Raw genomic sequence first — 284594 nt, forward strand, 5'->3', positions numbered from 1 at the left:
CCCATTACAGAGGCCTCACCTGAGCCCTGTCCAGCACATCATTCTCAAAGTGCACCCTCCTGGTAATTTTACCTCCCTCTTTAATCCCCTGGCCTGTCTGAGTGGCCAGGGCAAAAGGTGGCAAACAGGAGGGGGCATGGGAATCCCAGGGCTGATGGCAGAGATTTACAGCTCCTGCTGGAGCTGGCTCTGAGCTCAGGAGGATGGCTGGAAGAGCAGCTCAGTGAAGTGCAAAGGCATAGGCAGCAGGAGATAGCAAAGCTGGAAATTATTCAGTGTCGTTACAGGACACGAAACAACACGGCGCGAACTTGCTGCTCCTTCCAAGGTAAAAAAAGGGACTTGTATTTTTTGACTCTACCATTTATTGATTTCCAAAAGTGACAGTGGATTGGAGGGTGACAGTGCCACCTTTCCAATGACACTGGACAAACTAACAGTCTATCAAATTTCTCCTCCTCCATAAAAGAACACAAAACTATGAGTTATTTACATGAAGTGTGTGAGAAAGTTGGTTACAAGAACATAAACATCAGAAGGTTTGGAAAATCTTAAAAAAACAGGGCAACAATTTAGCCCACCACTGAATAATTTCCTCCTGGCTAGGCATGTCCTACAGGCTCTAAATCCTCCTTCAAAAGGATTTACCAAGTCCTGCTTTCCCCATCCTGCCCAAACCAGCCTCCTGTGTGTGAGGTGGGTCCATCCCCGTGTCCTCTGCAGCCCACAGTGAATGGGTGGGAGCTCTTCCCAGTGTTATCCCTGTGCATCTCACATCAGCCAAGGAGGAGCTGGGAGCAATGTCCTGGGAAGGTCCCTGCAGCAAGCCAAGAGGGTGGAGATGGGCACAGCCCCTTCTCTGGCTTCTGAGTCACTTTCAAAGAGGACAGGGAGGAAGATGAGGAGCTGGTGTGATGAGGGCACAGTGCATACCAAGCATACCTCTGATCCCATCTTGCTTCCAGTCCCTGGAGGAGATGGCCTGGCATACACCAGCAGGACCACTCTGTGCTGATCAGCTTCTCCAAATCTATTTAGCTCATAAATTAGACTCAACATCATGGATGTAGCCAGCAGCTTCCCTTCCAGTGGGGCAGAGCCAACATCCTTATTCCAGCCTTTTGGGGTTTTTTTATGTGTGTGTGTTTGGTTTGGGGGGTTTTGGAGGATTTTATTTGGTTTTTTTGGAGTTTTTTTTGTTGAGGTTTTTTTGTTTTTGTTTTTGGTTTTGGTTTTTTTGGGGTTTTTTTGGTGTTTTTTTTGTTTGTTTGTTTGTTTTTGGTTTGGTTGTTTTTTGGGTTTTTTTTGTTTGGTTGGTTGGGGTTTTTTTTATTTTTGTTTTTGTTTGTTTCTTCTTTTTTTTTTTCTGTTGTTTTTTGGGGTTTTGTTTTTTTTTTTGCCTGCCGTGGAAGGGAAAATATTTGAGTGGCTCCATTCCCCACGTGCACTGAACAGGGAGGCTGAGCAATGCCATGGGATCGTGGTGGCCTCAGTGATGCCCCTTAAAAGCCTGAGCAAACTGGCAGCCCTTTGGGGCACTACCAGCAGCAGGCAGGGCTTGACAGGCAGCGCTGCTTCAGCTGCTCTCTCCTTGTTTCATGCCTTGAACAGATTTCAAAGCTTTTGGCACCAAAAAAAGTGACAAAGACCTGGCCCTGGAAGAAGGCTGCAGCTAGAAACGCAGATGCTGTATCACTTCTCTTTGCTGGGGGATGGCTGGGAAGAGAGGCCAAGGAAATGAGGGTGTATTTCATGTTGTCTTTGTGATTTGGTGCGATGCCAGAGCATTCAGCACTGAGGGAGGAGGGGAAGATTATCTTTGCTCCAAAGCAAACTTAGTCTTTCTTCCAGGGAAGTCTCCTCTGAGGTTTGAAAAGCGAAGGGAAGGTGGCCCCTGATGCTGTGGACTGACCACTGCCCTGTTCAGCTCCCAGGCAGGGATGGGAATTGCCCAGGGATGGCCATGCCTCAGCAAACCCCTCCTGAAGGTGTTCTCCCTCCCATAACCCTGGTGCAAAGCTGGCTGCCCCCCTTGCCCACTCCCTGCTTGCCCTTTCCCATCCTCTTGGCCTAAAAGGCTGAGCTGGAGCTCAGGCAGCCTCTGCCTTGGTTGCCTCATGAACACAGAGCTGTCCTGCACCAGGAATACCCTCATCCTACTGCAAAACCCATCTGTATCCCCAACCTGGACAGGAAAAACATATCCTGAGGTGTGTTTTAAGAAATAACACCTCTTTACTGGCACAACTCCTGCCAGCACTGCATGTCCCATCCCTGTGCGGGGCAGAGCCCATGGTGCTGCTCTCCTGGCAGTGCCCTCACCCCTGGGAGCTGGAATTCCTGGAGTTTCCCTCCGGCAGCTGTTGCAGGAGAGCTGCCACGGGATGTCCTGGGTTGCTCTGTGCCCCTGGGCCTGGCTCTCCTCACCCACACAAACAATTTGTGCAAGAAGCCCTGGGCTGAGGCTCCCCTGGGGTGGAGCAGCAGCAGCAGCACACACAGGGACACGCTGCCCCTGCCAGCTGTCCCTGCCACCCTCCTGGACAACTGGCATTGCCAGGACATCTGCAGCCCCACACAAGCTCTGTCCCTGTGCTTTTCCCCACACAGGGCCTGCAGGACTCAGACTGACCCCTCTCTGCTCACAGCAGATGTTCTCCCCCCAGCCCTTTAGGATCCCCAGAGCCCAGCAGATGCTTTTCCTATCATCCCTTCATGATATCCCTAAAAACCAGGGCAGTGTAGCACTCCTCTAGGGGTGGCTGCAAAGTGTTGGGATGTCAGGACAATCCCCTCTGGCTGCCACCACTGCTGGCAGAAATGTCCCTGCAAGGCCACTGCCTTCAAGTCCTCACTGAAAGGTGCCTGTGCTCAGGTGGGGTTGGGCTCCTTCTCCAGGCAGCACTGACACAACCAGAGCACACAGCCTCAAGCTGCACCAAGGGAAATACAGGCTGGATATCAGGATAAAGTTTTTCACAGAAAGGGTGATAAAGTTCTGGAATGGCTGCCCAGGGAGGAGGTGGAGTCCCCATCCCTGAGTGTGTTTAACAAAGCCTGGATGTGGCACTGGGTGCCAGGGTTGAGTTGAGGTGCTGGGGCTGGGTTGGACTCGATGATCTTGGAGGTCTCCTCCAACCTAGTCATGCTGTGATTCTTCCTGAGATCCCATATGGATTTCTTTGCTTTAAACCATGACAACACCTTGGGCTGAGGCTTCAGCAGGATGCAAATTAAAAGAGCGGAGAATCGTAGAATTTAGGTAGGAAAAGCCCTCTAAGATTGAGTGCAGTGCCATGTCTGCATGTTTTTTAAATACCCCCAGGGATGATGACTCCTGCATTTCCCTGGGCAGCCTTTTCATTGCCATCAGTGCTGTGGACACAGCAGAGCTCCTCCAGCTCCACAGAGGAGCACTTATCACCTGGCCTCCACCACTGCCTGGGCACTGCTGCGTTTCAGCACAGCTCTGCATCTCAGCAGCACACACAGGGTGTGTTATCCTGCCTGCAACACCAAGCTGGGGTCCAAACACCCATCCTGTATGTCAGGGATGGGCAATGCATGTCCCTGGCACCTCTGTGCTCTAGGTGTGGCAAGGTGAGGTGCCTCAGGAGCAGGCCAGGAAAGATCAAAATGTGGTTTATTATTCTGCTCCCAGGCACCATCAGCTCATGCCCTGTGGCCTGCAAAAAGCCCTGGTGCAGGGAGGAGGCACAGGGACTAAAAAACATCCACCATGTTCAGTGTTTTCATCCCTGCAGCGTTCTGGAGGGATGTTCTGGAGGGCAATCCCTGTCCCTCACTCCAGTGCCCCAGGAGCTCGGGAATCACACCAGCCCTGCTCCCCAAACACAGGCAGAGATGAGGAAAAACACCAAAGAGGAGGGGGAAAAACAAACCCCTTGAAAAGATCTGCCTGGACCCAGGGAAGACCAAGCCTTGCTTTTCTCATCCCACCTCTAAAACACCCGTGATTAAGAACAAGGCTCCCTTGAGCAGCGATGAAATCTCCTCCTATGTTTCTGAGGGTGTTCTGCTTTGCTGGGAAAGGAGCGGAGCTGCCTCCAAACTCCAACCCACGCCTCCCCTCCGGCCCCGCAGTGAAAAACAACGAGCTCGGGAGGAAGAGGAGGAGGAAGAAGAGGAGGAGAAGGCAAACACGCCGGTTCCTTGCTCCTGCCCCTCGCATCTCCGCGCCGGAGATTGGCCGGGAGGGAGGGTGGGGAAAGGAGCCCGGTTTGGTGTTACTGGGCAGATTTGGAGATTTTTTGGGGGGATGGAGGGAGGGGGCCGGGGGCACAGGGCTGGTTTTGTGCTGCTGGATTCCTGCTCGCCTCCGCCGGCGCGCTGGGACACGGCGTCAGCTGCTCCTGGCTCGTTTGGGAGACGGCGATAGGGGGGACAGCGATGGTGAAGGGAGGGCTCGGGGTTGGTGCTGTGCCCGCCTGAATGTCCCCATTGTGCCGGCAGGGAGGGAGCAGGAAGCGCTGGCATCGCCTTGGCACCTCCCCGGCAGCCTGCCAGCCTGGGGACCCCGGCAAAGGGGAGAAAAGGGGAGAGGGATGGGCTTGGAGAGGGGGGAAGGGAGAGGAAATAGGGAAGAAGTTAAAAAAAAAAACGAAAAAAAAAAGAAAAAAAGGTCTGGAAGTAGAAAGTGTTACCGTGCAGAAAGGGGATTGAAAGGGAAGGGGAAAACACAGCCAACCTCTTTGTCTGCTGCACTTGGGCAGCAAAAATGGCGTTTTTCTACGGACAGTAAAAGAAACTCCTGCCTCTTGCCCCCAAATGCTAATTTCATCCCAGGTGGCTGGCCCAGCACAGGGCTAAACTGATCCCAGCTGGGTGCTTCACCCCCTGTGCTTTGCCACTGGGGATCTCCCCATTCTGCAGCCCCTGCCACCCAAACTGCCTCCTCTTCCTCCCTCCCCACAGGATGGGAGCTGGGCAGGGGCACCCTGGGCACCCACACCTGTCCTGGCCATGTGCAGGTGCAGCCTGGGTTCACCTGGACAAGGTCTCATCCACCATCAGCACCAGGTGAGAAATGCCAGAATTGCTCAGTGCTCCCACACAGCACAAAGTTAAACCTGAAACAGGAGCCAGACGCTTCAGTGGCTGCAGAAAATGATTTTTTTATTTTCCCTCTTTCCTTTCAACATATGAGAGCAAATTGATTTCTTTAGGCCAGAGCCCAAGAGAAAATTAAACCCCTTTCTCAGAAGGCTGTGCCAGATGCTCTCTCCATCATCCTGCAGGAATGTCTGGGGTACCTCTGGAAAAAATCTGAAGGAAAGGTGCAGGAGTCCAAAGTGGATGGGACAGGGTGAGAGGAAAACCTCCCAAATTACCCTGACAAGCTTAGAAAAAATAAAAAGGGATTTTGAAGTAACATTTTGGAGAGCATCTTCAGGGCCCTGGTGCTTTGTCAGGGGTAAACACGGGTTGGTAGGACCCTCATGCTGGACTTCAGGTGACAAGTTATGGGGCTAACACCCACTAGGTTTTTTTATATGTCTTAATTTTGTCTGCTCATTAGTGTGCAAATCAGAAAGTTCATCACCCCATCCTCAGCAGAGGGAATATAAATAGGATCATGAAAGCAATCAGGACTTGTTTCATGCAAACAACCAGCAAAGCCATCCTGGTTCCAGTCTCCTGGCGCTTCCTGTGTGATGTTTGCATTAATTGATTGCATTAATTGATTGCATTAATTGATGCACTTTGTCACGGGGAGGAGCTGACACTCACTCGTTAAAGGCAGCACCTGTGGTTACACTTTTGGGGTGTACACACCAACAGCTTGGCTTTGTCCAGAGCTCAGCATGCCACTGGTGAGCACATGGAGGGCAACTTCCAGTCTGGGGGTGTCCCCCTCCAAGGACTTTGCTCAACCTGTGCCACCACCACAGACACCTTTTTTTGCAGGTCCTCTTTGGCCACCTGGCACCTTCCTGGTGGCCATCACGAGAAGAGATGGGATAGGTGGCAGCAGCTTGGAAGATGCAGCCCTTGGCACCTCTGAAAGGCAAGCAGAGCCCAAGACAAAAGGATTTGGAGAGCCATGCTCATTAGAGAAGGAAGTGAGGTGTTTTTCCCTTGTGGATGTGAGCTTCTATTCATGGTTCCTCATTAGGGCTCCAACAACCTGTGGACCTATCCCAACTTTGGGTTGGCAGTATCTGTGTTCCTATCAGCTTGGAATTGTCCATTGAGGGGAAAAAAATCAGAATCCCATGCAATTATTAACCTTGTGCTCAGTCTCAGCTCAGTGGATGCTCTCCTGGAGTGACCCAAGTCACTGACCTGGCCCTTCCACTCTCTTCCCACTCACTCCACGGACTGGGCAAAGCCAAAACCAAGGGATTTTAATTAAAACTCCTTTCCAGCCACAATGGTGGGCATTTAGGCTGTTAATTGCAGAGCAGACAGCCTCTCAGTGAACCAGTGACTGTCCAGCTGGCCAGTGTAGCCTTTCCAAGTCAAGGGTTGGGAACATTAGTGCCGAGCACAAGAAGGGTCTTTCATGGCAAGGACACGTACAAAACAAGGTGGATGATGATCATCATCATCATTAGGAGGCAAAAAAATGGGAAGAACATTTTCTTCTGCTCAGTAAGGGTGGAAACTGGGCTTGGAGCACATCTCTGGCATGTTGGAAAAAAACAAAATGGGAGAGGGACACGTTTACCCTCACAACAAATTCCCCCATGGCACAACCAGGACAGTTGATTTCCTTTGCACTCTCTCCACTCTTTACATTTCCTAGGGAAGGATGATCAGGTTGGTATCTGCTGTTCCACTGGAGGTCTTGGAAGCTCTTGCCATGAGGGTCTTGAGATCAACAGGGAGGCCTTGTCACCCGAGTCATATAAGGACACATCTCCCTTTTTCATGACAGCATTGAGGCAGTGGCTCCCAGGCTCTGTGAGATCACAGGCAGCCAGAACAGATCCACAGAAGCCCTTCTCTGGTACCTCCATACAGTGCAAAGTCATATCTTATTGTTTGTTGTTGCTCCTCAGGCTCAAAGATGTGTTTTATAGTGCTGCTCTTCCTATCATTCTTGTTGCTCCTGTATTTTGGTCCCAAATTTCTGGTTTTTTAACACCCAATACTTCCAGTGCTGTTGATACCCCCTCAGCTCTGCCTTGTTCACACAGCTCAACATTGCTCTTCTGCTTTTTTGGGTCATTCACAGAAATATGAAACAAGCCAGGTCCTGAAGCTGACATTTGGGTGGGTTCAGGGGAAACATCCCCTTTGCTTTTCAGTTCCCCCTGCAAATCCAGCCATGGCCAGCAGCCAGCCCAGACCCACCTTAATCCTGCTCTCCAACCACATACAGGTCATTCCATGCTTCAAAATCCTTTGGAGATCTTGCAGCCTCCCCTGAAGGAGAACAATTTGGCTCCTTCAGTGCAGTTCAAGCATCCATAACAAGGACAGGCATGCTCTGCAGCAGAGGATGGGATTTGGTGGGCATGTCACTGATGCCAAAGCCAGGCTGGATGGGGCACTGAGGAACCTGCTCTAGTGGAAGGGGGGGTTGGATTAGGTGATCTCTAAGGCCCCAAACCATTCTTTGGTGATATGAAAGGAAATCTTCTAACTATGGAACTTCTCCCCCAAAACAACCCAAGGTTTGGGGCTGTTTCGACCACCCAGCTGCCAAACCCACCTTCCTGGGGCTATCCACACGTTAGGCTGATTATAATTACCTGCCAACCTAATTGCACCCTTTTCCTGGGAGAAAGGGAGATGCTGAGCATGGCTGGGAAGCTACTGCTAATTAGAGGGATATTTTTATAACCTGTACTGAGTGCTTCATATCAAGAGAGCAGAGCCAGGCATGCAAAAAGCCATGGTGTGTATCCAAAGCACCCTGCTCATGCTTCTCATGATTAAACAGCAGCAGCAGAATTCACTTGGCAGACAGGAAAACCCCAGCCCTGCCTTCATGGTCTGGGTGACAGGATTTAAAGGATGTTCTGTTGGTTTGCTTGCTCAGAGTTTAAGCCTGGCTTTGCTGGGTAGCACAGGAAAATGAAATGCTCTTGGGAGAAAAAAACCCCAAAAAACTGTAGAAAATTAGAAAAACTAGAAAATTCACCTTGAGGATAAAAAGGCCCTCCTCTTCATTTCCAAGCATGCCTTCAGGAAACCATAATTTGGTCTTTCTGCCTTAAAATCATCACCAGCTTTCCCCTGGAAAACAATCCCGGTGCATTTGTAATTGAGGGATGTTGACTGGAAGATGAAAACAAGCTGGTAAGGAAAATTTTTGCTTTCAAGTGCTCCAGCTTTGTTGTTTGGAAACTTTCTCTTTTCCATGTTCTCCTTCCCAGGCAGTTCACATTTTTGTTTCCAATCTTTACAGGGCCAGCCAGGCACTTGTGTGCGGAGCTGTTGTTAGTGTGTCATGGATAGCAACACATACCTAAGGGAAGGAGTCAACATTTGCTGTAAACGGGCCTGGCTGAGCTCCCTTTCTCCCTCCCTCATCCAAATGGCCCCCAGCTTTGGAAAAGTTTTCCTCCAGCTCTGAACTCGCTTGGCCCCATCTGCTATAAATAGTCAGAACAAAACCTCCCGGGCCAAATGCCCCGAGTGTTTCGAAAGCTTTGATCCTGTGCTGCTTTTTGGGAGCTGGAGCCTTTTCCACTCGTGCAGCTGGAGCCCATATTCCTGCTGAAAGCAAGGGCAGGGAGAGCTGTCCATAGGGCTGGGAAGGGGTGGGAATGCTGGGAGAAGCCCCTGTGCAGACCCTCCTCACCTCTGCCAAGGTGACCCAGCATTGGAGAAGGAGCAGGAGACAGGGGCTGAACTGGAGCCATGATACTGGCCTCGAGTCCAGGAACCTTCCAGCATGGAAAAGGGGCTTCCAAGGAGGTCAGGGAGGGACTTTTGACAAGGACATTGAGTAATAGGACAAGGGGCAGTGGTTTTAAACTGACAGAGGGAAGGCTTAGACTGGATGTTAGGAAGAAATTCTTCATTCAGAGAGTGGTGAAGCACTGACACAGGTTGCCCAAAGATGTTGTGGATGTCTCATCCCTTGAAGTGTTCAAGGCCAGGTTGGATGGGGCTTGGAATAACCTGTCCAGTGGAAGGTGTCCATGCCTATGAAGATCTAGAAGATCTTCAAGGTCCTTTCTAATCCAAACCCTTGATGATTCTATGAATCCCTGGGAGGAGAGCCATCCCTCAGCCAGAGGTGGTAAGCAAACCCTCCTCCTCCTCGCTCCCACCACTGGGTTTGTGTTCTGTCCCCGCTGTCCTGCAGCTTGAGGGTGCTTTGCTTCCCCATTCCTCCCTCTGGGTGTGCCTGGCCCTTGGGCCTTGGCACTGCTTGCCTTGGCCAGAGACAGAAATGGAAAGACACAAACATCAGGGGGAAAAAAGAAAAAACAAAACATACAAAACAAAACAGAAAAAGGGCTGCTCTTGCAGTATTTCAAATCCATTAAGCCCAGAGTGGGAATCCTAGGAGAAAGCCAGCTCTCACAAAACCCCAGGCCAAGCGGTTTGAAACAGCAGTCCCAGGATTTGCATCTTCCCTGCCACCAAGATCTCAAGGGACTTGGAGGAGCAGAGCTCAGGCACTTGCAGGGGTGCTCAGCAGGCAAAGCAGGCACCCAGGCATGCTACTCCTCAGGGCAGCACCTCCTTTCCTACTCTGCATTTCCATGGTTTGTGTGTGTGTGTACCTCAGAGCCCCCACATGCCAGCCAGGAAAGCAGCTTTTGGCCCAGATGGCTTTTCCCCTGCCACAGCTCTTCCTTTTGGAACACCTCTGTGCAACACCAGTGTGCAGAGAGCAGCACAAGGCTTGTGGCAGAGGAGAACTCCCCAGCAGTGTCCTGGGAGAGAGCGGACCTGGCTGCCCACCATGGCTGGCAGGACAGGGGTACAGCACCACACCACCCTCCCCTTGTGTTCCTTCAGCAGCAATAGCATTTCTGAGGAGTTTTGCTGCATCCTCACACTTAGGCCAATGCTTTCCCCCAACCAAGAGACTTCAGGGTGGCTACAGGACATTTTGTTCCCAAGCAAACCCCAGCTGAAATTGTTTGGAAGGGTTTCAAACCCCACCACCCAGAGTGTGTGCCCTTTGTCTTCTCACCTTGGAGGAGGGGAGCAGTGGTGAAATCGTGGCTCTCTGGAGATTTAGGGGAGCTTGCACGGGTTTGGGCTGTGTCTCTGAGGAGCCAGCTTAGCTAATCCTGTGTTGGGAAAGGGCTGAGGTCAGCCCCATTGCCCTCTGTCACTGGCAGGGATCAGTATGGGGGCAAGAGAGCCTGGAAATTATTCCTCAAGGGAAATGATAAATAAAGTAGCCCAGCTTTAAGGGAGCACTGGAAACCCCAGACAGAGTCCATTGCAAAGATTTTGACCTGTTCCTCTCCCTGCTGCACCCCACGGTGGGTCACACAGGGCTCAGTCCTGCTGCCTTGTGGGGCAGCTGGGCAAAACAGTGTCCAGCCTGGTGTCACTTTGGAGCCTCCATCCTGGCCTCCTCAAGTTCATCACCTGAATCCTTCCAGGGAGTTTTGCCCTCATTTCCCCCAGGGCAGCCCTCACCCGGCCCCGAGGGAGGGGCCTGCAGCACCGGAGCCCCCCGGGCGGGCTGCCATGGCCTCCTGCGCGGCGGCCTGTGGCACCCCGGATGGGGCGGCCGCTGCCCAGGGGAACAGGCTGTGCCGCGGGGTATTGGCAGCGCGCTGCCTCCGAGGCGAGAGCTGGCTCGGGCCTTTGTTTTATGTCCTGTTTATCCTGCCGGGAGAAACAGAGGAGTTCAGTGTGCAGGAATCTCGCGTCCTCGCCCTGCTCCCCCGCCGCATGAAAGCTGCTGAGCAAACAGGAGAGAATCAAAGGCGGCTGCGCCCCGCTGGGTTTCCGCACCGCCGGCCCCGCTGCCAGCTCTTACATAAGCTCGGCCCGGGGCTGAGCTCGGGGCTTTTTCCTTGTAAACCAAGCGGCAAAGACCCTGCAGCTGTGCTGAGCCCTCTGCTTAACACCTCCTGGGGGTTTTGCCCCCGGAATGCACAGCCGTGGTACATTCAGCTGGCACGGTGCGAGGGGACGAGGCAAGCCGGGCTCTCCCCACAGCATCCTGCACTCCCCAGACTCAGCACAGCACTGCTGTATTTTCACGGACCCTCGTGGCAGGAAGGAATGATGAATCTGATTCCGTGTTCTCAAAAGGCTAATTTATTATTTTATGATAGTATATCATATTAAAGAATACTATACTAAACTATACTAAAGAATACAGAAAGGATGCTTACAGAATGCTAAAAAGATAATAAGGAAAAACTCATTATTCTTTCCAGAGTCTTGATACAGCTTGGCCCTGATTGGCCAATGAGTGAAAACAAGGCACAACAAAAACCAATGGAACAATCACCTGTGGGTAAAAATCTCCAAACACATTCCACATAAGCAAAACACAGGAGAAGCAAATGAGATAAGAATTGTTTTCCTTTCCTCTGAGGCTTCTCAGCTTCCCAGAAGAAAAATCCTGGGCAAAGGGATTTTTCAGAAAATATGAATGTGACACAGCACCATTACTTCATTTTCTCTCATCTCAACAGTTGTGGTATCCCCACCATCAGAACAACATGGAACCATCATGAAGAGGTCCATGAGGTTGATAAGAGCATCTCCCCACTGGAGACAGGGTGAGAAAGTTGGGGTTGTTCAGGCTGGAGAAGAGAAGGTGGCATGGAGACCTCTCAGCACCTTCCAGAGCCTGAAGGGACCTAGAGGGGAGCCAAGGAGGGACTCATCATCAGGAACTGTAGTGACAGGACAAGGGGGAGGGGGTACAAATTGAAATACAGCAGGGTTAGATGGGATATTAGGAAGAAATGTTTCCCTGTGAGGCTGGTGAGGACCTGGCACCGGTTGCCCAGGGAAGCTGTGGCTGTGCTGTCCCTGGAATTGTCCAAGGCCAGGTTGGATGTGGCTCTGGCAGCCTGGTCTAGTGGAGGGTGTCCCTGCCCTTGGCAGGGTGTTGGAACTAAATGATCTTTGCAGTCTCTACCAACCCAAAGCATTCTGGGGTTCTCTGATTTATCTCACCCTCTGCAAGACTCAGCATTGGAGCATCTCACCTTCCCCTGCTGGAAAAAGAAGGTGCTTTGTCCCAAATCTGCTCCCTCTCTCCTTTGCTCCCAGAACATCACAGGTTTGTCACCACTGGCCTGAGTGTGTGATCTTTCCACCAAGCACAGCCTGAAGCACCAGAGCATCTTGATCCTGTCATCTCTGCCCCCAAAGCTGTGCCCTGCATGGGTTATGAGGATTCATTTCCCCAGCTCTCCTGGGCACGACCTCTCAGCAGAACAGGAATGAAAACCCTGCGGACATAAAAACACAGAGAATATTAAACCCTCTGTGTCTGTGCCCTTCAGCACCAGGCATGGCCTCACCTTCCCCTCCAGCACAAGGTCATTCCCTGATTTGGCAGGGTGACAGCTGCCAAAGGAGGACAAGGAAGAATGATGTCACCCTACCTTCTCTTTTCATCCCTACCTCCTTTTCCCCCCCTCTCTGTGTGCCTTTCACTATGAGAAAAGGAAGAAAGAAGAGTTTCATGCTTTGAGAGGTCCCTGGGAGTCAGGGCATGAGCAGAGGTGTCTCTGAGGGACCCCTTTTCCCCACACCAGTCCCCCTGCATTGTGGGGTACCCCAGGAACAGCTCCTCACACCCTCCAACTCTGCCTAGACCTGCCATCCATCCATCTCCAGCAACACTGTTATCCTCTACCATGCAAAACTATTCCTACTTCCTACATTTTTTTTGAACTCTGTTTAATAATTTCTAATTAAAAGCAATTTGAAAAGCCTCAAAATGCCATTTTCCTGGGGTTTCCCCTCCCTTAAACTGAACAGCACACAGCCCTGTTTACCTGCATGCTTCCTGAGCCCTCAGTAGGGAACTCCTCACTTTCCAGCATGAGGAATTAAATCAAATTAACTCATACTTGGAGCAGCGGCAGCATCGGGCAAATCCTGCCTTGGCTATCTCTCTTTAGACTACATCTTGCAAACAGAAGGGCTGGAAACAATTTTGCTTTAATTGCTTTTTAAAATGCAGCCAGCAGATGGTTTGGTAACCCGAATTCATGACTTTCCACAGCTCCAGGCTGCTGGCTTGGGAACCCAAGCCAAGAAGAAGCCAGGTAGAGAGGGACCCATCGTGCCTGCTTCACCAAAGCTCTGGCCAGGATGCCCAAGGCAGGATTGTCCAGGCTGGCCCAGAGGGACAATTTGTTGTCAGGGCCACCTTGGCACAGAAACATTCTGGGTAAGCCTGGAGAAGCCAGGAGTGCATAACATGGGCCACAGCTTCCTTGGAGAGCATGGCATGGTTTCTCCATGGCATGGGGGACACGGGCTGGCCACACGTCCCTTTGTCACTTTGTCCCTGGGGGCTGTTCCCATACACCCATGCCCAAGAGCATCCCAGCTGCTGCTTAAAGGCTCATGAATCAGGCCAGCAGAGCCTTTCTTGCTGGCTCTCTCCCTGAACTGCTGTGTGACTTCCCACTTGTCCCTTCACTGCTCTGTGCCAGTATCCAGGATGTTTCCATGCCAGACAAGCTGGGAATGCTGACTGCCAGGCCTACACACCAGCTGCAAACCTGTGCACTTGCAGCAGGGTTTGAACACCTCCAGGCTGACCCTCCTGACCCTGGAGGTTTATCCTTCACATGAAGTTCCCAGCTCTCCATGAACACCCAGGTGCTCAGTGTCCCACAGTTCCCAGAGCTCTGCCCCAAAGCAGCCCCATCACAGAGCAGAAGAACTAAGTCCATCCAGAAAACCTCACAAACATCTCGTGAAGCCGGGTTGTTTTTCTCTTACCAAGTAATTTGAAATTCTTGGAAGGCAATCAGGAAAGTACAAAGTATTCCAGCTCAGGACAGCCTGGGACTCATTCCTTAGAGGCACAATGGTTGTTTACTCAATCTCTCATACATTAATATCTAAAAATTCATGAGTTCAATTGTAAACAAGAAGTACTGGCTTTATGGTGGTGTCTATTTAACAATAGTGGTTCCAGCCTGAATGCTGATTTTCTTGTTATCCTCCTTCTAATCTGGCTATCAGAGGGTCGAGATCTTGCAAAATTATGGGAAATATTTCAAGCCCATTTTTTTCTGGTTTTGAAAAGCATCCCTCTGAAACACAAGGCCAAAGAGAGACTATTTCAAATGAACATCGAAGAGCACAGGCAGGGAGAGCAGCTGTTTGTGCCAGCACTGTCCTCTGGCTCAGGAACAAATGAGGAAAAAGCCAGCCATGGATACATCAGTGCTGGAAATCTGGAGAGGATTCCTGAGTGTTGAGAGGGAGGGTCCCCAAGGCAGTCACCTAAGGGGACCAGCAATCAGGTGTGTTGGTCAGCAGCAGCTGAACATGAGCCCAGGTGGGCAGGAAGACCAAGGGCACCTGGGCTGTTCCAGCCACAGAGTGACCAGGGCAGTGATTGTCCCCTGGGCTGGGCACTGCTGAGGCCACACCTCAAATCCTGTGTCCAGCTCTGGGCCCCTCTCTGCAAGAAGGACATTGAGGGGCTGGAACGAGTCCAGAGAGGGGAACAGAGCTGGGCAAGGGTCTGGAGCACAAGGAGCAGCTGAGGGAGGGCTCAGCCTGGAGAAAAGGAGGCTCAGGGGGGACCTTATCGCTCTCTCCAACTCCCTGACAGGAGGATGTAGCCAGGTGGGGATTGGTCTCTTTTTCCAGGTAACAGCAATAGAACAAGAGGAAATGGCCTCAAGTCACACCAGGTTTAGATTGGATATTGGGAAAAATTTATTCATGAAAAGGGTTGTTAGGGATTAAAACAGGCTGCTCAGGGAAGTGATGGAGTCAACCATCACTGGGGGTACTTAAAGGAGTGTAGACAAGGCACCTGGGGTCATGGCTGATGACCTTAAAGGTCTTTTCCAACTTAAATGGTTCTGTGATTCCATCTGTAGGATGGAGATGGCCCAGAGCTCACTGGAGCTCACCTCTCCTGCCATCTTTACTGACTGGCACTGCCACAGCCTCTTCTCATGGCAGGTCTGTGTAGCCTCGACCTCCCCAGCTGGGCAGACCTCTCTCCCTTTTGGGTTGTACACTTTTTCCTGTGGCCTCCAGGAGGTTCAACGGGACATTCATGGATAGGCTGGCAGAATTTCCTAGCTCCTTTACAGTCCCACATGAACACACTTCTGTTTCAGGCATTAATTGTGCCAGGAAACGTGGATTTAGATCAGCTTTCTCATTTCTTCTGAGCAAGACCAACTTGTTTAGGCAGCCTGAACAGGATGAGAGGCACCCATCTGCTTGCAGAGACCTCCACCTCGAGGATTTCTCTCACTTGTGCAGAGCTCAGACACCTCCACACAAGCCCCAGCTCCAAGAGGGGGAGGAGAAACAAGGCAGAGAGCACTTTCATGGGTGATTATGGCTGTGTGTGATTCCCCAGCAGGTTGTTCCAGGGACAGGGCCCTCGAGCAGTCTAATCTCAAGAACTGCAGGAGGAGGAAGATTCCTTCAACGGCAGGTTCATATATCTTTATCTTTGCTGCTGTCAAAGGGCAATAGCTGAGATTGCAGTGTCTTGGAAAGCCTCCATGAAAGCTATCTCGAGGACATTGACAAGTCTGGAAACCACCTTCACTCTCCTGATAAAGATTTCAGTCAACAAATGCACTCCAAGGCAGGTTCCCAGGCAGTGATCACTTCCTACTGGCTGGAAATACGTCAGTTTATGTTTGAGTGAAGCCTTTGGCTGGCTCAGCCCACAGCTACCTCGTGGAGATGCACATACCTCGTCTCCTGTGGGGTTCAGCCCTGCAGGAACCAGCCAGACAGGTGGGGGTTATGGGGTGGTCACCCAGGTGCTGCCAACTCGGCATCCAAGAGCTCCCAGACAAGGCCTGATTTCAACCAGACAAGAAAGCCAAGGGGAAACACTCCAAAATTCCATCACTCTCCCCCTTCCTGCCCCATGAAAGGCAGCAGGACATTCCATCCAAGAAAATCCGAGAGTCTTTGATCTTCCCTGCTGACTCTGCAGCCAGAGGCCTCCACTGAGGAGAAGTCACTAGGGCATCAAAACCTGCAGTGCTGCAGCAATGCAAGAGGCTCCCTGTTCACTCCAGTAGCAAGCAGCTACTATGGGAACATCAACTTGGGGACATTTATCCCTGTGTTTGCACACAGATACTCTCGTTGGGAGAGCCCAAAGCCTCCAAAGAGCCCACACTTCACCAAGGAGGGCACAGCGAGGAGACTTCTCCTCAGGGGAGGTCTCTGGCTGCAGAGTCAGCAGGGAAGATCAAAGACTCGTGGATTTTCTTGGATGGAATGTCCTGCTGCCTTTCATGGGGTAGGAAGGGAGAGTGATGGAATTTTGGAGCATTTCCCTTTGGATTTCTTCTCTGCCCCAAACCCAGCTGGGACCATGCTGATGCCACTTCAGGCTGGTAAATACCCTGTTAAATACCCATATATAAATTATAAATGTGGATATCTGCCTCAGGCCGTGGTGGGAGAGGCTCCTTGTGCTCCTGCATGGGCTGGGGGTACCATCCTGCAGGCTGGGCAGGGCAGGAGCTCCTCCCTGACCGCCTGCAGTGACCACAGCAGAGCACAAAGCCAAACTGCTTTTATGGCTTTGCCCAGATCTCGCCCATCCTGCCCGCCAGCCAGTCCATCCCAGAAGGCAGCTCCCTGTTTGTCTTGGATCACCTCCTGCCAGAGCAGAGCTTTCCACAGCACGGCTCTTCTGTGCTGCCCAAGGGCGGATTTCCTGCCGTTTGATCTAAATTTTCCTGTCGTTTCACCGAATGCCTCCTGATTTCCTTCATCAGACCCGATCTTTCCATCAGGGAGGCGGTCCTGCAGCCCGGAGCTCTTTGGCAGGGAGCTGGGGAGAGGTTTGGTGGTCAGTGAGCAAATACTGCTGGAGCTGGAGCAGTGGAAAAGGTCTTCCCTCCCTGCTCAGGTTGATTAAGCGTGGACATGCAGTGCCCTCTGCTGATGTGGCTGCCGAGGGAGATGCAGGAAGGGCAGCATCCAGGCAGCTTTGCAAAGCTCTGACGGGGCAGCCAAGCCTCCAGTTTACCCACGAGCTCTCTACTGGCAAGGCAGGAGCAGCACATTCCTGTGCTGCTGAACTGGTGTTTGGCACAGCTCGTGGAGCTGCTTGAGGAGCCAGGCTGGTACAAGAGGTCCAGGTGGTCCCATTGCCACCTTCACCCCTGCAGGTTATAGCTATACCTGAGCAAGGCAGGATGTCAGGGATGGGTTGCCCTGAGAGGCTGTGGCTGCCCCATCCTGGGAAGTGTTCATGGCCAGGTGGGACAGGGCTTGGAGAAAGCTGGGATAGTGAATGGCATCTGTGCCCATGGCAGGGGGATAGGAATGGGATGGCCTTTCAGTCCTTCCAACCCAAACCATGCTGTGATTCTCTGATCTGCACTACCCTCTGCAGTCCCATTCACTATAATGCCTCAGGTTTGAGCTTTTATATTTTCAGGTTCTGTGCTGCTTTAGTGTGTGGGTCTGGGCTTCATATGAGGGGATGGTGAGCTCTGTGCACAGAGCAGGGAGACAAAACAATTCCTGCTCCAGCTGGGGACAAAGGACAAATGATCCAAATCTCAGCCCAAGAGCACAAACAACATGGGCCGAAGAGAGAAAAGCATGCAGGATGGGACTGCATGGGCTAAAGCTGGAATTGGACAATTAACTCCAATAGCAAATGGAGCAGAACTTATAAAAGTATGAGACCCCATGACCTGTTGTGCATTTTGTGACCATTTTGGTTCATCTGGGGCGCAGCCCTTGCTGGGCTCTTGTGCTGCCCAAGGTGGATCCACTGAGGCCTCCTAATCAATCCCTGCTTTATTCTTTAGCTCCATCTAGTCTCTGTTCCAGCTCAGCCTGCACAAGGCATCAGCTAGACTGAGCACTGCTCCCCTTCCCAGGGACAGGGACTGCCCAGAGAGATGGGCACAGCATTAAGGGAGGAGCAGCCAAACTAGGAGACAATATTTCCCTTTCTCCTTGACCAGAGGCTCCCTTCCTCAAGGGAAATGGGCTGCTTTACCTTGAAATAGTGGAAAGAAGCATCCTCACAAGGAGGACAGGCTGATGATCCACGGGAGCAAAGGATCCTTACTGGGAACTGCATGACCCATGTGTGAAACAGAGTCACTGCCATACCAGGACCTCATAAATTACTGCCCCTGCTGCAGAAGCCTTCCTGGGAACACCAAGACAGACATTATTTAAACAAAGGGCCAGAAAGGTCCCCTGCAATGCCTGTGCTTGGCTTGCAGGACTGGAGGCAGGGGCAGCTGCAGCCCAGCACTGTGGCCTGCAAGTCCATTATCAGTAGATTTAGCACTGCAAGGAGAATATGGTGTGCAAGTGCCTCTGACAAACTCTCCTGAGGCAGCCAAGGGAACTGCAGAGCAAGGGCAGCTTCCTGCTTCAAACTTGGGCAAAGAACATCCCAACTGATTTGGCTGGATCCTGGATCCCCACCATTGCACCAAAGCAAACCTGGAGCTGCTCCTGCAGCAGCACCCATGGGGCTCACAGGACACACACAGCTCAGAGCAGCTCATGCTGGAAGAAACCACTTTCTTTTTCTTGTCCTCAAACCCTCCCCGACTCACTACAGGCAGAAAAGCTCCAAGTGAGGTTTAAAGGGTACAAAGACTGGCAGCAAAGTCCATTCCTAGTTAATAGGATTCACTTTAGGAGATAAGACTTATCTGCATCTGGAGAGTGATAGGGGTTTATAACGCTGGCAGCAATCTGACCCCCCAGCAAGTGTGGTGTACGTGGCACAAGCAATGTCCAGCCTGATAGGCATCTCTGGTCTTGGACTGGGGCTCCTCTCCATGACTGCAAGGCTTGCACATTCCTTATCTCTGAACATCCCTGCCAAGATTCAGTTTGCTTTCCCCTCTTCATTGATTTTTCCAGGACTTCTGGGTGATCAAGTGAAAAGGGGTCTGGCTCAGTTTGTACTTCATTCCAAGGCAGGGTGGCCTTCCTCCTTGTTTGTAGCTATGGCTTTGTAGTTATGGCAGTGCCCTTCTCCAGGTGCCCACAGCCCCCTCTGCCATCCATCATTCCCTGACTGTTCCATCCCACACTCCCCATCCTCCAGGACAGAGGAGCCATCTTGTGCCCTGGTCTCCTGGGAGCTGCTCCAGCTGACACACCTAAGGGCTGATGTGTAAAGCCAAGCCTCTCCTGGAAACCAAATCATAATTCCAGAGGGGAGGAGCACATAAAACCACGCACAGCATCAACACAGAAGCCAGCCCCAAACCCTCAGGGCCTCTTGTTCAGTCTGACCTGTCTCCTGAGCACTGTTCACCACATTTCATGGATGTGTCAGCGAGGACACTCCTTCTCCCAAAATGCAGCTGCCATTGTGGCAAAGCCTGGCCACCATCTAATGAATGACATGTAGGTACAGAAACATTTCTTTACATTAGGTAAAGAAAACAGAGTCACACAAATTCTTCTGAGAGGAAGAAATTAAGCTCAGAACACACAGACCTGATGTCTCCTGGCATAAAGCTTTAATTTTCATAAGGAGCATCCCAAAGCCAGCACCTTCCAAGGTACTCACACCCTTTAGCAGAGGCAGGGATATAGTTGGGAGTGGGTGAGGGGACACCAGGAGGACATCACTGCCATCACAAAGCCTTTTGCCAAAGCCATACGTGCTGAGAGTGCCCCGCCAGCATCTCTGTGGCTGTACTGGGAGATACCCAGCCAGGACAATGGGCTCTGCTCTCTGCATTGCATTTTCCTGTTATCTATCTCACACCTGCTGGAAAGTGCTGACTGAAGGAATGCTGAGTCAGGAGTGCTCAGATGGAGAAAATTCTTTTTCAGCACCTGCATGGCCCTGTGCCAATTGGAAGAGTTGCAGTTTGGGGAGCAGAGGATGTGTAACTCAGTGTCTTGCACCCCAAGGAGCAGCATGCTCCCAAACCACCATGAAATGTGCTGATCCAGACAAAGGGGAGCCCAAGGGGACCCGCAGTGCCCCTTTAGGCAACTCAGAATAATTTCTTAACACCTTCTGGCCTCTCCTTCCCAGGCCTGTGATAAGGTGCCTTGGCTGCTGGTGGCACTTGCAGTGGCAGCACATGGAGCTGATGCCAGCCCTGTGTTTTGTACCAGTGATGCAGTCACCAGCATGTTGTCAGCCCAGAGAAGTCAACAAAACCCACAGCCATGCCCCAGGAGCGTGCCCCAAGCAGGCACACAGCTCCTGTTTCCCTGAGCTCAGCAGCCCTGCCTGATAAAAGATGGGATGAGCTGCTTGGAGAAAAGGAGAAGAAAACATTTCCAGCGCTGGCTCTGTTCCCACCAGATAAAGGGTGCATGGCACAAAGTCCTTGAGGTGACTCTGGGATACCACCAAGGCAGGCAGCAACAGGAACACCCAGCTTCCCATCCCACTCTGTGGGGTCCAGGGAGGGGATGGGGCCATCCAAACCTCCCAGTGGCTGCCTCTGGAAAACACCTGCTGGCACCAGGGTGAGTCGGGGACAAGAGGCACAACACCTTGCCAAAGGTCACACCCCAGCCATGCCAAGGCTCAGGGCTGGGAGCAGCTTCACCCCAGGGCTAAAACAGCAGCTGACCTGCTCCAATAGCACTGACAGGCACTGCTCCCTGCCCCAGGGCTAAAACAGCAGCTGACCTGCTCCAATAGCACTGACAGGCATTGCTCCCTGCCCCAGGGCTAAAACAGCAGCTGACCTGCTCCAGTAGCTCTACCAGGCACTGCTCCCTGCCCCAGGGCTAAAACAGCAGCTGACCTGCTCCAGTAGCACTGACAGGCACTGCTCCCTGCCCCAGAGCTAAAACAGCAGCTGACCTGCTCCAGTAGCACTGACAGGCACTGTGGGAACTCAGCACATCGTTTCCGATGTCCAGAGATGCCAGGAGAACCCTTGGGGGTCTCAGAAATCCTGGAATGTTGCCAAGAGTGCTTGGTGGCTTGATTTTGATCCATCCACAGAAGTGACAGCAGTTTGAGGACATGAGAATCACTTTAGAGTGAAGGGTGTAAAAGGGACACATTTATAGGGTGAAATACAAACTTTAAGGTTTTTGGTACAGGGGGGTTATGGAGACAAGATGGAGGGATCAGGGCGTGTCTCGTCCTTCTTCTTTCTTCTTCTTGTCTTCCATCTCCTGTGATGATGTTGGCACTTGGGGATTGGTTCATGGTGAAAGTGTACTTGCCAACATGGGTGAAAAGTATTGGAAAATAAAGGTAAATATCATGTACGTAGATTTTAGTATAAAAAGACATGACCGCCCCGTGGGTGGTCAAGAGTGCCCTTGGCTGCCTTGCAGATCAGACCTCTGTTGGGCAGACAGAAAATTTTGTAGATAAGAAACAATAAACAATCTGAAGACCAAAAAGCTGAAGAGTCCAGACTCGTCCTTTGAAACGCGCCCACCAAAGAACCACTCTACCCGTGTCGGGGCAGAGACAGACAGCCGAACCGGACAAGGCACTGCTCCCTGCCCCAGGGCTAAAACAGCAGCTGACCTGCTCCAGTAGCACTGACAGGCACTGCTCCCTGCCTCAGTGGCCCCAGCTGTCAAAACCATCCAGCCAAGGCCTGGCAAGAGCCAGTCTGGGCTCTTTTACATCCAAGCTGCTCCAGCTGTGAGCAACCCACAGCAGCCTCTGCCAGGCTGGGGAGGGAGCAGGCAGAAAGGAGTGTCCCTACCTGCTCCCTTGCTCATCTGTCCCACCTGGGTGGCTGTGGGGACCCACAGTAGCCCTGAGTCAAGCAGCACCTCCAGCAGCAGCCCAACGCTTTCGGAGACCCTGCGGCTTCTGCTAAAGGAGCTGGAGCCACCCCCAGGCTTTGTGTCCTGTCCCCAGGCTGCCAGCATGCCAGCACAGCAAGCATCTCCCTGCATCCCTGCGGTTCCAGCAGGGCGACATTGCCATCTGCTGCCTGCTGCTCGGCAGGACACGCCAGCTCGCCTCTGTCACCCAGGCGTGGCACTTTCCTGATTCAGTGTGCAGGAGGTGCTTGGCAGGGCAGCTCGATTGGAGGTGGTGGCAGCGGGGTCTGGGAGACATCCGGGGCTGTTTGCAATTTGAGGAGGTGGCAGCACACTCGGGGCCACCTGGACGTGAACACCGGCCTTTTTCCACGGGAAACAAAACTCACCAGGCTCCTCCTGCCTCTGCTGTGGGGAGGCAGCATGGGCGTGCTGGGCACTGTCCCTGCGGGGAGCCTGCGGTGTCACCAGCTCAGGGACAGCACTCACACTGCCACCCGACACTGAGCTCCCAGCACAGGGCAGCACTGCCTCATCCCAGCCCACAGCTCCAGCCCTGCCCTGCTGCAGGGAACATGGCTGGAATGCTTGTTTGAGGAATGTGCCACCACCCAGCTGCACAGGGACACTGGGGCCATGTCCCAGGCTAGGGCTCTGTGCCCTGCCAGCAGCCTGGCTTCCATAGCCATGGAATGACAGGATGGTGTGGACTTCTGGAGATTTTAGAAGGGACTTTTTCAATGTCCTCTGGTCCAACCACCCTATAAGCAGCAGGGACATCTTCAGCTGGGTCAGATTGCTCAGAGCCCTCAACCTGACCCTGGATGTTTCCAGGGATGGGACATCCACCCTATTTCTGGGCAACCTGTGCCAGGGTTTCACCTCCCTCCAGTATTTTATCACCCTCATACTCTGAGCTGCTGTGACACAACCCTGCCCCTGGCTCTGTCGGTGACTCAGCCACCACATGGGAACACACACCTCCAGCTCTTCAGCCTTGGGCTCTTCATCTGGAAGCACAAAGATGGTATTTTTTAACTCACAGCCACGCCGAGAGATGTTCCCTTATTTTAGGCTTGAAAGCACCTACATATTGTTTCTACAGCTTGAGATAGGAGATGCCACCAAAGGGAGGAGAAGAGTAGTAATTATCTGCAGTTCAGAAGTTCAGCCTTCAGAGGAGGAATTGGGCTCTCAGCTATACTTGCCATATGATTTTGAGCTTATCTTTTGGAAGAGGCTGTGCCTTTTATAATTGAGATTGCCCACCTGAGACATGAGCTTTTCACATCACTCCTGGGTTTATAGGTCATGGACAAAGACCAGGGCTGATGGTCTCCAAGAGGCACAGAGCCACAGAAGCCCCACAGGGAAAGCTCTAATGTCAAAAGATGTGATCCTCATATCAATTCCCACTTTATATCTGAACAGCAGCTGGATCCACTGAAGTGGGACCTGCTAAAATACAGTGCTTGGGGATCAGCCAAGCCCAGAGGGTGATGGTTCTGCTTTGAAATGTGCTGGAGGATTTCCACTTTGAAATCCACTGGTAGAAGGTGGCACAATCAAGTGCTCAGTAATGGGGCCCAGCCCCTGGAATGAGGGGTAAGCAAATTGAAAGTAAGAAAGCAGCATCAGTAATAAAATAATCTTAAAGAAAAAATAAAACTAAATTTAAGGTGTTTCTCCATCTCCAAACAAGAGAAAATGCCTTTCTCTATGGGGATGGATATGTTTCCTGCTATCAGAAGTGACCACAACCTAAAGAGTCCATGTCACCTCTACCTTAGGGCTGCCCTGAGTTATCACAAGAGAAGTGGACACCTCTGATGACTGGACAGGTCATTTGGCCACACACTGTGGTGCTGGTGTGCACGTGGCCATGAGCAACATGAGTGGAATTAGGTTTGTCTGAAAGCAAAACCACCTTTTCCCCACATCAAGGCTGGCACTGAGATCTGCTGTGCCACTCCTAAACACCAGAGTATTTATTTCCTACACTTTGCTCCCAGGTGGCCTCAGACATGCAGCCTGCCCAGTCTCCCCCTCTCAGATCCCAGTCTGCCCAGTTGCTGGGATGTGGATGTACCACAGCCCCAGTGCAGCTGTGGCACAGATGCCCAGGAGCTGGCCCTGGATATGCTCCAAAAATATCAGGAGAGATGCTCCAGCTGCCTTCTCCTAATGACCTGTGGGGCTGGGGAGGGTCTCCTGAGAGCCCCAGGGAAGTCCAGCCAGGATTTCTCCTGCTCTGAGCCTGTAATTTGGTGTCCCATGTGCCTTTGTGTCTCTGACAGCTCCTGCAATGGGCCTGGACAGGGTATGATTTGGATTTCCTCCCACTGTTTCTTCTCTGTGGGCAGGCAAGGTAGTGTTTATCCCATAACCTAACACTGGTAACCAGGGAAAATACCAGGCAGATCTTCAGAGACTGCAAGGGAAAAGGAACAACCTCACAAGGAAAAGAAACCCAAAAAATCCCCCCAAAAAACAAGAAAAAAGCCCACTTCTCTGCATGCTATAGATTTTGTAATATCTCTTTCTTCTAAAATCATAGTTTTCTCACTCAAGCCATACAACTTTGTGCTTTTCCAGTGTACAGCATCCCATAAGGCTCTTCCTTGGCTCTGGGCTCAGCCCAGAGCTCTGCTGTGGGTGGAACCAGCCCAGGAGGAAATGTTCCTCACAGACAATCAGGGAGGATGCTTTACTGTATTTTCCCCTATTTCAAGAGGCTGAAGGGGAGAATTATAATCATCACAATTAGGTTTTTTTCCTGCTTTTGTCTTGCTCTTTTGGAAAAGAGCAGGGCATGGGGAGGGAGCTCCCTACAGATAACACCCAGCATGGCTGGAGGGAGATCAGCAATGCCAGGATCCCATGGCACCATGGAGCTACTTTGGGTGGCCTGTGCTGCAAAAGGAATTCCAGCCTTCCTCCCTGCTCTCTTGATAGCTTGTGAGCAGATCTCAGCTGGTTGCTGTGATGATGCTCCTCCTGCTACAACGGGGTGAACCTGTCTCTGTGCCCTGCAAATCCTTCCCACGGCTTTATCTTCTCTGGTTTTAAAACATCCCCATTTTGTGTTCAGTGACAGCTTCCTCATGGCTTCAAGTAATAGAATCACAGAACCATAGAATTGTTAAGGTTGGAAAAGCCCTTCAAGACCATCCAGTCCAACACTAACTCAGCACCCATCACTAAACCATGTCCCCACTGCTACACATATTCTAAATCCTTCCAGGGATGGTGACTCTGTCACTTCCATGTGGGATGTGTCAAGCTTGTTCCAGTGCTTGACAAGCCTTTGGGTGAAGAAATTTTTTCTAATATCCCATCTAAATCTCCTCTGTTGAATTATTCCCCACCCCATTCTGCTTCCACAGTGATGCTGCCAGGACCCAGCAAACACTTTTTGGTGTGGTGTGGTTGGCTCTAGTGCAACAGGAGATTATGAAACTATTGGGCAGGGGATTCCAGACTACTGTGAACAGGGATCCATTATTTTTATCACATGCAGGCAATAAATATTGATTTCAGTCCCTTGGAGAGCAGCAGTGCCCTGCTGGAGCAGCCTCATGGGTGCTCACATCTGCTGTCACTCAGCAGTGACCTCCTGGCCCAGTTGGCTCCAGCTTCAGAGGGAAATGGATTTGCACGTCTCTGGTTTCCTGTGGGCATCACAGCATTGATTCCTACAAGGTACTGCATCTAAAGCTGCTTCCAAGAGATGGATTCCCATTTACTGCAGGCAAGAATTCCAAGAGAGGGAAATCCAGAGGGAAAGAGCACCTGGGGAGCAGGGAGTGGGATGGTGACAGCTTTGTCAGGCACCGGTCTGGTGAGGTCAGTGGTGCTGTGCTCTGAACCATTGTTAAGAGGTTCTAACTGCAAAAACAGAGTTATTCCACCTTCCCATATGCTCTCCAGCTCCTGCCAGCAGGATCATATTCCTGTGCAAAGCCCTGGTCAGCAATATTGGACTGAAGGCTGCCTTCTTCCTTTCCTTTTCCTTCTTTCCTTTCTTCTTTCCTTTCCTTTCCTTTCCTTTCCTTTCCTTTCCTTTCCTTTCCTTTCCTTCCTTTCCTTTCCTTTCCCTTTTCCTTTCCTTTCCTTTCCTTTCCTTTCCTTTTCCTTTCCTTTCCTTTCCTTTCCTTTCCTTTCCTTTCCTTTCCTTTCCTTTCCTTTCCTTTCTTTCCTTTCCTTTCCTTTCCTTTCCTTTCCTTTCCTTTCCTTTCCTTTCCTTTCCTTTCCTTTCCTTTCCTTTCCTTTCCTTTCCTTTCCTTTCCTTCCTTTCCTCCTTCCTTTCCTTTCCTTTCCTTTCCTTTCCTTTCCTTTCCTTTCCTTTCCTTTCCTTTCCTTTCCTTTCCTTTCCTTTCCTTTCCTTTCCTTTCCTTTCCTTTCCTTTCCTTTCCTTTCCTTTCCTTTCCTTTCCTTCCTTTCCTTTCCTTTCCTTTCCTTTCCTTTCCTTTCCTTTCCTTTCCTTTCTTTCCTTTCCTTTCCTTTTCCTTTCTTTCCTTTCTTTCCTTTCCTTTCTCCTTCCTTTCCTTTCCTTTCCTTTCCTTTCCTTTCCTTTCCTTTCCTTTCCTTTCCTTCCTTCCTTCCTTTCCTTCCTTTCTTCCCTCCATTTTACAGGTTTCTAGTTTGTCCCAAAATGTGCTCCAGAGCACACAAGACCTGTCCAGACCATCCAGGGCCTGTGAAAATGCTCATTTTTCCTTCTAATTCAGAACAGGGTGTCCAGCCTGAGGAAAGCACCCTGTAACAGAAACAACCACGTTCTACCAGTGTCCTGCAGGAAGGCAAGAATGGCAACAGGAATTTGCACACTGGGCTTTGCCTCAAGGCCTGGACCCTGCAGCTGTGCCCAGAAAAGGTGCAGAAAGGGAGGTGAAATATTCAGAAGCATTCAAACACAGAGTCCTTTAGCCCATGCCACTCTTAAGTCAAGCTTAGGGCATCAGTTCACATCACGACATAACTGAGCCTAAGGGGATCCTGACCAGAATCACGACTAAACCCAGCTTCAGCCCAGATGCCACAGCAATTCAGAGCAGCATTTCAGCAGTTCATACCCTTCATGAGATGAACCAAATGTGGTATTCTTAGACCAAGATACAACAAGGAAAAGGCACACTTGAAAGGTTTGCAGTGTAGGACTTCCAATCACTTTAGGAAGGAATTTTTTGAATTCAACTAAAGCCAAAGAGACACTGAAGCAGTCCAGCCCATCACGGGCCTTTGGTCTCTTTTGCTTCAAAATTCTATTCCAACATCTCATCAGCAGATTCTTTTCCTTTGCCTCATGAACCTTGTGAGTGGCCCTCGGGAGGCCGAGGAGCAGCGTGACTCCTGTGCTGGCCTGGCACTTGTGAAATAATTCAGAGCTACTGCTGGCAAAATACTCTTTTCACCTATCTGCTGCAAAGACTAAAAGGGCAAGAAGAATTTTTGGCTTTTTTTCCCCCTTTCTTTCTTGTAGTGAGTTTCTAGTTATTACTGCATCCCCAAATGCCAGAAGCCAGAGGTTTTCCAAACCCCTGGAGAGAGAGATTTAGTGCTTGGTACCTGGTTTATCCGGCCTCACTTGGTGACCAACAACATTTTGCCAGCAAGATTTCCCTGCTCAAGTGATTCCCATGAAGGGCTCAGAGCTTCCTTTTCTGGTTTATTGCACTGGCTTGAAAGGTCTTTCCTAGCACCTCGTTCCAGTTTGGGGACAGAGCAGAGGAAGGGCTTTCCCCTTGTGCTTTGGTGGCTCAGACCTTTACAAGGGCTCTGCTGCCAGCACTGCCCCCTGCACTTTGGGAGGATATCCCACATTGCTCAGATGTTTCTTATGCATTTCTTATTCTGCCCTTCACATGGTCAAAACCTGCTGAAGAGCCGAGCCCCAGTCTCTGACCACCTGGCCATGCAATGCTGTTGAAGGCATGGGAATATATCTGTGACTGATAATATAGAAATGTGCTTCTAATAATTGTGCTTTTATTGTTACAGTATTGTAGCTGCCAAGGATGGGGGAACCCAGCTGTATTTTTCACTCTTGCAGTGATCACTGTGTGATCATTACAGGCTGGATGCTGTGTCACAGTCTGCAAACAGAGAAGGAAATTATGTAGGTAAACCTGGGGATATTATTTGTGTTTACATGAACTCCCTTGTGCTGTAGCTATTTTAGAGCTGCTGTTACATCTCAATTGACTAAATTGGAGATAAATACTCTCTCTCTAGTTATGAATGCCATGGACAGTCTAAAAGACTGCAGCAGGTGAAAAACAACCCCAGTCTTCTGGATTTGGTGCCAGTAGCTGAGGCAGTGTGGTGTCAGTGCCCTGCTTTTCCCATATATTAGCTCTAAGGAAGATTTTTTTGTTTTTATGAGGGTGGTGAAATGCTGGCACAGGTTGTCCAGAGAGGATGCCTCATCCCTGGAAACATTCAGGGCCAGAAACCACAGAAGTCACTGAGCCATTCCCTAAGAATCCCTTGCAGCCAACAGGATGTGTGCTGGAAGCTTGAAGAGAAACAAAACAAATCACTGCTCCTGCTCTCAGGTGGAAAGCACTGGAACAACAATTCCAGTAGATCCCTTAATGAGAAAAGGAATTTATTGCTCTCATGATTTCTTCAAGCAGATAAACAAGAAAGCCATTACATGAACTTCAGTAGCACATTGAGCACATTCTGCTCTGGAAAACAACATTCCCAGAGAGCAGGGGCGGTTCAGCAGCACATCCTACAAGGAATTTACAAGTGGGCTGCACTCTGGTGCAGAGACCTGTATTAGCTGGTTCAAGGGCTTGCCCCCATTCCGGGCCTGCTCTTTGAAGGTGGCTCTAACCTTGCACAGGCCCACAGCAATTTTACTGCTCAAAGCATCTGACAGCTGAAATCATCCAAAAAAAGACACCATTCTCCTTTCTATTTCCAGATTGTTATCCTAGGAAAAAAAAAAAAAAAGCAAAAGCTCTTTGTCTGCTGTTCTCTTGGTGAGAGCTCAGCCCCTGCTCGGTTTCAGTCTGGAAGGAGGAAAAGTGCAGTGGGAGCTCCTTGTTCCAACAGAAACTCCACAAGGTCAGAGGCAGATGAAGCTTCACTCGTAATAAAAGCTGCCTCCTCTAGAGATATCAGTGCCCTTTGCTGGGGTTAACTGAAAAATTATGGATTGCTTGGTGCTCCCTGTTCACATGGGAGACTCCTGCTTCAGACTCCTCCTTGCCAGGAGAAGACAAACAGTGTAAGAGGAAGAGGATGGTGTGCAGGGGGTCACAGATCGTACAGCAGCAGCTTTTCCTTTCTTCAAAGTGCTGTATCCCCACTCCTCAATCATGGACATATTTACCTTCAACACCTTTGGCAGCAAAGGTTAGCAAATTTACCATCAACATCTCTGTTAACAAAGTAAGAGAACAGTACCAATTGCCAAGGATTGTCTGGTGATTCCAGGTCAGTGAGGGCCTGGAATCTTCAGGGCTGGAGCTATTCTACCTTCTTAGTTTTGAAAACTCGTTTCTGTGATGGAAATGAGTTTGGCAGAAGGGATATAGGGAAGCAACAGGAAAATCGGCAAAAAGCAAAGGGTATTCCTATGTTCCATTGTTGACAAATACCATCCAGTATCAGTTCCCTTATTTGGAGATGTCTTTGAGGGATTAAGTGAAAATGATCCATTAGTGACACCAATTAGTGTCCCATTTATAATCAAGCAAAGTTTTGCTGTGAACAGTGGTAGATCTTGATCTGAGCCAAGAACCTGACATCAAACACAACAGGATCAAATCAGGATCCTCTGCCTAGCTCAGGGCTCCAGCCCTGTGTCCCCCAGCTCATGCCCAAGGGCTTCCTGTAATGCCCTGGCAATGAGGGCTCTGTGGACATAGTGCCAAAGGAATTGTGTCTTCCATGGCCTCCACAGATCCAAGTGAGCCAACAGATATTCTGGACCAAGCAAAATTACTTCTGCTGAAAGCAGACCCTTCAAACCCTCCCTAATGCTGCAGAGCAGGTCTATTTGCCCCATGAGAGCTACATGTCATGACTGGCTGTGTCTGTTTTAGGCTATCACCCACTCTGGCTGACACTGTGAGAGGGTCAGGGCGTGGGAGAGACTTCCAAACCTTTATGTGAATAATGTAAAGTGCAGAAGTGCTGATCTCTTGGTTAAATTAAGCTCCACGGGGTTTCCTGTACCTTGCACAGGAGTTGTGGAAGTTTCTTTGAGGAGAGTTCCACACACTTTTCCCAGAAACCATCATACATTTTAATTACTCCTTTCACACATCCAAGCACTTTATATGCAAGTCAACCTTCCAGGCAAGTGTCTTTTTAATAACTTTTTAGTTAAGCTTGATACTTTTCATTTCACCAGCCATTTACTCTTCCCATATAACAGACCTCTGCTCAAAATACTTCTACCATTATGCCAGAGGTACAAATTCCACTGACTGCTAGCACTAAAAAGCAGAATAACTGGATGTTCCCAATTACCATAACTGCCTAAGCAGAACTGTCACACAACATAAAGGTGTGCATAAGTGGTGCAGTTTAAATGGATATTAAACCATCCTACAGCAGGAGCATCCCCATACCCAAAGGAAAAGCAGGATGATGAGCAGGGGAGATTGGAGCTGAAAACTTTCAAATGGGATTAGAAAATGAATGTGGAAACTTAAAGCATGATAGCCTCTGGAACAGTTTTGTCACTTTGCTGTCTGCCCTCTCCCCAGGTCACTTCAGATGGTGCTGAACAGCACGGTCCCCACAGAGCATCACTGGTGACCTCCCTCTGCAGATCACTCACCCACAGCCAGCCAGGATTCTTTTCATGCAAAGATCTTTCCTCTCTGCGAGGCTGCACAGCCTTCAGATAAGACTGAGCTGTTGCTAAGGGGCCCCATCAAAGGCCTTTGCAAACCTAAAGCCAAACTGGAGCTTCCTGCATAGGGCAGTTTGGAGAATTCTCACTCAGGGCCCAGCCATCCCAGAATTACAAACACACACAGACCACAGAACACGTCCCTTGGGGGCAGGATGCACATCGGTTCCCTTATTTGGAGATGTCTTTGAGGGATTAAGTGAAAATGATCCATTAGTGACACCAATTAGTCTCCCATTTATAATCAAGCAAAAGTTTTGCTGTGAACAGTGGTAGATCTTGATCTGAGCCAAGAACCTGACATCAAACACAACAGGACCCACTGTGTGACACCTGCTCAGCTGCTGCACAGGTGGGAGGTGCTGAGCTGCCATGTCCCTTTTTATTCTATGAAATATGGAAACAAATGGCACAATCAGTACTTTATATTAAATAAATGGTAATAAATGCAGAGGTACATTACCCTGGAGCTTTACCTTCATTCTGCTGCACAACCTTCCACTGAAAAGGCAGAAAGCCCTAGAAAAAAAATTAATGAAATATGGCAGCTGGTAAGGAAAAGGGAACCAAAGAAACAAAACCTTCTGATGTGGAAAAGAAATTCAGGCTGCAACTTCAGGACAAACTGGATGCTTCTACCACAGTGGTTAACAGCAGATTTATTAAGTTTCACAGTTAAAGCCCCATTGGACACTGAGGCATTCCACACCTCTTGGCAGTCACAGCCTTGGAGGATTTGTCAACACCTGCCCAAGTCTGCCAGGCTAATTCCTAAGGAGATTTTTCTTCACTAACCATTTGAATCTAAATCAAAGTGAAGAGTCTAACAGACACTTTGGGCAGTACTTGGACACACCACAGAACTTGCTTTTGTTATAGGAAGCTTCCCTATGTGTGAAAACATTTAAATGAAGAAGGTTCCTGTGCAATGAGTAGCAAAAGTGGCTTCAATTTGGTCTTTTGCTCTTTGAATTTTGTGTCCTCAAACATTTCCTTCCACAATACTCATCTGGTTAGATTTAGTATGCATGGTTCCATCAGAGACACACGTGTCACCCCAAGAGCATGCACCACCATAGCCAAAAAAAAACTTTCCCCATTATTAATTAACCCATCACTCAAAAGTGCATAAAGTATAGAAACATTCTGAAATACAGCTGGTAACTGTTGTGTTTATTAAGGAACTGGTTTGTAAGTGGAGTTGTTTTTTTTTTAATAACCAACATTATACTTCCCCTTCCAAATAAAAAGAAGTGTAACAGAAAGAAAAATTCAGCAAAATACAAGGAAAGAAGGGACAGAGGGACAACTCTGAAGTGTTCCAACTTAGTGAGTTAACAGATCTCCAAACCCAGTGTCAAAGAGCCATCACACTCATGAGGGCAGGGCCAATTTATCCAGTGAATTCTCCCAGCCTCTGCTTGCAGACCCTGCACAAAGCTCGAGCGGATGCATCGCCAGTCCAGCAAACAGAGACAGAGCAAGCACACGCTAGTGGTTTCAGTCTCCTCAAGTCTCCCATTTCATTACTCAGGGGTAATTAGATTATTTTCTCATACAAAGCAGTTTAAAGCCCAGCAGTGCAATCAAGTTCCAGAGCTCCCTGTGATGCAGCAATGCTGGGCAGTGGGTCTGGACTGGGCAGAGCACACCCCATGGGCTGTTTTTCCAGCCCAGCCCAGCAGACCTCGTTCAAGTACAAAGCAACCCCAGAGACCCCAAATTAAGGTTTGTCCAACTTGTGTGTGCGCTCGTGCCTGCGTAGGGTCCCTGACTCGGTGAAGGAATGCCCGCAGAAATTACAGGAGTAGGGCTTCTCTCCGGTGTGGATGCGGTGATGGCGCTGCAGCGATGCCAGCCGGGTGAAGGTCCCTCCACACTCCTCGCAGTAGAAGGGCCGTGCCCCGGAGTGAGTCTGCTGGTGTCTCTTGAGCCTGAGCAGCTGCACAAACGCCATGCCACACTCCTGACACTTGTAGGGCTTGTCCTCCCGGTGGATCACCTTGTGCTTGGACAGCAGGTTGGGCTTATCGAAGCCTTTACCGCACGTCGGGCAGGCGTAAGGTTTGAAGTCGTCCTCCTGAGACTTCGGGTCTGCAGGACAAGCCCGACCCGGGCACTCAGCATTGTGCTGCTGGCCGTGGTGCACCACAGACCAGGGGTTCCTGGCCATGCCGCTGGCCAGGATCACCATGGAGCGCTCGATCTTGTGCACGTTGCGCAGGTGCCTCCAGACGTCGGCCGTGCGGATGAAGCCCTTGTCACACTCGGGGCACTTGTGGGGCCTCTGGCCGGAATGGATCAGCTTGTGCATGCGCAGGTTGGCGGCGCGCGAGAAGCCTTTGGCGCAGACGGGGCAGCGGTAGGAGTTCTCCAGCAGGTGAGCGCGCCGGTGCTCCTGCAGCTCGCTCGTGCTGTGGAAAGAGGAGCCACACTTCTTGCATCCATAGGGCAGAGCTTCCTCGGGGACGGGCTCCAGCTCCTCACCGAGCGCATCTCCCAGAGCGGCGCTTCCGTTGTCCTGACGGAGTTTTGTTATCATCCGTGGTGTCCTGGGGTGCTCAGAGGAACAGTGATCTAAATGCTCATCCTCTCTCTGCAGGTGGAAGCTGGTGCTGGAGGGGGGCAACTCCCCAGCTGGGCTCTCACCTTGTTTCTGGCAGTAGGTGGCACAGGTTTCTTTGTCTCCACAGGAAAGCTCCTGCTTTCCTGCAGGTCCAGCAGAGTTTCCAGGAGGACTGCAGGAGTAATTCATGTCCACCTCCTTCTGTGGCCTACAGCTGTGGGCCACCTGCTCTGTGGCCTTTCTGGGATAATTTGCATTCTTCCCCCCTGTGTCACAAATGTTATTCTCACTCACATCCATCCTGTGATGCAAACACTGTGTTCTTCTAAGTTAAAACTCTAGCTCATCATCACCCAGAACTTTGTGTCCTTCATACTAAGTCCATCTCATTCTCAGCTCTTCTGACAGTCCTCCCTAGAAAATAAAACACCTGTTTCATCAGTGATTCTTCTGATATTATAAATTTAGAAGAGTAAAGGTATTTTTCTGATTCAAAGAAAGGGACATGCTATTAGATATGCAGAAAAACAAAATCATCTACTATTAGATAAGTAGAAAATACACATTCAGCCCATGAAACACAGACAATGTTCAATAAAATTAAATCCACTATCATCAGCCAGCCTTCACTACCAAATATAAGTTGATAATTCCAATTTTAAATTTTCCTAAAGATGAGAAATTACAGAATCCCAGAATGGTTTGGGTTGGCAGGGACCTTAAAGACCATCTTATTCCAATCCCCTGCCATGGGCAGAGATACCTTCCACTGTCCCAGGCTGCACCAAGCCCCATCCAACCTGGCCTTGAACACTTCCAGGGATGTGGTAGCCACAGCTTCTCTGGGCACCCTGTGCCAGGACGTCCCCACCTTCACGGTAAAGAATTTCTTCCTAATAAGTAATCTAAATCTCTTCTCTTTTAGTTTAAAAATGTTTCCCTTCGTTCTTATCTGTGTAAAATGTTGTTCTCCATATTATCTGTAAAATCCCTTCAAGTACTGGAAGGTGGGATAAGACATCTCTGAATATAAGCATACATATTAATGAACACATATATGTAAAAACATAAATATTTCTGTATTTCCACGTGTACATAAATGTAAAACTTGCCTATTTAGTTTCAGCAGGCTTATCAAGTGCAGTGATCAAGGCAGTACAGCAATGTGCATTAAGTGAAAGCTCTTATTCACATTCCAGAAAGGCTGGCTCCATCAGCAGCACAAGCCACGCTTTCTTCTGCTGGAGACATGGAAAACAATCTGGATTAGTCCTCATTAGTCACTGCCTGGAACAGCGTGGCTCGACTCACCCCCACTCCAGCCATTCCCGACAATTTAATAAGGAGCTGCTAACAGGAGTATTCCTCACCTCCGGCCCTCCAGCTGAGCTGCCGATGCCTTTGGGGCGGGAAAACTTTCCAAGGGATGCTGGCGCTGCTTGGCTTAAGAGAACTCCATAACCACGGCTACCCAGAAATAGGAGGCGTGGAAACCACGGCGTGGGCTGAAAAAGAATAATATCAACAATAAATACATACATACATACATATATATATATATATTTAAAAAGAAGAATTTTTTTGTTGTTGTTGTTCCAGGCACTATTATGACCCCCCAACTTTTCCCGGGTGCCCTTTCCCTGTTCCCCGGCCCTACCTGGGCGCTGCGGGTCCCGGTGCGGCCCCGCGCATCCCCCGCGCATCCCCCGCGCCGGCGCGGAGCCCGCGGTAGCGGCACCGGCGCAGTGGCGGCTCGGCCGGGCTGGAGCTGCCGGCAGCGGGGCGGGACCGGACACCGCGTCCCCTCCCCGGCCACCGCGTCCTCTCCCCGGTCACCGCATCCTCTCCCCGGTCACCGCTCCCCTCCCCGGACACCGCATCCTCTCCCCGGCCACCGCTCCCTCCCCGGACGCCGCGTCCCCTCCCCGGCCACCGCGTCCCCTCCCCAGCCACCGCGTCCCTCCCCTGTCACCGCTCCCCTCCCCGATCACCCCGTCCCCTCCCCGGCCACCACGTCCCCTCCCCGGACACCGCGTCCCTTCCCCAGACACCGCATCCCCTCCCCGGCCACCGCTCCCTCCCCGATCACCGCTCCCCTCCCCGGTCACCGCGTCCCTTCCCCGGTCACCGCGTCCCTTCCCCAGACACCGCATCCCTTCCCCGGTCACCGCTCCCCGCCCGGCTCCGCGGCCGGGCCCTTCCCACCGCCCCGGCTCGGGGGATCCCGGTGCTCCAGGAGCCAGTTCATGGATTCATGGAATGGTATGGCTTGTAAGGGACCTCGAATGTCGTCTCGTTCCGGCCCCCTGCCGCGGGCAGGAACACCTTTCTCTAGACCAGGGTGCTCCAAGCCCTGTCCAGCCTGGCCTTGGGCACTTCCAGCGATCCAGGGGCAGCCACAGCTTCTCTGGGCAGGCTGTGTCAGGGCCTCACCACCCTCACAGGGAAAAAAATACCCCCAGTATCTAATCTAAATCTACTCTCTTTCCATTTGAACCCGTTTTCCCTTGTCTTGTCACTCCAGCTCTTGCAAATAGTCTTGCCCTATATTTCATGTAGGCTCCCTTGGGATGCTGCAAGGCCATAACGAGGTCATCCCAAAAGCTGAACACTCTCAGTTCTCTTGGCCTTTCCTCACAGCAGAGCTGCTCCATCCCTCTGATCACCTTGGTGCCCTTCTCTGGACTCACCCAAACAGGTTCAGTGCCCTTCCTGTCCCTCAGCTCCAGCCCACAGCAATTCATGGAGTGTCCCCTGTGCCCCCCACCATGGCAATAACTTTGCATCCATCTTCCTGCAGGAGTGTGGCACGGATTGATTCCCTCTCAGGCCCTGCCTTGTCAGAAGAAAGCAGCTCTGCCTCTGTCAGGAGGGATCAATCCACCTGCCAGGATTGTGTCCCACTTCCTACTAGAAAAGTCTTTGCACCCAAAAGGACATTCAGCATCTTCAGCAATGCCTCACCAGGGCCTTTCACAGCGGCACCAGTTCCTTGAGAACTCCTTTGCCCAACCATCCAAGGATCCCACCTGCCTTTGCCAAAGCCACAGCAGGATCATGGCCCACGGCTGCAACCACTCTCTGTGTAATCTCATGGAGATTGCTCAGCTTTAAACCCAGCTCTGGGAAAAAAACCCAGAGCAAGCCCAGCTTTGCACTGCCTTTTCCTAGCAAAACTCCTCCAGCTTTGGGAAATGGGCTCCACAATTAGCAGCAAATACAGAACTGAAATGACAAATGAACAAGAGTGTACATTGCCAGCATCCAGATATGGTATAGAAGAATGCTCCAAGCTCTGTATTATTTTTGTGGTTGCACAGATCTTGCTAAAAATAGCCATGAAACCAGAAACTGCTCTGCTGGGAGTTGAGGGTGAGGAAGAGAAATGTACCTACTCCTTCCACATGGAAAAGCCAAATTCCTTCTGAGAGCAGAGTAAGTGGCAGTTCAGTTCCTTCAGATGAGGCACTTCAAAAATAAGTTTGCAACAATCCTTTAATGACAGTCCTTGAATCCATGAGGAGCCCACACTCTGCTTGGAATGGCAAACCTTGCAGGGGAAGAACTATCATTCCAACTTTCCCAAACTAGGAAAAAAACCAAAACAGCTCAGAAGTTTTCTGTTATTTTTACTGTATTTTTTTTTCCCCAGAATTTAAATGCTTAGATGTTTCTTACTTAGCTGGGTAGGGTAAAGGCTATCTCCCACCTAGACTCAGGATGCACAGAATCACACACCCCTTCCACATCCCTCCCCTTTTTCATAAGGAAAACTCTAGGAATACATAAGGACATGCACCCACATCCCCACAGCCAAGCATGTTTGTGTGGGGCCAAGATGATGAATAGCCAGTTTTTAAAAATTCCAAATTGTGGTTTATCACAACCACCAAGGAATGGTGTAGTGCCAGCAGTGTCCTTCCTCTGAGGGATCATGGAGGAAAAGGCCAAAGCATCTCCATGTGCTCCTCCTCAAAAGCATCAATAAAAATGATGTTTTCCTCATCCCCACTTATCCTCCCTTGAGGTTCCTCAGAGTGCTCAGAGGAAAAGAATTCTCAATATTCATCTCCACGCTGCAGGTCAGGGCTGGTGGGTTGATTCAATCACACTTTTGGTAGGAAATTTTTAAGTCTCCTCTTCTTGGCACTGCAGTTCCATATGGGTTTCCTGTTGGACTGAAGGTCTCACAGGGTGCACCTAAGGCTGGAAGGTGGTGAGGAATCTTCCATCAGCTCCAGCTTCCCACTCTTTGTGAGGCTTCTGTGGGATCACCTGGGTGTTCCTCACCTTGGTGACAGCTGTCAGCACCAGGGAGCAAGACTGCCTCCCACCTGTGGTATCACACAGTGCTCACTTGTTAGGAAACGTGGAAACTCTCAGGCAGTGCAAATTCCTGTGCCCAGCCGTGTCTGGCTTCTTTCACGTCATCTTCCTCGGGAAAGAAACAAGAATTTCATTATCTGCCAGGCAAAGTTAGTATTTAATCTGTCAGTTTAACTGAAAATACTTCAGTGGTGATAAATAATGCAGAGCACTGCAAATGATGCCTCGTGGGTGAGATCAAAGACCCCGGGCAGCACCAGGCAGGGCCTCGTGGCTGCTGTGGTTGGGCTGAGATGAGACAGAGAAGGGATTCTGTGCAGGGCAACAAAACCAGCATGGACACACCCCACACCCAGAGTGGCAAAGTGTTCACACACTCATCAAATCCATCAGCACAGCCCCAAACTTCCCTTCTGGCTTTGAACACTCTGCCAGTGTTTGCCTTTTAGCATAAAATAACAACGAAATTCAGAGATCTTGCTCTGTTGGTTCTCAGACAAACTCACCTAGCTCTATCAGCTTCCAGATATTTTGATTTTTCCTCCTAATACCGAGGTATTTAAGTGTTGTCTGCTTTCCCTTTCACATGTTGCATCTAGGAGCCCATGGTTTCATTAAACTCTGCATTCTAAGCCTTTCCCATCAGCCTTGATGAGTTCTTCCAGCACTCACACAAGAAATCAGCTGTAATCCTCAAGGAGAAGGCTGAAAACTAATTGAATCACCCACTTCCTTGCAATATATGATTCCTATTAAAATTACATTATTGGTGTTTTGTGCCTGCCCTACATTCATATTCCCAACACACACATTTATGGATGCCAAATCCTTTTTATTTATGCTACCTCACTTCTGTGTGTCTTAAATGTGAAGAGTCTGTCAGGACAGATGAGGATCTGTAATGTATTTGCCAGTTAGATCTACTCTGGAGTAATTTCTTAATTCAAATTTTCTGTTAAATTCACTAAAATATGTGAACTCGTGGTTCACATTGCTGTCACAATGGGAGCTTAACGCATTTTGTGAAGGGTTTAACATCACATTCCATCAAATTTGAATTCTTTATGGGCCATAGAGCTTTCTGACATCTGGCTACTCTGTCTTAGGACTGCCATAAACACCTTAAACATCTGAGAGCTTTGGACTTTTCTATGTAAAACAGGAAAATACCTTAAGCAATGTTTCTTCTAAGAAGGAGCTGAATCAGGAGGGATTTCACTGATATTTGGCTGAAGTTTGAGCTTTTAACTCCCAGGGGGAATCTGGGCCCCCTTCAGCCCACTGAACTTAAACCTGCAGTGCCTTTTGGGGACACTGAATTTTGAAAGGACACTCACACAGGACCCTAAGAGTTCAAATAAAAGAAGGTTCAGGATCTCTGGTGCAGGGAATTGTTTCACTCTATCCAGCTCCATCCTGTTACCCTAACACACATTTTCCTGATGTTTGCCAGGATCTTCCACATCTTTGGGTCCAGTGATCTGGCATCTCATGAATGAGGCCTTCAGAAGAAACACCAAAAAAAAAATCCAAATTCTAACTACACCTGTTGGATAAGGCTTTTTTCTGACTCAGAGATGGGGTAACTGAGAGGTTTTTAAAAACACTTTTATTCTATTTTTAGTTTCATGTGAAGAGTGAGATAATATAGATGGTATAATTTACACTATTATAATCAGAAGCCAACTATTTCTTAATTATAAGATACTATAAGTGCTTTTTGGCTTATTAGCTTTTGTTACACTATTTTGTAAATGCTTTAAAGCTAATAATCTAAAATTACTCTTTGTGGGTATTGCTATAATGTATTGTTTATTTTTTATTTTTTAAGTATTTAGTGTTATTTGTTAAGGCTATCTTTTGAACCTTGTTTTTAGTTTAATTTCTCTCAACAATATCTGTCTTACTCTATGGCATTTCTGTCAGCATTTCTTATCTCAATGTTTGCATAGAGGTGCACACTGTGTGAACTTTCTGTCAGGTTTCTTGAGAATTTTCTGCAGATCCATTTCCCACATACACCAAAAGCCAGACAGAGCTCCAAAATGCAGAATCAGGCTGTAAAGAACATGGGAAAATGAACAGGAACAAACCAAGCAAGGGCTGTAAGAAGCAGGCTGGTTGAGGAATAACTTCCTGGCATGCTTTAGCTTCCCAAACTTGCCTTTTCCTCTGCACATATTGATGGAGACTCAGCAAATTTCTAGGCAAAAAATTGCTGTGTGATTCTGCAAATACACCTGGCTGGAGATCCAGGAGTGTAAAGGAGCCTGCCAGGGAATAACCTGACCCTTCTGGTGCTGGAGGAGAGGTGCCTGAGCAAGAACAGCCTCATCTGTGGGCTCCTGCCATTCCTGGCTGGGGTTTGGAGGAGCTGCATCCCAGTCTGGGGTCTGGAAACCCCAAAAATGCATCCATGAGCTTGCTAGAGAGCTAAAGGGGAAATCTCCACCTGGGTTCTGCACTTACTGGCTTATTGTTCTAAAGAACTCCTAGATTGGCTCAGGACAGCATTTAATAATCTATTCAATAGCCATTCAGCACTAAGGATTTTTATTGCAGTTCTTCATGAAGATAATATAAGAAGCTTTTAGTGGTGTCACAGAAAATCACAAACTCTCAGCCAGTTCTTTTTCTCCCTCTTTTTCATGCCCCTGCTCGAGCAGAAAGGCAGAGCAAAGTAATCCAGAGTGGTCCCTTCCAACCTGAACCATTCTGGAATTGAAAACGGGAACAGACTGAGCAGCTTTGGCTGCACCAGGACCACCCCAAACCCTGCCAGAGGGATTCCCCCATCCTGTCCCACCCCAAACCCTGCCAGAGGGATGTCCCCAGCCTGTCTTACCCCAAACCCTGCAGGAAGGATTTCCCCATCCTGTCCATCCCAAACCCTGCAGGAGGGATTTCCCCATCCTGTCCATCCCAAACCCTGCCAGAGGGATTTCCCCATCCTGTCCCATCCCAAACCCTGCCAGAGGGATTTCCCCATCCTGTCCCATCCCAAACCCTGCAGGAGGGATTTCCCCATCCTGTCCATCCCAAACCCTGCAGGAGGCATTTCCCCAGCCTGTCCCACCCCAAAACCCTTCTGTAGGGATTTCCCCAGCCTGTCCTACCCCAAAACCCTGCAGGAGGGATTTCCCCATCCTGTCCTACCCCAAAACCCTGCAGGAGGGATTTCCCCAGCCTGTTCTACCCCAAATCCTGCAGGAGGGATTTCCCATCCTGTCCCACCCTTGCCCTTCACTCCTTCCGGAGCTGTGGCTCCGAGGGCTGGGATCAGCCCCTGTCACACCCCCTGTGACAGACAGAGCCAGGGATCTGCCCCTGTCACACCCCCGGCAGGGCGGACACAGCTGGGGACAGCCTCTGTCACACCTCCAAAGTGACTGACACTGCCAGGGACGTCCTTTGTCACACCCCCGGTGTGACTGACACGGGCAGAAACCTCCCCTGTCACACCCCCGGTGTGACTGACAGGGACAGGGACATCCCTTGTCACACCGCCACTGTGACTGACAGGGACAGGGACATCCCTTGTCACACCTTCAGTGTGACTGACAGGGACAGGGACATCCCTTGTCACACATCCGGTGTGACTGACAGGGACAAGGACATCCTTTGTCCCACCTCCAATGTGACTGACGGGGACAGGGACATCCCTTGTCACACCTCCAGTGTGACTGACACGGGCAGGAACCTCCCCTGCTATGCCCCCAGTGTGACAGTGGGACCTGGGGACCGCCCCTGTCACACCCCCAGTGTGACAGACACAGCTGGGGACCGCCCCTGTCACACCCCCAGTGTGACAGACACAGCTGGGGACCGCCCCTGTCACACCCCCAGTGTGACAGACACAGCTGGGGACCGCCCCCGTCACACCCCCAGAGTGACAGTCACAGCTGGGGACCGCCCCTGTCACACCCCCAGTGCCAATAGCGCTGCCCACATGCCAGCCCAGTGTGAGTGACACCAGTAGGGACTGCCCCTGCCACACCCCGCTGTGACTGACACCACCAGGGACCACCCCATCCCCGCCTCCCATCGTAAGTGACACGTTGGCACCGTCCCTGTCCCCTGTCGCACTGATGCGGCCCCTCAGTCATGGCACACACCTTGTCAGGGCAGAGAAAACCCCAAAAGGAATAAAAGTGCCCCACAACTGCTGTGTGTTCAAACCCAGCTGCTCAATCCTGCTCCAAAACACTCCTGCCAGTATTAAATTTAAATTAAACACTCAAATGCCCCCCAGACTCCTCAGATTCCAGGGGACAATCGTGGACATGCAGCTACAGCAGGGTAAGGAATGCCCAGGTTTGGGGTGACAGCTGCTTTTCCTGCCCCTCATCCCAATCCCTTGCTGATAATCCCATTTTAGGAAATGTATTTATCCCTCCCAAAAGCATCACACAGCTTCAGCAAGTCTGGGGACAAACGTGTGTGGAGTTGCCAATCACAGGTCCTGGCATTTGGGAGATTGGAGCCTCTCCTGGGACATCACTTTTACCTCACACAGTTTTCCAAACCAAATATTCTGGCTGTGGGTTCACGCAGGTTTTTGATGGATAGAGTGTGGAAATCCAGGAGCAGGGGGGAGCATGTCCCCATGCCAGGCTGTGCCAGGCTTGTGGCACTCTGTGACTCCTGCAAGCAGCTGAGCTGCCCACAGAGAATGGAGAAATGACTGCATGGGAGAGCACCAGTGCACGGGGGGTGTGTGTGAGCAATCCCTAAATATTCAGGAGAGATGGGAGAAGCCTTGGGATCCAGGACTCTGCTAAATCAAGGCAGGGGAATGATGCCTGTGCTATGCAGATGAGCTGTCATATTGTCTCCCACACAAGAGCATCTCCAAAGGAACCTACACCTACTGCAATTATCCTGCAGCATATGGACATTTATAGGTCAAAAAAAAAAAAAAAAAAAAAAAGGAAGAGTAATGGTTGGCCAAAAAAAGCAGGAGCCCAGATAATTCTCCAGTGTTATTTTGGAAAGTGCAGACACTGAGCAGGATAAATTATACATACCTGAGAACCATTAGAAAATGTCAGGTCGCCTCTAAAACGAGTTAGAAGGGGGGAAATGCCTCCAGCTTTCTTGTGCAAGAGGAGAATGAGGTATGTAAATAATATTCCCTAATAAAACTGAGTTCTCAAGCAGATTCTGACCCTCTCTTGTGCTGGGGACAGAGTGTGGGGCTGCATCCTGAGAGCCAAAGCCACCATTGAGCTGAAACTCTCTGCACTTTCATTGCTGGAGCAGCCATGATGTATAAGCCAGGAGCTCCTCCCAGAATGATTTCAGAGCAAACCCAGAATATTTGTTACCCTTCTCTAAATTTAGCTGGGGGGGAAAAAAAAATAATAACTTCTGCTGCCAACTCTATGAAAACAACACATGTATCTTGACAGCAAATGATTTAAAAATGAAGAGCGACCAACAATGCAATGTTCTGGGTGTTGGGGGAGGAAGAGCGCTGGAAAATCCTGAAGTTTGCATTTCCAAACTCTCAGCATTCACTTCCAGCATGTACCTGCCACATGCCCAGTTTTATGCACCATCCTCAGTGTATTTTTCTAAAGCTTCAGCCTCTGATAAGAACCAAGCCCTCTGCTGACTGATGCTTCTGCTGGAGAGCTGAGATTTCTATAATTAGCACTAGAGAGAATTTGGGGAGGGATCTGTCTTTTTCAGTTTGAGTTTGTTTGTTTGTTAGTAAATTTGGATGTTACACATTCTAAAACAAAACACTTAAAACATCAGCACATGGGTTCATAATTGCAGAGTGGAGATGAGGAGCACGTCAGTAGTTGAAAAAACATTACATTTGCAGGAAGTGACTGAAATGTTTGCACAGAAGGGGGCAAATGGAGATAAGACAGGCAGGCTGTTTGCATTCAGCTTGTGAAAAAAGAGAAACTTGTACAGCAGAGATTTCCAAGAGAAGTAAGGGGGGGAAAAGCTTGCAGGACTGTACTGGGAGTTATGTCCACAAAGAGGTAGAATATCTCTTGCCTGGATATTTTGGTCATTGCTGGGATGACCAAGGTGCTGCTCTTTGCCCATTTGTATGAATGCCTTTTCCTCTGGCTTGTTCTAAATTTTCTTTGGCAAAACCTCCAGGAAGAGTCAAAGCATAAAGATCACAGGGTGGTTTGGCTTGGAAGGGACCTTAAAAATTATCTGGACCAACCTCACTGCAGGGACACCTTCCACTAGGCCAGGCTGTACAAACCCCCCCAGCCTGGCCTTGAACACTTCCAGGGATGGAGTTTTTCAGGCTGAACCCCTCCAGTAAAATCCCTTTGTGCTGCCTGCAGCCACTGACTGCACAAGGAGGACACCCAAATTGTTTTACACACACAAAGAGCTCAGCAAAGCCCCTCTAACCCAAGAGAGACCAAAAAGGTCTGGTTTGATTTGCATTTCTCAGCCTTCCTGACCTGAGCTGTAACAGGCTCAGGATCATCTCCTCACACTGGGGAGAGCTCACAGAACACTCACCTGAAACAGAGGCGTCTCTTCTCCATCTGGGAAGAAAACAAGCTTAACATTTAAATCTGTCTGCAAGGTGGGAGCAAATGAACTCCTGAGCAGCTGCACAAAGCACCAGGAGTGCAATAAAACTAAACAGGTAATTACTGATGGATTATCTGGAGGCACAGGCTCACACCAAACCAGCCAGGAGAGAGAGCTTAAAAATACCTGACAGCCAAAGCACAGCTCCAGAGCAGAGAATGGTAACAGGCAATCTCACCCTTGACACCTCTGCATCTGCTTTTTAATTTTTCTTTTTAAAAAACAGCATTTATTCAGATAAAAAAACACCACTTGCATGAATCCAGATTAGGTTCCTCACACCGCTTTGCACACAGCTAATCTGCAAGTGCCTCTGTGACCACATGGAAAGTAAACCTTATTTTATACAGGACAATTGCCAAGGAAAATATAGGTTTTCCTACTTTTCTTTTCCCCCATGGAACTGAAACTCAAGCTAATGAATCAGAACATGTAAAATGATCCCAAAACACCTGGACAGGAGAGGTTAAAATAGTTATCCTTGTTCAGCTGAAGAATCTATTGGTTATCTGTCCTAGATTTAATTAGCAAAAACCCTAAAGATTGACTAGCTCAGCACAAAATTCCTGACCTGAGCCAGTTTTATATTTGACAGGATAAAATACAGCTACTTAGGAGAGCTGGAAGAATGCACCTACGACAGGTGAATGCTGATGAGTTTTCAGAGGGTAAAGGGCTCTACAGACCCAGCCCTGTATTGAGGAAACAAATTTGAATATTCAATGACCTTTGGGAATAACTTTTGGGTGCCCAGTGCTGCCTTGGGGTGGGATTCTGGCTGCTGCACCCTTTTGAGTGACTTTTAAACTGAAAGAGCAGAGGCAACACAGAGCAGCCAACACAATCAGAGCCACTGTCAATAGGTAATAACTTCAAGATTCCCAAATTGCTGATAAATCCATGATACTCATATAAAAATTAATGACCCATTGGCTGCAAGCAGCAAAGTACAAGGCAAAAACAGATTTGTTGATGTATCTATTTGCCATTTGCTGCCTGCCCTCACACTGGAAGTGTTTCTGGTTATGGTTGCTGTTAATTGCTTTTTATCTAACAGTGGAGTTTAGAAGCTTCAGCTGAGATGAGGTTTCACGGTGTTAGGCAATTACACAAACATGCAGATGCACAGAAATTCCCTGGTTTGTAATCTGGACGAGGCAGAACACAGTGTGATATCTGGGGCCTGAAGAGAGGCTTCTGATTTGGAAAGAAAACAAAGGCAGCATCAGGGAAGGTTAAAATCTGACTCACTGCCTCCTTGTGCTTCACCTGTTAGAGCTCCCAGATTAGAAATTCAGCCACGGCTGAATTTTAACTGAATTGGATTTTAACTCATCAACAGGAACACACAGAAGCATCATGTTTTCAAACACTCCACATCTTCAGGAGATATCCCTCCTAAGGAGGGCTTCCTTGTGCAGTGTCATTATCTCCGACAGATCTGCTTTGGAAATTTCCTCTCGAGGCTCCTCCACGCTGACAAGTGAATTCTGAGCATCAGAAATATTTGTTCAGAGGCTGCCAGGCTCATCACTCACTTCCCTGCAAAGGAGGCAGCCCAGGGGGAATTGATTCTGCTCTTCCCCCTGCTGTTGGCCCTGCAAAAATGGTGTTCTAGAGGAGACAACGAGGACAGGCACATGTCTGTGCCACCTGTCCCTCTGTGCTGATGCTCATTTCTCTGTGTCAGGGCTGGGGACAGCGCTGCTGCCTTGTCCTGGCTCTCACAAAGGTGACAGGGTACCCTGGGCTGGCCCCAGCAGGACTTCCAGCCCTGTGGGCTCCCTCCTTCTCTGGGCTTAGGAGGGCTCAGATATTCCTGCTGGCTGCCAGCCACAGAGATAATTATCTGGGACCTATCCCTGCACAGGAGCATGGTAGGAATGGGATTGTTGAACGAGCACCTTTGCACTGGTGGCAGCTCTTCATGGAGTGCACGAGTGATTTGTGGTGTCTCCGTGTGGATGAGGAGAGGATTCAGGCAGCATCCAGACTGGGGGGTTACCAAAGGCCTCCTGTGGCTCCAGAGTTTCTTCCTCCAGCTCTTCTTGCCACTTCATCATTAACAAAGCACTTAGCTGTTTTATCTCTGAACAGGGAGATTTCTTGTGCACATATAAATCAGCCTCTCCCTAGCTGGAAAGCTCAGTTTTCTCCTGGCCAACCCTGTCTGAAAGCAAAGGCTCTATGACAAGAAGGAAAAAATACCTTCCCCTATTCATTCTCAGACATGGTACATGACAGTCTTTTCCTTTGCTGAATTGTTCTTTCATCCCATGTTCACCAATTATGAAAATAATTTTGCTTAGACAAGAGACGAGGAAAACACAGAGCAGCTCGTTCTTGTTTTTGTCACCAGAGAAGGTTTGATTTGGCCTCTTTGAAAGATGGCTAAGGACTCATTTGTCCTGATTATTCCACTTTGGAGCTTGTGCTGCTCTCCTACTCTTTGGGAAGCAGATGAGCCCAGTGGTGAACATGTCAAGTTTTGAAAGGTGTCACAGGAGGAGAAGTGTTATTAGTTCATCATGCTAACAAAGGGGCCACGCTGGATTTGCAGCCTCTCCCTTACTGCTGTGTCTGAGCTTTCTGAAGCCAAAAGGCAAAGGCTCATTAATTAACAAAAGAAGCTGGGAGATAATCTTGTGATTAAGTTATTGGAGTGGGACCTGGGTTGATTTCTCAGTCCTGGGCTGGTTGCTATGTGATATTATTCAAATCCCTGCCTGGAGACGAGCGGGAAGGCAGCAGTGGCAGCTCCCCATAGGCTGCTGGTGCTGTGGGCAGGGGCTGTGCTCTGCACATCCCTCATTATTCCAGCTGGAGTCACCTCTGCAGGCAGACAATGGCAGAGAACCCCCAACTCCAAATGCACTGCACGTTCTGCAACTGGCCTTTGCTCAAAAGCTTGCTGTTTTTCCAGAATCTCCTGTGATTGACTAAATCACTCCTCTTAGTGGGCTTTTCTTCCCCCCTTTTCTTCTGTTTCCTAGTGAATGTCTTTACCTTCTGTCTGTTGCAAATGTGAACAGTTTTAATTAGGTGCTGTTGAAATGTCTTTTGCAGTTTGGCATCCTGTTTGGTTTTGCTCCTCTCGTTCTCTTTGCAGTTCTGTTCCTTCCCACATTGCTTATGTTTTCTTGTTTGTGGAAGCTTTTCTCTATATGCATAATTTAATCATGCTGCACTTCAATTTCATCTCTAATAAGCATAAATAGGGATGAGGGCAGCTGAAGCCCATCTCTCCAGATGCTCCTTAAATAATCTTCTTTTCCTCCAGAGTGTCCCTCAAATGTTTCTAGCTGAACCCAAGGACAAAGCTCTCAGCTCAATAGATTTGTTTTCAAATTATATTGTTAAGTGGCTTGATTTTTTTCCCACAGCTTCAGAGACCAGACTGAACCTACACCTTCAACTGAGGTCCAGAACAGCAGGGAAGTGTTCAAGAAATTCAACAAAGAACCAAAACCCCAGAGGAGGTGCCATTAATCCAGTTCCTCATCCTCTCTTTTTCCTGCTCTGGGGTTGAACTAGTGGATTTTGCTTTTGCTCAAATTTATCCTTACTGAGACAGCAGCAAATCTATAGAGTCTTCTACCAGGTAGATTTGGTTTTGGTGTCTCCCTACTCAATCCTCAGTGCCCTTATCTATGTGCACTGGGTGTCCCAGAGTCATTTTTTATATATTAACCAGATCACTTTATCACCATGATCCAGTTACATCCAGCTTATCTGGGGAAGTCAGTAATTTCAATTAAGCTGCATTATGCATTTACTTCTAGTTATGTAAGAGAAGACAGATTTTCCCTTTTATTCCTCCTGATCTGCAGCAGCAGTCCCACGGAAATGATGACAAAAGGGGCTGAAGTGAAGGGCAGAGATGGGCCAGCTCACCTCTAACACCAGGGTGTGGTCACCTACACCTAAATCCACTTCAGAGAGGGAACTTTGACAGCTCCACACAACCTTTTCAGCTGCAGCCTCTGCAATCTCTCCCACGAGCTGCTCCAGCATTTACCTTACACCCATCAGGACCAGGTTTCCTCTCACTCCTCTGCTGGCTTCAAACTGCATTCTCCTTCTCCCACCACGTGTGGTGAGCAGGATCTGTACAACTCCTCTGTGTCCTGTTATCAGACCTCCAGGAGAAGCTGTGGATGCCCCATCCCTGGAAATGTTCAAAGCCAGGCTGGATGGGACTTTGAGGGCAGGCAATGCACCCCTTGAGCAGCTCCACCCCACCCTAAGGGGATGTTTGAGAGGCAAAGATGAGCAAGATTCGATCTCTGAGGAGCGGATAAATTCCCAGCAACGTTTCTTGAACATTCATTTTGCTGGGGTTTGACATGAGCCATCCCCTGCCATCACATTATCAGGGACAACTGCCTTGCTGCAGGGAAATCACTGAGCCAGGCGTGGGAGAGGAGAGGATTAGGCAGGAGAAGGCTTGGGGTGTGATGAATGGGATTTGCAGGCAAACCCTCACTCTGCCTCCATCCATGGGAGCTGAGCTCTTGCCTGCAGCGCTCTGTCTGTCCTGCTGCTGCTTCCAGCCAAAACCTGCAGGGGCTCACCAGCCTCTCCTCTGTGCTTTGGGGTGTGGACAAAACCCTTTGGAGGTGCTCTGGGGTGGGAGCTGTGGCTTTGTCCTGCCCTTGGGGAGCACAGAACCTTGTCCCTTCTTCCACACAGGGTGGGAGCACAGCAGCAGAGCTGTCCTCAGCTGACTTGGTGCTGCACTTCCATCCCTGCATGCAGTTAAAACAGGAATTCTGGTTGCAGATAGGGTTTTTTGCTTTTGTGTCATCAAAAGCAAAACACAAAAACCAAAAAAACCCAACAACAACAACAAAACAAAAAAAACCAAAACCAAAAAAACCCCCAAAACAAACAACAACAAAAAAAGCAACAACAACAAAAACCCAACCAACCAACCAAACAAACAAAAAAACCCACAAAAAAAACCAAAAAAAAACCCCAACCAATCAACCAACCAAAAAAAAAACCCACAAAAAACCCACAAAAAACCCCCCAAAACCAAAAAAACCCCAAACAAAACAAAGAAACCCAAAAATAAACAAAAGAAAAAAAACCAAAAAAAACCACAACCCCCCTCAAAACAAACAAACCCAAACAAACAAACAAACAAACAAAAAAAAAACAAACAAAAAAAACCCAATACCATTCTGTAGTGTTTTCCAAAATAAATAGCACTTCATGACCAGCTGCTCCTAGCTCAATCCCAGGGGACACCTGTTGAATTTGATTCCTTCCTTCCCTTAACCCCTTACTGGAAAAGCTGCAGCCCTGCACTCCAAGCTCATTTCACCATTTTTACCATGGTCTGGGCCCATTGGTAAAAATCCAAGCTGTTAACAAGTGACCTTTCCCCTGCAGCAGATGAAATCAGCAGCCCAAAAATCAATTCCTCCAGTGTAATTTTCAGGTTCCCCCAGGACAATTTGGAGGATTCAAAGCTTTGATCTGACTCGTGGCTTGAATCCTTTTTAATTCCATCTCCACCCTGAGACAAGAAGGGCCAAAACACCATCGAAGGTTCTGGGCATGGGATGGCTCAGCTAGAAGAAAAAAGATTTTTGAAGAAACCCTTCTCAGGACATCTTCCTGCTCAAGTTTTCCACCCTGCATTGAAGTGACCTCCAAAATTATCCAGCATGTTGCTTACCCAGGGCAAGCTCTGACACATCACAGGTTTGCTCCTGCTTAATTGAAGCAGGAGAAGCCCTGAGTAACCTGGCTCTGACAGGCACTGCTGACATTTTCTTTCTGAGAGGGGGAAACCTCAAAGACACTCCTGCCTGATAAGGTCTGACTGTTTCCACGTTTCCACATTGACAAAAGAAACAGATAAAAATATCTACAGCTTCATAAGAAGGGGGGAAAAAAGCCCTTTTTGCCATGCAGAGTGGAAATCCTAGCTTCAGAATGAAGGCAGCTAAAATCACTAGTTGCTTTTTTGAAATGCTGGCCAAACAGCTGCTGTTTGACGCTTGTGTGTGCAAAGTTACTGCACAGAAAAAGGAAAGAGGGGAGACGTGTTTGGAAGCACAGAGGGAGCTGCATGCAGGGGAAAACACACATGGCTCCTTCCAGCCTGCACTGGGTGGGATTTACTGCTTGCCTGGATGGTGGAGATGGAGGCATCACATCCAATGCTCCTGCTGGTTAGTGGGGAAAAACCCACCCTGGGTAAAGCAGTGGTGTGAACACTGCCAGGGGGATCTCCCTGTTTGGGTCATCTCATCTCGGAACCCAGGGAATATTTCTCTGCCTGTGCTGAGAAGTCCTGACCCCCAGGAGAACACTGGAGAGAGCGTCCAAGACTTTGGGATGAATTGGAATCGACAGGTGTGTGAAATAGACAGTGGTAGAGCTTATCACAGGGTGAAAAACTTAGAGTTTTGGGTTTCTATTATGGAGATGGATAGGAGACAAGATGGAGGATTTTGGGCGTTGTCTGATCTCCTTCTTGTTCTTCATCTGCTCCATTTTCTGCAGTGCTGGTGGCACAGAGTGATTGGTTGGAAAGAGCCACAATGCAGATGTTGAGTGGACAGGCAAATAATTAGTTATTGGTAGAAATATACAAATAAAATACTTTCTAAGACCTAAGTGGACAAAATAGCTTTAAAAGACCTTGAACCTGTGTGTCTTGTGGCTTTTGGTGCCTTCTCTTTGTACACTGAGATGTGGACAGCACGCAGAACTTCTGGGAAGAGAAAAATAAACAACAACCTGAAGACCAACAAAACCAAGAGCCCCATGCACCTCATTCCTGGCACAGAACTTTTTAGGGGTCTCCCCATCAGGGGGACCCACGAGGGAAGTTCCCACAATCTCACGTCACCAAAGGACATGAAATAACATGACGGGGACACGCTGCTCTCTTAAGACAAAAAAGAGAATATTTAATTTCTGACTCCAACATTTATAGATTTCCAAAAGTGACAGTGGATTGGAGGGTGACAGTGCCAGCTCTCCAATGACATTGGACAAACCAACAGTCCATCAAATTTCTCTTCTTCTATCAAAAAATGCAAACCAATAATTTATTTACATAAAGTGCGTGAGAAAGTTCATTATAAGAATGTAAACATCAGAAGGCTTAGAAAAACTTAAAAAATCAGGGTGACAATCTCATAGTCCTCCCATCAATGTAGAAAAACTCCAGGGAGGCTGCTGCTTAATGTGGATGCCTTTTTGTGCTCCTGGGTGGCAGCCAGACCCCCTCCAGTCTTTGCAAGGGGTCTGGTGAGTGTTGTATTTGCAGGGATTCTCGTGGCAGGAAGGAATGATGAATTTGATTCTATGTTCTCAGAAGGCTAATTTATTATTTTATGATACTATAATATGTTAAAGAATACTATACTGAACTGTATTAAAGAATACAGAAAGGACACTTACAGAAGGCTAAAAAGATAATAATGAAAACTCCTGACTCTGTCTAGAGTCCTGACACAGCTTGGCCCTGGTTGGCCAAAGAGTGAAAACAACTCACAGCAGAATCCAATGGAACAATCACCTGTGGGTAAACAGTCTCCAAAACAACTCAAAACCAAAACAAAACAACCCAAAACAAACTCAAAACAACTCACAGCAGAATCCAATGGAACAATCACCTGTGGGTAAGCAGTCTCCAAAACAACTCAAAAACAAAACAAAACAACCCAAAACAATTCACACCAGAATCTAATGAAACAATCACCTGTGGGTAAACAATCTCCAACCACATTCCACATGAGCAAAACACAGGAGAAGCAAATGAGGTAAGAATTGTTTTCTTTTTTCACTGAGGCTTCTCAGCTTCCCAGGAGAAAAATCCTGGGCAAAGGGATTTTTCCAGAGAATGTGAATGCCACAGTTGAGCATCAGCATCCCTGCAGGACTGTGCTCACTTGTGGTGGAGGAGAGGCTCCAGCTCTGCCCAGGGCGATGAGAGAAGCAGGAGCCAGAGCAGGGTGCCAGCAGCATTAAAGGAACGTCCAGAGAAGCCTCACAGCTGGAGAAGGCACGCTCAGATGGATCCAGGGAGTGCAGATGAAGGGAGTGCCTGAGCTGTCAGCAGGGCCACGCTGCAGTGTCAGCACCCAGCTCATTCCTGCTGCCAGGAGAACAGGAATGCTGGGCCAGCAGTGCCAGCAGCAAGGAATGCTCTGGGGAATAGTGACAGGTGACTCCAGGAGGCCCTTAAAATAACACTGTGGTGGTGCTTGAGGGTCCCCAGGATGAGGGAAGAGATGAGAATCTTGACTCCATGTTTCAGAAGGCTGATTTATTGTTTTATTATATCTATTATATGAAAAGAAATGATATATTAAAGCTGTACTAAAGAAAGAGAAAGGGGACATTAGAAAGGAATGATAATAAAATCTCGTGACAGAGAGTCCAACACAGCTGGCTGTCATTGGGCATTAATTAAAAACAATTCACATGCAACCAATCAAAGATGTACCTGTTGGTAAACCATCTCCAGACCACATTCCAAGCAATCAGATAAAATTATTGTTTACATTTCATTGCTGAGGCCTCTCAGCTCCTCAGGAGAAAAATCTCAGGAAAAAATCTAGTGAAAGGGATTTTTCAGAAAATATGTGACATTAACACTGGAGCAGGGGACAGGGGTGGATGAAGCTCTAAAAGCTGACCTGATGGCCTCAGCCCCTTTCCAACACAGTCCTGTGGCCCCTGAGATGTGCAGCCACAACACAGCAAGAGTGAGAGGTGCTTCACTGGAATGAAAGATGGGGGGAAATGAATAGAACCTGAAAGCCTTTAAATGAATGGGCAGCAAAGCACAGCCCGTAGAACTGCAGTGCAGAGAGAAAACCGGCACTGCTGAGCTGGCAGTGGCAACGAAAAGCAGGCAGGAAAGAGGGATGGGAAAGAGGGAATTCCAGGCTCTCTATCAATCCCTGGAGTGCTGGGAGATCAGCTCTGTCCTCTGGAGCAGGATGAGCACCCTGGCCGTGGCAGCAGGGTGAGGGTGTCCAGCTCTCCCCTCCTTTCACAGCTCTCCCTGGCTGCCAGCAAGAAACCAGACACCACAAACTCCTCAGCTTCTTCGCCTTCATCAATATTTTAATAGTTCCTGGCTTTTTTACTGTAAGAGACATCACTTCTCGTTAATTTGAGTGCTGGAATGGCACTGGCAGGCAGAATACCTTGGCTCCAAGTGAACCCTGAGGGGCAAAGGGAAATATATTCCTAAGAACACCAATTGGAAAGAATCTAATTCAATAATAGATTTTTGTTTGGTATCACTCTGGCACCAGCAGTCATCCTCCTGTTATTTTTAGGTTCTGATGACGCCAACAGGTTTTGTTGTTTTTTTGGGGGTTTTTTTGGTCTTTTTTTCCTTTATGCAAAAAAAAAAAAATCCCCAGGAGGAGAAAATTTCCATAGTTTAATCACACACAGAATGAAATCGCAATTATTTCTAGAATTTAAGACTTGGTGCTTCTAGATCCTCAGCAAAATATTCAGATTTTTGCTAGAGTCTAGAGAGGAGGAAAAGGATCCTTGGGGTTGGGGTTTGGGGAAGGAGGGAGAGATGGGATGAAGACAGAAAACAAACACATATTTACCCAGCCAGAGAATAACAGGTTATTAGATGAAGGATGTTACACAGCTCAAGAGGCAGAATTTGAGTTTAGAAATACAAAACAAACATCAAAATCATCCTGTTTCATGTGACAGCCTCTTTCTTTGTGCTTTTTCTTTCCAAGGGATTAGTCACGGGAGTATTTATTTGAGGTATTAGCTGCAGCAGCTACACAAACCAGCCACCAAATATTATGAATTTCTGTCCCAGTATTGTTTGTGCTTTCCACCAAGTCATGAAATTCTTGATCTGTAAAAAAAAAGGCTGTTTTGAAGTGCTTTTCCCCATGATTTCCTTGTCTTTGTGCATCATGAAGACCTTTTATTTCTTCTTTGTTTTTTTGTGCACTAAGTGGCTTGAGAGCAGGATGAGGATGGAAATCCACCCCTAAAGTCACCACCAGCTGTGCACCCAGGGTGTTGCAATAGGGAAAAGGTGTCTGCTGCATCCCAAACCCCTTTTCTTTATCCCCTCTGGAAGGAGCAGCAAGCAGGGAGAGGTCCTGTGGAACATCCCCATCTCTTCCCAGGACAAAGGAAAAGCAAAGACAAATTCCCAACCAAAGAAAAGATGATGTTCCAGGGCTGGCCAAAATGAGAGTCAACCAAACCCTTAGAAATGAGGGAATTTGGACTCAAGGATCTGTATCCCTTCCCCACATTTACTGCCAGGCTTGAGGCATTTTCTGTTCTTTCTGGAGCACTTGGGATAAAGAGACATTGGTTATAAAACTGCTTGGCTATGAGGAATAACTATAAATCCCTGTTTTCAGTGGGTTTTTTCCAAGCTTAGACGTCACTTCTGGGCTCCGAGTCATGTAAGAATCCCACATTTTTCAAGGTTTAATAACTGGTGAATTCTTGCTGGCTTGGGGCTTTTTTTTCCTTTTAATTATTATGTTATTTTTACAATTACAAAAGGTATTTGCAAAACATTTGTTGTTTTTTTTTTTTTTCCCAGATAGCTTCTGGCTGCTTTCAAGCTGAAATTTGGCAGTCGGCACACATCCCTTATTCAACAACAGACACAGATTCTGCACTTTAAAACTTGTGGTGGGTACAGACCCAAGAGATTTTTTTTCCCCCTCTTTTCTTTCAAATCTGCATTAAAATCATGCATGGATATTTTATTTTTTTTTTTGGTTGTTTTGTTATTAAAGCAAAAGCTACCACTGAAAACCCAGGGCTGTGTGCTAACAGCAGCCCTTAGCCACAGGTGGCTCTTGCAGAGAGGCTTTTTATCAACCAAAAAGCCATGGAAGTGATGAATTTTACAGTGGGGTGACTTCATATCGAGGGAACAGATATTTTGCCTTGGATGCAAAGCAGAAGTGGGGATGTGTGGCTTGCTGGATCCCCGTGGCACTCACATCAGCTTTTCCTGGTTGCCACTGGGTCGGGGCAGGAATGGTTTGGGATTTGGACCTTCATTAGCATTGCTGGAGGGGAATCCCTGCCTGATCCTGCTCCCCCTGGCCTTTTGCATCCATCACCTATTTCCCTGGAGGGAGGCACATCAGAGGAGAGGCAAAGGCACACATCTCGTTTTAACTTTGAAGTGGGGGAAATAGTGGTAGGATTTTTCCTGGAGCTTCTTCTTATTCTCCCCACTCCCTCCTCGCCCCAAATATCTCCCCAGACTCTTAAAAACCTGCTTGGTTGGAATATGCACAGTCTTCCCTAGCGTTTGCTCTGACCGGTGCCTTCGGGGAGCTTTTTGAAAAACATGAGGAATTAACATTTGAAAAGGTATTCCCACACACTCTTTGAGCAGGAAATGTGGCTTCCTTCTCCACCCACTGTATCACTAAGCAGCTTGGAGATAAAGAATGGAGATTTTCATGGCCATTGTGGTTAAAAAACAGTCGCCCAGGCTGGGATAATCCTTGGAGCCTGTGTTTGCTGAGCGGGGAGATTGGATGGTGAGCTGCACCTAGATATCTGTGTGTTGTCACACTCATTGCCACCCACAGCTCTGGGCACCCTCAGATCTCTGCTTGAAAGAGTGGGAAATGCAAGTTTTTAGGTTGGAAGGGGACCATGAAGATCATCTCATTCCAACCCCCTGCCATGGGGTCGGGTTGCTCCAAGCTCCATCCATCTTGGCCTTGAGCACCTCCAGGGATGGTGCAGCCACAGCTTCTCTGGTGCCTCACCACCCCCACAGTAATGGATTTTTTCCTCAAATCCAATCTCAACGTCCTCTCTTTCAATTTGAACCCATTCTCCCTTGTCCTGTCACTAAATGCTCTTGTAAAAAGTGCTGCCCCACCTCTCCTCAAAGTTCTCCTCAGGTACTTCAAGGCTGCAATTGGGTCACCCCGACTCCTTCTCCTTTCCAGGCTGAGCAATCCCAATTCCCTCAACCTTCATGGAGTAGGATGGAGTAAGCCACGTCCAGAAACACCTTTAAAGCAGTGCTGGCCCTGCCAGATCTCCCCTGTGGCACTCAGTGAGCTGGAGGAGATGCTCTGGTTCCTTGTTGCCTTGAGTCCAGGCACACAACCAAGCTTAAAAGAAACTTCCTGGCATCCCTGGGCAGAACAGCTTGTTTAAATCTCTGTCCCATGAAGATGCTGGGCTTGGTCTAGGACCCAAATTTGTGCTGGTGCTGATAGACCCCCTTTCTTTGGAGTGGTGTGGGGAAGGAACCAAAGGCCTTTGCAGGAGGGACGTGTCCTGAGAGGCAAAGTCCAGGACAGGCTCATGAAGAAAGAATTGTGGTTAAAAAGCTGGCAAATATTTTAGGTGGCCTGCACCAAAAATGGAGATAAATGGCTGCACCAAATGGAGATAAAATTTAGATGGTTGGAAATCAGAGCTCTCCTGAAGGGCAAATTTCTGTGCAGCTGTAACCAGGACACTGCAAGCAGCACCTTGACCAAAAAAAAAACCCAAAACCAAAAAAAAAAGAAGGAGAAAACCAGTCCCAATTTGCCATCCAGGCCTCGGTGTTTCCTTGCCCATTTTTCCATGTGCACCAATCTGCCAAGCCAGATGTCCAAATGAGCCGTGTGGGCAAACAGGCCCTGGTATGAGCAAACATTGCCACTCTGGTGGGCACAGAACCAGGCATTGCACTTGGCAGGAGCAGGATGGGGCTGGGGGGAGGCTGACCCCTCTCCTGGGGCACAAAACCCCTTCCCTGACACCAAGAGGCCACGACAAACAGGCTCAGCGAGGCTCAGGAAGGTTGGCACTGCTGCAGGAGCTCCTCCTGTTATGAATAAGAAGCTTGACTAGGCCAATATTCAAGCAGCAATCAATTTATTATTTAATATGGTAAAGTATGAGCAATACAGCGCTGGGTACAGTGGGGGAAGTTTTCCCTCCAACTGCACACCGATACTCGAGGGTTACAGGTATTTATGGGGGTACTCATCAGCTTTCTCAGCAGTTTCTATTCCAATTCTTACTCATCAGCAGTTTCTAGTCCCAATTTTTACGTCACAATTCTATACACTATTGTGATTTAGTTTTTCTCAGGATGTATCCCTAAAGGAGTATCCCCAGATGGTGGTGGTTTGGTTTCTGAAAGAAGAAAGATGAATCCCATCTGGTGAGGTCCAGCTCCCCAGATGTGGGTCCACCTTTTAATTGCAGAGACTATAAATCTCATAACAGTGATGTCCAGCTTCCCTTGGTCAAAACTATAAATCCTTGAGTTGATGTTCATCTTCCTTTCTCAAGCTGTTTTTCTCTGCTTTATTAAGGCGTGAGATAAGCATGTTTCCTTTATATATATTCCAAAGCTATAGTTTCAAGGATACAAGCAATATTCTAAAATTATACTTCAAAAGGTTATTATTGCAGAACTCTTTAAGGATTCACTACAAGCAAAAAGCAACATCCTTAACGCTTTGATTCCAATGCTCCTAAATCAACTAAGGTTAATTGCAAACAAAAGATAGGTCCAAAGGCCTTTTTCCATGCTTTACTTTCCTCAGTTATTTTTAGAATTCACAACTGTCCCATTGTCAGTCTCCACACATATTGCAATCACAAATACACACATTGCCTGTGTGTACCTGACACGAAACTCAGCTTTGTATTTCACTCTCCCAACCAGTTGCCCCAGCAGGCTGGGCCATCCCACCTTGCTGGTGTGGCCCTGGGGTTTGTCAGGGTCCCCATCCAAGGGGATTGATCACAGTCACAAGGACATCAAGGTTCTTGTCTCATCTCACCTGTGGGTTCCTGCCTTCCCCAGGCTGAGGAAGGACCCCCAGGGAAGAGCTGTAGCACCCTAATGTCACACAGAACATTGTTTATCTTTCTGCTATCTGTGAATAAGCCATTAAAAGCAGAAGCAATGCATTTGCCACACTTTCACAAGCTATTCAGGAGCATTACAACAAATGAGCAGATAATTAACCAGCGGCTCAACCCCAGTAATCACATATTGTAATTCCAGCAGAATCACAAAGACTCTGTAATATTGACTTCTCTTGGAAAGCAGCAAAATTAACATTATAGTCTGGATCCCTGCTCTTAAAGCAAATTCTCCCAGAAACAGCAGTGGGAAGAGAATATTTTCCAGCTCAGTGCCCTTGGAGCACCCTGACAATCCTCAAGCCTCATTCCTGGCAGCTCCAGCTGAGCAGCCCCCTTGGGCAGAGCAGGTCTGGGGATGGGTGAGGAGGGTTTCCCCTGGAGAAAGCCTCAGCTGCAGGGTGGCCACATGTGGCTGGCTTGGGATGAACACAAAGAACCATTGTAGGAAAGCAGGGGTGAGAGAGGCACCTCTCAAAGCACATCCTTCCATCCTCTGTGGGCTGGGGAGCCCTGGGCCTGTGCCATGGTAGATTTGGCAGTGCTGGGTTAGCAGTGGGTCTCAGTGACCTTAGAGATCTTTTCTCAGTGGGAAGAGGACACTAGTTCTCAGTCAGGGTGGAAAATCTTCATTCTGACCCATGAGAGAAAGGGGTGGAAGATCTTCATTCTGACCCCATGGTGCCACCATGGATTTCTCTTTGTGCCAGAGGCCAATTACCTCTGCTTCAGGGCCCGGCTCACTCTGACTTGGTGGAAAGCAGAAAAAGCCCAGAACACCCTAAAACACACCCCAGGGCCTGTGTATGAGTGTGCTGCAGGTTTCTCTGGGTTCAGGAGCCCCCAGAGCCCCTGGAAAGGCCCAGGGTGACTGAACACCACGAGTGGCTCTGAGCAGAAGGAGCTGACACACGCAGCTCCCTCCTGCAGCTCCCAGCACACTCTGATGCAGAGGATGCCAATCTGGCACTGAATTCCTCCTTTAAAATATTCCTCTCTCAGCTCTTGAAGCATCCCCCTCCCTCCCCAAAATAAACAAACAAGTGAGGAGCTCACGAGCTGCGGGCAGGAAGCGCTGACGGAGCTGCAGCGTCCCACGGCGGGCGGGGGCTCCTAAATCCTTCTGGCTCACCCTGCTCTGATGCCTCAGGTTTGAGCTTTTGTATTTTTCAGATTCTGGGCTGCTTTAGTGTGTGGGTCTGGGCTTCTTATGAGGGGATGCTGAGCTCTGTGCACAGAGCAGGGAGACAAAACAATTCCTGCTCCAGCTGGGGACCAAGGACAAATGATCCAAATCTCAGGCCCAAGAGCACAAACAATGTGGAATGAAGAGAGAAAACCAAAAAAGTTGGGACTGCATGGGCTAAAGCTGGAATTGGACAATTAACTCTAATGTACAAATGGACCAGAATTTATAAAAGTGACAGACCCCATGACCAGTCATCCATTTTGTGACCATTTTGGTTCATCTTGGGTGCAGCCCTGGCTGGGCTCTTGTGCTGCCCAAGGTGGATCCATTGAGGCCTTTAATAAATCCCTGCTTTGTTCTTTAGCTCAGTCTCTGTTCCAGCTCAGCCTTCCCAAGGCATCAATCCTGCTCAGATGGATTTCATTCCCTGTGCCTGCCTGTGCTTCACTCCATGGGGAAGTGGTGTCTGGGCACAGCTGTGCTGCTCAGAAAGCTCCAAGATCTCTGCTCTGAGGAGCAGCAAAGTGTGGAGTTCTCATGGGATCCCTCTTGGTCACTGATGCAAACTCTTCCTTTCCTGGACTCCACTCCTCCTTGGTTGTGTGGAGAATCTCAGTCTGAAAGGCAGGGCCTGTTTTGTGCTGGGCTCCCCAAAATTCCCCCTGCCAGGAAGGATGGCTGGAAGATCACTGTCTTGCTTCCTTTTTTGCACTGAGTTCATGCATGAAAATTGTAATGACCTCACCCTGAGCTGGTGCTCATCCAGCCCTGCCAAGGTGCTGCTTGTGGACTCCTGGATATTTCCTCTTGATCATCCAGCTCATCATTCTCCAGAGCTCTTATCAGCCATCTTTTGATGCTGCCCAAGGTGGAGATCTCTTAATAAATCCCTGCTTTATTCTTTAGCTCTGTCCAGCCCCTGTTCCAGGTCAGCCTTCCCAAGGCATCAGGTGCTTTCTGTCCCCTCTGTGCCACCCCCAGAGCTCAGCTCCCTGGGGTGGCTGATGTGCACACAATGTCCCATGCAATGTCACAGCAGGTCCTGGCAGGGCACTGAGACACAGCTGGCCCTGGGTGACCTTCAGGAGAGCCAGGGTGAGGCTCTGGGGCTGGGGACATGTCAGGTGTGTGTTGTCAGCTCTGGACAGGAATGATGTACCCCCGTTCCACAGCACATCCAGCTGGGACAGGAACCCTGGGATGGTTTGGGTTGGAAAAGTCTTTAAAGATCAGTGAGGCCCCACCAATACTGAGGGAGCCAGGAAAGGTCTGGATGATTTCAGCCTCCACTCCCATCAGCCAGGACAGGATGAAGGGATGCTGAGGCTGCTCCCATCTGTGCCAAGGGCTGAGGCAGCTGAATCATCTCTCCTCTCCCTACCTAAACCTCATCTGCCCTTTATGGGTCTCTGCCCCCTCCTTCCTCGACAGCAACAAAGCAAAGTGAAAAACAGAGGCTTTATTACAAACAGCACCTGTTTCCATAGAGACTTGCTAAGAAAATTACAGGAGACAAAGATGGAAATGAGAGAGGAAAACACAAGGGCTCGTCCTTGTGCATCAAGTGATGCCTCAGTTCCCTGCAGAGCCAGCACAGGGGATGAGTGTGGGTGAGGGTGACAAGCCCCTAGCCCATCCTCACTGGCCAGAGCAGCTCCTGGCACCCCTATGGAGATGGGGTTCCCAGCCAGCCCCCTCCAGAGCTCAGCAGCAAACAGGAGCCTGGCTGTAAAATGGCAATGAAAAAGGCAGAACACCATCTCCTTAAGGGAGAGGATGGAAGGACAAGCTGGAAAACTGTGAGGGGGGCAGGCAGGCTCAGAGTCCCACCCCAGCACTGCAGGTGCTGGAAGGAACAATCCTGCTGGTCCAACACATTGGTAAAGCACACCAGGCATGCAGACAGGGAATTCAATGGAGAAGACACTTTTAGACCCTGGGGTTTTCTTCAGGAAAGGCAAGGAAACTCCAGGAGGGGAATACCAGGCAGGGCTTGGGGATGCTGGCACTCCATGACAGCCCTGGGCCACCTCTCTGTGACATTCCTGGGCCATCTCTGTGACATTCCTGGGCCATCTCTCTGTGACAGCCCTGGGCCATCTCTGTGTGACATTCCTGGGCCATCTCTGTGACATTCCTGGGCCATCTCTCTGTGACAATCCTGGGCCACCTCTGTGACATTCCTGGCACGAAGCAGACCATGGGGACAGCGGGAAGCTCAGCAGAGCGAGAGCAGGAGGAGGAGGAGCAGGTTTCATTTGACAAACAGAGATTGTGTTCACTTGAACGCTCCAGCTGAGGTGCCTCAAGGCCAGCAGGACCCCAGCTGGATGAGCAGCTCTCAGCAGCCTCTCTGACTCACCCACAGAGCTCCTCTCCTGACTCAGCTCTGAAAGATCCATCAGGGGCCTCCTGGGAGAGGCTCTTGGGAGACATTTCTGTGTTGGTGGCTGCTGCTGGACAGCTCCCAAAATGCCAGAGTACCTTTGCACAGGGGATCCTTGCCCTGCTGCTCTGGGAGCAGCTGCTGGAGCCTTGTGGAGCACACCAAAGCAGCTTCTCCAGCCTCAGAGGCATTGCCATGCAGCCTCTTCCACACTTGCCTTCATCTTCCAGCACCCAGAGCACGGTGAGAGCCCAGATGTGACCACACAGAGCACAGTCTGGCTGCTGGGTGCACCTGGATTGTCTGTGCAGAGATTTTTAGGTTCCATGGCAATCCCTGCAGCCATGGGAAGAGTCTCCCTGGCCAACATGAGGCCCCAGCAGCCAGGCAGGGGTGCAAAGTGATGCCTTGGAAGGCTGAGCTGCAACAGAGGCTGGACAGAGCTAAAGAATAAAGCAGGGATTGATTAGGAGGCCTCAATGGATCCACCTTGGGCAGCACAAGAGCCCAGCCAGGGCTGCACCAAGATGGCCACAAAATGGATGACTGGTCATGGGGTCTGTCACTTTTGCAAGTTCTGCTCCATTTGTACATTAGGGTTAATTGTCCAATTCCAGCTTTAGCCCATCAAGTCCCATTCTTCTTGTTTTTCTGTCTCCAGCCCACGTTGTTTGTGCTCCTGGGCCTGAGATTTGTCTTGGGGAAGATGAAACAGGGAAGCCTTACAGATATGATTGCCTGGCAAAAGATTTTGAGAATATGGAAACTATAAGTGAGATTGAAATGAAAGCAAGCTTTGAGATACCTCAGTTACTGAGCAACTGGTAAACAATGGCATGGCCAGCTGAAGGTGATCCCCTTTTGATGGAACAACACCCTCTGCTTGCAGACAGCTCCAAGGGTCAGAGCAGACCCTACTGGCTTGGCAGAAGGGGTCCAAAGAGGAGTTTTTAGGGTTTAATATGTAACACAGTATGATAATGTAATGATTCTTATAGGCTGTATGGAAATGCTGTTGGATCTGTATCTTGTATTAGATAGGTTAGTGAGAATTAGAATATTCAGCACAGAAGAAGATTTATGGTATTGTAACGGGAACTTCACTCTCTTACCCTTTTACTCTTTTACGCTTTTGCTCTCTTACACTTTTACTCTCTTACCCTCTCATCCTCTCTCCCCCTCTCTTCTCTGGGGCCTGCTCTGAGCTGTGGCTGGCAGCTCCCAGCAGGGCCCTGCACCCAGGCCCTTTGCAATAACCCACAAGTTCCCGACCTGGCTGCAGAGATCTCTGCTCTCCATCCATCCTGACCGTGCTACCACCATTGCTCCTGCAGATTTGGATCATTTGTCCTTGGTCCCAGCTGGAGCAGGAATTGTTTTGTCTCCCTGCTCTGTGCACAGAGCTCACCATCCCCTTATGTGAAGCCCAGACCCACACACTAAAGCAGCCCAGAATCTGGAAAATATGAAAGCTCAAACCTGAGGCATGAAAGGAGCCCCATGCCAGAGAGCTCAATGTGCACTGGGCAGGCAAGGCAGGAGCCACTGCCTGCATGGTGAGAGAGCTACCTGCAAGCATCCAAGAGCATGTTCTGTTCCCTGCACTGCTGAGAGCCCACATGATCAGGGATCTCGTGCTCAGAGCCAGGGCTGGGATGCTCAGGGCTCAGTATCACCTCCAGGACAGTCTCCTTCTCCCATCAGTGGAGCTGCTTGTGCCTCCATGAAACAGGATTTGCTTCTCCCACCCTGAGCTGACACGTTTCAGGGAGCAAAGGCTGTCTCCTCCTCCTGTGCATGCAGATGGCCTCACCCCCAGGATCCCTGTCCCCACTGAGAGGCAGGCTGTCACTGCAGCACAAAGCACCAGCCAGCCTGGCCTTCCAACAGCCTCAGAGCAGCGCTGAGACAGCTTTTGGTGCAAGAGTGGCAGCACCTTGCAGGCACCTTGCATCCCATCCCTGCAAGTGCTCCAGGCCAGCTTGGACAGGGCTCTGAGCAGCCTGCTCTAGTGGAGGGTGTCCCTGCTCCTGGCAGGAGGCTTGGAACAGCATCAGCTTTAAGGTCCCTTCCAACCCAAAGCATTCTGTGATCTGTCACCGTGGCCACATGAGCACCACAGCTCTATTAATGAAAAGCTGATAGCTTGCAGCTCCCTCCTTTCATCCTCATGCTCCCAGGGCTGGTTTTGCTTAGGATTGGTCTTCATGGGTCACCACCAGCCCTGCTGCTCTCTCTCCCTTCCCTTTTGATTATGCCCTCCCTCCCTTCTTACCCCCTTCACCCCTTTGGTGGCACAGTGACATTTAATCCTGTGTCATAGCCAATTCCACCACACAAGCCAAGATGAGATTTGGACTCACAACCCAAAAACCCACTGAAAAAATCCCTCCCAGCTGATTCACCCCCCAGTTCCCAAGGCACCATCACTGCTGGGATAACACCAGGAGAGTTATTGAGTCTGGCAGCTGCCCAAATTGCCCCCATAAAACAGAGATACAGCAACTCATGGCCATTTAGTGCCTCCACTGCTGGGTACACCACAGGACCCAGCCTTCTGCCAGAGCCCTGGAAATGCAAATTAAAACATGGCTGTTCAAAAAAAGGGAGGTTTTGCTATTGCCATGAATTTCTCAGAGCCACGTTTCACATCTGCCCTCACGCGCCGCGGCGTCAGGAGCAGACAGGAGACAAAATTCCAGCTGCATCTCCACATCAATCCAAGTGCAGTTTTCCTGCTCTCCTCTCAGCTGTCCCCTCGCTCCTCCCTGCCTCATTTCTCCCTCTGCCAGGGGGGTGATGGGCACAGCCAGGCTGTGCCCCTGTCCAGAGCAAAACCTTTCTCTGTGGGCACAGGTGGGGACCAGAGGGGGCTGAGCAGGAGGGGGATGCCCAGCAGGGTCCCTCCTTGGTGACACTGCCACACTGCCAAAAAAAGGAGCTCTCTCTCCTCTCTGCAGCACATCTTGGCATTGACACCGGGCTGGGGGTGTTGGTGGCTTGGCCACCAGCATTATTACATGGATTCTTGGCTTTGTGGAATCAGGACCAGGCAATTCCAGGTCCATCCAGTCTGTTCCTCAGGGAACACCTCTGCCATCCTCTACATGACCTGGATGCCAACACATCTTGGCTTTATGGACCAGGCAATTCCAGGTCCATCCAGCCCAGGTTAATCATGGGAACACCTCTGCCATCTTCTGCATGACCTGGAGGCCAACACATCTTGGCTTTATGGCATCAGGACCAGGCAATTCCAGGTCCATCCAGCCCAGGTTAATCATGGGAACACCTCTGCCATCCTCTGCATGATGTGGATGCCAACATATCTTGGCTTTATGGCATCAGGACCAGGCAATTCCAGGTCCATCCAGCCCAGGTTTCTCATGGGAACACCTCTGCCATCCTCTGCATGATGTGGATGCCAACACCCCATGGCTGGGCTCAGCTTTCTGGGGCTCTGCATTCCTGCACAGGATCTTTGCTCCGGCCTTCTGGAGATCCTGACCTGCAGGGAATCAGGAATTGCAAACCCCAAAGAAGCTCCCTCAGCCTCAGCCCCTGCTTTCTGTTCAAGCTGTCCTGACAGGCGTTTGCAGGAACAGAGGATGCAGTGTTCCCTGGCTGCAGCGTGTTCTCCGTATGGCAGCGCTGGCAAAACCAACCATTTCTACTCAGGGCTGTGAAATTCAGCCTGGGAGGTCTGTCTAACCCTCCTGACCTGCAATTTCCCAGCTAAAATAAGTTTTTGTTGTTGGGAGAAGAGACAGATTCCCTCCTGGTGCCGCTGGAGCCTCTCCCCATGCTGTGGGGCAGCATTCTCCCATCTCCCCCATGCCTGCAGTGCTGCAGAGCCATCCCCTCCACTGTGAGCACAGAAATGGGGCAGAATAGGGGGGAAAAAAGCCTATTTGTCAGCCTGATTTCATCCAGGAGATGATTGTAGAACAGCACTTACCTGCTTTTCCTTCCCAGCCTGAAACCTGACCTGTCCTCATAGGCTGTAATAACATCTCTGAGTTAATTCACTGGAGCTGCAGTCACTTGTGTGCCAAAATAGGGCAGCAGCTCAGGCCCACCAAGAGCAGCCCTAAACTCCCATCAGCAAGGGCAAAAAAAGAAGGATTTCTGCAGGGGGAAACTGTGTGAAACACAATTAAAACATTCTGGCGGCAAATCCACCAAATCTCCTTCTCCAGCAGTTTCCTGCAGCCCTCTGGCTTTGGCTGACCATTCCAAAGGATGGTTCTGAGGGAGCTGGGGGTGTTTATCCTGGAGAAAAGGAGACTCAGGGGTGCCCTCATCACTCTCTATAACTCCCTGAAAGGTGCCTGGGCTCAGCTGGGGCTGGGCTCTTTCTCCAGCAGCACTGACACAACCAGAGCACACAGCCTCAAGCTGTACCAAGGGAAATACAGGTTGGATATCAGGATAAAGTTTTTCACAGAAAGGGTGATAAAGTTCTGGAATGGCTGCCCAGGGAGGTGCTGGAGTCCCCATCCCTGGGTGTGTTTAACAAAGCCTGGATGTGGCACCGGGTGCCAGGGTTGAGTTGAGGTGTTGGGGCTGGGTTGGACTCAATGATCTTGAAGGTCTCTCCCAGTGATTCTGTGATTTCTGTGTGAATTCTGTGAAGGGGTGACAGGGACAGAGCTTCTGAGGGCAGCAGCTTTATGGCCAGGGGTGACAATGCAGAAAGGTTTTGTTCCCCTGAGCACTGCTGGGCTCTGCAGCACCCGGAGGGGCTCCCTGGGCACACTCAGAGGGAAGCCAGCCCTGCTCAGAGCCACCCCTCGGGCTGTGTGTGACACCATCGACGGTGGCAAACACCAAATCGCTGCAGGGAAAAAAGAGGCCAAGACAAGGAGAAGTGCTGGCACATGTGACTGCTAATCCCGTTGGAAAAGTGGGTGGAAAGATGTCCCTCTTCCCAAACCTTCACTTTGAGTCAGAAATGACACAGACTCCAAAAGCAATCAGAAGGCAAAAAGGATGAAAAGTCTCACGTTTATTGAGACATCTTCTTTTATAGCCTCGTCTGACACAGGTGGACCTGGTAATTTAATCAATGCATTTCACATGATTGGCCAATTAAGATGACACCCCCCCCTTGGGAATAAACAACTTGTTACAAATACCAGGTGCAGCTTATTTCTCTCCAGCTCTCTAAAGTTTCCCAGACTGATTCATGGGAAAGCTTAATCTAGCTTTCCCTCTCTCTGACCAGACTATTGCATCCACAAAACCAGCCCTGGGCAAAGCAGGGATTTGCCAGCTGTGAAAAATGGGTATTTTATGATTGGCTTTTTGCAAATATTAAAATTAATATTATATGTGTTACATTAGAAAGTGATGCTGTATTAATGTTCTTAACTAGTGTGGTAGATATAGTTTTAGGGTATAACATAATGTTAAAATATAAACTATGCTATGTAGGATACTTTTTTCCAAAAGAAAGGAGTTGGACTGAGATAGCAGCCACAGGACACCTGAATCTTTCAGAGCAAGAGAATTTATTGCTCCATTATCAGAAGAAATGAACTTCTTCCTGCCTGGCTCAGTCCTGAAGACTCAGTCAGGATTGAGAGGAAGAAGCTGACACTGCCCAGACAGAATCCTGTGTTTGAATGGAATTTATGCATCATGGATGAGGTGTATGAATATGCAACAGGCTGTTGCTTTTAAGGGTTAATCCTCTGTTAACGTGGGTCCTTTTTTGGGCTTATTTTGCCCAGAAAAGGTACCTGGACTGTAACTCTTTGTTCTTATTGTCTCATATTGTCCTAATCCAAATTGTTCAAATTATTATTACTTTAATTATATTACTATTTTAATAACCATTTTATTACTATAAAACTTTTAAAATTTAAAAAAACAAGCCATTGGCGTTTTTCACAAGGTTCTACACTCAAAAATCCTTCTGCCAAGCATCCATATCTGTGACACCTTCCTGTCAAGCTTTCATCCTTCCCAACGGGGGGGGGGATTCAGGGATCCCTGCTCACCCCCCCGTGCCACCCTGCCTCTGCTGCAGGAGGTGCTGCCGCTGTTCCTGCAGGGAGGTGGGAGAGGAGCCTTTGCCAGGGGCCAGGGGAGGCTCTGCTCGTTCACAGCTCCTCCGAGCAGCTCACGCTGGGTTCCTAACGAGCTCCTGGCTGTTAAGGAGGTGAGACTTGCTGATCCAGCACCGTGTCACATGCTGGGGGAAGAGGGGCTCAGGCTGGGACAAGTGCTGGAAAACCTATGGCTGTGTAAATGGGGGCCACCCTTTGATCAGTGAGGAACACTGAAATAAAATTTAAGCATGAAAACAAACAAAACTAAAAGAAACAAAATAAACAAACAAAAAACCACCAAAAAAAACCCCCAAAAATAAGCTTGATTGCACTTCCCCGAAGTAAATTATTATGAAGAATATTTGTAGACTCCTGTCAACATTTCAGAGGCCAAGGGAAGGGGGAAGGACTCGTGGCTCTGGCTGATGGTGCTGCACACTGCATCCCTCACCCAGAGGCCCCAGAGATGCACAAACCCCTCTTATTTAATCCTGATACCATAGGATTAAACTTTGCTGGGAAATATAACCTTGGATTTATTTTCTTCTCTGCTCTTCCTCTTTTGGAAAGGAAAAATTACCCAAAAAAACCAACTCCTCACATCATTCACGATGGCCATGATTCTGTAGATCTGTGAAAATCAATCTGAAGCTCGCATCATCTGTGGCAGAGTGCTCCATAAATTCACTGAGTCCCTGGGGAGGGTGTGTGGGAGGCAGAGAGAGAGTCTGGCCCAGGCCTGGCTTTAAAAAATAACCCATCCTTGTCCCTGATGCCTCTGCCTTGCACCCCAAGCATCACTGGTACCTCTGCTGAGGTCTGGAGCTGCCCACTGGGGGTGTCACGCCCGTGCCAGGGTCCCTGTGGCAGCTCATCCATGCACTGGGACACTGCAGGGACACTGCAGGGACAGGCAGCTCAGGCCTGCAGTGCCTCTGAGCTGAGCACAGAGCATGGTTTGGGGTGATTTGCAGCCAAAATGATTTCCACCCACTCAGCCAGCCCTCCCAGCATCCCACTGCCCCGTGCCAGGGACAGCCTGCCGTGGGGACAGGGAGGTACCAGCTGGGGAAGGAGAGCAATTCATGCTTTTTGGCATTCATTTAGAAGCCAGGGTTGTGTTGGTTTGGGGTTATTTTTAATTATCTACACAGAAATAGCAAAGTCAAATGAACAGTGGGCTCTTTGCTGCTCAGTGGAGTTCCAGCAGGAGATGGGATTGTGAGAGCAGGTGAGCTCAGCCCTGCCTGTCCCCTTGCTCCCTGCTGCCTGTAGAGCCAAAAGGTGACACAAAAGAGCTCCCAAAAACCTCCTGGGAGTCAGCTGGCTCTCCTGTGCATGGCTAGGGGTCAGTCTGCAGGGAATTCCATGGGATTTCACCTGCTCCCTGTGGTGCCTGGCAAACACAGCCAGTGCAGATGTGCAGAGCTACACCCCTGAGCAAGGCAGATCGGTGCCAGGAGACAGAAATAAATGAGAAGAACATAAAATAGAGGTGCTGAGCCAGGCCAGGCTGTTCCAGCCCTTCAGGGAGGATAATTCCTGTGGGGAATACAGGGAAAAGGAGGGGGGGGTTTGTATGGGGTGGTTTGTCAGAGGGGTGCTCATCCATGGGGGGATGCTCACCTGTGGGAGTGAGAGGAATGAGAGATTTGTGTTTACAAACAAGCTCTGGGTCTGCTGGTAGATAAAACCAGCACTGAGAGATAGAAGAAAATGTTTTATGAATGGAATGAGGGAGATTTGTCTTTACAAACAAGCTGTGGGTCTGCTGATAAATAAAATTAGATACAGAGAGGTGAAAGGAACAATGGGAAGAACCACAAATTCCATAGGAATTCCACTGATAGACACCAGGCAAAGAAAAAGGGGGGGTGTGCATTAGAAGAGGGATTTTAGGTAGGAGGCATTTTGGGAAGTCTGTGCCTCTCAAGTAGCTCAGCCAATGGGGAAAGAGAGAGGGAAATTGGGATAGAAAGGAGGCTGTGTCCTCTGAAAATTTGAGAGACCCCATGAGAAATACCCATGACCTCTCCCTTTATTCAAATAAATGTACAGGACTCCTCTGTCTCCTTCTTGGACACACACCTCTGGTGTTGGTGGGTAGATGGAGGGGGATACAGTATGGGTAAAGGAAGGTGGTACAGAATGGAATCCTATCCCCTAAAGAGTTGCAGCTGAACCAATCACTAAAGATTAGGAGCAGCCTGATCTGAACAGGCCACACCTGTAGCCAATAAGAACAGGGGTATAAAAGAGTGGATTGGTGGGGTCTGGAGTCAGATGGCTGCTGCAAGGACCAGGAGCAGTCAGTGCTTAGAGGAGCTGCCTGCAAGAAACATCAAGGAGGTACAAAACTCTGAGGATATGGAATCCTTGCACTATAATGATAAAGAACTCTTGATATATACGACAACAAATAGTGACCCTGATGTGATTTGGGACTAAACTATATTGCCCTGTGGATTTGGGATGACCCATGGAGATTTGGGACTAAACCATGTAACTCTGTGGATTGGGGAACCAGGATTTGAGTACTAAACTATTAGCAAAATATATCAATTACAGCTATTAGTGTTTGTTAAATATGAGTACTTTGTAAACTGAGAAAAGCTATAAAGCTGAACTAACATTTAGAAATATATATATGTACTATATATATACAAATATGCTGTTTGAACATTTGTACAACTCTTAGTTCTAAATGAAATATATAAATATGTCATAATGTTAATTTATTTGAATCTGTACGTCTAGAAATGCTGCAACTCTTTCATTAAAAGAAAAAGGGGGAATTGTAGGGGGATACAGTATGGGTAAAGGAAGGTGGTATAGAATGTAATCATATCCCCTAAAGAGTTGCAGCTGCACCAATTACTAAAGATTAGGAGCAGCCTGATCTGAACAGGCCACACCTGTAGCCAATAAGAACAGGGGTATAAAAGAGTGGATTGGTGGGGTCTGGAGTCAGATGGCTGCTGCAAGGACCAGGAACAGTCAGTGCCTAGAGGAGCTGCCTGTGAGAAACATCAAGGAGGTACAAAACTCTGAGGGTATGGAATCCTTGCACTATAATGACAATAGAACTCTTGATACATATATATATATATAAGACAACATTGATAAATAAGACGACAGGTAGATGTTCCTGGCAGGAATGGGGGGATGCTCCTGGCACGGGGGAGGGCTGTCCCAAGGAGCTGCTAGTGCTGTGGCAGCCCACGAGCCGGCAGCTCCACGTGGCTGCCGCTGTGAGTAAGCACCAGCCCCTGTTCAGAGCCCACGCACATCCTCGGAGTGCTGGAAGTGCCACCAGAGGAAGGAAAAGGAAGGGAAGGAGGCGGCTCTGATCCGAGATCTGAGCCATCAGCTGTGCCCCCAGCGGGAGCAAATCCTGCCCCCTCCTCCTTGAACCCATGGAATTTGAACACCTTGTTAGGATGGGGAAAAGGAAGAGAAAAGAGTTCATTCTTTCAAGTTCCTGCCCCCTCCTCTCATCCTTTGCAGGCCCAAGGGGTTTGGGTTTGGCTGCAGCAGCCTTGTGGCCAAGTGTCCCTTGTTTTGCTGGAGGAGGGAGCAGATGTTTGACCAAAGGACCAGAGCCAGGCTTCCCTTGCAGGGATGCACAATTGCTGACATCCTGCCTGTAAAATAATCCAGGAATATTTTAGAGAAGTGCCTGAACCTGCAGAGCTACAGACACACCCTGTGCCATGGGCTTTCATTTGGCTATGCAGGAGGGAAAGTGGGGCAGAGACAGACAGAAAAAGTCCAGCATGATGAGGAATCCATCCTTCTCCTCCCAGGAAGGTCTTTTCCCAGGGGGAAGACCCAGGTTAGGGGGTGATGAAGTGCAGCTGTGCCAGCACAGGACTGCTCGTGTCCCCCAGGCCGTGCACAGCAGTACCAGGGGCTGGGATTGCTCCCACATCCCCAGAGCCTGGGCTGGGACAGGGGCTTGGAAAGGTCCTGGAGCACTCCCAGACCAGGATTTTGAGCTCTGGTGGCCCTGCCCCCAGTGGCTCCTCAAGGAGGAGCAGCCACATCTGTTTCTGGGGTACTTTTGTTCCCAATTTATCCCCTGTCTCCTGGAGCTATTATAAGCAGGTACAATCTGCATCGCCATTGTTATTCAGATGATGTACAGATAATTTTAACCTTTCTGTTCCATTTGTCAAGGGGCTTTTTTTAGCCTCTGTGCCTGCCAGGCAGAGCTCTGGCTCTCCCACAGCCAAGGCTCCCTGTTTTGCAGCACCAGTTTCCCTTGTGAGGGTGAAGCTCTGCCTCTGCATTGCTCTGCGTGTCTTCTCCATGGCCCCAGATATTTTTAGGGGATTTGGGGAAATGTGCTAGAGGTGGTGATGCACTCAAGCAGCTGCATCCACCACTCAGCCAAGGTGGGGGTTCCATGGGATGTCCATCAGAGACCTGCATATTCCAGAGGCTTTCAGAGCTTTTGGAGCAGCTCATACTTAAAACAGCACTTCGAGGAATGTTAATGCAGCACTTCTGGCCCACACAGGAGGACATCCTCTCCTCAAACTGCTTCCAGCAGCGCTGCAAAGGCCTCAGAGCTGAAGGTGGCATCACCACCCTGCAGAGCCTTCCCCACAGTCAGGACTGCAGATCACTTTTTTGGCTATAAAATGGGAACTCACTTCCCAGCCTGGAAAAAACTGCTGGGCTGTCATTGCATTCATCGCCTCGGGAAGTGCTCTCAAAGCTGGGCCATCTCCTGGAACTCCACACTTCCCACTGAAAAAACTTCTTATCACTTCATGAGCCAGAGAAGTGAAAAGCAGATCTGTCAGCATTTGGGAAATAAAGGGAAACTCGCCCAAAGTGAAGGGCAGGATAAAAGCAGTCCCTAGTACAGGTCATGTGGGCTTAGTCCTTGGTGTTGTGAGACACCAGCTCAGCTCAGAGGGGTCTAGAGAAGGTGACTGCCTTCATCCTCCCCTGAGCTCTTCTTGGCACAGTACAGGGAGAGAAGGAGAGTGTTCTTGGAAAGCCACAAAGCATCCCTTTCACCCCAGCTCAGCCCTGGCTGCTGGAGAACTTTTCATGCTTTAACAACAAAAGCAGATGTGACTTCAGCACCTTTGCTTTGCAACTCACCCACAAGCTCTGGACCAGGCAACAGCATCTGCAGCCCCCTGGCATCTCTGAGGGGTGGCCAAGCTCTTTGGATGCCCCCAAGGCACAGATCCCAGCAGGGTTTCCAAGCTCAAGGTGCAGGCTGCTGCTGCCTTGCATTCCTGCAGTGGCACCGATGGCACCGTGACACCCTTGGCTTCCCCTGGCCCCTTTGCTGCAGTGCCACCACTAACAGCTCCTCAGGCTCCTGGCCCTGGCTCTCCCAGTCCCCCAGGGCCCTGTACCCCTCTGTGTGTCTGGAAACAGCCAGGTCTGAGCCACAGCTAGCCCAGGATATCTCAATATCCTCCCTGCCCCTCTCCTCCACAGCCCCCCACCCTGCCTGGGCTTGCAGAACACCCCATCCCACAGGATGGCAGTGCCAGCACAGGCTGTGTGCCTCCCCCTCCCTGCCATGGGGACCTTCTCAGGGGTCCATGACATTACCCAGAGTCCCCACAGCTCCCCCAGCACAGGGTGGGCAGTGCCAACGAGACCAAGCCTACAGCAGTTCTTTACAACAAGGTTTTATTTTTCTTTCCTTTTGACAAAAAACATTGAGGAGTTGTACATTGGTGGTGGTCAGCTCGGTTCCCCGTTTGGGTCCAAACGAGCAGCTTATGTTACAACATCCCACCCCAGAGCCTGGGGGATGGAGGCAGAGCATCTCCCACTCCCCCTCCCCAGGAGAGACACCAGCCCCACGCCTGGGGGGCTCTGCCATCCAAGCTCTCCTGGGGGGACGGGAGGATGGCACAGCTGGGCTCTGTGTGCCAGGGCTGCCACCCCTCCTCACACACCCACCACAGGGAGATTTGCAGGGCTTCCAATCCAGTCCCAGCACCCAACTGGGAACCGGTTGCACGCCCCTGGTGAACTCCTGCCTGCCCAGGGCATGTCCTCTGCAGGCAGAGATTGAAATCCATAAATCCATCCCCCCTGCCCATCCTGCCTCCCAGTGGCACAGTCCTGGTGTCCGGGAGGCTGCGGCAATGTCCCAAATTCCACAGAGGAGAGATTGCACAGCAGCAAAGCCCAGTCCAGCGCCTTGAAAAGCAAGGCACGGGCTGCGGTGGTGCCTCGGGGCCGGTTTGTGTTCCCCCCTCGGTTCTCCCCTGGTTCTGCCGGGGGTGTTTTTGGTTTCAGAGACGCGCTGTGCAGGTGCCACCGTGTCCCCGCCGCTCCCTGCCTGTCCCCAGCGCTGCGGCTGCTCCGGGAGAGGCAGAACGGGGCAGTTTCGGGCCCTTTCCGGGCGAAAGGGGCTGTGCTGTGTCGCACACAGTTTCTGTACTGTTAGTTGAACGCAGGGCTGACATGCCAGAGAGCTGCGGTTCGGGCGGTGGCAGCCCGCGGGGGCTGTGCCCCATCCTGTGCCACCAACACCGCTCGCCGGCCCCATGCCCGGGGCTGGGGGAAAGAAAAGCGCCCAGAAAGCTGGAAATCCGCATGGAACGTGCCCCCGCTCGGAGAGCATCGCTGCCTCCCTCCCACCCGCCAGGCACAGACACAAAAAGCCGCCTCCTCCCGTCCCCTCCGCGGGCTCTTACTCAGAGCCCGGCGCATTGTCAGACACCTTTCCGCATTTAGAAGGAGACGATCCCGACACCTATATTTAGAGCAGGTACGGCATCGCCTTCCCCTGCCCCCGGCAGCACCGCGTCCCCTGTCCCCGCTCAGAGCCGGCTCTCCCAAATTCCAGAGCTCCGGAGGCTTCGGGCTGGAAGCCACGAGCTGCTCATGGATGGCTGGAAGGGACCAGGCAGTGCCCGTGTCCCAGCAGGGACCTTCCCCACGGCCGCACGGGACAGGGTTTGTCCCATGGAGACAGAGGGGGGTATGCAGGATCTGAGCCTGTGGAATTTTTGGATCCCTGGGCAGGTTTGGGAAGCAGCAGAGGCGTCCCCCAGCATCAGGGACCTCTGGAAGCAGGAGGAGCTTTGGGCCCTCTAAGGGGGCACTTTGGCCATGGGAAAGGGGGGGTTTGGTCCATGCATGAGCCCTGGAGCTGGAAGCCTTCAGAGCCACAGGGATTTGCTTCTCACAAAGCAGAGCTCCCTCGGGGAGCTCACAAAGCGGTCAGGGCATGGTCTGCACATGCAGGAGCAGGGCACTTTGTGCACCTTTCCATCAGGAAGAAGGCATGAGCTATCCAGGGCCAAAGCAAAGCCTGGCCAGAGCTGCTGCACAGCAGCCCCAAAGACCCAGACCACAACAACCTGCAGCAAAGCAAAGCCGTGGGCAGCAGGAAGGGCAGGGTGAGGGCTGTGCTGCCTTCCCCTGCCCATCCCCACATCCCATCTCCACTTACAGCCACCACATCTGGTCCAAACACACAGAGCATCCTCCAGCCCTCAGAACAAACCCTTCCCTGAGGCTCCAAAGGCACAGCACCCTCCAGCTCCCCAGACCACGCTGGGGCTGACAGCAGACACAGCTCATAGCAGAAACACAGCACTGGTCACCAGGGCGAGCCACCCATCCCCACGGGCCAACAGCAGCACCTCCTGGGGCACAGCACTGCACCCACTGCATGGATCCTTGAGAGCTGACAGCACTTAATTAGCAGATAAATTAATGACTGGAGCTGGAAGGAGCTCCTGTTCTGCATTGTCAGTGTTTGCAGGAGGGCTGAGCCTCCCTGCTCAGGACAATGCTCCTTCCCCAAGTCTCCCCAGCTCTTGGGCACCCACCTGCTCCCACACCGGGGCCGTGGGGTTTGCACAGCCAGCCCCCCATGGCAGCCCTTCTCCAAAGGGGGGCCAGGCCCCCAGAGAGGGCACAGGCCATGGCTGCAGGGGAAACTGAGGCAGGGCTGGTGCCAAACCCCAATGCCTGTGCCCGGAGGAAAGATATTAAAGGTACATCATGCACCCACAACATCTTCACTCCCCTGCAGACATGGATTTCTTCTTTTCCTGGGAAAACAAGCAAAGAGGCCTCTGAGAGAGAGGTTTGCCATTACCCCCTTGGCATTGCCTTCTCCCTGGGACAGCTCTGTCCTCATCCCTTGGGCATCCCCCTCCTGCAGGCACCGAGCTGCCCGAGGAGCCCTTGCCACAGCCATCTCTGAGAGAGAAAATGCAATTCCCAGCGCTGGAAACACCTGGGAGAGGGAGCAAGGTGACATTCCCAATGCTCTGTACAGCAGCCCCCCGGGGAGGCTCAGTCCTGCCCCCACCAAAGCAGGGTGCAGGAGTCCCAAGGGGCTGGCCAGCATTGTCAGGTGATTAAAACAAATCTATGTATGTGTATATCTTTATATATACAGCATATAAATATATATACACACACACACCCCGTATATACACACACAGGCACACCTAGAGTTCTCAGTATATAAATAAATATATGTCGGTGGGACACAGGGTACATCCGGCAGCACTGAGCCCCCCCACCCCCAGTACAAACCAGTTCTGCCCCCTCTGCTCTGTCTGGGTGCATCCCAACCCCTCATCCCCTGCCCCCACGGTCACATCCTGCCCCTTTTCCAGGCAGGATGAGACCCTCGGGGAGGGAAGTGCAAAGCCACAGCAGCACAAGCCCAAGCGACAGAGCAAAGGGGGTGGGTCCCTTGCATCCCTTTGCTGGGACTCTCCGGCCATAGGGAGCAGAAAATCCCTCGGGATGAGCTTTCCCGGGGATCCCCTCGGGGCAGGGAGCGGGGCTCCGGCCGGGGGGGGGCTCTCCCTTGTCCCCCAGCACTCCAACCCGGCCAGGCCGCTCTGCTGCCCATCAAATGCTTCTCTGTGCAGAAAAAAAAAGTGATAATAATAACTGAAACTCAACAGATTTTAATTTTTTTTTTTTTTGCACAAAGACTTTTTTTTCCCCTTTCTTTTCTTTTTCGTTGTGATTTGTGGGTTTTTTTCTCTCCTTTCCGGTCGGTTTGGGGTGGGGGCTTTTTTGTTTGGTTGGTTGGTTTTTTTGTTTTTTGTTTTGTTTTGTTTTGTTTGCTCTGTTTTGTTTCGTTTTTTGTTTTTCCCCCTGCGTTTGGTTTTGGTTTTTCAGTTTCATTCCCAGGCGCGGCGAAGAGCATGCATCGGAGAAGGGCAGGGCGGGATGGACGGGGAGGCAGCCGAGGCGAGGTCGGGGCGCGGGTTCGAGGCTCGGGGGACAGAGGGGGCAGCTTCTAGCACTTGTCATCTTCCTCGGTGTCGCTGAGCACGTCGATGCTGGCCCCGCACATGACGCCTTGCGCCGCGCCTCGCCGCCGCCGCCGGTAGTGCCCGTTGGGCATCTGCCACCCGTGCCGCAGCGGCGGCGCCGAGCCGATGGTGTTGGAGCGGCCCAGGCTGGTGGCCACGGCCGCCTCGAAGGTGAGCGTCTCCTCCTCACCGCAGTCTGAGGCGTGCGAGTCGTCGTGCAGCGCCAGGTAGGGCTCCGAGATGTAGCGCTGCGGCGTGGACTGCCGGCTCTGCTTGCCCGCCGGAGAGCTGGAAGGTTCCGCCGGGCCGGCCGCGCTGGGATCCAGGCTGGAGGAGAGCAGCGGAGAGCCGCCCTCGCTCTCGTCGGCCGGGGGAGAGGTGTCCCCGGCGTGCCGCAGCATGGAGGCGTAGGACAGCAGGGGACGCGGCTTGGGGGGCACCGGCGGCAGCTGGCGGCGGCCTCGCCGGGGAGTGCTGGTGTCCGAGATGGAGGGGATGGAGCTTTCGCTCAGGGAGCCCATGCCCTGCAAGGCACCGGGACACCATGGGCAATGCAGGCAGCACCACGCACCAAACCACACCAAACCACACGCCATCACACCACACCAAACCACACCACACCACACATCACCACACCAAACCACACCACACCCCATCACACCACACTACACCACACCAAACCACATATCACCACACCACACCACACATCACCACACCACACTACACCACACCACACATCACCACACCACACCACACCAAACCACACATCACCACACCACACCACACCAAACCACACCCCATCACTCCACACATCACACCACACTACACCACACCAACCCACACCACACATCACCACACCACACTACACCACACCAAACCACAGCACATCACACCAACCCACACCACACCACACTCGGGAAGTGCTCTCAAAGCTGGGCCATCTCCTGGAACTCCACACTTCCCACTGAAAAAACTTCTTATCACTTCATGAGCCAGAGAAGTGAAAAGCAGATCTGTCAGCATTTGGGAAATAAAGGGAAACTCGCCCAAAGTGAAGGGCAGGATAAAAGCAGTCCCTAGTACAGGTCATGTGGGCTTAGTCCTTGGTGTTGTGAGACACACAGGGTAAAGCTCAGCTCAGAGGGGTCCAGAGAAGGTGACTGCCTTCATCCTCCCCTGAGCTCTTCTTGGCACAGTACCACCACACCAAACCACAGCACATCACACCAAACCACAGCACAGCACACCAAACCACACACCACACTACACCGGACTATGACTATTTCGGCTACTACTATTGTGCTGGAGTGGAGTAGGGCGGATACGGGGGTTGGTCCCTCTGTAGCAGCTGGGAGCCATGGGTGGAGGCCGAATTGGGTGGATTTTCCGGTTGCGGCCAGAATGAGACCTAGTATGGGTAGTGTAGGAGTTTGGGAAGGAGTGGGAAGTTGTTGGATTTCTCAGGTGTTTGTGGTGGAAGCCAGTCCACACCGCACCACACCTCACCACACCACAACAAACCACACCACACCACACCATACCAAACCACACCAAACCAAACCAAACCAAACCACACCACACCAAACCACACCACACCACACCAAACCAAACCAAACCACACCACACCAAACCACGCCGCATGTGACCGTGTTCACAGGGGTCTGAGGATGAGGGAAGAGACGAGGATCTGACTCCATGTTACAGAAGGCTTGATTTATTATTTTATGATGTATATTATATTAAAACTATACTCAAGGAATAGAAGAAAGGATTTCATCAGAAGGCTGACTAAGAGTAGAAAAAGAAAGAATGATAAAAAAGGCTTGTGGCTCGGACTCTTTGGCCAAGCCAGCTGGGCTGTGATTGGCCATAAACAACCACATGAGCCCAATCCCAGATGCACCTGTTGCGTTCCACAGCAGCAGATAACCATTGTTTACATTTTGTTCCTGAGGCCTCTCAGCTTCTCAGGAGGTAAAGTCCTAAAGAAAGGATTTTTCATAAAAGATGTCTGTGACAACTGCACACTACACCACACCGCACCACATCACACCACACCACATCACACCTTCTCATGTCATGGACATATTTTATGAAAAATCCTCTCATTAGGATCTTGTCTCCTGAGAAGCTGAGAGGCTTCAGGAACGAAATGTAAACAATAATTATCTGATGCTGTGGAACGCAACAGGTGGATCTGTGATTGGTCTCATGTGGTTGTTTTTAATTAATGGCCAATCACAGTCCGGCTGTCTAGGACTCTCTGGTCAGTCACAAGATTTTATTATCATTCCTTTCCTTTCTATTCCTTCCTAGCCTTCTGATGAAATCCTTTCTTCTATTCTTTTGGTATAGTTCTAATATATAATTTTCTTTTAGTATAATATATGTCATAAAATAATAAATCAGCCTTCTGAAACATAGAGTCAAGATTCTCATCTCTTCCCTCGTCCTGAGACCCCTGAGAACACCACCACACTCTCCCCACATCCTGAGCTTTATTTCCTTTACTTTGTGAAAAATCCCCTCACCGGGATTTCTTCTCCTGGCAAAGATGAGAAGCCTCAGCTTCTCCATGTTTTGCTTCTTTGGAATGTGATTTGGAGAATTCTTTACCCAGCATTTGAATTGTTTTAACTTAATGACCAATCCCAGTCCAGCTGTGTCCGACTTTCTGGTCTGTCATGGGTTTTTATCATGCATTCTTGTTTTAGCCTTCTGATGTATGTTTTCCCTTTCTCTAGTATAGTAATATAATATAATATAATATAATATAATATAATATAATATAATATAATATAATATAATATATATCAGCCTTCTAAGAATGGAGTCAGATTCTCATCTCTCACCTCGTCCTCGGGACCTCAACACCACAACACCCATGGAAGCTGCCTCTGTCTTGAAAGGGTCACTCTGCCCCATCCCTGCCCCACGAGCTCCTTGTGGTCTGCAACTCTTCCCACAAAGAGAAGCACACAGGCAGGCACTGATGTCCCTGGTGACCAGTGACAGGACCCAAGGGGACAGCTTGAAGCTGTGACAGGGGAGGTTTAGGTTGGATATCTGGCAAAAGTGCTTCACCCAGAGGGTGGTCAGGCATTGGAAAAGGCTCCTCAAGGAAGTGGTCACAGCACCAAGACTGACAGAGCTCAAGACACTTTCAGACAATGCTCTCAGGCCCATGGTGGGATTCTGAGTTGGATTCGATGACCCTCGTGCTCTGTTCCAACTCAGGATACTCCATGATTCCATGCTCTTGGTGGTCAGAAGCAAAAAGCCCTCCCAAACCCGCCCTAGGAAGAGCTGACAGCTTGCCATGGGTGGCATCTCCATGGGTGGCATCTCCATGGGTGGCTTCAGGCTCACTCAAACACTGGCACCTCCAGGCTGGCACACCTGACTTTGGCAGGGAGCGGATGCCATAGCAGCAAAAGGAGCAGCATGAGAGAGATCCAACCCCAAATACTCTGCAGGGTGCACAGGACACACAGAGATGCCACCAGCAGGAGATGAGATGGTTCAGACCTCCCAGAACCAGGGCTTATCTTCCCATTTTTCCTTTACACTTCGGAATGGATCCCTGTCACCCACCTGCCTGCTGGGTGTCTGTGACCTGCCCTCGCTGGGTGACCGTGACTCACGCCGCCGTTCCGGTGACTCCTCCTGTGCCTGGGGACTCCTCTCCTCGGAGTTGCAGCGGGAGATGTCCGGGGACAGCAGGTGCTTGCGCTCTTTGGACCGGCCCCGCTCCCTGCCCGAGCGGTGCCCCTCGGACCGGTGGCCTGCAGGACACCCACGTCAGCCCCCAGCACCGCCCCCTCTGCGGCAGCTCAGCTCTGGAGGGGTTTTTGGGGGTTTTTTGGGCTCACCCGAGTCGGCGTTGAGGCGCCGGGCGGACAGCTGGAGCGAGGAGTGGTAGCTGCGCCGGCGGGACTTGTAGGTGTTGTCACTGCTGCGCTCCATGGAGAACTCATCCAGCCAGGAGCTGTTGGGCCGCTTGTCCCGGATGGTGGAGAAGGATCTCCGCATGGAGCTGGTGTCTGTCACCACCTGCAAGCAACCCCGGCCGGCCGGGGACAGCATTAGCGCCAGGCAGGGCTGGGGGACAAGAGGGACCCGTTCACCCCCAGCACGGGGATGGCCACGCTGTGGGATGGGGAAATTCGGGGTGGGGGCAGCCAGCCTGAGAAGAGCCCCCCCAGATAACCTCTGCACAAAGCATGGGTGGGAGGAATGTGGGGTTTGGCCTCGGAGCTCATGGGCTGCCCTTCCCCAGAGGGCTGGAGCTGTGCTGCACGGGCAGAGCCAAGCCCAGGGGCTGGGGGAGAGCAGCAGCACCTCCTGCTCTGTGTGGGGACACAGAGGGCACCAGAGCATTGCTGCCTCCCCAGCATCCCTCCCCACTAGGAAAGCAGGGTGGAGAGGAGCAATCCTTGAAAAGATTGTTGGCAGAGAGGGGTCCTCCAGTGCCCCCTGCTCTGGGTTCATCTTTCCAGCCACCACCATTTTTCCACACGCCTCCCTACTCTGCCTTTATTCCCACATCCCCAGCCCTTTCCCCTGCACTCATTCCCTATCTCCCCGCTCATGCTGTTGTTTTATCTTCCCTTTCCTTTTCTTCCTGCCTCCCATGCTTCTCCTTCCTACCTTCTCCCCTCGTTATACCCTGTGTTTTCACATGTTATGGGGAAAACATCACCTCCTTCCATACTTCCTTTGCTTAGCTCTAGCAGCTCTCTGCCACTGCAGCCTCAGGCTGTTCTCCATCTCCTCTCACCTTTCCTGCTCCCATCCCCTCCTTCTGGTCACCTCCTCTGCTGCTGAATGACCAAGAAAGCCCACGAGACAAAGCCTCCCTTTGTCTTCACACCCCCACAAAGTGCCACACCAGGACTTGGTGCCTGCACCAAGGTGAGACAGCAGAGCCAGAGACTTCACAGCAAACACCAAACCCCAAAAAACATCTGTGTCTGTGGGGAGGCTGAGCACAGGACAGAACAACAGGGAAACCAGGCAGACAGATGAGGAGGTGAGACGTGGCCTGGGTTCCCCTGGACAGACAGAGCACGTGTTGGGACGATGGCAAAGGACGGAGAAGGCTTTTCATCACCTGTGGTCATCTGACAGCTGGGCTGGGGCTCCTCAGACCTCAGCCAGTGCCCAGGGCTGCAGGAAAGGAGGGGGACAACATGATCCTGGACCTCCCCCACGAGCCTGGAGATGGATCCCCCAGGCTGCTCTCTGCTGCCAGTGTCCCCCTTGTAGGGCAACAGCAGCTCTCCTGCTTGTGCAGCACCCAGAGAAGGGGAGAAGCTCCGGTGTCAGGGTGCTGGGAATGCCACGGGGGTCAGCACAGAGAAGGCCCAGCCTTATCTGGCAGGCTTTGATCACCTGTGGGGGCTTTGCCTGGTTTTACCTGGGGATCCACAGTGAGACGAGGCATGGAGGAGGCCCTCCCAGAGACAGCGTGGTCCTGAGTGTCCACGGGAAGGTAGCTGCCACGGTTAGAGGGCTGCACTCTTTGAAACTCCCTAACCTCTGGCTCCTGGAAATAAACACACAGCCAAGCTCTTGGGATGGGCTTGGAGCAGGGCAGCACACTGCTTTGGCCCTCTTGGCAAGGGGACAGCCCTGCTTGCTCAGCCAGGGGTAGAATTTAGGTTGGCCAAAAACAGGTGGTAAAACACTAGCACGGGTTGCCCAGAGAGGTGGTGGATTCTCCCTCCCTGGAAGTGTTCAAGGGCAGGTTGGATGGGGCTCTGAGCAACCTGATCTGGTGGAAGATGTCCCTGCCCATGGCAGGAGGGTTGGAAATAGATAAGCTTTAAAAAGTCCCTTCCAACCCAAACTATTTGATGATTCTATGAAAAACAGGGTCTAAGCCAGTAGAATTCATCACATTGCCACTGAAAAATACCCTCCAGTTCACAGTCCCCAGGTGAGCCCTGATGTGGTGCTTCAGGCCTGCCTGATGGCCAGCTACCCTTGCACCTCTGCAGTGACAGTGGAAACCCTGCCTGGGTCTGGGGGCACCCTGGCTGCTCAGGGTTTAACTCCAAAGGGACAAATGGGTAGGAATTTAAAAAAAAATCAAATCTTCCTGGCCACATTCCTGTTAAAAAAGCACACACTGCCCATAACACTTAAAAGCTTTGGTTAATTTTAGATTTTAGGGGACTCTGTGGATGCTCACGTTCCCTCACGATGTCGAGGAGATGGGCACAGAGTGATCCTGGAGGGGTCACTGGGAGGGGACTTTATGGGGGCAGGGGGAGTCTGATCTGCCCCCTCCCCATGTGGCTGGGGTGGCCGAGGCAGGGGACACCTGCCTGTGTCATACACAGGTGACACAGAGCTGCAGACCCTGGGGACACAGGCTGGGGACACAGGGCGGTGCCACACTGCGCCGGGTGGCGCAGGAACGCAGACATAGAGAGATGTGTGATATATAGAGATGTGTGATATATATAAATATGTGTGATATATATATATACACACACAGACAGACAGGAGGCCAGGGAGGGCTGCTCCTGCTGGAGACAGTTTGACAGCTTGGCTGGGGGGACTGGGGACAGCACCACTGACAACAAAATGGACACGAAATCCGAAAACATCAGATACCATCACTCAGCACGGGGTAACCCACTGACATGAGTGCTCAGTGGAAAAAATAGCCTGTGGAGAGAAGGATATTTTACTGCAGGACATTGGTCATGGCTCTCACCCCAAAAGCACTTGTGCTGCCTGGCCCCACGGGTCAGGGCAGGTCCGGGCATGGCTGTGTCCCCAGTGCCAGGACATCCAGGGATATTTGTCCCGTTTTGGATCTGCTGCCATCCCTGAGCTGTGCTCGCTCCCCACACCTCCCCGTGCCCACCAGCATCCATGCTGGGGCTGCAGAGGAGCAGTGCATGACTTTACCAGAGACTGGTGCTCCTGGAATTGCTCCTGGGCTGGATCCATGCACGCCAGCTGGAAGATCTCCTGTGGTGAGAGCGGGCTCAGCGAGGGGAACCCGCCTCGGCTGCTCCTGCAAACACAGCCCAGCTTCAGGCAGGTGATCCCACCACCCTGGGACCACCTCTCCTGCAGCTCAGAGCTGGGGAGCCCCCTGCCTGCCCCCCCAGGCTGCTGAGACCCCGTGTTTGAGCAAACACTAAGTTCCCTGGAGAGCTGAAGTGGTGCCCCAAGGCAGGAGAGGACACCAGGGCCCCGAGTCCTGCAGCAGCAGTGGGACATCCCAAGGGCAGTGACAGAAACCCTTATCAGCTCATTCCCACCAGCCAGGGTGCTGGAATCCCCCAGTGACCCTGCACTGCTCAACAGCTCCTGGGGTCCAGCTTCACCCTTCCTGCAGGAGTAGCATCCACAGACCCCTGGCCATCCCCTTGTCCCACCTCGGCTGCTGCTGGCGGTGCTGACACACACCAGGTACCTGGAATCCTGCAAAAGCTTTGTGCCAGGAGATTCCTTCCTGCTCCCAGCAGCAATTTTACCCTTTCTGCAGCCCAGTGCCAGCTCCAAGAAGGAAAGAAGGGCTGCAGGAGCAGGAAAGTGGCAGGGCAGCACTCACAGGCCTGAGAGGGTGTCCTGCTGGAGGTACGGCAGAGCCTTGGCGTTGGAGATGATCTCCTGTGGCAGAGAGGACGGCTCCATGCGCTGGAACATGGGGGCATTCTTCTGCATTGGGGAAAGGAAGAAACTGAGCCTGTAGGAAACGTGGGGGAACATCCAGTGCTTCCCCAGCCAAGCTCCCACCACTCAGAGAAAGAGGACACCATGCTCATGCTCCCTGTCAGGGACTGAGGATGATCACAGACACGCATTGTAGTCCCCAACACCAACCTGAGCTGTTATTTTCACCCCATGGATGCATGTTTGGGCTGGGAGGTGGTGGGAAAGCAGAGAGGGTGATCTGAACATCCCTGTCCTGCCCTGGCTGAGCCTCACCTGCTCCTCCAGCTGCTGCCTCTGCTTCTTCGCCTTGCTCTGCTTGTAGTAATCCATGATCATCATGGCTGCATATATTTTCCCAACAGTCAGGTCAGAGGCTGGGAGCATGAGAGGGAACAAAATGGGGTCATTTGGGCTGTAAAATAAAGCACCAATGTGGATCTTGGGAAGAGCCCTGCTCTGGGATACCCTGGTGACCCTTAAGCTCTTCTCACCACTCTAAAAAAGGAGTGCAGAGCACCCAGACACTCCCCATAGGGATAAAATAGATGGAGATGGCTTGAAATCATCATCACCCTCAGCCACCAAGGCACACACCCTCATCATCTCATCAGGTGTGCTCAGCCTCCCACCCTGCTCCCCAGAGAGCAGTCACAGGAGGCTGTGGCTTTGGCAGGAGTAGATCCCTGCAAACCGGGTGCTTTTCCAGAGAGCTCCCAAGCAGCCAAACAGAACAAGGCAGAACAAACCCTTCCCCCACTTCTCCTTGAGCTGGGGATGGGTCTGGCCAGTCCCCACCTCCCTTTGGGAAGAAGCTGCTGTGGGGATGAGGGGAGTTTGAAAGCAATGACAGCCCCCACACAGACTCACTTTTTGGCATCGGTACCAGCAGGTCAAGCATCTTCTGGGAGAGGTGAGGCCAAATGGTCAGGATCTCCTTTTGAAGCTCGGAGTCCAACTGCTGCCAATCTGCACCACCTTCAACAGCAGGGAGCCAAAACAGCCCAGACACATCAAACCTCAGCACCAGGGTCCAACCAGCCCCCCTTTCCCATCCTGCAGTGAGGTTCCACCTCAGCATCCATCTCTCTGGGCTGGGAGGGCCACCTTGCATCAGCCAGCCTGGTCCCCTGCTCCCACAGGGAAACCTTCCTCCCATCCCTTCCATATGTGCCTCCATCTCCCCATCCCCTGCCCTCCCACTCAAAGCTGCCACCTTCAAGCTTGCCTTGGGTCCGTCTCTGCAGCTCCCATCCCACTCCAGCCCACACACACCTGCTGCTGCCCCACTTTCCTTTTGCTGGTGAGCAGATCATGTGCTGGTGGAAGAGCATCTCTGCCTGGTAAACCCAGAAATGCTCAGTGAGGCTGTGCACAGAGAGCAGAGTTCTCTGGCCAGGGCTTTGCTGAGCTTAGGAAGTCCTGGGACCATCAGAAGCTGACAATGTGCCCCAGCAGGGCCACCCAAGCACAGGGGCAATTTGGGTGAGCTGTAGGACACCCAGGTTCAAATCTCTGCTTTGTCTGGAGGGGTTTGAACCCGTCCCTGTTGTCTGAGCACGGGGCTTTGGATGACATCTTACCCTGGGTTGGGTTTTCTCCCAACAGCTGAGCTGTTCCTAGGGGATGTTTTATTGAAAATGCCATGTTTCTGCAGGAAGTTTTTGATCTGATGAATCACAGCCTTTCCAGTAACAGCAACAAAGGAGGTTTTCCTGCTCTGAACATTTTATCTTCCCTGAGAGACAGAGAGGTTTCTTTTCCCCACAGCCTCAGGAAGCCAAGCACGTCTTTTCCATCCTTGGTTTGGCTTTTTACATGGGGAGGAAGGGGAATTCTCTCTCTCCTCCACTACACAGTGGACATCGAGCTGTTTCTTTTCTCTAGAAACAGCTTCTGATGAAGAATTCTCTACCTCTTCCCTAAAGAGATAGATTTTTTTTTGACAGAAAGTGGCAGAATTTTGCCTGTTCAATGCACTTGCTCCCTTCTGTGTGCATCCAGGCTCTGGATCCCAAATTAGCTGTGACGTCCTCAGCCCAGCCAAAGAGAAAGGGACTTTTTTGAGAGGTGATAGGACAAGGAAGAAGGATTTTAAGCTGAGTGAGGGTAGACTGAGCTTGGATATTAGGAAGAAATTCAGAAGGTGGTGATGCCCAGAGAAGCTGTGGATGCCCCATCCCTGGAAGTGTCCAAGGCCAGGCTGGATGGGTGGTGGGAGCTGTCCCTGCCCATGGCAGGGGGGTGGAACAGGATGATCTTTAAGGCTCTTTCCAACACAAACCCACGCTGAGATTCCACCAAAAGGACCACGAGCAGTCTGCAAAGGGTTTCAGAGTGCCTCTCTCTGGCACAGGCTTTACCTTTGGCAATTTTGATGTCCAGGGCCGTGCGGATGAGGGCCATGAGGGTGGAGGTGAAGTGGACTGTCATGTCCTCGGCCACGGGCATGTTCATCAGCACCAGTCTCTGCGCAAGAGAGAGAAGAAAACAGCGGACGGAAAACAATATCGAAAAACACATCGACCAGGCTGGAGGAAAAGAAATTAAACATTAAACAAAAGGGGGGGGGTGGGGAAATAAAAAAATAAAAAAAAAAGAATCCAAATTAAAAAAAAAAAATTAAAAAAAAAAATAAAAAGCAACAAGGAGTGTCAAAACAGCACAGCCAAAAAAGAAGGGCGAGGATCACCCCACCAGCCCCCCCACCTCCCCGGCTCCTTCCACCCCAGGACACCGGCTCACTGCCTTCCAGGGCTCCTCCTGCGCCCAGGAACGGCCCCTGAGCCCCCCTCCCCACGTGCCACAGCAGCCCCCGGCACTTTTTTTGGGAAGACACACCCCATCCATCAGGGATGCGGGCGTGTGGGATGTGCGGGAGGGGAGGCGGGCTCAGGTTTCCGTTCCCGGGGGGTTTGGCTTTCCAGCTCTCAACCCTTCCCAGCTGGGGCAGGGGAGAGGAGGGTCCCTAACCTTCAGGGACTTCAGATGGGCTGGATATTCCTCTAGCATGCTACATCCTGGCACTCCCTTTTTGCGTCTTTCAGAGATGAAGTTTGCCAGCACATGCAGGGGGGTTCCAAATTATCCATGGGTGGGGAAGGGAAAGGAAGGGAAAGGGGAGGGTGGAAAAAGTGCAGAAGGAAAGAGAAAAGGGCAACCAAGGCAGGTTAGACACGCCATGCTCCTTCCCCACCCTGGCAAGGCGGGGTGCAAACCGAAGTGACCAGATCCACTTTCCAGAGAGTATATTTTGCTTTGTGAACACCTTGGGTCAGCCCTTCCCTGCCCATTCCTTTTCACCCAGCTTCTCACATCCCTTTCCTGCTTTCAAGCCTCCCTTTTTCCCCCTGGGAAAGTGTGATGGTGGATGTATGCTTGTGTGAACACACATGTGAGAGCCTGAGAGGGTGGAAGCGTGTTTGGAAGTGTGCAGGAACCCAAAGGTGCTATCCCTGCTAAAAGGCCAAGAAAAACCCCAATTTCCTCCTCAACAACAGCTCCTCCTGTAGCTCTGGGCCTTGTCCTGGCAGCTGCTGCCCTCAGAAAGCCACACAGCTCCCACTGCAATCCTCCACAGCCTCCCATGCTCCTGATCCATGAGCCTGATCCGCAGCTGGGACTGACTGACAGCCACCACTGCGGGAGGGACAACGCAGAGCTGCCTTTGGAAGGACCCTGGCTTTGCCTTGCACAAGCAAGGGAAAGGGCTTGGACAGCCCCTGCTGATGGTCCTGGCTCCTACACACAACAGGCCTGCTCCTATGAGATTTGGGATTTGAGATTTGGGATTTGTCCCCACTGCCCATCTGCTTCCCATCTCCATGGGCTTCTGCCCTTGGGTCAGGATGGTTCCAAGCCCCTGGGAATGAACTCCTGAGGACATCTCACTCTCCTAACTGTGCTACAGGGCTGTTCCTCACCTCCTGCAGCCCTCCCACTTCCACACTCCTGCTGATCCTGCCCCTCCTTTTCCCCTGGGAGCTGCGAGCTGTCACTGTGACACACGTGGGGACCAGCCAGCATGGCCAGGGCTCCTGTGGGCACACTGGGACAACTCAGAGCTGCCTTTGGAAGGCCTCTGGCTTTGCCTTGCACAAGCAAGAGAAAGGGAGAGCCCCTGCTGATGGTCCTGGCTCCTCATGCACAGCAGGCCTGCTCCTATGAGATTTGGGATTTGTCCCCACTGCCCACCTGCTTCCCATCTCCATGGGCTTCTGCACTGGCTGGGATCAGGATGGTTCCAAGCCCCTTGGCATGAACTCCTGAGGACATCTCACCCTCCTAGCTGTGGCCTCACCTCACCTCCTGCAGCCCTCCCAGTTCCAAACTAGTGCTGATCCTGCCCTTCCTTTTCCCCTCGAGCTGTCCCTGTCACACACGTGGGGACCAGCCAGCGTGGCCAGGGCTCCTGTGGGCACACCAGGCTCCCCAGCAGTGAGCCAAACACACGTTGGACACCCCAACAAGTCCCCAGCTCCCCACCTCCCGCAGGTGGCCCGGCTCCTGCAGGGCTCTGACCCCCAGAGAAGGAAGGGTTGATCTACCTTATAGGCCACTTTGGAAGGACATCTCTTGCCGAGGCCTAGCGGTGGTGACATAAGAGTCAGCATTTCATACATCTCAGTGTAATGGATTCGGCCACTGCTCATGGAGGGGGAAGGGGAGGGAGGGAGATGCAGAGAGAGGAGGCATTCCCAGAGAGCGGAAAAAAAAAAAAAACAAAAACAAAACGTACGAACGGAAAAATAGTACAGGAAAAAACAGGAGAGAAGAAAAAAATAAACAAACAAAAAAAAAAGAAAAAAACAAACGGACAAACAGGAAAAGAACAGGAAACCCGTTAATCAAGGCAAATCATACATGAGAGACTGTCCTGATGTGGATTTATAGCACTGCTCACACAGACCCAGGAATGCTGGCAGAAAGCGACTCACCCCTCTCCTCTCTGCTGCTGGCCTCAAGCGCCTGTCTCGCTACCAGCCTGGGACGAGTCCTGTGCTCTGAACCCCTCTCCTAAAGCCCTCCATGAGCCCCCACCTCGTCCCACAGGTTCCAGGGCTGTGTGCGAGTGGTATAAATCAGATACACGGCACTCGAGCCATGGGTTATTGCAGATAAAGGGTGCCTTGCACCGCGGCGCTCCGTGGCCTCCGGAGCCTCTTCCCTCCCGCGGGGGTGCCTGGTATTTGCTTGGCATGGCCACCTAACCCATAGCCAAAGGCTGTGTATCCCCAGCTGGTGGGGTCTATGCAATTGGGAGGCAGCATCTTGCATAGAAGGCAGTGGGCCAGGGTCACTTGTCACAGGAAGATGCCCAGTTGCTTCCGTCTGGCTCTGCGGATGGAGCACTTCCCCACCATGCAGCAGTGCAAAAAAAGGCATGCTGAATCGGCTGGAACAAAAAAAACGGGAGAAAAAGTTGGGCATGCCATGCTCCCGCCCTGGCTCTCTCCCACATGCGGCTGCAAGTTCCACCAGGTTGGAGTTTAAAGAGTCTCAGCAGAGGCAGCTGTTTGGGCCTTCCAACATTGGGGTTGGTTTGGGTTCCCCACGGGAGCAGTTAGGGTGGGATGCCCTCCCTCCTCCCCTCCTCTGCTCCATAAGGACCTGCCTGGGATTGCTGAGCAAGGAATGCCACCAAAAATTGGCCACCCCAGGCTGCCCTCTGCCAGGCTGGGGTAGCTGGGCTGTGCCTCCCTCTCTCTGCACGTTCACATCTCCCAGGGATCCTGGGCTTGCTCACCTCTTCATCCCCTCGTGCCAGGACCCCACCCTGCCACTGCGAGGCTTGGGATGGTCAAATCACCTCGTGACACCAAAGGCATCAACCCTCAGTGCCAGACAGGAGCCCATCTCAGCTGGGGTGCCCTGTGAGAGAGGGCACTGCCAAAAAAATTAAGGGTCCCCACGGGATCTTGGCTTCTTGCCTAGAATGTGCTGAGAGCATTGTGGAAAGGGGAGATGAGGTCTCCTCTTCTCAGGGTTTGGAAGCAGCCTCCTGGTCAAAAAGGCTCCTACCAAGATAAGTCCTGACATTTCAGGTGTGAACAGAACTGGTGACAGGAGCTGTTTGGGGTGCAGGCACCCCAAAAGATGGCTGATAAGAGCTCTGGAGAATGATGAGCAGGATGATCAAGAGGAAATATCCAGGAGTCCACAAGCAGCACCTTGGCAGGGCTGGATGAGCACCAGCTCAGGGTAAGGTCATTACAATTTTCATGCATGAACTCAGTGCAAAAAAGGAAGCAAGACAGTGATCTTCCAGCCATCCTTCCTGGCAGGGGGAATTTTGGGGAACCCAGCACAAAACAGGCCCTGCCTTTCAGACTGAGATTCTCCACACAACCAAGGAGGAGTGGAGTCCAGGAAAGGAAGAGTTTGCATCAGTGACCAAGAGGGATCCCATGAGAACTCCACACTTTGCTGCTCCTCAGAGCAGAGATCTTGGAGCTTTCTGAGCAGCACAGCTGTGCCCAGACACCACTTCCCCACGGAGTGAAGCACAGGCAGGCACAGGGAATGAAATCCATCTGAGCAGGATTGATGCCTTGGGAAGGCTGAGCTGGAACAGAGACTGAGCTAAAGAACAAAGCAGGGATTTATTAAAGGCCTCAATGGATCCACCTTGGGCAGCACAAGAGCCCAGCCAGGGCTGCACCCAAGATGAACCAAAATGGTCACAAAATGGACAACAGGTCATGAGATCTCACACTTCCATAAGTTCTGCTCCATTTGCACATTGGAGTTCATTGTCCAGTTACAGCTCCAGCCCATGCAGTCCCATCTTCTTGTTTTTCTCTCTTCATTCCACATTGTTTGTGCTCTTGGGGCTGAGATTTGGATCATTTGTCCTTGGTCCCCAGCTGGAGCAGGAATTGTTTTGTCTCCCTGCTCTGTGCACAGAGCTCACCATCCCCTCATATGAAGCCCAGATCCACACACTAAAGCAGCACAGAATCTGAAAAATATAAAAGCTCAAACCTGAGGCATCAGGATGACTCCCAAGAGCTGGTGCACACCCAGGATGGGGGATCTGACCCATCCATCTGTGTCTGGACAGAGATGTGACCCATGGCTACAGCACAAGGTGGCCACCAGGGATTAAATTATTCATTATTCTGTGATTCTGTAAACCCTGTAAAACCACCAGGTATTAATGGCTTGGTCCTGAGAGAAGCCTGTGAGTGGCAGAGGAGGAAATGTGGGAGACAGGACATCTTCCTGCTGTGGTTAGGAAATAAGTGCTGTGCCCCACAGGCTGTTAGGAAGGGAGCAGCAGGAGTGCTGTGAGAGTAGATTCAGGAAGGGGTGAAGTTATCTTCACCTCACAGGGATATAATCTGTGGAGCATTCACCTGGCAGGCAGGGCAGGCTCACTGAACTGAAAGGTGTCTGAAAGCTGACTTGGCATTTTGGGATCTTGGCAAGATGCAACATCCACATGGATTTATTTTTTTTTTCATCTTTTGGGAATTGTTCCAGGGCAATAGGAACTCCTGAAAATCTCCTGTTCTTGAAATATCTCCTGCACAGGGAGGAGGAGACCGAGGTAACACAAGGTAGAGATGGGGATGGGGATGTCTCCCCCACATGACAACAGAAGCTGTTCTCAGCACTCTTTGCTTCCTCCTCTCCCTGAGTTTATCCACCTTCACTGCTCTGCCCATCCACAGCCAGCAGAAATCAGATTGCTCTGAGATTCCCTCTTCCAAGGAAGCGCTGCAGGTACCCCTGTGAGTCCCAGGTGATCCAGCTGGGCAGAGCAGCACCTGAGAGTGGAGCCCTGTTGAGAAGGGCTCAGCGCCCCTCCCAAAGGTGTCTCCTGCCTGCAGGGACCCGAGCAGGTTTCCTCAGCCATCTTCTGCCAGGGATGCAGCAGCAGGGAAGAGTGGAAAGACTTCAAGAAGCCCTTCCTGGAACAGATGACCCCATCTGAGATTCTTGCAAGAAATCTCCTGTTCCCAAATCCATCTTCCTAAATGAGGTGACCAATCATCCGGGCCTTGTGTTCTTTGTGCTGCTTTGCCTCTGGCAAAACCATCCTTACACCCAGCTGTGGAGGGTGGCAGAGCTGTTCCAGGGTGGCATCTGTAAGGAAAGCCTTCCTGATGTTTCCAGAAGGATGTGGTGGCTGCACCACACTGCAGCAAGGAACCCTCCTCCTCTGCAGAGGCAAGAGCAAGGGCTGGGCTTGTCTGAGCTCCCTCGTGCACCTCAGGATCCGTGAGGGATGCAGAAGGAAGAGCAAGCTCTGTGATTCATCCTTTTGTGCCACAGGCACAGACAAAGGTGTCATGGCACTTCAGGAAACGCAGCAGATGTGGGATTTTGCTCAAGTGTCACCCCATAATAAAAATTAAAAAAAAAACAAACCCTTCAAGTCAGAGAGACACAAGGAGACCAAATCGCTGCCCTGGACTCAGGGCCAGTGTCAGGACCCAGGACATCCCTCTGTCTGTCCTGAGCAGCCCAGACCCCTGCCAGGGGGCTCAGAGACCCTGGCACAGAGCCCAAAATGCCCCTGTGGGTTTGATTATGACCCGTGGAGCAAATTACCAACCTTGTATGAAGATCAGCAGGCCACAACAGTTTAAGTAGAATATTAGTGAAGTTATCACAGAGTAGAAAAGTAGATTTTAGAGTTTTTGGTATGGAAGTTCAAGAGGCAAGATGGAAAGAACTAGGTGTGTCCAGCCTTTTTCCTTCTTCTTCTTGGCCTCCATCTTCTGCTGTGATGTTGGCACTTTTGGATTGGTTTAAAATAGAAGCTCACTGTCTAACGTAGGTGATAGGTATTGGGAAGTAATTGTAAACATTGTATACGTAGTTTTTAGCATAAAGACATAACACTGCCCCAAGGGCAGGCAGAGTGCCTGGACTGTCTTGCTGAGCTGACCTCAGCAAGCCAAGAGAAAAATTTTTATAGATAAGATAAAATAAACAACCTTAAGACTGAGAAATTAAGAGCCCTGACTCCTTCAAGCGCCGAGCTAAGAAAAGAGACTTTGGAACTTTTCTCAAGTTCACTCTGAGCAGCTGAAGATCCCAACAGGCCAGCAGCCAGGAGCTGAGCTCAAGGGAGAGGAGCTGCCAAGCTCCAGAGGTGTCACCATCTCCCAGACCAATCCAGCGAGCTGTGTGCAAGACTAGCAAGAGTCCTGCTCCTCAGAGATGTGACTGCTTGTCCTGCCAAGTGCCACCCTCGAGGGCAGGGCTGTTGGGTACAGCACAGCATCCCCCAGGGACAGGGGGCACCTCCTCGCCCTCCCCCAGCCCTCCCTGTCCAAAACAACAGCAAAGTCCCCAACAAAACCCTCCCAAACCCCTCGTTGTCCCCCGTGAGGTGCCTGCAGAAGTCGAGCAGGGACGGTGGCATTTGGGCTGGCGCCCCTCGGGGCTCTCTGCGCCGCTGGAACCGGGGCCGGGGGGCTTTGCCGGGGGGCACAATTTGTCACAACCCACGCCAGGAGGCTCTGAGCCCCCTGGCCCCACTGATGCCTCCCCTGGAGGGGAACAGCTGCTGGCTCTGGGAGGCAGTGGACCTCTTTAAACTCGGAGGAAAGCAAGGTCAGGGTTCCCTGGGGAGGCGCGGTGGCAGTGGAGCGGGGAGCAGGGTGGATGGTGTGTCCCGTGGCCAGGCTGTGGCGGAGGACTGGGAGGCAAACCTTGCACGCCACCCTGTAGGGGCAGTTCTCTCCTAGGCCCAGAGGAGGCGAGATCACCCGTACTAATTTGTACATATCCTTATACGAGATCCTGCCGCTGCAAAGGAAGCACAGGTGGGTTAATAGGACACTGAGAGGGTGGAGGGGAGGGTGGAGAGCTTAACGGGGGGATGCTGGGGCTGTCTGAGGGAAAAGACCCCCAGCTCTTCTCCTTCTGGCTCAGTCAGACCCAGAGAGGAGGAGAAAGCTGTGAGCATCAGCTACTGCCTTTTCCACCATGAGAGCTGGCTCTTATCTCCTCACACTGTCCCATTCTCACTCTGGAGAAGGACAGTTCTGTTGGTGACCCCTCCTCGTTGTGCCCCTGACCCCTGGGCCTGGTGGGAGAGGGCTGGGATTTTACACAGGGTGAGCCTGCAGCTTGGTGGAGTTCTAACCCATGGAGCTGTGCCCCATCACATCACCAGAGCCCCTGTCCTCACACAGCCACCCCTCTGAGAGCCACGAGGTCCCAGTGAGGTTGGCAGCTGAGCCACTCGTGCCTCCAAGATCTGGGGAACCTGAGACAGGGAGGGATAATGTGACCAGCTGCTGGCTGTGGCACCTGGCTGTGGCTCTCCAGTCCACTCCTGTGCTCTGACCAGCAGCCCAGCTCTGCCAAGGGTGCACATTATGAGAAGCAAACCTCCCCAGACACAGACAGACCCCCCCTTTCCTCCCAGGGAAGCACATCTGCCCAGATGCAGCCATCCCAGGATATGGCCGTATCCTCCGGCACCGCGGGGACAAGGAAGCAGCCGAGGCACAGAGCTGGCAGGAGGGGGTGCAGGATGCTGAGCTCCCCACTCTGCTCCAGCCCAGAGCCCTTGGGGAAGCGTGGGGTGGAAGTGCTGAGGTGCAGCTGCTGCAGCCTCCCGGGCATCCTTGGACAAGCTGGGAGGGAAACCAGGCGGGGAGGCAAAGAGCGGCGTCACCGTCCGACCCCCAGGCGCCTTTGCCTCTGGTTTCTTTCTCCTCATCCTCTCCCATCCCCTCTCCATTGCTGGCCAGAGGTGAAGAACCAACCAGACCTCAAACCCCATCCCTGCTCCCCCCTGGTGCTGGATGTTGTCCCCAGGAGAGCTCCGTGTGCTGTTGGGATGCGCTGGGAGCTGTTGGGATGTACTCACCCGTTCCTGGCCTGGCACAGGGGCCAGGGCTGCCAAAACTGTCTCCTGTGTCCCCTAAGCACTGGCTACAAGCATGGCTTGCTCAGGAATCAGAGGGGCACATGGCATGGACAGGACAGCTCAGGCTTGTTCTATAGTGGCTCCATCATGGGCCATCATGAACTGGCCAGGGGCCACCATCAAGTGCCCAGTGTGAGAAAACCCTTCCCAAGAGCCACCCCACAGCAAGCAGCTGGGTGTTTCACTGCTCCACCTCCTCTCCTGTCTCCGCTTGGAGCTGATATTGGGCATAAAAAAAATACCTTGGCTGGGGCTGGTCTCCTGAGGGCAGGACATGGAGGCAAGGAGTCTCCAAAGGGAGTGTGTGGGGGTGCCAAAGCCAAGAGTTAAGATGGCACAGGCTCCCTGGCAGTGGTGGATCACGGCCCCAGGAAGTCCCTGGGCTCTGGAAGGGGCCACACAAGACACCCTGGTGGGGCTGGGGCTGAGTGAGAGGCAAATACATTCCCAGAGCTGCCACAGGTCCCCCATTGCTCCAGGGATGCTTGGGACCATCCAAGGAGGAGGAGCAGTGGAGAGCAAGGCCTCTGCAACAGCAGCAGGAGGAGCAGAGCCAAAATCTACCAAGCCAGGGTGTGTATGGGCCCTGTGAGCCCCCACCACTGATGGAACAGGCTGCTGCTGCCTCCAAACAGGAGCCCTGCTCTCCAAGGTCCTCATCAGCAAGGGCAGGAGTGCAGCAGCCAAAGCCCTCCCACCTCAGAGGGGTGAGTGGGCTGGCCAGCACAGGACACAGCTCCCCAAACATCCCCCAAACAAGGTTCTGTGCAGGTGGTTTGGCAGGAACCCAGCAGATCCCCATGGTGGGAACAAGCCCCGCTCAGCCCTGCTCTTATCAGGAGCTGGGGAGCAAGGGATGGAGCCAGTCTCAGGGCAAAGGCTCCCAGCTGGGGACAGGAAAGGAGGCTGAGAGGGATCTGCCTGCAGGGCAGGGAGGAGAGGAAGAGCAGGAACGTCCAGCACTCAGGATGAACACCCCATGGCAAACTGAACATCACCCAAGACGCCTGTGCCACCAACCAGCACAAGAACCAGCTGCTGCCCTTGCAATGACCACAGGTGACAGCAGCACATCCTTGACTGTCCCAGACATCTCTGAGAACTACAGTTCCAGTAGGAGAACACAGAGACCCTGATTTAAAACCAGCTCTGAGAGGTTGGCTGGGAGAGAAGGAGCTGGCTACATACCACGCTGCTCGGTCATACTCTGCCCAGATCCGGACAAACTCATCCAGATGGTGAGGGCCCAGGATGGAGGAGTCCCGTGTCAGGTACTCAAAGTTGTCCATGATGACTGCCACAAACAGGTTGAGCATCTAAATCAAAGGGGGAAAAGGCAGAGAGAAAGGAAGGTGAGGGGAGAGGGAGCAGAGAAGGGAAGGGAGAGAGTGGGGGGAAAGTGGGGGAGAGGGAGCAGAGAAAGGGAAGAGAAGAAAGAGTGATTGTGGGAAGGTGATGGAAGATGACATGATGGCTGACAAGGGGGATCCCCAGAGCCTTCAGAGGAGAAGGCAACTCACCAGGAAGGAGCAGAAGAAGATGAAGGACACGAAGTAAACGTAGGCTAGGTCGGTGCCGCAGCGCTCGTTCTCGTTCTGCCCGGACGTGGCCGTGGTGTCTGGCTCGCAGCCCTTGCCCTCCAGGCAGGACAGCATGATCTCCTGCCACGCCTCTCCAGTGGCACTCCTGTCCCCAACACAGCCCTGTCAGCAGCTCCTGCTGGCACGGGACTGAGCCAGGGTGCCCCCAGGAGAAACCTCACCACGCCCTGCCCAAATTAAACATCTCTGGCGTGCAGAGGAGTGTTTTCCACGGCTGCTCACCTGAAGAGGAGCATGAGGGAGCCCAGGAAGCTGCGGAAGTTGTTGTGCCTGTTAATGTGGCTTTCCTCATCGAGTTTGATGTTGCCAAAAACCTGCAGAAGGGAGAAAAAGGGCTCAGCTCTTCAGGCAAGAGCTCATCAGCCAGGGAAGTAGCTGCACATTCGCATTGCCATCCTTGAGCGTTGGGGAAGATGAAACAGGAAAGCCTTACAAATATGATTGCCTGGCAAAAGATTTTGAGAATATGGAAACTAGAAGTGAGATTGAAATGAAAGCAAGCTTTGAGATACCTCAGTTACTGAACAACTGGAAAATAATGGCATGGCCAGCTGAAGGTGATCCCCTTTTGATGAAACAACACCCTCTGCTTGCAGACAGCTCCAAGGGTCAGAGCAGACCCTACAGCTTGGCAGAAGGGTCCCAGAGAGGAGTTTTTAGGGTTTAAAATGTAACACAGTATGGTAATGTAATGATTCTTATAGGCTGTATGTAAATGCTATAGGATTTGTATCTTGTATTAGATTGGTTAGTGAGAATTAGAATATTCAGCACAGAAGAAGATTTATGGTATTGTAACGGGAACCTTGCACTCTTACCCTCTTATGCTTTTATCCTCTTTTACTCTCTCTCTCTCTCTCATCCTCTCTCCCCCTCTCTTCTCTGGGGCCTGCTCTGAGCTGTGGCTGGCAGCTCCCAGCAGGGCCCTGCACCCAGGCCCTTTGCAATAACCCACAAGTTCCACGACCTGGCTGCAGAGATCTCTGCTCTCCATCCATCCCAACCATCCCACCCACCATCGCTCCTACACTTGAGAACATTCCAGGATGGGTTGGACAGGGCTCTGAGCAACCTGATCTAGCTGGAGATGTCCCTGCCATGGGGCTGGACAAGGTGGCCTTTCAAGTCCCTTCCAACCCAAAGCATCCTGTGACTCTGTGCTTGCACAAAAAGTGCCCCAGCAACCACAGGCTGGTGCACAGCCAGCGTGCCAAGGAGCTGGTGCCAGGCAGCCATGGGGGAAGGAGACTCTGCTCTCCTTGGCAGGGATTTGCTGTGGGTGGCAAAGGCTGCGAGAGGCTGAGCTGCCATGGAAACAGGAGCATGGAGGGCCTGGGATCAGCTGAGTCCAACCATTCCACATCCATCCATCCATCCCTCGATGCCATCTGAGCACCACACAGCACCCAGTGACCCCAACCACGCTGGAAGAGCAGGGACAAGGTCCCACCATCCTGGGTGGGTGCTGGGTCACACTCCTGGACACTCCCAGGAGCTTTTCCCTTGCTGGAGAAATGGTCTGTGATGCTGGGGTCAGGCACAGCTCTGCAAACAGGCTGGGGAAGGGCTCAGGGAGGGAGGGACAGACCCCACCATCCCCAGGGCCAGGAGAGGCACCAAAGATCAAACTATGGGCAATAATCTAACAACAACCTCAGCCAAAGCTGTGGTAAGACATTCGTAAAGTGCCTCAAATTGGAAATATGTGCTGTTATTACTGTTAAATATTTATTCCCCTTTCCCTGAACCTAAAAATACACCAACTGCAGAGTATTTTTTCCCTGTACAGGTTTTTTGGAATGTGTAATTGTAGAATATTTTCTGCCTCCAGCTATTTTGCTCAAATAACGCCCACAGACTTTACTGCTTGGGGATTTGTTCACAATGGTGTTAAAAAAAAAAAAAATTAAAAAAAATAAATCTAATACTACCACCCGGCAGGGAGGGGGGCTGAGTCAGATGGTGGCTGTTTAGGAGAACACCTGGAGCTGATGCTCAGGTGAGTAGGACAGGCTGGCAAAAATCAGCCACGGGAAGATCCTAAACAGCAGAGCTGCCAAGCAGCACAAGCCAGGGGCCTCTGTCACCCCAAAATGAGGCACTGGGTACTGTGGCAGCTCATAGGGCAGCTCCACATCCCCAGAGGATGCTTTGTCACATCTCCAGCGTGGGATTTAGTCACAGCAGAGGCGAGCCAGCCCTGCAGCACGTGTGGAGCTGAAGGGTTTGGCTCACGTGCCTCTTATTCACCAGCTGATGCCTCCCCCTGCTCTGCAGACTCCCTAGCAGCTGGGAGATCAGGGCAGGGCCCCAAATGTGAGCACCCAAACAGACTGACAGCAGCACAGCTACAGGGACAAATGGATGGCAGGCACCCAGCTGAGCCCCCAGGGCCACATCTCCAAAGGTACCAGTTGGCAAGGCAGCTGTGGGGCTGGACTGAACAAGCCACAGCAGTGTCCCCAGGGCCCTGCAGCTCCCAGAGAAGCTGTTCCACCCTCAGCACCCTCCTGGCACTGTGTCTGGGAGCAGCAATGACAGGCAGGCATAAGGCTGGCTCCTGTGTGCAACACTGGGGACGTGTCAGTGTCACTGTCTGTGCCAGGGGGACACACGGACACGTCTGTCTCACCTGCATCCCAATGATGGCGTAGATGAAGAAAAGCATGGCAATCAGCAGGCAGACGTAGGGGAGTGCCTGCAAGAGAAGCAGATGAGTCACCTCATCTATCACAGGTCCAGCCCCAGAGGAGTACAGCACACACAGGTGAGATGTGCTGGTCCAACTCTCCTACAAGGCCTTGGGAACAGCCTGTGTTTGGGAGCAGCACCGCATCCCTGCAGCCTGGTGTCCTAGGGTGATGTTCTGATGCTTGTATCCCCATTCATGTGTTCTGTTTATGTTGGATATTATGTTCTGTGCCTTCAAGACTGGCTCTGAAGGGTGAATGTTTTGTTTTGGTTTTGCTATTAGCCGCTCCCCCACGGCTGGCAGGACACAGACAGGGCAGTACATGGTGCTGCTTTTGCTTTTTGCTTTACCCTTGCTCTTGCTTCTACTCATTAGTTAGTTTAGCTAAACAGTCCAAATTTTTCCTGGACTGTTTCTCCTTTCCCTTTTTTGGACCTACTCGAACCTGCTCTGGACTGGGACCTGGGAACACCGAGAGTTTGCACCTTGTGGCTGCAGCAGCTGTCCCAACACCCGAGGGACTGATAACAGAGTGACCAGTCCCAGGAGAGACTTTCTGGATTTGTCATCTTTGTCAGAGCGGTGACAGAGTGGTGTCACCTGGTATTGTTCATTCTGTGTGCTGGGGGTGCTGTGCCTGTTAAATAAACAGGTTCTTTCCACTTCTCTCTGAGGAATCCTTCCCGAACCGGTTGGGGAGGGTTAGGGTTAGGGGAAAGGGGCCCCCTTTTCGAGGTTTTCTCCCAAATTTGCCCTAAACCAGGACACCTGGGAAGAGGCCATGACACATGAGACTGACCTTGAAGGACTGCACAAAGGTCCAGAGCAGGATGCGGATGGTGTAACCCTGGCGGAGCAGCTTGATGAGCCGAGCAGCCCGGAAAAGCTTCAGGAAGCTCATGTTGAAGCTGCTGGTGTTCACCAGCTGGGGGGAGATGAGAGGGTCAGAGGGAGCTGGGAGCTCCCAGCACCACCCCACAGCCCGCTGTTCCCAGCCCCTGCTTCACCTTGGTGTCCGTCAGGATGATCTCCGTGATGCTGCCGATGACCGTGATGAAGTCAAAGATGTTCCAGGTGTCCCGGAAATAATTCTGCAAAAGAAAGAGGGAGAGAAGGAGCGTGGATTTGAGCTCAGGGATGGCAGGCCTGAAGGGTGCTGGGCCACAGGCCAAAGCTGCTCATGGGCAGCGGTGGAGACCTCAGAGCCCATTTGTATGCAGCAACAGTCTGGAACACCGTCCTGTGTCTGAGACACTGGCAGACCTGAGCATGCCTGCAGCAAGCAGCTCTTCCTGGGAGATGATTCATGCTTCCAACAGACCACCCTGGCAAATGGGAGCAGGAAAAGCAGCCACAGCCTAGGTCAGGCTGCAACAGCTCGGCATATTGACCCTCACAGCCAGGAGGCTGCTTTGCCTTCCTCTTCACAGACACCTGGACACATCTCAGCCCCTGCTGTTTGTGCAGCAGTGTGGGAAACAGTAAAGGTAAGAAGATTTTCAGAAAGATGTAAAAGCAGGCCTTGGAAACAGAACAGAGAAATTAGAACTAGCTACAGCTGCAGAGTCTGAAAGTAGAAAAAGTTACAATAGTACAGCAAGCAAGGACATGAAACAATAGCTTGAGTTTTAGGCTTGGCTAAGATGGACCTTAAGACTGCAGAAAAATATGCTTAGCGAGATAGTAGAAGGTTTTAAGCTTAATAATGAAGTATTGTGTCTTGTTAATAGAGAGCAGACAAGCAAGCACTGTGTGAAGCAGGTGTATGTGTGCTTTTGTGATTGGATAGAACAATCATCTGTAAGCTTTAGCAATGTGCTATTAGCTAGAAAGTTTTTAAAATGTTCTGTAATAAAGAAATCTTTGGCTGTTGTTGGCAAGACGTGAGCTTTTGCCATCTTTCTATTGTCTCAACCATGTAATGAAGCTGATGCTGCAATAAAGCTCAAGGAATGTAACCCAGCAGTCCTGTCCCATTTGTGAAAAGCTCCAAATACACAGCAGCTAGCACAACACCAAACATGACCATGACTGGTGCTACTTGGAGCAAGGAGGGTGGCTAGAAACCCTCCTGGCAGTGAGCTTTGTCTCCCATAAGCAGCAAGGAATGGCTGAAGAAAGAGCAATCCATGGTTTCAGATCCCAAATGAGCAGCTGGGAGCTTGAGCACTGTGAATCAATCAGGGAGGTCTCACTGCTGCTTGGGTACAGCACAAGGACAGAAGTGCAGCAGCACCTCCTGACTTGGGGAAACAAGGGAGCACAGCCCCCAGCATGTACAGCAGCACAGAACATGCACAGCCCAGGCACAGAGCACAAGGCAAGAAGTAAAGCAGCAGTGCGGCTTTCCCCAGCACTGGGAAGTGCAATGAGAACCAAAGGACTCCAGCCCAAAAGCAGCTCTCAGGCCAGGATCCAAAATAAGTAGCAGCAACCTCACGTTATTAATACCCTCCCTCTGTGATCTGTGCACTGCCAAAGTGCAAATTAACACCCTCCTAAAGAACAGGAGCAGGCACTCACCAGGAAGCCAAAGGCGATGATCTTGAGGACGCACTCCAGGGAGAACACCATGGTGAAGGCAATGTTCAGGTACTTCAGGGCCAGCTCATAGGTGTATGGAGCAGAATAGTACTGATGGAAACAGAGACAGCACTAGCCAGGAGGGGCCTGCCAGCCTCGTGGCTGGTGACTGTCCCAGCACAGACCTGACATGGCCTATGTTTGCTGCCCTGGCTGCCTCCAGAATTCTATCTTTTCCTCGCCCCTCCCTCAGGACAAGCCTGTGGTGGTCCATGTTTGTTCCTTGCCTTGGAGGCATCAGGAACATCTCCTCCTTACTCTCTCCACCCCTCTCCCAGGACAGATGCCACTCCTTCTAAGAAGGGAGCACAGAGGAAATCCAGGTCTGCCTGCAGTAGTTAAGAGCTCTAAATAATTTGGGTCATTTCCTTTAGAAAAGGTGCCACCTCCAGTCTGGGTCCTGTGCTGTTTCACGGGGATGTGCCCAGGGAATTCACACACTGTCTCAAAGCATCTCCACAACCAAAATTCCCTCTGCTCCCATCCTGACTGCTCCTACTGCTCCAGATGAAGGGCACAGCCTCCCTCTGAGCCCCAGCTCACCTTCATCATGAGCACCACAGTGTTGAGGGCTATCATGGCCATGATGGTGTACTCGAAGGACGGGGACACCACGAAGTGCCACACGCGGTACTGGAAGGTGTGTCTGTTCTGGGGCATGTACCTCGTCAGGGGCTTGGCGCTGATGGCAAAGTCAATGCAGGCCCTCTGCAACAAAATAACCCCCATCAGACCCCCATGGACACCTGGGAGTGTCACCATCATATTTTCTGGAAAATCCCTTCCCCCGGATTTCTCCTCCTGGGAAGCTGAGAAGCCTCAGAGAAAAAGGAAAACAATATCATCTCATTTGCTTCTCCTGTGTTTTGCTCCTTTGGAATGTGAAATGTGAAATGTGTTTTGATGCTTTGGAATGTTTGTGCTGCTTTGGAGATTGTTTATCCAACATGTGAATTGTTTTGACTTAATGACCAATCACGGTCAGGCTGTGTTAGGACTCTGAGGAGAGAGTCACGAGTTTTTGATTGGTATCTTGTTAAGACTTCTGTAAGTATCCTTCCTCTATTTTTTAGTATAGTTTTAGAATAGTATAATATAATATAATATAATATAATATAATATAATATAATATAATATAATATAATATAATATAATATATAACATAACATAATGTAATGTCATATCAGATCAGCCTTCTAAGAACGTGGGGTCAGATTTATCATTCCTTCCTGCCACAGGGGACCCCAAAAAATACCACAGGGAGGTGCTGGTGGCTCCCACAATTCCTTCCTTCATGATCTTGGTAGGCAGCAGGCTCATGGGTTTCTCACCGTTTTGATAGCAAGGGAGTTCCAAGCTCCCAAATTGCTGAAAACCCCATGGAAATGTCCTCGTTCCCCCTCCCCAGACCATACCTCGTTCTTCTCCAGGCTGCACTCCTCCATCATTTTGTCTCCTTGCTCTTGGAAGGTGATGATGATGAGAGCCACGAAAATGTTGACGAAGAAGAAGGGGAAGACCACGAAGTAGACGACATAAAAAATGGACATCTCCATGCGGTTGCTGCGGCTGGGCCCGCGGTCCTCCTCCGTCACATCCACCGAGTGCTGCAGCACCCTGTGGGCAGAGAGGTGGAGAAAAGCAACCAGGGATACATCCATCACTTCCAACGGGACCCAGCTCTGTCTGTCCACGCCTGTGTAATGACAAGGTAAAGCTCTGTCCTAATCTGCTTCCAAGGATGACCCTTTTAAATGGCTACACTTTGTTTTATGGTGCTTTGCCGCGTCCCTGATGGAAAATGGATTTTCCCGTGCTCTGCACACTGAGAAAAAAATATTGCCTGAGCTCACATGGGCATTTAGAGAGGTCCAGTCCTACCATTATTCCTAATATTGACTTCAAACATATCTCCAGGCCACACAGAAAAGGCATTTTCCATCATTCAGTCCCTAAGGAAGAAGCTAATCCCAGCCACAGCTCCTGTCTCATAGCAGGTCTAAAACCCCTTTTGTGGTGGTATAATTTGCTGTTCTCTCCACCTCTCTGCCCAGCAGCTCCTCTCTCAGTCTCACTGGGTGTAACCTGACCACCCCAACAGGGTGACCACCCCTATGGGAGGGGACAGAGGAGCAGAATACTCACTGGGGCCACCCCTCGCCCGTGGACACCGTGAACAGGGTGAGCAGAGCCCAGATGATGTTGTCATAGTGAAACTCGTGCCGCTTCCACTCCCTGCATTTCACCTCCATCTTGTTCTTCTCGTGGTCCACGTAGTTCCCTCTGCAAGGAGGACAGGGAGCAGTGACCTTGGGTTTTTGGGCTGCCAGAGTGTGGGATGGTGGGTTTGAATCCTGGGGGCAGCACAGGTGTGGGTGGGGGTCACTTCTCCTCCCTTCAGCCATGAGGAAGAGTAGAGAGGAGGGGAAAGTAAAACAGAAAAGAAAAGGAGGAAAGAACAGGAGCAAATTAAGGGCTCTGCACCCCTGAGAAGGATGGGCCACAGCACTGGGGATGGGGCTCAGCCCATGCTGTCCCCAGGAGCGAGGACTTAACAGGGACCCACAGCAGACACGACCCAGTGCCCTGCCCTTGCCAGAGGGGTCAGAAGCACCAGAGCTACTCCCCAGGGCACCTACATGCAGTCCTTCTGCGTGTCCTTGGAGCTGTCAGTGCAGTAGAAGAACTTCCCCTTGAAGAGCTGCACAGCAATGACGGCGAAGATGAACATGAAGAGCTTGTAGACAATGAGGATGTTGAAGACGTTCTTGAGAGATGTCACTACACAGTCAAAAACAGCCTGGAAGAGAGGGCAGAGCTCACCCTGGGGAACCCACAACCCTGAACCAAGACCAGGTTACTTGCTGGGAAAAGAAGGAAAGAGCTGGGCCTTCTCCAAGGCCAAAAGTTGTTTTGTGAATGAAGTTAACACCCAGAGCACCTACAGCACACGTGTAGGGACCATGCAGCCCCTGAGACAGCACCAGGGATGGATATTTGTGTCCTCAGTGTTCTCTGCAACCAGGGAAGCAGATGGGGGACCATCCTAATGATGCAATTAGCAGCACTCAAGACTAATTAGCGAGCACTTCATCATTTTGCATCACCCCAACAGCAAGGCAGAGCAAATACCTCTGCCTGCCACAGCAGCACGTTCCTCAGCGCTCTCAGCCCTGGCTCTCACAGCACTTCAAGTGGGGATTGTCCTGATCCCTGTTTCATGGGACCAGGTTTCATTTTCCTTATCGCTGTATCCCTGATGGAGACAGGCACTTCCAGAAAGGAGCTGACACAGCTGACTCCATCCACTGATCAGGAAGAAAAGCTGGGGTCATCCCCCATGCTTCTGGGGTGGCACCCTGGTCTCATCAATCAGCCAAACCACTTACAAGTTTAAAAAAAAGGGCTTCCTTGTTCTCATACTCTTTTTTGGCTCTGTACCCCATGAGCTAAGGTAGGGAAATTCATAATCCTACCTGTGATGCAGAAATAATCCAATTATTGAGATGGGAAATACCTCTCCAGTGCAACACCATGACAGCACAGCACACAAAACCCCAAGCTGTTTGCAACCTGCTCTGGTGGGAAAGATGAAAAACTTCCCAAAGAGATTTGAGCTCTCCAAAACCAGGGCAGCCTATTTTTCAGGAGAACATCTGGGCTTTGCTCCATTTTGTCCACTCAAGCCCCACTTTCCCTGGCAGAGGAACTACTTCTGGACACCTTGCAGTGCTCCAGGCTTGCTTTTAAAAACTCACTGCACCTCCAGACACGAGGGGCTCCTAGAACATCCCAAAAGCTTTGAAAACAACTTATTTATTGCTCACAACCAAATCACTGGGGTGGTCCCTGCTCCCAGGGAAGAGGAGAAGAGGATGTAAGGCAGGAGATGGAGCTCGTTACCTTCAGCTTGGGCAGCCTTTTGATGGTTTTCAGGGGCCTCAAGACCCGCAGCACACGGAGGGACTTGATGGTCTTGATATCCCGGCCCTTGTTGGTCCTGCCACGTCAGAGGGAGGCACACGCACCCAAAAATGGAACAGAGAGACAATAACCTTGTAGACCTGGGTGCCCTGGGGAGCTGAACTGCCAACAACACCCACCCAGCACATGTGAAGATGGGAACAGGAGGGGCACAAACTCTGCTGGGCGCTCAGCCCACCTCAATGCGGCTCCTCCGACAGCCAGCAGAGGTGGAAAACAAGGCAATCCCCTTTTTCCTGGGATTAGCACCCTTCCAGTGACCTCAACAAACCCCTCACTGTGGGAAGCAGTGCCAGGGCTGGGGCAGGCAGTGCCAGGAGGTTTGCAGGGCACAGGCACACGCTGTTTGCAAACAGGGCTTGTGCAGGGTCACCACCGCTGCAATTGTTTCCTTCCCGTTGCAAGAAATGCAGAATAAAATGAGGGAGGCTTGCTCAATGGGGTCCACATTGCCAGGGAAATTGTGGGTGCCTCATCCCTGGAAGTGTTCCAGGCAAAGTTGGAAGGGGCCCTGAACAGCCTGGTCTAGTGGAAGGTGTCCCTGACCAAGGTGTCCCTGACCAAGGTGTCCCTGACCAAGGCACAGGGGTTGGACCCTTGGGAGGGTCTCAAAGGTCTCTCCAGATCAGAGCTATTCTTGCCTTCACCCCGAATCAGCTGAGGGAGGCAGAGCTTACCAGGAGAATTCTTTAAAAGCCCCCTCATGACCCTCATTTCTTGCATATGATGATTATTCCCCTAACCACAATACCAGGTGGGGTTTTTTTCTTTCTTTTTTAACCAAAGCCTGGATCTCGAGGTCCTGGTGAAGGTGGCACAGCTTGGATCCACCAGGCACCCTCGAAAAACGTCAAGGAAATTACTTGCAACAACAGATGCTCCCAATTACACAGCTCCTTGGCGAGGGTTAATGCAACAGGGAGTACAATAATGGGCTTAATCATTATGAGATGTAAACAAAACCACTAATTAATAGCCCTCCCTAGGAGCACAGCCTTCACATGCATGGGAAGCAACTGCACAGACGGACCTAGGACTCACTTTGCTCCTCTTTTGCTCAGAAATAGGGCCTGGATAAAGGCCTGGGGCACCTGACTGAGGGCTGGGGTGAGGGTTTGAGGGCAGCACTCAGCTGGTGCAAGTTGTCACCAAGGTCACCCCAAGTGCAGTGTCTGACACCTGCTGAGGGGGGATCCCTTCAGCCCTCAGGAGTGCCTGCAGGGCAGCGTGCTGCAGCCCCTGAAAATGCAGCTGAGGGTGAGTCCAGGTGTGGGACAGACTGAGCTCCACCTGCAGCCACCCCCCTGCACTCCCAGGAGCAGCATGCCACAAGGCCTCGAGCACCATAGTTACCCCAAAGCATTCCTGTCGGCGATCCAGCCCAGCAGCCAGCGAGCAGCACCAGCAGAGAGGTGGAAAAAGAAAGAAAGAGAGGAGGAAGGTGAGAAAAGGGTCAGGGGAGCTGCATGGGGACCCTGCAGCAGCTGCCCACCACCCCAGACCTTGGGAGAAAGGCACAGTGTGTAGACCATGTAGCCCTCAGGATGGGGCACATCTCCAGGGAGGGACCCCTCCAGAAGCCCCTCCTGCCCTTCCTGCTGGAGGTTTTGGGTGGGGGGCACGTGGTGAAAGCTCTGCTACACGAGGAACCCGCATGGAGTGGGACAGGGGGCAGCAGCAGGAAGGCACAGTCCTCCTCAGCCAGGAGCTGTGGGGTCAGGGAGCCAAAGGCAGGTGCCTCCAAGGGAAGCCACCTGCAAGCCACAATAGTTCCCATCCAAATTCTGCTAAATCACCTCCACTGAGAGCTCCACTGAGCCTGAGCTGCAGTGCAGGGTCTCCTGCAAGCCAGCAGGATGCTCCAATTGGACAAGCCAAGGTGGGCTCCAAGGTCCCTGGCTGTAACCAAGCCTCTGTCCCTGTCTGAGCCAAGTCCCTGCCACGTGCACAAAGAGTGCTCAGCACTGGGGGCTAAGCCTGTAAGTAAAACATTTCCTAAAACACATCAAACTCACCCCAGCCCCTGGCTGTGTGTCAGTCCAACGAGAGGGAGGCGTGCTGAAAAGGTGACAATTTAACTTTGCAGCACTTCTGTGGTGCCCTGACCTGCCTCACACCAGGTTATTTTGCAGTACCTAGGGGTCCTTCTCTCTTCCAGACCCAGTGGGCACAAGGAGATGCTGCAAGGAAAGAAGCCTCTCTGCTGGGTAATCAGCCCCTGCACACCCAGGGCTCCACACTGGCCACTCAACCTCTGCACCAACCTTTCCACCAGCCCTGGACAGCTCTGCAGAACTGCTGTGAACTGCAGCCTCAGAGGGAGGCAAAGGCCAGCAGGGTCTTTACTTGTGGTTCTGGTTATTTCAGCTAATTTAATTTGAACTCCTTGGAGATTTACAGCTTTTTATTTAGGCTGTGCATGGATTGATGGATTAGCTTTCCACGTGGAGAGCCAGAGATGAATGGAGACAGACTCTCCCAGGATTTGTGGCTCTGAGGGAGCAGTGGACACATCACAGTGGCTCACAGAGAGATGGCTTTGTGGGGGGACACTTGGTGGCCAGTGATTTGGATGTGGCACACACAGCCTGTGGGTGATGGTGGCACTGCTGAAGCAGCTCCAAAGCTCCTGCTGTGCCCACGGTCATCCCTGTGGGAAAACCAGAGCGCTGAGGGCAGGCAGGAGGGGCAGGAAACCTGCAGGGCACACCCCAGAATTCCTGCTGGGATGTGCAGGACTCAGGCACCAGCTGATCTCATCCAGAAAATCACCACACTCCACAGGCACTGCTGCTCCCACCCAGCAGCATGGAGGAGAGGAGGAGGAGGAGGAGGAGGAGGAGAAGGAGAAGGAGAAGGAGAAGGAGAAGGAGAAGGAGAAGGAGAAGGAGAAGAAGGAGAAAGGAGGAGGAGAAGAAGGAGAAAGAAGAAGGAGGAGAAAGGAGAAGGAGGAGAAAGGAGAGGGAGAAGGAGGAAGGAGAAGGGGAAAGGAGAAGAGAAGGAGAGGGAGAAGGAGAAGGAGAAGGAGAAGGAGAAGGAGGAGAAGGAGAAAGGAGGAGGAGAAGAAGGAGAAAGAAGAAGGAGGAGAAAGGAGAAGGAGGAGAAAGGAGAGGGAGAAGGAGGAAGGAGAAGGGGAAAGGAGAAGAGAAGGAGAGGGAGAAGGAGAAAGGAGAAGGAGAAAGAAGGAGAAATGAGAAAGGAGAAGGAGAAAGGAGAAGGAGAAAGAAGGAGAAATGAGAAAGGAGAAGGAGAAGGAGAAGGAGGAGAGGAGGAGGAAGAGAAGGAGAAAGGAGAAGGTAAAGAGAAGGAGGGAGGAGAAGGAAAAGCAGAAAGAAGGAGAAAGGAGAAGTAGGAGAAGAACATTCAGAACATTCCCCGTGCCCTGGCCCCACATCAAAGAGCTCACAGAGGGAGAAGAAAAGGAGATGGATTGGAACATCAGCAGCAGAGTTTTCCCCTGGGGATCAGGAGGGAGACTGAGAGGGAGGATAGCAGGCTGGGACAAGGAGAGCTGGTGAATATCCTGCAGCTCCCTGGGCTGCCGAGTTCTTAGAAATGCTTTATAATGCATGAACCCATCGGAAATCACCGTGGGGCCTTTGTTCCCTTCACTGCCGAAGCCATGAGCTCATCTCCTCCAGCAGGAGCCAGGCTGGAGGCGGGGCAGACAGACGGACAATCCTGCGGGTTTACATGACAAAAATCCCCATCCATGGCACAAGCGGCTCAGGATGTACCCAGCTACAGCTGCAGGAGAGAGCAGGGGACACCAGTGCTCGCTGCAAACGTGTGTGTGTGTGTGGAGATGCCAAGGCCTTCTCCACATACCTTCATCCTCGAGAATTCAGCAGAGGGAACATCCTTCCCTCGGCAGGCAGGTGCCAAGCAGGGCTGGAAGGTGCCAGGCAGCTCCCCCACATGCCCTGCCAGCTGCAGGGCCACCACAGGAATTGTGCCACCCCTGTGGGGCGAGGCCAAGGGGACAGTAAGCAATTCCTGTGCACTGGTGAGTGTCACCACGATATTTTCTGAAAAATTATATTATATTAAGGATATATTCTCTTTGTCCAGGATTTTCTCCTGGGAAGCTGAGAAGTCTCAGAGGGGAATGAAACCAATAATTATCTGATTGCTGCTCCTGTGTTTTGCTGCTTTGGAATGTAGCTTGGACATTGTTTACCAACAGGTGCATGTTTGGTTGGTTCCATGTGAATTGTTTTTAATTAATGACCAATCACCATCAGCTGTATTGGACTCTCTGAGTCAATCAGGAGCTTTCATTATGATTTTTCTTGTGAAGCCTTCTGATGTATCCTTTCTCCTTCTTTAGTATAGTTTTAGTATAGCATGATATGATATGATATGATATGATATAATATAATATAATATAATATAATATAATATAATATAATATAATATAATATAATATAATATAATATAATATAATATAATATAATATAATATAATATAATATAATATAATATAATATAAATCAGCCTTCTGAGAACATGGAGTCAAATCCTCATCTCTCACCTCGTCCTGGGAACCCTCACAAACACCACAGGTGAGGACTGCCCTCCACCCAGGAGCAGGCTGAGCCAACAACCTGTGCTCCTTCAGCCATCAAAACTCTTGATGGAAGTTGCCTTGGAAGGAAAATGCTCCCTTTCCCTCCTCCTCAAACCATCTTCAGGCTGCTGATGCCCTTGAGCCCTGCTGGACACACTGAGGGCTGTCCTGGAGAGCAGGGATCAGCCACACCCTGGAGATGCTCCATCCGCCCTCGTGGTGGCCCGTGTGGCCTCCCAGAGGCTCAGATCATTGTCCCCAGGCAGCAAACCTGCCCCAAGCCCCTTCCCCATGCTGGGGTCTGTGCTCAGCCCCCTGCCCTGCCCAGGGGCTGCTCCATCCCTGTGCTGGGCCAGCTGAATTCTCCCGTGCTCTTCCCAAGGACAGAGCAGGGGCTGGAAGCGCCAAGTGAGGAATGGGGTGAGGAGGGTGAGGAAGGCACAAGCAACGAGCCAGAGGGGCACAAATGGGTGGGAACCAGGAGAAGGAGCTGCTGCCCAGTGTGGGGTGAGGTGGGAGGGATGGATTATGGGCTGTAATCCATTCAGGGACCTCGTGGGCACCCCGAGAGCCCCGCACGGTACCTGAGCTGTGGCCAAGGCTCCCGTCCTCCCCTGTCAGCAGCCACTGCTGCCCGTGTCACAGGCACAAAGAGAGAACAACAGCGTGGCAAAGGAGCCTGAGCCTCTCCTCTCTGCTCCTCTCCCTCCAGTGGGGCAACACAGCCCTGGGGATGGACCAGGGGATGCTCCTTCCCTGCCAGCACCACCTTGGCACCACACATCCCTCCCTAAGCTCTCTGCACCCTGTCACAGACATCTTTTATGAAAAATCTTTTCTTTAGGATTTTTCTTCTTGAGAAGCTGAGAGGCCTCAGGAACAAAATGTAAACATTGATTATCTGCTGCTGTGGAATGCAACAAGTAGATCTGTGATTAGTCCATGTTAGATGTTTCTAATTAATGGCCAATCACAGCCCAGCTATCTCAAGCAGAGAGTCTGAGCCACAAGCCTTTGTTATCATTCCTTCTGATTCTATTCTTAGCCAGCCTTCTGACAAAATCCTTTCTTCTATTCTTTTAGTATAGTTTTAATGTAATATACATCATAAAATAATAAATCAAGCCTTCTGAAACATGGAGTCAGATCCTCATCTCTTCCCTCAACCTGAGACCCCTGTGAACACGGTCACAGCACCCCCTGCCCCAGCCAGCAGCACAGGGCACATCAGAGCAGCAGGAAACTCATCCCTGCGTGCTCCTGCCCTCCATGGCACATCCCAGTAGCCACAGGTGCCACAAGCTCAGTGCCAGGGCCCAATGTCCAAGCAATGCTCAGTGGGGATGCTGCAGGGCAAGCACACAGCCCTCTCTGTGATGCCTCAGAGGATGCTGGCACAAACCCCACCAGCCTCATCCCCACTCCTGCAGGGCTCCAGACCAATGTCCTCCTCAGACCAGAGGAAAACTCACCAGCCAGGGGTACCATGTCCAGCACAAATGTGTTCAGAGGGCAGCTCCACCTGGCAGGCTGTGCTTTTGCTGTCTCTGTGCACCCCAAGATGCATAGCAGGAGTGTAACTCCAGCTCTGGCACCTTTAGGCCATTTCCCCCCTCTCTAACAATCCTTTCTGCTCTGTTTCAAATCCACTTGCACCAGAAACTTCTTCCTAGCATCTCCAGCTTGCCTTGCCTTGCTCCCTGCCTGCTTTCTCACCAGCTTCTGCCAAACCAGGAGAAACATCTCTGGAGCAGCCACACACCACTGCCAGGAGCCAGACCAGAAGGGTGCAGAGAAATAAAATATAAAACAAAATCAGAGTCTAGTAGCCATAACACACAGTTTCACCCTTCTCCCACCCCAGGGGAGGCACGGAGCTGACAGGGACAAGGGCCACTTACGCCAAGGCAAAAGCCACCAGCGCTCCCACCACCACGATGAAATCCAGGATGTTCCAGAGGTCTCGGAAGTAGGAGCCATCCTGCAGGATCAAGCCCTGATCAATCATCTGGAGGGGAGATACAGAGAGAAGAACAGGCAGGGGATGAGCAGCTCAGACTCCAAGCTGGGGGACAGGGACACTGCAGACACATCCCAGTGTCCTGGGTGTAGGACTTGGTATTTTGTGGAAGCCTCAGGGCTGATAAAGGAGGTGCTGAGCACTCTGGACCAGCACTGCTGAGAACCAGACTTTAAGGTCACCACCTTCTAAACTGAGGACCAGAACTGCAGGACTGAGCTATTTCCCAGGGATGCTGCATCCTGTCAGGGCTCTTACCTTGATCACCATCTCGAAGGTGAAGACACCGGTGAAGACGTAGTCAAAATACCTCAGCACCTGCAGACAGAGGGCACAGGTGCTCTGCAGCTGCTGCTGAGCAAACTGTGCCCACCCAGACACCCAGCTACAGCAGCTTGCCTGGCTCAGGGGCAAAATGGGGTTGGTTTGCTTCTCCCAAACCCAGCCTCGTCCCTAAGAGTTCAGGACAGCCCCAAACCCAGCTTGTGCAGGCAGGAGGGAACCATTCCCCATGCAAATGGGTTGGAAATTATGCTGCTAGCCAGGATCACCTGCCCCACACCAGTACCAGCATCTCCTCAGTCCATTCCACTTTACAGCTGACCAGGCATCCTGGTCTCCCCTCAGGCTCTAAACCCCACATGGGGGAAGCTGGGAGTGACCCCCACAGTTCACAATGGAAGGTGATGGGGCAGAAATCAGATTCCACAGCACAATGCATGTGCCACCATGGGCTGCCCTGATCCTACAGAGCTCAAACCCTGCAGGAGCTCTGCCTGCGCTGGTTGGGGGGCAGGAGGGGGTTGCAATCACTTTGTTACGGTCGGAGTTGGTGAGGACGGGATCCTCGGCGGCGAGGGCGATGCTGCTGGCAGCGATCACCAGCAGGATGCACATCTCGAAGTAGCGCAGGTTCACGATGTAGTGGCAGGCCCTCCTCACCCTGCAGGGACACAGCCCACACCCCAGCTGTGAGCCCCTGGCAGGACACAGCCACAGCCCTTGTGCAAACCCGCCCCATGATGCCGTCTTCCAGGGTGGGGAGATGGGCAACAAAGCCTGAGGAGCAGAAGAAGGGAGCCCAAGGGGTGTTTGGACTTGTTGGTCCCTCTTCTCAGCTGTCTCAGCCCACAGCCTGGCAGGGAGAGTCCCCAGGAAATTGGGGTGCTTACTCTTCCAGGCTGCTGGGTCTGGGGAAGAGCTACAGAGCAGCAGAAACTGCAGGTAAATATAACAAACAATGAATAAAAGTTCCCAGTTTAGAAATCTGCAGTTGGGAGAGAGCCATGAGCCATGCCACAGAGGGAGAGCTATATGGGGCTTGGGGAACTCCATGCTTATCAAGCCTGTTTGGGAGACACTCAGCTCCCTTCTCACAGGGATTCCCTGGTTTTGGTGATGTCTGGGGGTCCTTCCCCTTGCAGCCCTCCCCAGCCCCAGAGTGAAAAACGTCTCACGGGTTGGTGGTGCTGAAGATAAACATGGAGCTGTGTGGCACCATGGCTTTGCCCGTCTCGCTCTTTTCCTTCTTCCTCTTCTTCTTCTCCATTTCTTCCTCATCCTCTTTGGTCTCAGCCTCCTTTAAGGGGCTGGCTTCGCCGTCTGTCTTGTTGCTAACTGCAGGAAAGCGAGAGCCTTTGCCCGACCTTGCACCCAGACAACACCCGGGGTGTCCCTGCCACCCCCCCTCTGAATTCCTGCTCTGAATCCCTGTGCTGTCACAGGGAGAGGGACTAGGCAGGAAGCAAACACACCAGCTGCTGGCATGGAGCAGATAAAATGGGTTTAACAAGGCCAGTTTTCACCTTGCTGGGTAATTAATAACGCTGTTTAAAGCAGCTCACCTTGACAGCCAGGATGCTGCTAAGGGGTTTGAGTGACAGTGAGCTGCCGGAGGCTACAGATGTTCCAGGAAAAACAGGGAATGCCAGAGTTTTGCCCAGGCAGAGAGGAAGGGGAAGTGATGGATAGGATGAAGGGGTGGATGGGAAGAGGTGAGAAAGGGACACGGGCCCCAAGGGATGCTGGCGCATCCGGGTTTGGGCTCCCCTGCAAAACTGGGGTGAGGTGCTGCAAGGAGCAGCACGGAGATCCCCCAGCTGATGGATGTGGACAGGAAAAGCCACACAAGCGGCTTTCCACCCCCACAGGGTCCCCAAGGGCTGGGAGAGGGGCTCAGGAAAGAGAGAGGGGTCCTCACTCTGTACCACAGCGGAGTCGTGCACATCGATCATGATGGCCGTGCTCTCGGTGGCCTTCTCGGTGTTGGGGGTGATGGAGGACAGGTCGGGCTCGCTGCGGCTCACGCTGCGGCTGGGCTCCAGCAGCGCCTGCTCGCTCGTGTCCGGGCTGCTGCACTCCTGCTCTGTCAGCGTGCCCGTCCTCCCCTGGGACAGCTCGGCTGCCACGTGTGGGGGGCTGCCCCTCTTGGTGGTGCCAATCAGATCGGCGTCGCCAGCAGGGACCCCGTTTGTCCTGCAGAAGGGACAGGGCAAAAAAGGAGGTGTGAGAAGATATGGGGGCAGGAGATGGAGAGAATACAAGGAGCTGTGGGGATGCCCTCTGAGGAGCTGTGCAAGATGCCCTCTGCAGGTACCAACCTGATGGACTCTCCGCTCGCCTCTGGCTCCCCTGGAATCAGCGCCTCTGCCGCAGCCACGTCCCCGCGCCGGTCCCCATCCTGTGTCCCCTCGGCAGTGCTGGCCTCCTCCAGCCCCATCTCCTGGCTGGCTGAGCGGCTCCCCAAGATGCCAGCCGTGTCCTTGCCCTCCATGCGGGCTCTGCGGTGCCGGCTGCGCCGCTGGCTCTGCCTCATCCTCGCCCTATCCTCCATGCTGCCTCCTGCCCCGTCCTGTTCTCCTGGCTCACAGTTCCCGTGGCAAGATTTCTGCTGCCACATGTCCCGCTTGGCCCGGGGCGATGTCCTCTCCTCCCCACCGCCAGGGTTGGCCCCTGGCACCGGCTGCTCGGGTCCCTCGCGCTCTGCTTTGCCCTGCTCCTCAGCGCATTTCTCCAAGGTGACACCTTCCCCGGGTCTCTTCCTGCGGAAGATGCTGGCGTGGGGGTTGATGAGGGGCGGCTCATCCTTGTTGATGCCTTCCTGGCTGGACATCTGCATGTGCCGGCGCAGCTGGCTGGTGCGCTGCTCCCACACCGACATGTGGTGCCTCCGCCGCCGCTCCCGCCTGCAACGGGGCACGGCCAGGGGTCACCATCCCGGCTGCCCTCAGCGTCCCCCCGCTGAAACACCCACCCTGGAGCTCATCTGGGAATCCCAGGCACAAGGAAGCACCACCGCCGGGCTTACAGGCTCAGTGGTGTGCCATTGAGAATTAGATATTTTCTTGTAGGTAGAGGCTCAGTAGGAGTACGAAAACATAGTCTTGGATTATCGCTACTGCTACCTCTAGGATAGTTAGTAAGAAGAGAACTAGTAAGGTTAGGAGTGAAACTGCTGGTATTGTGGAGAACAGGGCTGTTGTGGCTGTAGATATGAGTTGGATAAGAAGGTGGCCTGCTGTGAGGTTGGCTGTTAGGCGTACACCCAGCACTAATGGGCGAATAAGTAGACTTGTCTCAATTAGGATTAGGGCGGGGATTAGTGAGGTGGGGGTGCCTTCTGGTAGGAGGTGGCCTAGTGAAGCAGAGGGTTGGTTTCGCAGTCCTGTTAGGAGGGTGGCTAGTCATAGGGGGAAGGTTAGGGCCAAGTTTATAGATAGTTGGGTGGTTCATCAGTGTCCCTCTGGTGCTGGGAGTGTGCTTGTGTCCCTTCAGAAAGCATCAGACTGATGGATGACCAGCCCCAGCAGCCTCGCTGCTGCCCTGAAGCTTTCAGGCAGCACGTCCAGCTTCTGGGAGCAGCCAGCATCCTGGTTTGCCCATCCCAGACAGGCAGAGACCACCTTCCCCTTGAGTGACTGCCTGGGGACACCTTAAATATGGGCCAAGCCCTCTTGCTGCACACAGGGACCTTTCCTCGCCTCTCTCCCAGCACATCCCAGGTAGAAAGCCAGCCCTGAGTCTGGAGGAGCAGTGATTTTGAGGGGAAGGAGCTGCACTGGGCTTCTGGGCTACACCACCAAACCTTTGCAGCGTGGTGCAACAACAGCCTGGAGAAGACAAGACGTGCCCTTCCCGACACCCCCGTGGCACAGGGAGAACACCCAGGAGCACAGACGGGCACGGGCACTGCTCACACCCCACTGCAAACCCACGGGCAGCGAGCCACGGGCAGAGAGCCACGGGCGGGCACCGGCACCGCGCACGGGGATCCGCACACGGGGATCCGCACACAGCGGGGAAAACGGGGCACACGGATACAGCACACACACACACACAATGAATCCCCACTCCCGAGGGGAGCAGGGCGTGCCCCGGCCCCGCGGACGGACGCACAGACAGCACAGGAGGCACAGACGGACACGCGCCCCCGCCGCCCACATACAGGTGGCTGCTGCGTGGCTCCCACATCGACATGTGGTGTCTCCTCCGCCTGTCTCTTCTGCGGAGGAAAAACAAACGGGTTCAATCCCCTCCTTCCGCTCGTGTGGGCAGCGCACAGAGCTGTCCCCCCTCCCTGGGCAGGGCTCATCCTGGCCCTGGGCGTCCATGGTGAGCCCCTACGGGCACGCTGGGCAGGGGCTGGCACACTCACGCTGGCACTCTGCTCCCTGGGAGCCTTCCCCGTGCCAGTGCAGGCTGCAGTCCTTCAGAACCTCCGAGACATCCTTGGGTACATGACCGCTGTCTCAAACTGCTCCAAATTCACTTCTCCCAAGAAACATGAAGCAATTGGAAAGAGGGAGCAATGCATCAGGCCAGCCCTGAGATGTTCAGAGCCACCACCATGAGCTGCTGCTGCCCTGGGAGCACAGAGGGGAATGTGAACTTCCCCAGCAAACACAAGGCACAAGGCCAGGTTGAGATGCCACAGAGCTGCTGTCACCTGAGCAGCCCCCACACAGAGTAAGTTAACAAGGCTGGCAGGGTGAGATTCCAGGCTTTAACCTTTGCCTCAGCATAGAAAGGATTCAGATACACACAGCTCCAAGAACTCTGCCCTGAGAATATGCAATCATAGAAACACAGAACAAACATCCTGAGCTCAAAGGGACCCACAAGGATCATTCAATGCAGCTCCCAGCCCTGCACAGGACAACCCCAGGAATGCCACCATGTGCCTGAGAGCACTGTCCAAGTGCTTCTTGAGCTCTGGCAGGCTCACTTCCCAACAGTTTGAAGGCATTCCCCCTTGTCCTATCATTTATCAAAAAACCACCTTGTCAGAAATCCCTCTTCAGCCCTCTCAAGGTGCTCCAAGCTCTCCAGGCTTAACAACCTCAGCCCTCCCAGTTCACAGCAGAACTGCTCCAGTCATGCCAGTGCTTATGGTCTCTGTGGACCCCCGTGCATGGGAAGGCCTCAGTGCCACGCTGGAGGCAGGGCTGGAGCTGCCAGCACCCACAGCATCCCCACCATGAGCTGCAGAGCCTCCAGACACACCCACGCAGCACGTCCGGCACCAATGCATGCCAGTGCATTGTTCAACACACGCAGTGCCCACCTGGCAGCCCCGAGCCAGCTGCACCCAGCTGTGAAAACACAGAGCTCCCACACCATCCCTGGTCATGAGGGAACACCCATCCATGCCCACACTGCCAGCAGGAATGCCCGTGCCAGCCTGCATGCAGCAGGTACCCACGGGGAAATGGAGCCACCAAAGGCAGGGCCCGGCTCTGAGCTCCCATCTGGGCCAGCTCTGCTCTGCCCTGGCCACCACTCTGTGGTCCCTCCACAAGCTCAGCACCACCAAAAGCACACCAAACTTGAGGCTGACTACATCATCAAGCCTAACCCGTGGCATCTACTGCCTGGGCCTGACCCCAATCCATCCTGGTGAGTGGAAGGAGCTGGAGAAAAGCCCCATGAATATCAATAGCTCCCCTTCAATGCCACCAGAACAACAAGGAAAGGTTGAAAAGATTTTTTTTCCCAACCAGCTCTGTCTGGCAATGACTAGAGAGCTCTATCAGGGATGTGCAGTGTGGGCAAATCCTTTACTGCCCTAATATATTCCATCTCCCCCTCTTCCTCTCTCCTATCTGTCCATTCCTCAGCCTCTCCCGCAGCCTAAAGCTCTCTATTCCCTCACTTTATCCAACACATTCCCACTGGTATCCAGAAACAGAGCCAGCATACAGACTCCACCACCTCTCCCCTAAACCCCCTAGTACTTGGGCAGACAGATTTATTACAAACACCCCACCAGCCCCAGTCCAGGGTAAAATCTGTGGCTGCTGGGGGGATCAGGCAGGTCTTACAAGCACACCCCATTCCTGCTGCCCCTAAAACCAGCATCCCACAGCATCCCACCTCTGCCAAACCAGGGAGGCTGCCTCTGACCCCCCCCCCCAGATCAGCACTCTTCTGAAGATAGCAGTTTCTCTCAGCAAATCTGCAAGAGATTCTGCCTTGTACAAGCTTGGCTGGGTTTCAAGGCATAACGAAACCTAAAATTCCTTGGGAAGGGATTCTATAAAAAAAAAGAAAAAAAAAGAGGGGGAAAAAAATAAAATAATCCCTTCAGCTGTACTGAAATGTACTGTTTTGGGAAACAAATCAAAACGCCTCGTTCCAATGTTGACTTTGAAAGTTTTATGTGATTTAGACCATATGACACCGCAAAATAAAGAGAAAAAAGGCAGCTAGGAAGGAAAAAACAGAAATTTCTCCTGCTGAAATGCAGAGACAAGGCTTCTTAACACCATGCTGGAGGTTTATGTGGTTTGGGGCTTTTTTTTTCTCACCCAAATCAAATTTTTGAACAATCAAACATGGTTTCACAGACCCGTTCCATCTTTCCTAACTGCATTGGCTCCCAAGGAAGGAGCCCGAGGGAGATTTGTGACACCACTGCTCCCTTCTCCCCCAGCCCTGGCTGCTCTCCTGCAGCTCTGCCATGAAGAAACACTCCCCAGGAACAAATATCACCCCTCCTCAAGAATAACTTGAGATACCGTCCTCCTCCCCCAGCCTCCTACCATCAGCCCTGAGTGCTTGAGCTCTATATTTGGGGCAGAAAGCCTCTTTTAGCATATTTTTGCCATGCCCAAGCACTGAGGCTGCAGCTTGGTGTAGAGGGTGGCAACTTCAGGAGCTCCCTGGAGAGCTGTCACCTCTCCAAAAGCACTGCTGCTCATGGGGAGCACACTCCTAGACCACCATCCATCTTCAGGAAGATGCCCAGAGAGGGACTCACCCATGTGGGGACCCCTTTTTTCTTATTGGCAGCCCCCCCAACCAGGCAGACCAGGCTGTGCTGCAGCTCTGTGCCCTCCTGAGCCTTGCTGGGCTCAGTGGGGGTCACCAGGAGGGTGTTGGGGAGTCACTCACTCGATAGCAGGCATGTTTGGGGCAGACATGGGGCTGACTTCTTTGGCTTTCTGCAAGGCGTGCTTCTGGTTAAAGGCCTCCTCTTCCTCCTGCTCGTCCTGCAGAGACAAGAGGGGCATTGCTCAGTGGGGTGTTGGGGTTCTGAGGGAAAGCTCAGCCACTGGGAGCAGTGAGGGATGTGCAGGGCAACCCTTGATGCCAAGGCTTGAGGGATTGAGCGGGATCTGTACTTCTGATGCCTTGGAGTGGCTGCCTAGAACAAGGTTAAGAGGATAAAGTGGGAATTTATTAAAGGCCCTCAATAGGTACACTTTGGGCAGCCAAAGGCCTCACAGAGCAGCTACACCCAGGATGGACAATGGTCCAGCCATTTTTCAGACAATTATAAGTTTGGTCCATTCACATATCAGGGGTTAATCCTCCAATGACAGCTTCAGGTAATGAAGTCATATTCCCCCAGTTTGCTCCCCTCCAGTTCACTTTTGTTTACACTTTTTGGAGCCTGAGGTTGTGGGGTGTCCTTGAGTTTCAGGCCCAGAGGGATTGTTTTGTCTGACCAAAATGTGAAGACAGCAGCTGACACTCTGTATGGAGTTTAGAGTTATACACTAAAGCAGTACAGGATTTGAAAAATATAAAATTTTAAGGCATTACTTCCAAAGACACTTTATTTCCCTTGTGCTGTGGAGATGCAGGTTCCCCTCTACACCAGATCTTCCCCAAGGCATCAGGGCTGCTCAAAAAAGTGAACCCAGCCCACTCCAGGCAAGAGCTGGGCTGAGCACGGTGGAACAACCCCAGACAGCACAGACCAGCTCAGCCCTCCCTCCTTCACAGCCACAGGGGCCAGACAGGCATCCCTCAAACGGAGTGGGAGGTAAGGCATCCATGAATGACCCCGGCAGAGCCCGGATTGCTTTAATGAGTACGGTTGTGTCTCCTGAGCAAGGAATGTCATTAGGAGTCATTAGCGAGCATTCAGCCTTTTCAAAAACTCAGCGCTCTCTTAATTGATGCTGCTGATACCCGTGGGGCTCCCCTGGAGGTGCCATCTGCACCCTCCCACCGTGGGAGGACCCCTGCACACAGCCCTCAGGCAAACCATGCCCCCTTTGGGGTCAGATTTACACCTGCATGGAAGCCTCCCAGTGAGCCCCAGGGACGTGAGCAATAGCACGGGCTCCACAAAAGTCTGGGCAACACAGGATCACTGGTTTGCTCCAAAGAGTGGACACGACACTTGCAGCTCCCTCCTGCTCACCACTATCCAGATGGTGACCCAACAATTTTGAGTTCCACAAATATTCCCCAGCATGGTCTTAAAAGCAGCTGAGCAGCAGCCTAAATTGCATCTTAAACCACATCTGCTGCCCACATCTGTGGGCAAATGGGGAATAAATATTGACACCACTGGAAAATGCTTCCCATTCCACATGTCCAGAGTGCTCGGGCAGGTAAGAGTCCCCACATCAGGTCTCACCCAAGAGATGGGGGTTATCTCCATCTGACTGATGGCAAACAGGACTGGGGAGTTTAAATGGAGAAATAAAGCCATACTTAAAGTGTGGGTGTTCCTGGAAAGAGCAGCAGGTTTAAACATTCTCCTAAATCAAAGCCTAAATGGCTTTGCCCCCACTCTGTCCCCAGGAGAAGAAGAAGGAGCAGCAGGAACGTACCTTGGTGAGCTCCTGGGCGTTGGCCAGGTTGTCCACGGCGATGGCCAAGAAGACGTTCAGCAGAGTATCTGAGAGCAGCTAAGGATGCACAAGCCGTGTGTTAAGGACATGTGTATCTGCAGCTCCCAAGGAGCCCAGCCAAAGGCACAACTCCTCACCCATCCCACAGCCCCCAGTGCCCCTCCCCACAGCTCCTTCTCTGCCCTTGGGGCACCCACAGGGGTGTGGTGGGTGTCCCTCAGCTGGGAGGGGAAGGACGTTTCTATGAGGAACGTTTGAAGGAGCTGGCTATAAACCTGGAGAAGAGGAGGCTCAGAGGTGACCTTATTGCTCTCTACACCTTCCTGAAGGGAGGCTGGAGACAGCTGGGGTTGGTCTCTTTCTCCAGGCAGCACTCACAGAACCAGAGGACACAGGCTCAAGCTATGGCAGGGAAGGGATAGGTTGGATATAAGGAAAAAGGTTTTCACAGAAAGAATAATAAAGTACTGGAATGCTCTTCCCAGGGAGGTGGTAGAATCACCATCTCTGGATGTGTTTAAAAACAGACTGGACATGGCACTTGGTGCTACAGTCTGGTTGAGGTGTTGGGGCATAGGTTGGACTCCATGATCTTGGAGGTCTCTTCCAACCTCATTATTCTGTGATTCTGTGTGATTCTGTGAAGGGGATGCCCCCAGAGAGGGTGAGGAGGTGGGGTTGTCAGCATGGAAAGCCCAGCAGCCAGTAGTGGATACAGTTCCCAAACAAGGTGAGGACAATGAAGTAGATGGAGGACCACATCCCTGAGCGCACGCCTCCCTGGGAGCGGATGCCGTTGTACATCACCTCGTTCCAGTCCTCGCCCGTCAGGATCTGCGGGGACACCAGGCAGCAGCTCTGTCACCTGCACTGCCCATCCCCTGCACATCTGTGCCACCAGGTACAGGGACCCCCTGCACTGGATAACCCAGCTCTGCAGCACCTGAGGGACATCCCACTGCACACTGATGGGGATTCAAAGCCTCCTCGGAAGAGTTTTGGAACTCTTCACCTTCTGTAACAGAGGTGGAAGAGTTTCCACCTCCTTCCATCCACTTTGTTGTGCAGAAGAGGGAGGAAGCAACAGCTGATAGAGGGGAGCTTGTTTGGTGTAAAGAGCCCTTCCCAGCCATGGGGGAGAAACCAGGTGGTGCCAAGTCCCTTTGCTTGGGTCTCCTGGCAGCCCAGCTCCTACCTGAAACACTGTCATGATGGCTGCAGGGAAGGTGTCAAAGTTGGCCGAGGGAGTCCCATCCATGAAGTTAAATCTGCAAAGGGAACCAGGTGGGTGAAATACCAAGGTCACCAAACCCCTGACTGCTGCTGTGTTACCAGTTCTCTTGTGTTTAGGAGGACCTTTCCCCACTCTAGGAAGGTCTCCTGAGCATTTGGTACCAGAAGCCAGAAGGTCTCCTGGCTAGAAGAACCCACAGGGCCCAAAGGCAGCCCTCGAGCAGGGATTTTTGTGTGGGAGGACACTGAGGGGGAAGGTACAGTCTTGCTGGGCCCCTGTGGAGGGTGTCATCACTTGCCTTTAACACCAAGAAACTCCTGTTTCTCAGCCTTGAAATGACATACCTGCCTCCGAACAGCTGCATTCCCAGCAGGGCAAAGACTACAATGAAGAGGAAGAGGAGGAAGAGCAGACTGATAATAGATTTCATGGAGCTCATCAGCGAGACCACTAAATTCCTCAGGGATGCCCAGTACCTAGAAAACAGATATTGCTGGAGCACTGCCAGTGATGCTGGAGAGCAGGAGGGACTGGATCTGGGCTGCAGCCACAGTCTGAGGGTAACAGGCACTGATGGTGGGTACGCACTTGGTTATTTTAAATATCCTCAGGAGACGAAGAGCTCGTAGGACACTGATCCCAAAAGAGGTTCCTGGTCTGAATATAGCCCAAACCACTTCGAAGATGCTTCCCACTGTGACCTGAGAAGCAGACACAGCCACAAGTCAAAGACTCAGGATGAGCTGCTGCAGGGAATCTTAACATCCCCAAAGATGAGGCACCCACCACCCCATCCAGGACCTGGTGTCTCAGGCTGTCCTGGCAGAAAGTGCTCCCTGCCCACTGTGAGGGTCATCCCAATCTCCCCCTTGGAGTCTTACATTGCAGAGCCCTGCCAAACATCTTTCCCCACACCCCCAGCATCCTTGGGGCCGCTCACCCCACAGTCGAAGCAGTTGAAGGAAGAATGGAAGTAAAGGCGTGGCCCCATCCCGTACATCTTTAAGGACATCTCCAGAAGGAAGAGCCCAAGAAACAGGAACTCTGCATAGTCTGGAAGACAAAACCCAAGCATGCTGGAGGCACTGAGGTGTGTGGAGCATGCTGCTTGCACCCACCAGCTGAGCATCCAGCACACCACAGAGATGGGACAAGTCAAGGACCAGGCTGCATCCCCAAACTCTCAGGGTTTGGGATGAGGGAATTTGACCTGTGAGGAGCAAAACCTCTGTATGTAACAGAGCATCAGGCACATGAGTTAATCATTCAGAGAAGAGGCACCAGTGTCCCAGGGGATTGAGAGGACCAAACACAGCCAGCACAGAGCAGTGCAGCTCTTTGGCATTAAACCTACAAAGGCATCAATGACATGAGACTGGAGGGGAATATTATCAACCTGGATTAAAATCATTGCATGGCTGGAATTTGGCCAGGGAAACAGAGCCAAACAGCCAAGAGCCAGTGAAAAGCCTTTCCAGCTATTTCATGAACATTTAGCAGGCAAGAGCCTGGCTCTTCACTTTTCCCAGAAGATGCTTCTCACCATGACCAGCTGCCACACCACACTGCAGCGTGCTGGAAGCCCGGCAGGCCTGAGCCTACTGCTGCAGATTTGCATAGAGCTGGGGCTTGTCAGGGCCATTTTCAAGGTGAGGAAGAATAACACATCTGAGAAAGCAGCATTGTCCCCAGTGCAGCAGCTCAGGAGTGACACATGTCACTCCTGAGTGACATGGGGGCTGACCATGCTGCTCTGCAGTAGCCCACACTGCAGTGTCCTTTAAAGACACTACACCTTAAAGATGTAGTGTCCTTAAAGATGCAGTGCTTCCGAGACCTGACCTTGTGCCCTGGCCCATGCTGGGCTCAGGGAGGCTCCACAACTGGGAATCTCCAAGCCTGGGATTCCCTCACCGTGCTCTGCCACAAGGATTGTAACCAGGGTGTCCTGCCATGACCGGTCCCATCCCTGCAAATTTACAATAATTTTACACCTTTCCAGCAATGGCTTGTGCACATTCAAAGGTGTTTCTCCAGCAAGCTTTCCATCACCACTGTTCACAATTTTGGGATAATCTCCACTGAGACTGGCAGTGTTTCTCTCTCATGACAAACACATCAGACCTGAAGGACACAGAGCCAGCACAACTCCTCCGTGTTTGCTCACAAGGCTGAGACATCCCTCAGTGGCCATGGAGCCAAGGGCAAAGCTGAATTAAACACTTCTACATGGTCATTTGTTATCAACAATGGATGGAGCTGAGGTTATTCCCCACCCAGCTCCCCACCAGCATGACTGTGGCGGGACTCATCCCTGTGTGCCTCAAGGCAAGCAGTGAGGGCGTGCTGCAACGCTCTCCCACCCACACCAAGGCCAGGCACTCACAGAGGAAGTGGGTGAGCCAGGCTGGCTGGTTGTGATGGACGATGGCCACGCAGGCAGTGTTGAGAGCCACCAGGCTCAGGACGATCCAGTAGAAGACCTGGGATTTGACCATGTGGCGCACGGAGATGCGCAGCAGCCGCTCCTTGTGCCGTAAGTAGGAGGCACCGTCCACCCTGGCACCTTTGAGGCCAGAGTGACTCGAGGGGTTGCCTAAAGGAAAAAAGAAAGGGAACAAGGAGTTGGATGCTCCAGCCTCTCCTGTGATATGAGATAGGACATTGCTCACAGACATTGCTCTTATGGGGCACAACTCATCCGGGGAATTTTTATGTGGCAGCATCTTTAGCAGCATCTCTGCTGCTAAGCTAGCAGAGATGTCTGGTTTGTGACACTCTACACGTGATGGGTGGGACTCTGGGAACCCAAGCTGCTGGCAGAGGTTTGGGGGGAGCAAGCTGCAGACTGCACTGACCCAAGGTTGGATGGAGACGTCTCCTCTGCGCCAGCCTCCGCTCACCCACGGAGGAGATGTCGACACAGTGCTCGTCACCCGACATGGCATCCGTGCGGTTCCGCTTGATGGTGGCTCTCCTGAGCACTGGCAAGGCAAGAGGAACAAGTGTTGGAGTCTCAGTGGCCCAACTCTGACCGTAGCCAGACTGTTGGATCAGGACCTGGTGGTCAGAACTCAGGTCTGGTAACAGGACAAAGAGACCCAGTGATGCTAGTCCAGAGCTATCCCTTGTGTGGGATCAGACACGGCATCCGCACTCTCTCAGGAGTTACGGTGCCAATCCACCTCCCCTCACCCCTCTCTTGGGCTGCAGATCCCACTGGGGCCTCCCCATCACAGCTGGAGGGTCTGAGCCTCCAGCTCCAGGTAGGCAGAAGGAAGGGCAGGCAGATTTTAAGGGCATTGCTGGTCTTACCTTCTAAGGCTGAGGTCCCCGAATTTTTGTTCTCTTCAGCCAGCATGACTTCCTCTACGCAAAACACACAGTTCAGCATCAGGAGACAAGGCACTGTCACACATCACTGCCTGGTACTTAAGAACTTCCCCCAGCCCAGAGGCTGGCTCTGCAAACTCTTACCAAGTATTGGTTAAGGGCCCAAAAGCAAATTCTGGAGAGTGACAAGTGTCTGCTACCAAACATCATATCAGAAAAGAGAATTACTTGTGATCAGCCCTTCTCCCTCCACTGCCATTAAGCTCATGAAGGAAGTTGAAAATTGTAGGCAGGTCTGGGGCTCAAGCAACCCAGCCCAGGGCTAAAACTGAGGTCTGGTGCTCAGGAGCCCTTTGAAGACACCCATCTTTTACAAGTCTGAACGCTGGATGAAAGTGTAAATCTTCCCTTCCCAGAGCTGTATGCACTGGCCTCATTCCTAGGAGGAGCAAGCAAGGACATGGACTGTGGCAGTTTGGGAACTAACACCCACGGGCTGTCATGCCTGGTGTCAGGAGGAAGCCTGGAACTTCCACCACCCCCAGCCCAGGTCCAGGAGCCCTGAGGTAGGAACCAGTAAGTTCATCCCCTCCAGATGGCTCCAGGAGGAGATTTAACTGGAAAACCCTTCTCCCTGCTGACTGCTCTTCTTTCCCACTGCCCACCACTGCAGGGGACTCCAGCAAACGCCAGGAGAGAGGAAACCATGGCAGAGCACAGCTGACAGCCCTGTTGCTCACAGCCTCCCTGCAGATGCAGCGTGCTTCATGCACAGAATGTGACAATTTCATGCCACAGAGCATGAGGACTCACCGGAGGCTGGTGATGTCCTTGCCTGCAGCCTGGTGGGACCAAGCTCACCCATGCACTCAGCATCACCTTGAGCACCCTGGACACTTCAGGGCTCAGGGATTCCTTTCCATCCCCACCACCCCACATGAGCAGCAGTGTGCTGCCCCCCCAGATGTCCCCTGGGCACCGTCCTTTACCCGCTTTGTCTATCCACGCCCGGTAGCCGTTGAGCTCCCGCTCGATCTGCTGCTGCCGCCGCAGCTTCATGAAGGCTCGGCGGTTCTCCACGCGCTCTCTCTCTTTGGCAAACTCCCTGGGGAAGGGCAGAAGGGAAGGCTGAGAGCAGGCCCGAGGGGCAGCAGGATGCCCAGGGGGCTGGGGAGCCATGGCACAGGAAGCAGGGACCAAGGTGGGTGTTGGGGACAGGCAGGGGTATCCCCAGCCAATGTGTGGCCAGAGGATGGGTGAATGATCAGGGAGGAGAAAAGCAGCACTGGGTGGATGTGAGCAAACACCCTGCTTGGTTGCTCAGTCCTGCATGCTCCAGCTGGGAGCTGCTGCCACTCAGGGAGGATGATCCCAGTGCCACCCAACTCCAGAGCCAGCTCATCTTCTGTGTGTCCCTTCAGGGAACAAAAGCTGGGCACTGTGAGGAGGCACTGAGGGGATGGAGAAGGGAAGGTCCCGTCCCTTCCTTTCACCTCCTTCTCTGAACCCCTTTTGTTTCCAGCCTCTCCTTGGAGTATTTTCCTGGGACTTGAGACATGGCTGTCCTCCTCTGGATGTCAGGGTCTCACAAGAGCTGTCCAGGTGTGATCACCAGCACAGACTCCCTGCACCTACAGAACTCCATCCCACGCCCTCAGCCCCTTCCCAGTCCCAGGATGCTCCGAGGGAAGCGTGATTACAAAGAGCAAATGGCACTGTTCTCTCTGTGAGAGGAACATCTCTCTCCCCAGAGACCAGCAGCAATCTCAGGCCTCAGAAAAATAAAAACTATTCCAAAGAACGGAAGGAGCTGCTCTGTCTGCTGCGGAGAGCGTTCAAGTGCATTACCCCAGCTGAGCTATTACACCCTGATGCAGTGTGGGCTTTTGCATGTGTGTGTGTGTGAGTGTGTTTGTGTGGAAAGCCCGGAATGTTCCCTGCATCTCTTGTTTAAGATCCCCAGACAATCCAAGCGCTTTTCATTCCACCCCAGGAAGGTGCAGTTTCCTGCCGCTCCGGCATTAAGTGACGAATGACTCCCCCTCCAGCACTGCCTTTCAGACTGAAATGAGACTTTCTTCCTGGGGCAGGGAAGCGGGGCAGGGAAACAAAAGGCAAGGCAGAGAAAAGCAGCCTAAGTGAAGGGAAGGGGGGTGGGAGGAGATGGGGGAGAAGGAAGGACCTCCCCAGCCAGGAGTGAAATGCACTCGCAGTTTTGGGCATGCCATGCCAAAGCACCTCCTTGCTCTAGCTGGAGGAAAAGCAGGAGTATTTTGGCTGTGCAATCACCCCTCACCACCCTTTGTTTGCAAATTTGGGATGTCAAGGAATGAGAAAATGCTGTTTGGAGGCAGAGTCAATGGGGAAGTTTCCTGTCCTCTGATCCTACCAGCTCTGCCCCACAGGCCATAATTCCACGCAGCCTTGGCAGCACTTTTCCCAGACCCCATAAATACCAAATCCTAGAATGACTTGGGTTGGAAGGGGCCTTAAAGACCATCTCATTCCTTGCCATGGACAGGGACACCTTCCACTACCCCAGGCTGCTGAGACTCCCATCCAACCTGGCCTTGAACATTCCAAGGATGGGGAAGCCACAGCTTCTCTGGGCACCCTGTGCCAGGGCCCCACCACCCTCACAGGCAGGAATTTATCCCCAATATCTAATCCAACCCTGCTCTGTGTCACTGGGCAGCCATTCCCCCTTGTCTTATAGCTACATGGCCTTGTCTAAAGTCCCTCTCCAGCTCTCTTGAAGCCTCTTTAGGTCCTGTAAGGAGCTCTAAGGTCTCCCCAGATCTTTCTCCATTCCAGGCTGAACAACCCCAGTGCCACAGACATCTTTTATGAAAAATCCTTTCCTTAGGATTTTTCCTCCTGAGAAGCTGAGAGGCCTCAGGAACAAAATGTAAACATTGATTATCTGCTGCTGTGGAATGCAACAGGTGCATCTGTGATTGGCCCATGTTGGATGTTTCTAATTAATGGCCAATCACAGTGAGCTGGCTTGGGCAGAGAGTCACAAGCCTTTGTTATCATTCCTTCTGATTCTATTCTTAGCTAGCCTTCTGATGAAATCCTTTCTTCTATTCTTTTAGTATAGTTTTAATGTACTATATATCATAAAATAATAAATCAGCCTTCTGAAACATGGAGTCAGATCCTCATCTCTTCCCTCAACCTGAGACCCCTGTGAACACGGTCACACCCCAGCTTTCTCAGCTTGTGTGCAACTGGGAGAACTTGGGAAGCTCCTCCTGATGTGTGTCAGCTGGGAACCTGGCCACTCTCTGCTGCCTCCTGCTTGCTCATCCCTCTGTCCTCCAGCTCCTTCTGCTGCATGGCAAGAGAAACCACCATCGTGTGCCCCCAGTGGAAGCCACCCAGAAGGACCCAAGAGGAGCCTCAGGCCACCTCTTCCTGCAGAGGGGAATGGGGGCATTGGAAAAGGTGCTCATCAAGCAACACTTTCCCCCTTTTCCTGAGGCAGCCCTTCTCCTCTTGGAGCACTAATTTACAGGAGGCTGGTGCCACACACACTCAGGGACAGGGCTCATGCAGCTGTGGCAGTGTCTCCGAGGGAGCCACTTCCCACTCACTTGATCCCTAATGGAGCTTAATTGCTTTTGTCCATTAGAAGGAGGAAAGGGTGGCAGAAAGGGGAGGGGGGGAGAATAAAAAAAAAGTTAATCTCAGTTAATGAATTATTACATTTCAGAGAGACACGTTCCCAAGCAGGGCAGCAGCGGGGGCTGGTGACATCTGAGAGTGGGTAGGCGATGCTGACAGATCAAGGATTGCTCAGAGCCAATTTGCAGCAGCAAATGGGTAGAGATAATACTGTGTGTGAGTGAGAACAGGGCCAGCCATGGTGACTGACAACGCTTGGGAAGGCTCCAAGTCACAGGCAGGGCAGCCTGGCATCGCCCAGAGAGCGGGTGCTGTCTCCCATTGAAGGGTCTGCTCCTGCTCTCTTGGGGTTACATCACCAGGGATGGCCAAATTCTGCCCTGCAAAGAGCCCAGGGCGGTGCTGCCCCGTGGGGTCCCTGCAAGGGGGCTCAGAGCACCCCAGCAGATTGCACAGTCTCCACCTCTGCTTGTCCACCTGGGTCTTCTGGCCCCAAACCCTGATGGCTCCAGCTCAAAAACATCCACCTCTGGCAGCCAAGATCTGTGATGCCAGCCTGGTGTCACTGCACCCCTCACTGCCCACCCAGAGAGCTCTAGAGGGAATTGCTGAAGGCCCTGGTGGGCTTTGGGGGTCCATGTGCCATCTGTCCTTCTGCTCCCAAGGGCATCATTCCCCCACACCCCCTGCCCAGCCTGTTGGGGCAATGGGAGCACAGGTGCTTCACTCTTCCTCTGCCTGCAAATTCTCCTCCACAGCCCCAGCATTTCCCTCGCGTGGCCTGAGAGCATCTCTGCTCCTGGCAGGAGACCCTGGGGGACACCACCATGCTCAGCCACATCCCTCTCCAGGGCCCCCCAGCCACCCTCACACCAGGAAAGAGATTGTTTTAGTCCAATGTTATCTGCTCTAAGGACTGGAAAACCCAAGTCTGCTTTCAATGGGAGAACCACTCATGGAAGCATCCAGCATAAAAATGGGTCCCCTCTTGAAAAAAACAAAACACAAGAAAACAGGGAAAAAACCAAAACAACCAGTTACAGGAAAACCAAGAACCAAAAACAAGTTAAGAGAAAAGAGCGCCACTAAAAACAAGTTAAGAGAAAATAACCACTGCAATCCATTTCTTTTCTACATTTTAGACCATTTTTGAGTTCAAAGCAGGTAAATAGTGCTGGTCACATCAATGTTGTGGCCTCCATGCTTTGAAACAACAAACCATCTATCTTCAAACCCATCAATTCATCACCTCTTGCCTCTATTATAAAGATGATTCCAGCAAACCAGTTATCAAATCAGCCTTAAAACAGCTTGAGGCAGCAGAAAGGACAGGATGGGAATCAGAGAAATACTGGATTACACACTGAGGGTGAGGCAGCAGCACCACTCTGCTATGAAAAAAACCCAGTTATAATGGGATGCATAACAAGAGAGACCATCTGTAAGACATCAGGTAACACCACTGCTCTCCTCAGGTCTTGGCTCATGGCTCCACTTCAGGTCTGAGCACCACAGTCTGAGGAAAAACTGCCTCAGAGCCTCCAGGAGGGTGTCAGAGGTGCTTATGGGACAGAAGTGACAACAGACAGTGTGGCAAACACAGCTGAGGCAGTTGCAAGGGGGAGATCAGATGGTATTTACCCAGAAGGTGTACAGGAACTGAAGTGAGAGTGTTGAACTGACTGAGCAGCCTGTAACCTGAGCTTAAACAGACAGTGACAGCAGCACTGGCACTGCAGACTGGGATTATTGCACTGAACCCACGGCAGAGGCAGCAGCAGAGTATCCAAAAGGCACCAAAACCTCTGCAGGGGAAGGGTGCCTGCTTTGAAGGAGACAACAGGTTTTTCAGCGAGGGTAATTGCTTGATTTAAGTTCACTTGAAGTGCCAGAGTCAGAGAAGATCGAAGGCCAGGCTGGGTGGAGCTCTGAGCAACCTGGTCTGGTTGAAGATGTCCCTGCTCATGGCAGGGGGCTGGACCATGTCACAGACATCTTTTATGGAAAATCCTTTCCTTAGGATTTTTCCTCCTGAGAAGCTGAGAGGCCTCAGGAACAAAATGTAACCAATGGTTATCTGCTGCTGTGGAATGCAACAGGTGCATCTGGGATTGGCCCATGTTGGATGTTTCTAATTAATGGCCAATCACAGTCAGCTGGCTCAGACAGAGAGTCCAAGCCACAAACCTTTGTTATCATTCTTTGCTGTTCTATTCTTAGCCAGCCTTCTGATGAAATCCTTTCTTCTATTCTTTTAGAATATAAGATATATATCATTTTAATATAAGATATATATCATAAAATAATAAATCAAGCCTTCTGAAACATGGAGTCAGATCCTCATCTCTTCCCTCCTCCTAAGACCCCTGTGAACATGGCCACAGGACCTGATGGCCTTTAAAGGTCCCTTCCAACCCAAACCTTTCTCTGATTCCATAACAAAGCTGTGCCATCTCAAGAAGGTCTTCTCTGAACTTGAAGGGACACAAAAAGAAAGGCAACCAGCAGCAGCCCATTTCTTGTACTGCCTGTGCATGAGCTCTGATCAGCCTCATGCAGTGGGGCAGGAGCTCTGTGTCACCAGGGTGTGACAGAGCTGCTGAGGAGAGCACATTTATACAGCACTGGCTGTCACACAAGCTGGGGAGGAGAAAGGTGACAAGCTGTTGGTGACATGGAAGGGTAAAATGGGAAAGAGCTGGGAGATGCCAGCCCTGAGATGACCCATTACATCACTGTCCCTGTTAAGAAGGGGCAGATGCTGATACCTTCTACCTTGTGGAAAGCTTGTGGCTGTCCACCTGGATTTCTCCAAGGCCAAGTGTGCTGATAACAAACTGAGTGGGGAAGTGGGGAATTCAGAAGGGAGAACAATCCTGCAGGAAGACCTGGGCAGGCCGGAAGGGTGGGCTAACGAGAATCTCATGAAGAGAAGCTGTGGCTGCCCCATCCCTGGAAGTGTTCAAGGCTGGATGGGGCTTGGAACAACCTGCTCTAGGGAAAGTGTCCCTCTCCATGGCAGGGCTGGAATGAAATGATCTTTACAAGGTCCTTTCCAACCCAGGCCATTCTCTGATTCAAATGTAAGGTCTTGGACATGGGAAAACAAAATCCAGGAGGGCAGCACAGGATGGGACCTACCCAGCTGGGGAGCAGCTCTGTGGAAAGGGACCTGCAGGTGCCAGGGATGAGCTCAGTATGAGTGAGCAGTGTGCTGCTGCAGCAAAGAAAGCCAGCAGGGTTCTGGGCTGCATCAACCACGGCAGAGAAGAGATGCACAAACATTCTAGCTGTAGACTCTCAGTTTCATCATTTTTCCAAGGATAACACCGCTGAGGTTTGCATCGTTGTCCCACTGCCCAGACAACTCTGCAATGCTGCACCAAAGGCAGCAATAGCACGCTCAGCCCACGCTGCAAAGAAGCTGCAGAAGGGTGGCAGAGGGCCTGGCAGCCCCAGCAGCAAGGAGCAGAGATGGGAGCTCGAGATTGTGCCTCACTCTTATCAGGCAGGGCTGGCATAAGCAGCGCAGCTTCAATGCTTCAAGAGCCCCGGGCTTTGTTCACAATCACTCCCACTGGCTCATGCAGTGCTGGGAAAATGTCACTCCTCCCTTTCCCTCCTATGCTCCAGTTTTTATCCCCTCTGTAAGCAGGGAAGATCTTTATAGTCTCTTTTTGCATGTGACAGCAATCCACAGATGAAAGGTGTGTGGTCAGTGCTGCAGGTGAGATGTAGTATGGAAAGAAAACCCCACTTCAATTTTCAACCTTTCATCACTTTAAACTTCCCAGGAGCTTCCAGCACTCCAGTCAACACCTTCTTCACCCAACAGCAGTGCCCAGCACCCCCTTGCCAGGGTGGAGCTGCTGCTGGAGGAACTGGGCATCTCCAAAGCCATCCGCCGGCTCAAATCTCTGGAGCCACACAATTGCTGCCATCAACCAGGAGGACAGAAATTACCATAATCTGGAACAAACAACTCCCAAAGCAATCTGTAAGCAAGCACTATCTGCTGAGTGCCTTGTTGAGAGGATCAAAACAGAGCCTTTTCCCCCACAGCCCGCAGACCACAGGCAGTCCATGGAGCAGATTTGCAAGGAGGCAGGAATAAGAGCAATTTTGAAGCAGCGGAGACATGCTGGCAAATAATTTGCCAGGAGAAATCAAAGGGGAAAGTCAGCAAGTCATCTTTTTGTTGTGGATTTTTTTTCTGGTTTTTTTTCCCTTCTCACCCAGCTGGCTGTAAGAGGAGTCATTATTCCCTGTAACAGCAGAGGATCCAGCACAGCAGCCACGCACGCCTCTTGTCAGGCAGCTTGTTTGCACGGGGCTTGGAGCCCTTGGCAGAAAGGTGGCCCAGCAGAGCACGGCAGAGAGGCATGAATATGGATGCCCACCTGCCTGCTGAATAGAGATGAAGGTCCCCCCAGACTCCTCTGCCTGGCCTGTGCCCAAAGACCACAGTGATGACAAGGAGCTTCCCCAGAACCAAGTGAGGAGCGTGGGCGCCGCTGATGGTGGTGCTGGGGGGCCTGGGAGGGGCATCACTGCCCCCTCCCCGTGTGACACCCACTCTTCCCTTCAAAAGGGGTCTCAGCCACCGAGTTCCCAAGCACAACACAAGTGCAGACATCTCACATCTCATCCCAGCCACGCCCTGAGATCCTACAACCATTCCAGGAGAAAGCCAATGTGATGCTTCCAAGCTTTCATACTTCCAAATCCATATTTCTTGGGTGTAGAAACACAGAGTCATTCAGGTTGGAAAAGCTGAAGATCCTCAAATCCACCATGTTGACCACTACAGAATGTCCCTAAATGTCACATCCACATGTTTTTTGAACACTTCCAAGGATGGTGATCCCACTACTTCCCTGGGCAGCGTGGTCCAATGCCTGACCATTCTTGTGGCAAAGAATTTTGTTTGTTGATGTCTTGCTGGTAATTTATGGTCTCCCCACAAGCTTTCCTGTATTTCCTGCATGTTCACCACTTCTCCTTCCAGGAATCTTTGAGACATTAATCCTCCTCCCAATGTTTTTGGCTTCAAAGCACCAGATCCTGCTCAGACGTGTGGGGTCCAGGTTTTTGTGTGGAGCTGGCAAAAAGAACCCTCTCTCCATTGAAAATGTACACTTGTTCCCTCAACACCCTTATTATTAATTGCTACAAAACTTAATTTTATTCATCGTTTGTTATGCATCCAAATTGGATGGGGAAAAAAATTCAAATTAACTGAAGTGAAAAGATTTCAGAAGATGGTGCAGAAGGCTCCTGAAGGAACTGAAGAAAACTCTCCGGAGACTGCGAACGCAGTGCTAACCCAACCTGAAAGAAAGATCTTAAGACAAAGAAATCTTGCCAATTTGATCCTTTAATTATAACATTAGTCGTTTCTTTCAAAGGCTTAGTGTAAGAGCTGGGGGTGGGGGGCAGAAAAGACTTAAAGGGAGAAAAGACTTAACATCACCAGGATGAGTGGAAGCAATTAGGAGGATTTAAATTACTCTCTTGTTTGGTACAAGGCAGATAGATTTCATTTTTCTTGCCATTGTGCTTGACTTCTTGCTCTGCTGTTAGCTTCCAGAGGTCTCCTTGGCTGGCTTGAGGGCTCAGTCTTCCCAGGCCAGGCAGCATCTCCTTCCACCCACTCTGCTGTCTCTGCAGATCAGTGGCTATAACAGCTCTGACACCCTGGAAAGGGGCTGGATGCACAAGACTGGGTATGGGGATGGAGTCTCCCAGCTCTCAGCAGAAGGATGATGCTGCAATGAATGGAGGAGGGTGATTGCAAACCAAATTTTTTCTGCAGAGGCTGTGGAAAGGGATGTGGGAAGCAGTCAAAATGCAGCCTGTTCTGTACTGAAGCTCTGTATGAGTCCTCAGGCTGTGGCCACTGCTGGCACACGACACCAGCAGCAGGGACAGGGCAGTGTGGCTCTTGTCAGGTCTCTGCTGCTCCAGAGACAGAGCCCAAACAAACACCTTCAAATTGTTTTATGTGAGAAATAGCTGAGTTAAAAAAAAAAAGCCAAAACTCAACAATTTCACAAAAAAAAGGGAGAGCAGGTCTTTGCAAATCTCCAGCAGATGCAATTCCTCAGGCCACAAGGCAGCCTCAGGTAAAAAATGGCATTTCAGTGGATGCTCCATCCTCACTGGCTCCCACTGACTCTCCTCTGCCAGGATTATCTCAGCAGCTCGTGTAGCTTTAAAAGCTGAGCAGTCACATCTCCTTGGGCTCCGTACCTGCTCCCAAAGAGGAACGGGGCCAATTTTTTTATCTTTTCCTGCTTTCAGTCAGAATTAATTGATCCATAATTGCACCCATGGAGGGGAGAAGTTAATAGACACGGCAATAAATGCCAAAGCCACAGCAGAACTGGCTCTCCAAGACCCTGCCTGGAGGAGCTCCATCTCCCCTTAACAGAGCCTGCATGCGACTCCAGTGCATGTGTGCCTGTTCGTATTTAGGGAGAAAAACTGAGGAGCCTGCCTGTGATGAAAATCATTTCTTTTCCTCTCCCACATACTTTGTGCTTAAGGAGCAGATGGATCCAGGCTGTTTACATCACAGAGGTCATGCCTCAGCCTAACAGTTGGGGAACTGACTGTTGGGAGAGATGCTCATCGCAACCAGGAGGCTGCTAAATCTGGGCTCCGGCAAACTTCTGCTGGTGGCAAGTGAAACACACAAATGTCCTCCTGCAGCCTCTTCTCGTTGGGGGCCCACCCTGGCTGTTGGGCTGTTTCCCCAAAGGGAGCCTCTGCTGAGATGAGGCGAGGGCAGAGGCAGCTCAGCAGCAGCTCCTGAGGAGAACCTTGAGGAGAATGCTGGAAATCCCGAGCGGACCTTGTTATCCAGTGATGCAGATGGTGCAGTTTGCAAGCTAGGTGGGGCCAGCTTGCTGCAAGGAGGCTCCCAGAGGCCATGATTTCAGCTGAGCATGGCCTGGCTTCCCCAAAAGCTCTGGTGTAACAGTCAGGGAAAGGATTCCTTCAGTGGAGGTGTTTCTGTGGAGCTCGTGCCCAAAGTGACCAGCTCTTCTCAGTTCAGCACAGCCACAAGTGGGGGTATCTGGCCAGGCCCTGCCTTTCATCCAGCTGAGAGCTGGGCAATGGAAAGGTCACACCTCCCATCCCCCAGCAGAGCCAAGAACTCTCTTCCAGCACAAGAGGATTGTGGTGAATGCTAAAAACAAGAAGAGCTCAGCAAACAGATAAAGGAGCGAGGCCCTCCCTGCTCCACTCAAGGGCACTCAGCATTTGTGTGCACAAGCACCTTCTCCTGCCCTTAGGTCCTGCTCCTCCAGGGCTCCAGCAGCACCTTTGGATGATTCACCCAGCCAAGGTGCTGCATCCACAGAGCCACAGAGGATGTGGCTGTGCCCAGGCAGGGGGACACTGACAGTGGCCTTGCCATGGAGTGGCAGAGCCCAGCTGGCCACCTGAGCTCACCTCCCTCAGCCCTCCAGGGAGCTGAGCAGTCCTGCTTTACCCTGGATATCTGCCACGCCACAAGAGCATCTCTGCTGCCAATTAGGCCACCCACCCACTTGCATCTTTCCCCAGTACAAACCCTACTAGCAATAAACAAACAGTGGAAATGCCAGCCGGTGCCTGGGAAGAGTCCTGGATAACTGCATCCAACCCAGCAGGCATGGGAACGGCTGCCTCGGGCAGGGAAACACCCAGGTGGGCCAGGGCATGGCCAGGCATCCCACCAACCCCACTGTGGTCCTCTGGCCAGTGTCTGGTTTGTGTCCCCAAGCTGCTTTCAGCATCACCCCAGCACCAAAAGCCTCGGTGTCCACACAACACGCTGCACTGACATTCTCTAACATTGCAATAACGTTGTTCCCATCTTCCTAACTTTCCTTCAGCCAGGCTTTTGTAGGAAAGCTCCTGCTTGACATCGAGACCCAGCTGGACTTTGCCCAAATGCCCAAGCTGGATGTGGCATAAGAAGTAGAAATTCCACCCAAGGCTGCTTGGATATCTTCATCCCCCGTAAGAATTGCCTCTCTGCAAGGCAAAGTGAAGCCCCTGGACCCAGTCAGACCCCAGAATGAGAGCTGGGAAAGTTCAGCCCAATAACAGACCCCAACCTGTCACACTAGAAACTCCTGAAACCACCATCATCACACTGGGACTTCCAGGGACACTCAGGAAAGGGACAGAGACGACCAAGGCCATTCTCCACCCTGGCCCTTGCACCTGAGGGCTTTCCATCTGGCCAAACCAATGCTACAATGACTTCTGCATTTTGCCATGATGCATAATTAGCTAAAATATGACCTGCTTCAGTCAGAACAGAGGAGCCCACACCTTCCCCCAGTGCAGGAAAGGGCACACTCTCACTGTTCACCAGCCCCTGCCAGCAGCTGAGGATGTGCTGGTGCAACCACAGTTCATTGTCATGGAGACAAGTAGAGTTTTTGTCTCCAAACCCAGCTTAAAGGCTTGGATTAAAACTGCCTTTCCCTTGGGAAGTGCAGGACAGGGACAGTTGCTTTGTCCCTACTTCCTTATCTTATATCCTTATCTTATCTTCTGGGCTTATCCACGTGCACCCCAAGCATCCCTGTCCTCACCAGCTTGCACCCCACCAGTGCAGGGCACATCCTCCTGGTGCTCTGTATCACTCCCCAAACCCATCCCACCCCACCACCAACAGCCTGGAGTCAAACACATTTTCACAGACCCCCCATATCTCTCCCCTCTTGCAAGTCCCAAGCAGCCAGAAGATCCCCAGTGACCATTTCTCACAAGGAACCAAAAGCAGAAGATCTTCAGCAAGGTGAAATGACAGTAATAATAAATATCTTCAAGGCTGTCCCTTTCCCAGCTCCCCATGTTGAGGAAGAACCAAGCACAGGCAGGGAGCAATCCCTTGCTGTGGGGCAGGCAGGTTTGGAGGGCATGGAGGGACACAGGGACCAGCCTGAGGTGCCAGGAATGTGTGACAGCCACAGCCCAGAGGGAATGACCACTCTGCTTACCCTGACAGCACTCCCAGGACAAGGTTGAGGACGAAGAAGGATCCAATGATGATGAGGGGGATGAAGTACAGCCAGTTCCAGGTGGCTCCTAAGGCATCATTGGTCTGGAGAAGAAAGAAAAAAAATCATGTGTGACATCACCTCCAACACCATCAACGGGGCAGAGGGAGGGTGTGTTAACTCCAGCGCTCCAGGCTGACCACACCAGGCTCCTCAGGGTGACCTGGCCATGCCTGCCAAGCCTTGGTGGGCACCCTTCCCCACCAGAAGACCCTGGAATCCCTCAGCACCCTGCCCCGGCCCTCATCAGGCAGGACCGCTCTCCTCCACCCCCTCCAACCATCCTGCAGAGACTGTAAGAGATGGGTATAGCTGGAGGTGCAAGGTCCTGCAGCCCAAAACTGGGGTGCTGAGGGCAAGGGCTCACCCTGAGCATGTTTTCCCCAGCATTTTGGTTCAGAGCTCCCATGCACATCCACCAGGATGGGGCAAAGCAGCCTCTCAGCAGCACAGATTGATAGGGTGCCTTAAGGTGGCATCTAAAGAAGAGGCAGCCAGTGTTTGTCCCTTCATGCATGGTAGGAAACCTCCAAACATGCATTTTGCTGCTGGCATCATCACTAAGACCTTGCAGACACCCTCCTACCACAGGCACATCCCCCAAAGCCACAGAGCCAAGACCAGACGGGAGCTGTGAGCTCAGGGCACAGCCTGACAGCTGCAAAGGCTCCTGATGAGCCCTGCTCAGTCCCTCCAGACATGAATTCACCAGAGGTTTTAATAAAGCAGTGCCCCTGTGTCCCTCCCAGGCCCCATTTGTCCTCTGGTGTCAGGCACGGTGCGCATGACGCCGGGCTGAGGGTGATGTGGCAGAACGTGACTGTCTGGGGGAGGTGGTATCAATCTTCTTGCAATGAAAGACTCTTTCTCTTTTCTCTGTCTTCCCCCTTCTCCCTGTGCTAATTAAGCCCTCATCTTCATCTGAGTCATTGGCACCACATCTCCTGCTCGGCCAGTGCAGGAGCTGAGGAAGGCTCTGCGGCGGGAGGAACGCGGCTCCGAGGAGCAAAGAGAGTGAGGGCTGGAGCCTTCCTCCTGAAGAGAGGACTTGAGCTGGGTGTCCCCATCACCCTGACACCCAAGGCAGGCAGGGTGACACCAGCACAGCCCAGCACCGCTGACCAGAGCACTGGGGCAGGGGATGTGGGCAGCGACAAGGCACGCAGCAGCCGTAAGGGCTCTGAAAGCAGCTGGAAGGACTCACTGCTCTCCCCCTTTGGCCCTAGGGAAACCACACATATCCTCTCAAGATCCTGCTCTTCCAAAAGCTCCAGTTCACCTCCAGCCCTTTTCTTTAGGGCCATGGGAGAAGCAGGCAGAGGGAGGAAGGAACAATGCACGGGAATTCCTGACAGCCGATGTTCACCACAGCCCTCCAGAGACACCCAGGGCACTGTGCTCTGCTCTGCCAGCACCATCTCCCATGGCACCAGCCTTCAAGGCATCCTGCAGCCCTCTGCCCAAGCTTGACAGGGCTTCAGCTCCCTGCCAAGATGCCACTGGGTACCTGCCACTCATGTCAGGATTGCTTGCCTCTGAAACTGGCTCCTGCCCAAAAAACACAGGCTTTCCCCGAGCTCTCTGTCACAGGGAATACAAAACACAGGAGCTCCTTTCCTACAGAAGAACAAGACATCTTTCCCCAGAGCTGGGCTATCACCATCCCTTCTTTAGCCATCCCAGCAGGAGTGGGGGGGGGGGGAAATAGGCAGTTTTCCCAGGGTTATCAGTGCCCAGACCTCTTCCCTCTCCATTTTTCAGGCACAGCAAAGCTGGTGGTACTGGGGACCTGCAGCAGGGACAGCTGAGGCAGGGGTCTGGCAGGGCTCTGATGGTGTGGGCTGACTGTGATCCCAACCTCTGTGCATTTGAGTGCCTGGCTCCCCTGGGAGTGGAGGCAAAGGGGGTTGGAGAGATTTTTCAGGGGATTTGGGAGGTCACAGCACCACTTGCACCCAGCAGCTGCAGGAGGGGCACTTCTAGGGCAGAGGAGGAGATGAGGAGCTGTGCCCATACTCAAGGACACAGCACTGGCCACAGTGAGCTCAGGGATGGTCCCAACCACCCAGGCTGCCACCAGCAGCCACACGGGTCCCCCTGGCTGTGCCAGCTTTGAACATGAAATCTCTCAGGGGACATCCCAATGCTCCCCACAAACCCAGGAACTGGTGATGCCCAGTCTGGATGCAGTGGCTCCACACCATCATCTGGTACTTGCTCAGCCACTCAGGCTGCCAAAAACTCACTGTCCCCACTGGAAGCCTCCTCAAGTAGATGCTCCAGTGGCTGCCGCAATTTCCAGCCTAAATTTATTTGTGGTCATTTTCTACACCGCTCTGTTCTTTTGCCAGCACTGGCCTTTGGCTGAAATAGCTCTTTTCCTTCCTCTTTCCACCCTGATCTATTTCTAGACAGCAATCACAGCCATCTCCAGCCTCTGCTTTGTTGGCCAAAGCAAAGTTCTTCCAGTTCTCTCTTGCCCAACTGGCTCTCCTGCCCTATTTTATCCAGCAGCCCCTTCCCTGCTCCACTCCAGGCTCAGTTCATCCTTCCTGGACACAGGAGTGAGCAATTTGATGGGTCACACTCCATCCCTTTGTGATGCCCCAGAGAATTCACCACCTCACCTGCATCCCACCATCCTCCCTCCTCCTTTGTGCCACCCCTGCCCTGCAGCCACCTCGTGGCCACCCCAATGTCACCCATGCACCCTTTCCTCCTCCAGCCACTGCTTCCCAGCCAACACCACCTGAGCTCCAAGGGGACACCTTTGCTGCTTTGGATTTCCATTTCTCACTGCATCCAACATCTCAAAGGCCCAGGATGGCAGCCTCTGTCCCTCCAGCTCTGGGAAGCCAGTGGATTCTGGGGGCAGGAAAGCCCAGGACACATCCCCAAGGACTCCATGAGTTGATGACATCCCCTCTGTCCCCTCAACACCATCCCTGTTGAGTGAGCACTGCTCACTTCCCCGTCAGCCTCACAGAGCCCCTCATGGGGTGGTGTGTCTTGTTGGGACTCAGATGTTTATTAGTTCTTATCTCTGTTACAGAATCACAAACTGCAAGCTCTACAGCACTTCACTCTAACAAACTAAAAATGGAGCCCGATCTCTCTCTCTCTACAAGGCTTTTTAAGGATAAACTGTCCAATTAAGAAATGACACCTGAATTATTTTTACTTTTAACCCCATAATCAACCACCTGTGGCCTGCAATGCAGACTTTTTTATCCAATTACACCCAAATACCACCCAAACCCATGGAGAAGAAGATATTTTATCCAAAACCACCCAAACCCATGAAGAAGAAGGTATTTTATCCAATACCACCCAAACCCATGGAGAAGAAGGTATTTTATCCAGTACCACCCAAACCCATGGAGAAGAAGGTATTTTATCCAAAACCACCCAAACCCATGGAGAAGAAGGTATTTTATCCAAAACCACCCAAACCCATGGAGAAGAAGGTATTTTATCTAATACCACCCAAATCTATGGAGAAAAAGGTATTTTATCCAATACCACCCAAACCCATGGAGAAGAAGATGAAGAAGAAGGACCAGCCTCTGCTCAAAACCTCCATCTTGCATTATATACATTACTATATTCTAAAACCTTAAACTCTAGGTTTTCCACCATGTGATATTACACACTTCTATTTAAACTACACATCTATAATCTCAGTTCTGTCATTCAATTTTGGATGCCTTCTCCACAGCCTCAGGTCAAATGCAGTGTTCTCTTGGGGGTCAGTGCCTGTCAGCACAGAAAATCTAAAATTCTCAGCGACCAGGGTTCCAACACATCCCCTTCCCCTCTTCCCCTCCCCATTCCCCCTCTCCCACAGCAAACCCTTTACTACAAGGAGCAGCCCTGGGACGTCTCCAGGCCTGAGATGCCAGGTTAGCCTGGTGTGACCTACCTTTGAGAAACCCATGATTCACTTTCCTCCCTTGCCTCCCAAACCTGTTCTGAAATGGCATGAGATCGAGGTCATCCTCACAGTCCTATTCCTGCCTGCCTTACTTTTCCTCCCCTCCTCCCCCCAGATTTTAAATATAGGCACCGCATTCGCTATTCTCCAGTCAGATGGTGCCTCCCCCAACTCGATGGAGCTGTTAAAAATACTTGTTACCAGACCTGCCATTTCATGTGCCAGCTCCCTCTGAGCTCAGGGGGGAAGCCATCCCAAGCAGCCAGGCTGGTGGGCACGGTGGTCTCAGTGCTGGGCTTCCATGGTTTCCACGTTGGCCATGCCCTCGTTGCTGGTATCGCTCCTTCTGCTGCTTTGTGTTGACCAAAAGTGGGGCTGAAATGTCCATCCGTGCCCAAATCTCTCCAGGTGTCATTTCACTGGGCCTTGCTTCCACCTGCAGAGCTGGGGAACTGCTTGCTGCTCCTGCAGGAGGTCTGTGTCAACACAACTTTGCCATGGTCATCATAGCACTCCTCAGGCTTTTTTGGCACCAAGATGTCGTTGTCTTGATGGAGCAGCCTCTTTTTCCATTCCTTTGGGGCATCATTTGTCCTTGATATCCCTCTGTACTTCATCATCTTGGTCCACTGTGCCTTCCCATAGGGTTTTTTTCCCCTTTGTTGAAGGTATCAGGAGGTTGTTGTTTGCAGAATTCAGGGCAGACACGGGAATTTTAATCCCTAAATTACACCAACTCCTTTAATGAAGAAATTCCAGGTTCCTGCCTTGCTCCCTGCACAGCTGAGCAGGTCCCATCACTCACCCAAGCACTTTGGGACAGGCTTTTTATATTCCTTTGGGAAATGGAGGAGCTGCTTGGTGCCAAATCTTTGCTCCTTCCGCCCTTCCCTTTGAGATGCTTCCTCCTCACTACGCACCCCACCATCCCCCAAACCCTTCTGTGGCCACCAGACCAAAAACCACCACGCTCACACCTTGCCATGCCCCCTCCTGCTGCCAGGAAAGCCCTCTGAGCCTACAAATGACACCAGCAAGATGTGGGAGCAGGACCCTCCTGAGGGAGAGAGCCCCCAGCAGCTCCTGCTTCTCAACCCCGAGGCACAAGGTTATTCTTTAGGCAGCTCTTGTGGTGTTTGTTTGGTTTTTTTTGGTTTTTCTTTTTTTTTTCCCCCCCAAAGGGCAGGAAAAGGCGCGGGAAGCTGCAAAAGCAGGTCTCACTCGGGGGGCCAGAAATCTAAAGAAATCTAAATATATCCTCAAGTTGAATGCACAGCACAAGCTCACAGCCCACACGTCCCCTCCCTCGGGCTGCGGCGCATGGGAACCTTCAGGATTTCTTTGCTATAGGGGAAGGGAGGGGGGAAAACCTCAATAAACCCCTTAAAGTCAGTCTCTCCTGGCTAAAAATACACAGAGAGCAGGTTCAGGCTGTGCAGGGAGCCTTCGTGGCCCCTCCATTGGGAGGGGAACTGGGGAGGGGAATTGGGGACCTCTGGGCACCCAAAGCTTTCAGGGAGCAGCAGGGTGTGGCTTGCATTCACACAGAGGGTTGGGGATGATGGGGAAAGCCATGGATCTCAAGGGCCTTTGCCCTGGGAGCTGTGCCTGCCTTCCCCAGCACTTCTCAGGTGCTTGCAGAGCAGGACAGCTGGTACAAAACCACCACAGTTTCCAGGATTTGTGTTCCAAATCCTTGGCTTGGCAACTTCCGATGGTTTTTGCCTGGTGCTGGCAGCAAATTGTGCCTCTGCCTTCATGGCCACTCCACTGCTCACCAGGGAGCAATTCCCTCACTGAGGAGGGGAACTGGGGACCTCTGGGCACCCAAAGCTTTCAGGGAGCAGCAGGGTGTGGATTGCCTTCACACAGTTTGGGGATGATGGGGAAAGCCATGGATCTCAAGGGCCTTTGCCCTGGGAGCTGTGCCTGCCTTCCCCAGCACTTCTCAGGTGCTTGCAGAGCAGGACAGGTGGTGCAAAACCACCACAGCTTCTATGATTTGTGCTTCAAATCCTTGGCTTGGCAATTTCTGATGGTCTTTGCCTGGTGGTGACAGCAAATTGTGCCCCTGCCATGGCTGATGGTGTCCCCCAGCATCACCTCCCCAGCCCCTGACCTGCTCCTCCCTGCAAACCACAGCTGCATCCAGCTGAGAATCACACACAGGCCAGCAGCCACAGCCTCACAGCCCAGCAAAAGGGGGAGAAAATGAGCTATAAAAATACCTCTGAGCAGATTCCCTGGCCTAAGCAGCTCCCTGCAGCCCCTGCCACCCGCTGCTGCTCTCCCCAGCACAGTAACAGATCTCCTTGTTCCCTTTAATGGCAGTAATTGAATCTCCTGCATGCAGGGCCATGCTTCACTCCCTGCCTGGGATCCATCAGTGACCCTGGCACTGGACAAGATCTGAATGGAAATGCTTTGCTCTCCCAAATCAGGTTAATGAGGAAATGGGAGCATTTCCTCTCCAAGGCCAGGACTGGCCTGGGGTGGGACACATGCTGCCATGGCCAGGTGTTGGGGGCTCCAGCAGGGTGGGCACCCCAGCACTGCCCTCCACTGGCCCTGGGAAGCTCTGGGGTGCCAGGGACAGGCAGGAATAATGCCAGAGGAGGACACACAGCTCAGCATAATCTTCTCTCTGAGTGTGTGCAGGGAGGGACAGAGTGGGGAAGCAGGAAAAGGACACCATGCATTTCATTTTTCTGTTTCCTAAATGGAATGCAAAAAATGTGTTGCTAGAAGCATTACTAAAAATCCAACGTTTTCAAAATATTTGAAACAGGCACTGAGAGCAATTTTGCTGCTGCTCTCCCCCAGCCCACCAAGGAATTGCACCCAGATGCCCCAGCATCGATGCACAAACCCAGTCCTTGTGTGTGCCCCCTGCTCTGCCTCTCCCCACAGCCATCCCTCACTGTGATCCCTCTGCTATTGCTCCTAAAATTTCCCTTTCCCCCCTGCCCAGACCCCTCCTGCACCTTCCCCAGCACTCTCCCAACCACTCCTCAGGCTTTTTTGGCACCAAGATGTCATTGTCTTGATGGAGCAGCCTCTTTTTCCATTCCTTTGGGGCATCATTTGTCCTTGATATCCCTCTGTACTTCATCATCTTGGTCCACTGTGCCTTCCCATAGGGTTTTTTTCCCCTTTGTTGAAGGTATCAGGAGGTTGTTGTTTGCAGAATTCAGGGTAGCCACAGGAATTTTAATCCCTAAATTACACCAACTCCTTTAATGAAGAAATTCCAGGTTCCTGCCTTGCTCCCTGCACAGCTGAGCAGGTCCCATCACTCACCCAAGCACTTTGGGCCAGGCTTTTTATATTCCTTTGGGAAATGCAGAATGAGCTTTTCCTGATGGAGCATTTGCAAAGCTTCACAGTTCTCTCCAGTGCCAGCACTGCTGCCTCTCCAGCTGGGCTCTGCAGCAGGGCCTGGCTTCCACAGGATCACCTTTGGGGCTGTTTCCTCATGGGACCTGGATCCCTGCTTTGTTTTGGGCATGCTGCAAGCCCAGAGAGGCAGCTTGGGCCCCACAATAGGATTTGTTCATTGTTTTATGATGCTCCTCCATGGAGGAACATCCCCAGCTTCAGCTGTGCTGCCCTGGGGCAACAGACCCCTGCACAACCTCACTCACAGACCCCAACAGCCCCACAACCCAGCCTTGGAGCACAGGAGCACATCCACCAAGAGGTGTGGAACCATCTTTCCAACACCTCACTGTCACATTCATATTTTCTGAAAAATCCCTTCGCCCAGGATTTGCTCCTGGGAAACTGACAAGCCTCAGAGAAAAGGAAAACAATATTATCTCATTTGCTTCTCCTGTGTTTTGCTGCTTTGGAATGTGTTTGGAGATTGTTTACCAACAGGTGATTGTCTCATTGGGTTCTGCTGTGAGTTGTTTTCACTCTTTGGCCAATCAGGGCCAAGCTGTGTCAGGACTCTGGAGAGAGTCACGAGTTTTCATTATTATCTTTTTAGCCTTCTGTCTGTATCCTTTCTGCATTCTTTAGTATAGTTTAGTATAACAGTCTTTAATATAATAGTATCATAAAATAATAAATTAGCCTTCTGAGAACATAGAATCAGATTCATCCTCCCTGCCATGAGGGACGCTGCAAATACAGCACCTCACCAACACCAGCACCAACCTGCTAATGGAATTACAAATCCTGGGCTTAACAAAGATGAGCAAGGCAGCCCTGAGACTCCCCTGCCACCTGCCACCCTTAAGCCTGGAGCTGCTGGGTGATGCCAGAGCCCCCCTGGTACCCCCAGGAGCCCCCCTGAGCTCCCCCAGTGTGGGCAGGGAGGAGGGTGTGGGCAGGCAGCTTTTGATGGAACATGCCTGGAAGATGGGATCCAGCAGACACAGTTTGTTTCTTGCTGTGTCATTTCATTGCATACACACACACACACACACACACACAGGGAAAAAGGGGAAGAAAGGGAGAAAAAGAAAAAAAAAAAAAAAAGGCAGGAACATTTGGCAAGCTGGTGAGGGTCTGGCTTTGCTGAGTGTGGAGAAAGAAAGTGCTCTGTTTTTCCAAAGGGAGGAGGAGAGGGGAGAGCAGGCTGGCTGCCACACATGTGCCTGGTAGCACGGGCACCAACTGGAGCCATTTGGGGCAAAACAGCTCATTTTGTGAGCTGGGAAGGGCTTGAACCTTTGGGTTGGAACCTGCACTCTCCTTTCTGAATCTGCTCCAACCGTGCTTAAAGCAGCATTTCAGAGGAGGGAGGAGGAAAGGGCTCTGTCCTGTTGTGTTGTGATTTCAGGGTTTACCTCAGAACCTCGGGTCCCTCCCCTGATAATTCCCTCCCAGGTGTGTCAATCACCTCTCCTTTTCCTCCCAGCAATCCTGGAATTCCAGAAGGGCATTGAGTGATTGGCAGATCCAAATGATGCCCTCTACCCCTGGGGAGCATTGGGCCATCCTGGTGTCCTTTGTCCCTTGTACCTGCTTGGTGGCTCCCTGCCCCTTCCCTGCCCCTCTCCCCGGGTTCAAAGGAGCAGCAGCCACGGGCTCAGGGAGTTCTGCTGGAGCTGGTGCTGCATTCAGAGGCCTGAGGGCCAGAATAAAGCTCTGGATCCAAACCCTTCATCAGAACCGACTCCTTTCCTTCACCATCACCTTAAAGCTTCTCCACAGAGGGAAACCTGAGGAGCAGCCCCTCTTATGGGGGGAAGCTCCATCCCACCACCACCAGAGCTCCTGCAGGCCTGGACTCGTCCCCACGTGCCCAGCTGCAGCACCCAGCCAGCCAAAAGTGTCTGTGGGGTGAAACACCACACACCCAGCCAGCCAAAAGTGTCCTTGGGGTGAAACACCACACACCCAGCCAGCCAAAAGTGTCCTTGGGGTGAAACACCACACACCCAGCCAGCCAAAAGTGTCTGTGGGGTGAAACACCACACACCCAGCCAGCCAAAAGTGTCTGTGGGGTGAAACACCACACACCCAGCCAGCCAAAAGTGTCTGTGGGGTGAAACACCACACACCCAGCCAGCCAAAAGTGTCTGTGGGGTGAAACGCCACGGGGCCGCTGTTTGGTTCGGCAGCAAGGACCAGACAAGCTCAGACACGCCCCATCCGGCCGTATTGGTGTTATTCCGATGGTGTCCCGGGGTGTCACAGGCACTGGGGAGTTTTTGGCAGCCTCTGTTCCCTCAGCCCAGCCCGTCCCGCCGGGCCGGGAGCGCCGGGAGTCGCTGCAGAGGCACCGCGGGCCCTGCTCGCTGCCGAGCTGCTCCGAGCTCTGCCTGCTGATCACATTTTCATTCCTCCCCTCCAGGAGATTCTGTGTGCTTTGTGGTTTAATTTCAAACACATAAGAAGGGACTCCTGCTCTCCTCGCAGGCTGGAGACCCTGGTGCTATCCCAGAGCACAGAGGGCTAAAAAACCAGGTGGTTTCCCTCTTTTTGCCATCCCTCCCACCTCTCCCTCCTCCTCCTCCTTCTCCTCTTCCCAGCTCCTTGCTGGGAGCCACCGTTATGCATCAGCCTCCTGCTGTACCGAGATCCTCCAGCCCATCACTGGTTTTGGGATCCTTGCACCACCAGCAGAGCTCCCACAACCCTTGGTGCACAGCTGGCATGGCTGCAGCTCTTGCCCTGGTGTTGGAAGGATGAAAGTTTGACAAGAAAGTCTCACAGATATGTGTGCTTGGCAGAAAGATTTTTGAATGTAAAGTCTGAAGAAGGAATAGAGATGGAAGCAAGTTTTGATACAGAAGAAAAGAATTGCTGAGCCAGTCTCACTGGATAACCAAGGAGGCAAAGGGTGTATTAGTTAGAAGGGGTTTTTATGGCTTAGCGCAAAGGATAAACCCACCCCAAACAAGAAGATGTTTTTACCAAGCAGAAAGACAGCACAGGCAAACAAGGCAGCAAATGGTGCAGCAAAAAGGTCTCAGGAGTTTCTATTGCAAGAAAACTGAAAAACAACTTATAACTTAAACAGTAATGTACTAACTTTGAGTGATTGGAGAATAGTGACATGAATATGGTAATTATAGCAGTTATGATAGGCTATAGATAATAGTTAAGGTATAGATTGGTTCTACTGTATTAAGATGCTCAGCAAAGTATAGAATGCATTGTAACCTAAACCAAAGGGTTTCCAGGCCTGCCTGCACTGGAGCTGACAGCTGTGGGCACAGCTCTGTCACCCACCACCCTGGACTGCTGTAACATCTTGGATGGAATAAACTGCATTTTGGAGAGTCCCTGGAGTCCTGCATCTCTCATTTAGGGTCTTACACCCTGGGACCCCAGGAGACAGACTGCAGTGTCCAGAGGATCTGCAGCAGCTCCTGGAAGTGCTGGGGCTCAGGGAGGTTTCCAGGCTCATCCCAGATCTGAGCAAACCCCCCAAAAAGAGGAAAATCCTCTCTGCTCAAGTCATTAAGTTTGCTGCCTCTATGGAAAGCCAGGCACTGTCCCCACTCTCCAAAAGGTTGAGGAGGAATCCCCCAGAGCTGCACTATGCTCAGGTGCCACACTGCTCACACAAAAGTGTTTCAGGGAGGGCAGGTGAGCGCTGAGCACCCCAAGGGACACCTGTGAAACCCCAGGAATCAATGCCAACATGCATTGAGCAATTTTGTACACACACACACACGGCAAAACAACTGTTCTGCAACAGATTCCTCCTCTGACCCCCTCCAACGGGCAAATGTGGATGGGGCAGGAAGCAGAAGAGCCAAGCCTTGCTCACATCTCTGACCCTTGTGCTTGGCATGACCATGATATCAACACACCTCCCTTCCCCAGCATCCCAGACCAGGCTGGCCTGAGCAGCCCCTGTTTCAAAAAGGGTGGATGTGCCTCTGCATTCCAAAGGCAGCCTCCAGCAAAAGACCTTCAGTACTTTAATTGTAAGAAAGATGAGGACAAACATTTTGTCAGGGCCTGTTGTCACAGGAGAAGGGGTAGTGGTTTCAGTTTGAAAGAGGATTGATTTAAATTAGATATAGGGAAGAACTTAAAGTTCTGGAATGGCTGCCCAGGGAGGAGGTGGAGTCCCCATCCCTGGGTGTGTTTAACAAAGCCTGGATGTGGCACTGGGTGCCAGGGTTGAGTTGAGGTGCTGGGGCTGGGTTGAACGCGATGATCTTGAAGGTCTCTTCCAACCCAGTGATTCTGTGAATTCTGTGAATTTCTTTCCAAGGAGGGTGGTCACACCCTGGCACAGGCTGCCCAGAGAGGTGGTGGCTGCCCCATCCCTGGAAGTGTTCAAGGCCAGGTTGGATGGGGCTCTAAGAAACCTGGATGAGGGGAAGGTGTCCCTGCCCTGGCAGAGGGGTTGGACTGGATGATGTTTAAAAGGCCCCTTCCAACCCAAACCATTCTGTGATCCTGTGATCTCGAGTTTGGTGCTTCACAAACAAAACCAGTCTGGGCCATCTTGTGCAAACCCAGCCTGAACTGACTTCTGCACACAGTGGGATTCACCCAAACCCTTCTGCACCCAGCCTAGAGGAGATCCCAGGCACTGGAGGGATCCTCCCCTCCTGGCCCCAGCACCCTCAGCATGCTGGAAGCACGTGGGGGTTGAGTCACACATGCTGCAAACCCCCATCCTTGCAGCAGCTCCTGCTCCCCAGCCACTCCTGCAGCGTGCCCGCACTCACAGCTCACACTGGCACCTGACCCACAGCCTTGCATCCCCCTGGCTCTCTGCTGAAGCTGCCCAGCTCTGCATGGGGCTGCAAGACCCAGACCCAGCTCCCCAGAGGACATGGACACAGCTCTGCCCATCACTGCTGCATTTTGGGAGGTGTTTATGGAAGCCACCAGCAGCTCGGTGTTCTTTCCCCCAGCAAACGCTCCCCTCCTGCTGCAGATTGATAATGTAAAGAAATAAACCTTAAAATTTTTAGTTAGTTTATATTTTAAAAAGGGGTTTTTTAGTTTAGTTAGGAAGAGAAACTTTTTCGTTAAGGTTATGGAGACTTTTTTAGAAGAGGCAAAAAATAGATGGATGCACTACCATCCTCCCATGACAGTAGGGAAGTGAGAAAGTCCCCCTTGAGCTTCCTTTTCTCCAAAGGTGAGCCCTCCCAGCTCCCTCAGGAAATACAAATTTCAAACCCCTCTCCCCTTTGCTTCCTGGGATTGTGGGAGTTGGGCTGAGCATCCAAAGCCACCAGAGTCACCTGTGCCCCACTGCTGCAGCCCTGCCATCCCCCAGGCCCCAGCAGCACTGTTTGATGAAAAATGCATCCCTGTCCCTGCCCCAGGCCAGCCCAGAGGCAGAGGAGCAGGACAGTGAGTGTCTGTGCTTCCCTCTGCTCCCCACAGAAATCAGGCTTGGTCTGGAGCCAGCCCAGGGAAGGGACATCTGCTCCAGGACAAGAAAAAAACCAAAATACTTCTTAGCCCCTGTTTCAGACCACAGAGGCAATCCCAAAGCCAAACTCCCCTCCAAAAGAAATCAAAGTCCTCCAAGCTCCCAGGGACAGGAGCTCCCAGGGACAGGAAAAGCACCAACACCCCACAATTCTTTTATTTCAACCCATGCTGTGATTTCTACTTCATGAAGGCAAAGCTGACACGAAGAAAGCAAAAAGCAAGCGCAGGGATGAAATAACCCATGTGGAAATTAGCTTGTTGTTAACCCACAGGGATGAAATAACCCATGTGGAAATTAGCTTATTTTAATGCTGCCTGCAAATTCCAGGAGCCACACTTGTAGACCTGGTAGAATGGTGGAAAAACAGATCTTAAAATCATGATAACAGTCACACAGGGGAATTCTAGAGTAAGCAATTTCTTTGAGAGATTGCTAAAGTGGTTTTCCTGCCATCTCCCTCTCCCCTGCAGTGTTAATCCACAAGGACACAGCCCCCCATTGCTTTATCCCAGTGGGAAAATGGAGCCCCCCAAACGTGGGGCATGGCCTGGGCATGGTTAGCAGCAGGAGCCTGCTCTGCCTTGCTGCCCCAAGTGATGAAGGTGATGGCAGAGCACCCCTGTGGTTTCCCAGCCCTCCTCCTGCCTCCCCCAGGGACTGCATCCCTCATCCTCTTATTAAAAAAAAGACAGAAATCCATTGTTCTGTCTCCAAGCAGCAAAAGGACCAAGCACCCACATCCTGTGCACCATGAGGCCCCTGAGAGTCCCTGGGGAGGATGGGAGGTGCAGCCCAGCAGTGCTGGGAACTCCAGCTCTGGCCACCCCTGTCCTCCTGCATCCCCCAAAAACTGCATCCCTCATCTTCTTATTAAAAAAAAAGAAAGACAAAAATCCATTTTTGTGGCTTCAAGTAGCAAAAGGACCGAGCACCACGAGGCCCCTGGAAAATTCCTGGGGAGGGCAGGAGGTGCAGCCCAGCAGTGCTGGGAACTCCAGTTCTGGCCTCCCTCCGAGGTGAATCAGCAGCATTTAATGATTCCAAGGCCACAAACTCTCATTAAATGAAAAGCCAAGGAAGGTCCCTGCTCCTTCCCAGCACTAACAGCTGGTTCTTTGCAGAGCAACGGGGATGGGAGGCACCTTATTTATGGTCCTGGCTGTTGGGAACATGGTGACAGAGCGTGACAGTGACATTGGTGACAGAGCACCTCTGCCCAGCTTTGCTGATAGGGCTGGGAAGATGATTTGGATCCCCACAGAGGTCCCAGAGAGCCCCCCAATATAGCAGCTAGGGTAGTAAACCCCTATTTTATATATAATGTATATTATATATTGTGTGTATATGTATATGTATATTTTATATTAATATAATATAATATAATATAAATATTTATATATAGGAGCCTCCTGATATATTTTATATATATAAATATTATATATATTTTATATATTTATATATTTATGTATATTTATATTTTTATATATATTTTAATATATATTTATTTATTTTATATATATATATATTTATATATAGGGGTTCCTGTAGGGGAGGCACAGTTTTCAGGGCTCCCAGCCCCTGAGTTTTCAGACCCAGGTGATGAATCAGCAAGTCCCAGACACTGAAGGGATCAGCTCCAGCCTTCCCAGCAAGGACACCCCAACCAGCAGGGGACCACACTCACTCAAACAAACCCCTGAGGTCCATCAGACCAGAAACTGCCCATCTGTTCCCCATGGCCTCACACCCCCACCAGCAGGACTCCAGCATGGGCAGTGCTGCTGCTGATTGCTGGGAAGGGGGAGACACAGGGAGCACTGAAACAGACACAAAATTGAAGTTTTTTGGTCAGAACTCTCAGATGGTTCAATCCTGCTTCATTCCCCCACTGACACAGCAAGATCCTGACACTGCCTTCTCCTTCAGGAAGAGGAAAACCAAACTGCTTATCCCTGATATTTACCTTTGAGATATTTTACCCTTGCTGGTACTTTCCCTTTCCCTAGAGCCCTTTTCACACTCAGTCTCTGTGTCCCAGCCTGTGCCCAGCCCCTGGTGCCCACAGGACTGACAGGAGAGCAGAAAAGGGACTTAATTAAGCAGGAAGCAGTTTTTGTAGGGAGACATTAACACAAGAGCAAGGCTCAGGGCAGGTGGCTGGCACCAGCCCCAGGCATGCACAGGCTACACATGATACACTGGCAAACCACTCAATAAACTCAATTATATATATATATATATATATACATACATACTTAATTATACCTGGGCAACAGGTGCTGTGGGTGAGTCTCTAATCCCACTGACACACCAGAAACAGACACAAAATTGAAGTTTTTTGGTTTGAACTCTCAGGTGGTTCAATCCTGCTTAATTCCCACACTGACACAGCAAGATCCTGACACTGCCTTCTTCTTCAGGAAGAGGAAAACCAAATCCTCATGGAAAGGTCAAGCCTTTGCAATGAACTCTCCCCTTTCTACTCCAGTCTTGGTTTCACAATCCATCTGTCCACACAGGCCATCCTGCACCCCCAGAGGAACAGATTCAGCAAGAAGGGGGGCCCCAATGCTGACAGCCTGGGGTTTAAAACCAGCCTTTCCCCCAGTGCCAGAGTCCCTCCTGCAGCATTTCCCCACCTCATGCCATCAATTTGCCTCCTGCAGAGCAATGCCACTCTGCAAATCCCCGGGCGTTATGGGAACCAGGGTATAAAAACATTCCTGGTGCAGTGACGCCAAAATTGCAGCTGAAATGAGGCTGGGAACAGAACAGGCACAGATCCTTCCAGCCCACAAACTCCAACATGTTTGTATGGCCAGTCACCCATGGTGACATGGCACTCTGGGATCTCCTGGAGCTTTTGCCCTCAAGCTGCTCTCTGGGCACCCCAAGGGCTTGGGCATCAGCAGCTCCAAACCACAAGAACTCAGCCCAGGCACTCCCTGCTCCATCAGCACAAAGATCTCAGCTCCCTGCTGGATGCTGAAATGCTGGCCCTGCCCCACACAAGGGGTCTGAGAACAGCTCTGAAGCTTTCCCAGGCCACCAGACATCCTCTACAATGCCCAGAAAACATGTCCACTGTCACAGAGCTGCCCTGGGGAGCACAGACAAGGAAGGAAGCCTCCCCAGGCACAGCCTTCAGGCAGGAGGATCACTGCAGGACCTGCCCATGGGGTTTTGCTCTCAGAAATGGGTCAGAGATAGGGACCAGACCCTTAGAGCTCCCTTTGTCTGGAGGCATGGAAGACACTCAAATTCTGGAAAGATTGACTCCATTTCCATCACGAAGGAAACTCTGGATTTTCTGAACCTCCAGCTCAGCCTTCAAGCAGGAGGATCACTGCAGGACCTGCCCATGAGTTTTTGCTCTCAGAAATGGGTCAGAGATAGGGACCAGGCCCTTAGAGCTTCCTTTGCCTGGAGGCAAGGAACACAGCCAAATTCTGGAATGATTATCCCCATTTCATCACAAAGGAAACTCTGGATCTTCTGAGCTTTCAGCACACAGAAACAGCCTCCAGCTCAGCCTTCAGGCAGGAGGATCACTGCAGGACATGCCCATGAGGTTTTGCTCTCTGGAATGAGTTAGAAATGGGGACCAGGCCCTTAGAGCTCCCTTTGCCTGGAGAAAGGAACACACATGGAACACACCCAGACTCTGGAAAGATTAACCCCCATTTCCATCACAAAGGAAACCCTGGGTCTTCTGAGCTTCCAGCACACAGAAACAGCCTCCAGCTCAGCCTTCAGGCAGGAGGATCACTGCAGGACATGCCCATGAGGTTTTGCTCTGAGAATTTGGTCAGAGATAGGGACCAGGCCCTTAGAGCTTCCTTTGCCTGAAGGCATGGAACACATCCAAATTCTGTAAAGATTTAACCCCATTTCCATGTCAAAGATAGGGACCAGGCCCTTAGAACTCCCTTTGCCCAGAGGCATAGAACACACATGGAACACACCCAGATTCTGGAAAGATTAACCCCATTTCCATGTCAGAGATAAGGACCAGGCCCTTAGAGCTCCCTTTGCCTGGAGGCATAGAACACACATGGAACACACCCAGATTCTGGAAAGATTAACCCCATTTCCATGTCAGAGATAAGGACCAGGCCCTTAGAGCTCCCTTTGCCTGGAGGCATGGAACACACTCAAATTCTGGAAAGATTTAACCCCATTTCCATGTCAGAGATAAGGACCAGGCCCTTAGAGCTCCCTTTGCCCGGAGGCAAGGAACACACCCAGACTCTGGCAAGATTAAAACCATTTCCATCACGAAGCAAACCCTGGATCTTCTGAGCTTCCAGCACACAGAAAGAGCCTCCAGCTGCCCACCCAGAGCAGCAGTACTCACGTTGTACAGGACTGTGGTCCACCCTTCCATGGTGATGCACTGGAAGACAGTCAGCACAGCAAAGAGGATGTTGTCGAACTGCGTGATCCCGTCGTTGGGACCGATCCACTCCCGGCACTCATAGCCCGGGGGGCAACCCTGCACCCCGCAGGGATGGGGAGGGTCCAGCTCCTCTAGTTCACCTGCAGCAGAGAGACAAAGGAGGCAGAGGTGAGGGACAGCTCATCCCAGATCTTTTCCCACTTGTGGGATGTGGAGAGAGTGCCTGTCACATTCATATTTTCCCTTCACCCAGGATTTTTCTCCTGGGAAGCTCAGAAGCCTCAGAGGAAAAGGAAAACAATATGATCTCATTTGCTTCTCCTATGTCTTGCTGCTTTGGGATGTGGGTTGGAGATTGTTTATCCAACAGGTGATTGTTTCATTGGTTTCATGTGAATTGTTTTAACTCATTGGCCAATCAGGGTCAAGCTGTATCGAGACTCTGGAAGGAGTCAGGAGTTTTCATTATTATCTTTTTTAGCCTTCTGTAACTAGCCTTTCTGTATTCTTTAGTATAGTTTAGTTTCATATTCTTTAATATAATATAGTATCTTAAATATTATAATATACTTAAATATTCTTTAGTATAGTTTAGTTTCATATTCTTTAATATAATAGAGTATCTTAAATATTATAATATACTAAATATTATTATATACTTAAATATTGTAATACTTAAATATTGTAATATAATATAAAACTATGATATTGTATCTTTAATATAATATAATATCTTAAATAAATAAATATAATAGTATCTTGATATAAATTAGCCTTCTGAGGACATAAAGTGAGATTTATCATTCCCTCCTGCCATGAGGGCACCCCACAAACACAACAGGTGCCCAGCCCTTGCCCCCACCTGAATTGTTTGTGTAGCAGGCTCGATGCAGCTTCCCGCTGTAGAACTCCAGGCCGATGATGGCAAACATGAGGATGGCAAAAAAGAGCAGCAGGCCAATCTGCAGGAGAGGCACCATGGCCTTCATGATGGATTTCAGGACAATCTGCAAGCCTGGGAGAGGAGAGGAGATGAGAGAAAGGGCACAGCTCAGAGCAGCAGTGCAAAGCCCCTTCCAGAGACTCATCCATCCCAAATCTGGCAGGAGGAAGACAGGGAGCAGAGAGGATGGACAGCCAACAGAGAAATGCAAAAGCACAGCCTGGAGGAGCCCTCTGGGCAGGAGGATCCTGGAGGAAAGCAGGGGAAGGAAAGCCAAGCTACAGAGCAGCCTCCAGCAGAGGTTGTTTCTGGTCACCACTCCAATGTCCAGCCTGTCCTTGCCCCACCTGGACTTGGTGGGACATGGCTTGTGCATCTCTGTCCCCCTTGTTGCCCCCAGGGCATGGATCCAGCCCTGCCAGTGCCCAGGGCAGGAGGGACAGGAGCACTGGTGCCAGCAGCAGCCTAGTTTCTTTATTTATCCCTGTGCCAACAGATGAAATGTTGCAACAAAAAGGGGAAAAAAAAAAAAACGAAAAAACTAAGAAATCTCCCCTGAACAAACCCCAGTCCTGAAAGGATCCACCCACTGCCTTCTGGCCAGGGAAGAGGAGCTGCCAGTGAGCTCTGCAGAGGACAGTGCCACCCAGGGACACCAAGTGCTGCCACCTTTGAGCTCTCACTAGATGGAAAGGTGGGATTGATGCCTCAGGTTTGAGGATTTTATATTTTTCAGACTGTGTGCTGCTTTAGTGTGTGGGTCTGGGCTTCACATTAGGGGATGGTGAGCTCTGTGCACAGAGCAGGGAGACAAAACAATTCCTGCTCTAGCTGGGGACCAAGGACAAATGATCCAAATCTCAGCCCCAAGAGCACAAACAATGTGGGCTGAAGAGAGAAAACCAAGGAGGATGGGACTGCATGGGCTGGAGCTGTAATTGGACAATTAACTCCAATATGCAAATGGAGCAGAACTTATAAAAGGGAGAAAACCCGTGACCTGTTGTCCATTTTGTGACCATTTTGGGTTCATCTTGGGTGCAGCCCTGGCTGGGCTCTTGTGCTGCCCAAGGTGCATCCATTGAGGCCTCTTAATAAATCCCTGCTTTATTCTTTAGCTCTGTCCAGCCTCTGTTCTAGGTCAGCCTGCACAAGGCATCAGGACAAGGTGGCACAAGGACCCCTCTCCCCTCAGGGCCATCAGGGATGGATGCAGACCCCCAGGGAGGGAATCAGGAGGATCCAACTTACTGGGAATGCCCGAGACGAGCTTCAGCGGCCGGAGCACGCGCACGGCCCGCAGCGTCCGCAGGTCCACGTGGGTGTTGAAGTGTGTCCCAGCCGTGGCGAGGATGCTGTGGGCACACAGGGACAGAGCACAGTTAGCCCAGGGAAAGCTCTTGGCCACTTCAGTGCCATGTTGTCAAAGCAGGCCAGGGGGAAGCCACGAGCCTGAGATTGAGAGTGCCGTGCTCTGCTGGCTGAGCTAGCCAGGCTACAGCCCACCAAGGGGACTTCCTGGGTTTGTCATCTCTTGGGAGCACCAAGAGGTTTTATTGTGTAATATTGTTCATTTTTTGTGCTTGTGCCTGTTAAATAAACAAGTTTTCCCCACTTTTCTCCAAGGAAATCTTTTCCTAAACCAGCTGGGGAAGCCATGAAGCTTCTCAAGCCATGTCCCTAGGCAGAGACAGAGATTAACTCCTCCCAAAGGTCAGCGAGCCTCCTTTGATGCTCACACCCAAATTCATGGGCAGCTATGATGAGACAAAGCCACACAGGGACCCCCCCATGAGCCCCCACATCCCAGGATGGCTGGGGACAGCCCCACATCACCCACGGATCCCATCTGGGGTCTCAAGGATCGTGCAGGATCCCTCCCAGGAAGGTGGCACATGGGCCAGGAGCAGCACCTCAGGGATGTGAGTCCCTCCCCTCCGTGCTCCTGTGGCAGCACCTCCAGGCATCAGCTGCCCTGGCTTTTTCCACACATGGAGCTTCCTCAGAGTCCCACCTCTGGGATTGCTGAGAAGGAGCCCAGAACCTCGCACACATTCCAAAATCTATAGTAATGAAAGTTTGATGACCTTGGAAGGCAACCAGCAGGCACAGGAAGGACTCCAGAGGTTTTCTTTTAAAACACAAAGATTTTTTTAATTTTTTTCCCAAGCCCCTCTCTGGAAAACAAACTGGGGCAAGGAGGGAGGCTGGTGCACACTGAGTGCAGCAGTGGGAACACTCAGGGCTCCTGCACCTGCTCTGGGATGCTGAGGGATGCTGCACCTCAGGGATGCTGGCAGAATCCTCTCCCATCCAGGCTTGGTCCCCAGGGGCTGGGAGAGGAGCAGAGAAGTTGCAGTAGAGCAGCAGGGAGTGGGAGAGGAGGGGATGGGGAGGAGAACGGGACAGAGGGAGGCAGCAACCTCAGGGCTGTTTGCAGCAATCCAAAAACCGAGGGAAATTGGGTCATTGTTCCACTAATTCATCTAATTACAGGCCAGAGCAGCTCTCTGGCGTGCTGAGCAATTAGCACTCTTTCTCTCACCCTCTCCCTGAGGTACAGCAGGTACCAACCTGTCCCTCCAGAAAGGCGGCTGGGTTTCCTAGGATACCCTGGCAGCTCTCACATCTGCAAACAGGGTTGCTTCAGCTCCTTTCCCCAGCCTCCTCTTCCTCCCTGCCCCACTGCAAGGCCCCAGCAGCAGTGGCATGCATCACCCACAACCCCCTGGGTATCACACTGCTCACCCCTGATATTTACAGGGATCTTTTACCCTTGCTGGCACTTTCCCTTTGCACACCCAGTCTCCGTGCCCCAGCCTGTGCCCAGCCCCTGCTGCCCACAGCACTGACAGGAGAGCAGAAAAGGGACTTAATTAAGTCAGGAGCAGCCAGAGTCTGGGGAGAGCTGTGCTGTTAAATTGGTTGTAAGATCAAAATCAATAAATATGATAAAGCACGGCCACTCAGCAGCACGAGGGAGGGACAAAAGCCTCATCACTTCCCACCCCTTCACCCACCCTGCCAGTGACAGCAGGGTACCCCAGTGCTCCCCAAAATGCCAGCCCAGGGGACACACTGTGCCAACACCATGCTGGAAACCCTCCTTCAGCTTTTGCTCCTCATGTCCCAGCCCCTGGAGTGGCACCAACCTCCCAAAGGGGCAGGAGCAGCCCCAGTGCTGACTCCAGCCAGGACAAAGTCCCAGAATCACAGAATCCCAGAATCGCAGAATCCCAGAATCGCAGAATCCCAGAATCGCAGAATGATGAGGTTGGAAGAGACCTCCAAGATCATTGAGTCCAACCCATGCCCCAACACCTCAACCAGACTGTAGCACCAAGTGCCATGTGCAGTCTGTTTTTAAACACATCCAGAGATGGTGATTCTACCACCTCCCTGGGAAGAGCATTCCAGGACTTTATTATTCTTTCGGTGAAAAATTTTTTCCTTATATCCAACCTATCCCTTCCCTGCCATAGCGTGAGACTGCATCCTGTGTCTCTGTCAATGCTGCCTGGAGAAAGAGCCCAACCCCAGCTGTCTCCAGCCTCCCTTCAGGGAGTTGTAGAGAGCAATAAGGTCACCTCTGAGCCTCCTCTTCTCCAGGCTAAACAACCCCAGCTCCTTCAAACGTTCCTCAGCAGCTGAGGAGCTCCAGGGGGCTGGGGATGCTCCCAGGCAGGATGCAGGCTGCAGCCCAGCCCAGCTCCTGCAGCAGAGCAGCACTGGGGTGGGCAGCTCTCTCCCCTCAGCACAGAGCCATGGTGCCACATGGATGGAGGTGTGCTGCGTTGTGATTTCAGGGTTTACCCCAGAACCCCGGGTCTCTCCCCTGAAGATTCCCTCCCAGGTGTGTCAATCACCCTTGTTTTCCCCACCCTGACCCCTCCCAGCACTGTCTGTCAATCCTGGCATTCCAGAAGGGCATCGAGTGATTGGGCAGATTCAAAAGATGCCCTCTACCCCTGGGGGCCATTGGGCCATCCAGGTGTCCTTTGTCCCTTGTACCTGCTTGGTGGCTCCCTGCCCCTTCCCTGCCCCTCTCCCCGGGGTTCAAAGGAGCAGCAATCCCGTGGTTCAGGAGTTCTGCTGGAGCTGGTGCTGCATTCAGAGGCCTGTGGGCCAGAATAAAGCTCTGGATCCAAACCCTCCATCAGAACCAACTCCTTTCCTTCACCATCACCTTAAAGCTTCTCCACAGAGGGAAAACTGAGGAGCAGCCCCTGTTATGGGGGGAAGCACCACCAGAGCTCCTGCAGGCCTGGACTTGTCCCTAGTGCCCAGCTACAGCACCCAGCCAGCCAAAAGTGTCTGTGGGGTGAAACACCACACACCCAGCCAGCCAAAAGTGTCTGTGGGGTGAAACACCACACACCCAGGCAGCCAAAAGTGTCTCTGGGGTCAAACACCACACACCCAGGCAGCCAAAAGTGTCTCTGGGGTCAAACACCACACACCCAGCCAGCCAAAAGTGTCTCTGGGGTCAAACACCACACACCCAGGCAGCCAAAAGTGTCTGTGGGTGAAACACCACACACCCAGCCAGCCAAAAGTGTCTCTGGGGTGAAACACCACACACCCAGCCAGCCAAAAGTGTCTCTGGGGTGAAACACCACAGTGCTGCTGTTTGGTTCAGCACCAAGAGCCAGACAAGCCAAGGCACATCCCACCCACAATATTGGTGACACCAACAGGGGTGGAGCCCTCCAGCCTCCGGGGCAGGAGCAGCACCTGGCTGCAAAGTCCTCAGCTAACCCAGATTTGTGTGAAGGGCTCCAGAGCCCGTGCTGAGCCTCCAGGCAAGGCTCGGGCGATTCCAGGGCACTCCTTCCCCGCGCTCTAAATTAGCTGCTAAGAATGGGACTCCTCTGTGACAGGCAAGGTGACATGCTCCTTGTCCTCTCCGGGGGACAGGGGACATCACGAGCGCTTTGGGAAGGAGGTTTGGACAGATCACCAGACCGAGGTGGTGGCACTCGGCGCTGTCACCCGGGCGGTGACAAAAAGCTGACCCAGGTGTGACACAGGTGCCTGCACATCCTCCTGCAGGCAGCCAGGGCAGAGAGCACTCTGATGCCAGCCAGCCCAGAGCCTCTGGGCACGGGCTGAGCAGCCCTACACCACCCTCACACCTAATAAAGCAGCTGGGAAAAGCAAACCAAGCTTCCAGGCACACCAGCCTGGCTGCTGGCTGCTTTTCCCAAGCCCTTCTGTGGCTGGAAGTTACACACATCCCCTCTCATGGATAACTTTTCCCAAGCCCTTCTGTGGCTGGAAGTTACACACATCCCCTCTCATGGATAACTTTTCCCAAGCCCTTCTGTGGCTGGAAGTTACACACATCCCTTTTCCTGCATAACCAGACTTTTCTGGTAGGCACAGGCAGCACTGCTGATTATAAATCCAATGCTCCAAACACATCTTGCTGGTTGGGACTTCAGCATATCTCACCTGGCAATTGTTTATTAACCCTCTAGCCATGCCTTTTTTTAGTAATTTTTTTTTTTATAAACCTTATCAGCCAGAACTTTCTGAATTAAGGTTTCTCACAGCTCCTGAGATGTGACTCGGGCTGTGACAGACCTTTGTGCTGCCACAGGGCAGCAGCTCTGGTATCTGTAGAACAATTTAAACCCTTTTCGATCACTCACAATATCCACGTCTGATGTGCTAATAATTATTCTTTATTTTTAGGCAAGGACCCAAACTAAAATTACATCTCACCATCCAAGTTATTTGAAAAAAGCTGCCAGATTTAGGCTATAAAAATCCCAATGATCTCATGCTTTTCATCATATGTACTGGAGGAAAAAAAGAAGGGGAAAAAAAAAAAGTGAAGGCGTTTTTATAGGTCACCCAGGCAAAGGGGTTAGTTTTACTTCTGAGGAAAGGGGGAAGAGAGACTTCAGGTGGAGAAAAGAGCAGAGAGGAGCTTTTGGAAGGATGCAAATGAGAGAGGAGGCAGGATGGGAAATATATGCTAATCCCCCAAAGTATAATTGAATAGTGAGCAATCACCAGCAGACAAAAACACTCTTTCAGGAGAGGAAAAAAAATAATAATCCATTGCTTTGTGTTTGCAACCAGGATGATGATTTGATTTTATTTATTTGGAGGCTCTGGGGAGGAGGGCGAGCTCCCGCTGGGGCCACCACACCCGTGGGCTTTGGGGCTGGGCAGAGCCGGGATCAGCCCCCATCTGAGCAGAGAACACGCCCTCGCCTCCAGCTGAGGACCTGCACCTTTAGATCTCTTCCCCCAGGGCTCAAAAGAAGGAAAAAAACCCCAAGAATAATCTCATTTTAAAGGATTCCCTGCTCTTTGGGACCGTGAAGAATAAAGAACAAGCGATGCTCGACAACGGTGCCCACGCAAAGTCAACACTGAACTTGGGCACTATCCCACTCTGCAGCAGCCCCTGTGCCTGTGCATTGCTGGGCTCCCATCCCCATCATCATCCCATCTCCATCATCATCCCATCCCCATCATCATCCCATCCCCATCATCATCCCATCCCATCCCATCCCATCATCATCCCATCCCATCCCATCATCATCCCATCCCCATCATCATCCCATTCCATCCCATCTAATCCCATCTCCATCATCATCCCATCCCCATCATCATCCTATTTTATCCCATCCCATTGATCCCATCCCCATCCCATCCTGCTCTCAGCCCTAAGGAACAGCACACACAGCTCAGGCCACACTGCAAAGAGCTTCACATCAGAGACTCCCAGCAAAGTCTGAACCCCAAATTATCAGATTGACCCTCTATTCACCCCCCCAACCCCAAAGTGAGCCCCCCTCGAGCATTCCCTTCGGGGAGCACTGCTGAAACTCACACAAACTGTCCCAGCAAAGGGTGTGCTGGGTGGAGAAAGGCATAGGCTGAGACAGACTAATCTCAGCCCAAAATCTGGGGCAGGCAGGGTGCTGGCTGGCATGCAAATTAATATTTATAATTAAGTGGAAAGGCCCCTGAAGGCTTGAACTGCCACCTGACTCTAGGAGGGAGACTACTTCATAATTAATACACTGGTCAAACAGCTCACAGAAAGTGAGTTACCTGATGAGCTCACCCCATTCCTGCCCTGTTTGGGGTGAATCAATGGGGTGAATCCATCCCTGCCCTCTCTGCAGGCAGCATCCTGTGCAGCAGGACATCCTCACAGTTCTTGGGTGCCAACCTGGCTCGAGGCAGGGCCAGCAGGGTCAGGTCACCCACTCTGAGGGTGCCACAGCAGAGCACAGCCTTGGGGACACCAAGGGACAGGGACACCAGGGCCAAGTCCCGCCCTTGGCACAGTTCAGAGCAGCGTCAAAGCCTCCACCACCTTCTCTTGCTCTTTCTAGGTTTCGGGGCTGTGACCCAGGTGGATTGAGCTGCTGCTGCACAGCTCCTGCTCCTGCCCCTCCCAGCAGCTTGGAGAGCTCTGGATGGGCACAAGTGACTCCCTGAGCGGTGTGATGAGGCTGAAGGACAAAATCTGCCTTTACCAGCCTTTGATCTGGGGGGTGAGATCATCCCCCAAGGCCACCATCTTCCCAGAGAAGCCCCCAGGATTTGGGGCATGACTGTCCTGGACCCTGTGGGTTGGCTAAACCCCACATCTCCCTCCTTCCTCCATCCCCACACTGCCTCTCAGCAGACAGAGGATTTGGCAGGGTGAGAGGGTGCTGATAAAAGTGCATTTGCACACACACAGGACCTGGTGGAAAGCTAAAGCCACTGAGAGCAGACGAGAGCTGGCTCCACGGAGAAACAGAGAAGGGCTGACCACAGCAGGGCCTGTCTGAGCTCGTGCCAAATGAGGGGGAGGAGACCCCAGAGCACCCCCCTGTGTGAGCCCACCTTCTCGCCGAGGATGAGGAGGGAACAACCCCCTTTCCTCAGGCCATGCCCCCCACCCCATCTCCCAGAGGAAGGCGCATGGCAGCGCAAAGAGGGACAATGAGGGCGTCCCCCAGAGCAGGAGCTCTGCCAGGGTGTCGGGGTGCAGCAGGAGCCCCTGGGGAGCTCAGGGGTGCCTGGCAGGGGAGGCAGTGCCCCCGGGGACCAGCAGCCACGTGGGAGGGGCTGACTCACTCTGCAGCTTCAGGGAAGCAGCGGGGTGGGGAGGATGGAGCCGGGATCGCGTGAGCGGCACGCGGGACGGATGCTGTGCTGGGAAAAGGGGGTGCTTGGCTCCCCCAGAGCCACAGCCACAGCTCTGCCTGCCCAGGTGGTGCCTCAGGTTTGAGCTTTTATGGTTTTCAGATTCTGGGCTGCTTTAGTGTGTGAATCTGGGCTTCCTATGAGCTCTCTGCACAGAGCAAGGAGACAAAACAATTCCTGCTCCAGCTGGGGACCAAGGACAAATGATCCAAATCTCAGCACCAAGAGCACAAACGACATGGGCTGAAGAGAGAAAAACAAGAAAAATGGGACTTCATGGACTAAAGCTGTAATTAAACCAATAATTACAGCTATATATTATTTATATATATGTATATATATATATATATATAGCTACAATAAAACTCTCCAATATGCTAATAGACTAGAACTTACAAAAGTATAAAACCCCATGACTTGTTGTCCTTTTTGTGGCCATTTTGGGTTGGGCTGCCCAAGGTGGATCTGTTGAAGCCTCCTAATAAATCCCTACTTTATTCTTCAGCTCTGTCTAGTCCCTGTTCTAGGTCAGCCTTCACAAGGCATCACAGGGATCTCCACCCCCCATCCACAGCAAGGGGAAAGCTTTTCCCTCCTCCCCAGCCTGTCCCCTGACCCAGCCAGGGAAGCTGTGCTGCCCTTTGTGCAAGGTGCTGGTCCCAGGGCCATGGCATATGGCACATGAATCATTCACCAAGCTGGGAGATTAATTATTCATCCAAACGAAAGACCAAACATTTTACTAATTGTCCTGAAAGGAAAGAGCTGGGAAAGGGGGCAGGCATCAGGTTGGGTACTGCCAACATTCATGAAATAAAAAGGAAAGAGTTGGGGGGGGGGGAAAGTCTCGTTTGGTGTGATCAAAGTATTGCTGGGGTTGGACCTGGGGTTGTTTTTTTGTTGGTTTATCCCTAGAGCACAGCACTCCTTGCAGGGGCTCAGGCTCCAGCAGGACAACCACATCAGGTGCTGCACTTGTGCCCTCATTCCACACCTGTTCTCCAAAGCTCTTATCCACTCCCCAAGTTCTCCAAAGCTCTTATCCACTCCCTGAGTCAGGGAAATGCAGGTGTGGGGCTGTGGGAAGAGCCTGTTCCCAGCCCAGGTGTGCTCCCACACCCGTGGGGCCAGCACCCCCAAACAAACCACCAGGGCATGCAGCACCTCAATATTCCCCAATGCAGCTGCTGCCAGCACCTGGTCAAGGATCCCCCTTCCATCTCTGGAACTCCAGGACTGAAAAGAGCCTCCAAACACACAGAACTGGGGTTGTGCGAGGTGCACTAAATCCCTGAGGGCAAAACATCCCTGCCTCTCCCACGGGGGAGCTCAGGGGGAACCATGAAAAGGGAACTTCCCAGGACAGTCATCTGAAAATCCAGGCAGCATCAAAACCAGCAGAAAAGCCAAGCTGCCCTCCTCATCCCTGGGCTCACCTTGCAGCCTTGGAATGCTTCCATCCTGCTTCCCACCAGGCACAGCAGGAAATCAGGGATGCACAAGCATGCACAGGATTTCCCTGGGAGGTCAGGGAGAGACACCAGGCTCACAGCTGCTGCCTGGGCTTTGGGACAGGACTTGGAGAGCCAGGCTTTCCTGCCCTGGCTTTGCTGAGGGCATGGCAGGCAGTGCCAGCAATCCTTCACTCCTGCTTTCCCTTGGCCACGCTCCACCCCACAAAACCCTTTAATGAAAACCACCGTGCCCAAGGGCTTCACAAAAGGCACCCAGGTGTAGAGGGTTGTTAAAGCCTCCCAAAAACCCTGACAGCAGAGCTTCCTTTTAGTGACTCTGGGGTTTTTATCCAGCTTTTACAGTGGCTGCTTCCCCAGCTCCTGAGCAGAACAACTTCACAAGGGCCTTTTGATTCACATTTGGATTTTTTTTCCACCCATTGTGAGCAGTGTTCCCCCACCCCTTCACCTCTCACGTGTTATTGTATTGCTGCTATAACAAAAAAAAGCCAATGGTGCTTTGATAATGCTCAGGCACTGGAGTGTGTGAAGCACACACCCACCTGGATATTTGCAGAGGGAGTTTAACCCTTCCTGTTCCATCTAGTAGGGGGCAGGACAAAGCAGGCAGCTGTAGGGTCCTTGTGCTCTATTCCCAATGGCATCCAGGGAGCTCATGCTCCAGTTGCTGGTGGCTGAAGCTCTTTCAGCCTCACTTTCTCAGAACCATCAATTAAGAGGTCACCAACCTTCCCCTGCCCTTTCTGACCTTTTCTGAGCCATTTTCCCTTTTGGTCCAGGTCACACTGAGGTCCCAAATCCAGCCTCAGCACCCGGCTGGCTCTGGTTCTCACAGAGACAGGGTGAGCATCCCCAAACCCCAGGGGAAATGCAGATGTTCCCCCTCACTGGTTCTGCCTCAGAACGAGTAAAGATATTTTATGCACACTTTCATATAAAATTATTTTTAGCTGGAGGAGAACAGGCTGTTTTTTCAGGCAGCAATGATGATTTGGAAACCACAGGTTACAAAGAGAACAGGTTTACAAATGTGACTATTAGTTCCCCAGTGGAAGCTTTAGCATCAGGGAGTTTTAGGTGGGTGTTGATTTCCACTGAGATGGAAAAAAAAATGATTTATTGACAGAAGAAGCAAACACCAGTTGAACTCTAGTCAGTGCCATCCGCTCCTGCACAAGGTCCCAGGAGGCCACTCATGGGAGAAATCCCTCATTAGGCTCATTTCCAGCAGGGAGAGGGTGAAGAAAATCCCACTGCTCACAGAAATCCCAGCGTGGTGTCTGTGACCATGATGCCACCTGCCCTGAGGACCTCTCTCTCCCATCAGACACATGGCAAAAAATGATTCCACCTGCATTAAGGACCTCCATCAGATACATGGCAAAAATTTATTCCACCTGAACTAAGGACCTCTCCCACCAGATATATGGCAAAAAATGATTCCACAAGCACTGAGGACCTTTCCCATCAGATACACAGCAAAAAATGATTCCACCTGCACTGAGGACCTCTACCATCAGATACACGGCAAAAAAATGATTCCACCTGCACTAAGGACCTCTCCCATCAGATATATGGCAAAAAATAATTCCACCAGCACTGAGGACCTCTCCCATTAGATACACAGCAAAAAAATTATTCCACCTGCACCAAGGACCTCTCTCTCCGATCAGACACATGGCAAAAAATGATTCCACCTGCACTGAGAAACTCTCCAATCAGATATACAGCAAAAAGTGATTCCACTTGCACAAAGGACCTCTCCCACCAGATATATGGCAAAAAAATGATTCCACCTGCACTGAGGACCTCTCCCATCAGATGCACAGCAAAATAATGATTCCACCTGCACCAAGGACCTCTCCCATCAGATGCACAGCAAAATAATGATTCCACCTGCACCAAGGACCTCTCCAATCAGATGCACAGCAAAAAATAACTCCAGAAAGGAGCAGTAACACCCTGTGTCACAACTGGAGGGACGAGGGCAGTGAGTGTGACACTGGCTCCCTGTGGGTCGGATCCTGGGATGGGTGCTGCTCACATGGATGTTTTCTCTGGATGCACCAGCATCCAAACCCACAAGCACCACCCTGCACTTCTGATCACAGCATCCCCTCCACCACAGCCACAACCTTTCAGTAAGCCACAACACGATCCCCACGACCGCCAAATCTCCCCAGTCTCCATCCAGACACTTTTACATTCACCGAGCCGGAGCCGCAGAGGCGATCCCGAGGCTCCGCCGCCCGCCCGCCTTACGCAACCGACACAGAACGAGCCGCCAAGTGCAAACCTTCTCCCACAAGCTGTTTGCAAGTCATTTGCCAGCCAAGGATTATTTGCTGCAGGAATTTGCCAATAATTCAGCGGATTAAACAGGCTGAGAGTTTCCTGCATGGGAGGCACAGCGCTGAGGAGCAGCAGCGTTGGCAGCACCGCAGGGCAGATGGGCAGGGAGATGGGCAGGGAGAAGGAGCCCCTGACCTGCTGCAGCTGATCCCAGTGACCCCAAAGCCAGCCCAGGGTAAAAATCCATGGGTTGCCTCCTCCACCCTCCACCACGATATAGAATTTGCCCCAACAGGTCGGTGAGGCAGAAAAATGCCCTTCACCTGGGGCAAAGCCAGCAGGTGAAGGGGCATCCCTTGGGTTCCACTCAGCTGAGCGAACACCAGGATCCCAGGGCGGGTATAATGGTGGGGAAGCAGACACTGGAGAGCTGCAGCCCGTGACTGGCAGTGCTGGGGGGCACACAGCCCCTCCTGTTGGGGTGGGCAGCACGGTGCTGGCAGCCCTTCATGGACAGTTGATTCCCTGGCACGGGGCCTGGCTCAGCCCGGCAGTGAGAGGAGCTGGCGAGGCTCTGCCAGTGAGTGATTGCTGGGCGCTGACTCAGCACCTGCCGGGCACAGCAGCCAGCCCAGAGCCGTGGGGAGAGCAGGAACAGGGCCCTGGGGAAGCTCTTTCCCCAGCCCAGTGCTGCACCTTGGCCCACACCCCAGAGGATGCCCAGGTCAGGATGCAGGTGATGGGAATTTCTCAGCCCCCCGGCTGCTTCCTGCACATCCAACCCAGTGACACCAAGAGCCCCTCTTGTTGCTACCAATATGTGTCCCGTGCTGTCCCCAGAAGTGTGAGCACCTGTCCCCAGGGATCTGAGCCCCTTTGCCCAGCCCAGGAGCCACAGAACCCTCTCCATGAGTCACTCTGCAGATGTGGGAGAGCAGCAGCCTCCCATGTGAGGGCTGCACCTCCCACAGGCCGCCTGCTTGCTGCCCATCAGACACCCACCAGCACGCCCTCCATTCCCAGGTGACGTGGTCCCGCTCCCCAGCAAGGCCATGGAGATCCCCACTGGACCAAGGGAATCAAAATGTCCCCAGCCATGCTCTCCTCAGGCCTCCTCTGGTGCACAGTCCCACCACCATGGACAGCAGCTCCCACCACCACACCCCAGCAGAAGCAGGCTCTGCATTCCCCCTCCTCCTCCAAACACCCAACCAGGTGTCACATCCCACATGGTGCCACCAAGAGTCGGGACTGTGCAGCAGGAAGCTCTGTAGAGACCCCCTGGCCGCGTGCCTCAGTTTCCCAGCCAGCCCTGCAGCTGCTCTGCACCCAGCAAAGCTCACAGAGCACTCAGACCCCCAGGCTCTCTCTGTTTGTACACATCAAACCAGTTCCTCTGAGCGTGATGTTTCCATCAGCAGGCAAAAAGAAACACCCACAATGCAGGTACAACCTTCCCTGCACACAGAAAGGGGCCCAGGGGTCACCCTGGCTGGGCTTCTGCTCAAGCTGACTTCCAGTGCTGGCTAACACAAGCCCAAATGCCCCTGCCTGTTTCTGTGTCACCAGGACAGCCCAGCACACGGCAAGCAGGACTCAAATCTGGGCCATGTCCCTGGCAGGTGGCACCACCAGTGACACAAGCAGCACACGTGTGCTACCACCCCCAGCAGCATCACTGCTGCATGCTGGGATGGTGAGCAGCACCACCTGGGAGCGTTACCCTACCCAGACCTCATTCCCAAACCTCCAGCACCAGCCTGGAAAGTGCTTGGGAAGGCAAGAGGAGAAGAGGTTTCCCCCCTCCCCATGGAGGGTTTGACCAGAATCTCTCCCAGATCACATCCAGCTGCTTATCAGGTCATGCCACCACCTTACCCTGTATTCAGGTGGGTGACAAGCCACCAAGTGAGGAAAGCTGGGCATGGTGGCCTCAGAGCCAGCCTCACTGCTTGTCCCACCATCAGCACCCACAGCAAAGCCAACACAGCACCTCCAGCACATCCTCCCCTCCCTCATCAGGACAACAGAACACCACTGACAACAGCAAACCAGGGGCTCTCCCCACGTCCTGGAGCTCATGTCCTCACCAGGATGAGCCCCCAAGCCCAGGCCAGCCCAGCAGGGCCCCCCAGCAGCAGCACTCACCCACTGAGGACCACGATGAAGTCCATGACGTTCCAGCCATTGCGCAGGTACGAGCCCTTGTGGAACACGAACCCCAGGGCCACGATCTTAATCCCAGCCTCGAAGCAGAAAATCCCAATGAAGTAGGGCTCTGTCTTCTCCTGCCAGGGTGAAATCAGTGACCCAGTGAGAGGGGGAGACTGAGCAAACACAGCAGCAGGCATTTCACACTGACCCACCCAACTCGTGTCCCATCCCACCTCCCCCAGACCCATCATCTCCTCTGGGAGCTTTCCCAGCCCCTTCTCAGCCAGCAGCACCCTCAGAAATAAACAGAGGGTGGCTATGACATGCTCAAGTTGCCCAGTTTCCCCTACCCATTTTTAAGGGGCTTAAATTTTCCTGACCCCTTTCCATGGAGAAGGAATATGCTACACCAGCCCCAGGCAGGCTGGAGGAGCTAGTCCCAGAGCAAGCCTCCTGTCTGGCCACCCCAAAATCAGAAGCAATTGCCTGGTAGGGTTGGGTGGGTGCCCTTGGGCCAGCCCCCAGCCCAGCAGGGAAGGATGGACACGGGGTACTCACTAATCTCCGTGACATGGGCGTCTTGTCATCCTCGGGGAGGTGCTGCTCCAGGGCCAGCACGATGCAGTTGGCAATGATGGTGGCCAGGATCATGTACTCGAAGGGAGTGCAGGGGAGTTAAGGAGCACAGAAGAGCTGGGTGACACCCCCAACCCCCCAGCCCACCCTTGGTTTCACCTGCTCAGCCACTGGAGCTGTTTTCCCCACAGGAACATCCATGTGAAGCCACCCCGGTGTTGTTTGGAAATGAGAGGAGTGAGAGCCCCCCAAGACCTTCCTCCCTGCAGACCTGCTGGGCCTCCTCCCCAAGCTCACAGGACACCTTTGCTGGGATGAAAACTCCCATGGGAGAGATGCTTCTTGTGCAAGGAGCCCAGAAGGTGCACACAAGGTTTGGAGCAGGACAACCAGGCTGGGCTTTGCCTGGAAGAGGGTTTGGCATGGTCCTTGGCAGGATCAGGGAGGCTCTCCCTGGCATGGCACACTCTCCCTGGCATGCTAGGGCTGGCATGTCCCTTTTTCCTTCTCTTTTCCACCACCCATCAGCAGGAGATGGGGCTCAGAAAGGGGAGGTGTCACAAGGCATGGGCAGCCCTTGTCCTAAAACACCCCCATGGGATGCAGCACCTGCACAGCCTGAGGAGGATGGAGCATGCCTTGCAAGTCCTGGGGCTCTGACCTGGATCAGCCCACCCTGTGCCCTTGCCAAGCACCCTGAGGGCAGCAGGATGAGCCCAGGTGGCACTGGGAGCTGCAGAGCACTTGGCTGAGCATTCACAGCTCTGATGGCACCTGGGTCTGAGCAGGGTGGAAACTCCCTGTGGAGATATCCCAGCTCAGCCACAAGCCAGCAAGACCCCAAGGGGCAGCAGCACCTTGTCAAAAGGACCTGGTTGGACCCTTATGAGCAATCCTAAACACTACATCCACGTCTAGGCCCTGGTTGGACACTTATGAGCAATCCTAAATCCTTCATCCACGTCTAGGACCTGGTTGGACCCTTATGAGCAATCCTAAATCCTTCAACCACGTCTAGGTCCTACCCAACCCTTCTCCAGGAGCCCCCCTGAGAAGTGGCAGCAGGAGCTGGTGTCTGAGGAGCTGAGGAAGGAAAGGGCAGGCTGATGCCCAGGAAAACACCCCAAACTCAGCTTCTTCCTGCCTTTTGATTCATGGGATCGAGGCAGGGACACGGAGCTCTCTCCTGCCTGGCCCAGGGCCGAGCTCTGAAAACAAAGCACTTCCAAATGACAGGGTGGCCATATCTTTCCAACTTCCCATCCATCTTTCCCAATTCTCCACAATAAAAGCCCTGTTGTCCTCAATAACTGAATGTGGAGCAATACACCCCTGATTCTGCTCCCTCCTTGCCAAAACAGCTCTATTACTGTCACCACTGGCACCAGCAGCCACCCAGGCAGAGGACAGCCACCTTCCCCTGTGCAAAGGGGATGTGATCCCCTTTATGGGCATGGATTTGCCCATAAAGGAATCATCCACACTCCCACCATCCCAAGCTGGCCAAGCCCTTCCCCACCACACCAAAGCTTCTCCACACACAACACCCTCAGGCTGGCATGTTTCAGGCAAGGAGGTGTCCAACAGCTCTGGGAAAAGGGGTGATTTTCTTTTCCAATCTCATCTTTTGGCCACTGACTACAGTGAAATGCTTTCAACCAGTGCCCCTGAGCCCACGGGCAAGAGAAGACACCTCAGTGCCCACCATGAGCATGGGAAAAGGGAAAGCATGGAGTGACCCCAGCCCAGTGAGGCTGGGCACGCTGGCAAGGCAAGAGCAGGGATGGGCACAGAAACATCCCCAGAGACAGGGCCAGGAGAGGCAGCCAGGGAGAGCCCGTGGGAGCTGGGATGTGTTTAACCCAGGCAGGAAGAAGAGCCAGGCAAGAGACATCCAAGGCATTTAAAAAGCCACTCAGTGAAATTAATGATTGCTACGTTCGAGGCAAACCCAACGAGAGAGGCTGCAGAGCCAGCCAGGCACGGAGCAGGAGCAGCTCCCCGTGCTTGGAGAGGGTGCCCACACTCCAAAAGTTCTCCTCTGAGGCTCGACACAAGTGAATATTTCCCTGCATGGCTCCAGCAGAGTCCTCTCCCTGCATCCCACCCCGCTCCATCCACCGCGGCGCTTGGCCCGGCGCCACCAGCCTATTTGGGACCTTTTTGTATCATTTTCCTGAAAGTCTGCGAGCAATTAGCACCGGCTGAAGAGACAAACAGCGTGTTAGTGGGGCGGGGCAGCAGCTCCCCAGGCACCAGGCACATTTGCCTAGATGAGGAGAAGTGTGGGAGCTGTGCGGGAGCGTCCGTGTCCGTCTGTCCGCCCCAGCATCCCGCACTGCTCCCATGGGAGAGGGAAAAACCCAACTGCAGCAGCGTGGGAGCCCTGCTCAGAAGGGGCTGGGGGCCTCGGGACCACCTGGCCACAACATCTGGTTGAGAGCAGGAGGACAGTGCACATCTGTCACACCCCTGCACAGGAGCACGCTCCTGCTGCACCTCCAGCAAGTGGGGGAACAGAGGCGGGAATCAGGGCAAGGGGGTCACCAGGGCAAGGAATGAGCTGGAAGAGACATTAAAGACCATCTCACTCCCACCTGCCATGGACAGGGATGCCTCCCACTAGGCCAGGGTGTTCAGAGCCCTGTCTAACATGGCCAAGCCTAAAAGGGCAATTGGACCCCAAAGCACCGACCTCAGCGCTGCCAAAAGCGACTCCCAAACCCCACTGGCCCAGTTTCTCCAGGAGAAACTGGAGAAATCCAGTTTCTCACATCCAGAGCTGTGTGAGACATCAGCCCCATGGAAACCAGCCCCCACAGCTCCAGCTGTGCCAGGTTTTGAGTTCCAAGAGGAAAAGAACCTCCCAAGGGACAGCAGGAACATCTGGCTGAACTGAGGGATATTTTATACCCACTCTTTACTTCTGCCAAGCAAGCATGCTCCCAGTCAGGGCCACTAGACAACCCTCCATCAGTGCTTTGTTTTCTCCCACATCAGATGAATAATTACAAAACCTCTCAGCCACCCAAAATGCAGAGTAGCCCTCCAGGCCAAGTAATGAGAGCCCATCTCCCTCCAGCCTTCTCCTCCTCCTCCTCTTCCGTCTGGCTGCTCCTGGAGGATCATTAGGGAGCCGATAAAAATAGGTTTTCTTATTGATTTATCTCCTTTACCCAATGCTCTCTCCCCTGCACCGTTGACTTGTTTCCTTAGCAACTGGGCTGATCCCTGTGCACGCCACACCTGCAGCTCCACGCTTCCCTCAGGATGCCTTTGAGGCAGGGACAGTGACCCCAGGCCATGGGGGCACCCCCAGGCCACCTGGAGGAGGGAGAACCCCATGCCTGGAGCTGGAGCTCCTTGGTGGGTCTGTCAGGAAGATCTTGCAGCTGTGACCTTCCTCTTCACCTTCCTCACCAGCCAGAAGCCCAAACCAGCCCACCCAGAGCCCCCACCTGGCTAAGGCAGGGAGTGAGCCCAGCTCCAGGCCCAGGAGGGGTTTATGGTGCTGGGTTTATGGGTTTATGGTGCTGGGTTTATGGGTTTATGGTGGTGGGTTTAAGGCTTTACGGTGCTGATGGGACACTGGCAAATCTCCACAGGAGGCTGGGTACAAGACCAACCCCTCCCTGTATGCAGTCAAGGACAGGAGCTATGGAGAGATCCCCTCCATCCCAGTCCCTTCTGGGCAGGCAGGTGGGGAAGGAGCAGAGGAGACAGAGGAGTGAGGCCTTGGGGAATTCTAAAGTGCCACCAAAAGAGCAGGAGAAACTTAAGCCCTGTCCACGCCTGCATCATCCAGGTTCCAACACCTCCTATGAAGTCATGTCTCTATTTCCCACCTCTCCCCATGCCTCCCTGGGGACCTGCTGCTCCAAGGGGCTTTCCCTGCCCCTCAGATGTCAGTGAGTAAAAGTTCCTACACCTGTGGACTTCATCTTGCTGGTCCCAATCCCAGCACTGCTGCCTGTCCCACACAGACAGATCCACAGATCCACATCTTCAGCATCCACCCTTAGGATGCCCCAATCCTCCTCCTCCTCTCAGCTCCACACCCCAGCAGGAAAGAGAGCACCTTCTCTCCAAGGCTGTTTTCACAGAATCATGGAATGGTTTGGGTTGGAAGGGGCATTAAAATCATCTCATTCCAACCCCCTGACACAGGCAGGCACACCTTCCACAGGACCAGGCTGCTCAGAGCCCCATCCCATCAGATCTTCAACAATTCCAGGGAGTCCACAACCTCTCTGGGCAAGTGAGGTTTTTTGTTTCCAAGAAAAAAACCAAAGTGCCAAGTACAGCAAAGTCTGTGAGTGGCCCTAATTCAACTCTGGGATTCCCCATCCCTACAGTGCCTCCCTGGCTTGTCCCTGGGGACACAAGGGATTTCCCTCCACTGACAACACTGTCCACAGAGTTGTGGCCCCTCCTGGCTCTCTCTATTTCTGTGTCCTGCCACAGAAAGCAACATCCAGAGCCCAAATCCTCCCACTTGGAACACGAGCCAGCTGCTGTGTGCCTGCTTCACAGAGGCTCAGGAGAGTGAGCTTGGCTTGTGCTTGTGTCCTGGAGCACCCAGCCTGCCTCAATCCCACTGCAGGGACACAGGAGACACAGGAGACCCCCTCCCTCTCTGCAGTCCCAGCTTTTGCAGCTCCTAAGGGCGGTGGTGTGGTTTCCACCAAGGGTTAAAGCCAAGGCAGTGACAGCCAGGAGTCCAACGGGGCAGAGCTGCCCACACTGCTGCTGCTCCCTCCCGTAGGGATGCAGGATGCAGGATGTGGGATGCCTGCCTGCCACGTGCAAACTGCTCCATGGAGAAGCGTCTCCCTCTCCCCCACCTCACCCTGGAAATCAAATCTCTCTCCTCTCCTCCTCCTTTTTTTTATTTTTTTTTTTTTTTAAAAAAAAAACAAAAAAGGACCACATCATGTGATTTTCCTGCCTTAACATCAGTTTTTTAACTTTGGTTGCCACAGCAACAGGATGCAACTTGGCATCACCATGACAACAGCTGCCTCTGTTTAAATTCACCATCTGACAGGCAGCCTCGCTCTCCCCGGCTGTCAAAAAGATGGACCTGCCATTACACCTACTCGCCCCTCCCAAAAAAAAACCCTTCTAAAATCTGATGAATGGAGGGCACAGAAAACAGCCTGGGAGCAGGGGGAGGAGGGAAATGTTCCTGGGGAGGGCAAAGATGGAGCTACCCAAGGGATGGCACGACATGGCACTGGCTCTTCCCTTGGGAAGGCGAGACCTGCTGGAATTTTGGCCGGGGAAAAGCCAAGGTGGAGGAGATGCTTGGCCAGGGGGGGTTGTGCCCACGCAGCACCAGGTCACAGGGAGAGCCACGGTGAGCAAAATAGCTCAGCCACTCATGGGTGTGCTTCCCACTGAGCAAAACCCCCCTGATGATGCTCTGAGGGCACTCCAGCTGCTCCAGGCCAGCCCAGCACCAGTTCAGCCCCCAAAGGGGATGAGATGGGTGAAATCCCTCAGCACAGGGAACGTGGGCATCCTCTTCCCCTGCCACACTGGGGGTAGGTGCAGTGGACAGGCTGCAGGCAGATGCTGTCCTTGGGGACACAGCCAGAGCCACACAATGTCATCTGGCCTTCCTGGGGCGGGAGAGGGATCTTATCCAGGTCAAATGTGATTAAGCGGATGAGGAACGGAGCAGATATAGATGAGCTGCAGCCCATCTCGTATCCTAACTGAATTGGAGCCTTCCAGGCAGCCAAACAAATGAAATCAGGGTGAAAGGCCTGGCCATCAGCAGGAGGAGAGCAGGCAAGAGGACAAGGCTGCGTTTCCCAAGGAGAAGAGAAGGAGATGTTCCCTACAGCCAAAACAGCGGCTGCCCCATGGTTTGGGCAGGACCAGGTTTAAAAGAGCAGCTCCAGTGGAGGTTTCCAGTGAGCTTTCCAGCGAGGAACTCGGCAAAGGCTTGCCTCCCATGGAGCTGCATCCCAATCCCAGTTGCTCGTATTTCTCCTCCTTCTCCTCCATGCATCATCCCTATTTACACTGGGAAGCCAAACTGCAGAGGCTGCTGGTTATAATTACACAGTTACCCAGCAGATATCCAGGCCTGAATCACCAGATATTTTTAGCCCTATTACCTAGTCAACCAGAGCTGGATGAAGAAGAGCCTCCACTCCGCCCCAAGCTCCTCTCCAGCCCCTTTGGCTTTCCTCAGTGCTGTGCCCACCCTGACCCACAGCACCAGCGCTGGCCCATCACCTTCCCAGGGCCAGCAGCTCCTACTGACCATGGCCAAGATCCAATCCTCTCCTTCCCAAAATTCCCTGGCCCAGGAGCCATGCCATGGGCTCCAGGCCAGGCAGCTGAGGTGCTCACATGGTTTTCCTGGCCCTCCCAAAAGGCACCAGCTGCCTGTGCCAGGTTACAACTACAAGGATGGGGACAACTGGCCAGGCCAGCCTAACCAAACTCATCACCAAAAGGCCTTGCTCGTTCCCAAGCCCTCAAAACTCCAGTGGTGCAGAGAAACATCCAGAGTGGATGCGTTTTTCTGGGGAAGAGATGGGAGCGGGGCGGGGGACAGGCAGGAACACTGAGCTCCCGCGCCTGGAGCACGCCTGTTCCCAGCACTCACATGGGAATATGTCACTTACTTCTGGAAAAAAAAAAAACCACAAAATGAGCCCATCTCCCTCATGCATTGCAAATTCCAGGGGAGAATAATGCTGGGGAGTTCTGCTCATGTGGTGGTGGTGGTGGTGGTGGTGGTGGTGGTGGAGCTCCAGTCTCTAGGAGACAGCGGCTGCCTGGAGATGAGACATCACGCCGGCACGGGACCCCAGCCCACGCCGCGAGTGCCGGGCCAGTGGCAGCATCCCAGCTCCTTCTGGCTCCCAACAAAAGCTGGAGGGGCCAGAGCCCTCCCACAGCATGCTGGAAAAGCACATGAATAATTTGGCATATTCTGGAAAAGCAGGCAGCCGGCCTGGCCGCTGCCCTGCAGGGCTCTGCGCTGAGCCACCACAGCCCCGAGCTCACCACCAGCACTCCCGCAGCCACCCACCCATGGGCACTGCCAGGAGGGGCACATCTGGGGAATTCAGCCCCTCCAAGCCAGCCCTTCACGCCCAGGTCACCCCCTTGAGCTGTCACAGCTCCCCAAGCAGGAGCGGTTCCTGCCTGGCAGAGGCTTGACCTGATGGAGCTGCACAGGGACAATTCCCCTGCCATGCTCTGCATCCCTGGGCCTCACCAGAGGCTTTCCCCCGTGGTACCTGTTGCACCAAACCAAGGCATTGCTGCCTGGCACCAGGGAAAGCTCTCCCGTGCCCACCAGAGGAGCCAGGAACTCCACCAACAAGTTGGAGGGAGAGAAAGCGGCGGCAGCAGGAGCTGCATGGAATCACTGCTGCAGAGCACGGCACAGGGAGGCTCCCACAGCCACAGCCCGGCCACGCTGAAGTTCTCAGGCTCAGATCCTCCGTGGGGGCAAAGCCCTGGGGGTGTTTTAGGGGGCAGCAGGCACTGAGGCCATGCTGGTGTGGGGCTGAGGGCTGTGGTGCCTGGGCAGCACCCACAGGGAGGGTGGGAGGGGAGAGAGGTGAGCAGGGAAGGATGGAGGAGCAGGGGAAGGAGTGGGAGAGATCTGCACCCTCCGCCCTGCGCTAGGAGAGGGGTCCTTGGGATAAACCCGTGGCTCCCTGTGCCAGCCTCCCCAAGAAAAGGCCACGGGGCACAGCCAGAGGCTCCCACCATCCTCCCCTCTGCCGCAGGGAGGGGGCAGTCAGCTCCCAGAGCCACCATGGGGGGCTGCAGGGCGAGGACGGCCGTGCCCCTGCCAGGCACGCACAGCAGGGACAGAGCCACCACCCAGCAGGGACTGGGCATCCACGGGGCTCCCCAGGGTGGGCGGGGGTGACAAAACTCCACGAGACATCGAGGCACAGAGGAAAGGCCACTGCCTCCCACCTCCCCAGGCACGCACACAGAGCATCCCCGAAGCACGCAGGGATCACAGCACCCGTCCCTATCAGCACGGGGGGCTGATAAATCCAAGCCTCGGGAGGGGCTGGGGGACTCCCGGGAGGGGGAAAAAGGGCTCAGCTCCTGTCAGGAGCAGGCAAGGAGGCGAGGACAGGAGGGGGAGCAGCAACAGGGCGAGGAGAGCATCCCCGGGGGCCGGGGCACCCCTCTGGGCACACCTTACCTGCCCGATAGTGCCACACACGCGTGTCCTGGGCAGCCCCCGAGGCGAATCCGGGCAGCACAGCTCACGGGGGCTGCAGAAAGGATATGGCCAGTCGATGAGCTTCTTGGCGTATTTCCTGACTATGTTCTCTTCCCCGAAGAGGAAGAGCGATCTGTTGACGGTGAAGCAGTTCTGCCGGACGGGGATGGGGTTGTACAGAGCCATAGTCCGGGCTCTCTGCGCTTTGGTTTGCTTGAAGGCTCCCGGGCTGCCTCCCGCAGGGGCAGCAGCTCCTTGCCGGCTCCGGTTCTGCTCGGAGCCCCCATCTCCGGAGCCCAGCCTGCCGGCCACTGCCTCCCCAAAGCGAGCCATCCTGCAAGAAAACACACAGGTGAGCCAAAGCAGCAGCACCGAGGCGGCGGGGGGAGGGTGGGAAAGAAGAGGGAGGGGGTTTGCGGGGCGCAGTCCCAACCACAGCCCCCTCCTCCTCTCCGGGTGATGCTCAGCCCCGTCTCTCCTCCATCCCTCCGGGGGACCCGCGGGGAGGAGAGGCGGCACCGGCTGGGCACGGGGGGCAGCCGGGCCCCCCCAGAACGGCCACCCGGGCAGCGGGGCGGGCAGCGAGCCCTCCTCCCCCCCCGCCTCCTCCTCCTCCTCCTCCTCCTCCTCCTCTTCTGTGCCCAGCGGAGGCCGCAGCCGCTGGGTCCCCAAGCACCTTCCCGCACGCAGCAAGGGGTTAACCCCAGGCACGTCCTCCCCAGCCCCTCGGAGCCCCCCAGCCCCCGCAAGGGCAGGGAGCCGGGTCCCTGCGGCCACCCCGCGGCACAGCCGGGCACAATTCGGAACAGCACCCGGGCGAACAGGTTGCAGCGTGGTCCAGCCTAGTTGGAGCCAAGTGTCCAACTCCTTCCTCCCGGCTCCATCTTCAGCATCCTGCGGGAGCCCGGCCGCCCATGGCAGGGCCGGGGGGCACACGGGCGGTGGGCAGCGATGCCCGGCCCTTCGCTGCCGGGGCAGGAGCACGCAAGGCTTCCCGCAGGAGCCGGGCCACAGAATTAAAGGCTGCTGCCGCGGCTCTGCAGCTCGGGGACAGCCGGCTTTAATGAAGTCAGTGGCAAGGCAGGCGCACAGCAGCGCGCACACACGCCCGGCTCGCTGCCTCGCTCCATCCAGCGCGTTCTTTTGGCAAGCACGGGAGCTGCCGCAAAGGAAAATCAGAGGCGAGGGGTGGGTCTGAAGGGAACAAAGGCAATGGGGGAGCCCCCACCCTGCCAGAAGCGCGCACACATTTCCCACTCCCCCCATCCCCATCCCCGCCCTGGCTGCAGAGGGCTTTCCAGCACACGGGTGCTCCTTAGGTGAGCGGCTAAATTGGGGAGCAAGGGGGGGCTGCCCTCCCTGCATCTCCCCCAGCCCACCTCAGCCACCTCTCTGTGGCCACACGCATCATCCTCCCCCATGCCTGGGGCACTCCGGGGCTGCCGGAGCCGCCCGATGCCCGCGGGTGCCCGGGGAGTGCCCTCCTGCTCACCCGCATACAGATGAGCCTCCACACCTCGGGATTTTCCTCCTTTGGACACACGAGCCTGGCTGGGAAAAGCGGCTCGTCCAAGACGTGTAAACACCCCCTGGGCTGGATGTGTCCCTGCAGGAGCCTCCCTGTGGCTGGGGGTGACCCTGCTCCCCCCTCCAGGCACCCCAGTGAGGGCAGGGTAGAGGGGACACTGCTGCTGCTGCTGCAGCCACTGCTGCTGCTGCCAAGGTCACCCAGGGTCCCCTGGGGCTGTGCTGGGCTGTGGGGGCTGCCTGCACACCCAGCCACCTTTGGGGAACCCCCCCAGCCCTGCTGGCACACACAGGGTACCCTCAGGGATGTCCCCACGCCCTCTTGGCACAGCAGGGCACAGCACACAACACACCCTGCGAGCTGTTCACACTCAGGGCTCCCCATCCCTCCTGCTCAGCCCTGAGGCCACAGAGCTCCCCAGGGCCTGTGACACTCTCTGCCTGCATTTCCCACCCCCATGGCTCCAGCCAGCAGCACAAGACATCCAGGGTCCCTGCCATGCTCTTCATCCACCCCACCAACACCCTGCTCTGCAAGCACAGTGCCTGCTGCCCTGCCCCTCACACCTGCTCTGGGGCAGCCAGGACTGCTTGAGGCATTGAAATGTTAATAAATAAATTAATAAAGTTCCTAATCACATAAATCATTGACTCATTTGGGCCTTCTCCCTCCGTGCAGCCTGGCAATACCTGAGCAGGGACTGGGCACTGAGCACTCTGCAGGCTCTGGAGTGGCTGAAGGGCCACAGGGTTTGGGATTTTTGGGCCAGGCTGTCCTGGGTGCACTGCCAGGAGCCCTTGGGCTGGCTGGGTGAGGAAGAGGAAGGGCCAGATCCTCCTCAGCAAGATAACAGAGGAGTGTTTGCAGAAAGGGTTGTGGGATCTCTGCCCCAACATCAACCAGGCACCACGAGGCAGCCAGGCACCCACCAGCTCTCTGTGACACCCACCCCTTCTCAACTCTCTCCTTCAACCAAAGTGGGGTATCTGGGGGTGTACAACAAGCCCCTGGTTACCTCACAACCACCCTGCAGCACAGAGTGGAGCAGAGGTACCCAGATCCCTCCCAAAACACTTCCCAGATCACCAGCAAGCCAGAGTGACCCTGGCTCTTCATTCTACTGACATCAGGCAAGGGGGTGGCCACAGCAGCCACCAGCTGATTACAGTCCCTTCCATCCAGCCCAGGCAAGACACTGCCCTAAACGAGTCCATTTTTATTTGTGGCTCACCCCACCTCTTCCTCCTCCTCCTCCTCCTCCTCCCCACCAACACTGCTCTTGCCACCTTTCAGCCCTTTAAGGCACTGTTAATTAAACCCCAGGCTGGGCCATTGCCAGCAGCAGCTCCTCAACCTTGCAGAGCTCCTGCTCCTGCTGCCCCAGCCCTGCCCCACCCCTGCCTGCCCAGCAAGGCCTCCCCCAGCCCAAATCCAGAGACCCAGGAGGATGGGGAGGGCTGCACCCAGCACTGCCTGGCTCAGGGCAAGGGCTGAGGGGGAGGAAGGCAGCCTTCATCCATCCTCATTCCCTGGAAGCAGGGATCTGAGTACCTCAGATCCAGGTAGGATCCCTTACCTGGACACTCCTGCTGGGGCCCTGGGCTGTCCCCTGAACCCAGAGCTGGCTCTCACCCCTGCTCCCCCCTCACTGCTGCAGAGCAGAGCTCAGGATGACCCCGCTGGGAGCCTCTCTCCTGCTCAGACAGTGCTAAAGGATGGGATATTTATGAGAAAGCAGCTCCTTAAGAGAAGATTGAGAGCCAAAAGGAAATAGAAAAAAAAAAAAAAAGTCTCTGGCTATGCCAAGAGATGCAGGCTCTGTTTCCCAGGATGTTTATTGCCATCCTCATCCTGACCCTCACCCAGCACGCTGGGATTTGTGAGTCAGGGACAAGTGTGGCTGATGCCCACATGATTGAACATGGCCCAGGCATTCAGAGCCAGCTCTCTGGGGCTGTTTGGGTTTTTTATCAGGGCAGGAAATGCGGGAAGACAGGGAACAGCAGGTGCCAGGACAGGAAGGCGCTGGGGATGAGCTCGGTTTTACAGAGCCAGGCTGACACTCCAGCAAGCTCTGAGGAGCAGCAGCTGAGGGAGCTGAGGGGGGGCTCAGCCTGGAGAAAAGGAGGCCCAGGAGAGACCTGATTGCTCCTGAAAGGAGGCTGCAGCAAGGTCTGGTCTCTTCTTGGTCAATCCTGTCAGGCAACAAGTGACAAGAGGAAACAGCTTCCAGTCACACCAGGGGATGTTCAGGCTGGATGTTAGGGAAGGTGCCTCCTCCAAAAACGTTGTCAAGCCCTGGAAAAGGCAGCCCAAGGAAGTGGTGGAGCCACCAGCCCTGGAAGGATTTGAAGGATGTGCACATGTGGCACTTGGGGACACAGCTGAGTGGTGGCCTCGGCAGTGCTGGGTTAATGTGTTGGGAAGGGTGAAAGTTTGACAAGAAAATCTCACAGATATGTGTGCTTGGCAGAAAGATTTTTGGATGTAAAATCTGAAGAAGGAATAGAGATGGAAGCAAGTTTTGATACAGAAGAAAAGAATTGCTGAGCCAGTCTTACTGGATAACCAAGGAGGCAAAGGGTGTGTTAGTTAGAAGGGGTTTTTATGACTTAGAGCAAAGGATAAACCCACCCCAAACAAGAAGATGTTTTTACCAAGCAGAAAGAGAGCACAGGCAAACAAGGCAGCAAGTGGTGCAGCAAAAAGGTCTCAGAATTTTCTACTGCAAGAAAACTGAGAAACAACTTATAACTTAAACAGTAATGTACTGACTTTTGGTGATTGGAGAATAGTGACAAGAATATGGTAATTATAGCAGTTATGATAGGCTATAGATAAAAGTTAAGGTATAGATTGGTTCTGCTGTATTAAGATGCTCAGCAAAGAAAAGCATATAATGCATTGTAACCAAAAGAAAAGTCTATAATGCATTTGTAACCGAAAGAAAAGTCTACAATGCATTGTAACCTAAACCAAAGGGTTTCCAGGCCTGCCTGCAGCTGGAGCTGACATCTGTGGGCACAGCTCTGTCACCCACCACCCTGCACTGCTGTAACACCTTGGATGGAATAAACTGCATTTTGGAGAGCCGCTGGAGTCCCACATCCCTCATTAATGACTCAATGAGTTTACAGCCTTTTCCAGCCTGAACGATGCCGCAGTTCTGTGATTCTCACTCCAACGCCGCCACCCGCGTCCCCTCCGCGCTCTTCCCCCGCCTCTCTCAGCGGCCCCAGCAGGGCCGGGCACCCCTGGGCACACGGGGCTGTCCCTGCGGGGATCCCGGTGTCGCCTCCCCCTCCACGGAGCCGCTGCCGCTCCGGCATTGCCATCTAGTGGCAGCTGTCCCCTCCCGGCCACCCGGCCTCGCCTGGGCTCCCCCTTCCCCAGGGATGCCCGGGTCAGGTGCGAACCGCAGCATCCCTTGGTACAGCCAGCGGAGCATCCCAAAATCTGTGCATTGCTGGGTGCAGGCACCAAAAAAAAAGAAACAAAAAAAACCAAAAAAACCCCAACCAACCAAACAAACAAAAAAAACCACCCAAAAAAACCCAAAAAACCAAACCCCCCCCCACAAAAACCCCAAAACAAAACCAAAACAAACAAACAATAAACCCACCAAAACAAAAAAACGACAACAATAAAAAACCCACAAAAAAACCACCAAGAAAACAAAAAAAAAGTCCCCAAAACCAAACCAAACCAAAAAACAAAGAACAAAAAAAAAAAAAAACCACCCACAAAAAAACCCAAAAAAATATCCCCAAAACAAACAAATAAAAATCTTCTGTCTGTGCATTGGTGGGTACAGGCATAAAAAAAACATCTCAAAAGAAAAACAAAATGACACAAACAAAAAGCCCCCACCAAAAAAACAAAACAAAACAAAACAAAAACCACCAAGAAAACAAAAAAAAAGTCCCCAAAACCAAACCAAACCAAAAAACAAAGAGCAAACAAAAAAAAAAAAAAAACACCCACAAAAAACCCCAAAAAATATCCCCAAAACAAACAAATAAAAATCTTCTGTCGGTGCATAGGTGGGTACAGGCATAAAAAAAAATCACCTCAAAACAGAAACAAAACGAAACAACCAAAAAACTCCCACAAAAAAAAAACCAAAAAAACAAAAACCACCAAGAAAACAACAAAAAAAAAAATCCCTCCAAAACAAAAAAAAACCCACCAAAAAAATCCAACCAAAAAAAAAAAAATCCCCCCAAAAACAAAACACACAAAAAACACAACCAAAAAAAAAACACAAAAAAACCCATCAAGAAAACAAGAACCCCCCCAAAAAACAAAACAACACACAAAAAAACAAAACCATAAACAGAAAACAAAAAAACCCACCAAAAAACCCCCAAAATCCCCAAAAACCAAACCAAACAAACAAAAACCAGAAAAAAAGAACAAAAAACCCACAAAAAACTCCAAAAAAAATTTCACAAAAAAACCCCACCAAGAAAACCAAAAAAATCCCCCAAGACAAAACAAAACAAAAAAGTTCCCCCCCAAAAAAAACCACAAAAAACCCCCACAAAAAACCCCAAAAAGTCCCCCAAAACCAAAACAAACACACACAAAAAAAAACCACAACAAAAAAAAAATAATATTAAAAAAACCCAAAATACCAACAAAAGAACCAAAAGAAAAAAAAAAAAAAAAAAAAAAAACAAAACAAAACAACAACACCAAAAACCAAAACTGAACCAAACCAAAAAATCCAAAAAAAAACCCAAAAAAACCCCCAGGAAATGGTGTTAAAAGCATCCTCTGCCAAGGCCTGGGATGTTCAGAGAGCCAGAGCTGCTCCTCACCTTGGAGGGAGCACCAAGCAGGGGAGAAGGCCCTGAGCAGAGGCTCAGAGTTGGGGATGCTCAGCCTGGAGAAGGCTCCAGGGAGAGTTCAGAGCCCCTTCCAGTGCCTAAAGGGACAGGAGAAGGGGGAATGGTGAAATGGGATAAATGGGATCTTGGGAAGGAATTCTTGGCCATGAGGATGGGGACAGGTTGTCCAGAGGAGCTGTGGCTGCCCCTGGATCCCTGGAAATGTCCAAGGCCAGGTTGGATGGGGCTTGGAGCAGCCTGGGATAGGGGAAGGTGTCCTGCCCATGGCAGAGGGCTTGGAGCAAAAGATCTTTGAGGTGCCTTCAAATCTAGACCATTCTTTAATTCCAATGAAGAGTCCAGAGAGGGAGGACAGGCTCCCCTTCCATCCATGACTGATATTCCCAGGACTGCACTCATCTTAGAAAGTGCCTTTTGGCATCCTGATTTATTTTTTTAAATGTGGCTATGCTGAGAGGAAAAAAATAAAATTAAAAAAAAAAAAAATGGATAAAATGAGAAGCATCTCTCCAGTGTGCTCTGGCCAAATTTCAAATTGGGACTGAGTAGCTGTGACTCAGAAGTGTGTTGATAACCATGCAGGAATGCAGTGTTTTTTCCAGGAACAGTTTCATTACCTGCTGGATTAGAAAGAGGATGAGGATGCAAAGGAGAAAAGTCCTGCTGAGCCCAGCACCTCTGCAGGGACACAGAACCCCTGGGCTGGAACACCCCAGCCTGGTGCTCATCTGTGCAGATGTTGGCAGCTGTGGCACAGCCAGGACAGCCCTGATGGCATTTCTTGTGCCAGCAAAGCCCTGCAGAGGCTCTGCAGCACCTCAGAGCAAGGCAGCTCTCAGCAAAGCAGGAAAGTGGCTCCTCTCTGCCACCTGCCCCCCTGTTTTGTGGTGTTTTGTTTCCCAACAACCTCAGCAGGATGTGCTTCCTCCAGCCCCGACAGAGATGGGCACCACCATCCTCACACCCACCAGGACACCGACCCAGAGCTGGAATTCTCTGGGATTTACCCACTGAGGGGTCAGAGGGCTGGGAGAGAAGGGAGAGCCAGCAAATCTCTTGGATTTGTGGGGTTGGAAGTGGAATTATCTGTGTGCTGCCATGAAACATCCCCACATTCACAGACACTGCTGCTTTAATCACCAGGACCCACACGTCCAGCCTTGGCATCTTCAAAATCAATAAGAAAACAATCTTGTAAAGCTCTCTTTTGCTGGGATAAGGGAATAATTCTCTGAGAAAGGAGATTTTGGTGGCTGTATCTCTCCCCAGGCAGCTTTTGCAGGTGATGGAGATAGAGAAGAAGCAGTGCCAGAAGAGTTCTCACCCACTGCAGGCCCTTCCCAAGCCCCCAGCTGCAGCACATCCTGCATCACCACCCTTTCCCTGACCCCTCTGCAAGCGTCTGCCTAAGACAATCCAGCCCTGAGCATCCCTGCTCCCACCTCTGAAAATGCTGCCAGGTCTCAGCTGCTGAGCAAAACACAACACAACACAAACCTGAAGCAAAATGCCACAAAAACACGAGTGCAGCAGGTGCCACTCGAGGTTCCCAAACCCACAACAATCCCACCAGAACCCATCAGGGCCTCCAAGTATCCCAGGGCTCGTTAGCCTTGGGAGCATCCATCCCTTCCCCTCCTCTCCTGCATGCAGATGCTTCACAGGGATCTTTGGTGACATTTTCTGTGCAAGCAGAGGGGACACACATTCATGGTGCCTCTGATGTCGTTATGATTTTTAAAAATATCATATTTTTTATATTTTTATTTTTATATTATTTTTTTTATTTTTATATTATATATTTTTAATATTTTTATTTTGTATATATTTTTTTTTTTAGTGGTTTTAACATGCATATTTGTAGATTTTTAAGTTTAACCATTGAGCGTAGTTTTGATATTTTTTTAAGCTAAAAAAAACCCCAAACATCTCACTAACTTTGCAGTTAGAAGCTAAAAAGTTTTACATTATTTTGAAAAATTAAATTTCTCTTAAAATACATCTTATAAATACACACATTAATGGTGCCTCTGATGTCATTATGATTTTTTAAAAATATAATATTTTTTATATTTTTATATATTATATATTTTTTATATTTTAATATTTTATATATATATTTATAATTTTTATAAATTTTTTTGTATTTTTTAGTGGTTTTAACATGCATATCTGTAAATTTTCAAGTTTAACCATTCAGTGTAGTTTTGATATTTTGTTAAGCTAAATAAACCCCAAACATCTCAAAAACTTTGTAGTTAGAAGCTAAAAAGTGTTATGTTATTTTGAAAAATTAAATTTTTCTTAATATACATCTTGTAAATACACACATTAATGGTGCCTCTGATGTCATTATGATTTTAAAAAATATCATAATTTTTTACATTTTTATATATTATATATATTTTTATATTTTTATAATTTTTTTGTATTTTTAGTGGTTTTAACATGCATATCTGTAAATTTTCAAGTTTAACCATTGAGCGTAGTTTTGATATTTTGTTAAGCTCAAAAAACCCAACCATCTTAAAAACTTTGCAGTTAGAATCTAAAAAGTGTTACATTATTTTGAAAAATTAAATTTCTCTTAAAAATACATCTTATAAATACACACATTAATGGTGCCTCTGATGTCATTATGATTTTTAAAAATATCATAATTTTTTACATTTTTATATATTATATATATTTTTATATTTTTATAATTTTTTTGTATTTTTAGTGGATTTTAACATGCATATCTGTAAATTTTTAAGTTTAACCACTGAGCGTAGTTTTGATGTTTTGTTAAGCTCAAAAAACCCAACCATCTTAAAAACTTTGCAGTTAGAATCTAAAAAGTGTTACATTATTTTGAAAAATTAAATTTCTCTTAAAATACATCTTATAAATGAAGCTTAAACTCATTTAAGGGAGATGTGGCCCCACACTCTGCATTGCTGTGGGGCAGCTCACTCATCAGAGCCACTGATACAGCAGAACATTGTAGCATCTTGAATTAAAGGTGGATTTAGGCACCAAATGGTGGGATCACAGAATGGATCGGGTTGGGAAGGACCTTTAAAAGCCATCTGGTCCAATTCCCAATTTTCAACTAGACTTTTAAATGATGGCAGGCTGGGAGAAGATTAAAGACAACAAAGGAACTTCCAGTCCTGGGCAATACTGGGGGCACAGCAGGGATGTGCATCCAGCCCCACAGAACCCACAGGGGCTGATTTTCAGCAGGGATGTGCATCCAGCCCCACAGAACCCACAGGAGCTGATTTTCAGCAGGGATGTGCATCCAGCCCCACAGAACCCACAGGGGCTGATTTTGGGGCTCACTCTGTACCCTGTGGAGCTCAGTGCCTGCACCAACCCACCCCCAGAGGCTGCTCAGCACTTTGTACTCCCCAAAAACACCCAACCAAAACCCAGAGCCACCTCTGTGCGTGCATGGCAGCACCCAAACAAGCTCAGGGGGGTTGCTGGCACCTTCAAACAGAGGCAGGTGAGACCCCATCACCCCAAAACTGCTGAGAAAAGGGACAGCATTGCAGGGATGCTTCCCCCAGCCTGACACAGCCTGCTCTCCCCTTTCCCACCCAAATACTCCACTCTGAGAGCTCCTAGCAATGCAGAGCTCCTCGGGCTAACCCTGCCTTAGCCCTGGAGGCTTTGTGGCTCAACTGAAGGGCCCTGGAATAATCAGCCATTAATAAATTGCCTGGAGTGCCCTGCTGCTTCATTTAGTTTTGCCAGCCCGGGCTCTAATTAGCATTTGCAGTCACATCCTGCCTGCTCTGGGCAGGCTGCAGCAATCCCCCCTCTCAGGGAACAGCTGTCCACCCTCCCCTCTTGGCCAGCACCTTAAAGAGAATTTCCATGGCTGCTTGCAGCCCCCAAATCCCTGCACACAAGCCATGCCCTCAGCCAAGAGCTGTGGAGCATCCCAGGCTGATGGCAGGAGGTGAGATCACAGCTCCCCACCCTCCTGCAGCTCACACGGGTCCAGCTTGGGGCAAAGCACTTCCAGAGAGATCCACTTGAGAAAATCCAATAGGGGGGAAAAAATAGGGATATTTCAGAATGGCCCTGCCCAAAATGTTGGGGCTGAGCAGCACGGAGGAAGGGAGAGCAAAGAGGTGAGGAAGGGATGGAGCAGAGACCTGGGGGGAAATTCTCCTTCTTGCCACCAAAGAGCCAGACAGCAAGCTGCCAAACTTTACATGTGTGTGGGAACAAGCTCAGGAAATACATCCCCAGAGCCATCCATGCACAGCCAACAGCAGAAAACTTATTTCTAGCCTGTCACAGGCTTGGAGAGGGATTTCTAAAAGCTTTTTTTCAACTGCTGCACTACCCAAAGCAAAAGAAATCCCTCAGCATCCTCATGACCCCCCTGGCACAGCAGTGTTAGCTCCTGCCAAAGCCAGCAGGAGATTTTCTTCTCCCTTACACCCTTTTTATTCTCCTCTTCACCCCTCCAAGAGGCAGGTCCATGCCTGAGGAGCATTCAGTGCTTTCTCTGATCTCTGCCCACCCTGCAAGGCTCAAGCTGGACCAACCCAGCAGAGCACCCACTGCCAGGGGGTAGGATGGCACAGGAGTCTCCTTCCTGCCTTTGGGCTGCAAACACCCCCTGCAATAAAAAGAAAGCACTGGATGGACCAGAAAAAAAGCAAGAAAGCAAGTTCTGGACCAGAACTCCACCAGCTCCATCTGCAACCTAAAGAAACCAAACTCCCAGGCTCAGCTTTCTCCAAAGCAGCCCTGCTAGCAAACAGGGGTGGCTTTGACAAAACCACGTTGTCAGGACAAGAGCCAGGAGAAGACAGAGCTGTTGAAATTTTATTTTTTTTTCCAGCAGGTCTGAACTTGCACTGAGCAGCTGATGCTCAAGACAGCCAGAGAAGCCCCATCCCTGGCGTGCAGCCAGGAAGGAGATGCTGCTTCCCTCTCCCAAACCTGTGAAAGAGAAAAGGCCAAGGAGCAAAACCTCTCTCTGAGAGCTCCTCAGTGCTGGGAGGTGTGAAAAAGCTTCCCCCTTGCTGCAGTGAGAGGCAGGCAGCTCAGCAGCCTCCCTGAAGGCAAACACCCTCAGCAGCCAAGGCTCAGCACGGCCCCCAGGATTCCTCAATGGGGAAAAAACTCATTGAGGAATTTTTAGGCTTAATTCCACCAGAGAAAATGCAAGGGAAAGTGTCACATTCATATTTTCTGAAAAATCCCTTCACCCAGGAGTCTTCTCTTGGGAAGCTCAGAAGCCTCAGAGGAAAATGAAAACAATAATTATCTGATTTGCTTCTCCTGTGTTTTGCTGCTTTGGAATGTGGTTTGGAGATTGTTTGTCCAACAGGTGATTGTTTCATTGGTTTCATGTGAATTGTTTTGACTCATTGGCCAATCAGTGCCAGCTGTGTCAGAGCTCTGGAAAAATCACAAGTTTTCATTATTATCTTTTTAGCATTCTGTAAGTATCCTTTCTGTGTTCTTTAGTATAGCATAATATAATATAATATAATATAATATAATATAATATAATATAATATAATATAATATAATATAATATAATATAATATAATATAATATAATATAATATAATATAATATAATATAATATAATATAATATAATATAATATAATATAATATACGTAATGCTATATGTTATATAATATAATATGTTATGTTATATTATGTTATATTATATTATATTATGTTATATTATGTTATATAACATAACATAACATATAAAAATTAATTAGCCTTCTGAGAACATGGAATCAGGTCCATCATTCCTCCCTGCCATGGGGCACATTGCTAATACAATAGGAAAGGAAGTTACAGCACATCAGGTGCTGTCTATGGGTTGTGGAAGGGTGGAGGGAAAAGCAAGCCCTGTGAGGCTCCTCTGGTGACAAATGAAGGGGTTGGGACTTGTAGCAGAGCTCGTGGAGATGTCACAGGTTCCATCACAGCATCATCTACTGAGCTGGCAGGAAAGCTCCTTCCCACCAAACACGCTGGTTGGCATCACCCAGGGGAGATGGGACCACACCAGCTGGGATTTCAGGTGGGTTTTGGGAAGGACAATGTCCCACTGACCTCCTTCCCCACCAGAATATTTGAAAGCTGCTTTAGTAAAACTCCAGGGACCTTCCTGAAGCTTTACAGAATCATGGAATGGTTTGTGTTGCAAAGATCGTCCCACTCTAACCCTTTCCATGGGCAGGACACCTCCCACCAGACCAGGATGCTCCAAGCCCCATCCAGCCTGGCTTTGGACACTTGTAGGGATGGGACATCCACAACTTCTCTGTGCCAGGGCCTCACCACCCTCAGTAGAGAAAATGCCATTTTGGGAGTGCCCAGCAAACCATCCTCTGTATTTTAAAATGGAAAATGTCGAGTTAAATGAAAAATAAGTGATTGTCTGATCAAACTAGATACCTACTGAGGTCCCTGAATTAACCTATTACTCTGTTATCCCTGAAATACAAACAGTGTGGGAGGTGGGAGGGGCAAGGCAGGTACTACACTGGAGAAATTGAGAGTAGTAAATAACATTAACCCTACAAACTGGAGAAGCTGGAAAACGCCTCTGTCACAAACAGCAGCCAGCCTCCCATCAGAATCACACAGGGACAGCTGGGGACTGCCTGGGAGAGGGGAAGAGGCTGAATTATTCCGGGGGAGGGGAAGGATGAGGATGAAAATGAGCAGGAAATATCAGAAGTGTGGGTGCTGCAGCGAATCACGCGCTGCCAGTGCAGGGAGATGCTAAAAACCAGGCAGTGCTGAAGCTGTGCTGCCATCCAGAGGGACTCCAGCAGCCTGGAGCTGCAAACACCAAACCCTGCACTGGGGGAAGAACAAACCTGTCTGTGCTGGCTGGGAAGGGGCTGGGCAGGGAGAGCCCCACAGAATCAACAGAATCACAGAAATCACAGAAATCACAGAATCACTGGGTTGGGAGAGACCTCCAAGATCATCGAGTCCAACCCAGCCCCAACACCTCAACTGAACCCTGGCACCCAGTGCCACATCCAGGCTTTGTTAAACACACCCAGGGATGGGGACTCCACCTCCTCCCTGGGCAGCCATTCCAGAACTTTATCACCCTTTCTGTGAAAAACTTTATCCTGATATCCAGCCTGTATTTCCCTTGGTGCAGCTTGAGGCTGTGTGCTCTGGTTGTGTCAGTGCTGCTGGAGAAAGAGCCCAGCCCCAGCTGAGCCCAGGCACCTTTCAGGAGCTGTGAGAGTGATGAGGGCAGCCCTGAGTCTCCTTTTCTCCAGGCTGAGCACCCCCAGTTCCATCAGTGGTTCCTCACAGGGTTTGTGTTCCCAGCCTCGTTGCCCCCTCTGGATGTGCTCCAACATCTCAACATCCTTCCCAAAGTGAGGGGACACAGCACTCAGGGTGTGCCCTCACCAGTGCCAAGGACAGGTCCCAAGGGACCTGCTGGCCACCAGCACTGTGCTCTTATAGAGGATGAGCCAGCAGCTCCCTGGGGTGTGTCAGGCAAAGCCAGTGGGTCGAGGAGGTGGCCTGTGCCCTTCATTTAGCCCTAGTGACACATCCAGAGTGCTGTGCCCCACAGGACAGGGGACATGGGCTCCTGGAGCAGCTCCAGCCAAGGTGACAGAAGGACAGGAGCTGGCAGAGCTGGGGCTGCTCAGCCTGGCTGGAAGAGCTCCAAACAGAGGATCTGATCCATGCACAGAGGGGGAGAAGAGGCAAAGCTCCTCCAGGGGCTGGACTTCAGGCAACAGGCACAAACTGCCATAAAACAAACTCTGCCTCCACAGAGGAATGAACTTTTTCACTGTGAAGGAAACGAAGCATTTGGGACAAGCTCCCCAGAGAGGCTCTGTGTCACAGACATGGTTTTATGGAAAATCCTTTCCTTGGGATTTTTCCTCCTGAGAAGCTGAGAGGCCTCAGGAACAAAATGTAACCAATGGTTATCTGCTGCTGTGGAATGCAACAGGTGCATCTGGGATTGGGTTCATGTGGATGTTTCTAATTATTGGCCAATCACAGCCCAGCTGGCTCAGACTCTCTGTCCGAGCCACAAACCTTTGTTATCATTCTTTCTTTTTCTATTCTTAGCCAGCCTTCTGATGAAATCCTTTCTGCTATTCTTTTAGTATAGTTTTAATATAATACATATCATAAAATAATAAATCAGCCTTGTGAAACATGGAGTCAGATCCTCATCTCTTCCCTCATCCTCAGACCCCTGTGAACACGATCACTGCTGTGGACTCTCCATGTTTAGAGACCCTCAAAACCCACCTGGATATTCTGCTGGGAGAAATCTGGAGGACATTGGAGCCTGCTCTAGGTGACCCTGCCTGAGGCTCTTTGCCACTTCACTGCCCCATAATAATTCTGTGTTTCTGAGCCAGCCCCAGGCCAAGGGGGAAGCTCCTTCCACAGGCTGGTTCCTGGAAAGCACAGACCAGAGCTTGAGGTGCTACCAAAGCTTCTCCAACAGCTGCAGCTGAGATTCCAGTGAGGGAAGCAGGAGCTGCCAGGATGCAGTGGAAAAACACAAGGCAGCAGCTCCTGAGTGAAGGCATCTCCTGGGAACCACCTGAGGAGCTCCCTGGAACCACTTCTGAGCCTGCATTATTTCTGAATAAACTTAAGAACAATCAGCCTTAACAGGAATCAATCTTAACAGAAGAATGGTCTTAATTAACTCAATGGCATAATAAAACATAGCACTGCAATGAAAACAACAACATGAGAAATTTACTGGAGAAACTGAATAGGGGATAAAAAACATATTATGGTTTTAGGAGATTCTGTTTTGCTTGCAACAACTTGTGGCTTCATCAAAAACAAAGCAATCACTGTGTTCTCTTTTATTCATATTGGTCCATATTAGTCTAAAACTCTTTCCATTCCATATTTAATGATTGTGTTCTGCTGGTGGGACTCCTGTCTCCCCTCTCTGTAGAAATATTAAATAATGCCTTCTGTAAAGCATCTCCTGGGAATTACCTTGTCCTTCCATGCTCAGCTCCTGAGAAGCTCCCTGGAACCACTTCTGAGCCTGCACTTGTGGTGTTTGTGAGGGTCCCCAGGACGAGGTGAGAGATGAGAATCTAAGTTCTCAGAAGGCTGATATATTATATTATATTATATTATATTATATTATATTATATTATATTATATTATATTATATTATATTATATTATATTATATTATATTATATTATATTATATTATATTATATTATATTATATTATATTACATTATATTATATCATATCATGCTATACTAAAACTATACAAAAGAAAGAGAAAGGATACATCAAAAAGCTAAACAAGAATGATAATGAAAGCTCTGACTCCTCAGAGCCTGACACAGCTGATGGTGATTGGTCATTAATTAAAAACAATTCACGTGTTTGGATAGACAATCTCCAGACCACATTTCAGAACAGCAAAATAGAGAAAAGCTGAAGCTTCCCAGGAGAAGAAATCCTGGCCAAGGGATTTTTCAGAAAATATCACGGTGACATTCACTGGGCTTGGACCCTCCTCGAGTGCCCACCCCTCTGGCAGCCCTTGGGAGGCACTGCAGTCACTGGAATTAGCTCAGGGAATTCCTGCAGGGTGTGCCAGAAACCCAGGCTTTGAGGAAACTGGGTGAAGGATGCTGCTATTTCCACACCGTTGCCAGGATATTCAGTGGAACTCGAGTTCATGCCAGGTCAGAAAAACAAACTCTGTCAGAAGCCAGGACATTCCTCTGGCTGCCCTGGGTGATTCCAGACCCTGGCAGGGGGCTCAGAGACCTTGGCACGGAGTCAAACACACCTGTGCCTTTGATTTTAGCCCTTGGAAACAATTACCAAATTTGTGTGAAGATTTACAAGGCACAAGAGTTTGAGTAGAATGATAGTGAATTTATCACAGGGTGAAAAAGTAGAATTTTGGGGATTGAGAATGGGGGTTCAAGAGGCAAAATGGAGGAATCTGGGTGTGTCCTGTCCTTCTTCTCCTTCCTCTGGTCCTCCATCTTCTACTGTGATGGTGACACTTTTGGATTGGTTTAGAGTAGAGACAGACTGTCTAACATAGGTGATGGGTATTGGAAAATTATTGTAAATTAAGTACACGTAGTTCTTATATAAAAAGTTAACACCACCCCAGGGGCAGGGACTGTGCCACAACCTGACCTGCTGGACAGATCTCAGCAGGTCAGAGAAAGAATGGAACAGATAAGAGAAAATAAACAACCTTGAGAAGCAGAAGTGAGGAATCTCGACTTCTTCTTTGGTTGTGGGGCTGGGAAAAAAAGACTTTCTGATACTTGGAGATCATCTCAACCACAGAAAACCCAGAAAATCCCTCCCCAGGATGCAAACCTTGATCTGCACTGAAGGGAAGCAGGGAGAGCACAGGGAGGTTGTTGGGAAGGATGAAAGTTTGACAAGAAAGTCTCACAGATATGTGTGCTTGGCAGAAAGATTTTTAAATGTAGAGTCTGAAGAAGGAATAGAAATGAAAGCAAGTTTTGATATAGAAGAAAAGAATTGCTGAGCCAGTCTCACTGGATAACCAAGGAGGCAAAGGGTGTGTTAGTTAGAAGGGGTTTTTATGACTTAGAGCAAAGGATAAACCCACCCCAAACAAGAAGATGTTTTTACCAAGCAGAAAGAGAGCACAGGCAAACAAGGCAGCAAATGCTGCAAGTAGAAAAAAGGTCTCAGAATTTTCTACTGCAAGAAACTGAAAAACAACTTCCAGCTTAAACTGTAATGTACTAACTTTGAGTGATTGGAGAATAGTAACATGGATATGGTAATTATAGCAGTTATGATAGGCTATAGATAAAAGTTAAGGTATAGATTGGTTCTGCTGTATTAAGATGCTCAGCAAAGAAAAGTCTATAATGCATTGTAACCTAAACTAAGGGTCTGCAGGGCTGCCTGCAGCTGGAGCTGACAGCTGTGGGCACAGCTCTGTCACCCACCACCCTGCACTGCTATAACACCTTGGATGTAATAAACTGCATTTTGGAGAGCCCCTGGAGTCCCACATCCCTCATTTTGGCTCTTACAGGAGGTTCAGGGCAGGCACCTTTTGGAGAGATGTTACTCTGTTGCTCAAGGCAAGGTGTCATGACAAAAGCCACATTTCAGGGCACCCATTTGTGCCAGGTTTAGCACAACCAGAGTCCTTTTCACTGCCTGCACTGCTCCTCGTGCAGGGGGAAACATAAACAGGCAGAGCCACGTGAACAAAGAGACACTCGTTAGGCCCAGAGAGGTTAATTGCTTTGCAGGGGGTTGTGGAAGATTTGGAAGCATGAGTGGATCTAGAGGAAGGATGTCCCAGGTATGGGAAGGATGTCCCAGGTATGGAATTCCCAGCATCAGCAGCCACTGAGATCTCAGGGCTTTGGCCTGCAGAGCCCCCAGAGCCCCTGCCCCAACCCCATTTCCCAGCCCTCCCAATGTCCTGGGGTGATGGCAGCAGACAGCTGGGGAGGAGCACATGGTGGGGAAGGACAGACCCAGGGGGGGCTGTGCTGGAACCCTGGCTCACTGAGAGTTTGAGACTTTCTGCACTAACAGACACTGACCCCCAAGAGAACACTCACTGCATTGATCTTCCAAAATGGAATTATAGAAGGCTTCCAAAATGGAATGATAGAACTGAGATTATAGATCTGGAGCTTGAATAGAAGTGTGTAATATCACAGGGTGGAAAACTCAGAGTTTAAGGTTTTAGAATATAGAAATATATATAAAGCAAGATGGAGGTTTTAGGGCAGAGGCTGGTCCTTCTTCGCCTTCTTCTCCATGGGTTTGGGTGATTTTGTGTAATTGGATAAAAAAGTCCACATTGTGGGGCATGGGTGGTTGGTTATTGGGTTAAAAGTAAGAATAATTCAGGTGTCATTTCTTAATTGGACAGTTTATCCTTGAAAGGCCTTGTAGAGAGAGGTAGGGCTCCATTTTTACCTTTTTTAAGTAGTGTAGAAGTCACAGTTTGTGGGACTGTAACATAGATAAGAACTAACAAACATCTGAGTCTGAACAAGAAATACCATCTCATGCATTTAATCCCAACCTTGGCAGAGAAAAAGAGCAAAAGAATCAGCAGTGCTGGGGAATATGCTGGGAGACAGCAATGGAACTGGCAGCCCAGTACACACCAAAAGGGCCCTTTGTCTCATTCAGCAAAAAGAAATTTTAAAAAAATTAAGGATGTAAGGGGGAAAAAAAAAACAAACCTCGGCTTCATTTGTGATCTGGGATGCAGAGTGTGCACAGAACCAGACAGAGGCTGCCAAGTCACAAGAAGCCAGTGAGATCTGTGAGCAGCACCCCGTGTGTCTGCAGCCTGTTCTGTTCTCTCCTGCCTCCCATCCATCCACACGGAGGCAGAGCTGGAGCAGCTCCCCTCAAAGCTCCCTGCAGCAGGCATTTCCTGGGGCTCCTTCTCCTGGCAGCTCCCCAGGCTCCCAAAAAAAGGAGATGTCACAAATTCACAGCGCCAGAGACGTGAATTGAGATGGTGCAGGGCAGGACATCGCTTTTATTTACATTTTCCTCTGGGGTCACTGTGCTGAGGGCAGAGGGCTTTGCTTCTCACAGGACACTCAGACCCTCCACCTCACTCAGGGTTGGGATATTGGGACACACAAGACACATGATGGATTTTGGACCTGGCTAGCTTAAGAGATTTGATAACAGGATGCCTTGGCAAGAGCAAACAGAACTTTGAGGATTAAATCAAGATTGCAGGAAGATTCAATCAGACGGGTTTACCAGAAAAAGAAAATTACATTCTGCAAGCAAGAGATGTTTAAAATGTATAAGTTTGTTTATGTGATCTTTAACCCAATCACTGTAGTAAAACATTACTAGTGTTCCTAGAATAAGTATAAAAGCAGTTGTACTCCACAGTAAAATTGGATTCTTTGACACCTCCAAGTCTCCCCCATCTCTCCTCATTGCTGGTACCTTGGTGCTCAAAGGCTGAATTACAGCATCCACCTTCACTGTGCCACAGGTCTGCTGCTTCCCCCCAGCCTCCTCCATTCCCTGCCCAACACCTGCCTGGAATCAGGCTTTTCCATGCACCTTTTCCATGCATCCTGGCTGTAAATATCAGGGAAGAATCACCTGCTGGTCACACTTCTTTTTATACAGCCCAGGATATGATTGGCTTTCTGACCTGTGAGTGCACACTGCTGGACCACGTCCAACTTTTCATCCACCAGCATTCCCATCTCCTCCTCTGAAGGACTGATCTCAATCCATTGATTCCCCACTCTCTATTGATACTGGGGATTGCCCTGATCCACCTGCAGCACCTTGCCCTTGTTGAACTTCATGAGGTTCAGGTGGGCCCACTCCTGTCCAGGTCCCTCTGGGCACCATCCTTTTGCTCATGTGCAATGCTGGAATTGCTCATGCTGTAATCCAGCTCAAAGGCTGAATTACAGCATCCCACCTTCACTGTGCCACGGGTCTGCTGCTTCCCCCCAGCCTCCTCCATTCCCTGCCCAACACCTGCCTGGAATCAGGCTTTTCCATGCACCTTTTCCATCCATCCTGGCTGTAAACACATCCCAAAACGAGAGCACAGCTTGCATTCCCCAAACTGCACAAGCCAAGCTAAACAAATCCCCATGCACACGTGAGTTTCAGCCATGCAAAGCAGGGTTGGGTCCTGTGTGCTTCAAATTCAGCCTGAAGCCTTTCTGGGATGTGCTCCCTGCGTGGCTCTGCCTGTCCTCACCATCAGCTGAGGAAGCAGCTGCTCCTCCTGGAGAAGCCACAGGAGGTTCCCTGTTTGCTTGTTTTGATGAGGAGCTTTTCTTCTGAGCTGTCTCTAAGCCCAACACTACCCAAAGGATGCTGCCAGGCATCCAGAGCAAACACAGCACTGATTCCACCTTGGAGCACTGCAGATCTCTCCAGGTGCCTCCACCCCTGAGCCCAGTGTGTGAGGACAGGGATGGAGGGCAAGGCAGCAGGCTGGCACCCTGGAAAAATGGGGTTTAGTGTCTGCCCTGGGCTGGAGCCCCTCAGACATGAACAAGGTGGGCTGGTACATTCATTTTTCACCATAAAGTTAATCCTCCCCCAGAGCCACTGCTCCACAGGCTCTTGGTGTTTTCTGTTCTCTGCCTTGGTTTACTCTTGGAAAAAAAAAAATAAAAAAAACCTAGAAAACATCATTTTACCCTTCCTATTCCCATTCTACTTGTGGAATTGTTCCCCTGGCAAAAAAAAGCAGCAGAGGTTTAGTGAGGGTCAGACCTGCCAACGCTGGTGAGCACAAAGAAAGAGCCTTTCTTCACTACCCTTAGAGCAGCTCAACCACACCTGGCTACACCCCAGCAGTGCCAACCTGCAAGGACAGGGGAGCAGAGGGCTCATGCAGCATCTCTGGCTGTGCCCAGCACCCTGCAGACCCCCCAGCCACAGGCTGCAGCTGCTCTGACATTTTCCATGTCTCCCATGTCCCATTTGATGCCCTCCATCACTCTGGAGCTATGGGAGAGTAGCTCCCATACCCCCCTCACTGCAAACCAGAGCCAGAGTGCCCGAGTGAAAGCCTCCAGGGTGATCCAAGGCAGGTGAGATGGGCCCTTTGGAAAATGAAATCACAGGGAAATTGCATTATTACTAATAAAATTACTCATAAGGAAATCAATTTGCTTTTTTTTCTCACCCATAGGGCATCCATCTACTCCCAGAAAACATCTCTGGTGCTGGGGTTGCTGGCTCTGCACACCTGCCTGGGCTTTGGCAAAGCTTTTGGGGAGAGCACTGATGGCTGGTCCCAGAAGGATAGAATGGTTGGGATTGGAAGGGACCTTAAGGATCATCTTGTTAGAGCCTCCCTGCCACCTTCCACCTGACCAGGGTGCTCCAAGCCCCATCCAACCTGGCCTTGGACACTGCCAGGGATCCAGGGGCAGCCACAGCTGCTCTGGGCAACCTGTGGTGGGTCTCCCCACCCTCACAGTCGAGAATTCTTAACCTTAAACCCACTCACTTCCAGTTTAAAGCCATTCTCCTTCATCCTGCTTCACCAGAAGTCCCTCTCCTCCTGGTGTTTGAGTCTGATGTTAAAGCAGAACCCTCTGGCACGTGGTTTTTGTGGGTTGGTGGGGTAGCAGGGCACAGAAATCTGGGAAAGGAACAGAAGAAGCCCCTTGGTGCTCACTAACGAGAGGAATAGTGGATTTGTCTTTACAAACAAGCTGTGGGTCTGCTGGGAGATAAAACCAGCACTGGGAGAGAAATGGGAAACAATGGGAAGGATTCCACTGATTGATGAATGGGAAAAGAGATTTGCTTTTACAAATAAACTTTAGGTTTGCTGATAAACAAAATTAGACATTGAAAGATGAAAGAAACAATGGGGAAGAAAAACCCCTAAATTCTGTAAGAATTAAAAATGAAAAGGGAGGGTTGTACATTAGAGGGAAATCTCTGGTATCAGGTGTTTTGGGAAGTCTGAACCTCTCAAGTACCTCAGCCAATGGGGAAAACCCCCTAAATTCCATAAGAATTAAAAATTAAAAGGGTGGGTTGTACATTAGAGGGGAATCTCTGATATCAGGTGTATCAGGAAGTCTGAACCTCTCAAGTACCTCAGCCAATGGGGAAAGAGAGAAGGGAAATGCAGCTGGGAAATTGGGATAAAAAGGAGGCTGTGTGCTCCAAAAATTGGAGAGATCCCAGGGGAATGCCCCATGGCCTCTCCCTTTATTGGAATAAAGCAAGAAAGGACTCCCCTGTCTCCTTTTTGGACATAAACCTCTGGTGTTTGTGGATTGATTTTCCTAACACCAGCATCCCAGGAAGATGCCTGGCAGAGACAGGGAGTGGGGCTCTTTGGGACATGGGGGCTGCAAAGCCCAAGGGCCAGAGCCCATTGTCCTCCCCAGCATCACAGACTTCCAGAAAACCATCACAAAGCAGGATGAAATGACAAACCAAATCACCCAGGAGCTGGGAAATGCAAAGCCAGGACCCTTCCAGCCTGGGGAAACATCCTCTTAAACCACATTGGGATGGCAGCACTTGGCTCTGGGTTAAAAACAGAAATATTGGGCTTTTGGGGCCTCTTTTTAAAATATTGTGTTGCTGGATGGAGCAACTGAGGGCAGCCAAAGGTGGGCACATCCCACCAGCAGGGGCAGGAAGAGCTCCAGCTCCACGTCCCTGCCACCAAGCAGAGCTGTGGAGCTGCAGGCCGCTAATTAGCGAGCTGACAATTAACGAGGCCACCCCTCTGCTTCCTGCCCCGCCATGATTTATTCATCTGGCACCCTCAGGGGGCTGCCAAAGATAACGAGGCACCGAGCACCTGCCGAGCCCAGATGGCAATTTATTATTTCCCTGCAAAGCCAGGAGGTTCCCTGGGCACCAAGGGATGAGCAGGGCCAGGGAGAGCCCAGCCTCAGCCATGGGCTGCTCTCCAAAAAAAGCAGGAGCAGCCTCAGCCTTATCACAAGTGGTTTTATCATGGAAACCATCCCAAGGAAACCCTACCAGCCTCACACAAGCAGAGCACTGACCTAGATCCTGCCAAAGCAACGTGCCACATCTAATTAATTCGGGGGCTCCTATCTCCTTTGGGTGTTTTATTAAACATTATTCCCCAAATCAGCTTCTGGAGGCAGGGAACTGCTCCAGACCAGTGATAGTGGAGGAAGATGTGCTGCAACAGCTTATCCCAGGCAGTCTTGCTGATTGCTGGGCAGGCACAGGGAGGGGAAGGTTTTATTTATATTATTATATTATAAATATATATATATTTATATATATATATATATATATATATATATATATATATATATATATATTTTTTTTTTTTTTTTTTTTTTTTTTTTTTTTTTTTTTAGTTATATGATGTTATTTCAATGTGGGACTGAAGCATGTGGCCACAGCCTTGTCACACGGGGAGTGTGGGGTGAGAGAGGCCAATCCAGGACTTGGAGCTGGGCGTTTCTCACAGCACCAAGGCAGACCATGAGAATAAGTTGATTAAAGGAAAATAACACAATAATACAATAAGTTAATTAAAGGAAAATAATAAAATAAGCTGTGGGTTCTAGCTCTTGTTTTCTCAAGTTTGTTAATGTCCCAGCTTGCTCTGATTCAGGAAGTCTTGGGCACTTTTTAGAATTGAATACAAATCATGGAAAAATCCTCTAAGATCAAGTCCAACCATTAGCTCAGCACTTCCAAACCCCACAAAAAATGTCCCCAACCACCATATCTATAGAGTCTACAGATAAAGCCCTCACAGCTGGGTCAAGCCACAGCAAAAGCAGAAAGGCAACAGCCCCAAACATTATCTAAATACCCAGATACAGCCAAGAGAAACTGCCTGGAGGACTTCCTAAACAGAGAGCTTCCAACTTTTTCCTGCCACCCCACAATCTGGGGACACACCATTCCTATGGGATGCCACCCTCCAGCTCAGAGGGTGGCAGGAGATGGAGCCCAGCTGGCCCTGACTGCCCCACAGAGAGCCAAGAGGACACCCCCAGACCCTCCCAGCAGCCCCACACAGGACAGGGAATGCTCCCAGTTCCCCCAGCTGCCCACCTGGGCTGGGGGCTATTGCATTTGTAGGGATGCCCTGATGAAGGCAGGAATGATGCATCTGACTTGATGTTTTTAGAAGGTTAATTTATCATTCTATGATACTATATTATATTAAAGAATACTATACTGAACTATACTAAAGAATACAGAAGGCATACTTACAGAATGCTAAAAAGATAGTAATGAAAACTCGTGACTGTCAGGACCCAGGACATCCCTCTGTCTGTCCTGAGCAGCCCAGACCCCTGCCAGGGGGCTCAGAGACCCTGGCACAGAGCCCAGAATGCCCCTGTGGGTTTGATTATGACCCATGGAGCAAATGACCAACCTTGTATGAAGATCAGCAAGCCACGACAGCTTAAGTAGAATATTAGTGAAGTTATCACGGGGTGGAAAAGTAGATTTTAGGGTTTTTGGTATGGGGGTTCAGGAGGCCCAAGATGGAGGGAACTGGGTGTGTCCAGCCTTTCTCCTTCTTCTTCTTGGCCTCCATCTTCTGCTGTGATGGTGGCACTTTGGGATTGGTTTAGAGTAGAAGCTCACTGTCTAACATGGGTGATAGGTATTGGGAAGTAATTGTAAATATTGCACGTGTAGTTTTTAGTATAAAGACATAACACTGCCCTGGGGGCAGGCAGAGTGCCTGGACTGTCCTGCTGAGCCGACCTCGGCTGGACAAGAAAAAATTTTCTATAGATAAGGAACAATAAACAACCTTGAGACCGAGAAATGAAGAGCCCTGACTCCTTCTTCAAGCACGAGGCTGGGAAAAGAGACTTTCTAACACACCTTGGGGTCACTCTGCCCAGCTAGAGATCCTGACATGTGACTCTTTCCTGAGTCCCAACACAGCTTGGCCCTGATTGGCCAAAGAGCCAAAACGACTCACAGGAGAATCCAATGAAACAATCACCAGTGGGTAAACAATCTCCAAGCACATTCCACATGAGCACAACACAGGAGAAGCAAATGAGACACGAATTGTCTTCCTTTTCTCTGAGGCCTTTCAGCTTCCCAGGAGGAAAACCCTGGCTGAAGGAAATTTTTCCGAGAACGCGAACGCCACGGGGCGCTCTCTGATACTTACTCCCACTCCTTCCTCCGCGCCTGGGGCGTGCTCTGCATCTTGTGTGCCTCGTGGGCCTTGATGATGTCCCTCTGCTCGATGAGCCCTCCCCGCCGGCGCTTGATCACCTCGGGGCTCACGGCCACCAGCTGGGCCAGCCCCAGCTCCGCTTCGCCATCGCGGCAGCGCGACTGGCACAGCGCGTCCAAGGAGGCGGCGCGCGACACCAGGGCCTGGGCCAGGCTCTGAGGCTCCAGCAGGTTGCAGGAATGGGTGTTTTGCATCAGCCCCAGGCGGTGCTGGCGCCACGTCTCCTCCTCGGGCAGGGCCAGGATGCAGCGGGATGAGGCAGCGTCCAGCTCAGCCACCCTCGCCGGGGCGCCCATGGAGCACGTCCCGAATCCCAGCATGGCTGCTGCTGCTGGGGCTCATCACTCTGCAAGGGAACAGCACAGAGGGAGGCTCAGGGGTTTGCTGGTTTTGCCCCACAATTCCTTCCATTCCCCCACATCAACCAAAAGGCCCATTTCCCCTTGGTTAGGGTTTGCTGGTTTTGCCCCATGATTCCCTCCATTCCCCCCCACATCAACCAAAGGCCCGTTTCCCCTTGGTTTGTTGGGCTGGGGTTTGCTGGTTTTGCCCCACATCTACCAAAAGTCCCGTTACTCCTTGGTTTGTCAGGCTAGGGTTTGCTGATTTTGCTCCATGATTCCCTCCATTCCCTCCACATCAACCAAAAGTCCTGTTTCTCATTAGTTTGTTGGACTGGGATTTCCTGGTTTTGTCCCACATCAACCAAAAGTCCCATTTCTCTTGGTTTGTCAGGCTGGGGTTTGCTAGTTTTGCCCCACAATTTCCTCCATTTCCCCTACATTCCAAAGTCCTGTTTCTCTTGGTTTGTTGGGCTGGGGTTTGCTGGTTTTGCCCCACATCAACCAGAAGTCCCTTTTCCCCTTGGTTGGGGTTTCCTGGTTTTGCCCCATGATTCCCTCCATTCCTCCAACATCAACCAAAAGTCCCGTTTTGTCACCCTGATTTTTTAAGATTTTCTAAGCCTTCTGATGTTTACATTCTTGTAACGAACTTTCCCACACACTTTATGTAAATAACTTATTGGTTTGCATTATTTTATGGAGGAGGAGAAATTTGATGGACTGTTGGTTTGTCCAGTGTCATTGGAGAGGTGGCACTTTCACCCTCCAATCCACTGTCACTTTTGGAAATCAATAAATGTTAGAGTCAGAAAATAAACTCCCCTTTTTTTGCCTTGAGAACAGCAGTGTGTGCATTGCGTTATTCCGTGTCCTATAGTGACACCATTTCTCCTTGGTTTGTGGGGCTGGGGTTTGCTGGTTTTGCCCCACAATTCCCTCCATTCCCACCAAATAAATCAAAAGTCCCATTTCTCCTTGGTTTGTCAGACTGGGGTTTGCTGATTTTGCCCCATAATTCTCTCCATTCCTCGCATATGAACTAAAAGTCCCATTTCTCCTTGGTTTATGGGGCTAGACCCTCTCACAGCAGGACACACATCACTGGATCCCCAAGGTTAGGGCAAGGGGCAGTGTCGTCCTGTTCTTCTAAGTTCTTCTAAGCTTTCTGATGTTTACATCCTTGTAATAAACTTTCTCATACAGTTTTATGCAAATAATTATTGTTCTACATTTTTTTCTGGAAGAAGAGAAATTTAATAGACTGTTAGTTTGCCCAGTGTCATTGGAGAGGTAGCACTGTCACCCTCCAATCCATTGCCACTTTTGAAAATCTATAAATGTTAAAGTCAGAAATTAAACTTCCCTTCTTTTTACCTTGAAAGTTCCAGTGTCCACATCGTTTTATTTCATGTCCTAGAGCGACAGGGCAGCACCTCCTGCCTCCCTTATCCTTCCCAACTGAACCTCTTGAACCTGCAGCTCCCTGACCCAGTAGCCAGCCCTCCCTGGAGCAGCACAGCTGGATGAGATGGAAGAAGGATTTGGACATGTGGATCAAGCCACACCAGGCTCTTTCTATTTGGTTGGTTTTTCTCTATGGGACACTCCTGGCTGGAGCACCCAGATTCTCCTCCAGCCCCACACTCAAGGGGCAGGCAGGCAGCCCTAGGGACAGGCAGCATTTCAGGAGGCTGGATGGTGAAATACCAGCCTGGCTTTGAGCTGGGAGCTGCACAAGGGAGCCAAAGGCAGGGGAACAGTGCCAGGAACACCACGTGGAGCAGTGCTCCTTGGCCAAGCAAAGCAGGGGATGCCCTACAGACAGGAGATGCTCATGGCCAAGACTACACCCAGAGCCATGGGCAATGCTTTATTTTCATGTTGGAAAAGCTCTGTTCAGCCTCTTACTGGTGCAGGAAAGGCTTTGATTTGGCAGTCCCAGAAACTCCCCATCCAGCGTTTACCCATGATGAAGGTGAAAAAGGGGTTGAGAGAAAGCAGCAGGCAGCCAAGGCCATTGCTCCCTTCCTGACTCCATCCCTAATGCAGGAGAAAACAAGGAAGAGGAGGACTTAAATCCCCCAGTCATGCAGCAAACTGAGCACATCATCATCTTAACCCCTTCCTGTTTGGAGACACCTCCAGAACAAACAGAGGGGTGAGAAGAGAGGATGGGATAAAGAGAGAGGAGCACCACACCAGAAGAAAAAATAAATTAAATATAGGGGGGGAAAAATTAACAGTAGCTGAGGGGACAACAGCAATCCTAGTGAAAATAAGCCTGCCATTCCTCATGAGGGGAAGGGATGGGGGGCCCTGGGGAACATCCCATTCCTTCAGGTGATGCCCTGTAAATAGAAGGCATCCAAAGTCACCCTCAGATTTAAAGCAGTCCAGCCCAAGGGGCACTCAGCCCTTGGCAAGCTCTCCAGAAGGAAGAAGGCAACTGCCAGCAAGAGCCTCAGCAAATTAATTAGCACATTGATAAGAGGAGTTTGGCTGCTCCCACTGAGAGCTATAAACGGATCCTCCACTCCACTACTTTGCTTACCCATGCGACTTTTTTTAGGAGCATTAATTACTTCTTCAAGTCAGTTCTGGACACCTTCATCATATCTCATTTCCACCAGCTTCTGCTTTTCCTTTTCATATTGCTCTGCTCATTCTCAACCCCCCCCCTCTCAAAGTTTAACTCCAGGTTTCCTTGGGTTTTGGGGGCATTTTTGGTTTTCTTTTACCTGTGGTTGGTGAACTTTTTTATTTTGCTTTTTTTTTTGTTTGGTTAGGTTAGCTTTGTTCGGTTTCTGTTTGTTTTGGGTTTTTTATGTTTTTTTTATTTCAAACAGCCATTAAGCCCTGTTCCTTCCCTAAACATTTCCCTGGCAAGGACAGGAGGATTTCATGCACACCAAGCGTGAACACTCCAGGTTTCAGCCACGCCTGAGGACAATTAGCCAAGAGCAAATGAGGATAAATCCCCAGGGCAGGTCCAGCATCCCCACAGACCTGATGCCTCCCAGGGCATCTCCCACTCCAGCTGACTCCCAGGCTTGGGGGGCAAGAGGGAAAGCTCAGGCAGAGCCCTCAAACAAAACCCTGAGCTAGTTGGAGGAAACAAACAGAAATAATTAGCTCTGCCTCCCCCAAGCAAACAGGGCTCATGCTGCCAGCAGAACAAGCCACGTTCCCTCTGGAGAAGTGACAAGGAGAGAAGGGAGGATGCCAGAACATTTTGTTAAGGGAAGCTGACAAGGTTTCATGCTAATGAGGGATGCCACATGCCAGGTACAGAGCAGCTGGCACCAGGGCACCTCTTCTGGCCTTTGGACCCCTCCTCACACACTGAAAACAAACATTTTATTTTTACCCAAAATCTGAATTAGTGGGAAAAACACCACATTGGCTCATGTAATTTGGTTTCTGGTGTTTAAATGCCAGCCCTGCCCCTGTTGGAGGGAACCATGCTGGAAAGAGGCATGGCCAGAACCAGGAGCCAGCCAGCAGCCCTGCCTCCAGCCTGGATTTTCTTAATAACACAGAACTCTGTGTGTGTGTGTGTGTGTGACAAAATGGCCTGGGATGGGAAAAAACTTTAAATCCATCTCGTTCCAGCTCCCCTGACAGAGGCAGGGACACTTTCCACCAGACCAGGCTGTTCCAAGCCCCATCCAACCTTGGATACTTCCAGGGAGGGGGCAGCCACAGCTTCTCTGGACAACCTATGTCAGTGCCTCACAGGGCAGGATTTTCTCCTAATATCTAACCTAAACCTGCTCTGTCAGGGTGAAGCCACTCCCCTTTGTCCTGTCACTCCAGCCCCTCATAAATATTTCCTCTCCATTTTTCTTGTAGGCTCCCTTCAGGTTTCAGTGCCTCTGAGCCCTTCCAGCTGCAGACCAGCCCTCTCCTGGGGATAAACCCAGATTGTCACAGCTCCCTGTTGACAGCCAGGCAGGAAATCACTTTACACCTCCCCTAATGACAATTAGGGGTTAAAAACAGCACAGGAAAACAGCACATCCACCTGTATTGGCCCCCCTGCAGTCCCACAGGTGGTTTCCCAGCCCCTGCCACAGGGATGTCACTGCCCAGCTGGTCTGTGTTTGATACAGACCCAAGGAATTACTGCACTGTGACACAAAGCAGGCTTTCAATACATTAAAGTGAAGTCTCTAGAAGCTCTCACCTCCCAAACTTCATTCTAAAAGCAATAAAAGTCAGGAAAATTACTGTTAGCTCTTGCTGCAGAGAAATCATCTGGATAAAACCATGGCCACAGGGCACTGAGAACGGCCAAACTGAATTAGAGAGGGGATATTCAGCTACCAAAACCAACATTGGCACTTGTGTCCTTCCTTCCTTCCTTCCAGCCCTGGCCCCTGGTACCCCACTGTGGGCTGAAATGGGACACAAAAGCAGCATCCTCACCCCACAAACCAGTGAGAAAAGGCTTTTCAAGCACAGGAGCACAAGTGATGAAAGAAGCAGCACACACAGATCCTCCCTACAGCATCCTCAAGGGACCCAACCCTGTTATCTCATCTCAACCCCAGCAGGCAGGAGAAGCAGAGATCTCACACCATGGCTCATTTTTCCCCCCTCTGGCAGCTGATTAACTAATAGAGAGCCACGGGGAGGAGCAGGTTGGCAGCAGCAGGAGGAGGAAATTCCTTGTAGGGGTTTTCAGTGCTGTGTTTGTGTTTCAAGGGCAGCAATCAAACCTTTAGCCAAGTGAAAGGTGAATTACCATAATCACTACACTCAGCACTTAGGGCAAAGCTGGGTGAGCTCTTTGCTTCCATTAGCTGAACAACTTTTACCAAAAAGCCTGGAGTTAAAGCAAGAGGTTTAAAGGCTGTGCTGGTCCACAGGGCTGAGCTCCAACAGTGCCCTGGAGAGCAGGGAGGCAGAGATCCCTTCCCAGGGAGGGCAGGATGGACAAATACTGGCTGTGGTGTATTCCACAGGCCCTCCAAACGTGGCTCAGCAGCCTTCCCTGAGGATCTGCAGGATGATTTTGACAGCAGCATCAGAGCAAGAAGCTGTTAAATATATGTATGTATGAGAAATGTGTATGGTACTAGCTATATATACACATAATATAAATCTGCATGAGAGTGAGAGGAATGAGGGATTTGTCTTTACAAACAAGCTGTGGGTCTGCTGGGAGATAAAACCAGCACTGGGAGAGAAAAGAAACAATGGGAAGGATTCCACTGGTTGATGAATGGAAAAAGAGATTTGCTTTTACAAATAAACTTTAGGTTTGCTGATAAAACAAAATTAGACATTGAAAGATGAAAGAAACAATGGGGAAGAAAAATCCCTAAATTCTGTAAGAATTAAAAATTAAAAGGGTGGGTTGTACATTAGAGGGGAATCTCTGGTATCAGGTGTATAAGGAAGTCTGAACCTCTTAAGTGCCTCAGCCAATGGGGAAAGAGAGAAGGGAAATGCAGCTGGGAAATTGGGATAAAAAGGAGGCTGCATCCTCCAAAAATTGGAGAGATCCCAGGGGAATGCCCCATGGCCTCTCCCTTTATTGGAATAAAGTAAAAAGGACTCCCCTGTCTCCTTTTTGGACATAAACCTCTGGTGTTTGTGGATTGATTTTCCTAACAAGAGCATCTAGGATGCTCCTCCCAAGCACCTTGGGGACACCCCAAGTCAGGCAAGGATTCCCCACTTCACCAGCCCACAGGAGCTCAGGGCTGGTCCCCCTGGGAGCTCATGGGCTGGGACCTGGCCCTGGTCCCACCCTTCCCTGGGATGCTGCCCTGCTGCCCCCAGCTCAGGGGACACTTGTGACACTCCAGAGCCGCCCTCCACCGAGCCTGCTTGCCCTGAGCTGCCAATTACCAGTCCCTGCTAATTACCTCCAGGGGGGAAGGGGAGCTCAGGCAGGGTGGAAAAGCAGAGCTCAGAAGAATTTCAGCGTGGGGCCCTTCCAAACAGAGACAGATGGGCTGTGAGAGAGGCTGATTCATCCTCGTGGCCTTTTCCTCTCCTGCCACGTGCACTTCCCCTGGCACTGCCATGGATGCTGGGCTGGGTGAGCCCTGCCTGGGGCAGATCTGGGGGGCTCCAGCCCATCTGGGGCTCGGCAGAGCAGAGCCAGCTGGGGAGGGGGTTATTTTCAGTCATTTGATGCTGGGGAAAGTTTGTGGGATGAAACCCCCCAGCACTGGCAGATTTGCAGTGGTTCTGCTGGGGAAGAGCTGCTCCCAGCATCCCTGGGACCCACTGAGAGCTGGGGCTGCATTCCAGGCTTGGGAGATTTGGACACCTGTAACAGAGGGGTTCAAATGAGGTGGGAAGGAAGGAGAGGAAGAGGGAAAGGAAAGGGAAGGGGGAAAGGGAAGGGAAGGGAAGGGAAGGGAAGGGAAGGGAAGGGAAGGGAAGGGAAGGGAAGGGAAGGGAAGGGAAGGGAAGGAAAGGAAAGGAAAGGAAAGGAAAGGAAAGGAAAGGAAAGGAAAGGAAAGGAAAGGAAAGGAAAGGAAAGGAAAGGAAAGGAAAGGAAAGGAAAGGAAAGGAAAGGAAAGGAAAGGAAAGAGGAAAGATGTTTACAGGCAGAGGTTTCTTGCACAGATTTAGTCCTACACACAGCAAAAGGTGTGGATGAAAGTATCAGGTCAAATGTACCAAATTGGGAGAGTCAGGAAAGGCAGCATCACGTGTGCTGGTGTTTTGAGGGCAGAGGAACATGGTAGAATCAAAGAAAGGCCGCTTGGCTCAAAAAACATCATTTTCTCATCACCCACTGGTATATTACACACTATTTTTTTGGGCCACAGCGACACCAAAACAACACAACGAAGACCCCTGGAACACCTGCAAAGATCAGATGGAGGAAAGAGCAGAGCTCAGGACACCCAGGAGCTGCTCCAGGCCAGGAGAAGCCTCAGCAGCAGACGTGAGAGAACCCTTTTGTCTGGGAACAGCTTTTGTTCTGCCATGCCAGGGCTGTCACAGCTGCAGTGATGCTCCAGCAGCAGAGATCACTCCCCAGGCCTCAGCACCACTTCTGCTGCCCAGGAAAAGCTGAGCTGAGCCCAGGCTGCTGCTCAGGCCCCATCCCAGGCAGGAGCATCTCCAAGGGCAGCGAGCCCCCAGTTTGAGGGCTCACCTTGGGTGGCACAGCCCCGAGCACAGAGCCCTCCTACAGAGCATCAATCCCAGGGAGAGCAGCTTTAGGAGAACCAAAACATGAAATCACCTCACCTCTGCTTTAACAGCAACTCTTAAACAACACCACCAACTATTTATATAAATGCACATCAAGGAACTCAGCATGGAGAGCCAGAGACTGCCAGGGAGCAGGACCCTGTGGCCAGGAGACAGCAAACCCCAGCCCAAGGATGCTCTCAGAGCATGGGCAGGCACATCCCTGCTGCAGTGGCAGTGAGAGATGGGGCTGTGTGGCCTGGCACAGGGGCAGAGCCAGGCACAGAGATTGAGAATGTTAGTGTTCACATAATCACAGAATGATTACATGCAGGTGCTTTTATTGAGAGCTCTGAGTGTCAGGGGTAGACAGACCCAAATCTGATTCTGACACGGGTTTGGGATGAACATGTTTTTATATTCTATCATTATATAACTTACAAATTAATTATTAAACTTACATTGTTCTACTGTATACACCGATTTCATCCAAGCATGGATTTCTTGTGATCCCCCTCAAACTCCTAACATAGTTTCTCATGATTCTTTAAACAATAATTGTATCTAATCACATCTAACAATTATATCATTTATCATATACTGACTGTACAGGTGCAGTTTCACAGGATCCAGCAAATACAAGCCCAGGGCCCACCTTTAACATCTTCCCAGGGCCTACTAAGCCTGACTTTCTTTCTAGCTCTCCGAATTTTGTGATTTTAAAATCTTTTACTATCAGGAACACCCATCCTGACAACCCAAAGCTCTTCCAGCACTGCCTTTGAGACAGCCTCATCCCAACCCCTGTGCCTGCAGCTCATCACACACCCACCACACCTACAACCTGCCACCCTCCATTCCAGCTCCACACCAGCATCCCAAACCCCAGGAGAGCAGAGCAGAGGCAGACAGACAGACAGACAGACCTGAGGGGGTGTGTGCCATCCGCCGTGGGCAGGAATGGGGAAGATGGGACAATGCCTGGCACAGCTCAGCCTTCCATGTACAAGCTCTTCACCCAGCAGGGGAGGGGGATTGCTCTGGTGGGAGCAGCTCTGCAAAGAGCAGGAACCAAGCCTGGCAACAGGAATAATCCAGGATGGGAATTCCAGAGGGATCTGTGCAGCAGCAGTGTCCAGAGCCCAGCAGGGCTGAGCGCGGGCAGGAGCTCGCTTTCCAAAGAAGGGCACAGCCAGGACTCCTGGAGAGAATTTCCAGGCCACCCTCCAGGAATTAGCTCAGCTGTCACCCCTATGGAACCGTGCTGCCCTTCTCCCTCAACTCCCACCAGGAGGAGATTCCCCTTGGAAAGGCACAACAGCCCCTCTGGGATCCTTTGGAAAGGCAGAACAGCCCCTCTGGGTCTCTTGGAAAGGCACAACAGCCCCTCTGGGCTCCCTTGGAAAGGCACAACAGCCCCTCTGGGATCCTTTGGAAAGGCACAACAGCCCCTTGGGCTCCCTTGGAAAGGCACAACAGCCCCTCTGGGCTCCCTGGGAAAGGCACAACAGCCCCTCTGGGATCCTTTGGAAAGGCACAACAGCCCCTCTGGGATCCTTTGGAAAGGCACAACAGCCCCTCTGGGCTCCCTGGGAAAGGCACAACAGCCCCTCTGGGATCCTTTGGAAAGGCACAACAGCCCCTCTGGGCTCCCTGGGAAAGCCAAAACAGCCCCTCTGGGATCCCTGGGAAAGGCAGAACAGCCCCCCTGGGATCCCTGGGAAAGGCAGAACACCCCCAGGGCTCCCTTGGAAAGGCACAACAGCCCCTCTGGGTCTCTTGGAAAGGCAGAACAGCCCCTCTGGGTCTCTTGGAAAGGCAGAACAGCCCCTCTGGGCTCCCTGGGAAAGCCAGAACAGCCCCCAGGGCTCCCTTGGAAAGGCAGAACAGCCCCTCTGGGCTCCCTGGGAAAGCCAGAACAGCCCCCAGGGCTCCCTTGGAAAGGCAGAACAGCCCCCCCTGGGCTCCCTGGGAAAGCCAGAACAGCCCCTCTGGGCTCCCTGGGAAAGGCAGAACAGCCCCTCTGGGCTCCCTTGGAAAGGCAGAACAGCCCCTCTGGGATCCCTGGGAAAGCCACAACAGCCCCTCTGGTCTCCCTGGGAAAGGCAGAACAGCCCCTCTGGGCTCCCTTGGAAAGGCAGAACAGCCCCTCTGGGATCCCTTGGAAAGGCAGAGCAGCCCTCTGGGATCCCTTGGAAAGGCACAACAGCCCCTCTGGGCTCCCTAGGAAAGGCAGAACAGCCCCTCTGGGCTCCCTGTCGTGCCCCAAGGCAGGGCACACAGCCCTGCAAAGCACAGGTATGGGAACAGCCCCAAACTGTCCCCTTGCCCAGCCACAAGCACAAGGAGAGTGGCATCTGCACAGCCCAGCCCACCATTCCATGGACATTTGGTGATCCCAGAGCCAGTGGATGCAGGTGGTCATGGACAGAGCCCCACCACCCCAAGGACAGCATAAATCTACTTTTTTTTTTAGTGATCCCAGCACTAAATAGTGGAATTTGTCTTTACAAGCAGCTTGTCTGTCAATTTATTATTTGTCTTTACAAGCAGTGGATTTGTCTTTACAAACAAGCTGTGGGTCTGCTGGGAGATAAAACCAGCACTGGGAGAGAAATGGGAAACAATGGGAAGGATTCCACTGGTTGATGAATGGAAAAAGAGATTTGCTTTTACAAATAAACTTTAGGTTTGATAAGTGAAATTAGACATTGAGAGATGAAAGAAACAATGGGGAAGAAAAATCCCTAAATTCTGTGAGAATTAAAAAGGAAAAGGGAGGGTTGTACATTAGAGGGAAATCTCTGGTATCAAGTGTTCTGGGAAGTCTGAACCTCTCAAGTACCTCAGCCAATGGGGAAAACCCCCTAAATTCCATAAGAATTAAAAATTAAAAGGGTGGGTTGTACATTAGAGGGAAATCTTTGGGATCAAGTGTTTTGGGAAGTCTGAACCTCTCAAGTGCCTCAGAAATGGGGAAAGAGAGAAGGGAAATGCAGCTGGGAAATTGGGATAAAAAGGAGGCTGCATCCTCCAAAAATTGGAGAGATCCCAGGGGAATGCCCCATGGCCTCTCCCTTTATTGGAATAAAGTAAAAAGACTCCTCTGTCTCCTTTTTGGACATAAACCTCTGGTGTTTGAGGGTTAATTTTCCTGACAGAGCACAGCAGCAGCAGCACTGACTCTGCACATCACACCTCAGCTGCTCCCACACCCAGGGAATGGGAATATGGGAAGCAGGGCTGCCAAGCCTGGTAACTCAGCCTGAGCTGGCACATTTTAGAGGGGACCAGAGAACCCAACCACATCAGAGCTCAGCATCAGTCCCCATCCCCCTGAGCCCTAAAGCAGCTGAGGAATTGCCAAGCTCTGGAGAGGAGCAGGAGCTGCCCAACCAGCCAGGGTGCGTTAGAAGTTGCTGTGCAACAGGGACAGAAAATGCTTTTAAAAATAAAGAAATAAATAGAGCAGCCTCTGGGAAGCACTGCTGGCAAAAAGCAGCCAGCCCTGGCTCCTTCCACCTGGAATGAGGTAGCCTGGAGGAAGGAGCTGAGAGCAGGGCCCTGCTGCTGCTGGGGGACATCAGGTCAGCTTAAACCACAGACATACAGAGGACCTGATGTAGATGGAGAAGGAAGAATTGGGAGCCTTGCTTGAAGCATTCAGTTCTCCTGTGCACTGCCCTGGGAAAAGTTTGCTTGCCCATGTCAAGGCTGAACCTGTGTGGTGCCAGGATCCCAAAATGATTTGGCTTGAAAGGGACCTTAAAGCACATCTAGTTCAAACTACCCTGCCATGGGAAGAATAATCTTTTTCTGAACATCCCATCTAACCCCAGCCTCTGCCAATGTGAAGCCATTCTCACTTCTCCTGCCACTCTGTGCTCTTCTGGATCCTCTCCGGATCCAGATCTGGATGTGAATGTCCATGTGAAGCCATTCCCACTTCTCCTGCCACTCTGTGCTCCTCTGGATCCTCTCCACATCTCTTGCAGCCTCTTTTAGCACTGGCAGGGGCTCTAAGGTCTCCCCAGAGCCCTCCAGGCTGAAGCAGCCCAGCACCCTCAGGCAGTGCTCACAGCAGAGGTGCCTGTGACACCCTGGGCTCCCCAGAGGGCTGTCCCTGACCCGAGTGGCACCTGCTGTCACCAGCTGGGGGCTGTGTACAAATCACAAACGGGATGGGACTGCTGGGAACTGCCTTGAGCTGTTTGATTTTCCAGCATCAGCCTCATTCCATGGGTATGACAATGGGAAGATGCCAGCAGCTCACACCCCAGGCAGCAGACACAGAACTTAATGTTACAACTCACTTTAGAAGTTTCTTGACCAATCACACAAAGCAAAAGCACATTGACAGTAGTTCTATCCAACCTATAAGCACAGGTACCTTTGGTTAAAACAATGCTTGCTTATTTTGAATACAATACCTGCTTGTAAGCCTTAAAACACAATGCACAGAGCTCCATTATTAAGCTTTAACCTTCCTAATATCTCACTAGATAAACTTTCTGTAGCTTAGGGAGTTATTCCAGACAAGCCTTAATACACACACCATGGTTCCATTTGTCCTTGCTTTTCTACTTTTTAAATAATTTTTCTGCTGACCAATCTCATGGCAGCTGCTTAACTCCAATCCCAGTTCTGCTGTCTCTGAGTCCTGCCTTTTGCAGCTTTCCCAAAACCCTCTGGTTTTGTGGATTCCCACACCTGCTGCACCTCAGGCATCACCAGCACCCTAGCTTCCCCAAAAACACTGATGGCTTCCCCAAAAACACTGATGGCTTCCCCAAAAACACCTGCCTGAGCCAGGAGCTGGGGATGGGGCAGGAAGGACACCCAGCTCTGAGGGCAGCATCCCGTGGCCACAAAAATCAATGTTTGACCTGGCAAAGGCACTGAAAACAAGCTCTGATTTCTGAGCCTGCCTTGGCTGAGGTGACTCACAAACCACAATGTGTGTCAGTGCTTAATAGACCTGCACAGGTAATTACTCCATCCTGGAAACAGCAGATTCCTGGCAAAAGGAGTCACAGCACCCCTGAGAGGGGAAAACAAAGGGATGCCACGAGGGTGAGCGACAGCAGGCTTTATTCTTCTTTCAATCCTGCTCCCATTATGCACAAAGATTTGCTGAAAAGGTCTCATTGTTTGTGCAAAAACGAAGACAATCTCTTGCACAAATTGCACGGTGAGGAAGGGAAGGGGATAAAGGATAAGTCTGGGCTGCCATGCTGGGGGGGGGAAGAAATTCCTCCCAGTGAGGGTGGGGTTACCCAGAGAAGCTGTGAATTCCCCATGCCTGGAAGTGTTCAAAACCACTTTGAGCAACTTGGTCTCATGGAAGGTGTCCCATGGGGCTGGGCCAAGATGACCTTTAAGGTCCCTTCAAACCCAAACCACTCCAGAATTCCATGGGGAGCACGTGCTGTGCACCCTCCACTGCAGGGTCCTCACCAGCAGCTACAGCCACAAGCACTAGGACAGAGCAGAGCCCTAAATCCCTGGTAAACAGAGCAAAACCTTCCTGATTCCACCCCAAAGGAGGAAAAGCAGGTTTTCCTTTTGCTCTTTACCACAGAGAACAGAGTGGATTTGCCTTATCCTGACTTGGGAAAAATGGACAATAAAAAGCAATTTCTTGCCCTGACAGCGTCACACATGCTGAAATCAGGCCCTGAGGACCCTTCAGCAAGCAACCAGCTTCCCTGCTTGCTGGGAAAGCATGTCCCAGGACATTCTGCTGCTCAGGGCCAATAGCCTGGACCAGCCCCTCCCCTTCCTCATCCTTCCCTGCTCCTGCCATCCTCAGCCACTCCAAGCAGCCACACACCCCCAGAGCTCATCCTCTGAGCCCACTTTCTCCCACACTTGGGGAGATGGGAACAAAACAAATAAATGTGATTGTGGAGCTAAAAAGAACATTTCAGCAATCCTGCTTCTTCCAGCAGGACTAATAACCCGGCTCAGCGAGCACAGAGCTCTCACTCCTACTCAATGCACACACACACTCCCAGGAAGCCCCAGGGCCCCTTCTCCTGCTCAGGGGACACCACCAAATCCCTCAGGAAAGCTTGGCTGATGGATTCCTCTTGGCTGCCAAAGGCTGGACCCTGCAGAGGGTCCAAGCCAGCCTGGCCACGAGCCCAGATGCTTTGCTGAGGTGCCAAGTGAAGGGTCTGTGCTTCTGGAAGCCATCTGGGTAAGGAGACAGGCATGAAGCACAGCATTTGGAGGCACTGCTCTTTCAGATACATCCAGCTGGACCCCAGCCTCCAGCAGTGGCCTCTTGTCCCTCCGGCAGCACAGCTCTGCCCCAACTCCAGTCCTGCCCCAGCAGCGCTGGTCACCCCCCATCTGCCTTGATTGCTCACAGCCAGCAGCTCCAGCACCTCCCTTTGGACCAGAGCCACTGATTTATCCTCGGGCTCCCTCTCCTCTGAGTGTTTTTGCTCCCAACAAGAGCTCACCCAGCGCTGCTTTCCTTCCTTTCATCCGCCCGCTGCAGTCGCTGGCGCCGAGCCGTGCCTGCCTTCCCTCCTTCTCCTCTTTGTGGCATTATTTCCTCTCTGCTGTTCCATCCCTCTGAAGCACGTTGCTCAGAATAATTCCTGCCACAGCAACCTTTCAGCCAGAGAGCTGCTTTGTGGGACACTTGAGCACGGTGCAAAGGAGCTCAGATTCAGGATGAGACGAATTCCTGGAGCAGAGGAGGGCAAGCTTGGTGCTGCTGAAAGCTGGGGCCTGGGAAGGTCCAGCAGGAAAAGAACAATGCACATCCCATTTCTTCTTTATATAAGACATGCATCAGTCCAGCCCAACACTCTCCACAGCCCTGGCTGAGCAGCCAGGCCAGGCACAGAGCTAGAAAGGGCTTGGCTCTGACCCAAGCTGACTGCTCCACTGATCAGCTCCATCTCCCTGCTGAAATGATGCCCCACAGCTCAATCAGTTCCTAAATCCACCACAGAACTGGCCCTTTTGCAGCAGCACATGCCCTTGGAGCTTGGACTTCACCACATTTGGAAACATCACACTGCGGTGGCTGCTCACTGGTGGCCCCCCATCCATCCCTCTCCAGCTCTGGAGAGGCTCCAGACGAGGCTCCTCCACAGCCACACACACACTCACACACACACACACAGAGCTCTTTTTACACCAGGGAGCTGCCATCTGGAACTTTGAGACATCTCCAGGATGGCAGAGGCCCGGCGGTGTGAGACTGGCGGCGTGTGTCACCCAGCCTGTCACACCAGGGGCTCCTCCTGCAGCCTGGCACGGCCACCTGGCACTGCCCAGCTGGCCAGCATGGCCCTGTGCTCACCACCACCCCCACACTGGACACCAGCAGAGCCCATTGGCTTGCAGCCCCTTGCCAGGGCTATTTCTGGAGCCTCACTCCCCCTCTCTCTCTCCTCTTGCCCACTCACTCCTTCCTAAATAGCTTCACACCACTGATTTTCCCCATGCCAGCCATCCACCGTCTGCCAGCAGGACTGGGAGCACCAGCAGCATGTCTGAGCTGGGGAGAAGCAAGCAATCATCCCTCATGGCCCCCAGCCCCCACCTGCACAGCTCAAAGTGGCAGCACCCGAAATCCATCCCTCCCAGAAGGGACCAGGCTGACACCTCCACCCTCCCCAGACTGGCACTGGTACATGACTGCCATCCAACATTCCGGGTTTAAACCAGGTCATTTTCTTGCTTTGAACCTTGTTTGTGTGTCAGCTGCCAGCTGAACCACTTGTGAGGGCTCCAGTCTTTCTGTCACATTCATATTTTCTGGAAAAATCCCCTTGCCCAGGATTTCTTCTCCTGGGAAGCTGAGAAGCCTCAGAGAAAAAGTAAAAAAAAAAAATTATATCATTTGCTTCTCCTGTGGTTTGCTGCTTTGGAATGTGGTTTGGACATTGTTTACCCAGGGTTTTTCTCCTGGGAAGCTGAGAAGCCTTAGAGAAAAGGAAAACAATTATTATCTCATTTGCTTCTCCTCTGTTGTGCTCATGTGGAATGTGTTTGGGGATTGTTTACCCACAGGTGATTGTTTCATTGGATTCTGCTGTGAGTTGTTTTCACTCTTTGGCCAATCAGAGCCAAGCTGTGTCAGGACTCTGGAAAGAGTCATGAGTTTTCATCTTTTGGTCAACTGGTCATTGTTGGATTGGTTTCATGGGAATTGTTTTAACTTAATGGCCAATCACAGCCAGCTGTGTCGGGGCTCTGGAGAGAGTCACAAATTTTTCATTAGTATTTTGTTAAACCTTCTGTCTGCATCCTTTCTCTATTCTTTAGTATAGCATTCTTTAATATAATAATAAATTAACCTTCTAAGAACATGGAGATTCTCAATTCCTCCTCCATCCAGGGGACCCCAAAAATACCAGAGTCTTCCTCAGGGTCTGTGGATCTGCCTGGGGTGCATCAAAACTCCATCACACCCCACAGCAGCACAGAAACACCATTTGGAAATACTGCACTTGTGTGTTCCTGGGTTTTATACCCTTCCTTCTGCCTGAAATGGGCTGGACAGTCCCTACTAACAGTCCCAAGCTGAAAACAGGGGGTGCTCAAAGGCTGTGAGCACCCAGATGGGATCCCCCATCTCAGGGAGTCCCTGGCACAGGATCAGCACTGCAGCCAGGACCAGGCACCTCCAGAGAAACCAAGGCTTCCCCTAAAGCAGGGGCTGCCAGGACTGAGTTTATGGCCTCTCCAAGAGCTGCTAACAGGCTCTGCCCCACAGCCCTGTCACCCTCCCCAGGCAATGCTCAGGTTGTCACCCCTGCTGCAAGTGACACCCAGCTCATCACTGCACTGGGCCTCATTGAATGGTCAGGCTCAAACAATGGTTTGGGCTGGGAAGGACCTTAAAGATGATCTTGTTCCAGCCCCTGTGCCATGGGCAGGGATTCCAGGGTGCTCCAAGCCCTGTCCAGCCTGGCCTTGAACACTTCCATGGGTCCTGGAGAGCAGGTGAAGGCAAAGGGTCTGTCCTGGTCCTTGTTCCCGTGAAGGAACTCCTCCAGCATGCCAGCAGGGAGGAAGCAGGCCCTGTGTCCAGAACCTTGCTCTTCCCTCCTCCCCTGCTTGTGAATGCCCTGGAAGTGTTCAAAGCCACTTTGAGCAACCTGGTTTCATGGAAGGTGTCCCCCATTGCTGTCACTACAGTGCAAGAGTTCTATTGACATTACAATGCAAAGATTCCATATTGCCAGAGTTTTGTACCTCCTTGATGTTTCTCATAGGCAGCTCCTCCAGGCACTGACTCTTCCTCATCCTCACAGTAACCAACTGACTCCAGCTCCCCTCAACCAACCAATCCACTCTTTTATAACACTCTTCTGATTGGCTACAGGTGTATCCTGTTAAAGTCAGGCCTGCTCCTAATCCTTAATAATTGGCTCAGCTGCAACTCTTTAGGGGGTAAGATTACCTTCTATACTTCCTTTATTTACTTATGTTCTATCCCCCTACAATTCCCCCTTTTTCTTTTAATTGCGGAGTTGCAGCATTTCTAGAAGGACATATTCAAATAAATTAACATCATCACACATTCATATATTTCATTTAGAACTAAGAGTTATACAATGTTCAAACAACATATTATGGTACAAATATATATATTTCTAAATGTTAACTCAGTTTTGCAGCTTTTCTCAGTTTACAAAGTACTTCTCTTCAAAATCTTTTATACTCACATTTAACAAACATTAATAGCTGCAATTGATCTATTTTACCAATAGTTTAGTAGTCACATCCTTTTCCCTGAATCCACAGGCCAAATCCTGTTTCCCCGAATCCATGGGGTGATATAGTTTAGTATTTAAGTCCTTTTTCCTTTTCCCAAATCATGCTGGGGTCACCATTGCTGTCATTACAGTGCAAGAGTTCTATTGTCATTATATTGCAAGGTTTCCATATTCCCAGAGTTTTGTACCTCCTTGATGTTTCTCATAGGCAGCTCCTCTAGGCACTGACTCTTCCTCACCCTCACAGTAACCAGCTGACTCCAGTTCCCCTCAACCAACCAATCCACTCCTTTATAACACTCTTCTGATTAGCTACAGGTGTGGCCTGTTAAAGTCAGGCCTGCTCCTAATCCTTAATAATTGGCTCAGCTGCAACTCTTTAGGGGGTAAGATTACATTCTATACTTCCTTTATCTACTTATGTTCTATCCCCCTACACCTCATGGCAGGGGGTGCCAGACCAAGATGATCTTTAAGGTCCCTTCCCACCCAAACCACTCCAGAATTTATTGAGGAAGCACCAATTGGACACAAAGACATAAATCTGCCCCATCTCCTCCAAAAACATCCTTGAGCCAAAGCACTGACACCTTCAAGCCAAAACCACTCCTCCACATGAGCCAGCCCTCTGCAGAGCAGAGCAGATCCCTCAGGTTTTGCCCACTTCCCACAGCCCCTTGGGGTGGATCCCCAGCCTTGCACACTCAGGCTGCACCTTGGCTCATCCCTAAATGTATTTGTTCTGGTTCAAGGTAAATTTGGGAGATGCTTTTTATATCATAAAAGCATTATATAGTCAACCCAGGACATTACCACACCCAGGTTTATTTTGCAGAGCAAACCTGGCCCCAGAAGCTCAGCAGGGAAGATTTTCAGAACCACTGAGTGCCCAAGGAAGGTGTGGAGCCACCTGCAAAGAGCTCCCCAAGCTGTCAGCATCCCTGCAGTGCCAGGAGGCACAAGACTCAACAAAGCCTTGGCATCCAAGGGACCCTTCTGGAGAAGCTTTTGGGAAGCAAGAATAATATTGTATTTATTTGCTGGGAGTGTTCTGACAAAGGCAGGAAGGATGAATCTGACTCCATGTTCTCAGAAGGCTAATTTATTACTTTATAATACTATATTATATTAAAGAATACTAAACTATACTAAAAATTCAGAAAGGGCACTTACAGAATGCTCAAATGATGATAATATTGAATGCTAATAATGAAAACTCATGACTCTCTCCAGAGTCCTGACACAGCTTGGCCCTGGTTGGCCAAAGAGTGAAAACAACTCACAGCAGAATCCAATGGAACAATCACCTGTGGGTAAACAATCCCCAAACACATTCCACATGGGTACGACACAGGAGAAGCAAATGAGGTAAGAATTGTTTTCCTTTTCTCCGAGGCTTCTCAGCTTCCCAGGAGAAAAATCCTGGGCGAAGGGATTTTTCCAAAGAATGTGAATGCCACAAGAAAAATCCACATGGTTTAAGGCTCTTTGCATGGATCCAGAAATCACCCAGAGCCTGGTGGGGATCCAAGAGCAAGCCCAGGTATTCAGCTCACTTCCAAGGGTGTCCCAGCAAGCTTCCAGGAGCTGAGCCAACACCTCTGGGTGAAGATCCCTTCACTTCCAGGCTCTCCCACCCCAGCCCAAACCCCAAACAAGCCTTGCCTGAGGGTGCTCCACACCAAGCAATGCATCTCTAAAAGAGCTTTGGGTGCTTTCCACATCCCACAGGAGCTGTAACACGAGGCCAGTACTGAGTGTTTCTAAAAATCTCAGCCTGCTGAGCCCCGTGGATGCAGAGCCTGCTTGAAATGGCTAACGGATTGCATTTTTCCCAAGCTTGCTATTTCCATATGCCAGGAGGAAAAAAATAATAATAGAAAAAAAAAAGCCTTAAATCAGAGCAGTGATAAATTTATAAAGCTACTGTAGCAAAAGAAGGGAAAAAAAAAAAAAACCCAAACCAAACCTGTAGTAGAAGCAGCCTCCCAGAAATTCCCCTGTGCAAATTAAGTGAAAAAGAAGAGGAGGGGGAAAACCCACTTCCATAACAACATACTGTGGACAAAAGGACAACAGCAACCATGGTCTGTCGCTGCTGCCACCAAATTCAGCACCCACTGCAGCAGCTCATTATTTAAGAAGTAAAACCAGCACTTTCACCCCAGGCCCAAAGCAGGGCATGGAAACCCAGGCTGGCCCCACACTGCCTTGGAGAGTAAGGAGCATGAAGCCACCAGGCTGTCACCTCATGGGACTTAAGGAGGAGTGGCAGGGATGAGAGTTCACCCTAAACCCAGCAGAACTGTGCTGATCTCACCCTTGCTGCTGGGCTCCCCACTGAGCCCCACCAGGCTGGTGCAGAGAGCTGGGACATCTCCTGTGCCAAGCGCCTGCCCTCACAGGGCACAGCAAGGAACAAGGGGCTCAACCCCCAGCCAAACCTGCACAGGGCTCCCCACCATCCCCAGGGCCAGCTCTGACCAGCTGGAGCTTTTCCATCCAGGAATGTCTGGGCAGTGAGCCCTTCACTCCCAGCACCACCCAAGCTCAGGTCCCACCATGGAGCTAAAACCTCACTGTCACCCCAATCCACCACAGGGACCTGCAAACCTAAGGCTGGGTTATTTATGGGGTCTGCAGGCAGGAAATCAGGGAAAATTCAGCTGACTCGAGGGGAAAGGCTGGCCCAGCCCAAGGTGCTGTGCCATGAGATGCAATCCTTGCTCAGAACTAGAGGAGCAGCAGTGCCTGGCAATTCCCAAAGCAGCCCCAGCACTGAAAAACACACACCCCAGCTTCAGGAAAACACACACCAAGCAAGAGCCTGGAAAAGAAGAATGATGTGGAAAAACATGAGTTTCGAGAAAGGATGAGAATTGCAGTTATTTGGCATTCACAAGATGAAATAGAGGCAGCAGCCCCCTCAACTCCACCAAACATCACTGAGAGGCCACCAGGGTAAAATGTTCCACAGCCAAAATAGGGCTGCACCAGCAGTCCCTCTGAGCCCTCCCTCTTTGTGCTCAGCTTCAGAAAACAGACAGACCTGAAAAAGTTAATACAAGAAGCCAGGAGTTAATACAAGAGCTAGTGCTTTTCAGCTAATTTTTTTTAGGTGACAAACTAAAAGCCTCACACGTTTCTATATCCCAGGGCAATGTTTACATTCCTCGGCTGAAGGGAACAGCAGGAGCAGACCAGAGCCTGCAGCACTCAACCTTTGAATCCACAAAGCTACAGATCCGCCCCAAAACTGGGGGAGAAAAGGGATTAAAAACCCAAACAAAGGCATTTAATGCAACCAGCGCACAAGGAGACCTTTTCAAGTCACCCATACCCTTTGGACACACATTAAACACTCCAAGACAGATTTTTCTGTATTGTACTGGGAACTATGCCTGGCCTGAGGGAGGTGATTTGTCTTCTCCCCACAGTGATGCACAGCCACAGCAGCCAGGGGGATTTGAGGGGTGCAGAACGTGCCCCAGGGCACAAGAATCACACAGGCAGCACCTTTCTGTGGCCACATCCATCCAGCCCAGCTTCAGAGCAGCCCCTAAAGTCGAGGCAGGGGGTGGGGAGGTTGTTCCCACCCTAACAGTGCCAGTGTGAGTTAGCCCATCACACCTGGGCAGGTGGAAACATTTCCCAGTGCAATCCCATAGAGCAAAATTATTATTATTATTATTATTATTATTATTATTATTATTATTATTATTATTATTATTATTATTGTTATTATTAATAATAATAATAATAATAATAATAATAATAATAATAATAATAATAATAATAATAATAATAATAATAATGTGCTGCAAGGCAGGGTGATCAATTCCTGGTGTAGGGTACTTGTGTTTTCTACCAGCAAGGATCCAATATCACCCAGAAAGGAGAACTGTCAAGGCTCAGCACTTACTCTGTAGCTCCAGGAGCCACATTCCACTCATTTGCCAAGTCTGCTCTGTTTAATATAGAAAAAAAAAACCCCACCTGAATTATTAAAAGAACTGAGGAATAACAGAGGGAGATGAAAACACCATCAGTTGCTCCCTCTCCAATCTGATTTTTTTTCAAGCTGATTTAAAACCTCGCTTTGACTCTGCTCCTGCTGCTGGGCACTTCATTCACAGAGGAAGCCTTTATTAGTAAAATACATATTTGAGCCATCAGAGCAGCTTCAGCTTTTCTTTTCATCACCTCAACCCAGCTCATCCTGGAAAGAGCTGCACGGTGAGGGGAGCAGGGAAAAAAGGCATAGAAGAGCTTAACACATTCAAAACAAAGAGAACAGCCCTTGGGGAAGAGAGCAGCATAATTAAAACATTAATTCAGATTACAGCTTTTGCTCTGGGCCAGCTCCAGTCACCCAAAAATCCCAGCAAGGGAGAGTGCCAGGTCAGAGCCCAGCTCTGAGGCTCAGCCACAGCCCCAGGCACAGCAAAGCCCTCTCCATCACCCCCTCCCCAAGGCAGGAGCTGAAAAACCACCTCCCTTCAGAGGGAATCATAGGGAAAACAAGCTCCAGCTCTCAAGCAGAAAATTAAATACCTGGAATAACAAGTTGGAAATAGGTGACGGCTTCAAGGCTGATAAACACTCTGAGCAGCACTGACTGCTCCCTGCATGAGCAACACGCACAAAGTGACTAAAACAAAGTCATGGCAGCCACAGGGGACTCGAGGGAGATGTGGCAGCCACAGAGGGAGGTTTGGCAGGTGGCTGGGAGCAGGCACTGGAACAGGAGGCAGGCAGGGAATGCTGCAGCATCCCTGGCCATGCGGTGCTGGGAGATGGGAACCACCAGCCCAAGGGCCAGATCAAGAGCCTGGACCATAACTCAGTGGGAGAAGGGAAAAATCTTGCAGCAGAGTGAGAGATTCTCCCTGCAAGATCTTTAATAGACCTGCCTGCCAGGGTGTGGGGTGGCAGCCAGGCACAGGGCAGGAGAGATCTGCTGGGGGCAAAAGTGCCAAGGTGGGGGGAGAAGGAAGACAAAAAGTAATTTTATCTGGTGGAAAGTGTCTGCTCCAACACAGCAGACACACTTCATTGCAGTTTTGCTTTTTATATCATATCCACCACAGGAAAAACAGCACCAGATTTAAAAGATGGCTCTCAAACCTAAAGCCTCCAAACCTTCAGCTTCCTATTGCCCTTGCCATCAAATTTGGATGCTGTTAAAACTTCTACCCTCCTCTCACCCTTTCTGCTGGTTCTCATGATTTTGCCTGGTGTAAAACCAGCTTCACCCCGCAGAAGCATTTCAATTTCAACCAAAACGCTGCTTCCAAGGCTGGGGGAACATCCCTGTCCATGGTGTGCTGGTTTTGCACCTGGTCCAACACACAGGATGTCCATGGATTCCCTGGATCATCCCGAGGAGTGATTTCCTCCCCTCCTTGCTCAGCATCACCTCAACCCACAAAGAGGCATTTAAGGGCATTCCTCACCCCCTGTGACACTGCAAAGTGCTCCAAGACCCAGCAGCACCTCTGATGCTCCAGGATCTACAGAGGGGATGGCCCTGGGACAGCTCCAGGACAGAATCACAGAATACACATTCACTATCAAGAGCAAGGCCAACCTCCTAGTGCCCATTTCACACTGCAGAGTTTGGGACTGCCTTTATAAAGACTCAGTTTCCACAGCTTCCTGTAGGTGCCTCCCCAAAAAACATGAATCTCTCAGAAGAGATCGAGTTTCACAGCTGTGGAGCACGAATCTGGTACCCATCAGCAACCTCATCAACCTCCAGACCCCTTGGAACAAACACAGAAGCAGACACCAGTGGAGAATTGAAGAGTTCATAGATGCATGCAAGTCAGGCTGGAAGGGGAAGGAGCCTCTCCCAGAGGTCAGGAGGCAGAGAGAGGGAGCAGGAGAGGATTTACAGGACAGCAGGCTGATGTACAGGGTGGTTTTCCAGCCTGGATCAGAGGCAGGAGCTCCAGAGACAGGTGTGGAGGTGAACCTGGATAAAGCAAAGCTCTGCTGGCAGGGCCAGCTGCCCACAGCTGCAGAGCAGCTGACACCCAGCCCATTCCTGCTGCCTGTGCATCCCAACCAGCCCTGGAGACGGTGCAGCTGCTGCCAGGCAAGGAAAAGGGCTGGGAGGATCCAAAGGTGGATCAGAGAGGCAGCAACACCACTGAACACAGAGCAAGGAGGACCAAAAGAGAGGACAAGTGGAGAGGAACATGAAAGATCCATAAATCCCCACGTAGATGTGGAAAAGCCATGTGAGCACCATCTCAGCAGAGGACACTGGTACAATGAGCCACCATGCAATGGCACAGAGCAAGAGATCAACCCAGTCCCCTCTTCCTCCTCCTCCTCTTCCTCCCTGGAAAATCTGACACCCTGGAAAAACCTGCCCAGCCTTTGCATTCTGCAAACCTCAGCTGACACCCAGCCCATTCCTGCTGCCTGTGCATCCCAACCAGCCCTGGACACAGTGCAGCTCCTGCCAGGCAAGGAAAAGGGCTGGAAGGACAGACAGAGAGACCAGCAACCCAGAGCAAAAGTGGAACAGGGGGGCAGCAACACCACTGAACATAGAGCAAGGAGGACCAAAAGAAAGGACAAGCAGAGAGGAACATGAAGGATCCATAAATCCCCACGCAGATGTGGAACCATCTCAGCAGAGGACACTGGTGCAATGAGCCACCACACAATGGCACAGAGCAAGAGATCAACTCAATCCCCTCTTCCTCTTCCTCCTCCTCCTCCCTGGAAAATCTGGCACCCAGGAAAAACCTGCCCAGGCTTTGCATTCTGCAAACCTCAGCTCTAAAAATACCGCTGGGTGCAAGTGACACATTTCGCTGGGAGCCGGGAGCGCAGCCCACGGAAGCAGACAGCAGGGACAGGTTTTGTAAACAGGGCTTTTTTTAAGGTTTAGGGAGCCAGAACCAAACACCCAAAGGCAGCCTTGGGTGGGGCAGAACTGAAGGAGGGACCCCATCAAAGGGAAAAATCCCACAGGAAAAAACAGGGAGGGGAAAACTCAAGGGCTGCCCCTGTTTCCCTACGTGTCCCATATGTCCCAACTCACATTTGTAAGATTTTAGGATGGAATTTCTCCCCCTGTATCACACCACAAGAAGGGTCCCAGCTCCAGCCATGCCCACAGCAATAATTCTCCCCTCTCCAGCTGCTTCCACAGAGAAAAGCTCCTATTTTTAGGGGAAGCAGAGGCTCAGAGATGGCCATACAGACAGCCCCACTGCTGGGGGCTGTGCCCCATCTCCCAGTCCCTCCAAATAAGCAGGGTGTGATCCTTCCCTGGCTGCTGCAGCCACTCACTCCCCAGGGGCCAGGATGAGAGGCAGAGCAGGAGGAAGAGGAGCCCAAAGTGTTGCTCAGTTAATCACAGTAATTAGCCACCATCTTGAGCAACTCCCATTCAGTACAGCCTGATTTTCTCACACAAGGTTTCAATTAAAACTCATCTCAAAACCGACATGGAAGTACCACCCTGACCCACCCTGGGGCTCATCCGGGACATGGCAACGTGCACAAGTGGTGTTCTTTTCCTTTTAGGACAAGCTTTAATTAATTTTAAACCAGGTTATGATTTCCCAGCCCTGCTTGGGAAGCCTCAGCACCTTCTGCCTGCAGCTTGGTGGGCAAACAAGGCAAGGGGAATGCAAATGCTCTTGGCTGCACCAGAGAACTTCACAGAAACAGCTTAATGAGCCTCTCCAGGGATGTGCTGTCAGGGGTGAGGCTCAGGCCTGCCCACACCTCTGTGCTTTGGGGCACCTTTCCAGCTGGTTTGTGCTTATTTATAGGCAGCAGTCCTAGCAGAACCACGGGAGCTGAGCCCCTGAGCATTTTGAGCTTTCCTGCAGCGATCAGGCTCAGACATCTCCAATGCCTGGGGCAGGGGCTGCACACCTGGAGCTTGGGGTGTTTTTAATGGAACCCCCCATTCCCTGTGTGTTGAGTTAGAGGAAATAAAGTGTTTTGGCACTAAAGAAGCAGAACAATAACCCAGAGCCAGGCTGGGAAGCACAGATGCCTGTGGATGGCAAACTGCAGGAGCGGGTGGTTTGGTGCCCATGCTGGTTCCTTTAAACAACTGCCTGGAAAACCCAATATTGGATTTAAATCCACCACAGGCAGCCTCTGAAGCAGGGAGCACAGATCCCAACACATCTCTGCTGAAGAGGAGGAAAACCAGCCCTTCTGAGCCAGTAAAGAGCACGATGGGAGGGTCGCCTTGACACGGGATTTTGGGGGAGAATCTCACCCCCCTCACTTTGCAGATGCCACATCCCAGCACCACTGGGGAATTGTGGAACAATTGGTGCCAGGGAGCGCCTGAGCCAAGCTGCTGGCTCAGAGCAAAGTCAGGATGATGCCAGGGGTACCAGAGAGGGAGAAAGCCCAAAGCCTTTGCCCCCGGGCTCCCTCCTGCCCTGATCATTTCTCAGGCTGACAGAGAGCTCAGCAGCCTCTCCCCAGGCACGAGGCCTCACCACCGTGACTAATGGTATGTTTTGACATCCCTGAAATACTCCAGCACTTCATTTCAGCCGCAGGGAGCAGGAAGGAAGGAGGGGACATGCTGGTGGGGAGCCGGCACCGGGAGGGGAGGGTGGAAAGAGCTTTCGCAAGAGCAACAGGCAGGGACAAAGCAAAGCAGCATGGAAAAGACTCAGGAGGTGGATGAGGGGCAGGCTGAGACCTGGAAGGCACCTGGGGAGCTTTCCTGGTCCCCTCTGGTCCCCTGCGCCTTCCCTGGAGCTCTGTGGAGCTACAAGGCACTGGATTTATTTATCATCTCCTCCTAAACACAATGCTGGATGGGGACACAGGGATGCTCCACTGACCCCCAGCACATGTGTACGTGGCTGGGGAGGGATGCAGGGTCACTGGAATCCCTGTCAGTGGTTGGGAATGGATGCAGGATGGCTGGAATCACTATCAGTGGTTGGGGAGGGATTCAGGATGGCTGGAATCCCTATCAGTAGTTGGGGAGAGATTCAGGATCACTGGAACCCCTGTCTGTGGTTGGGAATGGATGCAGGATGGCTGGAATCCCTATCAATGGTTGGGGAGGGATGCAGGATGGCTGGAATCCCTGTCCATGGCTGGAAAGGGATGCAGGGTCACTGGAATCCCTGTCCGTGGCTGGGAATGAAAGTAGGATGGCTGGAATCCTTATCAGTGATTGGGAAGGGATGCAGGATGAATGGAACCCCTCTCCGTGATTGGGAAGGGATGCAGGATGAGTGAAATCCTTCTCCATGGTAGGGGAGGGATGCAGGGTCACTGGAATCCCTGTGAGGGATGCAGGGTGGCTGGAATCCCTGTCAGTGGTTGGGAAGGGATTCAGGAGGGCTGGAATCCCTGTCCATGGTTGGGGAAGGGATTCAGGAGGGCTGGAATCCCTGTCCATGGTTGGGGAAGGGATTCAGGAGGGCTGGAATCCCTGTCCATGGTTGGGAAGGGATTCAGGAGGGCTGGAATCCCTGTCCATGGCAGGGAAGGGATTCAGGAGGGCTGGAATCCCTGTCCATGGTGGGGAAGGGATTCAGGAGGGCTGGAATCCCTGTCCATGGTTGGGGAAGGGATTCAGGAGGGCTGGAATCCCTGTCCATGGCAGGGAAGGGATGCAGGGTCGCTGGAGTCCCTGTCCATGGCAGGGAAGGGATGCAGGGTTGCTGGAATCCCTGTCCATGGCAGGGAAGGGATGCAGGAGGGCTGGAATCCCTGTCCATGGTTGGGGAAGGGATTCAGGAGGGCTGGACTCCCTGTCCATGGCAGGGAAGGGATGCAGGGTCGCTGGACTCCCTGCCCAGGGAGGCAGGAGCAGGCAGTGTCCCCAGGCTGCTCCTTTGGCCTGTCTCCAGCAGAGGCAGGAAGGTGACAGCCGGCAGTCCCCGGGGAGGTTAATTAGGTTAATTAATTAACGAGCCTCTTTGAGTGCCCCCAGGCAGCTCCGGCCCGGGGGAGCCAGCGGGGACAGGGCAGCGAGGAGCACGGCAGGCAGCAGCTGAGCTGCTGGCCACACCATCTGCCAGCCACAGCCATGGGGGGCAGCTGGGGCTTTTCCTGGCACCTCTTGCTCATCCCCAGCTGGGGCTCAGGCAGTGCTGCTGCACCCCAAGGGCTGGGGAGAGCCCAGAGCAGGGGCTCCACACCACCACAGCAGAGAGGCAGATGGGGAAAATGGAACAGCACCAGGAGAACTGGCCCAAAGTGCCCCCCTGGCCTGAGGGAAGTGGCTCAGAACATCAGAGTCACCCCAGTGTAGCCACCAGAGCACAAGAGTCACCCCCTGGCTGCACCAGCCCAGTGTCCACCCATAAATTGCAGCCACGAGCATCCTGGGGATGCAGGAATGAGCAGAAACTCCGGCTGCCATCACCAGAGTGCCACTCACAGAAGTTCCCTTGGGTCACCACCAGGAGCCCATCTGGCAGCAGCAGAGGTGCTGGGGGAGTGCTGGGGGGACCGGTTTCTCCTCTCAGCTGTCACTAAAGTCAGCGGTGTGGCTGTGAGTGATTCACAGCAGTGCATGAAGAGCTGTGAGTCACACGCTGGATGCAGTGGGTGGCTGCATTGACTCAGCCACGCCGGGGATGGGCCACGGGGGGCTGCAGCCTGACATGGCCCAGGGGACAGGGCTGCCAGAGATGTCACACACGTGCTCAGGTCCCCATTAGAGCCCTCAGCAGCGTGGGTGAGCCAGAGGGAGGCTCTGCCTCAGCATCAGCATCAGCCTGTCACCTGCCCCAAAAAGGTGCCAGGGTGCCAGGGGCCGGGCTGTGCTCTCACAGCCTGTCCCTGGTGAAAGGTTTGCACTGCCCTGCGTGGCAGCAGAGGAGGAGGAACCCTCCCCCAGGTGCTCAAGGGGTGCAAATGCTTCCCAAACTACAGCAAACAAACTTTCCAGGCATTCCAGGAGGAGCAAAGCAACCCTGCCAGGCAGCAGCAGAGACAGAGGGGAGTTCAGTGCCCGGGCCTGATGCCACCAGCAGCAGCAGCAGCTCCTCCTCCACCTCCCAGCCCCATCCAGGGGAGGTCAACCCACCTGCTTTGGGCAGAGGGGGCTGCAGCAAACGCTGACATTTGGGTGGTGGCTCCTGTCACTCAGGGGTGGCTCCTGTCACTCAGGGGTGCTGGCAGTGCCCCAGCCATGCCAGAGCTGTCGGCAGCAGCAGCTGGAGTGCCCGGCTCATCCCGCTGGCAGCGCCCTCTGTGCTGCTCTGCCCTTTGTGCCAGAGCAGCCCTGCCGAGGGTCAGGGCCAGCCCGAGTGTCACTGCACCCAGGGCACCCTGAGCTCGGAGTGTCACCTCACCCAGGGCACCCAGAGCTCAGAGTGTCACTGCACCCAGGGCACCCTGAGCTCAGACTGTCACCTCACCCAGGGCTCAGAGTGTCACTGCACCCAGGGCTCAGAGTGTCACCTCACCCAGGACACCCTGAGCTCAGAGTGTCACTGCATCCAGGGCACCCTGAGCTCAGTGTCACTGCATCCATGGCACCCTGAGCTCAGAGTGTCACTGCATCCAGGGCTCAGACTGTCACCTCACCAAGGGCACCCTGAGCTCAGAGTGCCACCACATCCAGGGCACCCTAAGCCAACAGTGTCACCTCATCTGGGGCACCCTGAGCCCAGAGTGTCACTGCACCCATGGCACCCTGAGCCTGCAGTGTCACCTCATCCAGGGCACCCAGAGCCGGTGTGCAGCACGGACCGAGCCCGCAGAGCAGGCTGAGATCACCCCGGGGCTGCGGGAGGGAGGTGTGACCCTTCCTGGGCAGGGTCCAGGTTGTCCCTTGTCACCCGAGATGTTGGATAAGTGTTATCCCTGGCCCCGCTCCAAAATGAGCCACGAGCACCCAAACACACGCTCGGCAACGCAAGAGGAGCTGGGAGAGCTGGAGCAACGAGGCAAACAATCCCTGATTTAGGACCCCACTCACTCATCACTGTCAGCAGCATCACCCAAGCGCTCGGGAGCAGCACCTGGACCCACAGAAAGCGGAGACTGGGAGCAGGGAGACAACACGAGACAGAGCCCCAGGAAGAGAAGAGGAGCGAAGGGATTCCGCTCATCTGGGAAGCCCTGGGCTGTCGGGGGAGCTGGGCTGGAGCCGGAGGAGCCCCGAGCATCCCAGCCAGGGCTCCCCAGGGCACCCAGGGCAGGGGAGCAGAGGGGCTGACACCTCAATCCGGCCTCACCCACCGAGGCGTGAAGGTGGGCACCCCCGCTCACACACCATCCTTCCCGAGTGTGGCGGGTCCCCCGGGACCCCCGGTCCCCCCCTGAGCACAGAGCCAGAGCCAAACTTTGCCAGAGCCGATCCCCGCGCCTCAAAAACCTCGGGAACGGGCAAAACCCAGAGCCGGGCTTCAAAGTTGGGGTGTCGTCCCAAAGAGGTGCTGGAACCCCCGAGGTGGCCGGGCAGAACCCACCTGTGGCCTCCGGCTGCCTCCTGCTCCTTCCCCTGCGCTGCATCCGCGGAGCCCCGCGCATCCCGGGAGCGGAGACAGCAGCGGTGCCCACCGGGAATCGCTCGGAGAGAGGAGGAGGAGGAGGAGGAGGAGGAGGAGGAGGAGGAGGAGGAGGAGGAGGATGGAGACAGCCCCAACTGGCGTCTCCCGACCGTCCCCAACAGGTAGCAGCGAGCTGGCGTGGGGCGGGGGCACACACGCGATGTCCCCGCGGACTTTGGGAGAGGAGCGGGAGCTGGTCCAGGGCCCCCATCCCGCTGGGCGTCCTTACCTGGGCACACAGGCATGGATCCGGCCGGGGGGGATTCCACAGGCATGGTTTGTAATGGAAAAGGGAGGGAAAGAGCCGTGGGGAAGGGAGGGAGGGAAAAAAAGGAGGGAGGGGAGAGGAAGGGGGGAGGGAGAGACGAGAGGAGCGGGGATGGAAGGGAAGGGGGAGGGGGGGATAAAACGAAATTTAAAAAAAAAAAAAAAAAGGGAAGAAAATAGAGACAGTTAAAATCTGTCTCCTGCCCACACAGTGAAAAAGAAATTTCTGACAATCGGAGGAAGGGAACTCGCACATAAACCAGAGGGGGCAGACGGGGGATAACAAAGGAGGGAAGGAGCCGAGACAACAACACACGGCGGCGGCACTGTCCGGGCACACAGCCCCTGGCACAGCCCCGGGCACACCCTGCCCTCTGCCCAGCCAGGACACCCCGCAGCAGCGCCCCCAGACCCGGCAAGGGACCCCCAGTGCCCCCAGCCCTGTCAGCTCCTCCTCCTCCTCCCTGGTGAGCAGGGCACGGTGACCGTGACAACCAGCCGAACGCAGGGCAGCGGTGGGGACAAGGACACGGATGCACATCGCCCCACAGCCCGGTGCGAAGGGGCTGTGCACGCCGGGCTGCCTCTTTCACCCCTGTGCAGAGGGGCATCTCCTCTGCCTGGGCTCTGTTTGCCTTTCCCGGGCTGGCCCTGGAGGTGACACTGCTGCTCTGTGTCACTCGAGGAGCCCCCCCAGCACTGCCAAGGCAGCACGGAGATGGCTCACACAGATTTCTCACATTCCCCCTGGCACGGCGCAGCTGCTGGGCACAGGAGCCCCCAAAACCTCATCCCTCCTCTGGGAGGCCACACCCTGCAGGCTCTTTTGGGTGGCCCACACTTCCATGGCCCTTTGCTTGGGCTTTTTCCTTTCACCACGCTGCAAAAAGGAGACCTGTGTGGCTTGGCAACATCCAGCAGCATCCTGGACTTGTAATCTTCCAGGGCTGGCCACAAAGGCTGCCCCAAAGCTGTCCCTGAGCCTGGGCAGGTGCTGCTCTGTGGCACAAAACCCCAGAGCTGGGGCAGCACTTGTGCTCCTTGTGCTTTGCCAGGAGACCCTGTGGCTCTGCAGTGCCCTGCTGGCACCTCTGTCACCCCTGACAGGGACACTGTGCCACCCAGCCTGGCTGCTGTCTCTTTAAAAGCTCCATCCCTAAACCTGAATGAGGAGAACCTTGGAGATGAGTGCTTCATCTGAGCCTCTCATCCAGCACTCCCCTCGCTCGTACATTCATTCATCCTCCTGCCAGAGGAAAACCTACACGTTCCCATTCTCCTTGGGATGGACAGAAATCCCTCAAACAACTCCCAGGAGGATAGAACACCCTGCACACCACAATCCAGCCCAAGCAAGGCTGTTCTGGCACTTCCAGAAGGGTGCAAATGCTGCCACAGGGTCCACTCCTGTCAGTAATTCTCCCACTCACTCTCCTGCATTCCCACAAGCTGGCACTGACAGGGATGAGAACATTCCCTGTTGGAGGGCATCCCTCCAGCTCCCCAGAGCTTTGCCAGCACCTCACAGCCAGCCCTGCATGCACGGTGCTCCCAAATCCTGCTCTCCATGGGCTCTCTCAGCCGGGGCTCACCCAGCTGAATGCCCCCAGCCCCGTGCCAAGCCCAGGGTGTGTTTGTTTAAATCCACACGTGCTGTTCCTCGGGGACCGGGCGTGCCGTGCATCCTGGTGTCTCCATGGTTACCTGCTCACGGTGGCAGCCGGGGGTGACTGAACTCCGGGCACCTCAGCATCCCCCACCCATCTGTCCCCGTCCCCCTTCCCCCGTGCCTTCCCCTGTCCCGCTGCTCCAGCTCCAGAGCAGCAGGAGGGGGAGGAGAAGCCAAAGGTTCTCCCCAGGAACTCGTGAATTACGTGAATAATTCCGCCGGCTCCGCGGATGACAGGGCAAGAATGCAGATCAGCTTCCTCATCCCGAGAGAGAAAAGACATTCCTGATCGGCACCGAGACAAAGCTGAGCATCTCCTCCCACCAGCCGGAGCCAGACAGGAGTGAAATGCGGAGCGACAGCCCCGGCAGCATCACCCACATCCCTGGGGGGAGCAGCGGCATCCCCGAGGAGCTGCAGGAGCTTCCCCCAGCCCAGTTGTCTGCTGGTCCCATCAGGTGCTGAGTGCTGAGAGCAGGAGAGACCCAAATATTCACCCTGCAGGGTGGGAGTCCAAGGAAAAGAGCCCAAAACTGCTGAAAAGGGCTGAAAAGCCCAGCTAGGCTGGAATGAGCTTTTGTACATCCAGGGGTGTCCAACTCTGAGCAAAGGTTTGTGGAAGCACCTGCAGATACCTGAGGCTGTTGTCCAAAGCACCTGGACCTGATTTGTTGCCTTTCTTACACTGATCCTCTGTGACTGTGTTCACAGGGGTCCCAGGTTGAGGGAAGAGATGAGGATCTGACTCCATGGTTCACAAGGCTTGATTTATTATTTTATGATATATATTACATTAAAACTATGCTAAAGGAATAGAGGAAAATATTTCATCAGAAGGCTGGCTAAGAATAGAATAGGAAGGAATGATAACAAAGGTTTGTGGCTCAGGCTCTCTGTCCGAGCCAGCTGGGCTGTGATTGGCCATTAATTAGAAACATCCAACATGGGCCAATCCCAGATGCACCTGTTGCATTCCACAGCAGCAGATAACCATTGGTTACATTTTGTTCCTGAGGCCTCTCAGCTTCTCAGGAGGAAAAATCCTAAGGAAAGGATTTTCCATAAAAGATGTCTGTGACATCTGAGCTCTCCTGACCCTTTATCCCCACCCAGCAGCACTGTGCAGAGAAACCTCAAAGATCTCCAAGTTCTAACCCACAGAACAGCACAAAATCCAAACTGGTTTTCCTCCTCCTCCTCACCACATCTACAGCCACAATCATTCCAGGTGCAGGCTAACATGGGGGAAGTTCAGAGGATAGCAAAACACAATTTACCAGGGGAAAAACTTGCCTGGAAGAATTGGATTTGTCTAGTCTGGAAATCAGAAGAGATTTGGTAGCAGGCTTCAATTATGTAGAGGGCTGCTGCAAAGGATGTGGGAATAAATTGTTCTGCATCCCCACAGGGAACAGGACGAGGCTGTAAATTGTAGATTAGACTAGAAATAAAAAAAAAAACAAAACAGAAAACCACCTCAGTGGCAAGGATTATTTAAGCTGTGGGATAGACAACAGGGAAGCTGCTGGGATTTGAGAGCAAACACCAGTGGGGTGGGCTGGAGGAAGCAGCTTGAGACTGGGAGGGGACCCCCATGCAAGCTCTGCTCCTGCCCAGGCATTGTAGCTCTGAGCTCCTGCTTCAAGCTGACTTTTCACTGCTCTCTGCCAAGCAGGAGTGGACCAAGAGCTTTTTTGGGGGTGATGCCTCCACCTTCTGCAGTGCCCATGCCCTGTGCCCATCAGGCAGCACCACTCAGGGACCTCCTCCCCTCCCAGGGAAGCTGCAGCAGGATGGCACCACCCACCCTCCACTTCCCAGCAGGAATTACTGATGGAATCCATCTCCTCACCCTCTCTGGGGCCACCAGGACCTGCAAAGTTGACCAGTCTGGATCAGAAACTTCAGCTCCTTGTGCCTCCTTTGAGTGCCACATGGCTTTCAAGCTGATCTGAGGGTTTTTTTACCAAATAAACCTGTGGGGATTTTAAACAGAGCTAAAGAGACAAGAGATGAAGCCCAGAGCCAGATGAAAGCATCTTTAAAAACAAAGAAGCCCAGCAAAACCTCCAGCCCAGCTGCCAAATTGTCTGCTGGTCCCATCAGGTGCTGAGAGCAGGAGAGACACAAATATTCACAGATTTCCATGAGGAACAAGTCCTGCTGCCCTGGAGAGAGGAAGGGAAATTAGGCAAGGGGTGCTGTGTGCCTTCCACAGCTGGCAAATACTCACAGTTCTACCTTGGGGTGAAAAAAGCACTTTCCAGTCAATGCCACATGCTCTCAATAAGGTTTGTTCCTGAGGAGCTGCCTGTGCCAAACTACAGATTTCTGTTTAACAACAGGAGAGCCCATGGAACTTGAAACATCTTTAATAATATTTACACTCTAGCAATAATATCAACGCTAACAAGGCCAGAGGAGAGGGAAAAAAATCATCCTACATCTCAGGATGTTTATGTAAAGTGAGACTAAACTTTCCTGAAGTAGGAACTTTTCCAAAACCAGACAATCCTCTCTGGAAAATAAAAAAGAAAAAAAATTTCAGCAATAAATTTATGAGATGAGGTTGCAAAAGAAAAATGCCAGAGTGCTGTGGGAGACAGACAAAAACATGGATTTTTTTCTTTTGAGACCTTACTTTTGGCCAGCTGAATCACAAGGAAGCTGCATCCTGAATGGGATGATCCAGAAGCACTGAATTTGTCTGAAAAAAACTCCTGAAAATTTTATTTACCCATCAGCTATGGCAGACAGCAAGAAAAAACATCAGCAAATGAAAATATCAGCATATAAAAATATCAGCAAATAAAAATATCAGCAAATTTCCCTCTGGATGCTCTGGCTGAATTTGGTCACCTGGGTTATGACCAAACAGGCAGCAGCTCCAGCCTGTCACTGAAACCTGAGCACAGAGGAGAAGCCTTTGCCTGCTGCTCCACCTCAGACCCTCCATTTATTTTCCATTGGTGAACCAAGTGCTGCTCTCCCCTTCCCAAATCCTACCTTTCAGCTGGAGCACAGATTTTCCTGGCACTCATCCTGCCTCCCCTGCCAGCCTCCTGTGTCTGCAATGTCTCTGCCATGTGGGAAGCACACAGGGACCTGTGCTCTTCCCCTGCTCCTCAGCACCTGTAGGTGCCTGCGTTTCATTTTTATCCAGTATTTTTATCCATTTCTCCACCCTCCCCATCCCTGCCTGGGCTGTTTGACTCAAATCTGAGCCATTTCTCAGGGTCTGTCTCACAGCCCAGTCAACACAGAGGGAACTGGTGCCAAAAACCCATTTCTTCCTGATCTGATTGTTTGTTTTCCTGCCTTTCCAGTTTGGGATTTTTGACAGGGAGCCATGTGAAACCAACTGCTCATTGTTTACTGGGAAGCCTGAGGCAGCGTTTCAGTCATTTCGCTCGCCAGAGGACCCGAGGAGATGATGGAAAGTCAATTAGCTCCCTGCAAAAACCTCCTTGGCAAAGCTCTGTGTGTCCACACACACTGCAAATCCAACCCAAACAAGTGGCCAGGCAGGACCAGGGCAAAGCTGCTCCTGCTGGGCTGCTCTGGTCCCCAACTGAGGCACCTCCCCAAAACCACCCTGCTCCTATCCACAGCTGATCCCCAAAACCAAACCCACCCTACTCCTTATCCACAGCTGGTGCCCAAAACCAAAACCTCCCTGCTCCTTATCCACAGCTGGTGCCCAAACCCACCCTGCTCCTTATCCACAGCTGGTGCCCAAAACCACCCTGCTCCTTATCCACAGCTGATCCTCAAACTTCCCTGCTCCTTCAGGTGATCCCCAAAACCTCCCTGCTCCTTATCCACAGCTGGTGCCCAAAACCAAACCCACCCTACTCCTTATCCACAGCTGGTGCCCAAAACCACCCTGCTCCTTATCCACAGCTGATCCTCAAACTTCCCTGCTCCTTCAGGTGATCCCCAAAACCTCCCTACTCCTTATCCACAGCTGGTGCCCAAAACCAAAACCTCCCTGCTCCTTCAGGTGATCCCCAAAACCTCCCTGCTCCTTACCCAGAGCTGATCCCCAAACCTCCCTGCTCCTTCAGGTGATCCCCAAAACCTCCCTGCTCCTTATCCACAGCTGATCCTCAAACCTCCCTGCTCCTTCAGGTCATCCCCAAAACCTCCCTGCTCCTTTATCGAGAGCTGATCCCCAAAAGCAAAACCTCCCTGCCCCTTATCCAGAGCTGATCCCCAAAACCTCCCTGCTCCTTATCCACAGCTGGTGCCCAAAACCAAACCCACCCTGCTCCTTACCCAGAGCTGATCCCCAAACTTCCCTGCTCCTTCAGGTGATCCCCAAAACCACCCTGCTCCTTATCCACAGCTGATCCCCAAACCTCCCTGCTCCTTATCCACAGCTGGTGCCCAAACCCACCCTGCTCCTTCAGGTGATCCCCAAAACCTCCCTGCTCCTTATCCACAGCTGATCCCCAAAACCTCCCTGCTCCTTCAGGTGATCCCCAAAACCTCCCTGCTCCTTATCCACAGAGGCTTTGGAGAGAGGCCCAACAGGGCACAGTCCAGTCTCTTTCAAACCTTCACCCCTCAATCTGAATGAGGAGGATCTTGGAGATGAGTGCTTCATCTGAACATCTCATCCAGCACTCCCTTGGTTCATCCATTCATGCTGCTCCAGCTTCCAGCATCTTCCCAGCTCCTCCAAAAAGCTGCCTGTGCTCAGGCAGGGTGGGCAGCTCCTCACCCTAAAGCTCTGGTGGCAATCCAAGAGACAGATCCAGTCTGAGACAGCCCAAACACACCACCAGGTGCTGGCACTTCTCCCAGCAAACCTTCAGTAGCCTTTTTTTGAATCTGCTCCAAGACAACTCCTCAGCATCCCCCTGACTGCAAAGCAGAACAGGGTGTTATCCCAAGAGAATAAATAAAAGCAGTAGGTTGAACATGGGTGTGTTTTTAACATGCCCCTTGGCACCTGCTGGCAGCTCCTCCCCAACCCCAGGGCTCATCCAGGTGGTTTTAAGCCAGGCTTTGGTGGATTTTTCAAAGCCCCATCTCCTCTCCAGCCACTCTTTTCCACCCAAGCAGTGCAACAGAGTGCTCCAGATCCCCAAACACCCAACAGCAGCATTTTGTCCCCTCCAGCCCCTCCACCCAGCTGCAGACCTCACCAGCAGCTCTGTTGTTTTTCACATTATTAAAATATTAGTGAATTATTAAAAATATTTTTAACGAGCGCAGCTTAGGGCTGGGTCCCTAATGATTCCAGAAACAAACATCTTGTAATGTTCCTGCACTTACAGTAACACTGAAATGGACCAGAAAATTACAAATTCTGATTTCATTCCTATCTAAGTCAAGCACAGCTCCAAAATCATTGCTTTTGTGGACTGTATTGGTGATGTTACCAGTTGTGTGCCCTTCCCTCATAACACATTTACCTTCAGCAGATGAAGGGAGGGTTCAGCACCTCCAGCTGCAGTAGGCTGCCAGTTTGTCACAACCTGTTCTAAAAAGCCCCCAAAAAGTCAACATTTAACAGTTTTTGCCTTTTCCACTCTAAGTTTGTAGGGTGCCAGAGGATGAGCAGGGCCTTTTGAGAGCCCTGGCAAGAGCAGCACAGAAATTCTGCAGGTTGCCTGTGGGAAAAATAGGAAAGGGAAGAAGAAAAGAAAGAAAGTTTAGAAAGTTGGAAAAGTAAGTTTTAGAAAGAGTAGAGAAACATAGAATTAGTTGTAAAGTTTGAAAGTAGAAAAAATTATAATAGTACAGCAAGCAAAGATATTAAACAATAGATTGAGTTTTAAGCTTAGCTAAAATAGACTTAAAGACTACAGAAAAATTTGCCTGGCAAGACAGTAGAAAGTTTTAAGCTTAAAAATGGAGAATTGTGTATTTTTAATAGAGAGCAGGCAAGCAAGCATTGTGTGAAGCAGGTGTATGTGTGCTTTTAGTGCTTGGATAGAACAATTGCCTGTAAGTTTTAGCAATACACTGTTGGCTAGAGAGTTTTTAAAATTCTCTGTAACAAAGAAATCTTTGGCTGCTACTCACAAAAATCATGAGCTGCTGCCATCTTTCAATTGTCTCAGCCCAGTAATGAGGCTGATGCTGCAATAAAGCTCAAGAAAAGCATCCCAGCTGTGCAATCTCCAACACTGCTGCCCAATCTGCCTTCATCTCCCCAATCCTTTCCAGCCCTGGCCTGGGCAGGAGCAGGAGTCAGGCACAGTTTTATCCTCAGCCCAGGAAGCTCAAAATCCATCTGATATTCCATCTGATGTTCCCAACACACCCACCCCAACAGCTGAGGCTCAGCAGCCCCAGGAATTCTCACAGGCTGGGCCTAATCCTCTCATTTGGGATGTCCTGGGGCTTGGCAGCTCCAGCCCGATTCACCTGCTTGGATCAAGAGGAATTTAGCACAAAACATCATGGAATAGAATCCCTTAGGTTGGAAAATACCCACAGGATCGTCAAGTCCAAAGGAATCTGTGCTTTCCACCCACTTAGATCTCCAGAAATGAACAGGATTTTATTCCCCAAGCCTTTAACCAATGGATTTACAACTTGAGGATTTTATTCCCCAAGCCTTTAACCAATGGATTTACAACTTGGGGATTTTATTCCCCAAGCCTTTAACCAATGGATTTACAAAGAGAGTGGCTCCCCCAATGGGATCTGACCCACAGATTTGAATCCAGAGGGCTGAAAATGACCTTAACACTGCAGAGGGGGTCCCTGCACAGCCACCAGGCCAGGTCCAGCCATGCTGCCAGCCTGCTCCAGATTTACCTGAACTCACCAAAGAGCCCCAGGTTTACCTGAACACACCAAAGAGCCCCAGGTTTACCTGAACTCAACAAAGAGCCCCAGGTTTACCTGAACACACCAAAGAGCCCCAGGTTTACCTGAACTCACCAAACAGCCCCAGGTTTACCTGAACTCACCAAAGAGCCCCAGGTTTACCTGAACACACCAAACAGCCCCAGATTTATCTGAACACACCAAAGAGCCCCAGATTTATCTGAACACACCAAAGAGCCCCAGATTTACCTGAACACACCAAAGAGCCCCAGGTTTACCTGAACACACCAAACAGCCCCAGATTTATCTGAACACACCAAAGAGCCCCAGATTTATCTAAACTCATCAAAGAGCCCCAGATTTACCTGAACACACCAAAGAGCTCCAGGTTTATCTGAACACACCAAAGAGCTCCAGATTTACCTGAACACACCAAAGAGCCCCAGATTTACCTGAAAACACCAAAGAGTCCCAGATTTATCTGAACACACCAAAGAGCCCCAGGTTTATCTGAACACACCAAAGAGCCCCAGGTTTATCTGAACTCACCAAAGAGCCCCAGGTTTACCTGAACACACCAAAGAGCCCCAGGTTTATCTGAACACACCAAAGAGCCCCAGGTTTATCTGAACACACCAAAGAGCCCCAGGTTTACCTGAACACACGAAAGAGCCCCAGATTTACCTGAACACACCAAAGAGCCCCAGGTTTATCTGAACTTACCAAAGATCCCCACATTTACCTGAAAAGACCAAAGAGCCCCAGGTTTACCTGAACACACCAAAGAGCCCCAGATTTATCTGAACACACCAAAGAGCCCCAGATTTATCTAAACTCACCAAAGAGTCCCTGAGCAGAGCTGAGAGCTGGTGATGGGCATCCCCAGGGAGCCCCAGAGCTGTTTCCATGGGGGTGATGCTGCCCAGGGAGGCACTCAGTGAGGCAGCCAGCATCCCCAGGGCTGCTCAGGCTCGCAGGCACAGCTCCAGCACACGATAAACAACAATATTAGTGAAATAATGTCTAAACAGAGCCAAACAGGATCCTCTTGCCAGCAGGCAGGGAGGGAGGCTCGCTGCAGGAGGCACCCAGATATATATATATATATACACCAGGGAAATTTAATGCTGAAGAGCTTCTTTTTGGCACCTCTCTCCTCCTGGTGCAGCTTTTCCCTCAATCTCAGTCTCTGAGCAGTCTCTGCTCTACAGCAGAGCTTTTCCTTGCCCCTTGGCACTCCTGGTGGGCCAGTCAGGACTTGTGTGGGTGCAGAGTCACATCCTTGGAGTGATGTCTGCATCCCCCTCCAGGCAGACCTGCAAAGTCCCCATTCTGTGAAATGCTTTATCCCATCTCTGGAGCAACCTGGTCTAGTGGAAGGTGCTGGCAATGGGGTGGAACTGGGTGGTCTTTAAGGTCCCTCACAACCCAAACCATTCTGTGATTCCCACCCCTCTTTTAGCCCCAAGGATTGCAGCTTTAGGCACACCAGGCTCCATAAAGACAAATCCTGAATGCCTCCCCCCTCTCCTGGGCATGATGCCTTGGCACAGGCATCTTTTATGAAAAATCCTTTCCTTAGGATTTTTCCTCCTGAGAAGCTGAGAGGCCTCAGGAACAAAATGTAACCAATGGTTATCTGCTGCTGTGGAATGCAACAGGTGCATCTGGGATTGGCCCGTGTTGTATGTTCCTAATTAATGGCCAATCACAGCCCAGCTGGCTCAGACTCTCTGTCTGAGCCACAAGCCTTTGTTATCATTCTTTCTTTTTCTATTCCTTGCTAGCCTTCTGATGAAATCCTTTCTTCTATTCTTTTAGTATAGTTTTAATATAATATATATGATAAAATAATAAATCAAGCCTTGTGAAACATGGAGTCAGATCCTCATCTCTTCCCCAATCCTGGGACCCCTGTGAACACGGTCACAATGCCTTGTGAAGGCTGACCTAGAACAGGGACTGGGCTAAGGAACAGGAACTAAAGAATAAAATCAGGATTTTTTAAGAGGCCTCAATGGATCCACCTTGGGCAGCACAACCCAAAGTGGCCACAAAAATGGATGACTAGTCACAGAGTCTTATTCTTTTATAAGTTTTGGTCTATTAGTGTATTGGAGTTAATTGCTTAGTTACAGCTTTAGCCCATGCAGTCCCACCCTGCTTGTTTTTCTCTCTTCATTCCACATTGTTTGTGCTCTTGGTGCTGAGATTTGGATCATTTGTCCTTGGTGCCCAGCTGGAGCAGGAATTGTTTTGTCTCCCTGCTCTGTGCACAGAGCTCACCATCCCCTCATATGAAGCCCAGACCCACACACTAAAGCAGCACAGAATCTGAAAATATAAAAACTCAAACCTGAGGCATCAGGGATGCAGCAGTGCCCAAGGAGAGGTGGCTGGAGCAGGGTGAGGATCTGCAGAGAGCCATAGCTGTGCTCCAGTGCTCCCATCTCATCCCCAAGCTGCTCACCTGAAACCAGCACTCATCCCAAGCCCTCCTGCCCTGCTCTGACCCCTCTGCTGGCTGCACCCCCTGACAATGGATATCAAAACCTGGCAGGAGCAGCTGCCAGCAGCTGTATTTGTGAAAGCTGAGAGCCCTGAGCCAGCTCTTATCAGCTTTAGTACAGCTCTCCCCACGTGTCTGCCAGGAAAAATGAGGTTTCAAGGGATTTTTTGAGGAAATTTGGATCCAGATAATTCAGCTCAATGCAGGGGAAGCTGGTAAGCCCAGAGGAAAAGCATCACCTGCAGCACACAGAGAGGCAGCAGAGCTTTCCTCAGCTGAAGGCCAGTGTCAATCCCAGGCATTGCCCAGGGCTGGTAATTTTCCAGGATGCTGGAATGTCACAGCCCAGCTGTGAACTCCTCCAGGACAAACCTGCAGGGATGAAGTTGACTGTGCCAAGGAAGGAGAGAACCTGCAGTCCCAAAAGCATGTGAAAAATGAAGATTCCAAGGAGGCAGGGGAGCACAGGAACGAGGCCTACATGTACCAGCTTTGAGCACAGCCTGTTACACCCAGCTGATGTGGAACAGAAGCTGCTGCACTATTTTTAAAATCTGGAAAAGCAGACCTGGATTGAGCAATGGAAAAAGGGGGGAAAGAAATTGTTCTCATGAGCTGAGGCTGAGTCTCTGTGCTCTCACCTCCCACCCTTCTCCAGGAGCTGCTGGGCTCACCCTTGCTGGGACCCAGGACATTCCTCTGGCTGCCCTGGAGGGCTCCAGCCCCAGCCCAGGGGGCTCAGAGACCTTGGCACAGAGCCCCAGACCCCCTTTGTGCCTTTGATTTTGACCCATGGAAAAACAATTACCAACATTATATGAGGAATTACAAGCCATGAAAGTTTAAGTAGAACGATAGTGAATTTGTCACAGGGTGAAAAGTAGAATTTTGGGGTTTTTAGAATGGGGGTTCAGAAGCCAAGATGGAGGGATCTGGGCATGTCCTGTCCTTCTTCTTTCTTCTTCTTGGCCTCCATCTTCTGGGTGATGTTGGCACTTTTGGGTTGGTTTAAGGTAGGAACACTCTGTCTAACACAGGTGATGGGGATTGGAAAATTATTGTAAATAAAGCACAGGTAGTTTTTAGTATAAAATGTTGACACCAGCCCAGGGGCAGGGACTGTGCCACAACCCAACCTGCTGGACAGACCTCAGCAGGTCAGAGAAAGAATGTTATAGATAAGAGAAAATAAACAGCCTTGAAAACCACAGCTGAAGAATTCTGACTCCTCCTTTGACTGCTGGGCAGGGAAAAGAGGTTTTCTAACACCTTGGGGTCATCCTGATCAGCAGAGATTCCAAGAACCCTGACCCACCTCACCTGGGCAGGGCTTCCGAAAGCTTCTCCCTGTTCCCCTCAGGATTTCACCTCAGGGATGCCTGATGGAAATGGTTCCCCAAAACAAGGGCAGCTGCTTTGCTCTGAGGAGAGCAAGGAGAGGATTCAGCTCCTCAGCCCAGGATTTCAGCAGATTCAGCTGCATCTCTCCCCCCTCGCCTTCCCCAGAGCTCACATTTGGGCAGCTCCAGCTGAAGGCAGCCAGGAGCTCAGGGAATTGTTGCTGGGAAACTGTTCAGGAGCCCTGGCTGGAGCAGCACCTTCAGTACAGGGCAGTAATGGTGTGAAAAATGCGTATTTTGTGACTGGCTTTTAGCAAATATTAAAATAAATATTATATGTGTTGTGTTAGAAAGTTATACTGTAGAAATTTCTTCAGTAGTGTGTTAAATATAGTTTTAGGTTATAACATAAGGTTAAAATAGAAACTATGCTATGTGAGATTTTTATTTTTTTTAAGAGAGGACTCACTGAGATAGCAGCCACAGGACACCTGAATCTTTCAGAGAAAGAGAATTTATTGCTCCCTTATCAGAAGAAATGAACTTCTTCCTGCCTCAATCAGCCCTGAAGACTCTGTCAGGATTGAGAGGAAGAAGCTGACACTGATGGGACAGAATCCTGTGTTTGAATGGAATTTATGCATCATGGATGAGGTGTAGGAATATGCAACAGGCTGTTGCTTTAAAGGGTTAATCCTCTGTTAACGTGGGTCCTTTTTTGGGCTTATTTTGCCCAGAAAGAGGTACCTGGACTGTCTGTAACTCTTTGGTTCTATTGTCTCATATTGTCCTATTCCAAATTGCCCAAAATTTTAATTACTCTAATTATATTATCATTTTTATAACCATTTTATTACTATTAAACTTTTAAAATTTTAAAAAACAAGTGATTGGCATTTTTCACAATAGGAGCTTCTTTGAACCAGGTCTCATGAGCTCTTGGAGATCTATTTCACACCCAAGATAGCTCAGCTACCTTAGGAGGCATAAAATCAGCAGGATGGCTTCTGTGGCAGTGTTGGAAACAAAAAGATTTTTATAAAAGGCAAAATAACAAAAATTTTACAGAGAAAAACTGATCTAGGTGCCAGAGATTCTTGCTCCTGGTAAAACACCCCACAAAAGCCATTAGTTTCTTTGTTCTCTTATTTTTCTAGTGAATTGCCCAGGTAGGACTTTTGGCTTCTGTCCCATTAGCTATCCTTAAATTTGAGGTGAAGCCCCCCAGGTCCCATGAGATGCCTTTTCACCTCATTGAGGAGAGAAATTTCTGGGCTTCTTTCCATTTTAAGGAGACAAAGGATAGTTCTGTCTACAAGAGGCACATTCCTCTACAGGGCACAGCTGGCACCAGGGGCTGGCCCCTGGGTTTGGGCACTCACTCCCAGCCCAGGAAGCTGCAAATCAGAGCCTCATTTAGGATGCTGATGCTAATCAGAAAAGCACATCTGCTGAGCAAACAGGATGGGCTGTGGTGGCCTGCTGGATCCCATTTGCCACCATGATATTTTCTGAAAAATCCTCTTGGCCCAGGATCTTCTCCTGGGAAGCTGAGGAGCCTCAGAAAAGAATGAAAACAATAATTATCTGATTGTTTGGGAATGTGGCTGGAGATCGTTTACCAACAGGTGCATCTTTGATTGGTTCCATGTGAATTGTTTTTAATTAATGACCAATCTCAGCCAGCTGTGTCGGACTCTGAGGAGTCACAGATTTCATTGTCATTCTTGTTAAGCCTTTTGATGCATCCTTTCTCTTTCTTCAGTATAGTTTTAGTAGATGATATGATTAAAAATATAATATTAAATATGAAATAAAATAATACATATAAAATAATGTATATAAAATAAAATCTATACTATAAATATAATAACATAACATATCAGCCTTCTGAGAACACGGAGTCAAATTCTCATCTCTCACCTCGTCCTGGGGACCCTCACAAACACCACACCCATTAAAGGTGTGGTGTTTGTGAGGGTCCCCTGGACCACTCAAACCACTCCAGGGCTGGGGTGAACTTGCTCCCCCTTGGTCTCCAAGTGCCTGGACCAGCTTCTCCTCTCTGGCTCTTTCCCAGGGTGGATCCACGAGCACTGCATCCCTCTGCTCACTGCCACCAGGGACATCATCCTTTGTCATTCTACAGGCTGGAGGTGAAACCACCACCCTGGAATTCCCACCTTTGTCCCACCTGGGACCTGCCAGAGCCTGTAAAGAGCTTTGCTCTTCTGCCTCTGCAGCCTTGGGGACTTGGCTGGCCGGTTCCAGCCTCACAGAGGGACCCACAGCAATGCAGGGGATGCAGGAGGCAGTTCCCTGCATTAAAAATTACTGTTTTCTACATTAAAAAAATTACTGTTTTCTACATTAAAAAATACAGTTCCTTACATTAAAAAATAGTGTTTCCTACATTAAAAATTACTGTTCCATACATTAAAAAAAATACTTTTTCCTACATTAAAAAATACTGTTACTTACATTAAAAAAATACTGTTTCCCATATTAAAAAATACTGGTTTCTACATTAAAAAAATACTGTTTCCCATATTAAAAAATACTGTTTTCTACATTAAAAAATACAGTTCCTTACATTAAAAAATACTGCTTCCTACATTAAAAAAATACTTTTTCCTACATTAAAAAAATACTGTTTCCCATATTAAAAAATACTGTTCTCTACATTAAAAAAATACTGTTTTCTACATTAAAAATTACTGTTTCCCATATTAAAAAATGTTTTCTACATTAAAAAAATACTTTTTCCTACATTAAAAAATGATTCCTGCATTAAAAAATACATTTTCCTACATTAAAAAATACTGTTTTCTACATTAAAAAAATACTGTTCCCTACATTAAAAAATACTGCTTCCTGCATTAAAAAATATGATTTCCTACAGGAAGAAAGCCTCTCCTTGCACCGTCTTGCTGAGTCAACTGTACTATCTAACACTCCCAGGCACATGGTGTGAATTTTGGGCCAGCATAGGCTCAATGATCCTTTTGGGTGCCTTCCCTACATTAAAAAAATACTGTACCCTACATTAAAAAATACTGTTCCTTACATTAAAAAATACTTTTTCCTACATTAAAAAATACTGTTTCCTGCATTAAAAAAATACTGTTCCCTACATTAACAATTAGTTTCCTGCATTAAAAAATACTGTTCCTTACATTAAAGAAATACTGTTTCCTACATTAAAATAATACTGTTCCCTACTTTAAAAATTAGTTTCCTGCATTAAAAAATACTGTTCCTTACATTAAAAAATACTGTTTCCTGCATTAAAAAACATGATTTCCTACATGAAGAAAGCGTCTCCTTGCACTGCCTTGCTGAGTCAGCTGTACTATCTAACACTCCCAGGCACATGGTGTGAATTTTGGGACTGTGCAGGGCCAGCATGGGCTCGATGATCCTTGTGGGTGCCTTCCAAGCCAGGATATTCTGTGACTATAAAATCTGTGTTTTGCACAAGATGGATCTCTTCCATTTCACCATAAGCACACACAGCCCTGCTGTAAACGTGCCTGCTGAGCCCCAGCAGCTCCAAAGCATTCAAGCTGCCCCATGCAGGACACCCCCACCAATTTATTCCCCTCCTGCTCCAGCTCTGCTCGGTGCCAAACCCATCCAGCACAGACAGCAGATGGTTAAATCAGTGTTTGCTGCACAAGGCACTGCCTTGAGGTGCTCTTTGGAGCTCCAGCCCTTTCCCCAGTGCCCAGCGTGGGGATTATGGGGAGCAGATCCCTCATTCCTCTTGCTCTGGATCTCCCACTGCACAGCTGGGCTGCAGCTCCCAAATCCAAACCTGGCAGGTTTAGGGCAGCAGATGACCCAGCTGTTTGTCACAGGCCCCCCAGATGTGGTGGGAAGAGCCAAGCACAGCCCCAGAGGCAGCAGGAGCATGCAGGGATGGAGAGTGATTTATAGAAATCTGTTTGTGCCTCCCCAGGGAACCATCTCCCCTCCTCACTGCCCATTTCTGGGGAGGAATCGGGAGAAAAGCTCCTCCCAGCCCATGATCTGCTTTTCCTGCAGGTGAAGGATGCTCCTGGCTCTCCTCACTGCTCCTCCCAGCCCAGGCTCAGCACCTGTGGGACACAGATCTCAGCTGGGGCCCCCAGTGCTGCCATGGAGCTGGAATAAAACGGGATAATAGCAACTGGAGGGTGAATTAAACATATGAATCACTTCCTCTCCTGGCTTTTCCTGCTCCTGTTGTTTCTCTTTATCCCCTTGGTGGGAGCTCAGTGAGAACATCCATTTCCTGTCCTCCCCTCTCTGCAGTGAGCACCAGGGGGGTGATTTTTGTCTCATCCTTTCCAGCTGGCATCCAGGGAGCTGTGCCAATGCTCCCAAGGCCATTTCTCCATCACAGGGCAAAGCAGAACCCCCAGCCTGCCATCCAAACCTCACCTGCCTGTCCTGATGCAGCCTGGGGCTCTCTCCATAGCCTCCACCTTCCTGAAGGATGGGAGCACAAGCACCCCCAGACCTCTCATTCTACAGGCTGGAGATGAAACCACCACCCTGGAATTCCCACCTTTGTCCCACCTGGAACATGCCAGAGCCTGTAAAGAGCTTTGCTCTTCTGCCACTGCAGCCTTGGGGACTTGGCTGGCTGGTTCCAGCCTCACAGAGGGACCCACAGCAATGCAGGGGATGCAGGAGGCAGTTCCTTGGATGAGGCTGGGCACACCCCACTCCCTTTGGAAAATACCCCAAAAGAGCATTTCCCCCCCCCCAGAAAAATGCCATTTCCCCCCACCAGCTCAGCCCCAGGCTGGCACCAGGGCACTGGTGGCACAGCAAGGACAGCTCCAGAGCCCTGAGGTGGCTCCTTTGCAGAGGACACTGTGCTCTTCTGCCATCTCCCCCACCCTGTGTCTTGGTTTGGAAAGCCAGGAATCTGCTAAGGAAGGCAGGAGCCTCCCCTGAAATGGAGAATGTAAACCCTCCCCACCCCTCCTAATTGCTATAAATTTTAAATTAAGGGGCTCTCAGGCAAAAAATATGGGAGCAGGAAATAACAATTCTTTAACAGGGAAAATAAAAACCAAAAAGGATAAAATAAACAATGCAGTGCACTAGAACAACACTGACAGAGTCAGAACCCAACCTGACACCCTGTGGGTCAGGGTGTTGGCAGCAGTCCCATTGGAATTGTGGCTGCAGCCCTCCTGCAGTGTCAGGGGTGGTTCTGCTGGAGCAGGAATCCTGTAGAGAAGGATGGATTCTGCCTCTGAAGATCCAGTGGAAGGAGAGGCAGCTGCTGTTCCTCTGGGGAATCCAGTGCAGAAGCCGTGCTGGTGTCTCAAAACCTCTGGATTATATCCAGGTAGGAATGCTTGGCTCCTCCCTCTGGGCTCACATCTCCCAATGGGATGCTGCAGTTCTTATCAGCCATGCAGTGACATTCAATAGCTGTTATCAGCAGATGTCCCCTCCCAGGGAAATGTGATTGTGATCACTGAGAGAGAGAGATAAGGCAAACTGCCCACTGGACAAAGGTAATCTGCCATACAGATGGCAATGGAAAACATCTTGCATTGCAACCTTCATCACCCTGGCAGCAATTCTGCCAGCCCAGCCTGCAATTAGCACCAGCAGAGAGCTCAGGCAGCCCTGGGGGGGCTCTGATCCCCCCACCCTGGTGGCACATGGCAGCAGCAAGGTCCCCTCCCCTTTCTCTCAGCTGCAGCATGGAGAGCTCCAGCTCCCAGCTAATTCCTGCCTGTGAGGAGCTGCTGCCAGAGAGACCAGGCAAGAGGGACACCCAGGACAGCACAGAGGATGACAGAACAGCTGAAAGGCAGAGGGATGCAGCCACCACCAGCCAGAGAGGCCATGAAAAGCCTCTGCCCACGGCCTGGGGAGCAGCACAGCAGGGCAGGGCTTTGGCATCAGCTCTTCCTCCTTCTCTGGGGCTCCTGGGCTGCCCCTCCTCTCTTGGCTGCCAAGGGGAGGATGCAGAGCAAAGCAGAGCTTGCAGAAGCCCCAAGCCAGGCTCTGGTGGGACCAGGAGGCTGCTAAGCCCTTTTGGGTTATCAGGGAGCCACGGGCTCTGCAAAGGTGCAGGGGCCAGGAGAGACAGAGCCCTCCTCACCTGAGCACCAGGAGCTGCTCAGGGACATTTGGTGCAGGTCTGGGGGCGCTCAGTGCACCCCTAGGAGGGCACTGAGGGTTTGGGGTGGCAAATGAAGCTGCAGGTCCCTGTGCCAGCAGGCAGAGAACAGGGACAAGGCTCCAGATCAACCTCCATCCACTGATGGTGCTGATGCAGCTCAGGGCAGACACCTCAGGGCACCAAGGTTCTCAGCCCTGGGAGCACTCCAGAGCCCAGCTCTGAATTCCCATGCTGAATAATCACCTTTTCTTTGCTGTCTGAGACAGCTGAGCATTGAAGCACTGCAATTTCCTCCTGGGGAAGACTGTTTTGTCAGCTGAAGGAAGAGTAAATTGGTGCAGTCGGAATTTTCATCCACCTCCCCTCAACGTGAGCTCCTCCTGTCCCCCACACAAGGCAGCCTGAAAGCTTCCAGCACCTCAGGTGTCAAACACAATAGTTCCTGCCAGGATCCATAAATAGATATGGAAAAAAAAAAAAATCCCAAATTCTGAGCTGCAAAGAGGGGTTCACACCACAGTGCCAGAAGATGCTGTCACAGCAGACATCACCTGCAGCTCTAAGAAGGGTCAAAGTGACAGCAGAATAGTTCCATTACAGCAACAAAAGCAGATTTAATCACGAAAGGATGATTTTATGAGTCCCTGGGAGATGCCACAAGACATACACTGATGCTTCTGTGCTGCAAACACTTCCCAAGCTGCAGGGAGCTTACAACAAAAATTCCAATAAAGAATTCCAGCTCCATGGGAGACAGGGAGGAACAGACCAGGAGATCAGGCCAAGGGGTGTCTGCAGAGATCCCAGCCACAGTGAGACTGAGAGGAGCAGGGAATCAGGAGTGAGCAGCACTGGGATGAGAGGGGGGAGCTCAGAGTGATCCATGGCCACAAAAACCAACAGAATCAGCCCAGAGTGATCCATTGTCACATCTTTTATGGAAAATCCTTTCCTTAGGATTTTTCCTCCTGAGAAGCTGAGAGGCCTCAGGTACAAAATGTAACCAATGGTTATCTGCTGCTGTGGAATGCAACAGGTGCATCTGGGATTGGTCTCATGTGGATGTTTCTAATTAATGGCCAATCACAGCCCAGCTGGCTCGGACAGAGAGCCGAGCCACAAGCCTTTGTTATCATTCTTTCTTTTTCTATTCTTAGCCAGCCTTCTGATGAAATCCTTCCTTCTATTCTTTTAATATAGTTTTAATGTAATACATATCATAAAATAATAAATCAAGCCTTCTGAAAGATGGAGTCAGATCCTCATCTCTTCCCTCATCCTGGGATCCCTGTGAATGCCATCACAATCCATTGCCACAAAAACCAACAGAAACAGCCTTGAATTCATCCCAAGGCACAATGAATTTAGAACAACAGACAGATCATCTCCTTGGTGTTTGGTTTTTGGTTTTTCCTTTATACACAAAGGCAATTAACCTGTGGGATTCATCAGCACACAGCTAATTGAGAGCAAGGGCTCGAGGGAGCTGCACACAGAGCAAGCAAAGAGCTCACACAGCAAAGAGCACCCACGCTGCCTGGGGATGGCATAAAATGTCCCCCAGGGTGGTGCTCTGTCTTGGTTTGAACAGCCAGGTGTCTGCTAAGGAAGGCAGGAGCCTCCCTTGAAATGGAAAATGTAAACTCCCTCCCTTTGAATTATTGCAATTTTGAAATTAAGGGGCTCTCAGGCAAAGATATGGGAGTAGGAATAACAGTCCTTTACTAGGAAAATTAAAAACACAAATGCAATAGTACAAAAAAAAAAAAAAAAGAAAACAAACCATGGCCAGAGTCAGAACAGGAGCTGCCCCTCATGGGTCAGGTTGGTGGTGGCAGATCCATTAAAAGCTGCATTCCCAGAGGAGCAGCTTCTGCTGCCCTGCATTGCCAGAGGGAGCCCAGGCCCATCTCCAGCAGCCCTGGAGCTGCAGAGGAAAACTCCCCCCTTGTGCAGGATCCCTGCTCCAGCAGAGCCACAGCTGGCACTGCAGGAGGGCTGAGCCCCCATGGGATGGGGCTGTGCCACCCCCTGACACACAGGGGACAGGGACTGCTCTCACTCTGGCAGTTTTTGGGGTTTTGTTTGTACTATTGCATTTGCATTTTAATTTTCCTGATAAAGAACTGTTAGTCCTGGTCCCATATCTTTGCCTGAGAGCCTTTTAATTTCAAAATTGTAATAATTCATAGGGAGGGGGTTCACATTTTCCATTTCAAGGGAGGCTCCTGCCTTCCTTAGCAGACACCTGGCTTTTCAAACCAAGACATTCAGTCAGATCAGAGAGAAACCAAGGAGATGTGAGTGCCTCCCAGCCCAGGAAGGTTATGGTGGCTTTGGAGAGGGCTGGGATAAGGAAAGGGTTTGCCTTTCCTGGATAAAGCACTGGGCATTTCCAGGGGCAGACAGGAGGGCAGGGAGCTGGATTCCCTCCAAGCCCACATTTGGGGCTCAGGGATCCATCCAGCCCTTCTCAGCCCCTCTTTATACACAAGGGGATCACCAGGCAAGCCCCAAACCTCCCCACATTCCTGAGGAGCTCCATGAGCTGCCTGTCCCACCCCAGACCCTGAGCACTGCCAGGGAGGAGGATGAGGATGAGCAAACCTTCCCAGATATTTCTGCAGGGAAGTTCACTCTGCCCAGCAGCCAAAGAAAAATGACTGCTCAAATCCACTGCAACTGCTTCCAGAGAGGAGAATTGTCCAGAGGGGAAAACAGAGGGGAGGTAGTGACCCACTGCCTTCCATCCTGTGCTCCAGAAAGGCACAAACCTCCCCAGTTTGTCTAATTACATCCTATGTTATCACCAGAGGCTTTAAACCCACCTAATGAGGACAAGTTGCTTCTACTTGCAGCATCCCTGGGACAGTCCCCAGCTCCATTTGGGGCACTGCCATCACCTCTCGTGATCCTCCAGCTCTCAGAGCCTGCCCAACGTGGTGGCACAGCACAGACAAGCTCATTTTTATTTCATAGCCCTCCATGGTCTTCTCTTTCCAGACTTTTTCACCCCCTGAGCTCAGAATCAGTTTGGTTTTTAAGCAGCCACAGCTCTCTGCAGCAAGCATCAGACAGCTCCACGAGTCTGGATCCTGCTGAAGCCCCTTAGACTTCACATAAAATCCCAAATCCACTCATTCCCACAGCCCCTCTCTGAGTCACTGCTGATTTCACAGAGAAACAGCTCCAGGTACTCCCCAGACCTCCTGTTCCCTCACCTCAGAAAGGGAAGCTGATGGCAGCAGGAATCTCCAGCACCAGGGCTCAGGGAGGAATGGATCTGGCAAGGAAACCAGACCAGACCGCATCAGGTTTTACCCCAAACCTCCCGTGCCTGCCAGAAAAGAGACAAGATGGGGCCTGGGGCACTCCTGATCCCCTTCCAAGAGCAGGCAGCAATGGTGACAGTCATCTGCAAGTGCTCCAGGCCATTCCTCCAGTCCCCTGGAGCAGAGCTGTCCCCAGGGAGATGGAAAGCAGGACGAGAACAGGAGCCAGCAGTGACAAGGCCTGGGAGGGGATGTTTTACAGCTCAAGCCAGGCAATGAGAAAATCATTCATCTCCACCAACTCATTGGGCACCCAGGAGGCTTTTATTTTATTACTTTGGAGATGGCTGAGGGTGATTTATTGATCAGAGATGCTGCTGAACAATTAAAGGGAACGCTGCATCTGGATGCTCACAGGACATCGGGCAGGAGAGTGCCAGAGAGAAGGCTGAGCTGGAACAGAGACTAGATGGAGATAAAGAATAAAGCAGGGATTTATTAAAGGCCTCAATGGATCCACCTTGGGCAGCACAAGAGCCCAGCCAGGGCTGCACCCAAGATGGACCCAAAATGGTCACAAAATGGACAACAGGTCACGGGGTCTCTCACTTCCATAAGTTCTGCTCCATTTGCATATTGGAGTTAATTGTCCAATTACAGCTCCAGCCCATGCACTCCCATCCTTCTTGCTTTTCTCTCTCCAGCCCACACTGTTTGTGCTCTTGGGCTGAGATTTGGATCATTTGTCCTTGGTCCCCAGCTGGAGCAGGAATTGTTTTGTCTCCCTGCTCTGTGCACAGAGCTCACCATCCCCTCATATGAAGCCCAGACCCACACACTAAAGCAGCCCAGAACCTGAAAAACATAAAATGTTCAAACCTGAGGAGCAGTGCCAGGAGATGCCTTTGGAGGAATTCAGAGCAGGGAGGAAGCCAGGGGGGACATCCCAAATGGCTGTGGGGTGCTCAGGCACAGCAGGAGCAGAGGGGACAGCACAAGACATGAGCATTCATACACACACACACACATTCATCCTCCTGACCATCCTCCCTCTGGTCCATCACAAGTGCATAGCTGTAGCTGCAGACCACTTCAGTTTTAGAAAAGGAGAAGAAGAAGGTGTCAAACAGACAGCAAATCCATGCTCTGGTGCCAGCAGAACAGATTCTCTACTTCATTGTACTTCATTGTCCTGACCTGAGCTCAGCCCCCAGCCCAGGAAAAAGGAAAAACAACACCAAGACTTGATAACTCACTGCATAAATCCTACAGAAGAAGTTTGGGCACAACTCCACCATAAGGATCCCTCCAAGGGGAAAGGGTCCCCCAGTGCATGGCCAGGAGCAGCTCAGAGGTGGCTTAGGGCCAGGTTGAGGATTCCTTCACCCCAGGTTTGTGCCCAGGCTCAGCACAGCAAGGAAAGCCTCGAGGAGATGCCGAGTTCAGCTGCTGTGAGACAACAAGGAGGCAAAAACAAAAATGTGCAATGAGGCAAAAACTCTCTGGGAGGGGCTGGGGTGAGGAAGCATCCCTGGGGCACCCCAGCAGCGCCTGCCTCTCAGAATCCCTGCTGGTCAGAGGCACTCTGAGACAGGTACAGGCCTCTTTTCCCAGCCCAGCAGTCGAAGAAAGAGTCAGAGTTTTATAGATAAGACATAATAAACAACCTTGAGAACGAGAACAGAAGAAAATTCTTTCTCCAACCTGCCAAGGTCTGTCCAGCAGGTCAGGTTGTGGCACAGTCCCTGCCCTTGGGGCAGTGTTACCTTTTTATATTAAAAACTACCTGTACACTATTTACCATAACTTCCCAATACCTATCACCTATGTTAGACAGTGAGCTTCTACTCTCAACCAATCTAAAAGTGCCAACATCACCCAGAAGATGGAGGCCAAGAAGAAGAAGAAGAAAGGCTGGACACACCCAGATCCCTCCATCTTGCCCCCTGAACCCCCATTCTAAAAACCCCAAAAATCTATTTTTTCACCCTATGATTAACTATTACTCTACTTAAACTCTTTTGGCTTGTAATTCTTCATATAAAGGTCGGTAATTGTTTTTTCCAAGGGCTAAATCAAAGGCACAAAGGGGGTCTTGGGCTCTGTGCCAAGGTCTCTGAGCCCCCCGGGCAGCCAGAGGAATTTCCTGGGTTCCAGCACCTGCCTGGCTCTGCAGCCTCCTCTGGAGCAGCTCGCCGTGGGCAGGAGCCCCATCTGCCGGCTTGGCCACGGAGGATGCACATTCCAGCTCCTCAGGGAAACCTCCAAGGCACACAGCTTCCAGCCAAACAGGCAGCAGGGATCTCCTGTCTGCTTATAAGTACATTTCTACCACAGGGAACAGCGTGGAGGGTCACAGGTTTTTTGTTTCTCAGATATGTTGCTGCATAAAATAGCTCTTCTTTTAATTTTTTTCCCTGCTAAAGTATGGGGTTTGTGCTTAAATGGTGGTGATGCTAACTGATTATCATATATTCTGCTTATCATATAACATATAACTCATATCATAACTCATTATCATATATTCTGCAGTCTTACAGAATATGCGACAAAGTTTGCTCCAAGGCAAACAAATCCAAATCCAGCTTTTATGGTTGGTTTTATTGGTTTTATGCATTCCAGCATAAAACCACCTTCACCAGGTCACTAAAACCTTTACCAGGCAGCCCCAAAAAAAAAAAAAAAATTAAACATCTGCAAAAGGAACCCAAAAAATCTGCAAAAATCACCTGCTGCCAAGCAGCCACAGCAAAGCTAGGGACTGCTTTGCTCCTCACACACATGAGCACAGAGATGCACCCACTCCCCAGCAGGATGCTGGCACAGACATATTTTATGAAAAATCCTTTTGCTAGGATTTTTTCTCCTGAGAAGCCTCAGAGGAAAAGAAAAAACAACAATTATCTGCTGCTGTGTGGAATGCAGCAGGTGCATCTTTGATTGGTCCATGTTGGTTGTTTTTAATTAATGGCCAATCACATTCCAGCTGTCTCAGACTCTCTGGTCAGTCACAAGATTTTATTATCATTCCATTCCTTTCTATTCCTTGCTAGCCTTCTGATGAAATCCTTTCTTCTATTCTTTTAGTATAGTTTTAATATATAATTTTCTTTCAATATAATATATATCACAAAATAATAAATCAGCCTTCTGAAACATGGAGTCAAGATTCTCATCTCTTCCCTCATCCTGGCACCCCTGAGAACACCACCACAGGATGCAGCAGTAATTCTGTGCCCCTCACCCCCAGCAGGGTGGAAATCAGCCCCCAGAGCCTGAGGAACAAGCCCCTGCTGGCAGCAGCAGAGAAGGTGGGCTGGGAAAACCAAGAGGCTGCTGCCAGGGGAGCAGAAACACTAAATATTTACACAGCCTGCCATCAGCCCTCAGGCAAGGGGGTGGCAACTCTACAATTTGAGAATTTAAAAGTGCAGCCAGCATAACAATTTTTGCATCACTAAAAGTGCAGGAAAATTACTTAAACGTACCCAAGGGGGGGAGTTAAATTCAGCCAGGACAAAGGGAACCAAGTGCTTAAGCAGTGGAAAGAAAAATCCCAGCTCCTGGGGGTTTGATGGGGTTGAGTGGTCAGGAGGTACCAGTGCCTGCAAAACACAAAGGCACTGCTCACCCACCAGCAGAACAGAGGCAGGATTGGGGTGGGAAAACACCCAGAACTGTCAGCAGCACCAAAGGGGCTCCCAAGGAGGAAATGTCCCCTTCCCTGGGTGCTGCAGGAGAGCAACAGGGGAGATGGGGCTTGGCTTGAAAAGCCAGGTGTCTGCTAAGGAAAGCAGGAGCCTCCCTTGAAATGGAAAATGCGAATTCCCTCCTTTTGAATTATTGTAATTTTGAAATTAAAAGGCTCTCAGGCAAAGATATGGGAGCAGGAATAACAGTTCTTTATCAGGAAAATGAAAATACAAATGCAATGGTACAAACAAAACCCAAAGCACTGCCAGAGTGAGAGCAGTCCCTGTCCCCTGTGTGCCAGGGGGTGGCACAGCCCCATCCCATGGGGGCTCAGCCCTCCTGCAGTGCCAGCTGTGGCTCTGCTGGAGCTGGGATCCTGCACAAGGGGGGAGTTTTCCTCTGCAGCTCCAGGGCTGCTGCAGATGGGCCTGGGCTCCCTCTGGCAATGCAGGGCAGCAGAAGCTGCTCCTCTGGGAATGCACTGGGCAAAGGCTGCTGTGCTGTCCCAAAGCTCAGATTGGATCCAGGTAGGAATGCTTGGCTCCTCCCCTGGGCGGAGCATCTCCCCATGGGATGGTGGAATTGGATCAGCCCTGCAGGGACACTCACTGGCCATGGACAGGAGATAATTAATAATTAATGGCCCATGAACAGAAGATAATTAATAATTAATGGCCCATGAACAGAAGAGATCTCCTGGAGGGAGGATTGGCTGTGGGAGAGATAAAGAAAACTGCCCCATGAACAGCAGAGAACTGCCCCACCTCTGACAGATGGCAAATAGAACACACACCCCAGCCACATCTTCCTACCCAGGACAAAATGCTGCTCCAGTCCGATCCACACCTCCTACCTTAATGCACCAGGCAGGGCCAAAAGGGAGCCTCAGAGGAACAGAACTCCCCCAAAGAGCCAAACTAGGAACTAAGAGCCCTGGGCTGAGCTTAAATGCAGCCTTTGGTCCAGGGTGTGGGTGGGATGCCCAGGTGAGAGCAGTTGGGACCCAGCTGTGCAGGTGAAGGGAGGTGAGAGCCATGTCCCATCCCCCAGGTGCCTCTGTGATACTCCCAGGTGAGCCAGGACACAGTGCAGTAAAGAAAGTGTCACCTTGGGAGAGTGATGGGGCACAGGACAAGGACCCTGCCAGGAGCAGCATAAAGCCACCCACCATCCTGTCTGTGCCCACCCTGTTAGTGAGCCTTGCACCTCCAGGAGCAATCCTGGGCCCTCAGTTTGGGAAAGGATGTTGAGATGTTTGAGCACATCCAGAGGGGGCAATGAGGCTGGAGAGGGGCTGGGAACACAAACCCCTGAGGGAGCTGGGTGTGCTCAGCCTGGAGAAAAGGAGACTCAGGGCTGCCCTCATCACTCTCACAGTTCCTGAAAGGTGCCTGTGCTCAGCTGGGGCTGGGCTCTTTCTCCAGGCAGCACTGACACAACCAGAGCACACAGCCTCAAGCTGCACCAAGGGAAATACAGGCTGGATATCAGGATAAAGTTTTTCACAGAAAGAGTGATAAAGTTCTGGAATGGCTGCCCAGGGAGGAGGTGGAGTCCCCATCCCTGGGTGTGTTTAACAAAGCCTGGATGTGGCACTGGGTGCCAGGGTTGAATTGAGGTGTTTGGGCTGGGTTGGACTTGATGATCTTGAAGGTCTCCTCCAACCTAGTTTTTTGGATTTTTTTGGTTTTTTGATATTGCCATTGCCTCCTGTAGGAATGCAGGGAAGCCATTGCAAAGCAGTGTTTTCCCCATCCCAGTGCCTTCCCCTGTCCCAGCCAGCACATCTGCCCCAGCAAGGCTGGGGGCTGCTGGTGTTTGTGCTGTGCCTTGGCTTGGCTTCATCCCTGAGCCTCTTTCATGTCAGGATGCTGACACCCTGCACTGCTGGCCCCAGGGAATTATCCCTGCCAAGGCTCTGGGGCAGATCCAGACAGCACCAGCTCTGGAACAACCCCACACTGTGCCACCCTGGCATCCTTGTGCCAACTGTCACAGGCTGGGGGTGTCCCGTGCTGTCCTTACAAGTGCACAAAGAAAGCCAAAGTCACAGCACATTGCAGCAGCCAGATCATCCCTGGCCAGCTACTGCCAGCTTCCACGAGAGGGCTTTGCTGCACAAGGAAAGGAAACGAGAGGAGCTCCTGCTTCCAACTAGGTCCTGCTCTTCCCCCACACCTCAGCCAGGGCTGAGCAGGGCAGAGTCACCGAGGATTACACCCAAAGGTGGCATTTGTGTGGTAGTGACGGTATTGACATTTTTTTTGACGCTGAAGCCTCTTTTTCCATGGTGAGCTGCATCCCAGGGTGGCCACAGCTGAGCCCAGCTTTCCCAGGGGACTCTGGCACTAAACCTGTCCCCAAAGCAGGGACATAGCACTCACCTGCACAAGAGGCTGGCCAGTGCTTTTGGAGAGGTGTCACTATAGGACACAAGATAACATCACGTGTACACAGCCTTTGTTCCAGGGTGTGGGTGGAACACACGCTGCTCTTCTCAAGGTGGAAAAGGGGAGTTTATTTTCTGACTTCAACATTCATAGATTTCCAAAAGTGACAGTGGATTGGAGGGTGACAGTGCCACCTCCCCAATGACACTGGACAAACCAACAGTCTGTTAAATTTCTCCTCCATAAAAGAAGACAAAACAATAAGTTATTTACAGAAAGTGTGCCAGAAAGTTCATTATAAGAATGTAAACATCAGAAGGCTTAGAAAATCTAAAAAAATCAGGGTGACAAAGCCTCTTTTTCCATGGTGAGCTGCATCCCAGGGTGGCCACAGCTGAGCCCAGCTTTCCCAGGGGACTCTGGCACTAAACCTGTCCCCAAAGCAGGGACACAGCACTCACCTGCACAAGAGGCTGGCCAGTGCTTTTGGAGAGGCACCGGGCTGTCCCTGCAGTCCCTCCCAGCAGAGCTGGGCTTTGGAGCACATCTGCTGATGGATGGGCAGTGCCCTTGTTCCCACAGAGATAAGCACCACTGGCTGCCACCGTGGGAACTCACAGGGCAGAGGAGCAGGAGGAGCAGGAGCAGGAGAGAGGAGGATGATGAGTGTCCTGCCCCCGGCAGGACTGAGAGAATTCCCGCTGATCTCCATGCACACTCACTGGTGTGGAGCAGGAGCCATGGTGTGAGTCACGGTGCAGGGACGTGTGGGGACAAGCCAGAGGCCACCAGCTCTGGGAAATGACAGCATTGCACCTGGCCTGGCCAGCCCTGGGTGTGTCCTGCCAGACACCAACCCTGATCTGAACAGATGCACCTGGGGCTGGGTAGCTCTGCCTTGGATGAAGAACTCCCAGGTCCCTGAACCTCAAACAAATCCCCAGAATGGTGAGGCCTGGGCTAGGACAGCTACTTAATCCCATGGGGGCTGAGTTCCACGAGGGCAAAGCCTGGCTGGTCCCTTGGCAGGCTCTCTCCAGGCTGGCTGGAGGGCTGGGAGCACACAGCATCTCCCTCCCAAGGTCACTCCAGCGTTTCCACTCCTGATTTAACACGAAGTGACGCGCGGCCGGGCGGGAGCCGCAGGGGATGCTCCGGCTGCTCCTGCCAAACAACTGCTTCCCCCAGGGCTGTGCTGGGAAAAGAGCCGAGTGAGGCACCCAGCCAAGCTCCCCCTGCCCCAGAGCTTCTCCACACCCTGAGGAGATATGGCCTGAGGTGGATTTTAGGAGGAGACACAGCCAGCTCTGCACCGGGAGCGCCACGGGCACAGAACTGGGATTGCTGGGATCCACTGGGGAGCTGAGAGGGAAAGAGCTGTGGGAAGGGACAGTGATGCACTGGGGTGACCTGGGAGGGGACTGACCTTGCCAGCATGGCAGGGCTGGGACCCGAGCCCAGCTCTGTGCTCAGCTCTGTGGCAGCACAGCCACCCTCCCTTCCCTGGGGACACAACACGAGGTGGCTCCTTCCTCCTGCCACTTGGCACCCTGATTGTTTTAACCCTGATTGTTTTAACAGCCTTCCCTCCTGCCTGGGTGTGAGCCCTGCTTGTAGGAGAGACAGGGGTAGTACGGTCAGGATGGATGGAGAGCAGAGATCTCTGCAGCCAGGCCGTGGAATTTGTGGGTTATTGCAAAGGGCCTGGGTGCAGGGCCCCGCTGGGAGCTGCCAGCTACAGCTCAGAGCAGGCCCCAGAGAGGGAGAGAGAGGTAAAGAGAGAGAAGGCAAGAGCGTGGTAAAGAGGATGAGAGAGAGCAAAAGAGTAAAAGAGAGTGAAGTTCCTGTTACAATACCATAAGTCTTCTTCTGTGCTGAATATTCTAATTCTCACTAACCAATCTAATACAAGATACAAATCCTATAGCATTTACATACAGCCTATAAGAATCCTTACATTACCATACTGTGTTACATTTTAAACCCTAAAAACTCCTCTCTGGGACCCTTCTGCCAAGCTAGTGGGGTCTGCTCTGACCCTTGGAGCTGTCTGCAAGCAGAGGGTGTTGTTTCATCAAAAGGGGATCACCTTCAGCTGGCCATGCCATTGTTTTCCAGTTGCTCAGTAACTGAGGGATCTCAAAGCTTGCTTTCATTTCAATCTCACTTACAGTTTCCATATTCTCAAAACCTTTTGCCAGGCAATCATATCTATAAGGCTTCCCTGTTTCAGCACCCCCTGAGAAGCGTCTCCTGCTGCTGTCCTAGCCCTGTGGCACTGCTGTGACCCAGCCCTGTGGCACTGCTGTGACCCAGCCCTGTGGCTGCTCCTCCCCAGCTGGCCCCTGACCAGGCACATCACGTCACACCCTCTCGAGCTGCAGGCGAACGCTCGCTCGCTCCTCTGCTGTTTCCAGGAAGGGAATTTCAGCGAGCCCCGTGCAGGGAGCGCTGCCAGGACCAAAGGGAGACAAGGTCAAGCACGAGGCATGTGTCACCCTGGCCACCACCCTGCACATTGGCCCTTGAACACAAAACAATTCCTCCTGGGGAAGCACAACAAGGACAAGGCTGGGAGAAATTCAAACTGCAAATGTCTCAGCAGTGCTGTCCTCTAAGGACAGAGCCACGCTCCGAGAAGGGATGGGAGAACAACACCATGAATATCCAGGGGGTTTATCACAAAATCCCAGAATCACAGAATCACAGAATGATGAGGTTGGAAGAGACCTCCAAGATCATTGAGTCCAACCCATGCCCTAACACCTCAACCAGACTGTAGCACCAATGCCATGTCCAGTCTGTTTTTAACCACATCCAGAGATGGTGATTCTACCACCTCCCTGGGAAGAGCATTCCAGTACTTCATTATTCTTTTGGTGAAAAACTTTTTCCTGATATCCAACCTACACTTTCCCTAGCTTGAGCCTGTGTCCTCTGGTTCTGTCAGTGCTGCCTGGAGAAAGAGACCAACCCCAGCTGTCTCCAGCCTCCCTTCAGGAAGGTGTAGAGAGCAATAAGGTCACCTCTGAGCCTCCTCTTCTCCAGGTTTATAGCCAGCCCCCTCCATCCAGGGTTCACATCCTGCTGACATTTGCTTTGCCAAGCCACAGGGCAGGGACACAGCAGTGAAGGAAGTGGCACAGGCTGGGTGCTGGCTGCTGCCATGGCCCTTGTGGCACAGGGTAAATCCCTGCTTGAAGGCACCACACAGGGTTCTGCAGCTCTCCCTGACCACCACCCATGCCACACCACAGAGGAGGGAATCAAAGGATAGTTTGGGCTGGAAGGGACTTTAAAAGCTCCAATCCTCCTGCCATGTGCAGGGACGTTTTCCTCTATCTCAGGTTGCTCCAAGCCCCATCCAACCTGGCCTTGGGCACTTCCAGGGATAGGACATCCATTTATCTGGGAAACCTGTTCCAAAGGACAGGAAGAAAAGTCCCGGTTCCCTCCCCTGTCCGTCCTTCCGTCCCTCCTGCCTTCCCACGGGAGCTGTGCCTTCCTCCGGATGTGGCTCCTCCCAGCCTCCCCACCATGGCCAGGGCTCTGGGGTCAAACACTCCCAGCAGAGCACACAAGGCTGCAAACCACCAGTGGCCAGCTCTGCCCTCCCCACACCTTCTCCTGAGGGTTTTCCATCCACTCAGCCCTGCAATGGGGGCAAGTTTGGGCTCCAGGGGTTTCTCTCTCACCCCACAGAGGTGAGGGTTTCCCATTGCCCCTCACAGGTTGCCCATTCCCACAGTTCTGTAGATGCTGTAAAACTCCCCTGGGCCAGTTTTGGGCAAAAAACCCTCACATCAATTCCTCCTGCCTTGAAAACCATCAGTCCCATTGCCATGGAGAGAGAGCACTGCACTGCTCCCACAGCCTCCTTTGAGGAGCCAGGGCAAGGACACTTGGTGCCCTCAGCACCGTGCCTTGGGGACAAACCTGTGTCCTGCCCTGGCTCCTGGCTTGGCATTTCCACCAACACACACTGCTTGGGAGCAGCTGGCATGGAGAACCACGTGTGCTGGCAAAGCCCAGCTGCCTGCACTGCTCCATGCCCAAGCTGGCAGGAATAAATCTGAGGAGCCGAGTGGGACACATGGAAACAGCCACTGCCTCCCTTTGTTTCCTAATGATGCTCCAGCCAGGCTCCAGCTGGGACTGTGGGACAGCACTGGGGGGGATCTGCTTCTCCTGTGCCACACTGCAAGCATTCTCTGCTGCTGCTGTGCCACACTGCCAGCATCCCCTGCTGCTCCTGTGCCACACTGCCAGCATCCCCTGCTGCTGCTCCTGTGCCACACTGCCAGCATCCCCTACTGCTGTGCCAACACTGCCAGCATCCCCTGCTGCCCCTGTGCCACACTGCCAGCATCCCCTGCTGCTGTGCCACACTGCCAGCATCCCCTGCCCCTGTGCCACACTGCCAGCATCCTCTGCTGCTCCTGTGCCACACTGCCAGCATCCCCTGCTGCTGCTGCGCCACACTGCCAGCATCCCCTGCTGCTGCTGTGCCACACTGCCAGCATCCCCTGCTGCTGCTGTGCCACACTGCCAGCATCCCCTGCTGCTGTGCCACACTGCCAGCATCCTCTGCTGCCCCTGTGCCACACTGCCAGCATCCTCTGCTCCTGTGCCACACTACCAGCATCCTCTGCTGCTGCTGCTGTGCCACACTGCCAGCATCCCCTATTGCTGCTGTGCCACACTGCCAGCATCCTCTGCTGCTGCTCCTGTGCCACACTGCCAGCATCCCCTGCTGCTGCTGCTGTGCCACAGTGCCAGCATCCTCTGCTGCCCCTGTGCCACACTGCCAGCATCCCTTGCTCTTCCAGGAGGGCAGCAGACACCCACAGGAGTGCCACAGACCCAGCACTCCGGCCATGCTCCCTGCATCCTGCCCTCTCTCCCCTTTCCTGCCTCTCCCATCCCACCCTCCAGATTTCCGAGGCAGCCGTGTCCTTCCTGCCCTTCCCAGCAGGGCCGGCGTGTCCCATCCGCCCTGGGGCAGCCTCTGCTGCTCCATTCCCCTCCCTGCTCCCCATTCCCGCCTGAGCCGGACCCGCTGCCAGGGTGGAGCTGGGGCTTGCCAAAGCAAACAGCACACGAGGAGGAGGAGGAGGAGGCAAAGGGCAGAGTCCACCAGCGGACCCTGCTCTGTGCTGGGTGTGAAAAACGCCAATCACTTGGTTGTAAAATTTTAAAAGTTTAATAGTAATAAAATGGTTATGAAAATAGTAATATAATTAGAGTAATTAAAATTTTCGACAATTTGGATTAGGACAATGTGAGACAATAGAAACAAAGAGTTACAGACATCCAGGTACCTCTTTCTGGGCAAATTAAGCCCGAAAAAGGACCCACGTTAACAGAGGATTAACCCTTAAAAGCAATAACCTGTTGCATATTCATACACCTCATCCATGATGCATAAATTCCATTCAAACACAGGATTCTGTCTGGGCAGTGTCAGCTTCTTCTTCTTAATCTTAAACGGCATCTTCAGGGCTGAGCAAGGCAGGAAGACGTTCGTTTCTTCTGATAATGGGGCAATAAATTCTCTTTCTCTGAATGATTCAGGTGTCCTGTGGCTGCTCTCTCACTGTGAGTACCTCATTCTTTTTTTAAAAAAAAATCTCAATTACATAGTTCCTATTTAAGGTACCTTTTAACTACAAAACTACATTTACCATACTATTAAAATGTTGATACAGCACTACTAATCAACACAACCAAACACATACAGTAAATATCTGCACAGAGCCATGTAATGTGCACTTTTCACACTGGGGAGGTTCCTTCCCCTCCCTTGGCTCCGAGCAGCTGGAGCTTGGCAGGCAGCAGCAGTCAGAGGCAATCCTTGGCTAGCAGAGCCCAGGATGCTGAGTGGCACCCCAGAGGACTGAGCACCTGTGGGAAATTAATTTCTATTATCTATTTGCCTTTTAAATTAGCTATTTACCTTTTTTTAAAAAAAATATCTGAATAAAACTTTACAAAATTCAAAAATTTTTATCCCCGATACTGGGATGCTGAGCAGAACCTCAGGGGGCTGAGCACCTGTGGGAAATGAATTTGTATTATCTATTTACCTTTAAATTATCTATTTATATATAAAAAAATAATAAAACATTACAAAATTCAAAAATTTTAATCCCAGGGACCGGGATGCTGAGCAGCACTTTGGCGGGGCTGAGCACCTGTGGGAAATGAATTTGTATTATCTATTTACCTTTAAATTATCTATTTACCTTTAAAAAATAATTACCTTAACAAAATTTTCCAAAATTCAAAAAATTTACACCTTGGCTCAGCAGAGCCCAGGATGCTGAGCAGCACCTTGGGGGGCTGAGCACCTGTGGGAAATGAATTTGTATTATCTATTTACCTTTAAATTATCTATATTTTTTTTAATGCCTTAATACAACATTACAAAATCTAAAAAAATTTACAAAAGACATGATTAAATTATTCCAAATTCGACAAGCACCCTTTGTGCCATCCCTGTGTGGGTCTGGGGTGGGGGCTGAGCTCCACGAGGTGCAGGAGGCCAAGGAAAAGCCGATTGCCGGCTGGAGTTGGGGAAATTCTCCTGCAAGCAATTTAAAGCCAGGGCTTTTCCTCCCGCCCTGCTCGCTGCCAGGAAAAGCAGCAGGAAAATATTTCCCTGGGAATTGTTTTTGTTCCTTCCTCTGTGTCTGTACGCATGAAGCTCTCCTCCCTCTGCCTTGGACATGCCTCAACCTGTCCCGAGGCTCAGATTAATCCCAGGGACGACAGCTGAGGTCAGATGCTGTCAGCAGAGGAGGAGGAGGAGGAGGAGGAGGAGGAGGAGGAGACCTTCCCCCCTAGGAAACCACATTCGTTCCTGTGAAAAATGCGTATTTTATGATTGGCTTTTAGCAAATATTCAAATGAATTTTATATGTGTTGTGTTAGAAAGTGATGGTGTATTAATTCGCTTAAGTAGTGTGTTAAAATATAGTTTTAGGTTATAACATAAGGTTAAAATAGAAACTATGCTATGTAGGATACTTTTTTAAAGAAAGGACTCGCAGTGAGATAGCAGCCACAGGACACCTGAATCTTTCAGAGAAAGAGAATTTATTGCTCCATTATCAGAAGAAATGAACTTCTTCCTGCCTCGCTCAGCCCTGAAGATGCCGTTTAAGATTAAGAAGAAGAACCTGACACTGCCCAGACAGAATCCTGTGTTTGAATGGAATTTATGCATCATGGATGAGGTGTATGAATATGCAACAGGCTGTTGCTTTTAAGGGTTAATCCTCTGTTAACGTGGGTCCTTTTTTGGGCTTATTTTGCCCAAAAAGAGGTACCTGGACTGTCCCTAACTCTTTGTTTCTATTGTCTCATATTGTCCTAATCCAAATTGTCGAAAATTTTAATTACTCAAATTATATTACTATTTTTATAACCATTTTATTACTCTTAAACTTTTAAAGTTTTAAAAAACAAGTGACTGGCGTTTTTCACAGCTCCCAAGCAGAGCAGCGAGCATGGAAAAGGCCAGCCCTGAGCAGGAGGTCACCCTGCTACAGAGCAGCACACCAGAGCATCCTGCAGGATGGGCACACCTCACTGCTGCAGAGCCTAAAGCCTGGCTTAACTCTAAGGCTGGTCTGAGCTGAGTGGCTGCAGGCAGCAAACACAGCATGTCACTTTTGGGGCATGCAGGTGCCCAAAACCAGGTCAGTGGCAATGGGTATCTCTGCTCTTCTGCCAGCCTGGGTTAGGGTTAGGCCTCCTTGGCTGATGCTGCAGGAGAGGGGAAAAGGATGAGGAGTCCCCCCCTGGCTGAACTGGAGAAGAGAGTGCAGGGCCAGGAGAGCCAGCCCAGCTGCCTGCAGGCAGCTCCCAGCACCCCCTGCCCAAGAGGAGGGAGAGAAAGTGGGGAAATTGGGATAGAGGGAAAGGGCATCCCCCTCAAAGCCGGTCCTTTGGTGTGCAAAGTGCCCAAGGTGGAGGTGCAGCCCCCAGGGATGCTCCAATCCCGCTGGGCAGGGAGAGACCCCAGGAGACACAGCCCCAGGGATGCTCCAGTACCACCTCAGAGCAACTGGGACAAACTGGGAGAGCTCAGCTCCAGCAAATGATGCTCCTCGGCCCTGCCCAGGCAGTTTCCCTCCCTCTCCTCCCCTTTTTCCCTTTGCCTCGCGTGAGTGCTTGGGAAATAAACGATGACTATTTGCCTGCAGCTCCAAGCCCTTCCCTCCCCCTCTCGCCGGGCTCCATCACCAATAAATCACCCCGCTGGGAGAGAGGGCCAGAGGAAACCAGAGGCACAAAACCTCGAACAGAGCCTTTTTTTTTTTGGTTGGGTTTTTTTTTCTCTACTCTCCCAAGCAGCTCTGCATTTCATTAGGCAGCCGGGCCAGCCCTCGCCCAGCTGGGGAGAAGGAGGGAGGGGAGGGGGCCCCTCAGGGTTTGCATGTCAGGAGCAGAAATCACAACCAGAAGGCCGAGAGGAGGGAGTTGTTTGTGTTTGTCGCTCATCCCGGCCCTGACCCTGCCTCCAGGAACCCGTGCTGGCCTGGAATAACTCTCCTCTGTTGGGTTTCCTCCTTGCCAAGGCAGCTCTGGGCACCTTCCAGCCAGCTTCTCCCCACTCCAGCCATCCCCTCACTGTGCCAAGCCCTCTCCCTGCCCCGCTCCAGTCTCTCAAAGGATCCTCCTTGGAAGAAGCCCTGGAGTTTTCCATGAGCCTTAGCCCTGCCAGCAACTCCACCGCCTTCCCCCTCCCCCTGGGCTGGACCACCCTGCCCAGGAAAACACGGAGCCTCTCCCTGCTACCCTGCAAGAGCCCCCCAGCCCGCTGGGGACCCGGGAGGGGGGTTATACTGAGGGTGGGTCCCCCCTCCCACCCTAAATATACATTGGCAGAGCATCAGTGGCAAGCACAGTACATTGGAGACAGATGCAAGCCCCGCAGCAGCACGGGAGATGCAGGCGTGCCTCTCCTCAGCCTTTGGAGCTATCAGCCAAGCACTGTGCCACAGCACATCCCCACCCCTTCTTCCCCCCAAAATACCCTGTCCTGGCCTTCAGCCTTTGGCAAAGCTTCCTGCCAGAGCTGCTCTCGTGTCCCTGGGCTGCCCAGGCAGGGAGAGACTCCAGGAGGTGCAGCCCACAGGGATGCTCCAGTCCCTCTGGGAAGGGAGAGACTCCAGGAGGTGCAGCCCACAGGGATGCTCCAGTACCCCCAGGCAGGGAGAGACCCCAAGAGGTGCAGCCCCCAGGGATGCTCTGGTACCCCCAGGCAGGGAGAGACCTCAGGAGGTGCAGCCCCCAGGGATGCTCTGGTACCCCCAGGCAGGGAGAGACCCCAGGAGGTGCAGCCCCCAGGGATGCTCTGGTACCGCCAGGAGGTGCCCCGGTACCCTGGGGCTCCCCGCGTTTCCCCAGGCAGGGAGAGGCCCCAGCAGGCACAGCCCCGCCGCTGCCCTGCCTCCCGCCCCCCTCCCTGCAGCCTGCCGGATTCCTGAGCGCTGACACAGGATGCTCCAGCAGTGAGTGTGCAGAGCCTTCCTCCTCTCCCCATGGCCCAGGAGAGGAGGGACGGCCGGGTTGCATCAGGCCAGGAAGGAGCGAGGGCAGCCGGAGTGAAACGCGGAGCTCCTGCAAACCCCTGGCTGCCCACCGGCTCCCAGCCCCGAGGGTTCCCCAAACCCCGAGAGTTCCCCCAGCCCCGAGGGTCTCCCCCAAACCCCGAGGATTTCCCCAGCCCCTACCAGCACCTGGCCCGGCCAGACACCTTTCAAGGCCGGGATGATTCACACCTTTGACACTCCCTTCCTGCCGAGAGCCGGTTTGAAGTCGTTCCCTCTCCCCAGAAGGGATCCCTGAGGAGAGGCGCAGCCCCGGATCGCTCCTGGATGATTAGAGCAGGAGAAAAGTGAAAGGCGGCTGCTGCCTGCCCTCCTTCCCGAGCATCACCCAGGCAGCCCAGCTGCCACATCCCTCTGCCAGCATCCATCCCACCCTCCGGCGGTGCTGGAGGATTTTCCCAGCACTTCTCCTCTCCCACGGGAACTGACCCGAGCTGGGGGAAGGGCAGCAGCCGGGGCCAGCGCTTCCAGCAGCTCGTTACTATTCTAGGAAGGGTAGGATCCTGCCATCTTCCCATTAAGTCATCTCCTCCTCGACCCGGTGAGGCAGTTTCCATAGGAGTCAACCTCTGTCCCAAGTGATGGAAGTTTTTATTTTTATCTGGCTTATTTATGCACTTCTCTTCCCTCCTTCATCACTGGCCTGGGCAGTGAGTTTGGGTCATCAGCCTCAGCTTGAGCTCATTCCCTGTCCTTGCTCAGCTGTCCCCTCTGTCAGCCTCATCTCTGTAGCTCTGTGGGCAGAAGGAAAAGTACAGGGCTAGAAGCAACACAACAGAAGAGATGAATTTTAAAAAACAGAACCAATTTAGGTAAAAGTGATTATAGGATTTTGGGGGGGGGGGGGGGGGGGAATGGCACTGGGTGAGTAAAAAATAAAACAAAACAGAGCAGAAAAATTAATTCCAAAAGCAACACAGTGCCATTATTAGGGGTCATTTCAATTTGAGGCTGGTTTGGTCCAGACCCCTCAGCAGAGCTCACCAGCATCTATCACATCTCTGGGGTTTTTTTATTATTTTTTCTGTCCCACTCAGCCACAGCAGCCAGAGGCAAACCCCACACAGTAAAAAGCCAGCCAGGGGATCAAACCAGGCGTGTGTCAGCACAGCAGATGGAGCTGGGCTGGGTCCTTTGGGGACACAGCTCTGGGGCCATGAGCTGGGAAGGGAGAGCTCACTCACCTCAGGCAGCTCCACGGGAGCTGCGTGGGCACCTGTGGGCAGTCCCTGCCCTGCTGGCAGAGGCCAGCAGCAATTAAGGTGTTGCACAACTCTCCTCTGGAAGACAGAGTAGATATGAGCTCTGCTGGGTGCTCTGTGCCAGAAGGAGGTTGGGTCTTGTCTGTGTAGGGACAGCAGGGCCACACAAACCAGCAGGACCAGGTGATCTTCCTAGAAAATTTGAAAATGTCAAGATCAGGAGTGCCCACGTCCCATTTTTGGGATTTGGAAGCTGGGCAAAATCATTCGCTTCCATGGAGATGCTGCTGGTGGACAAGGAGCAGCACTGAAACCTTGGGAAGGAAACTGTGCTGGAGCAGGAGGCTGTTTCCATCCTGCAGCCCAGCTTCTGACCCTAAGAGCAGGAGAGCTGGGGGGATAGCACTGTGCAGCCATCCCCCCTCTCCTCTCACTGGAGAGATGCTCCTCGCCTCCCTTGAGACAGGAGTGAGAGTGTGGGGTTCTCCTGGAGAGCACCTGTAGGAGGGAAGCAGGGACAGCACCTTCCCATCACCTCCCAAAGGTCAGTGAGTGAAAAGAAATGTCTCATCACACCCCATTTCCTTGTGTCATCCACCAGACTGAAATTATGTCACCATTAGGTGCAATTACCTAGAAAATTAAGATGGTAGGACTTTTGCTTTTACCTAAGAATAAGGAGCTATTAAACTGTACACCAAGGAGCAGAGCTGCCTCAAAGCCTCCCCAAACCAGGCAATTTCTCCTCATCTCTCCCATCCCCCTGCTTTGGGATGACCCAGCCCAACACCTCCTGTTTCTCACAGGTCCAAGGTGTTAAAAACCCCACTGCTGGTCATTTCTCATGTCCCTTCCCAAAACAGGCTCCCAAGGTTCAGCCAGATATCCCAGGCTGCATTTCACAGCACACAAACATCTTCCACTTGCCAGAGACGCAATTCCCAGTTGAAAAGTTCATTAATTAGGAGCAGAGAAGCCTCTAGTGAATCTTCCAGCAAGAAGCAAGGAAAAAAAAAAATCCCCCACAATTCAGTCTAATTACAACGCCTTGGGGCGCTCCACTCACTGTGAAGCCGAGGCCAAACTTTTCTCCCCACCCCTAACAGCAGGAACTTTAACCCAGTTATAGTTTTGCTGATAATGAAAGAGAAGTGGAGGGAAAAAAAAAAAACTACCTCCTGATATTTATCGTTTGAACTATTCTACAAGTAACAGCAAAGAAGAGGCACAGAAACACTTCTTGCAGAGCAGTAGCTGTGTTCTACTGGGTGAAATCACTCACACAGCCCCAGTCCGGATCTGCGAGCAGGCAACGCTGGAGGCCAGTGCTCGGCCCAGCTGTGCCACAGGCTGCTCAGCCTGCACCCAGCTGCTCCTCTGGGATTTAGCAACCGCTTTCCACCCACAGACAGTGACTCTGCACATTAGGTACTTTCAGAGCAAGACCTCAAATGCCACGGCAGCTCCGGCCCCGGGAAGAGGCTGTAGCCAGAAGAGCGGTGGGAGAACCTGGAAGATCCCGGGAAGGACTCCAGGCACCCTGACATAGGTTCCCTTTCTTCCCCAGCTCCCACAAGAGCCGGACTCCAACCCACCCCAAGCCTCTGGCGAGGCTGGGTGGATCCAGCCACAGACATGCAGAACCACACCCCGGCTGCTGCCTGCCCTCCTCCCCCTCGAGCCACTGGGGCACAAACAGGAACTAGGCTCATACAGTTGAAAATATTTAATACGTGTTGTACACGTAGAAATTACATTTTATACAAAACATGATACATCACTGAAGGAGAACACTGTACAAAAATTCCCTACGGGAGCCCCAAGCCTTTATACAACAAAGACCGGGAGTTACCAAGCCTAACAAACAGGCTCAAGGACTTTCCGTCAGAGCGTCTGTAAACTTCGTTCCTCTCAATAAAACACTTTTAAAAAGCACCATGTAATAGTTCTGACCTAAACCTTTCCAAAATAGACACTTTATTTAATAAACTTAATACTTTCCAAGCTCAAAATATCACCCGCCGGGGGCGCCCCCGGGGTCGGCGGCGGCCGAGGAGCCTCCCCCGGGCGCCGGAGAGGGCGGCGGCTCTGCCGGGAAGGGGAATTCCGGGAGGGCAGGGCCGGGGGCGCTCCCAGGGCGGGTGCCGGCAGCCGGGACCCGGCGGGGAACGGGGAAGCGCCGCCGCCGCTGCTGCCCCGCGGTCCCTCCGGTGCGGCGGCCAAGGGCGCCGGGTCTGGCCGGCGCCGGAGCCCCGCGGCGCTCGGTGGGTGTCACCTCCGGGCCCCCCGGCCCGCGGCGGGGAGCCAGTCTCTGCGGCCGGGCCATCAGAAGGCCACGATGGCCGTGCTCCAGGGGTTGAGGGTCCGCAGCACCGGCTCGTCGCAGCAGATCTGTCCCGGCTCGGCCGCCGCCTCGGCGGGCGCCGTGCCCGCCGCCGCCTCGCCGCCGTCCAGAGGCGGTCGCCGCCGGCCCTTGGGCTCCTTGCTGAGCAGTCCCGAGAAGCTGGAGCCGAAGATGCTGATGAGGCTGGCCACGTTGCCCGTCTCCATGTCCTCCTGCTCGCCCGGCGGTGAGGGCGGCGGTGGCGGCGGCAGCGGCGGCGGCTCCTCTTCCTCGCGGCGGGGCTTCTTCACCGGGGAGCCCGCCTGGCCGCGCTCGCCGGCGCTCCGCTTGCGGGGGCAGTGCGGCGGCGGGGGGGCCCCGGCGCAGCCCCCGCGGTTCTCGCCGCAGCAACAGCGCCGCGGCCGGGGGCCCTGGCAGTCCCTCCCCGCCTCGTCCTGCGGGGGCGGCGGCGGTGGCGGCGGCTCCTCGGCCGCCCAGGCGGCGGTGCGGGGCGGCGGCTCCTCCTCGGGATGGCCGGCGGCGGCGGCGGGGGGCGGCTCGGGCGGGCAGCCCGGCTCGCTCAGGTAGACCTGGCGGGCGCTGCGCAGCACCAGCGACACCAGGAGGTTCTTGTGCAGCTTCAGGCCGCCGCGCTGGCCCCGCGCGCTGTAGATCTTGCCCAGCGAGATGCTGACGATGCGATGCGCCTCCAGCTTGAACTCCATGGGGAAAGCAGGTGGGCGAAGGGGGCAGTAGAGAAGTCAAAAAAAAAATAAAATAAAATAAAAAAATTAGAACGCCCGGCCGAGCGGGGACCCACGCCTCACCCCAGCTCCGCACGCCGCCCCTTCGCGCCGCAGACTGAGCGAGCCCACGCGCTCGCCCGCCTTTTATACCGCCCCCGGCTCGGCCAATCAGGGCGCGCCGCCGGCCGCTCCAACCGCCGGCTGGCCCCCGCGCGCGCGCGCCGGCCAATGGCGGCGCAGGGCAGCGCGTTCGAAAGCTCGCCCCGCGGAGAGCGCTCTTAAAGCGGCAACGGCGGCGCGCCGCGCGGGGTGGGGCCCACCGCGGCACCCCCGGCTCGCTGCACCCCAGGAAGGAACGGGGGGAATTTTAGCCTCGGAAAGCGATGGAAACGTTCCTCAAGGAGAAAAAAAAAACCAAACGACAAACCGAACAAAACGCATCAAACCCAGCATAGCCTCCGTTTGGTCAGGTTGGGAATGTTTCCCGCAATTTCAGCCCCCTTGTCTGGGATCTTGTGCTGGAGAAGGAGCTGCTGGTGGTGATGGCTGGAGGGCGAAGTGAGGATTTCAGGGAAAATCTGCCCTGATGTGGAGCAGAAAGCCGTGCTTGCCCAGCTGCCAGGTGGAATTCTGCTCCAGGGGTCTGGCAGTGAAGCTCCCAGCAAGCCCAGGGCAGAGAGAAGATGCACGACAGGGTTGGGAAGGGCTACAGGGAGGACAAACAGGGCATCTCCAAGCAAACTGGGGACCATGGCAAACTGGAGCACCTTGGCTGGGAACTGGAACATCACTGGGGTGTAGCTGTGAAAGCTGGTGGCAGGATCAGCAGGGGACACAGGGGGTGACACTGTCACCCCCAGACACAGCTCCAGGCACCAGGGAAGCCTCCGAGAAAGTTTCAGAGCTTAGAGTACAGACCCTCCTCCTGCCACCAAGGACTAACCACCATCTGCAAGCAGAAAAGAAGTGAAAGGGCCTAAAATTAAGGAAGTTCACCTTGCTGCCCCAGAGTATCAGTTTCCACTCCCAGCTGACACATGAAACTTGCTTCCATCCCTTTTTTCCCAGGGGATGAACCCACACGCTCCCCCAAAGGAAAGCCACAGGCTGTCATGATGTTTTGCTGGCAGGACCTGACAGTCTGTCCTGGCTTTCTGGAAGGGCAAAAGGGTGGCTGGTTACAGAGGTAATAACAAAAAAAAAAGGTGAAGATGAGGCAGAGTTGACATAGCAAGAACCTTCTCAAAAAAAAAAAAAAAAGAAAAAGAAAATAAAGCAACAAACCCACGATCAGGACAGATGTATGCTTTCCTCCTGGTCAAACACAGATGGAAAACCTCAAATGGACACAACAGTAATGTCAGCCTGAGTGTTGGCATCTCAAAATGCCCAGCCCTCCTCCAGCAAACCTCCACCATCTGAATGACCAGACTGGGGCATGCTCAGCCACAGGGCCAAAACAGCCAGGCCCAGACAAAAAGTCCCAGAGGCTGAAAGTCCCAGCTCAGCCCAGAGCAGGGAGAGCCTGTCCTGGTCACAGGGAGCAGGGCTGTCCCCTCCACGCCCGGCGTGGGAGGACAGAGGGACGCGAGCTCCGGTGGGAACCGAGGCTCTCCCGACCTGCCAAACCTGCTCCCCGCACCTGGGGCCAGCAACACCCTGTCCTGAGCCCTGGGGTCAGCCCAACCAGCCAGGGCAGGTCTGGGCTGGCATGCCTGGGACTGCAGTCACGGCTCTTCGCCCACATCTGCCCACCAGCACTGTCCCCTTGGTGGCACAGGGCTGGCTGTGGTCCTGGAGGAGCCATCAGCAGCTCTGGGGCTGCTGTTTGCCACATCTGGGCACTTGCATCTTCAGCAGAGGGTCAGCAGGTCAGATTTATACACCTCAGCTGGGCATATCCCAGCTCAGGGACAAAAAGCAGCAGTGCAAAGTCACCCCAGCAGCTGGGAAAAGCCCAGGGCAGGAGGAGGAGGAGGCAGAGCGTGGGAGCTCTGCGGGGTGAAGATGCCTGGATCCGATCTGACCTGTTCTGCTGCTCACCAGCTCACCCTGATGGCATGAGGCACCTCTGCTCCCCAATCCCTGCCTTTTGGCCTCTACCCTGCCTGGGAACAGGCGGCCCAGGAGCCCCTCCCGGCTCAGGGATCAGCAGGATGGGGACAGGGACGGGCACTGAGCGAGCCCTCATCCCTCTCAGAGCTCACACAGAGCAGGAGGAGCAGAGGTGCACAGTGCTGGGCAGTAGGGCTGGTACCCAGCAGCACGAGTTTCACCCAGCAGCACCATGCCTGGTGTCAGGCACATCCATCAGCACAGCATCCCTGGGGCACCAAAGCCCTGCCTCAAAACCTGCCTGGGGTCAGGCACATCCATCAGCACAGCATCCCTGGGGCACCAAAGCCCTGCCTCGATATCTGCCCGCTCTCTGTGCCCTCTGCAGACATGGGGTGATGGTTTTCCCTTTTCCACAACAACATCTCATCTCAGAATCACGGCCCAGGACGTTTGCCCAAGCAAAGGTGCATGCACACTACATTAATATCATTATCTAAAGTGGGCTGTTTTGTGACAGTGGTCACAGGGGTTCTTGGATGAGGGAAGAGACCAGGATTTGACACCATGTTTCAGAAGGCTTAATTTATTATTTTATGATATGTATTACATTAAAACTATACTAAAAGAATAGAAGAAAAGGTTTCATCAGAAGGCTGGCTAAGAATAGAATAGGAAGGAATGATAACAAAGGCTCTGTTTCAGACTCTCTGTCCGAGCCAGCTGGGCTGTGATTGGCCATTAATTACAAACAACCAACATGAGACCAATCCCAGATGCACCTGTTGCATTCCACAGCCGCAGATAACCATTGGTTACATTTTGTTCCTGAGGCCTCTCAGCTTCTCAGGAGGAAAAATCCTAAGGAAAGGATTTTCCATAAAAGATGTCTGTGACACTGTTTCACTGACACACTTCATTCTCACCCCTGGGAATGACCCAAAGACTAAACTGCCTTTAGTTTGTGTGTGTCAAAGCGATCTTTTTCATTTGCTTTCCAGCAGGATCTACCTGGAATGGCAATCACCCCTGGGGGGATGCAGGGAAGCGCAGGAGGGGGCTCCAGCAGCAGCAGCAGCAGCAGCAGCAGCCGGTTGAAGGCAGGCAGTATTTTATTTTGGTGGCAGCCCTGCCGCTCCCTCCCAGGCTGATGTCATGCTTTAGTAACTTTGAGGCAGAGTCACATGGCAGCTTCTGAGGTCAGCGCCTGGGGTGGCTTTGTCTGCCTCCCTTGTGCCTGCCCCGGGGCTGCTGCCCCGCTCAGCACGGGCACCTCCAGCTCTCCATGCCCGCGGTGCCACAGCTGGGCACAGCTGGACGCACCCCCTGCCCTCGCACCCTGGGGACAGCGCCCCCAGCCCCGCGGGTCAGGGGGGGACACGGCGCAAGGAGGCGGAGGGGAAGGGTGTGACCGTCGCTCTAATCCCTCATGTGATCCATCCAGCGCGCTTGGAAGGGCTTTGACGAACAATTAACAATCCTCGGGCTCAGCTGCTGCTTCCCGAAATAGCTCTGGCAGCAGCAGGAGGAGGAGGAGGAAGGGGAGGAAGGGGCGGCCGGGCTGGCTGGCAGACAAAGGTGCGGCCGGCACGGTGGCCAGGAGGCAGCCCCGGTGGGCCACCTGGGAAGGAAAACAATGCGACAGAAGGAGGGAGGAAGCAGCTTGTGGTACCACTAATCACCGCACGCAGGGCTGCGCACACACCACCGGCTTCTTTATTTTTTTTCTTTTTTAATTTTTTGGAGGCGTTTCAGTGCAGAGCGGGGGAGGTCGGCGCCCGGATGCTCCTCGCCGGGGGGATCCGTGCGGCCGCATCCCGGGGATGCTCGGGGAGCCCCGGCTGCGGGAGCGGCGCGGCTCTGCCGCCCCCCGAGCCCGCCTGAGCCCCGCTGCCGTCCTGCCCCGGCCATCTGGCTCCCAGCACGGAATGAGGATGTGGTTAGCGAGATCCTGTTCCCCTCTGAGCCCCCCGCCAGCTCCTCGCTGTCGCCAAATGTGCGGGCCAGGTCCCCAGATGCAGTCAAGAGGTGGAAAAGCATGGTCGGAGGGTTTTCCCTCTTCCCTCTTCCTTTGACCACCCTGTCCTTCTCGTGGTTTGTGGGGAGCCTGGAGCCCACAGAGATCATCCATGGACACAGGGATTACAAGGAAGTTTTTAGGGTTTAGAGACTGCCTGGGAAATGTTCCTTCTAATTTCGACCATAACAAGGACCCTGGCAGCCCAGCACCTCGCTGCTTCTGCAATTGAACCATCTCTTCTTGGATCCTTGTAAGATCTCAGCATCCCCGGCATCCCACAGTGGGCAATCCCAAAGATTCATCCTGCAGAAAGCCATCCTGCCTTTCCTCAGCTTCATTTCCCCATTTCCTCTCCCAGCTGGAGGATTTTTCAAGAGGTGGAAAACCCTCCAGCTAGGATGGACGGTGAAATTCGGGTCTCCTCAAAGCACACACTGAAAGCATCCATCACAGCTGTCCCAGTGCACTGCCGTGCATCCATGCCTCTCTCTTTATCCTGTGAAAAATGCCAATCACTTGTTTTTAAAATTTTAAAAGTGTAATAGTAATAAAATGGTTATGAAAATCGCAATATAATTAGAGTAATAAAAATTTGGACAATTAGGATTTAGGACAATATGAGACAATAAGAACAAAGAGTTACACATAGTCCGGGTACCTTTTCTAGGAAAAATAAGCCCAAAAAAGGACCCACGTTAACAGAGGATTAACCCTTTAAAGCAACAGCCTGTTTCATATTCATACACCTCAGACATGATGCATAAATTCCATTCAAACACAGGATTCTGTCTGGTCAGTGTCAGCTTCTTCCTCTGAATCCTAACGGCACCTTCATAACTGAGCGAGGCAGGAAGAAGTTCATTTCTTCTGATAAGGGAACAATAAATTCTTTTTATCTGAAATATTTAGGTGTCCTGTGGCTGCTATCTCAGTGAGAGTCCTCTCTTAAAAAAAAAATCTTACATAGCATAGTTTCTATTTTAACCTTATGTTATAACCTAAAACTACATTTAACACACTACTTAAGCAAATTAATACAGCATAACTTTCTAACATAACACATATAATATTTATTTTAATATTTGTGAAAAGTCAATCATAAAATACACATTTTTCCCACATTCAGACCAGGATTCATGAGTTAGAGCCTTCCTGAGAGGAGGGTGGGAACAAATCCATCAAAAGCCCCTCACCACCAGCAGTGCTGAGGCAAAAGCCTTCACACCAACAGCTGCCTGGAGCAAAAACAGAACTTCAGGACAGCCAAAGCCCCTGGGAGATCCAGGCATGTCCCCAGTGATTGCTGACGTAAAGCAAACAGGACAGGGAGGAACATTTCCAAATGGGAATCTATCCACAGCTTGAGTTCATTTCTGGATGGGAATAAACATCTAAATTGCAAGGCACCCATGTGGAGCTCAGGAGGAAGAGGAGGAAAGTTGTCTGGGGTTGGGTTTTCCCCCCAGTAAAAAGCAGTGATTCACGTGGATGCCACCTGGACCTGCCACAATCGGATATTGGTAACTAATCCCCCAGGGCTCCCAACTGCTCTGCTTTATCCTTGCTTGGAGATAAGGTCACAGGAGCTGGGAACCATCCCAAAACACAGCCCAGAGAGCCAAACACTCATCGCTGATGAATGAGAGCCTAACACAAGTGAAACAAACACAAACAAATCAATACAGACGGAAAGGCAAAGGAGAGGAAGCAGCTCCCTGGGCTTCTGAGAGCGCTGAGACACCCGCCCCAAAACCACAGGGAGGTGTGAGCTGCAGCACAGCCATGCACTAGAAAGCAAAGGGGTTTTCCAGGGTTAAAGCCCCTTCCCATGGCAGAGATCACAGTGCTGCTGTCCCAGGCAGGCAGGACTCTCTCCTACGTTTACTTCTTTTTAATTTTCACCAGTGATTTGGGATTCCCCCTTCTCCCCCCTGCACAAATGGTTTAAAATTTCCCTTCCCTCCCTCTGAGCCACTGGCTTGGGATTTCCCTCTGCTCCCCTGGAGAGCAGTGACCTGTCCCTCTGCCCATCAGATATCCTGCTGCTCCTCCAGCAGCCTCTCCAAACACAAAGAGGGGGGAAAAACAAAAAATCCCCCTCCCAGCTATCAGCTTCTTCAGGCAGCTGTTTCCCTTGGAAAAAATGTGACCCCGACATCTTTCAGTGGGTTATGGTCCTGGTTTGGGTTTCCTGGGGAAAAAATGCATTTATTTGTCTGGGGTTTCCTATCAGACAACCCTTCTATTGTACTCTACCTTCCTGTATGTTTTTTGCCCTCTCTGACACGCCTGCAATGGGTCCTGTGCCACTTCCAAAGGCTGCCTTGTGTCCAGGGCATAAAGAAACAGGCCAGCCCTGGGATGAAACACGGGAAAAACTCCATGTTTTTCTCTGGAGTGATTTCCTCCCCAGCAAACTGAGCTGGAGCAGGCAGCAGCCTCGGTCACTGGGGCTAAACATCCCCAATTAATCACGGGAACTCCTCAGCCACAGCCCAGCCATCCCAGGGTGCTTTGTCTGCCCGGAGGAGGCTCTGCCTAATTATCTTTCCCCCCTCTCCCTGCATCTCAATGTCACCTTCCTCGTAGCCAAGGGGCAAATGACAGCCGCGTTCCCGTGTGCAGATGTGTCCTCGGTGCCAGCTTAGGCGGCATGGGGAGGTGGCACAGGGATGCTCCCGAGCCACAGAGCTGCCTGTCTGCTTCTCACTCCCTTCTACATCCCCCAGGCTGACCAGGGACCTTGGGACCAGCCAGAAAATCACACCACAGAGTAGCAGCAAGGGCAGAGCAGATGCTCTGCAAGGGCAGGATGTGTCCTCGGTGCCATTGCTTCCCGCGGCATGGGGAGGTGGCACAGGGATGCTGGGAAGGATATGGAGCTGCCTGCTCTGCTTCCCACTCCCTTCCAGGTCCCCAGAGGGACAAGGGACCTTGGGACCAGCCAGAAAATCACACCACAGAGTAGCAGCAAGGGCAGAGCAGATGCTCTGCAAGGGCAGGATGTGTCCTCGGTGCCATTGCTTCCCACTTTAGGTGGCATGGGGAGGTGGCACAGGGATGCTCCCGAGCCACAGAGCTGCCTGCTCTGCTTCCCACTCCCTTCCAGGCCTCCCAGGGGTTTGGGACCAGCCAGAAAATCACACCACAGAGTAGAAGCAAGGGCAGAGCAGATGCTCTGCAAGGGCAGGATGTGTCCTCGGTGCCATTGCTTCCCTCAGCATGGGGAGGTGGCACAGGGATGCTCCCG

General features: G+C 51.6%; 3 protein-coding genes and 2 long non-coding RNA genes across 16 annotated transcripts; 1 reads left to right on the plus strand and 4 right to left on the minus strand.

The window, feature by feature from the left end:
- Positions 1-31380: 31380 nt before the first annotated feature.
- On the minus strand, positions 31381-35117 carry ZNF648 (zinc finger protein 648). Of its 2 annotated transcripts, none has more exons than XM_077181960.1 (4): positions 34960-35117; positions 34673-34807; positions 34415-34540; positions 31381-33716 (listed from the first exon to the last, which is right to left on the minus strand). In XM_077181960.1, the coding sequence occupies exon 4, from the start codon at positions 33600-33602 to the stop codon at positions 32460-32462; it is 1143 nt and encodes a 380-aa protein (XP_077038075.1). In that variant the 5' UTR covers positions 33603-33716; positions 34415-34540; positions 34673-34807; positions 34960-35117; the 3' UTR covers positions 31381-32459. The 2 variants fall into 2 exon arrangements, with proteins under 2 accessions (XP_077038075.1, XP_054494543.2); XM_054638568.2 differs by having other exon boundaries at positions 34415-34543.
- Positions 35118-76717: 41600 nt separating this feature from the next.
- CACNA1E (calcium voltage-gated channel subunit alpha1 E) lies at positions 76718-235657 on the minus strand. 11 transcript variants are annotated; one of them, XM_077181969.1, is made up of 50 exons: positions 235543-235656; positions 205467-205881; positions 180477-180743; positions 172174-172279; positions 171610-171749; positions 158783-158886; positions 157451-157603; positions 156547-156728; positions 139327-139430; positions 127681-127796; positions 126674-126727; positions 126217-126342; positions 125745-125954; positions 124299-124411; positions 123947-124059; positions 123703-123834; positions 123320-123392; positions 122841-122958; positions 122104-122171; positions 120428-120525; positions 117480-117536; positions 115636-116220; positions 115236-115510; positions 114493-114652; positions 113849-113978; positions 113294-113353; positions 112917-113023; positions 107800-107811; positions 106366-106462; positions 105102-105262; positions 104608-104745; positions 103878-104079; positions 103006-103170; positions 102403-102513; positions 100887-100970; positions 100679-100804; positions 99820-99885; positions 97410-97501; positions 97107-97272; positions 96775-96902; positions 89237-89333; positions 87053-87158; positions 85560-85667; positions 84966-85066; positions 84589-84695; positions 83937-84045; positions 82432-82560; positions 80885-81065; positions 80607-80797; positions 76718-77536 (listed from the first exon to the last, which is right to left on the minus strand). In XM_077181969.1, the coding sequence occupies exons 2-50, from the start codon at positions 205853-205855 to the stop codon at positions 76997-76999; spliced, it is 7257 nt and encodes a 2418-aa protein (XP_077038084.1). In that variant the 5' UTR covers positions 205856-205881; positions 235543-235656; the 3' UTR covers positions 76718-76996. The 11 variants fall into 11 exon arrangements, 10 of the variants coding, with proteins under 10 accessions (XP_077038084.1, XP_077038079.1, XP_077038078.1 ...); XM_077181964.1 differs by lacking the exons at positions 82432-82560; positions 89237-89333 and adding an exon at positions 94358-94454 and having other exon boundaries at positions 235543-235653; XM_077181963.1 differs by lacking the exon at positions 82432-82560 and having other exon boundaries at positions 235543-235652.
- LOC143694623 (uncharacterized) lies at positions 180625-192244 on the plus strand. The gene is made up of 2 exons (XR_013183196.1): positions 180625-180761; positions 191640-192244. It is a non-coding gene; the product is annotated as an uncharacterized LOC143694623 (long non-coding RNA).
- A 37950-nt stretch (positions 235658-273607) lies between the features above and the next one.
- On the minus strand, positions 273608-275529 carry LOC129124096 (uncharacterized). The gene is made up of 3 exons (XR_013183197.1): positions 275376-275529; positions 274183-274392; positions 273608-273732 (listed from the first exon to the last, which is right to left on the minus strand). It is a non-coding gene; the product is annotated as an uncharacterized LOC129124096 (long non-coding RNA).
- A 382-nt stretch (positions 275530-275911) lies between these two features.
- Positions 275912-277395, minus strand: IER5 (immediate early response 5). The gene has a single exon (XM_054638243.2). It carries the CDS (start codon positions 277246-277248, stop codon positions 276526-276528), a length of 723 nt encoding a protein of 240 aa, XP_054494218.1. The 5' UTR covers positions 277249-277395; the 3' UTR covers positions 275912-276525.
- Between the last annotated feature and the right edge of the window lie 7199 nt (positions 277396-284594).

This window comes from Agelaius phoeniceus, chromosome 8 (genome assembly GCF_051311805.1).
Source record: "Agelaius phoeniceus isolate bAgePho1 chromosome 8, bAgePho1.hap1, whole genome shotgun sequence".
Lineage (NCBI taxonomy): Eukaryota > Metazoa > Chordata > Aves > Passeriformes > Icteridae > Agelaius > Agelaius phoeniceus.

What these genes read in the sequence shown, in the direction of transcription:
- ZNF648 (XM_077181960.1), bottom strand. Translation starts at nt 33,602, where the DNA reads ATGGATGTGAGTGAGAATAACATTTGTGACACAGGGGGGAAGAATGCA.
- CACNA1E (XM_077181969.1), bottom strand. Translation starts at nt 205,855, where the DNA reads ATGCTGGGATTCGGGACGTGCTCCATGGGCGCCCCGGCGAGGGTGGCT. An exon ending in AAGAAGCTCATCGACTGGCC is followed by an intron (nt 172,280 to 180,476) that starts ATATCCTTTCTG and finishes ACTCCCCTGCAC; the next exon opens with TCCCTTCGAGTACATGATCC. An exon ending in GGACATCAAAATTGCCAAAG is followed by an intron (nt 85,668 to 87,052) that starts GTAAAGCCTGTG and finishes CTGCTGTTGAAG; the next exon opens with GTGGTGCAGATTGGCAGCAG.
- IER5 (XM_054638243.2), bottom strand. Translation starts at nt 277,248, where the DNA reads ATGGAGTTCAAGCTGGAGGCGCATCGCATCGTCAGCATCTCGCTGGGC.